The sequence below is a fragment of the Elephas maximus genome, chromosome X (assembly GCF_024166365.1).
Source record: "Elephas maximus indicus isolate mEleMax1 chromosome X, mEleMax1 primary haplotype, whole genome shotgun sequence".
Classification (NCBI taxonomy): Eukaryota; Metazoa; Chordata; class Mammalia; order Proboscidea; family Elephantidae; genus Elephas; species Elephas maximus.
In genome coordinates, this window is record NC_064846.1 from 179130901 (window position 1) to 179402815 (window position 271915).

Sequence of the window (271915 nt, forward strand, 5' to 3'; positions counted from 1 at the left end):
CACCAAGAAGTAGTCCTTCAGACAGAACAAGGGGATACTGCACAGCTTAAAGTCAGGGAAGGTGTGTGTCTGGGTTGTATCCTTTCACCAAACCTATTCAATCTGTATGCTCGGCAAATCATCAGAGAAGCTACACTATATGAGAAAGAATTCAGCATCTGGATTGGGGAAAGACTTGTTAACAACCTGCATTATGCAGATGACACAACCTAGCTTACTGAAAGGGAAGAGAACTTGAAGAACTTATTCATGACAATCAAAGACTACAACATTCAGTATGGATTATATGTCACTCAAGAACCCAGAGTAATAACGAAGTTACACTAAGCACAAAAGAGGCAAAGCTAAACAACACAGAGTTTATGGATTAAGACTTGGGTGACAAAGCTATAATATTACCAATAATATTGGTAGTAGTCATAAACTTTTAAATAGAGTTACCAACAATCTCCAGGAAAGAGAAGATGAGAACTTCCTCAAGATTTAAGCAAGCTCCAGAGTAACTTTTAAATAAGTTAAATTAAGCATTCCTCTGTGTCTGAGAAGTTTATATTCAGTTGAAAATTTTTCACTAGAAACACAACTAGGAACTTAGAATTTTCATCTAGCGTAATCTGTAAATCCGAGAACATGAATACGCAAATCTCATAGGATCAGAGAACCCTTTAATTTTAGATCCTGATTTAAAGCTATGGAGAACATCTACAATTACACAGGTTTAAACACTAGCTCTAGGTGGGAGGACAAGGACCGACACTGGGGAGCCATGCTTTCCACACACCTGAAAGCTCGAGGTAAAAAAAAAATTCCCAAATGGAGGAAAAACAGGTCTGTGGAGCCCACACAGGACACAGCTGGATGCACCGTTCCAAGTTTCATAACTTTGTTGACATCAGGAGAGCACTACCATGATCCAGGACCCGGTAAACAGTCAGGGCCTTCCCCTACAAACTATCCACCCCCTTTTCTAACCCATATCACAGTGTGAACAGGGAGCTGTGGTTTTAGAACACCACAAGAAACGCTCCACTGCCTAGGAGTCAAGAACATTGTTCAGAGAGATGGGACAAGGATGGCTCTGGAGGGCGGGGATCAGTCTGCACGTCCAGAGCTGCTCTGTCTCTAGATTCTGCTCAGGAGACTGTTATTCAACACAGAGCACCAAGGCCCACGGTGGGGATGGTAATGCCCCACGGTGCCAGCTCTGAGAGTCACATAAGGAAGGTGAACCCAGGCATCTAAATCCTGACAAGCCACCTGTGTATAGGGGAAGGGCCCAACGACAGTGGGGGAGGGCCTCAGGGTGCCTCCTAGGCCTCAGTCCCTTGGCCTCCTCTGCTACCTTTTTTATTCACTGAGGAACCACATCCCCGCACCACACACTTGTCCCCCAACAATTCAGATCCAGCCTCACCCACTTTGCTAAGGACAAGCCAGTTCTCCGTAGAACTCACCATTTCCTTTTCCAACTTCTAGAATTCTAAGGGAATGTCGTCTCTCAGCCTAAGAAGTTCCTTCAGGAAGAGGGATAGGAGTGGAAGCAGAGCACTGGGCAGTCTGGAGGCAGATGAATAATGCTTGGCCCACACACCAGCCAGAGCAGTTGAAATCCTTCCCTGTGATTAACGCATGTGCAAGATGGTCACCCTAGGTCCTCAGCTGCCTGGACTGGACTAGTTCTCTCTGCACCACACCTGAGACCTGAAATGGAAGACGGATAGGGAGGAAACAGTGTGGAGGAAGCAGGGAGTCACAGGCCTTTGGCCTCCTCCCAGGCTCAGGGCAATGCTCCACCCTGAGGGCCTTTACACTGAAGGCAGAACAGGCTCCAGCCCCCACAGCACACACCTGCATTCTTCAGGCAGCTCCATGGGCCTCTCCTTTCTGCAACAAGACCACAGACGGAGGAATTTACCTCTCCCGGAGCATGAGGAGCAACCAGGACTGGCCAGGCTGCAAAACTTGAACCTGATTTCCTCCAGGGAGTTAGGGGTACAATATTGAAGTTGTGGGCTCACCTGTGTAACTCCATCCCTTACAGATCAACACACGCAGTTACCTCGTATCAATGTGAATTGTCAGGAATAAAACAGTTTTCAGCTTTGGCCAATGAACGTATCAAAGTTCAGTCACCATTAACCACGTGTAGCTAAATCTCTGGAGATTTGCTCTTTTTATAAGGAGTGACATACATATGCATCAACAGCGAGGGGAGGATCTTTAGTTTGGTGGTGCGTGCGCAGTCCGCATAATTTTAGTGAATGGGCTTTTGTGCACGGCTCGAAAAATACTGCACACAGCCCTAAAAAAATGGCCGTGGCGCTCTATTATCACCCCAGGAAGGTCATATACCGGGTCAATTTGAAATCTGTGCACCTGCGCCTCAGCCTCCTGCCACGAGAGGACAAGGAACCTGGGGATTCAACTGAACATGGCGAAGTGCTGTAAAAGTTGTAACAAAAACGCAGCCAGAGTAGACTTTTCTGAAAAACAACTATTATACGATGGTTAATAACCTTAATAACCGTTTCAGGGCTGCCTGCTTCAGTGTCCTCAAAGAAAAAGGTTTAATAGAACTTCAAAGTTCTCACAATAGTTTTCAGATGGTAAATTGTTCCTATCTTCCCATTGGATGTCGCAGAAAATCCAAATCCATTTGACTCGCCCGTAATAATAATAAACACATTGCCGTTGAGTCCATTAGTGACCCTATAGAACAGAGTAGAATTGCCCCATAGAGTTTCCAAGGAGCGCCTGGTACATTTGAACTGTCCACCTTTTGGTTAGTAGATATGGCTCTTAACCAGTACGCCATCAGAGTTTCCATAATAATAATCGCAGATATTACTTACTGAGCACTTATTCTCCCTCAGGGGTTGTGTTAAACATTTTATATGTATAACTTGCCTCACTGCCCTTTAGGGAAAGTTACCAAGATGAAGAACACGTATATGTCCCCTTTTCTGTAATCTTGGTCAAAATTATAAAAACAAAACACTCGAGCACACCAAACCCAAGAAGTCATTAATTCCAAATTGGATCGATGGTTCATTTTGCCCAAGAGCATTTTCAACAACACATGTGTACAAGACTAAATGGGCACACCAACACGGAGGCCCGGGACCCTGCATGTCTCCCCGCTCCCTGAGCACCACAGGTCTGCGCGGCTCCCACCACCTCACCTGTCCACGCACCGACACAAGCAGTTCCCACCTCCGCGGCCTCCACGAAGCAGCTGCGGCCGCGGGGCCGGGGGGGCGCAGGAAACTAGCGGACAAGCGGCGGCGGCTCCCCGGCTCCAGGGAGGCCCGAGGCTCTGGGAGCGGAGAGACCAGGAGGCCGCGGGGACATGGCGCGGCGCCCTCAGAGCCGGGACACGACCTGCGCTCTCCGCACAGCGGAGCGACACACACACCGACCACGGCTACCGACCGTGGACGCACACTTCCGCTTCCGGGGATGCTGGTGCCGCAGAGAAGGGCTTCCATACGGGAACCCACAACGATCCAACTCGGGACCGCTGGGTTTAGTAGTTCCCTGCTGTACCAGGGATCTGTCCCGAGTCGTCCTTATTTCCTCTTTATTTTAGCCCGAAAGAGCAGTTTTAGACATTTTTTTCTCCCAAATTACCCATTAAAATTGATACCTCAGACATACTCTGTATCGGTTTTTGTAATCATTGTTTTTCGAAGGCCTCCATTGATTGTAATATCCAGGAAATTTTAAGCTCCTAAACCCTATTTCTGCTGCACCATTTCATTGCGTCAGGATAATTATGGCCTTATTTACTCTTCAGTTACACCAGTGGCTCCTAAACTTGATTGCACACACACATCACATGTGAATTTTGCAAAAATGCAGATTCTGATTACGCACGTCTGCGGTAGGACCCTAAAACTATCAAGTAGTGTTCGCGATGCTGAGCCACACTTTGAATCAAGAGACATTGGATGGTGATTATATTTATTCCCGTTATTTTACTTATGGAGGAGATATAACCGAACGAGGGCTGTTGTTGCGTCCTATTAGCCAGCTGAAATAAGATGGACGCCACACCACCAGTTACAAGAGAAACAAAATGGAAATTTAATGTCTGCCCAGACAAGGAGCAAAGCAGGATTCCACAAACATGAGGCCATGTGCTCCCTCTCTGAGGGGGTTGGGGATGCTTTTAATTCCGATGGCCTCTGGGGGTTGGTTTTGGTGCCCAGAACTCTCCGCCCTTAGCTCTCCCATGTCCACATCTGGAGGTCCAGATGTTGAATCATGTCGTGAAGTCCATGTCCAAGGACAAACTGAGGACACAGGTCTTCAGGTCCTGCGCATGCCCAAAGTACCGGCACCAAGTACAAATTGTGCTTAGAGCCGTGCAGTGTGCTCCAGCCAAAACGAAATGATAAGCCCTGGCTTGGCGGCTGCTAGCCGGGAGGGGAACCGCGACGGAATGGGGGGAAATCCCCACGGAGGCCTCAGAGGCATTTTCCTAACGGCACTGGAATACACAGTGCATAAATGTCTTCTTGGTGTGTGATCTGATGTCCACCCCTGACACCAGTTACTGTGCAAGTCTGTGCGTGTGTGTAAGCGACCAGTGGTAGACCAGGCCAAAGGGTCTGGCCCAGATTGGACTGCAAATAAAAAGAGAACAGAGGGGCGTAGGGGGAGCAGACTACAGGTAACCTCATCAGGCCATTGAGGAACAGAGCCCTCACACCACAACACGACTGCCACGTCCGTGGCTGCCCACCCAGAACGCTCACTTCCACTTCCGGTTTCCGGGATGTTCACTGCTCAGGAGGTGCCTTCCCTACCAGAACCTAAAGCACTCTAAGTCGGGGCCTGTGGTTGAGTGGCTCCCCCTGATGTTTGGGATCTAGCCATGGCTGTCCTTTGTTTCCTCTACAGAGAAAAGCCTGGGTTGTCTTAAGTGCGAATGTAACCTGAAATTCGGAATTCAGGAATCAAATGTCCTTAGAGAGGTAAGTTGTCTACCTTTAAGGACATTTCTTAGACATTACATATGACACTTTTAGTTAGAGCTCATTGAAGAGAACTCAGTCACATGGTCCCATCTGGTAGCAAGGACTACTGGGATATAAAATGGTGGTCCTAGGCGACCAGATTTAGAACGGAAACTCAGGAATTCTATGATGAAAGTCCAAGGTGACAACAAATATTGAGGGAGATGAACATCTGTTACAGAAGTAGACAATACTATGTTTTGGAGGTCCAAGTAGCAGAACTTGAAGACTGATTTCATGGGCAGTGACTGAGGTAACCACAAGTAACACGCCTGATTTCCACCTTTCTGACATAACCAACAGGGTAAATGGTAATGCCTTTCTAGAAATGGAGAAAAGAAAGGAGGGGAAGTTTGAGTAAAAGACGAAGGAATAATTAGTTACTGTGACCTTGTCCACACAGCCCTGAAAAAGGGAAGCAGTTTTTCCATTTTACTGTGCACACATCCAGACATGTTTTATGACCTGAGGCATGTATAAAAGAGGCTGAAAGAGTAGGATCTAAAGTTCTTCAAGGTTAATTAAAGAAAAAAAAAATCTCTCGGCCATAGAATACATGTGGTAATCACCCCCCAAAGGGGGTCTGTGGGTGTTGCACAATGCTCTGTCAAACGCGGAAAGAAAAACACACTAACGTTAAGAAGGCCAGAATTAAGTACTCATAGGAGCCAGAGGATCCTACACCACACTTGGATACAGGGCCACACAGGTGATTACACCCAGGGACAAAGCAACAACATGTTGGAACTGTATGAGAGGGCATTAAGTATGGCAGGTAAGAGGATCTAAGCGTTGGAGTTGACATGTGCTAGGAATTTATTGATCGGTTTAAAAGTTTCTACTGCTTTAGTGTGGGAAAAGCCCAGAACCAGAGAAAAAGTATCAAGCTACAAGTTGTTTACAGCTTACCCAGGAAATGTCAGTGAACCTGGACAAAAAGTAGTAAACCTTTGAAGCCCACTGGCAGTCACTGGTGACAGACAGCAGGGCCACAGGAGCCTGTCCTCGGGACGCCAAGAGGAGCCTGTCCTGAGGGAGCTGAGAGGAGGCCTGTCTCCAGGAAACTACCAATAGAGAGACACTTATGTTGGAATAAGCTGGGACATGAGATGGGCCACAGCATCAGGCTTCTCATCAGGGAACTCTCATGCAGTGGATGTACACTGTAAAACGAAACAGTCACCAAACCCTGCTAGGAATTTTATTGGACTTGGGGAGAGCAGAGTTTCAGCCCCTGGGAATAGGATCCTTGACAAGGGAGCCTCAAACTCCACCTACTGGGATGCTGCTTTGGGTTTCATATCGAAGAACACTAGAAACTAAATATATTAGAAGCAATTTGGAATTTCAGGGCTCACTTTGGGAAAATGAGTTCCCACCTGCAACTTCTTCCACATTGGGAAAATAAGTTCCCATTTGTTTTATCTTTTCTTTCCTCTTTGAGGAATTCGGGTTTTCTCACAGGGTCTGATATCTACCCATCTGATATTAGGACCTGGTTTTCTGTAGAAATGAGTCACTCTTACCAAGGAATTGATGTACACGTTTTAAGGTCCTGGGTTCTTTATTTGCTTTCAATTCTGTTATGTTGTTTAAGAGTATAGGCCTGGCTTTTCACCTGGACTCAACAGACGGGTTAGTTTATGTAGTTTTTGTCCCATTTTGTTCTGAGAGCTTGACTCTGATGGAGTATTTGTAACCATAGTGAACTTTTAGTCCATTCGGTCCCATGTAGTTAATTCAATTCTTTGCAATTCAGGATCAGCAGCAGTATGTAAATCAATCATTTTCTATGCATGAGCTCTGGAAATCTTGATTCAGTCTAGCGGTATCCACATTCAAACTATCACCTTTTTTTATACGTCGGATATAGGGAATTACAAAAGTAATGCAAAGTTAAATAAAACCACTATAAAAAAATTATCACAAAATGCCTCTAACAATGATTCACTTTATTTTCAAACTGCTTTGGATATAATAGATAGAAATCTTGATGTATAATAATGCACGCCTTCTACATTTATTTGGCAACCACGACCTCCCCCCACAAGGTATTTTTGTAAGCGTGCTATGCCAACTATTTTTGTACAGCAATGTTTTAAAAATTTGGGATGGTGGCACTTAAAAAATACCTTGTGAGGGGAGGGCACAGTTGGCAAACCAAAGTATAAGGTGTGTATTATCTGGTTAAAAATATGGTATACCAAGAATATACCAAGATTATCAATTATACTCAATATTCATCAACTCAATGTAGTGTCACCTACTGTTCACCAAAGCCTTCCGTACCTCCATACCCCAAGAACGTTGTTTTTAAACTTCTCTTTATTGCCATAAAGGAGATGTTTTAGACGTTTTTGTCTTCTAATCGCCTATGAAAATGAATACCCCAGATATACTATTATCAGTTTATGTATAATAAACTTTAAGGGGCCAAAATTCATTGTAATATTCAGCTTAATTATGGGCCCCCCAACTCTATTCTTACTTTTACCCTTCACTACCTCAAGGTAATTCTGATCCTATTTACTCTTCCATCAGTTAGACCAGTGGTTCTCAAACTTTCTCACAAAAACACATCACCTGTGGGTCTTGTTAAAATGCAGATTCTATTTCTGTAGGCCTGAGGTGGGGCCCCAGAAACTTTGTTTCTGAAAAGCTCCCACATGGGGCTAGTGCTGCTGTTCCATGGACCACACGTGGAACAGTGAGGTATTAGTTGGTGGTTAGAATCATTACCATTCAGTTATTTTCTAATGAAGGAGACATTTTTGTGATAGTGCTGGAATACACAGTACACGAATGTTTTCTTGATGGGTAAGCTCATGTCCACCCCGGACACCAGTAAGCAGAAGCAAGGTGAACCCCCTCACCACTCCATTGTCTCTCACACGTATGTTATCACGGTGAAAATGATGACCTTGGACGAGATTCACCCTTCGCAACAGCTGAGGTAAATAAACCTCCATACGTATACATTTCTTTCTTTTATTGTCCTTTGATTAAACTGCTTTCCATATTTATAAGGGTCTCCAGTCTCGGATTAGCAGACGGCAAGGTGTGCATGGGACAGTTTTTAACCTTTCTTCCAGGATATCAGAATGTTCTGCTGTCAGGGAGGGGTATTCGAAATGCAAATAGATGACAGACATTCATGAATTGGAAGGAGGAGGGGCTTTAAAATCATTGAAGAGACATGACAGTCACGGAGACTGCAAGGTTACCAGCTGGTAATACAAGAAGGATGTTAGGAGGCGGGGCCAAGATGGCTGACTAGGTAGAAGCTACCTCGGATCCCTCTTGCAACAAAGATTCAGAAAAACAAGTGAATCGATCACATACATGACAATCTACGAACCCTGACCATCAAACACAGATCTAAAGAGTTGACCTCAGTGACAGAGACTGAGAACGAACAACCACGGGGAAGCAGAGACTGTTTTCGAAACCTGGAACCAGCGTCCCAGTCAGGAAACCTTGGCGCCGGGCTGTGGACTGGGCTCAGGGGAGCTGAACAGGGCATCCTGTGACGGCACAAACACGGGACGCTGCCCTACCCCCCAGAATTGACCTCGGGGGAAGCCCAGCCAGTGCACACAGACAGCACAGCGACGCGGCTGACAGGTGAAGTCACCAGGGGGCAGCAACTGGTTTTGCAGCCAGGAGTGCGGCGTCCCAGACAGGGAACCTTGGCGCTGGGCTTTGGACTGGGAGCTGAGGAAATAACCGCGGCTTCTGAGACAGTGCAAGCACAGGACAGGGGCCTGACCCTCGGGGGCAATCTCTACCCAGCAAGCGCACAGTCGACATGCCCCTCGGGAATCTCAGACAAAACAGTCATCCCAAGCAAGATAAGTAACTTTGTCTATATTCTGGGGTGCTACTCTCTCCTATTTATCTGAACCCTCCCAACCCCTTCCCAGGCAGCTTCATTAACATTGGAATTTCCTGAGCCACAGAGAGAACTGGGCTGCGATTTTTTTTTTCTTTCCTTTCCTTTCTTTTTTTCTTTTGGACTTTTCCTAACCCATTCTCCTGGCCTGACAGAAGTAGCTACAAAAAACCCAGGGACCAAAAATCCTTCCCTAATTGGACTAAAAACACACAACCAGCTCCAGCCAAGCATATGTGATCCACAGTCTTGGGTTTTCATCCCTACAGGGAAGAAGGTGGCTATTATAACGAAAAGACATTTCTGATAGAGATCTGACTATAATTGTTTTAGCTGATTACTGGAAAGACAAGTTTCCAAGGTCTAATATCTCTGCGTATTCAACAGAGCCCTCACTGACCCACAACAGGGAACTGAGGGCTGAAGCTCCCTCAGACCTCCTAGCCTCCAGCCTTAGGGGTTGAAGGACGGTGACACTTACCAATCTGTAGAGGTACTTGCATTGGGGGCCTAAGGTACAGCTGCAGAGCCCACCCACCAAAGTGCTTTAGGAATAGAGACACACCTGCCTCACTAGCACTTGGGGGAAGCCTGTCAGCATCTTGACCCCCCTGGAGTGTGAACCCCTGCTGTTACTAGAATCTGGTGCACACAACTATCACCACTACTTCTCTAGGTGGATAGGTGACAGTCTGCACCACACACTTGGTGACACAAAATCAGATTCTACTCAAGAATACTGAATGGACTCTTAGGCTTATATATCTGATAACAGCCCAAACCAGCTGGTAAGAGGACATAAGTGATTCAAGGGCTACAACAATCAAGACAGCGCAATCTAGTAGCCCATCTACGTATATAGAAAGAAAACAAGACTCAGTTAGCAAATATAGAATAAATCACTACAATATCTTAGTGATGGCTCGAAGACAGCAGTCGATATCAAACCACATAAAGAAGCAGACCATGATTGCTTCTACAACTCCCCAAACCAAAGAAACAAAATCTTCCCCAATGAAGATACAATCCTGGAATTGCCAGATGCAGAATATAAAAAACTCATTTACAGCATGCTTCAAGACATCAGGGATGACTTCGGAAATGAAATAAGGCAATCTACAGAAAAAGCCAAGGAACACTGATAATGCAGTGGAAGAAGTCAAAAAGATTATTCAAGAACGTAGTGGAAAAATTAATAAGTTGCAATCCATAGAGAGACTGCACTCAGAAATCCAAAAGATTAACAATAAAATTACAGAATAAGACACTGCAAGAGGAAGTCAGAGGAGTAGACTCGAGCAGTTGGAATGCAGAGTGGGAAATCTGGAGGACCAGGGAATTGACACCAATATAGCTGAAAACAAATCAGATGTCTATCCAAGATGCTCATCGAACCCCATTTAAAGATTGATCCAAAACGAAAATCACCAAGACATATTATCATCAAACTTGCCAAAACCAAAAAGAAAGTATTAAAAGCAGCCAGGGATAAAAGAAAGGTCTCTTACAAAGGAGAATCAATAAGTTCAGACTACTCAGCAGAAACCATGCAGTCAAGAAGGCAATGGGATGACATATACAGAGCACTGAAGGAGAAAACCTGCCAGCCAAGGATCTTATATCCAGCAAAACTCTCTGTCAAATATGAAGGTGAATTAAAACATTTACAGATAAACACAAGCTTAGAGAATTTGCAAAAACCAAACCAAGCCTACAAGAAATACTAAAGGAAATGGGTCCAAAAACCAATAATATCACCTACCAGCACAATACAAGGTCACAGAGCAGAACATCCTGATATCAATTCAATTAGGGAAATCACAAAAACAAATTAAGATTAATTTTAAAAATAAAAAAAAACGCTCAAAACAGGGTATCATTGAAGTCATTACGTAAAAGATTACAACAATCAAAAAGAGAGACTAAATACAGGTGGCATACAACTGCCATATGGAGAGGGTTACAAGGCGATATGGACAATACAAGTTAGATTTTTACTTAGAAAAATAGGGGTAAATACTAAGGTAACCACAAAGAGGTATAACAACTCCATAACTCAAAATAAAAACCAAGAAAAACATAACGACTCAGCAAACATAAATTCAACTACTATGAAAATGAGGAACACACAATTTACAAAGAAAAACGTCTCACCACAAAAAAGTCAGTGGAAAAATGAAATTCTCAACAACACACATAAAAAGGCATCAAAATGACAGCACTAAACACATACTTATCTATAATTACGCTGAATGTAAATACCCTAACCCCACCAATAAAAAGACACAGAGTCTCAGACTGGATAAAGAAACACGATCCGTCTATATGCTGCCTACAAGAGACACAAACAAACTAAAACTCAAAGGATGGAAAAATATATATCAAGCAAACAATAAGCAAAAAAGAGCAGGAATAACAATATTAATTTCTGACAGAATAGACTTTAAAGTTAAATCGACCACAAAGGATAAAGAAGGACACTACATAATGATTAAAGGGACAATTGACCAGGAAGATATAACCATATTAAATATTTATGCACCCAATGACAGGGCTGCAAGATACATAAAACAAACTTTAACAGAACGGAAAAGTGAGATAGACACCTCCACAATTATAGTAGGAGACTTCCACACTCCACCTTCAGAGAAGGACAGGACATCCAGTAAGAAGCTCAACAGAGACACGGAAAACCTAATTGGTACAATCAACTACCTTGATCTTATTGACTCATACAGAACACTCTACCCAACAGCTGCAAAGTATACTTTTTTTTCTAGCACACATGGAACATTCTCTAGAACAGACCACATATTAGGTCATAAAACAAACCTTTCCAGAATCCAAAACATCGAAATATTCCAAAGCATCTTCTCAGACCATAAGGCCATATAAGTGGAAGAACACACCTTGCCCATGGATAGGAAGACTTAACGTTATAAAATGTCTATTCTACCAAAAGCGATCTATACATTTAATGCAATTCCAATAAAAATCCCAACAACATTCTTTAATGAGATGGAGAAACAAACCACCAACTTCATATGCAAGGGAAAGAGGCCCCAGATAAATAAGAATGACTGAAAAAGAAGAACAAAGTGGGAGGCCTTACTTTACCTGATTTTAGAATCTACTCTACCGCCACAGTAGTCAAAACAGCCTGGTACTGGTACAACAACAGATACACAGACCAATGGAACAGAATTGAGAATCCAGACATAAATCCATCCACATATGAGCAGTTGATATTTGACAAAGGCCCCAAAACAGTTCAATGGGGGAAAGAGTCTTTTTAACAAATGGTGCTGGCATAACTGGATATCCATCTGCCAAAAAAAAAAAAAAAAAAGAAACAGGACCCATACCTCACTCCATGCACAAAAACTAACTCAAAATGGATCAAAGACCTAAATATCAAATCTAAAACGATAAAGATCATGGAAGAAAAAATAGGGATAATGTTAGGAGCCCTAATACAAGGCATATACAGTATACAAAACATTATTAAGAATTCAGAAGAAAAACGAGATAACTGGGAGCTCCTAAAAATCAAACACCTATGCTCATCCAAAGACTTCACCAAAAGAGTAAAAAGACCACCTACAGACTGGGAAAAAGGTTTTAGCTATGACATTTCTGATCAGCGTCTGATCTCTAAAATCTACATGATACTGCAAAAACTCAACTGCAAAGAGACAAATAACGCTATTAAAAAATGGGCAAGACATATGAATAGACACTTCACTAAAGACATTCAGGTAGCTACCAGATACATGAGGAAATGTTCACCATCATTAGCCATTACAGAAATGCAGATCAAAACTACGATGAGATTTCATCTCACTCCAACAAGGTTGGCATTAATACAAAAAACACAAAATAATAAATGTTGGAGAGGCCGTGGAGAGATTGGAACACTTATACACTGCTGGTGGGAATGTCAAATGGTACAACCACTTTGGAAATCGTTTTGGCGCTTCCTTAATTTTTGCTTTTTAAAAGCTAGAAATAGAACTACCATACGATCCACCAATCCCACTCCTCGGAATATATCCTAGAGAAATAAGAGCCTTTACAAGAACAGAAACATGCACACCCATGTTTACTGCAGCACTGTGTACAATAGCAAAAACATGGAAACAACCGAGGTGTCCATCAACAGATGAATGGATAAATTATGGTATATTCACACAATGGAATGCTAGGCATCGAAAAAGAACAGTGAGGAATCTGTGAAACATTTCATACCATGGAGGAACCTGGAAGGCATTATGCTGAGTGAAATTAAAATTAGTCAGTTGCAAAAGGACAAATATTGTATAAGAAGACTATTATAAGAACTTGAGAAATAGTTTAAACTGAGAAGAAAACATTCTTTTGTGGTTATGAGAGGAGGGAGGGTGGGAGAGGGTTATTCACTAGTTAGTTGGTAGATAAGAACTACTTTAGGTGAAGGGAAAGACAACACACAGTACAGGGGAGGTTAGCATAACCGGGCTAAACCAAAAGCAGTTTCCTGAATAAACTGAATGCTTCGAAGGACAGTGTAGCAAGGGAAGAGGTTTGGGGACCATGATTTCAGGGGACATCTAAGTCAATGGGCATTAATAAAATCGATTAAGGAAACATTCTGCATCCCACTTTAAAGAGTGGCGTCTGGGGTCTTAAATGCTATTAAGCAGCCATCTAAGATGCATGAATTGGTCTCAACCCACCCGCAGCAAAGGAGAATGAAGAACACCAAGGCCACACGATAACTAAGAGCCCAAGAGACAGAAAGGGCCACATGAACCAGAGACTACATCATCCTGAGACCACAAGAACTAGATGGTGCCCGGCCACAACCGATGACTGCCCTGAAAGGGAACACAACAGAGAACCCCTGAGGGAGCAGGAGAGCACTGGGATGTAGACCCCAAATTCTCATAAAAACTCCAGACTTAATGGTCTGATTGAGACTGGAAGGACCTCGGTAGTCATGGCCCCCACAGCTTTTGCTAGCCCAGGACAGGAACCATTCCTGAAGCCAAATCTTCAGACATGGCTTGGACTGGACAATGGGTTAGAGAGGGATGCTGGTGAGGAGTGAGCTTCTTGGATCAGGTGGACGCTTGAGACTATGTTGGCATCTCCTCCCTGGAGCGGAGATGAGAGGGTAGAGGGGGTTAGAAGCTGGCGAAATGGACACAAAAAGAGACAGTGGAGGGAGAGAGTGGGCTGTCTCATTAGGGGGAGAGTAATTGGGAGTGTGTAGCAAGGTGTATATAAGTTTTTATGTGAGAGACTGACTTGATTAGTAAACTTTCACTTAAACCATAATAAAAAAAAACCACTCTGGATGAAATAAAATACATCTTTCTAAAATTTAAAACAAGTAAAATATTGAGAACTTGCTGGGCACATTTTAGATGAATATGGAACGAGAGACAACAGTCAAGCGTTTCAGATGAACTTAACCAACAGGAGGCTGGCTCAGTTAGAAAACTATGGAAATGAGGTTCAGATGTACGGGCAGAAGTTGGAGTTCAGGATTCCCAAAAGTGGGAGCCATATCCATGTATCACAGGGACTACATGGCCTGGCCTGGCCGAGAGTCATTCAAAAGGAACTACTGAGCTCTGAACGTTCTAAGATTTCTGAGATTGGTAATAGTAACTCCAGCCACTAAAAATAAAAATTCCTTCGGAAGAAAAATTACATCTTCAATTGTCTCTTTAATTGAAACATCCAACATATTGACACCTGATGAGACTTTACAACAAATATATAAACAAGTCTTCCTTTTAGTTCCTATATTTTAAACGTGGTTCAAAATAAAAAGAAAACCTAAAGAATATAAAGTCTATCACAGAACAACAAATTATCAGACACACAGGGAATGAACGAGCATAGACAACAGAAACATACAAACAGATATAAAACACCAAACCTAGTCACAAATTCTGTATTTAAACATATAATTGCAAAATTAAAGGGGGTAGATAGGTTTCATATCATTCGATACACACCAGGAGATAGGTTTCATGAACTTAAAGACAGTTGTTGTTACATGCCATCGAGTCGATTCCGACTCATTGCGACCTCATGTACAACAGAACAAAACACTGTCAGGTGCTGCACCATCCTCACAATATCTGCTAAGCTTGAACCGACTACTGCAGCCTCTGTCAATCCATCTCATTGAGGGTCTTCCTCTTTTTCGCTGACCCTCTGCTTTACCAAGCGTGATGCCCTTCTCCAGGGACTGATCGCTCTGGACGACACGTCCAAAGTATGTGAGACACAGTCTCTCCATTCTTCCTTCCAGGGAGCATTCTCGTTGTGCTTCTTCCAAGACAGATTTGTTCGTTCTTTTGGCAGTCCATGGTATGTTCCATACTCTTTGCCAACACCACAATTCAAAGGCCTCAATTCTTCTTCTGTCTTTTTTATTCACCGCCCAGCTTTCAAATGCAAATTAGGCAACTGAAAACACACTGGCTTGGGTCAGGTACCCCTTAGTTCTCAGGGTGACATCTTTGCTTTTTAACACTTTCAAGAGGTCTCTTGCAGGAGATTTACCCAATGCAATGTGTCTTTTGATTTCTTGACTGCTGCTTCCATGGGTGTTGATTGTGGAACCAAATAACATGAACTTAAAGATACATACAAAAATAAACAGAATAAAGCAGAGCTATAAAAGTTGGAAAACACTGATGGAATGGAAAGAAATAGAGGATAAAGAACTCAGGGTAAGGAAAACAGAGATGGGTTAAAGAGCGTAAACCTTTTCCCCTATAATTCCCAGTGATCTTGTTTGTGGACACTATTTTTTTGTGAAAAAGTATCTTTTCTCCAGGTTCCTTCTGGATTTTTAAAAATCAATTCAATGCTTTCAATTTTATCTCACACCCTTTGTACCTCTGATTCCAGGAGTGAAGTCAGCATTAGTCTCAATGCCTAGTACTATTTCGGGGTTGATCTTCTTCCACTCTCATGTAAAATCCCTTGTTTCTTTTACTGTCTTTTATCTATACCAGCTTCTCTCCATCTTTACCTGTTGTATGCCCACCTCCCAGTCATTTACTGGACTGACTCATGACTTTCCAATCTGGCTCATCCTATTAGAAATGAAGATCCTCTCCTGCAGGAACTCAAGTCCTGCTTCCCTTGCCCAGTGGGGATGCGGTGTCACCGTGTTGCTTGTTCTTACTGTTTGGAACTGGGCACAGGCCGAAGTCCCCTGTAAGGTCAGGTAAGGAATCGTGCAGGGGTGGGGTCTATGTTCTGTACATCCCTCCCCCACTACCCTATGGAGGGGAGTCACATGTGCAGTGCCGAGGAGGGCAGCCTCCTAGCCTCCCCAAGTCAGAGGTGAGAGAAGCATATCAAAAGAGAACCCAACGAAGTAGCAGAGGTTCGTAATAACATAGGGTTACAACGTTGTAATGTGCATCAGAACGTCATTACTGTTGTTACTGTACTATCATGTTAACAATGTTTTATTCTAACCAGAAGTGTTTCTTTAAAACTTTTTAAGCACAGAAAGGTACGTCATATGGTATATTCTAAGGAAAACAGTCGACTAAACGATGTTACATATTTACAATTATACCTAACTGTTCCAACATGAAAATTCAACTTAAACACAGTTAGGAAAGGAACTCCTTCATAATCTGTGGACTGCGTATCCTATTACGAACATTTAAAAATATGATAAAATCGGAGAGAAGGAAAAGCTGTTTCCTTCAGAATTCCAATTAATAGATATAGTATTTTGGGACATTGGAACAAAAAACATCATCTGGCAAACACCACAGTAATAATGATATGTAATTATCTTTGAATACTAAAATTAGTAGGCCAAAATACAACGAAAAACAGAGTATCTGAACAGACCCAAAGTACCACTATATGAGTTATTAATTATAATAGATAAAATAGCTTACTTTACAATAGGAAAAAATGGAAAGAACGTTTCAAATATGACAAAACAGTCTGAACCAAATACAAGATGAGCATATTTAAATGCTTCCAAAATAACAGCGACAATAACGTTAAATAATATAAAGCCAACTATTCCCTGAAGCCTCATTTGTAATAGCAACGACTTTCAGAAAGGTGAAGTTTAGCTTGGACTAAGAAAGTAACAAACACCGATGAGGACAGTCCCACAATTACAATGAAACTATCATTTCTCCCAAAGGCATAAATTACTCTTAATGATCCGCTCTTTTCAGTTAGTATTGATTTCTTACTTACCAAGAAACTTTCGTCTTTCATTGCTGACTTTCAGAACTTTATCAAAATCATAACAGTAAGGACAAAACATCCCACTTTTGACATAAGAATAATCAACTCTCTGTGAGTTCTTATATGTAAAGTGGGGTCTGAGGAACAACTAAAGGCTTTCCACATTGTTTATGTTTATAGAGCCTTTCTCCATGGTGAATTCTGACATGCTTAGTGAGGTTCGAGTTCTGAAAAAACGCTTTCCCACACTCCTTACACTCATAAGGCCTCTCTCCACTGTGAGTTCTTATATGCGAGGTGAGGCTGGAGGAGTGAATAAAGGCTTTCCCACATTCCGTACATTCATAAGAGTTCTGTCCACTGTGAGTTCTTTTATGTGAAACAAGCTGGGAGGAACGAATAAAGGCTTTCCCACATTCCTTACATTCATAATGTTTCTCTCCACTGTGAGTTCTTTTATGTTTATTAAGGGATGAGTGTCAAGTAAAGGCTTTCCCACATTCCATACATTCATAAGGTTTCTCTCCACTGTGAGTTCTTTTATGTGAATTGAGTTTGGAGGAAAGAAAGGCTTTCCCACATTCCGTACATGAATAAGGTTACTCTCCACTGTGAGTCCTTTTATGTGAAGTGAGGCAGGAGGAATGAATAAAGGCTTTCCCACATTCCGTACATTCATAAGGCCTCACTCCGTTGTGAGTTCTTTCATGCTTATAGAGGGTTGCATAACAAAGCTTTCCCAAAATGCGTACATTTGTAAGGTTTCTGTCCACTGTGAGTTCTCTTATGTGAAGTGAGGTGGGAGGAATGAACAAAGGCTCTCCCACAATGCGTATATTCGTAAGGTTTCTCTCCACTGTGAGTTCTCTTATGTGAAGTGACATTGGAGCAATGAACAAAGGCTTTCCCACAGTCCTTACATTTGTAACACCTCTCTCCACTGTGAGTTCTTTTATGTACATTGAGGACTGAGGAATAACGAAAGACTTTCCCACATTCCGTACATTCATAAGGCCTCATTCCATGGTGAGTATTTTTATGCCTAGTGAGGGCTGAGGAAAAACGAAAGGCTTTCCCACATTGCGTACATTCATAAGGTTTCTCTCCACTGTGAGTTCTTTTATGTTTAGTGAGGCCAGAGGAACGAATAAAGGCTTTCCCACATTCCTTACATTCATGAGGCCTCTCTCCACTGTGAGCTCTTGTATGTGAAGCGAGCTGGGAGGAAAAAATAAAGGCTTTCCCACATTCCTTACATTCATAAGGTTTCTCTCCACTGTGAGTTCTCTTATGTGAAGTGAGGTGGGAGGAATGAACAAAGGCTCTCCCACAATGCGTACATTCGTAAGGTTTCTCTCCACTGTGAGTTCTCTTATGTGAAGTGAGATTGGAGCAATGAACAAAGGCTTTCCCACAGTCCTTACATTTGTAACGCCTCTCTCCACTGTGAGTTCTTTTATGTACACTGAGGACTGAGGAATAATGAAAGGGTTTCCCACATTCCGTACATTCATAACGCCTCACTCCATGGTGAATATTTTTATGCCTACTGAGGGCTGAGGAAAAACTAAAGGCTTTCCCACATTGTGTACATTCATAAGGTTTCTCTCCACTATGAGTTCTTTTATGTTTAGTGAGGTTGGAGGAACGAATAAAGGCTTTCCCACATTCCTTACATTCATGAGGCCTCTCTCCACTGTGAGCTCTTTTATGTGAAGCGAACTGGGAGGAAAAAATAAAGGCTTTCCCACATTCCTTACATTCATAAGGTTTCTCTCCACTGTGAGTTCTTTTATGTTTATTAAGGAATGAGCGACGAGTAAAGGCTTTCCCACATTCCGTACATTCATAAGGTTTCTCTCCACTGTGATTTCTCTTATGTAAAGTGAGGCTGGAGGAACGAAGAAAGGCTTTCCCACATTCCTTACATTCATAAGGTTTCTCTCCATTGTGAGCTCTTTTATGTTTACGAAGGGATGGGCGACAAGTAAAGGCTTTCCCACATTCTGTGCATTCATAAGGTTTCTCTCCACTGTGAGTTCTTTTATGCGCAGTGAGGTAGGAGGAACAACTAAAGGCTTTCCCACATTGCGTACATTCATAAGGTTTCTCTCCACTGTGAGTTCTTTTATGTTTAGTGAGGTCGGAGCGATGAATAAAGGCTTTCCCACATTCCTTACATTCATGAGGCCTCTCTCCACTGTGAGCTCTTGTATGTGAAGCGAGCTGGAAGGAAAAAATAAAGGCTTTCCCACATTCCTTACATTCATAAGGTTTCTCTCCACTGTGAGTTCTTTTATGTTTATTAAGGGATGAGCGACGAGTAAAGCCTTTCCCACATTCCGTACATTCATAAGGTTTCTCTCCACTGTGAGTTATTTTATGTGAAGTGAGGCTGGAGGAATGAAGAAAGGCTTTCCCACATTCCTTACATTCATGAGGTTTCTCTCCACGGTGAGCTCTTTTATGTTCACGAAGCGATGAGCGACAAGTAAAGGCTTTCCCACATTCCGTACATTCATAAGGTTTCTCTCCACTCTGAGTTCTTTTATGTTTACTGAGGTTGGAGGAACTACTAAAGGCTTTCCCACATTCCTTACATTCATAAGGTTTCTCTCCACTGTGAGTTCTTTTATGTGAAGTGAGGTCGGAGGAACGAATAAAGGCTTTCCCACATTCTTCACATTCATAATGCTTATCTCTGTCAGGACATTTTTTAGGTAAAATGAGGGATGAACGACTATAGATTTCACAATATTCTTTACACGCATGTTTATGACCACTCACACATGTCCAAAGTGATGACAAACTACAGAAACCTTTCCCACATTTGTTACATTCACAACATTTCTCACCAGTGAGTGTTGTCACAGGACTCTTAAGGGTTGGCATACAAATTAAGTCCTTCCCAAGTACCTTACATTTCTCGGGTTTCTTTCCATGAGGAACTCTCAAAGGAGTAGTTAGGTGAGAGGAACAGCTGCAGGATTCTCCACATTCCTTACACTGAGAGGCACTGCATCTGGTGGAAGATCTGAAATGATGGTTATATGGTGAGTGATCCATGAAGATCTTAACACACTCAGAGTATTCAAAAGAGTTTACTTCTGGAGGGTTTCTTTGGAGCACAGTAAGATCTGGAATCCAGCTGAAGATTTTCCAAGACTGAGTGCACTCATTACTTTCATGGAGGTTCTCTACTGTATGACTGCTGTTAAAAAATAGGGTGCATGGTGTTGGAAATAAATGTGTTCCCATTTCACCGTTACCAAACATAGTGAAGGTGCTTGGTTTTTGCCTGACTTATCTCAGGTTTCCTAGGTTAAATCATCTAGCAGAGACACGACTATTACTGTCACTGAATTTCTAAAATATGAGGCTTTCTGATAATTGTGTCCAAACGAAATATGTTTCAAATACCCTGTATCTCACTCATCTATTTGAATATGCTATATTATGAAAACTCCCAAAATGCATACTTTCCCATCTATGTTCATATACATAGACACCTGTATGTGTACACCTTCTCCTCATTTATCAACATGACTAAGTTCAAAACACCAGGTTGTTATGCAATTTTGGCATTATGTGAAAATGGAAGATGACGTTAGATGAGAAAATAAAGGATGACAACATCATTATGTAACTGCCAAATTACATCATTACCTAGCTAACAGACCAGTGAGAATCGTGGCCCAGTCACTCTGACACATAATCTTAACCATCACAGCCAGCAATACTTATGCCTTGCATCTCAGCATTCATTACTGCCAAATGTCCATCTTCAATGCTCAAAATAGTCGGATAGTAGACTTCTTTACCATTGTCAAATATGCAAAATGCTGGGTAAAGAGACAGTCAAAACTGAGGAGAATCTGTACATATTAGTACATTTCAAGATTTCAAAATGGTTTGTAACAGTTTAGGAATTGTCTACATAAACAAAGGCAGCATATACTTTGCACAGAAACAAAATCAGTTGCCTGTTCAATTTTCACACGAGTAGGAGAAAAACGGCAGTGCCCCACTCCAAGATGGCAGCCAGGTGTGTCACTCTGAATGTGTATCACGTTCCAATGTCCCGCCAATAATACACTCTCCCACATGGATCCCAAAAGTCTCAGGGGCCTGATGCAGGAAATTGGATTATTGGCAAGACTGTGGAGAGTGACACATATTCAATGTAGCGCAAATAGCCTCCATCCTTAAGCAGGGCACTGCTGATTGTTTCCTACTCCAGTCAAAATCTAACAGGGAATACATCTGGTTTCTACGCAATGCATACGCTGCCCCTCGTTTATGCTGGCAAGTACTGAACATTCACAAACCGGCTGAAAGTGCTAATGCACCTGCGTAAACATCTCTGTCTATACCTTAATGTCAGGACACTTTTGGTCTTTCTCCTGAGGCACTGTTTTCTCTTGTTTGAATGACACTCACCTCAAATGTCTCCCCTGGTTTTCAGAGTGACCTATATTGCCATGCCACATGCAGATTTCTCCTAACGTGGACATCCGGGGATTATTCTTAATGTATCGCATCATTGTACATTCACTGGATATGGATAACTTTTCTCCACCGATAAGGTTTTGGGAGACTAACCCAAATATTCAAGTTGAGGTTCACAATATGAAAGAAAAAAGAAAGGAGTCAGTGGGGAAAAAGGCTGCCATGAGCAAAGAAAGACTTAGCCACATTTCACTGTTGCAGCATGTTCGCAATGGTTAAAGAACAATTTACTAGGGAATAATTCCATGAGGATTGAGAGTGATGGTGACATAAATAGGTGCAGTTACGAGAGCTGAAAACAAAAATATTGGACACAATGCGCAATGTAACATTAAAGAAGAAAAGTCTCTCTATGACCATAGTTCTGACAGGACTGCTAAGGTCAGAAAAGTAAGTTCGGGTATCTGTGAAGTAGTGTCCACAACCCAAAAGAGAATTTTTCTGGCTGACTAATTGAAATGTAATTCCATTCATATACGGCTGGTCTTTCCAAAAATTCTTGCTTTCCTGGTGCTTCCTGACACACGGGCCCTGGATGGGGCCTATCCTCACTGTACTCAGATCTTTCCTTTTTTCTCTGAGAAATCAAATGGGTATAGCTCACATGGTGCTAATGGAGAAATGCACATCATAAGGGAAGACAGTGAAGAGCAATGAGCATTTCCTCGACACTGAGACAATACTTTCCTCTTCAGGATCTCTGATGATAGACGGGTCTGACTTTATATACAGCAAAATAATCATGTTCAACTTGTAATAAATACTGTAAAACTCTCTACAAGGTCCGAAACCACCTACATCTCAATGTCCCATAGTGACCCTGAAGCCAATGCTTACACTTACAACACTTAGAAAGCCTCAGGGCTTTTCATCACAGGAGAAATGAAAACTCACCTTAGTACATAAAGAGCTTTACAGGGAATTCAGGATATGTCGGGTCCATAGACCAAGGGACCACACTTGATTTAGTTAACAATTTATTCCCATTCCTCAGCCCAAATTCTGGAGTGAAGTCAATGAGTCAAATATTTTTATTTGCTAAAGAAAGAAATAAAAAAAGAAAAGATGCCCTTCTTACCTACTGAGGTCAGGTTTCTGAAGGTTTCCATCATCACATCTCTGTAGAGTTTCCTCTCAGCAACATCCAGCAACGCCCACTCTTCCTGGCTAAAGACCACAGCCACGTCCTCAATGACCACTGAGTCCTAAAACATTCCATACATCATGGATCAGCAAGGTACCATGTACTCCAATGTGTTCAAGAATGAAGGGTACGGCTGACAGCCATGGGGAACTAAGAATTCCAAGGGATTTGACACAAAGCTCTGCGTTGTACCAAGGTTTATCTTTGGGTAGTCAGCAGTCTCTTCCCTTCACTAACTACATTCACTTCCTCACTGATTGCATCCTGTCTCATATACTTTCAAGAAACAGAAATAATCTCTCCACAGTTTCACTGCAGCCCACTGCAGTCTCGTTCCTCTTTATGGTCTAAAACAGAAAACATAGCAGAACTTAGAGAAATACTCTCATGCAGACCATCACTTCCTTGTGATAAAACAATTACACTTCCTTCCATAAGACCCACCAGAACATTCAACAAAACATAAAGCAAAGGGTGAAGGCAGGGTTAAAAGTATTAACAAGTGGGAAACAGCGCAGAATGGCGGTTTTTCATTTTGCTCTTCACACCCATGGGACCACTAAGGCCTGAACAAACAAACTGGCAAACCAACACCCTGAGCTGCTCATACGTTCTTGAACTCTAGGAGGTCAGAAGGTGACAGGTTCACCTATAGAAAAAAGAATGATTTTGGAGAATTATGAATTTTTACATGTCAGTCACCTATTTTTCAAAAACTCAGGTGTTCTGTCTGTCATCTGTCCTTTTTAGAAACAGGAAAAGGTAATAGAAGAGATCAAATGAGACAGAAAACAGAAGAATTCAGATCGCCACACAGTTCTCAAATGTTGACACCTGATGTAACTGTACATCAATTATTAGTGACTGCTCCCCTCAACAAATTCATACATTCCAACATAAATAGAGTCTAATGTTATAAGTTGTTGTCAGGGGCCACTGAGTCATTTCCAACTCCTAGCAACCCTACGTACAAAAGGACAAAACGCTGCCTGGTCCTGTGTCATCCCCACAATCATCGTTATGCTTGATCCCATTGTTACAGCAGCTCTGTCATTCCATCTCGTTCAGGGTCTTCCTCTTTTTTGCTCACCCTCTACTTCACCAAGCAGGATGTCCTTCTTCAGAGACTGATTCTATAATTCAAATTTATGCACCAACCACTAAGGTGAAGAAATTGAAGATTTTTATCGATTTCTGTATTCTCAACTTGATCAAACGTGCAGTCAGGATGCATTGATAATTACTGGTTGCCTGGAATGAGAAAGTTGGAAACAAAGAAGAATCGGTAGTTGGAAAATATGGCCTGGGTGACAGAAACAATGCCGGAGGTTGCATGATTGAATTTTGCAAGACACTGTGTCATTAGCAAAAGAAAAGGCAAATAGATAAATGGAACAGAAGAGAGAGCTCAGAAATAGACACAAATAGAGTCTTCTGATCTTTGAATAAGTACCAAAAGCAATTGAAAGGAGGAAGACTAGCCTTTTCAATAAATGTGCTAGAACACTTGTACATCCTCTAGTAAAACAAGGGAATCCAGATGGAGATCTTACACCTTTTACAAACATCAACTCAAAATGGATCAAAAACCTAAATGCCAATGTAAAACTATAAAACTCCAAGAAGACAACCTAAAACAAAACCTAGGTGATCTCCAGGTTTGGGGACGATTTTTTAGACACAACATAAAGTACTATCCATGATGGAAACACATAAATTGGACTTGGTTAAAATTAAAAAATGTTTTATTACCTACGTATTTACAACAAAATGGTTTTTTGAAAAGGAAAAACTTCTGCTCTACAAAACACAGTGTTAAGAGAATGAAGACACGCCAAAACCTAGCACATAATCTTTCCCAAACACATATATGATAAAGGATTGATATTCAAAAAAGGATCCTGAGTAGGGCAAACAGTTCATGCTCACTTGCTAATGTAAAGGTTTACAGTTCAAACCTACCCACTGGAACCATGATATAAAGTCATGGTGATCTACTCCATGGCAACAGGTTGTTGTCGGTGTATTGGTTTGTTATTCTGTGGTGGCTTGCATGTCGCTGTGATGCTGGACGCTATGTCTCTGGGTATTTCAAATACCAGCAGGGCCACCCATAGTGAATTGCTTTTAGCAGAGCTTCCAGACTATGACAGGCTGGGAAGAAAGGCCTGCAGAGGCATTTTGAAAATTAGCCAATGAAAACCCTATGAATCAGAAAAGAATGTTGACTAACAGGACTCAAACATATCCATAGATAAATCGTGATGACACAAGACCCAGCAAGGTTTCATTGCATTCCAAGTAAGGTCCCCAGGAGTCGGAGACAGCTCAATGGCAACTGACAACAGGTTAATTATTGGTAATAATTTAGAAGAGAAGATATTAGTTTAAAAAAAAAAATCTTTTGCCATCGAGATGATTCCAACTCATAGCAACACTGTAGGACAGAGTAGAACTGCCCCATAGGGTTTCCAAGGAGCAGCTTTGAACTGCTGACCTTTCGGTTAGCAGCCGAACTCTTAACCGTTGTGCCACCAGGGCTCCTAGTTGTCAAAAGGAGGTTGTCATGGATTTGACTGTGTCCCCAAACAATATGTGTCAACTTGGTTAGGCTGTGATTCCCAGTACTGTGTGGTTGTCCACCACTTTGTGATCGTGATTGTGATTTTCCTATATGTCGTAAATCTTAATCTTGCCTGTGGTTAATCTTGCCTATGGGCAGAGGGGACCTCCTGCCAGCCACTCAATTCCCAGATGCCGGCTCTCCCCTCTAGCTGCAGTGACCTCTCAAGGGACTCCCTTTTGGGCAGCATCACTGCCATCAAACCAAACCAAACCCAACCCACTGCCGTCGAGTTGATTCCGACTCATAGCGACCCTAAGGACAGAGTAGAACTGCCCCCATAGAGTCTCCAAGGCGGATTCGAACTGCCGACCTCTTGGGTAGCAGCCTTAGCACTTAACCACTAGGCCACCAGGGTTTCCTCACTGCCATCCCTCGCGGCCAAAGCCCTCCCCACATCTTGGCCGCCAGAGCACCTGGGACGACACAAAGGTGGCCGCCACGTGGCGCCCAACAACCGGCACAACCTGGACTGACGTGGACCGCAGAGGCCGCCCGGTCGGTCGGCGTCTCAGGGCACGAGCACCCACCCACAGCAGTCGGGGGTGACAGGCTGGTCTAGGACGCCTCTGTCCTGGGCGAGGGACACAGACAGCACTTCTGGAAGGTGCCCCTGATGACCAGGCCCCACGTGAGGCTGTGGGGGCGCCCTCCACGGCCCTCCCTGGCCATCCCCATCAGTCTCCCCATCTGGAGGAGGACTTAAACGTTTTTGGAAATCAAGGGTGGTTACCAAGCCCCACGGGAGATGGCCCTGCAGGGGCGTCCCTAGCCACTCTGGAGGGAGACCTAGAAACACTTTCAGGAGACACATCAGCTTATGGGGTCCACGTGTGATTGTAGCTAGGACCAGAGCCCCCTCCTGGGCCTCTCGGGATGACTCCCCCCTCAAACCCAAACCCGATTCCGACTATATATAGTCACATGTATGGAAACCTAAGTATCATTTGGGTTGAGAGCCAAGGCTGCTAACCCAAACGTCAGCAGTTCGAATCCACCAGGCGCTCCTTGGAAATCGCATGGGGCAGATCTACTGTGTCCTATAGGGTCGCTAGGAGTAGGAATCGACTCCATGGCAATGAGTTTATACTCACATGTATATATGTGGTTTTATATACATATATACGGCCACATATTGTTGTTGTTAGCTGCGCTCCGGTCCGTTTTGACTCATAGAGACCCTACCTACAACAGAACAAAACACTGCTGTTCCTGAACCATGCCCACAATCATTGTTAAGCTTTTGCCCATTGTTGGAGCTATATATATATATATATATGTATACGATAATATATAGAGAGAGTTGGAATCAACTCCTCAACAGGTTTGGTTTTTTTTTTTTTTTAAGTCATTCGGAGAGGCCCGGGGGGGTGCGGGGAATGGTCTGGTCTCAGCCGTGGTCACATGTGGACCCCATTAGCTAATGTGACCCTATACATATATACGGAGCCCTGGTGGCGCAGTGCTTAAGAGTTTGCCTGCTAACCAAAAGGTCAGCAGTTTGAATCCACTAGCCACTCCTTGATAACCCTATGGGATGGTTCTACTCTGTCCTATAGGGTCACTATGAGTCAGAACCAACTCGACAGCACTCAACAACAACAAAATATATATATGATCCTATATAGGGTCATGGAGCCCTGGTGATGCAGTGGTTAAGAACTCGCTATGATCCTATATAAACAAGCAAAAAAACCAAACCCATTGCCATCAAGTTGCTTCCGACTCACAGCAACCCCACAGGACAGAGTAGTATTTCTAAGCAGTGGCTGGGGGATTTGAACTGCTGACCTTGTGGTTAGCAGCCAAATGCTTAACCACTGTGCCACCAGGGCTCCTACTGGTATTTTCCTCTAGAGGGAGACAAAAATTTTGTAAGTGTCACATCCAGAAACTGCGCCCCACGGGGGCAGTGGCAGGACTGGAGAGCCCTCCTAAGGTGTTCTACTCAGCCCAGGCCCGTGGCCTTCTCCAGAGGGGGATTGGAAAACTTTTTCAAGAGGCACGTGTGACAACCGATACAAACTCAGACGCGGCTGTGCCCAGCACCTGACCAGACCCCACCAAGCAGGGGGCTTAGGCACCTTCTCAGGGAGCACCTCCAGACACGGCCCAAAGCAGGACCGTGGCCTCCATGGCTGGCCAGGCTAGGCCTGGCCTTCACAGGGGAACTTAGAAGTGTCTTCCGGAAGTCCGTCCAATGCCCAGGCCCTAAGCGGCTCATTGGGTGCACCTGGGGCATCTTTCCAGGCCTCCCTGGTTGGCCTGGGTCTGCTCCCCCTAAGGTGGGAGGGGGGCTTAGAAAACATTGAGAGCCACATCCTCAATCTGGTCCCACACAGGGCCATGGGCAGGCTAGGGGGTTCCTCCACGATCATTCCTCTCTGGCTTGGACCAGTCCCAGGCTAGTGAGAAGGACTCAGAAAACTTTTCTGTTAGGAGTCTTAAAATCTGCCACCCAAGCAGGACCAACACCAGGCCTGGTTCCCCCACACCCAGCTTCCCTCCTGGCCTGGTCTGTGTCCCCTCTCAGAGTGAAAGAATACAGTGACCAGGGCCCAAGAGGGAGTTGGCTGAGGACTGCTCACACTCCTCAAGCCACACTGGCCCACCCAGTCTGGTCCACACCACTGGAGGAGATTAGAAACATTTTTGGTGGGTGCCTTCTAAGACCAGACCACCGGCCCTAGGCCTCCCTGGCTGGCTCTGGCCTGTCCATACCAGTGAAGGGGGACTTACAAATACTTTAGGGGCTCCTCCTATGACTAGATCCAGTGAGGGACACGGCCTCCCTGCACCTCCTCCATGGCTACTACGCAGTTCTCCCATCCGGAAGGAGACTTGGAAATATTTTCAAGAGGTGCACCCATCAAATAGGCCCCACATAGCACCAAGGCTAGGCCGGGGCAACCTACTTAGGCTGCCCTGTTCTACTCAGACTGGTCCTGGCCTCTGGACGGGGCTTAGTAAACTTTCGGGGGGAGGCCTTTTAACAACTATGGAATCAAGACCCTGCCTGGTGATGCCCTCCTGGGGCCTCTCTGACCAAGGCTGGCCTCCACTACCAGAAGGTGACTTAGAAATGTTTTGGGAAGATGCTTATTGAGTCTAAGCCCCTTCTGGGGCCATGACCTGGGCAGGACACACTCCCCAGACACCGTTGGCTGGTTCAGGCTGGTTCTCTCCTTTGGATAGAGAGAAAAATTGGCAGGCAGGCACAGTCAGTGACATGGTTTCACCACGGCCAGGCCTTTCTTGCCGGCCAAGGCCTATGCTCCCCGCTGAAACAGTTTTGGGAGGTTCGTCCTACAAGTGGGTCCACAAGGACTGTGGCCGGAACCAGGGCACCTTCTCCTGGGCTCCTCGTCTGGCCTGGGCTGGTCCCAGACTAGGATTTGGACTTGTCAACATTATTCAGGGATACCTGCCATACCCAGGCCCTATGTGGGACCACAGAATGGTGTGGGCAGCCTCCCTGAACCTCCCAGGCTGGCCCATGCTGGTCCCTGCCACGGGATTGAGACTTAGAAACATTTTCAGGAGTGTTTGTTAGGCCACGTTGCATGCTGGACAATGAACAGGCTCACGGCACTGACCTTGAGCCTTCACAGCTGCCTCTGCTGGTCTCGGCCACTACAGAAGGACATAAACTTTTCAGAGGTGTTCCCAATGCCCAGGGCTCACAAGGGATAGCATCTGGGTCCCTGGCACCCTCCACAGGCTTCCTCGTCCAGCCCAGGAAGCTGTCCCCCCATTTGGGGGGGAACTTGAATACCTTGTAAACGGGCACATGTGCAACAACCAGGCCCAAAGTGAGGGTCAAGCATGACTCAGTCCAATCCTGCCACCAGAGGTTCTTAGGAGACAGGACCCCCACACTGCTGTATTCTTTAGCTGGCCTCCTCCCCCACAGTGTTGTATTGAAAAGTCCTTTCCTTTGCACCTCCCCCCACCCCCCCCAGCTTTGCATTTGAATCCTGCTTTTGCTTGGAGGTTGTATGTAAACCCCATTGCACCTGCCTAGTACTAGTACCACTATAAATGTTGCTGACATAATATGTATGTATGAACTCCCTACTTGTAAACCCCTTTAAAAGTAGCCTACCTGTGTCTGGGGTTCGTAAGCACTAGCGAGTGGCCATCTAAGATGCAGCAATTGGTGTCAACCCACCTGGACCAAAGGAGAAAGAAAAACATCAAAGACACAAAGTAAGTATGAGCCCAAGAGTCAGAATTGGCTACAGAAATCAAAGACTACTATCAGCCTGAGACCGGAACTAGATGCTGCCCAGCTACAGCCAATGGCTGCCCTGACAGGGAACACAACAGAGAACCCCTGAGGGAGCAGGAGAGCAGTGGGATGCAGACCCCAAATTCTAGTAAAAAGACCAGACTTAATGGTCTGACTGAGACCAGAGGGACCCGGGAGGTCATGGTCCCCAGACCTTCTGTTAAGCCAAGACAAGAACCATTCTCGAAGCCAACTCTTCAGACAGGGATTGGGTTGGACTACAAGACAGAAAATGATACTGGTGAGGAGTGGGCTTCTTGGATCAAGACACAGGAGACTATCTGGGCAGCTTCTATCTGGAGGGGAGATGAGAAGTCCGAGGAGGACAGAAGCTGGCTGAATGGGCACGGAAACACAGGGTGGAGAGACGGAGTGTGCTGTCTCATTAGGGGGAGAGCAATTAGAAGTATATAGCCAGGTGTATACAAGGTTTTGTATGGGAGACTGACTTGATTTATAAACTTTCACTTAAAGTACAATTAAAAAAAAAAAAAGTAGCCTGCCTGCCCGCCCTTGGCCAGTAGCCTTGGCAACAGTAAGCACCATTTCCTTGTAAAAAGAAATAAAGGTGTCTTTTCGTTCTCTCACCTCGGTCTCTCCTTTATTGGCCAATAGGAGTAATGCCAAGTAAGATCCTGAGTTTCCACGTAGTAATCCACGTCAAACAAGGGGTGGTTGACAGGCTGGGGCCTCTTTTGCCCAGACTTCCCTGGTCAGCTCCGGAGGTCAACTCCTCTGCATGGAGACTTTGTAAGGCATTTGGGAGGTGCATCAAGCCACTGGGCTGCGCATGGGACCCGAACTAGGCTGGGGAACCCTCCTTGGGCCTCTGGGCCTCCTGGATGGTCCCTCTCTTTAGAGAGAGACTAGGAAAAAAAAAATTTAAGAGCACATTTGTTAACCAGGCCCCACGAGGGGCTGCAACCAGGCTCAGTGTCCCCACCCCAGGCGTTCCTGGCTGGCCCAGGATCCTGCCTTGATTCCCACTCTGGGAGGGGATTTAGAAACGTTTTCTGCAGGCACATGTGACATTCGGGGCCACGTGGGTGTCGGGCGCCGTGTCTACCCCGCCCCGTTTAGCCCGGCCCAGCCCAAAACGCCGGAATGCAACTTAAAAGCCTCTGCAGGCAGAGCCGCCAACCGGGGCTTCCAACTGGTTCAAACCGGCTCAGTCCTGGCTGACAAAGGGAAACAGGAAGAGACCCAAAGTTTTACCATTTGGCAGATTCGGCATTGTACGGGGAATGGGAAAAATCACACATCGAAGCCCTGGAATGGGAGACTTGGAAGAGGCGTCGTGAGCCCTTTCAGGAGCCTGATGCGTGAGATTGGGTTACTGGCAGGATTGAGCGACATTCAAAGCAGCACCGTTAGCCGCCATCTTTGAGCGGGGCGCCGCCATCTCTGAGCGGGGCGCCGCCATCTATGAACAGGGCAACATGGCTTGAGACTGTGCTCAAAATCCAGGGCAAGAGATGTGGTTGCTATGCAATGGATGCGCTGCCCTTGTTGTCCAAGAGAGAAGTTAATAAGTTTCTAGAAGGGTTCAGACCTGTAATTTTTCCCATTCCAGCTATCTTTCCAGTTCACGCTAATTTAAAAAAATTCAAATTTCTTTCAGGGACACTTCCTCGGGCCTGACCGAACCGGGCAAAACCACTTTGAAGCCCTGCGACCAACAACTGGGTCCATAGGGGATCGCGGACGGGAAGGCCGAATCACCCTCCACCGTTATTCCTGGTTGGCCAAGTCCAATCCCCTTCAGTGGTCAAACCCAAACCAAACCCAGGCCCAGGCCGGTGTCTCTTCGCGCCCCGCCTGAGCGCCTCCTAGAGTCCCCAGCCCTCAGCGTGTTGGCGCGCTCCTGGTGGCCCGGAAGTGGTGAGGGTCCCTGGAGCGAGTCTTCTCTGAGGGCACACAGGTGTGAACCTACAGGCTTCAACACGTGCGTGCACATTCACCCATCAGGTGCTCTTAAGACACGTCTTGAGTGCAAAACAATAGCCAAGTGTGAAAATGAATACAAAACCAAATAATTACCAACCTTGAAAGAATCTCGGGGATGCAAGAATAAACTTGAAATGGTACTAAACCTTCAAAAATAATTTTGGTTTTATTACTGAAAACCTTCGTGGAAAAATTGTGACTTTATTTAAAAAACAAAAAAACCAACTAAGCTTGTTGCCATCAAGTCAATACTGACTCATGGTGACCCCATGTGTTAAAAGAGTAGAACTGTTCCATACGGTTTTCTTGGACATTATAGCACAGGAGGAGCCCTTGTGGCACAGTGGTGAAGCACTCGGCTGCTCACCAAAAGATTGGCAGTTCGAATCCACCAGCTGCTCCTTGGAAACCCTATGGGGACAGTTCTACTCTGTCCTGTAGGGTTCCTATGAGTCAGAATCGAATCCACAGCAATGGTTTTTCGTATAATGCAGGAATAATCTTTTCTCCCCTCCGCCCCTTTTTTAATCGTACTTTAGATGAAGCTTTACAGAGCAAACCAGTTTCTGATTAAACAATTAATACACAGATTGTTTTGTGACATTGGTTGCCAACCCCACGGCATATCGTTCCCAATTACCAGCTTTCCTTTTCCCTCCTGCCTTCCACCCCTGCCCCTAGGCTGGTGTGCCCCTTTAGTCTCATTTTGTTTTATGGGCCTTTCCAATCTTTGGCTGAAGGGTGAATCTCAGGAGTGACTTCATTACTGAACTAAAAGGGTGTCTGGGGGCCATACTCTCAGGGTTTCTCCAGTCTCTGTCAGGCCAGTAAGTCTGGTCTTTTTTTGTGAGTTAGGATTTTGTTCTACATTTTTCTCCAGCTCTGTCCACAACTGTGTATTGTGACCCCTGTCAGAGCAGTCGGTCTTGGTAGCCGGGCACCATCTAGTTATACTGGACTCAGATTCGGACTGGTGGAGGCTGTGGTAGTTCTGGTCCATTAGTCCTTTGAACTAATCTTTCCCTTGTATCTTTAGTGTTCTACATTCTTTCCTGCTCCCAAAGGGGGTGAGACCAGTGGATTTTCCTAGATGGCCGCTCACAGGCTTTTAAGACCTCAGACGCTACTCACCAAAGTAGAATGTGGAACATTTTCTTTATAAAGTATGTTATGCCAAGTGAGCCAGATGCTCCCTGAGGAATAATAACTTTTTTAGGAAGAATTATTTGTGCCAAATGTCACAGTTTTTATGGTGAATGGAGGCTCATCTTCAACAGAGGAAGGTAGAGACACAAGAAGCTTATTGCCAGCTTTCTTCTGCTGGTGCTGAATCCCCCATGCCCAGTACACAGTAGGTGCTCAATAAATATTTAAGGAAATAAAGGGATGCACGTGGGACTATGCCCCTTTATCTGGGCACACACCCGTCTGCATACCTGCACACACACATGTAGGCACATTTACACACCCAGACACAGACGCCATGTTGACTCAGCGTGCAATCACTCAGTTCTTCAATATGCCAGGACTGCAGACACAGTCAAGTACCAGAGAGGCTAGCCCTTGCCCTCATGGAATTCCCAGTCAAGATGGGAAGACAGACATTAAGCAAATAGTCGATTGGTTAAAATTGGCTTGGATGTGGCATTGGGTATGAACGGAGCCTGGGGTTTGGAGAAGCCATACTGGAGGAGGAGACACTGTGACCTCAATACTCCCCAGCATGTTTTCTCCTTTTTCAAAATGGGCGACTGAGAGCTTGAAATAACTAACACCATGATGACCCTGTAAGTTCTTCTTGCTCGGACTGCCCCCTCCTTCACATACCTGTTAATGACTTTGTTTTGACCTAATGTTGATGACTTTGTTCTTTGTTTGCTCTGATGCAAACAACTTTGTTTTGTTCTGTCCAACTACCTGTGACTTACAAGCCCCCACAGGAAAATCAGATCCCAGGTATCTGATATGTATATCTATAATCTAAAGAGCTTTTTGTCACTATTTTGTAATGAATAACTCCTCCAGCCAGGCCATCCGTGGACTACAAAGACACTTTTAAGCCTTATAAAATTCTATATAAGCCCTAATGTATAATTGCTCTTGAGGACTCCATGGAGACAGTCTGTGTTGCTGCCGGGTCCCCGTTGATGTATACATCTCCTTAATAAACTTTCTCACTCTTTCTGACTTGGAGTACAGTTCATTGGCTCGAATGATCCAGGGTACGGACCCTAATTGGGTAACAACACTGCAGCTCATGTCTTGATGGAGAAGCAGGACTTTTCCAGCCAGAAAAAGATAATAATGAACAACCACTAACACCTGCAAGGAGCCAGGCACTGTTCTGTTAATGTATGCATATGAACCCAGTCAACTCTCATACCAGCCCTGCAAGGTGGGGCCCACCATCACAACCATTTCACAGATGAGAAAACTAAGGCGCTGAGCATTTCAGAGCACTGCCGAAGGTCACAGAGGCGGTAAGTGGCAGGGCCAGGAACTGCAGCCAGAGCGTCCATTTCCAGAGTTTGCAAAACAGTCTGCAAAGGAGCGGTTGTTAGCAGGAGAAAAATCAAGAGGGTGGCATCTTGGTAGCCAAGTGCATAGTATGTGCAGGAGGAAGTGACCCAGGGTGTTGAAGGCTCCTCAGGGCCCAGGATATGGAGACCTGATGCCGTCAAGTTGATTCTGACTCATAGCGACTCCATAGGACAGTAGAAATGCCCCATAGGGTTTCCAACGAGCCATGGCTGGATTTGAACAGCCATCCTTTTGGTTAGCAGCCAAGCTCTTAACCACTGTGGCACCAGGGCTCCGGATATGGAGGAGGACTGAGAAATGTCTGCTGGAAGGCCCTCAGCAACATGGTTTAGAGTGTTTTTGGTGAAACAGCAGTGCAGGAATTGAGTGGGTAGGTGAGGACGTGGAGGTGGGGTAGGTAGAGGACTCTGAGGATGTGGTTGACAGGAAGGGGGACCATAGATGGGAGAGATGACACAAGGTTCTGTGCTGACAGGCCCCCAGTCGCAGGCCGTTTGCAGAGGTTGCCCCAACAACTCCTGGTATGTAAAATAATGGCCACACCCCCATAGATGTCCTCATTCCCAGAAACTGTGAATACCCAAGGTTCCATGGCAAAACGGAAGTAAACCTGCAGATGGAATTAAATTTGCTAATCAGGTGACTTTAAAACAGGGAGATTATCCTGGATTATCCGGCTGGACCCAATATCCTCACCAAAAACCAAAACCTGTGGCCGTTGAGTTGTTTCTGGCTCACAACAGCTCTATAGGACACAGTAAAACTGTCCCATAGAGCTTCCAAGGAGCGGCTGGTGGATTCCAACTGCCGACCTTTTGGTTAGCAGCTGAGCTCTTAACCACTGTACCACCAGGGCTCCAAAATGTCGTCACAGGTGTCTTAGTCATCTAGCGCTGCTGTAACCGACATACCAGTGGATGGCTTTAACAAAGAGAAGTTTATTCTCTCACAGTAAAGTAGGCTAAAAGTCCAAATTCAGGGTGTCAGCTCCAGGGGAAGGCTTCCTCTCACTGTCAGATCTGAAGGAAGGTCTTTCTCGTCAATCTTCCCCTGGTCGAGGAGCTTCTTAGGCGCAGGGACCCCGGGTCCCAAGGACACGCTCTGCTCCCAGTGCTGCTTTCTTGGTGGTTCGACGTCCCCAACTCTCTGCATGCTTCCCTTTCCTTTTATCTCTTGTAAGGAAGCACACACACACAGACACACACAAAACCCTGTGGGGCACAGTTTTGCTCTGACACACATGGGGTCGCCATGAGTCTGAGACAACAAGGCTCAGGTTTTGACCTCATTCCACGCTAGCTTCCTACTTAGGCTCGATAATTAATTTATGCGGCATTGCTGCCACCTACTGGCCATTCATTGAATTTCTGACAGTAGCTTTTTTTTTTTTAAGAGAAAGTTTACAAATAAGTCAGTCTCTCATGTAAACATTTATATACACCTTGCTCTATACTCCCAGTTGCTCTCCCCCTAACGAGACAGCACGCTTCTTCCTTCTACTCTCTATTTTCATGTCCATTCAGCCAGCTTCTGACCTCCTCTGCCCTCTCATCTCCCCTCCAGACAGGAGCTGCCCACATAGTCTCACGTGTCTACTGGATCCAAGAAGCTCACTCTTCATCAGTATCATTTTCTATCCCATTGTCCAGTCCAAGCCCTGTCTGAAGAGTTGGCTTTGGGAAAGGTTCCTGTCTTGGGCTAACAGAAGGTCTGAGGTCCATGAGCCCCTGGGTCCTTCTACTGCGGCTTCTTTTTCGGGGGCGCTCAGGTGAACGCAAAAAGTTTCAGCTCGAGTACAAACCTAAATGTTAGAGGTTCGAGCCCACCCAGTAGTGCCACAGAAGAAAGGCCTGGCAAACTGGTTCCATTAAGATTACATCCAAGGAAACCCTATGGAGCTGGTCTGGTCTGTCACACGTGGGGTCACCATGACTTGGAATCCGTTGGGTGGCTACGGGTTATTTTGGTTCAGAATCCAGGCCGAAAGAGACTGTTGATTTCCCAAATTACTATACTTGTGGCGGAGCCCTGGTGGCGCAGTGTGCAAGATCCCGGCTCCTACCTAAAAGGTTCAATCTCCCAGGCGCTCCTTGGAAACCCTATGGGGCAGTTCTACTCTGACCTACGAAGTCGCTATGAGTCGGAATCGACTCGATGGCCACCGGTTTTTGTTTTTATTCCTGTGGAAGAATGGGATACTGGCTCTCCTTATTCCAACTTTTGTGTACATAATCATGGCAGTGTCAATGGCCAGGTGACTGTTTCCAGAAATAAAGTTGGATGTCTAACTAAATGAATGTGCTAAGAAAAAAATTTTCAGTTTAGTATCTTCTCAGCAAAGTGTTTTGTCTTGCAGTACGCTGGGCAAAGAAACACTGTGGTTCATGAAAATATTACGGTTGACACTTCTTTTCCTTTTATGATACGGGTGGTTGTTTTTACTGCTGTTCACAGTGCATCTCGTTTTATTTGTAATCTTTTTTTTTTTTTTAAATAACAGTATATTGTGTTTTCAGTGGAGATTTACACGGGAGTTTAGGTTCCCCGTTCAACAGTTTCTACACAAGTCGTTCAGTGATAACGGTTACATTCTTCACAACGTGTGAACCTTCTCACTGTTTTCATTCTGGCTGTTCTGTTTCCATTAGTCTAGTTTCTCTGCCCCCTTACAGTCTCATCATTGTTTTAAAGTCATTGTTGACTGTCTGGTCTCATGTAGATGACTTGATTGTATTTAAAAAAAAAAAAAACCCTAAATAATACAAAGTACTTAATAATTCTATTGTTGATAGACATTCTATAACTTTGACTAATACGAGTAATCTGCAGAAAAGAAAAGAGCAGTTGCTAGAAAAGGACATCATGGTTAGTAAAGAGGGGAGCCCTCAACCATGGACTCAGACATGCCAACGATCGTGAAGAGGACTCAGGACTGACCAACATTTTCTTCTGTTGTACATGGGGTTGCCATGAATCAGAGCCAACTCAACTGCAAATAACGATGATAACCCACGCAAACCCAAATTCATCAGCCCAATGCCATCAAATTGATTCCAACACATAGGGACCCTATAGGACAGAGCAGAACTGCCCCACAGGGTTTCCTAGGCTGTACATCTTTACTGGAGCAGACCACCATGTCTTTCTCCTGCACAGTGGCTGGTGGGATCGATCCGCCAACCTTTCAGTTAGTAGTTGAGTGCTTAATCACTGCACCACTAGGGCTCCTTACAATGACAACAGGATACACTCAAAGAATACTGAATATACCATGGACTGACAGAGGAATGAACAAAATCAGTCTTAGGAGAAACACAACCAGAATGCCCCTCAGAAGTAAGGATGGCAAGACTTTGGTTCCCTTACTTTGGACACGTCATCAGGAAAGACCGATCACTAGAAAAGGACATCATGGTTGGTAAAGTGGGGCTCGGTGAAAACGAGGGAGACCACGTGTGAGACGGATTGACACAGTGACCTCGACAATGGACTCTGGCATACCAGCAGTCATGAAGGTGGTGCAGGACCAGGCAGTGTCTCATTCTGTTGTACTTGGTCGCCATGTGTTGGGGCTGATGCGATGACAACTGGTTTTGGGTTTACTGTTGTCTCAGTTACCTAGTGCTGCTATACCAGAAATACCACACATGGATGGCTTCAACAAATGGAAGTTTATTCTCTCACAGTTGAGGATGCTACAAGTTGAAATTCAGAGCACCACGTCTAAGAGAAGGCTTTCTCTCTGTGTCGGCTCTGGGGGAAGGTCCTTGTCCTCAGTCTTCCTCTAGTCTAAGAGCTTCTCCGCACAGGGACCCCAAGTCCAAAGGACGTGCTTTGTTCACTCCCCGGCTTCACTCCCGTGCTTAGCTTTCTTGGTGGTTTGAGGTCCCTCTCCTCTCTGCTAACTTCTGCCTTTTATATCTCAAAAGAGATTGACTCAAGATACAACCTAATCTTGTAGACCCAGTCCTGCCTCGTGAAAGTAACTGCCTCTAATCCTGCCTCATTAGCATCATAGAGGTTAGGATTTACAACACACAGGAAAATCACCTCAGATAACAAAATGGAGGAGAGCCACACAATACTGGCAATCACAGCCAAGTTGACACACATTTTTTGGGGGGGTACACAATTGATTCCGTAACACTGGTTCGGCCCTATAGGGCTGCTGAAAACTCTTCTCAGCTTCTCAGCCTTTAGTTGCCGCAAGACCAAGTAAGCTGCCAAGTTTCAGGCTCAACTCTTCCGCTTGTCCTTGAGATCTTGACTTTCAAGTTTCTGCCTCCTTGGTGACTCCAGTGCATCACGATATATATACGTATACATTATTTTTTGTCCAGCCTTTTGATTTGTTCTTGGCAACAGAGTCTACAAGAAGCAGTTTAGCCAACTGCAGTAAATGGAAAATCCTTCTTCCGTTGTTGAGATGATTGTGACACTCGTATTTTTAGCGAGTACCACCTCCTGCTGTGATCACGTTTGCAACTTTATAGCCAGTAATGCAAAGTAGTGCTTCCTTTTCATTTTTTTTTTTATATGTATCACTGGGTCCTTTATTTCATTCCACATCCATTGTGGTTTCATATCCCTACATAATTTGGGGTCATTACTTCCTCTCTCAGATTAAGTACTTCCAGACAGAGACTACTGCTTTTCAGCTTCTCTCCGTATTTCAGCCTCTGTCTCCGCTGAGCCAAGAGTCTCCTTCTACAGGATTTTCAAGTTCTCAGTCTCTTCTTTCTAGACGACCCGAACTTCAGGCTGCCTCTCAGGGAGTGAATCCGTGAAGAGCTTATTATCTGGGGGTAAACATAAATGCAGTTTGAGGAAGTCAGATTGTATACAAGCACATCCACGCTGTGCGGGTGACGACCCCATTTATGCTAGTGACGACCCCATTTGTGCAGAGTAGAGCTGTGCTCCATCGAGTTTTCAAAGTGGTGGCCTTTCAGTGGCAGATTGCCAGGCCTTTCTTCTGAGGTCCTCTGGGTGTGTTATGAACCATCAACCTTTCAGCTAGTAGTTGTGCGCTTAACCTTGTGTGCCAGCTAGGGACTCCTACGCACATTCATAGGCCTTCCAAAAATGATTTTAAAGTCTGACTTTGCGCCGTAAAAACACATTGCCGTTGAGCCCGTTCCAACTCATGGTGACCCCACGTGTGGCAGAGTGGAACTGTGCTCCACAGGGTTTTCACTGACTGGGTTTTCAGGAGCAGATCAGCAGGCCTTCCTTCTGAGGCACGTCTGGGTGGACTCGAACCTCCAGCCTTTTGGTTAGCAGCTGGGCATGTTAGCTATTTGTACCACACATAAAACCCACACCAAACCCACTGCCCTCGAGTCGATTCCGACCCATAGCGACCCTATAGGCACCTCTAGGGGAGCTCAAACCACCAACCTTCCCACTAGTAGTCAAGCACTTAACTGTGCGTGCCACCCACGGACTTCTATGCGCATTCATATACCTTCCAGCAGAGGGTCCCAGACAGAGCAGGGGAAAAACGAAGAACAAAATTCAAGTTTACACACAAACCCCAAAAAATAGCAGACTGTCTGGTCTGACAGAGACTGGAGGGGCTCCTGACACGATCGCCCCCGGACGCCCTGCTAACTCAGAACTGAAGCACTCCTGAAGTCCACCTTTCAGGCAAAGACTAGACAGATCTATAAAACAAACAGTAACACCGGGTGGCACGAATGGTTTGCGCTCAGCTACTAACCTGAAGGTTGGCAGTTTGAACCCACCCTGCACTGCCACAGAAGAAGGGCCTGGCAACCTGCTCCTATAGATTACAGCCAAGAAAAGTGCCCTGTGGAGCAGTTCTCCTCTGTCACAAGGGGTCATGCGTGGGAACTGCCTCCATAGCAGTGGCGTTTGTTTTGCATCCAGCACGGTGGCTAGTTTTCTACCTCCCTCGGGAGAACTAAAGAAGTCTTGGTGGCACAGTGATTAAAGCGCTCCGCTGCTAACCAAAAGGTCGGTGGTTAAACTCCCCCCGCTGCTGCACAGGAGAAAGAAGGTGGCAGTCCATTTCCATTACAGCCTTGGAAACCCCATGGGGCATTTCTCAGGTTGCTGTGACTTAGAATCGAGTTGTTGGCAACGGATTTGGTTTGGTTTGGTTTTAGAACTGAGAAAAGAGTCAGTAGGGTTGTTTTCCTGGGGTTTCATTCTCTTGTGAAACCCCCATTGAGGAAGGCTTGGGGGTTTGTTCTTCACATGGCCAGTGGGGAAAGAGAAAGTAGGAAGGGCATTCCTTTCCCCCTTCCCAGTGTCGCGGTGACCCCCAGGACACCTGCTCCTGTTCCACTGGGAGAATCAGCCCCATAGCCGTACTTACGACTACGAGGAGGCTGAGAAGTAGACTCAGGTGTGTGCCCAGGAAGGGGCAAACACAGGTGTTAGTGAGCCTGTCGCTCTCTGACGTGTTGTTGTTGTTAGTTGCAGCCGAGTGCATTCCGACTCACGGCCGCCCCATGTTTTCCGGACTAGAACTGTGCTCCACAGGGTTTTCTTGGTTGTGATCTTTATGGAAGCAGATTGCCAGGACTTCCTTCCATGGTGCTGCTGGGTGGGTTTGAACCACCGACCTTTGGGGTAGCAGCCGAACGTAAACCGTTTCCACAAGACCTACTCAGCATCAGGCTTCCTTTGCATCGTAGAGGCAGAAATCAATAGATGGGGTGTTTTCCGTTGAACTGCTTTTCTTGGCATGAAGGTTGCGGCTGACCTGACTTTATTTAACCTGCCTTTGCTGTCTTATCTTTGTAACAGGTGATAGGTCGCCCTGAAATGGAGACTTCCGCTGGAGTAGCGCTTGGCCCGGTTTCACCATCCTCCCCCCAGTTCTCAGACATCACAGAGGCTGAAATGCCCTTGGTATATCTCCGTGATGCTCCTTAAACACATCTCTCTCTGTCCTTCCTCGTTTTCTCAGCTTGTCTATGCCCGATAAATACCAAGGAAAGCGTTGCATCCTACGTTCTTTCTGACTAGTCTTTCCTCAGAGAGTAGCGTGTTATCATTCATTCACTTCTTACTATCCACGAGGATAAGGTTACTGGTTGTCCATCCAAAGAGTCCCCGGGTGGTACAAACGGTCAACACGCTTGGCTGCTAGCAAAAAGGCCGGAGGTTCAAGTCCACTAGGAGGCACCTCGGAAGAAAGGCCTGGCGACCGACTTCTGAACGATGAGCCACTGAAAACCCTGTGGAGCACAGTTCTACTCTTGACTCCCCTGAGGTCGCCATCAGTCAGGGCTGACTCCAGGGCAGCTCATTTGGATTTTTTGGTTTTTATCTATTCAAACTTTTTTTTCCTTCATATTATCATTGTATTCCATGTCGGTCATCTGGCCATTTGCTCCTTATTTTAGGAAGTAGAAAGGAAAAAGATATAATGTCAATATGCCATGTTTATCTCACTAAATTGTTTTGTTTTTTTAATCGTGGGTGGGATTTTTCACCAATATCTAGAATCTGTATTTAAGGATGAGGAAGTTTAATTAAAAAAAAAAAAAATTCACCCCCAATGAATCTGGGCTTTCATTGCTGCACGTTGTCTGATGACAGACTCTACAGATACCTTTACTCTCAGTGACAACCAGTTAAAACAAAAACAAAACAGTTGCCGTGGCGTTGACACCAACTCATGGTGGCCCCCACGTGTGTCGGGGGGTAGAGCTGGGCTCCACAGGGTTTTCGGTGGCTGATTTCTCAGAAGTAGATAACCAGGCCTTTCTTCAGAGGCACCTCTGGGTGGACTCGAACCTCGGACCTCTCTGTTACCAGCCGAGCACCTTCACTGTTTGTACCACCAAAGCCACTCCTCTAGATGCACGGTAACTTCTGTCTTACGGAGAAGAATCTACCCATTTAACCTCTACTATCAAAGGCTTTCACTGCCTTTTCTGTTTCAGAAGTTGCTGTATGTAGAGCCTCTTTTTCCTTTGAACATCCAAACTGTTCTGGGGAAATGATTTATATCAGACACCCCCCCCCGAAAAAAAAATCTGCGGCCGAGTGGACTCTGCCTCATGGCGCCCCCATGTGTGTCAGAGTAAAAACTATACTCCATAGGGTTTTCAGTGGCTGCTTTTTCAGAAGCAGATAGCCACCCCTTTCTTCCGAGGCACCTCTGGGCAGAATTAAACCTCTGACCTTTTGGTTAGCATCTGAGCACACTGACTGTTTGCATCCCCACGGGCTAGCTTTGATAAACTTCCTAAGAACTTTCAGCATCTCATCTTGCATAAGACATGGTGTGTGTGGCTCAGGGGAAGCTAGGAGTTGTGCAGCAAAGCTCTTTTGATCTCCCCAGAGAAGACTAGGTAGCACAGCTGGTTAATGTGGGGGAAAAATATCTCTCTGTCTTTTGGGCTGGTGATCCCTGGATGGTGCAAACAATTAACGCACTTAGCTGCTTACTGAAAGGTTGGAGGTTCGAGTCTGTCCAGAGGCACCTTGGAAGAAAGGCCTGGCAATCTAGTAACTTTGGAGGTTCGAGTCTGCCCAGAGGCGCCTTGGAAGAAAAGCCTGGCAGTCTACTTCTACAAGAGCACATCTATTAAAAAACCCTGTAGGGTGCAGTTCCAGTCTGACACACATGGGGTACCTTGAGTAGGAGTCAACTCAAGGACGAACAGTCCCTGGGTTGCTACTGAAGTCCCTGGAGCCTAATACAGATTACTGATGGAGCGGTTATGCCTTTGGCAGCCAGTGGATAAAGCCGAGAGCAGCCCAGAGGAGGACAACTTGGAACCCTGGCAGGACCCCCGTGTCCAGACCCCAAAGGACCCAGCTCCACAGGACACATTGCAGGTGGTATCCAAACCCCTGTCCCTCCTGATGAAATCTCTTTGCCATCAGCACACCGTGGGGCTGCAAGCATACATGGCACACTAACTCAATTTCAGCCCTGCTTGATTGAAATAACAGCTGCCTGTCTCTCTGGGCTCCCTCTTTCCGTCTGTCTGTGGTCTGTCGGCGTTTGCCTGGGGTGGTTGGTCTGCTCTGTCTCCTGCCCACGGCTCTGATAATCGTGCAGTGCTTGCCCTAGAAAACTTCTCTGCAAAGGTTATTTACGTGGAAGCTGACTCACGGCCATTCCTTTTCTGAAATGAAGAGAATCCGAGCTGTGAAACCAAGGGGTGGGGAGGAGGGAGGTGAACGTTTTAATCCAAACCCAGCAGCACTCAGTGGTCCTGTCTTTAAGAATACAATGAAAGACACCTGCTTCCTGCCCAGTGCTCGTCTGAGAATAGGTGTTCCCGTCTCAGACTTCATTTTGTCCCTGGATGCATTCGATGACAGCCATGGCTCATGCCTTCTTTGCTCCCTAACAGGGATCTCCTGAGGCATATTGGTTTCTACGTAATCGTAAATGGAAAATAGCCAAAGGCTACTGGGGGGAAAGTGGAGTCCCTGGGTGTCACAAACAGTTGAGCACTCGGCTGCTAACGGAAAGCTTGCTCGTTCGAGTCCACCCAGAGATGCCTTGGAAGACAGGTCTGGCAATCTGCTTCCAAAAGCTCAGCTGCAGAAAACCCCCATGGAGCACACAGTTCTGCTCCTGACATGTGGGGTCACTGAGAGTCAGAGTTGGACTCGATGGGAACTGGTTTTCTGATGGCTCCAGAGAGCTTCTCAGAGAACAGCGTGGCCAGGTTTCAGCTCTCCAAGAGAGTAAAGATTTCCTTAAAGCCTTTTCAACAACTGCAGCTGGTAAGGTGGCGTGGGAGGAGCCCCGGTGGCACAGCAGTTAAGTGCTTGGCTGCTAACCGAAAGGTCATTGCTTCGAACCCTGCCAGCAGCTCTGCAGGACAAAGACCTGGCGATCTGCTCCCGTAAAGATGACAGCTTAGAAAACCCTATGGGGCAGTTCTACTCTGTCACACGGGGTTGCTATGAATTGGAATTGACTTGATGGCACTCAACAACAAAATGACAACAACATAGTGAACTCGTCTGTCGACAAACTAGCCTTCCATTTCAAGAGGTATCCAAAATGTGTACCTTGACATGTATATGCAGGATACAAAAAAAAAAAAAAGAAAAAAACCCATTGCCATGGAGTCCGTTGAGACTCATAATGACCCTACAGTGAGCGGCTGATAGATTCAAACTGCCAACCTTTTGGTTAGCAACTGTGGTCTTAACCACTGCACCACCAGGGCTCCATGCACAGAATAACCCACCAGAAATCATGGAATTTATATTCTCAGAGCCCAAAGAGGAATCATGGCAGACCTCACATTGACAGATTTGCCCTAGAGTAGATTGGGACCTTGGTTAAGTTGGTTGACTTCCCCTCAGTATCTGTGAGATACAGACAAGCTCCCTACCACAGAGAGCTGGGGGGATAGGTCGGAGAGGGGGTCTGGAGGAAACCCTACTTAGGGCCTGATTTGTACGCTCGGCTCCGGTCCCACTGCCAGTCTGTTCTTAGTGGATGACACCAAGAGTGTCGTAGCTCACTGAGGCATTGCCATATATATGGAATCCTACCCCAACCGGCCTGGTCATGGCTGGGAAGGCGACCTGCTGTCGTCGTCTGTCCATTTAACCAGGCCCTTGGCCATACTCCTGCCCCTGTATCATGGAACATCCCAAACTAGCATCTCGTTTAACAATCTGTTTCACAAAACCGAAGGCCACTTGGTTTGTCGGATTCTCCTTTTCATCCCGACTGGTTCAGTCACCACAGTGTGTAAGACGCAGTCTCACCATCCGTGCTTCTAGGGAGCATTCTGGTTGTACTTCTTCTAAGACAGATCTGTTCATCCTTTTGGGAGTCCATGGTATATTCAATAGTCTTCCCCAACACCACAATTCAAAGGCGTCAACTCTTCTTCGGTCTTCCTTGTTCATTGTCCAGCTTTCACATGCATATGATGCGATTGAAAATACCATGGCTTGGGTCAGGTCCACCTTAGTCTTCAAGGTGACATCTTTGCTTTTCAACACTTTAACGAGGTCTTTTGCAACCGATTTGCCCAATGCCATGTGTCATTTGATTTCTTGACTGCTGCTTCCATGGGTGCTGATTGTGGATCCAAGTAAAATGAAATCCTTGACAACTTCAATCTTTTCTCTGTTTATCATAAGCACAGTGGTTAAGAGCTTGGCTGTTAACCACAAAGTCAACAGTTCGAATCCACCAGGTGCTCCTTGGAAACCCTATAGGGCAGCTCTACTCTGTCCTGTAGGGTCCTTATGAGTTGAAATCGACTTCACGGCAACGGGTTTTTCCATACTCCTTGGGGGGGAGAAATGTGATGCTAACCTGAAATAGAGTTTTTTTTTTTTTTTTAACTCTTGCTATTTCCTTAACCAATGGGATGGCTATATTTAGATAGAATGTATGATGGTCTGTGTAGAAGGCAGAATCTTAACTGTGAAAACACCGGAGCAAAAAATAAGTGGAAAAACGAGTGTGTGCCCAGTGGTATCCCCCAAAAAATCCACTGCCTTCGAGTGGATTCCGACTCATAGCAACCCAATAGGACAGAGTAGAACTGCCCCATAGGGTTTCCAAGGAGCACCTGGTGGACTCACACTGGTGATCTTTTGGTTAGCAGCCATAGCTCTTAACCACTACTCCACCCGTGAACTGTAATTCACGTAGCTAGTGTCCATCATGGGTTACTCGATCGGCTGCTAACTGAAAAGTCAGCGGTTCAAACCCACCCAGAGGCTCCGTGGGAGAAAGGCCTAGAAAACCCTATGGGGGCAGTTTTACTTTGTCACATGGGGTTGCTAGTCGGAACTGATTTGACAGCACCTAACGACAGGCCTTTTGTAAGGAGTCCTGGTGGTGCGATGGTTAAGCACTCGGCTGCTAATCGAAAGGTCAGCGGTTTGAACCCACCAGCGACTCCGCAGGAGAAAGACCTGGCGATCTGCTCCCATAAAGATGACAGCGTAGAACACCCTATGGGGCAATTCTACCACATCACCTGGGGTCGTCATGAGTCAGAGTGGACTCAATAGCAGAAAACAACTAAGTGTCCAGCACTGACCATCTGGGGAAAGCCTTGTCAATTTTAGTGTCAAACGTGTGTCTGTGTGAGTCTGTTATTACTTCCAATATGTATTTTTCGAAGTCTTTTTCTAATGCTTAGTAAGAAGTTTTTAAAGCAAATGTGTTTATTTTTGTGGACTCTCTTGAATACTAAACAGAAGTAAGGTGTGTGTGTGCTTCAACACCTGCATATTTATATATCATATCTGGAGCCCTGCTGGCATAGTGGTTAAGAGCTCGGCTGCTAACCAAAAGGTCGGCAGTGCAAATCCACCAACCGCTCCTTGGAAACCCTATGGGACAGTTTTACTCTGTCCTATAGGGTGCTATGAGTCAGAATCGACTTGACGGCAATAAGTTTTTATCACTTAAGAATACAGAAGCCTGGCCATTGAAAGAGGAAATTGTTTAGCACTCAATCTGTAGTTGCTGTTGTCATTGGTAACATTACTGGAATTTCTGGAGACACTGCCAATCATTTGCCTTCTGTAAAACACTAACCCAGTGAACACTACTAAGGCTGAAAAAAAAAGTTATCCACGTCGTTAAATCATAGACAAACGCTGAAAACTTTTGTTGTTGTTGTTAGCTGCTCTCGAGTCACTCCTGCCTCATGGCGATTTAATGTACAACAGAATGAAACATTGCCCGGTCCTGCGCCGTCTTCATGATCGTTGGTACATTTGAGCCCATCGTTGCAGCCACTGTGTCAATCCATCTCATGGAGGGTTTTTTACTGATCCTCCACTTTACCGAATATGATGTCCTTGTCTAGTGGTTGGTCTTTCTTGATAAGATGCCCAAAGGAAGTGAGCTGAAGTCTCACCATACTTGTTTCTAAGGTAGGCAGGTAGATAGGTAGGTACCATCTATGTATATATCTGTCATCCATCTATCTACCCATCACCTATCTATATCTATCAATCATCTATTTGTCTGTTGTCCATCTTCTATATATCATCTATCAACCATCTATCTACATATCTACCATCCTCAATGCATCCATCCATCATGTCTGTCTACCATCTATCAATCAATCTGTGCATCCTTCTATCGATCTACCCTCTACCTATCATTTATCTGTCAATCATCTATCTATATATCTATCATCTATCATTCATCGATCCATCCACCTACCATCTATCATCCGTCTATCCATCCATCCTCCATCTATCTAGCTATCTGTGTCTATCCGTATCTATATATCTACCTATCTGTCTGCGTATCATCCATTATCTATAGGGGTGATGCTTGCACAGTCTTGTGAATGTACCTTAAGACGGCAAAATTTACATTACATGTATTTTACAATATTAAGTTTAATGGAAAAAAAAAATGATGTCTAGTCAGTTCACAGAAAATATAAGAAAGTTCAAAAGATTATGCAGCCATTGCTATAAAACCTTTTAAAAAAAGGGTAACGTATTTTGTTGTTTTTAAATAGACTATTTTTAGAGAAGTTTATGTTTACAGAAAAACTGCAATCGTTAAGCTCTTAGTGCTTAAACAGAAAGATTGGCGGTTCAAACCCACCCAGCTCCTCCAAGGGAGAAAGACCTGGTTATCTGCTTCCATAATGATTACAGCCCACAAAACCCTATGGGGCCGTTCTAATCTGTCATAGAGTGTCACTAGAAGTCGGAATGGACTCGATGGCACGCAAAAGGTCAACCTGGTTGGCGGCGATGGTGATGTCCAGGTCTTCTATGTGCTTGCTGAATTCCATGTCCTAGTGAAGGTTGGTAAGAAAATGGTGTAGAAAACTAAGACAATTATGATGAGCCAAAAATGTTTTGATACATTCATGACTAAAACGCCAGGATTGAAGGACCTGCAAACGCTTGGAAAATGTTGTTTCCTGTTGAAATTGTATCAGAGGCTCCACTCAAAGCTGGTAGACGTTAGGGTTACTCAGAAAATGGGTCAGTAGAGCTGGCCCAAATCATGTGCATGTTGTCTCCAAAAACTAAAGAGGCCAATAGGATTGGTGCCTCGTTCCCAGCGGCAGGAGGGAACAGATGCAGCAATGTGTCCTTCGCATTCGAAAGGACACGTCACCATGCTGCAGACCCTGGACTCCTAGAAATTTCACTAAGGTGGCAGACCTATGGATTTTTAGGGGGTATCTTAGTTATCTAGTGCGACTATAACAGAAATACCACAAGGGGATGGCTTTAACAAGCAGTTTATTCTCTCACAGTCTGGGAGGCTGGAAGTCTGAATCCAGGGCGCCCGCTCCAGGGGAAGACTTCGTCAGCTCCGGGGGAAGGTCTTTGTCCTCAACCTTCCCCTGATCTAGGAGCTTCTCAGCGCATGACCCCCGGGTCCAAAGGATGCGCTCCACTCCTGGCCTTTCTTTCTTGGTGGTATGAGATCCCTCTCCTTTCTGCTAGCTTCTCTCTTTTATATCTTAAAAGAGAGTGACTCAAGTCACAACCTAACCCTGTAGGTGGTGTCCTGCCTCATTAACATAACTGCCTCTAATCCGGCTTCATTACCGTCATAGAAGTTAGGATTTATGACACATGCGAAATTACACCAGAAGACAAAAAGGAGGACAACCACGCAATACAGGGAATCACGGCCTAGCCAAGTTGACACACATTTATAGGGGACACAATTCAATCCATAACAAGGTCTTTATGTCCTACCCACTGGTCAACATTTGTCTTACCAAGGTGTCTAGAAGTGTTGCTACTTCCTGATCAAACCCATCCAAGTCAGCGTAACATCATCGATGTCATAGTGGACCAGTGTGTTCTCTTGTGAAGTAAAATAGTGATCAATCTCTGCAGAGGAAGCTGTGACAGAGTCCTGGAGAGTTTCTATATCCCTGAGAAGGCAGAGGGAAGGTGTTTTGGTCCTGCCCCCTAAAAGCAAACATCTTCTTTGGGGATTTACTAGTGCAAATAGTAAAAACATTTACCAGGGAAATACCTGCATACCAGGTGCTAAGGACTGTACTGCTTTGTTCCAGCAATGAAAAGACATCTGGGACAGCAGATATATTGGCGTGACTACCTGGTTACGTAAATAACAAGCCACTGTCCTTCACCAAGATCCATTTAGCCTTTGTATACAGAAGTAACTGAGCAATTCATACTTTAATAAAAAAGAAATTGGGGTTAAGATTACACCTCTAGTAAGTGCCTGAATAGGATTCGAACCAGTGTGTCTGATTCCAAAGCCTAGGTTCACTTTCACTGCACCATCACACCTTAATACCTCTGTAAACCCGTCAAGCCACCATCCTCAAGTCTGGACCCGCAGGTTCATTGGTGGCATAGTCTCACTTTTCCTTAAACAATTTTTTAAAATTTTTAAAAATTCCACCCTCCCCATAATATGTCCATTTAGGTATGTACCACAAAAAAGACCCCGTCCTTCCACTGCAATATTTAAAAGATGTCTAGTGGAAGTTCAAATACTCACTCACTCTCTGGATGACAGTTTCCTAATGGAACAATTCCAAATGGATCTTCCAGGGATGGGCGTGGGTGGTCCTGCTGGTGCCTGACCTTGTGGACTGCGAATCCCATCCGGTGTGTGTGTGGCGGCAGGGGGCGGGGGGGGTGGCTGCATAGGAAAAGGAGCATTGCAACCCTCACCCTCAGCTTGGGGAACGCAACAAGTAAATGTTTTTCTTTCCCCTTTTTCAAAAATTAAGGTTGTTTAACAATTCCCTTGAGTGATACTACAATCTCTCTGGGTCAATGTGAATATTGGGCTGAACGATTGCCAACCTGGGATTGCTGGGGAAAATGATAAGGAACTGAAATAAGGCTGGAGGCTGGGGCACCGAGATCTGGAAAGAGTGGAGAGATTTGAGACGCAGGAAAAAAATATCAGCCCGATGTCATCACCGTTCATGGACTACGCAGTCCCTGGGTGGTGCAAGAGGCTAAGCACGTGGGTACTAACCGAAAGGCTAGCAGTTTAATTACACCCAGAGGTGACTTGGAAAGAAGGCCTGGTCATCTACTTCCAAAAGATTACAACCATGAATTTTAAAAAAACCAACTAAGGGAAACCCTGGTGGCATAGTGGTTAAGAGCTATGGCTGCTAACCAAAAGGTCAGCAGTTCGAATCCACCAAGCGCTCCTTGGAAACCCTATGGGGCAGTTCTACTCTGTTCTACAGGGTCGATATGAGTCGGAATCAACTCTCCGGCAACAGGTGTGTGTGTAACCAACAAAGAGGATGGATAGTAATACCCCCACCAGAGAGGGAGGAGCCCTGGTGGCATTGTGGTTAACAGCTATGGCTGCTAACCAAAAAGCTGGCAGTTTGAATCCACCGGCCACTTTTTGGAAACCGTATGGGGTAGTTCTGTCTTATAGGGTTGCTATGAGTTGGAATCGACAGGAACACGGTTGGTGTACTACAGAGTCAAAGATATTAAGAATCAGAATGCTTCTGTGTCTGCCCAAGTGCAAACACCTAATATGTATTAGATATGAGATACAGATCCAGGTTTGTGTGATTCCGAAAGTCGTGTCTTTAGTATCATATGGGAAGTCTTCTAACATTTCATTTAACAATTCCTCACTTTGGTTGTAATTCGCACTTTATCTTTTGTGAAGAGCCGGCTTATTGCTTTTTGCTCCTTTTCTCCAGGGGTGTTCAGTCTTTAAGGTCTCTTGATACTGTAAAGATAGCACTCCTTTTGCCTTATATGGATACGTTTATTTTTGCTCTTCTAGTAGTTTTTCTGGGAATGTAAGCAGGATTGGAATGCTGCAGGATTGGAACCTTTCTGTTCATCGCAGACTCTCAGAGACTACCTAACCTTATGTATTTGACTCCATGTCCATTGCATTGCTCTTTGTTTACTGAGCCGTTTTCAGAATTCTTTAAATCAAGGGTAGAAAATGACCACGGCAAAATGAGCCCAAGTTTGCAGGTCCACGCGAGGCTTCCCGACTGGAATATCTGGATACCATTTCTACAATCTTTAGGGGAAAGACAATCCATCGTTGTCAGCTTGTGATGTGTCCAATCCTGATCTAATCTGTGTGGCTGGAGGTGGGAAGAGCATGGCACTCACAGAGCCTCGGGAAGCCACGGTGTGCTGGGTGTGTGTGAACACTACACTCAGCATGAGTGGCCTTCAGAGAAAGGGAACCTGCGCTCATATATCCAAAAAGATGTCTCCTAGAACACAGAAACTCAAATAATAACCAAATGGAAAGAGAGGACCCAACTCAACCTAATTAATAGTACAAGAAGTCCAGTTAGTGGGTGAGGGACAACCTGTGTTCTTGAAGTCTCAGTAGCTGCAAGGCCACCTTGTTCTTCACCACCTCGTATCTCTGTCTTAAACACATTCTCACCACACTCCCTGCCTTCCAGCCTTGAACATCTTAAACAAACCCCTTTCTCGGGGACTTTGCCCTGTCTGCACCCTCTCTGGCACACACTTCCCAGGTATCTTCATGTCTCCTGCACGCTCATCCTTGAGGCCTCTGTTTACACGTTCCCTTGTCTGCTGATCTTGCCTGAACATCCAGCAAAAAATAGCAACCCCTGTTCAATCTCGACTTTTCACCTGCTTTCTTTTCCTCCAGAATACTTGTCAACAATCTGATGTTACAATACTATGTTGTTATTTGATTGCATACCGCCTCCACCATTAGATTGTAAGGACTTCTGCTTTTCAGCACTGTATACCCATTCCTTCCATTCATAAGGCTTCTCTGCACTGTGAGTTCTTATATGTCTAGTGAGGCCTGAGGGATAACTAAAGCATTTCCCACATTCCTTACATTCATAAGGCTTCTCTCCATTGTGACTTCTTTTATGTACAGTAAGAACTGAGGGCCATCTAAAGGCTCTCCCACATTCCTCACATTCACAGGGTCTCTCTCCACTGTGAGTTCTTTTATGTGTAGCAGTGGGCTGAGTAACACCTAAAGGTTTTCCCACATTTCTTACATTCATAAGGTCTCACATCATTGTGAGTTCTTCTATGTTTAATGAGGTATTTTTGCCTGAATATAGGCTTTCCCACATTCCTTACATTCATAAGGCTTCTCTCCACTGTGACTTCTTTTATGTACAGTAAGAACTGAGGGCCATCTAAAGGCTTTCCCACATTCCTCACATTCATAAGCCCTCACATCACTGTGAGTTTTTCTGTGTTGAGTGAGGTATTTGGCCTGACTAAAGGCTTTCCCACATTCCTCACATGCATAGGATCTGTCTCCACTGTGAGTTCTTTAATGTAGAATGAGGTGTGAGAATCATCTAAAGGCTTTCTCACATTCCTTACATTCATAAGGTTTATCCATATTAAGAAATTTTTTACGTAACATTTTTTTTAGCGATAAAGGACCATAGGTTTTAAGACATTCTTGACATTCACTCATCTGACCTCTTACATGTGTCCAGAAGGATGAGAAACTACAGGAATCCTTCCCACATTCATTACATTCACAGCATTTCTCACTGGTGAGTCTCATCACAAGATTCCTAAAGGTTGAGATATAAATGAAGTCCTTCTCAAACACCTTACATTTATTGAATTTCTTTCCATTAACAGTTCTCATAGGAGTGGTTGGCAGAGAGGGAGAACTGCAGGCTTCTCCATATTCCTTACACTGACAGGTTCTGCGTCCGTTGTAAGATCTCGTATGATGGTTACATGGTAAGTGATCCATGAAGGCTGTTGCAGAGTTATGGCATTGAAAAGAATTAACTTCAGGAGGATTTCTTTTAAGTCCGGTAAGATCTGGAATCCAACAGAAGGCTTCCCAACATTGATTGCCTTCGTTACTTTCATGGAGGTTCTCTGCTGTATGACTTCTATTAAAAATAGCCAACATGCGTTGGAAATAAATTTTTTCCGTTGCGCTATTACCAAACACAGTGAAAGTACATGGTTTTGGTCCTGATTTGTCGCATGTTTCACAGATTAAATCGTCTATGATAAATACTACCATTATGGCACTGTTTTTCTAAAACATGAGACTTCTGATCATTGTATCCAAGTGAAATATATTTCAAATACTCGAAACCTGACTCATTTTTTAAATATGTTGTATTAGGAAAGTTCTCTGAACACACATACAGCTAGACTCATTTATACATACATAGATATATCTACACATGCATACATACACCTTCTACTCACGTATCAACCTTGAGATTCCAAAGATCGGGTCATTGTGCGAAAATGGAGGGTAACCACATCAGATCATAAAATGGAGGATGACTATATCGTTACATAACTGCCAAAGTATATCCTTACATGACTGCCAGACCACTGAGATTCACGGCCTAGCCAAAGTGACACATAGTCTTAACCATCATAGCCAGTGTTACTCTGGCCTTGCACCTCAGCGTTGTTTACTTACAAATGTATGTTGTTGATGTGCAAAATAGTCGGAGAGTAGATTTTTCACTATTGTCTTAAATGTAAAATGTTGGGTACAGAAATAGTCAATAAGTGAGGAGGAGGTGTATTTATTACTATACATCAAGGCTTCAGAACGGTTTGTAACGGTTCAGGAACTGACAACATAAATGAAGACACTATACACATTCCATCAACAACCAAGCTTGTTGTCCTGTGATTTTGATCCAAACAGGAAACAAAGAGCAACACTCTGCTCACAAATGGTGGCCTATATGCCACACCGAATGTGTGTTTCTCTTCACAGTCTTGCCAATAATTCCAATCACCCAAACAGATCCTGAAACTTTCAGGAGCCTGATGCAACAGATTGCTTTTCTGGTAGGAATGTGGAGAGCAACACGCATCCAAAGTGGCGCAGTCCACCAGAATCTTTGAGCAGGGCACCACTGATTGTTTGCTAATTGAGTCAAAATCCAAACAGACGAAACCCCAAGTATGGCCTCAGGACACCCATATAGCTCAGTAATGTGGTCACTCCTGCGGTTCACCCTTCAACCATAGACAGGCCCATAAAACAAAAAAGAAACTAAGGGGGCGCACCAGCCTGGCAGCAACGACAAGAAGGCATGAGGGTACAGGAAAGGTGGTAATGGAGAACCCAAGGTTAAGAAGGGGAGACATGTCGTGGGGTTGGCAGAAAATGTCACAAAACAGTATGTGCATTAGTTGTGTAATTAGAAACTAGTCTGTTGTGTAAACCTTCATCTAAAGCACAATAAGAAAAAATGCAGACAAAAAAGCAAATGGGCAACACATTTGGTTGCCCTACAATGTATCCACTGCCCTCGTTACTTTGGCATTAGCTGAATCGTAACAACATGGGTGAAGTCCTAATACACATACATATATGCACACATATGTATGTATTTCTATGTCATCACACTTTAGGGCTTTCTCCTGAGGCACTGTTTTCTCTTCTTTGAATGACACTCACCTCAAATGTCTGCCCTGGTTTTTATACTGATCTTTATTGCCGTGCAATTCAAAGGTTTCTCCTAACATGGACAACGAGGTATTATTCTTCATGTATCCCACCACTGTACACTCACTGGATAACTTTTCCCCATCATTAAAGTTTTGAGAGACTGACCCCGTAATTCAAGTTCAGGTTCACGACATAAAACAAAAAAAGAAAGGAATTGTTAGGGGATAAAAAAGGCTCTGAACAAAGAAACACGCAGCCACGTTTTGCTGTTGCAGCACACTCACGATGGTTAAAAAGCAATTTACTAGGAAATACTTCCGTGAGGATTTACAGTGATGGCGATGTAAAAAAGGTGTAACTAGGAGAGCTAAATAGAAAAGCGCTGGGCATAACACACATGTAACATTTAAAGAGGCAAAAGGTCTCCATGACCACGGTTGTGAGGATTACTAAAGTCAGAAAAGTAAGCTCGGGTGTCTGCAAAGTTGTCTCCTCAACACAGTAGAGACTTTTTCTGACCGATTCAAATGTAATTCCCTCCAGGCAGGGCTAGTCCTTCAAAAAATTCTTGCTTTCCTGGTGCTTCCCCACACACTGACCCTGGGTGAATCCTCTCTCCACTGTCTTCAGATCTTTTCCCTGTTTCTCTGGGAAAACAAATGCTTACAGCGGACATGGTGTTCACGGAGAAACACACATCACAAAGGAGGACTGTGAAGAGCAACGGACATTTCCTTGACATGCAGCCAACACTTTGCTCTTCGGGCTCTCTGAACATAGGTGTGAGTTTATGTGCACCAAGATAATCATATCAGTCTTAACAAACACAATAAAACTCTCTACCAGGTCCCACACCACTTATCTCTCAGTACCCCAAAGGGACCCCTGGAGCCAGTATTTACACTTACAATGCTGCAAGAGCCTCAGGACTTTTAATCACAAAGGACATAAAAACTCACTTTAATACACAGAGCTTTATATTCATGGGGACGCCAGGATACGTGAGCTCCATAGACCAAAGGACCACCCCTGTTTTATTTAACAATTTATTGCCATTCCTCAGCCCAAATACAGAAGCATCGTCAATGAGTAAAATACTTTTGTTCACTAAAGAAATAAATAGGGGGGAAAAAAAAGAGTCATGCCATCCTTACCTACTGAGGCCAGGTTTCTGAAAGTTTCCATCATCACATCTCTGTAGAGAGTTCTCTGAGCAAGAGTCAGCAAAGGCCACTCTTCCTGGCTAAAGACCACAGCGACATCCTCAGCGATCACCGAGTCCTAAAACATCCCATACATTCGGATCAGGAGGGTACCATGTATTCCACTGTGTCCAAGGACGAAGGCTGAGGCTGACGGTCATGGAGAACTGAGAATTGAAGGGGATTTGACACAAAGTTCTGTGCTCTAAGGTCTACTCGAGAGTACAGCCATCAGCCACGTCCCTTCACTAACTATATTCACTTCCTCCTCACTGACTGCGTCCTGTCTTGTGGCCTTCTAACGCACTGAAATAACATCACCACAGTTTGAAAGCTGCCAACTGCAGTCTTATTCTTCTCTCTTCATGGTCTAGGATAGTTAGAAAACATTGCAGAAACTTGAAAAATGCTCTCACTCAGATCACCACCTCTATCTCCTTCCATTAAGACCCACCAGAACATTCAACAAAACCCAAAGCACACGGTGAGGATTAACAACTGGATAACACTTCAGAATGGCAGTTTTTCCTTCTGACCTTCACAGCCATGAGAGGAACAAGCGCCCGCACAAATTAGAAACCCAAAGCCCTGGGCTGCTTATATTTTCTTGAACTCTAGCAGATCAAGTGGTGACAGGTTCATCAGCTAAAAAAAAAAAAAAAATTCTCTCAGAGAATTATGGATTTTTATGTGTCAGTCAACTATTTTTCAAAAACTCACTTTTCTGTCATACTTTCTGTCCCTTCCAGAGGCAGGCAAAGGTAATAAAAATTAAAACGAGTTCAGATGAGACAGGGAACATGAGAACCCAGATCTCCCCACAATTTTCAAACTCCAAGACCCCACGCAACTGGATGTACGCCAATTACATATTAGTTACTGCCCCCTCAACAAACATCAATGCATATGCCCTCACGCACACACGCTCTCCTGCGATAAGATGACAGACGGCTACCTCTGCAGAAATGACAACAGCATACCCTTGTGTCTGCTGAGAAGTTACAACTTCCATTTTGTAAGGACCACCCAACACGATAAGCATAATCAATGACACCAAGTTACACGTGTAAACACTGTTGAATTTGCAAACGGTTCATTAGTTTTAATTTTTACAACAAAAACATATAATTTTGTAAGTAAGCTGAAATGCAGACGGATTAACTCTAAAATTGCCTGTGAAGCCTACGAAAGAGGATTACCACCAACCCTCCAGAGGCTCCACTCCAAACTTCTCTAGTATTTGCAGCCCCTGGAGGCATACATCCATGACTACCGGAACCCTGACATGTGGAATCCCCTGGTCTGTAAGAGTGACCTCTGTGACATAGCACCGATCCATCGGCTTCCTCACATAGCGAGAGGGTGCTAAGTCAGAGCGGCTTTAGAGGAAGAAGGCTCCTCTTGTCAGAGAAGTGGTGAAATGTGCTGACTATGTCCCCTCTAATCAGTGCTGGTATGACGGGGTCACAACAAATTTTGAGCTAGAAGCAACATCCAATAGTCCCCTCCACTGCAGTGGACCAGGTGCATGTTTTAAAGACATCAAAAACCCTAACCTTCATTATACGATAGAATAGTGATAAAATATTCCACGTATTGAGCAACTACGGTTTATGAAAGGTTTTTCAAAAGTTTTCAACACACTAGCTTATTTATATCTCATGGCTCTCCTACACGGATATCATTTCAAACAGCTCACAGTTGAATAAAATTAGAGACAATCGATTAACCACGTGCTCGACGCTGCCAGCCAGAATGCTGATGTGCCAGGCTCAGGAGGCAGGTCCATTTGTCTTTGATGTCTCAATTTCTGACAACCCCGTTTCTGCTCATATGCTACAGTTTTGTTCTTAATCCTGGCTGTTATTCTCCAAAAGTACCATGGATGATCTAGAGCCCTGCTGGATACTAGGGAGACGAGACAAAGGAAACATCCTATTCAATTCACACAACCCGGAGATGCTTCTCCTGGTAAAGCCGTGTATCTCAGGCAAGACTTTGTGCCTTCAGGTCCTTAAGTGTGCTTATGTTCACTTATTAAAATTGATTTAGGTCACATTGACACACAGTCTACTTCATGTTGACAAAGCAGATACAGCTTTACAACAAAACAGAAATATATCTGGATAAGCAGAAATCGTTAACTTTCAGAGACATATTCCTGACGGCACTGCAATACACGGTGAGCAAATGTCTTCTTGGTGTATAAACTGATGTCCATCCTGGATACCAGTTAGTGCACGAGTGTGTGCATGTGTGTAAGCGAACAGTGGTGGACGAGGCCGGAGTCTGGCCCAGATGGGACTGCAAAAGCAGAAAAAAAAAGAGAGAGAGAGAACAAAGGGGCGCAGGGGCCGCCGCGGACTATGGGGGGGGGGCAGGACATTTAGGACAGAGAGCTCACACCTAGACAGGACTGCCCAGTCCACAGCTACTCCCCCAGAATGCTCACTTCTCCTTCCGGTTTCCGGGACACTAGATGCTCAGTAGAGGGCTTCCGTGCAGGAACCTAGAGTGCTCTCTATCTGGGGACCTAGGGGCTCAGTGGTTCTCCCTGGTGTGTGGGATCTGGCCATGGCTGCCCTTCATTTCCTCTACAGAGAAACGCCTGGGTTTTCTTAAATGCGTATATGAACTGACATGCAGAATTCAGCAATCTAATATACTGAAGAGGGGTATGTTCTCTACATTTAATGACATTTCTTAGAAATGACATGAGACACTTTTAGCTACAGCTCACTGAGAAAGCTTAGTCACACGGTACCATCTGGTAGCAAGGACTGCTGGGAAATAAAATGCTATTCCTAGGTGACCACAGTTAGAACTGAAACTCAGGAATTCTATGACTAAAGTCCAAAAGAACAACAAATATTGAAGGAGACCAACATCTGTTACCAAAAGTGGGCAATACTGACATATGTGTTGGGGGTACAAATAGCAGAACTTGAGGACTGCTTTAAAGGGCAGTGACTGATGAAAGCAGACAGAAAACTCGTAATTTCCACTTTTCTGACCTAACCAACAGGACAAATGGCAGTGCCTTTCTAGAAATGGAGAAATCAAAGGCGGAGAAACTTGAGGCAAAAACACAGGATTCATTAGTTACTATGACCTTGTCCACACAGCCCTGAAGAACACAAGCAATTTTTCCACTTTCCTGTGCACATACTCAAAGATGTTTTATGACCTGAGATGTGTAACTGTAAGAGGCACAAAGACGGGGATCTAACTAAAGTTCTTTAAGGTTAATTTATTTTTACAAAAATACGGTGTGGACCATTGAATGCATGTGTTAATTTCCCCCCAAAGGGGGTCTGTGGGTGTTCTGGAATACTCTGTCAACCGCAGAAAGAAAAACGCATTCACGTAAGAAGGCCAGATATAAGCACTCATAGGAGCCAGAGGATGCTACAGCACGCTTGGATACATGGCCACACAGGTGATTACACCCAGGGACAAAGCAACAACACGTTGGAACTATAGGAGAGGGCTTAAATATGGCAAGAGGGTCTAGATCTTGGAGTTGGGATGTGCTAAGAACTTACTGATCAGTTTAAAAGTTTCTACTGCCTTAGTGTGGGAAAAGCCCAGGACCAGAGAACAAGTATCAAGCCACAAGTTGTTTACAGCTTACCTAGGAAATGTCAACCAACATGGACAAAAAGTAGCAAACCTTCCAAGCCCACTGGCAGTCACTGGTGACAGACAGCAGGGACACAGGAGCATGTCCTGAGGGGGACAAGAGGAGCCGGTCCTAAGGAGGCCAAGAGAAGCCTCTCCTGAAGGAGCTGAGAGGAGGCCTGTCTTCAGGAGGCTACCAATAGAGATGCTGGTGTTGGGATAAGCTGGGACGTATGATGGGCCACAGCATTAAGCTGCCCATCAGGCACAAAGGGAACTCTTATGCAATGCACATACACTGTAAAACGAAACACTGACCCAAATCCTAAAGCAGACTACCTCCTAGGAATTTTATCTGACTTGCAGAGAGCAAAGTTTCAGCCCTGGGGAATAGGATCCATGACCAGAGAGCCTGGAGCTCTACGTTGGAAAGCACTAAAAGCTGAATATCCTAGAAGCAACTTGTAATTTCAGGGATCACTTTGGAAAAATGAGATCCCTCCTATTTCTCCTTCCACTTTGGGAAAATGAGTTCCCATTTGCGTTGTCTTTTCTTTCCTCTTTGAGGAATACTTATTGGGTGTTCAAGTTTTCTCACAGGGTCTGATATCTATACATCTGATATTCTGGCAAGTTAATAAGTTTTCTTTAGGACCTGTTTTTCTGCAGAATTGAGTCAATCTTACCAAGGAATTCATGTATACATTTTAAGACCCTGGGTTCCCTATTTGCTTTCTATTCTGTTACATTGTTTAAGAGTACAGGCCTGAATTTTCATCTGAACTCAATAGACTGATGAGTTTATGTTGTTTTTCTGTCACATTTTGCTCTGAAAGCTTGACTGTGATGTAGTAATTGTAACCGTAGTAATCTTTTAGACCATTCAGTCCCATGTAGTTAATTTTGGTTCACTGCAACTCTGGACCAGCAGCACTATGTAACTGGTTGTTTTCTACACAAGAGTTCTAGAAACCTTAATTCAGTCTAGTGGTATCCACATTCAAACTATAGTAGTCTTTTTTATAAGGCTGAGAGATGGAATTACAAAAGTAATGCAAAGTTAAATAAAATCAATACAAAAACATAACCCAACTGAGGGAGCAGAAGAGCAGTGGGATGCAGACCCCAAATTCTCGTAAAAAGGCCAGACTTAACGGTCAGTCTGGGACTGGAGGGACCCCGGAGGCCATGGACCCCAGACCTTCTGTTACCCGAGGGCAAGAACCATTCCCAAAGCTAACTCTTCAGACAGGGATTGGACTGGACTATGGGATAGAAAATGATACTGGTGAAGAGGGAACTTCTTGGAGCAAGTGGTCACATAAGACTATGTGGGCATTTCCTGTCTGGAGGGGAGATGAGAGGGCAGAGGGGGCCGGAAGCTACCCGAATGGACACAAGGAGAGAGATGGAGGGAAGTTCTGTGCTGTCTCATCAGAAGGAGAGCAATTAGGGGTGCATAGCAAGGTGTATGTAAAGTTTTGTAGGAGAGACTGAACTGATTTGTAAACTTTCACTTAAAGCACAATAAAAATTAATTAAAATATTTATATATATATATATATGTAACTCAAACATATCTCTAACAATGACTTTCTTTTCAAGTGCCTCACATATAATAGATAGTAATCTTGAGATGCAATAATGTATAGTGAGAATACCACATTTTTGCTGAAATAATGCACACCTTCTACACATTTGTTAACCAACCACGGCCTATCCTAGACCAGCTAGCATCCAGTTAAGCCCGAGCTTGGGGGAAAATTCAGCCTGGATTAGCAGCTGCCTTTCTGACCCACAGCTGATGCAAAGGCATCCAAGGGCCTGCCAGGAACAGAAACCTGTTATGTGGATCCAAAAATAACAGCTTCTTTTTCTAACTCCCTGAGTTTTCACACAGCCATAACAACTTAACGATTTTCATATACATAATTTAGTAACTTCAATTACATTAATCATGTCGTGCAACCATCACCAATATCTGCTGTCAAATTTTCCATCACCATAAACAAAAGAAACTCAATGCCTGCCACAAGTCTGAGTTGACTGGAAAGCAACTTTTTTTAGGTAGCATAGGTTGGTAGAGGGGAAAGTCTGGGTGATTCAGGATCTGACAATCACATCAGCATTGGCCAGGGATAAGGGCAGAGCCTGATGACATAATCATCCTGGCCTTTCTACTAAGTGAGTCCCACAAGCACAAAAGCAGCTGCACGTGATTTGTTCTATGAATTTTACACTGTCTTTTTTGATTTCCCTGGTCCCAATATCTCAATCTACTGTGTAAGTCAGGGCTCAACACACTACACAACCCCAGGCCAATTCTGCCCCAACAACTGCATTTATAAATAGCATTTCCTTGGAACATGGCCACGACAATTCATGGAAATACTGCCTATAGCTGCTTTCAAGATACACTGACAGAGCCAAGGCTTTGCAAAGCTAAATATCTGGGCTGCAAAGTCTAAAGTTTTTACTATGTAGTCCTTTACAAAAGTGTTTGCTGGACCTTGCTCTAAGTCATGGTACAGAACACATTTCACTTTCAAAGTAAACTTTCTTACTAGAAAGGAAATGAACACCCTACCCGTGTATGTAACTTAAAACCTGTCACATCACTTGAAATATGTGAATGTGTACCCCAGCTACACCCATCAAATGACGGAATCAGAGGGAACATGTACCATAAAAACACTTTGTCAAAAATAAACCGTGCTTTCCCCCGCCCTTCCAGTTCTTCTAGAATCTGCAAGATTCAAAACAGAAATAAGTAGCAGGAGGATCAAGATGGTGGCACAGATACGGCAGAAGTTGGAGGTCAGGTTTCCCAATAGTGGGAACCATATCATTATATCACAGAGACTACATGGCCTGGCTGTGATTCATCCAAAAGGGAATACTGAGCTCTGAATGATCTAAGGTTTCTGAGATTGGTAATGGTAACTCCAAACACCTGTCCTGGCAAAAAAAAGCTCTTTGGAAAAAGAAAAATTATATCTTCGATTATGTTCTTAGTTGAAATATCTAACATATTGACAGCCATTAAGCCTTGAAAACAAATGTATGAACAACTCTTATTCTTTTAGTATACCTTAAACATGATTCCAAATAATAAGAAAATCTAAAAAATATGACATCACAGAACCACAAAATTATCAGACACACAGGAAATGAACCAATATAGACAACAGGATCAGATAAGAGAAACTGAACCTAGTCATAAATTCTGTACTGAAACACATGATTACAAAATTAGAAGAGGTAGATAGGTTTCGTATCATTAGATACACAGCAGAAAGTAGGTTTCGTGAACTTAAAGATTGTTGTTGTTACATGCAATTGCGTCAATTCCGAATCACTGCGATCCCATGTACAACAGAACATTTTTAGGTCCTACGCCATCCTAACAATACTTGCTGTCTTGGGCCAACTGTTAGAACTTCTGTGTAAATCCATCTCTTTGAAGGTCTTCCTCTTTTTTGCTGAACCTCTGCTTTACCAAGCGTGATGTCCTTCTCCAGGGACTGATTCCTCCTGACTACACGACCAAAGTATGTGAGACGCAATCTTGCCCTTCTTGCTACCAAGGAGCATTCTGGTTGCACTTCTTCCAAGACAGATTTGTTCGTTCCTTCGGCAATCCGTGGTATAGTCAATATTCTTCCCCCAGCACCATAACTTGAAGGCCTCAATTCTTCACTCTTCTTTATCCACTGCTCAGCTCTAAAATGCAAATTAGGCAATTGAAAACAGCCTGGCTTGAGTCAGGTGCACCTAAGTCCTCAGGGTGACATCTTTGCTTTTTAACACTTTAAGGAGATCTCTTGAAGCCCATTTGCCCAATATAATGTGTCTTTTGATTTCCTCACTACTGCTTTCATAGGTGCTGATTGTGGAACCAAACAAAGTGAACTTAAAGATAGGTACAAAAATCAACAGAATAAAGCAGAGCTATAAAAGTTGGAAAACACTGATGGAATGGAAGGAAAAAGAGGACAAAAAAACTCATGAGAAGGAAAGTAGAGGTGGGTTAAAGTGGGCAAACCTTTCTTCCTGTAATACCCAGAGATCTTGTTTGTGGATATTCTGCTTTTTGTGAAAAAGCCTCTTTTCTGGAGATTTCTTCTGGGTTTTTAAAAATCAATTCAATGCTTTCAATTTTATCTCACACCCTTTGTACCTGATTCCAGGAGGGAGGTCAGAATCAGTCTCAATCCCTAGTACCACTTGGGAGTTGATCTTCTTCCACTGTCATGTAAAATCCCTTGTCCTTTTACTGTCTTTTATCTATACCAGCTTCTCTCCATCTTCACTGTTGTATGCCCATGTCCCAGTCATTTAGTGGACAGATCCATGGCTTTTGAATCTGGCTCATCCTATTACAAAGATCCCCTCTTGCAGGAACTCCAGTCCTGGATCCCTTGCCCACTAGTGATACAGTGTTTCCGTGTTGCTCGTTCTTACTGTTTGCAGCTGGGCAGAGGCCAACATCTCCTGTAAGTTCAGGTAAGGAGTTGTGCAGGGGCAGGGTCAATGCTCTGCATTTCCCTCTCCCACCACCTGATGAAGGGGGCTCACATGTGCGGTGCCTAGGAGGGCAGCCTCCTAGCCTCCCAAACTCAGAGGTGAGAGAAACGTATCAAGACAGAATCCAATGAAGTGGCAGAGGTTCGTAATAACATACGGTTACAGCTTTGTAATGCACATCAAAACGTCATTACTGTTATCACTGTACTATCATGTTCAAAATATTTTATTGAAACTACAAGTGTTTCCTTAGACCTTTTTTATGCATAGAAAGGTACACTGTACAGTATATTCTAAGGAAAACATCCGACTAAATGACATTACATACAAATAATCGTACCGAAGTGTTCCGGTGTGCAAATTCAACTAAAAAACGCACTTAGGAATGGAACTCCATCATAATCTGTGCACTGCCTATCCTATTATGAATAATCGAAAACAAATATCAGAGTGAAAGAAAATCTATTTCTTTCAGAATTCCAATTAATAGATATATTTTATTGGGTATTGGAACAAAAAATATCATCCGGTAAAGACCACAGTAATAATAATACATAATTATATGCAAGTACTAATATAGGTAGGCCAAAGCACAATGAAAACAAGAGTATTTACACAGTCTCAAAGTATCACCTATATGACAGTTATTAATTATAACAGACAAAACAGTTTACGATAAGAATGGAAGGGATGTTTCAAATATGAAAACAAAACAGTCTGATCCAAATACACGATGAGTGTATTTTATTGTTTGCAAAATAACATCAAGGATATAATATTAAATAATATAAAACCACATTTGCTCAATGCTATTCCCTGCAGCCTCATTGGTAATAGCAAAGACTTTAACAAAGGTAAAATTTAGCTTAGACTGAGAAAGTAACAAACACTTATGAGGACAGTCCCAGTTACAATGAAACTGGCATTTCTCCCAAAGGCATAAATTATGCTTAATGATCCTTTGAGTTAGTATTAATTTCTTACTAAAAGTCTTTGTTCTTTATTTATAAACTTTCAGAAATTTGCTGTTCAAAATCATAACTGTAAGGACGAAATATCTCACTTTTGACCTAAGAGTAATCAATCAACTCGCTGTGAGTTCTTATATGTGAAGTGAGGTGCCAGGAACAACTAAAGGCTTTCCACGTTGCTTAGGTCTATAAAGCCTTTCTCAATTGTGAATTCTAAGATGGCGAGTGAGGTGTGAGGTCTGAACAAAGGATTTCCCACACTCCTTACATTCATGAGGCCTCTCTCCACTGTGAGTTCTTATATGTGAAGTGAGGCAGGAGAAACAAATAAAGGCTTTCCCACACTGCTTACATTGATAAGGTTTCTGTCCCCTGTGAGCTCTTTTATGCATAGTAAGGTCTGAGGAATAAATAAAGGCTTTTCCACATTCCGTACATTCATAAGGCCTTACTCCATTGTGACTTTTTTTATGCCTACTGACGGCTGGGGAACAACTGAAGGCTTTCCCACATTGTGTACGTTCATAGGGCCTCCCTCCACTGTGAGTTTTTTTTATGTGAAGTGAGGTAGGAGGAACGAATAAATGCTTTCCCACATTCCTTACATTCATGAGGCCTCTCTCCACTGTGAGTTTTTATATGTGAAGTGAGGCGCGAGGAACAAATAAAGGCCTTCCCACATTGCTTACATTCATAAGGTTTCTCTCCACTGTGAGTTCTTTTATGCATACTAAGGGCTGAGGAATAAATAAAAGGTTTTCCACATTCCGTACATTCATAAGGCCTTACTCCATTGTGAGTTTTTTTATGTCTCCTGAGGGCTGGGGAACAACTGAAGGTTTTCCCACATTGTGTACATTCATAAGGTTTCTCTCCACTGTGAGTTCTTTTATGTGAAGTGAGGTGGGAGAAACGAATAAAGGCTTTCCCACATTCCTTACATTCATGAGGCCTCTCTCCACCGTGAGTTCTTATATGTGAACTGAGGCGGGAGGGACAAATACAGGCTTTCCTACACTGTTTACATTCGTAAGGCCTTTCTCCGCTGTGAGTCTTTTTATGCACAGTGAGGGCTGAAGAACTACTAAAGGATTTCCTACACTGATTACATTCAAAAGGTTTCTGTCCACTGTCAGTTCTTTTATGCATACTAAAGGCTGAGAAATAACAAAAGGCTTTCCCACATTCTGTACATTCATAAGGCTTATCTCTGTTAGGACATTTTCTAGGTAAAATGAGGGATGAAGGACTACAGATTTTGCAACATTCTTTACATGAATGCTTATGACCACTCACGTGTGTACAAAAGGATGACAAACTACAAAATCCTTTCCCACATTTGTTGCATTCGTAGCATTTCTCACCAGTGAGTGCTGTCGCAGGATTCTTAAGGGTTGACATACAAATCATATCCTTCCCAGACACCTTACATTTATGGCGTTTATTTCCATGAAGAACTCTCAAAGGAGTGGTTAGGTGAGAGGAACAGCTGCAGGATTCTCCACATTCCTTACCCTGAAAGGCACTGCATCTGGTGGAAGATCTGATGTGACGGTTATATGGTGAGTGATCCATGAAGATCTTTCCACAATCAGAGTATTCAAAAGCGTTTACTACTGGAGGGTTTTTTTTGAGCACAGTAAGATCTGGAATCCAGCTGAAGGTTTTCCAAGACTGAGTGCCCTCATTACTTTCATGGAAGTTCTCTACTGTATGACTGCTGTTAAAAATAGGGAACATGGTGTTGGAAATTAATGTGTTCCCAATTCACCATCACCAAATATACAGAACATGCTTCGTATTTTCCTGACTTGTCCCATGTTTGCTAGGTTAAATACCCTAGTAGAGATACAACCATTACTCTCACAGAATATCCTTAAAACATGAGGCTTTCTGACAACCACATCCAGGTGAAATACGTTTCAAATACTCTGTATCTCACTCATCTATTTCAATATACAAATTTCCAAAACACATACTTTTCCATCTATGTTCATATACATAGACGTCTATGTGTGTGTGTTGTGTACACCTTCTCCTCATTTATCAACATGGTTAAGTTCCAAAGACCAGCTTGTTAGGCAATTTTGGCATTATGTGAAAATGGAGGATGACATTAGATCAGAAAATAAAGGATGACAACATGATTCCATAATTACCAAGTTATATCATTACATAAGTGATAAACCAGTGAGAATCATGGCCCAGCCATGTTCACACAATCTTAACCATCACAGCCGGCATTACTTAGTTTTCATCTCAACATTCATTACCGACAAATACCCATCATTAATGCTGAAAATAGTCGGATACTAGACTTTTTTTACCAGAATCATACATGCAAAATAGATACAGAGACAGTCAAAAGTAAGAACGTATACATGTTTGTAGGTATCAAGATTTCAAAATGGTTCGTAATGGTTCAGGAACTGCCTACAGAAACAAGGGCAGCAAATACTTTGCATAGAAACTAAATATTTTGCCCATTCAATTTTGACGTCAGTAGGTAAAAAACAGCTGTGCCCCGCTCAAAGATAGCAGTCAAGTGTGTGTCAATTTGAATGTGTGTCATTCTGTCAATTTGAATGTATCTCGTTCTTCAGGGTCCTGTCAATAATCTACTCTCCCACATGGACACCGGAAGTCTCAGGAGCCTGATGCAGGAAATTGGATTACTGGCAGGACTGCGGAGAGTGACACATACTCAAAGTAGCACAAATAGTTGCCATTCTTGAGCAGGGCACCACTGACTATTGCCTACTTGGGTCCAAACCTGACGGGGAACAGATTTATTTTCTATGCAATGCATACACTGCCCTCCTTTGCCTTGGCAAGTACTAAACATTCACAAAACTGGCTGAACGTGCTGATATACATACATAAATATATATGTGTGTACATTAATGTCAGGACACTTTTGGTCTTCCTCCTGAGGCACTGTTTTCTTCTTTGAATGACACTTACCTCAAATATTTCCCCTGGGTTTCAGAGTGATCTACTTTGCCATGCCATCTGCAGATTTCTCCTAACATGGACAACTGGGGGTTATTCTTTATGTATTGCAGCATTGTATCTTCACCGGATAACTTTTCACCAGCAATAAGGTTCTGGGAGACTGACCCAAATATTCAAGTTGAGGTTCACAATACGAAACAAAAAACAAAGGAGTTATTGGGAAAAGGGCTGCTGTGAACAAAGAAAGACTTAACCGCATTTCATTGAGCACATTCACAACGGTTAAAAAGCAATTTACTACGAAATAATTTCATAAGGACTGAGAGTGATGGTGACATAAATAAGTGTAGTTAGGAGAACGAAGAAGAAAAATACTGGACACGATACACAATATAACATTAAAGAAGAAAAGGCTCTCCTCTCCGTGACCACGGTTTTGACGACACTGCTAAAGTCAGGAAAGTAAATTCAGGTATCTGTGACGTAGTTTCCACAACCCAAAAGGGAGTTTTTTTAGCTGGTTAATTGAAATATAATTCCATTCACACAGGGCTTGCCCTTCCAAAAATTCTTGCTTTCCTGCTGCTTCCTGACACAGGGGTCCTGGATGGGTCCTATCCTCACTGTACTCAGATCTTTCCTTTTTTTCTCTGAGAAATCAAATGGGTAGAGCTCACATGGTCCTATTGGAGAAATGCACATCATGAGAGAAGACAGTGAAGAGCAATGAACATATTCTTGACAGTGAGCCAATAGTTTCCTCTTCAGGATCTCTGATGATAGACGGGTGTGACTTTATATACAGCAAAATAATCATGTTGAACTTGTAATGAATACTGTAAAACTCTCTACAAGGTCCCAGACCACCTACATCTCAATGTCCCATAGTGACCCTGAAGCCAATGCTTACACTTACAACACTTAGAAAGCCTCAGGGCTTTTCATCACAGGAGAAATGAAAACTCACTTTAATATAAGAAGAGCTTTATGCTCATCCAGAATCCAGGATAGGTCAGCTCCATGCACCAAGGGACCACACCTGATTTAGTTAAAAATTTATTTCCATTCCTCAGGGCAAATTCTGGAGTAAAGTCAATGAGTCAAATATTTTTGTTTGCTAAAGAAAGAAGTAAAAAAAGAAAAGATGCCCTTCTTACCTACTGAGGTCAGGTTTCTGAAGGTTTCCATCATCACATCTCTGTAGAGTTTCCTCTCAGCAACATCCAGCAATGCCCACTCTTCCTGGCTAAAGACCACAGCCACGTCCTCAATGACCACTGAGTCCTAAAACATTCCATAAATGATGAATCAGCAAGGTTCCATGGACTTCAGTGTCTACAAGAATGAAGGGTAGGGCTCACAGCCCAGGGGAACTAAGAATTCAAAGGGATTTGACACAAAGTTCTGCATTTTACCAAGGTTTACCTTTGGCTAGTCATCAGTCTCTTCCCTTCACTAACTACATTCACTGCCTCATCGATTCCATCCTGTCTCATACACTTTCAACAAGCACAAATAAGCTTTCCACAGTTTGACTCAGACCCACATAGCAGAAATTAGAGAAATACTCTCATCCAGACTATCACTTCCTTGTTAAAAAACAATTCCACTTCCTTCCATATGACCCACCAGAACACTCAACAAAACAAAAAGCAAAGGGTAAAGGCAGGCTGAGGTATTACCAAGTGGAAAACACTGCAGAAGGACAGTGTTTCCTTTTGCCCCTCACAGCCATGGCAGGACCAAGGTCCTACACAAACTGACAAACCAGGACCCTGAGCTGATCATATATTCTCGAACTCGAAGACATCAGAAGGTGACAGACTCACCTGCTGAATTCTTTTGGAGAATTAGGAATTTTTACAAGTCAATCACCTATTCCTCAAAAACTCAGTTCTTCTGTCATCTTCTGCCCTTTTCAGAAACATGCAAAGGGAATACAATTTTAAGAGCTTAGATAAGACAGGAAACAGGAGAATCCAGACTGCCACACAATCCTCACATTTCAAGATGTGATGTAACTGTACATTAATTATTAGTGACTGCTCCCCTCAACAAACATGAATTCATACATCCTCAAATAAAAACAATCTAATGTTATCCTATGCCCAAGAGCACAACCTCCACAGACACAAGAACGGCACACCCTTGTGCTTGCCGAACGAGAAGAGGTTATGATTTCCATTTCATAATGATGGCACAATGTGAGAAACGTAATCAATGTCATCAAGTCATACACGGTAAACTTTGTTGAATTGGCGAATATTACGGTATATGTAATATCTGCAACAATAGACACCATTTTTTAAGTCAGGTGAAGTGCAGTTTATCTGTTAAATTGCCTGTGAGGCCTAGGAAACAGTTACACACCAGCCCTCTAGAGACTCCGCTCCAAAATTCTCTCCCATTTGCAGCCCCTGGAAGGCACACAACCACGACTATCTGAACCCTGACCACTGGAATCCCTGGGTCTGTAAGAGTGACCTCTGTGAAAGAACACCAATCCATTGGCTTCCTCCTGTCATGAGGAAAGAAAAGGCTCCTAAACCAGTGCAGCTTTACAGTAAAAAGACTCCTCATCTTAGGGAAGGGGTGAAATGAGCAGTCTATGTCATTTCTAATCAATCCTGGTATGATGAGATCACGACAACATATCTGAGTGGCGATACATTCTACATAAAATGCAGGCCAGTAAGGGGATAAGCAGCCAAGTAACAGAAGTATATTTCCCTTTAGTAAATTAGTGAAGGGAGCAAAATGATTATTTCACAAAACATTAACTAGCGAAACTTGGCTTGGGAAGAGAAAAAAGGAGAGCACTTTCAGTTCTAAAAAATTAGAAGCAGACTGTAAACATTCTGCAAACACTCATATATGTTTAACATGGTTTTTGATGTCAACAAGTCCCAGAGTAGAAGTGCAGGAGCCAAAGGGCTCCACTAACCTTCATGCCCAGTAAAGGAAAGACACACTGCTTAAACCCAGGGGAAAAAAAAGTCATTAGCAGTAGGTCAAACATGTAAAGTTAGGAAATGGGAAAAACAAAAGCAGAATAAAGGAATATTATGAACAAAGTAACAAGAAAATAAAGACCACGATAATGACACAAAACACAAATGAAGGCTTCCAGTTTCTGGTCTGATATAGAAGGAGCTTGAAAGCTGTCACTTCCAACCTCGCAAGAAAAAAATAAATATCCTGAACTCAGAAAATTGACGTAACATGGGCAAACGGGTGTTCTAAAACTGGAGGGACACATAAGCAGCTATGGAGAATCATACCAGAGCAAAAACCTCCTCTAGGATCAGTATCAGGGAAGGAAAACTTAAAATACAGTCGATGAATTGCTGGAGAGTGGATGTGGACCAACTTCCAAGTTAAAAATGCAAGGGGGCCAAACTTAGGTGAATCCAGAGTTTTCTGAGTTTTACCTACAGGAACCCGATCAGGTCCTCAGTGACACCATCAGGGAAAAATCTTATCATTCCTTCTACTGGGGGAAGAGGAAAAGCAGCCATTTCAAAAATTTCCCAGAGGGTTTCGTTCTACCTGATAAAGCCTCCCTCAAGGGAACCTATTTTACCAGAGTGTAACTGAGCTGCAATAGTAAAACATCCAACTGCAGCCTCATCTAGGCTTCCTGTCTCACCAAAGTGGGTGAGGGGGAGCAGAGGAGCACCTGTAGGGTCACTGCCCAGGGCACAGGCTCACTAAGACTGAGACTTAATCACTGGGCTGTCTCAGGCCTCCCTTTGATCCCTACCTTACAACCTCATCTATAGGGCTCCTACGTAATAAGAGGATTCCAACAGAATTGCAAGCCTCAGGCCTGATTTAAGAAGTATCTAAAGAAGCCCAGACACAATAGGTAAGAAAAAAACAAGCACATCAGAGCAACTGAGAACTACAGTATACACAGCCTAATGACTAGCCAGGAAAAAATAAATCTCCTAAGAAAGGCCTATTTATTTACCTCATTTCTTTTACTTAATACATAATCTCTGTCTTTCAACAGAAATCTACCAGGCATACTAAAGACAAAACCACAGCTTGAAGAGACAGTGCAAGCATCAAGATCAGCCTGAGGTAGAGCCAACATTTTGTAATCACCAGACCAAAAATTTCGACTAACACACTTTGAGTTATTCTAACACTAAAAATGCTAATAATAAAGGACAGAACATATAACAACACATGGTAAAGTTAGCAGAGAAGGAAACCGTCACAAGGAAACCAAAGGAAATGGCACAAATCCATTGCTAGTAACAACAATGAAAACCACCTTTAACTAATTCCTCAAATGACAGGAGAAAGCCAAGAAGAGATTAGTGAGCTTGAAAATATGTTAATGAACTCAAAACTGAAATGAAAAAGATGGAACAGAATATGCAAAAACTGTCAGACAATTACTAGAAGAGGGTTATCCACATACTGAGGATGCCAGAAAGGAAAGAAAATAGAAACAAAAAGAAATATTTCAGGTAATAATGACTGAGAAACTTAGAAAAGCTAAGACACACATCAAACCAAAGATTCACGAAGCTCAGAGAATACCAAGGAGAACAAATAGCAAAAAAGTATACCTGTTGATGTCACATTCAAAATGCTCAAAATCAAAAAGAAAATACGGAAAGAAGCCAGAGGAGGAAAAAAATCAACTTTTTACTGAAAAGAATGGTTAGAACTAGAGTATATTTGTCTTAAGAAATCATGCAAACAAGGAGAATGAAACATTTAGCATTTTGTTGAGAGAGAGAGAAAAAAAAAAGACTACACTAGAATTCTGTACGTAGTAAAACTAGCCTTTAAAGGGAAGGAGGAACATAGAAAATACCAAGCGTTGGCAAGGATGTGGAGAAACTGGAACCATCATCTATTGCTCTTGGGAATGGAAAACGGCACAGCTCCTGTAGAAAAGTTTGGCAGTTCCTCAAAAAGTTCACCCCACAGCTACGATATGACCCAGTAATCCCACTCCTGTGCAAATAAACAGAAGAATTAAAGACAGAAATCTGTACGCCAATATTCCTTGCAGGAGTGCCTCCTAGTGGGCTTGAACCTCCGGCCTTTTTGCTAGCAGCCAAGCGTGTTGACCGTTTGTACCACCCGGGGACTCTTTGGATGGACAACCAGTAACCTTATCCTCGTAGATAGTAAGAAGTGAATGAATGATAACACGCTACTCTCTGAGGAAAGACTAGTCAGAAAGAACGTAGGATGCAACGCTTTCCTCGGTATTTATCGGGCATAGACAAGCTGAGAAAACAAGGAAGGAGAGAGAGAGATGTGTTTAAGTAGCATCACGGAGATATACCAAGGGCATTTCAGCCTCTGTGACGTCTGAGAACTGGGGGAAGGCTGGTGAAACCGGGCCAAGCGCTACTCCAGCGGAAGTCTCCATTTCAGGGCGACCTATCACGTGTTACAAAGATAAGAGAGCAAAGGCAGGTTAAATAAAGTCAGGTCAGCCGCAACCTTCATGCCAATAAAAGCAGTTCAACGGAAAACACCCCATCTATTGGTTTCTGCCTCCACGATGCAAAGGAAGCCTGATGCTGAGTAGGTCTTGTGGAAACGGTTTACGTTCGGCTGCTACCCTAAAGGTCGGTGGTTCAAACCCACCCAGCAGCACCATGGAAGGAAGTCCTGGCAATCTGCTTCCATAAAGATCACAGCCAAGAAAACCCTGTGGAGCACAGTTCTAGTCCGGAAAACATGGGGTGGCCGTGAGTCGGAATGCACTCGGCTGCAACTAACAACAACAACACGTCAGAGAGCAACAGGCTCACTAACACCTGTGTTTGCCCCTTCCTGGGCACACACCTGAGTCTACTTCTCAGCCTCCTCGTAGTCGTAAGTACGGCTATGAGGCTGATTCTCCCAGTGGAATAGGAGCAGGTGTCCTGGGGGTCACCACGACACTGGGAAGGGGAAAAGGAATGCCCTTCCTACTTTCTCTTTCCCCACTGGCCATGTGAAGAACAAACCCCCAAGCCTTCCTCAATGGGGGTTTCACAAGAGAATGAAACCCCAGGAAAACAACCCTACTGACTCTTTTCTCAGTTCTAAAACCAAACCAAACCAAATCCGTTGCCAACAACTCGATTCTAAGTCACAGCAACCTGAGAACTGCCCCATGGGGTTTCCAAGGCTGTAATGGAAGTGGACTGCCACCGTCTTTCTCCTGTGCAGCAGCGGGGGGAGTTGAACCACAGACCTTTTGGTTAGCAGCAGAGCGCTTTAACCACCGTGCCACCAAGACTCCTTTAGTTCTCCCGAGGGAGGTAGAAAACTAGCCACCGTGCTGGATGCAAAACAAACGCCACTGCTATGGGGGCAGTTCCCACGCATGACCCCTTGTGACAGAGGAGAACTGCTCCACAGGGCACTTTTCTTGGCTGTAATCTATAGGAGCAGGTTGCCAGGCCCTTCTTCTGTGGCAGTGCAGGGTGGGTTCAAACTGCCAACCTTCAGATTAGTAGCTGAGCGCAAACCATTCGTGCCACCCGGTGTTACTGTTTGTTTTATAGATCTGTCTAGTCTTTGCCTGAAAGGTGGACTTCAGGAGTGCTTCAGTTCTGAGTTAGCAGGGCGTCCCGGGGCCATCGTGTCAGGAGCTCCTCCAGTCTCTGTCACACCAGTCAGTCTGCTCTTTTTTGGGGTTAGTGTGTAAATTTGAATTTTGTTCTTCGTTTTTCCCCTGCTCTGTCTGGGACCCTCTACTGGAAGGTATATGAATGCGCATAGACGTCCGTGGGTGGCACGCACGGTTAAGTGCTTGACTACTAGTGGGAAGGTTGGTGGTTTGAGCTCCCCAAGAGGTGCCTGTAGGGTCGCTATGGGTCAGAATCGACTCGACGGCAGTGGGTTTGGTGTGGTTTTATGTGTGATACAAATAGCTAACATGCCCGGCTGCTAACCAAAAGGCTGGAGGTTCGAGTCCACCCAGACGTGCCTCAGAAGAAAGGCCTGCTGATCTGCTCCTGAAAACCCAGTCAGTGAAAACCCTGTGGAGCACAGTCCCACTCTGCCACACGTGGGGTCACCATGAGTTGGAACCTCTCAACGGCAGTGTGTTTTTATGGCTCAAAGTCAGACTTTAAAATCATTTTTGGAAGGCCTATGAATGTGCGTAGGAGTCCCTAGCTGGCACACAAGGTTAAGCGCACAACTACTAGCTGAAAGGTTGATGGTTCATAACACACCCAGAGGACCTCAGAAGAAAGGCCTGGCAATCTGCCACTGAAAGGCCACCACTTTGAAAACTCGATGGAGCACAGCTCTACTCTGCACAAATAGGGTCGTCACTAGCATAAATGGGGTTGTCACCCGCACAGCGTGGATGTGCTTGTATACAATCTGACTTCCTCAAACTGCATTTATGTTTACCCCCAGGTAATAAGCTCTTCACGGATTCACTCCCTGAGAGGCAGCCTGAAGTTCGGGTCGTCTAGAAAGAAGAGACTGAGAACTTGAAAATCCTGTAGAAGGAGATTCTTGGCTCAGCAGAGACAGAGGCTGAAATATGGAGAGAAGCTGAAAAGCAGTAGTCTCTGTCTGGAAGTACGTAATCTGAGAGAGGACGTAATACGAATGTCACAATCATCTCAACAATGGAAGAAGGATTTTCCATTTACTGCAGTTGGCTAAACTGCTTCTTGTAGACTCTGTTGCCAAGAACAATTCAAAAGGCTGGACAAAAAATAATGTATACATATATATATATCGTGATGCACTGGAGTCACCAAGGAGGCAGAAACTTGAAAGTCAAGATCTCAGGGACAAGCGGAAGAGTTGAGCCTGAAACTTGGCAGCTTACTTGGTCTTGCAGCAACTAAAGGCTGAAAAGCTGAGAAGAGTTTTCAGCAGCCCTATAGGGCCGAACCAGTGTTACGGAATCGATTCTGTACCGCCCCAAATATGTGTGTCAACTTGGCTATGATTGTCAGTATTGTGTGGCTCTCTTCCATTTTGTTATCTGAGGTGATTTTCCTGTGTGTTGTAAATCCTAACCTCTATGATGCTAATGAGGCAGGATTAGAGGCAGTTACATTCACGAGGCAGGACTCGGTCTACAAGATTAGGTTGTATCTTGAGTCAATCTCTTTTGAGATATAAAAGGCAGAAGTTAGCAGAGAGGAGAGGGACCTCAAACCACCAAGAAAGCTAAGCACGGGAGTGAAGCCGGGGAGTGAACAAAGCACGTCCTTTAGACTTGGGGTCCCTGTGCGGAGAAGCTCTTAGACTAGAGGAAGACTGAGGACAAGGACCTTCCCCCACAGCCGACACAGAGAGAAAGCCTTCTCTTAGACGTGGTGCTCTGAATTTCGACTTGTAGCCTCCTCAACTGTGAGAGAATAAACTTCCATTTGTTGAAGCCATCCATGTGTGGTATTTCTGGTATAGCAGCACTAGGTAACTGAGACAACAGTAAACCCAAAACCAGTTGTCATCGCATCAGCCCCAACACATGGCGACCAAGTACAACAGAATGAGACACTGCCCAGTCCTGCACCACCTTCATGACTGTTGGTATGCCAGAGTCCATTGTCGAGGTCACTGTGTCAATCCGTCTCACGCGTGGTCTCCCTCGTTTTCACCGAGCCCGTACTTTACCAACCATGATGTCCTTTTCTAGTGATCGGTCTTTCCTGATGACGTGTCCAAAGTAAGGGAACCAAAGTCTTGCCATCCTTACTTCTGAGGGGCATTCTGGTTGTGTTTCTCCTAAGACTGATTTTGTTCATTCCTCTGTCAGTCCATGGTATATTCAGTATTCTTTGAGTGTATCCTGTTGTCATTGTAAGGAGCCCTAGTGGTGCAGTGATTAAGCACTCAACTGCTAACTGAAAGGTTGGCGGATCGATCCCACCAGCCACTGTGCAGGAGAAAGACACGGTGGTCTGCTCCAGTAAAGATGTACAGCCTAGGAAACCCTGTGGGGCAGTTCTGCTCTGTCCTATAGGGTCCCTAAGTGTTGGAATCAATTTGATGGCATTGGGCTGATGAATTTGGGTTTGGGTGGGTTATCATCGTTATTTGCAGTTGAGTTGGCTCTGATTCATGGCAACCCCATGTACAACAGAAGAAAATGTTGGTCAGTCCTGAGTCCTCTTCACGATCGTTGGCATGTCTGAGTCCATGGTTGAGGGTTCCCCTCTTTACTAACCATGATGTCCTTTTCTAGCAACTGCTCTTTTCTTTTCTGCAGATTACTCGTATTAGTCAAAGTTATAGAATGTCTATCAACAATAGAATTATTAAGTACTTTGTATTATTTAGGGTTTTTTTTTTTTTTTAATACAATCAAGTCATCTACATGAGACCAGACAGTCAACAATGACTTTAAAACAATGATGAGACTGTAAGGGGGCAGAGAAACTAGACTAATGGAAACAGAACAGCCAGAATGAAAACAGTGAGAAGGTTCACACGTTGTGAAGAATGTAACCGTTATCACTGAACGACTTGTGTAGAAACTGTTGAACGGGGAACCTAAACTCCCGTGTAAATCTCCACTGAAAACACAATATACTGTTATTTAAAAAAAAAAAAAAGATTACAAATAAAACGAGATGCACTGTGAACAGCAGTAAAAACAACCACCCGTATCATAAAAGGAAAAGAAGTGTCAACCTTAATATTTTCATGAACCACAGCATTTCTTTGCCCAGCGTATTGAAAGACAAAACACTTGGCTGAGAAGATACTAAACTGAAAACTTTTTTCTTAGCACATTCATTTAGTTAGACATCCAACTTTATTTCTAGAAACAGTCCCCTGGCCATTGGCACTGCCATCATTATGTACACAAAAGTTGGAATAAGGAGACCCATTATCCCATTCTTCCACAGGTATAAAAACAAAAACCGGTGGCCATCGAGTCGATTCCGACTCATGGTGACTCCGTAGGTCAGAATAGAACTGCCCCATAGGGTTTCCAAGGAGCGCCTGGGAGATTCAACCTTTTAGGTAGGAGCCGGGATCTTGCACACTGCACCACCAGGGATCCGCCACAAGTATAGTAATTTGGGAAATCAACAGTCTCTTTCGGCCTGGATTCTGAACCAAAATAACCCGTAGCCACCCAACGGATTCCGACTCATGGCGACCCCACGTGTGACAGACCAGACCAGCTCCATAGGGTTTTCTTGGATGTAATCTTAATGGAACCAGTTTGCCAGGCCTTTCTTCTGTGGCACTACTGGGTGGGCTCGAACCTGTAATATTTAGGTTTGTAGTCGAGCTGAAACTTTTTGCGTTCACCTGAGCTCCCCCGAAAAAGAAGCCACAGTACAAGGACCCAGGGGCTCATGGTCCTCAGACCTTCTGTTAGCCCAAGACAGGAACCTTTCCCAAAGCCAACTCTTCAGACAGGGCTTGGACTGGACAACGGGATAGAAAATGATACTGATGAAGAGTGAGCTTCTTAGATCAAGTAGACACATGAGACTATGTGGGCAGCTCCTGTCTGGAGGGGAGATGAGAGGGCAGAGGAGGTCAGAAGCTGGCTGAATGGACAAGAAAATAGAGAGTAGAAGGAAGAAGCGTGCTGTCTCGTTAGGGGGAGAGCAACTGGGAGTATAGACCAAGGTGTATATAAATGTTTCTATGAGAGACTGACTTGATTTGTAAACTTTCACTTAAAGCACACACACACACAAAAAGCCACCTTCAGAAATTCAATGAATGGCCAGGAGGTGGCAGCAATGCCACATAAATTAATTATCGAGCCCAAGTAGGAAGCTCGGGTGGAATAATGAGGTCAAAACCTGTGCCTTGTTGTCTCAGACTCATGGCGACCCCATGTGTGTCAGAGCAAAACTGTGCCCCACAGGGTTTTGTGTGTGTCTGTGTGTGTGTGCTTTCTCACAAGAGATAAAAGGAAAGGGAAGCATGCAGAGAATTGGGGACCTCGAACCACCAAGAAAGCAGCACTGGGAGCAGAGCGTGTCCTTGGGACCCGGGGTCCCTGCGCCTAAGAAGCTCCTCGACCAGGGGAAGATTGACGAGAAAGGCCTTCCTTCAGATCTGACAGTGAGAGGAAGCCTTCCCCTGGAGCTGACACCCTGAATTTGGACTTTTAGCCTACTTTACTGTGGGAGAATAAACCTCTCTTTGTTAAAGCCATCCACTTGTACATCGGTTACAGCAGCGCTAGATGACTAAGACACCTGTGATGTCATTTTGGAGCCCTGGTGGTACAGTGGTTAAGAGCTCAGCTGCTAACCAAAAGGTCGGCAGTTGGAATCCACCAGCCGCTCCTTGGAAGCTCTATGGGACAGTTTTACTCTGTCCTATAGGGCTGTTGTGAGCCAGAAACAACTCAACGGCCACAGGTTTTGGTTTTTGGTGATGATATTGGGTCCAGCCGGATAATCCAGGGTAATCTCCCTGTTTTAAAGTCAGCTGATTAGCAAATTTAATTGCATCTGCAGGTTTACTTCCGTTTTGCCATGGAACCTTGAGTATTCACAGTTTCTGGGAATGAGGACATCTATGGGGCTGTGGCCATTATTTTACATACCAGGAGTTGTTGGGGTAACCTCTGCAAACGGCCTGCGACTGCGGGCCTGTCAGCACAGAACCTTGTGTCATCTCTCCCATCTATGGTCCCCCTTCCTGTCAACCACATCCTTACAGTCCTCTACCTACACTACCTCCACGTCCTCACCTACCCACTCAGTTCCTGCACTGCTATTTCACCAAAAACACTCTAAACCATGTTGCTGAGGGCCTTCCAGCAGACATTTCTCAGTCCTCCTCCATATCCGGAGCCTTGGTGCCACAGCGGTTAAGAGCTTGGCTGCTAACCAAAAGGTTGGCTGTTCAAATCGAACCCTGGCTCGTTGGAAACCCTATGGGGCATTTCTACTGTCCTATGGAGTCGCTATGAGTCAGAATCAACTTGACGGCATCAGGTCTCCATATCCTGGGCCCTGAGGAGCCTTCAACACCCTGGGTCACTTCCTCCTGCACATACTATGCACTTGGCTACCAAGATGCCACCCTCTTGATTTTTCTCCTGCTAACAACCGCTCCTTTGCAGACTGTTTTGCAAACTCTGGAAATGGACGCTCTGGCTGCAGTTCCTGGCCCTGCCACTTACCGCCTCTGTGACCTTCGGCAGTGCTCTGAAATGCTCAGCGCCTTAGTTTTCTCATCTGTGAAATGGTTGTGATGGTGGTCCCCACCTTGCAGGGCTGGTATGAGAGTTGACTGGGTTCATATGCACACATTAGCAGAACATTGCCTGGCTCGTTGCAGGTGTTAGTGGTTGTTCATTATTACCTTTTTCTGGCTGGAAAACTTCTGTTTCTCCATCAAGACATGAGCTGCAGTGTTGTTACCCAATTAGGGTCCGTACCCTGGATCATTCGAGCCAATGAAATGTACTCCAAGTCAGAAAGAGTGAGAAAGTTTATTAAGGAGATGTATACATCAACGGGGACCCGGCAGCAACACAGACTGTCTCCATGGAGTCCCCAAGAGCAATTTTACATTAGGGCTTATATAGAATCTTATAAGGCTTAGAAGTGTCTTTGTAGTCCACGGATGGCCTGGCTGGAGGAGTTATTCATTACAGGATAGTGACAAAAGGCTCTTTATCAGACTAAAGATATACATATCAGATACCTGGGATCTGATTTTCCTGTGGGGGCTTGTAAGTCACAGGTGGTTGGACAGAACAAAACAAAGTTGTTTGCATCAGAGCAAACAAAGAACAAAGTCATCAACATTAGGTCAAAACAAAGTCGTTAACAGGTATGTGAAGGAGGGGGCAGTCAGAGGAAGAAGAACTTACAGGGTCATCATGGCGTTAGTTATGTCAAGCTCTCAGTCGCCCATTTTGAAAAAGGAGAAAACATGCTGGGGAGTATTGAGGTCACAGTGTCTCCTCCTCCAGTATGGCTTCTCCAAACCCCAGGCTCCGTTCATACCCAATGCCACATCCAAGCCAATTTTAACCAATCGACTATTTGCTTAATGTCTCTCTTCCCATCTTGACTGGGAATTCCATGAGGGCAAGGGCTAGCCTCTCTGGTACTTGACTGTGTCTGCAGTCCTGGCATATGGAAGAACTGAGTGATTGCACGCTGAGTCAACATGGCGTCTGTGTCTGGGTGTGTAAATGTGCCTACACCTGTGTGTGCAGGTATGCAGACGGGTGTGCACCCAGGTAAAGGGGCATAGTCCCACGTGCATCCCTTTATTTCCTCAAATATTTATTGAGCTCCTACTGTGTACTGGGCACGGGGGTTTCAGTACCAGCAGAAGAAAGCTGGCAATAAGCTTCTTGTGTCTCTACCTTCCTCTGTTGAAGATGAGCCTCCATTCACCATAAAAACTGTGACATTTGGCACAAATAATTCTTCCTAAAAAAGTTATTATTCCTCAGGGAGCATCTGCCTCAATTGGCATAACATACTTTATAAAGAAAATGTTCCACATTCTACTTTGGTGAGTAGCATCTGAGGTATTAAAACCCTGTGAGAGGCCATCTAGGAAAATCCACTGGTCTCACCCCCTTCGGGAGCAGGAAAGAATGTAGAACACTAAAGATACAAGGGAAAGATTAGTTCAAAGGACTAATGGACCAGAACTACCACAGCCTCCACCAGTCCGAGTCTGAGTCCAGTACAACTAGATGGTGCCCGGCTACCACGACCGACTGCTCTGACAGGGGTCACAATACACAGTCGTGGACAGAGCTGGAGAAAAATGTAGAACAAAATCCTAACTCACAAAAAAAGACCAGACTTACTGGCCTGACAGAGACTGGAGAAACCCTGAGAGTATGGCCCCCAGACACCCTTTTAGTTCAGTAGTGAAGTCACTCCTGAGATTCACCCTTCGGCCAAAGATTGGAAAGGCCCATAAAACAAAATGAGACTAAAGGGGCACACCAGCCTAGGGGCAAGGGCTGGAAGGCAGGAGGGAAAAGGAAAGCTGGTAATTGGGAACGATATGCCGTGGGGTTGGCAACCAATGTCACGAAACAATCTATGTATTAGTTGTTCAATCAGAAACTGGTTTGCTCTGTAAATCTTCATCTAAAGTACGATTAAAAATGGGGTGGGGGGAGAAAAGGTTACTCCTGCATTATACAAAAAACCATTGCTGTGGATTCGATTTTGACTCATAGGAACCCTGCAGGACAGAGTAGAACTGTCCCCATAGGGTTTCCAAGGAGCAGCTGGTGGATTCGAACTGCCAATCTTTTGGTGAGCAGCCGAGTGCTTCACCACTGTGCCACAAGGGCTCCTCCTGTACTATAATGTCCAAGAAAACCTTATGGAACAGTTCTACTCTTTTAACACATGGGGTCACCATGAGTCGGTATTGACTTGATGGCAACAGGTTTAGTTGGTTTTTTTTTTTTAAATAAAGTCACAATTTTTCCACTAAGGTTTTCAGTAATAAAACCAAAATGATTTTTGAAGGTTTAGTACAATTTCAAGTTTATTCTTGCATCCCCGAGATTCTTTCAAGGTTGGTAATTATTTGGTTTTGTATTCATTTTCACACTTGGCTATTGTTTTGCACTCAAGACGTGTCTTAAGAGCACCTGATGGGTGAATGTGCACGCACGTATTGAAGCCTGTAGGTTCACACCTGTGTGCTCTCAGAGAAGACTCGCTCCAGGGACCCTCACCACTTCCGGGCCACCAGGAGCACGCCAACAGGCTGAGGGCTGGGGACTCTAGGAGGCGCGTGAGGCGGGGGACGAAGAGACACAGGCCTGGGCCTGGGTTTGGTTTGGGTTTGACCACTGAAGGGGATTGGACTTGGCCAACCAGGAATAACTGTGGAGGGTGATTCGGCCTTCCCGTGCACGATCCCCTATGGACCCAGTTGTTGGTCGCAGGGCTTCAAAGCGGTTTTGCCAGGTTCGGTCATGCCCGAGGAAGTGTCCCTGGAAGAAATCTGAATTTTTCTAAATTAGGGTGAACTGGAAAGATAGCTGGAATGGGAAAAATTACAGGTCAAAACCCTTCTAGAAACTTAACTTCTCTCTTGGATGGACAACTAGGGCAGCGCATCCATTGCATAGCAACCACATCGCTTGCCCTGGATTTTGAGCACAGTCCCAAACCCTGTTGCCCTGTTCATAGATGGCGGCGCCCCGCTCAAAGATGGCGGCTAACAGTGCTGCTTTGAATGTGTGTCGCTCAAACCTGCCAATAACCCAATCTCACGCATCAGGCTCCTGAAAGGGCTCACGACGCCTCTTCCAAGTCTCCCATTCCAGGGCTTCGATCTGTGATTTTTCCCATTCCCCGTACAATGCCGAATCTGCCAAATGGTAAAACGTTGGGTCTCTTCCTGTTTCCCTTTGTCAGCCAGGACTGAGCCGGTTTGAACCAATTGGAAGCCCGGGTTGTCGGCTCTGCCTGCAGAGGCTTTTAAGTTGCATTCCGGCGTTTTGGGCTGGGCCGGGCTAAACGGGGCGGGCTAGACACGGCGCCGGACACCCACGTGGCCCCGAGTGTCACATGTGCCTGCAGAAAATGTTTCTAAATCCCCTCCAAGAGTGAGAATCAAGGCAGGATTCTGGGCCAGCCAGGAACGCCTGGCGAGGGGACCCTGAGCCTGGTTGCAGCCCCTCGTGGGGCCTGGTTAACAGATGTGCTCTTAATTTTTTTTTTCCTAGTCTCTCTAAAGAGAGGGACCATCCAGGAGGCCCAGAGGCCCAAGGAGGGCTCCCCAGCCTAGTCCGGGTCCCATGTGCAGCCCGGTGGCTTGATGCACCTCCCAAATGCCTTGCAAAGCCTCCATGCAGAGGAGAAGACCTGCGGAGCTGACCAGGGAAGTCTGGGGAAAAGAGGCCCCAGCTTGTCAACCGCCCCTTGTTTGACCGGAATTACTGGGTGGAAACTCAGGTTCTTACTTGGCATGACTCCTATTGGCCAATAAACAAGAGACCGAGGTGAGAGAATGAAAAGACACCTTTATTTCTTTTTACAAGGAAATGGTGCTTACTGTTGCCAAGGCTACTGGCCAAGGGCAGGCAGGCTACTTTTTTTTTTTTTAATTGTACTTTAAGTGAAAGTTTATAAATCAAGTCAGTCTCCCATACAAAACCTTGTATACACCTGGCTATATACTTCTAGTTGCTCTCCCCCTAATGAGACAGCAGATTCCCTCTCTCCACCCTGTTTCCGTGCCCATTCAGCCAGCTTCTGTCCTCCTCGGACTTCTCATCTCCCCTCCAGATAGAAGCTGCCCAGGTAGTCTCATGTGTCTTGATCCAAGAAGCCCACTCCTCACCAGTATCATTTTCTGTCTTGTAGTCCAACCCAATCCCTGTCTGAAGACTTGGCTTTGAGAATGGTTCTTGTCTTGGGCTAACAGAAGGTCTGGGGACCATGACCTCCCGGGTCCCTCTGGTCTCAGTCAGACCATTAAGTCTGGTCTTTTTACTAGAATTTGGGGTCTGCATCCCAGTGCTCTCCTGCTCCCTCAGGGGTTCTCTGTTGTGTTCCCTGTCAGGGCAGCCATTGGTTGTAGCTGGGCAGCATCTAGTTCGGGTCTCAGGCTGATAGTAGTCTTTGATTTATGTAGCCAATTCTGACTCTTGGGCTCATACTTACTTTGTGTCTTTGGTGTTTTTCATTCTCCTTTGGTCCAGGTGGGTTGACACCAACTGCTGCATCTTAGATGGCCACTCGCTAGTGCTTACGAACCCCAGACACAGGTAGGCTACTTTTAAAGGGGTTTGCAAGTAGGGAGTTCATACATACATATTATGTCAGCAACATTTATAGTGGTACTAGTACTAGGCAGGTGCAATGGGGTTTACATAGAACCTCCAAGTAAGAGCAGGATTCAAATGCAAAGCTGGGGAGGGGGTGGGGAGGTGCAAAGGAAAGGACTTTTCAATACAACACTGTGGGGGAGGAGGCCAGCTAAAGAATACAGCAGTGTGGGGGTCCTGTCTCCTAAGAACCTCTGGTGGCAGGATTGGACTGAGTCATGCTTGACCCTCACTTTGGGCCTGGTTGTTGCACATGTGCCTGTTTACGAGGTATTCAAGTTCCCCCCCAAATGGGGGGACAGCATCCTGGGCTGGACGAGGAAGCCTGTGGAGGGTGCCAGGGACCCAGATGCTATCCCTTGTGAGCCCTGGGCATTGGGAGCACCTCTGAAAAGTTTATGTCCTTCTGTAGTGGCCGAGACCAGCAGAGGCAGCTGTGAAGGCTCAAGGTCAGTGCCGTCAGCCTGTTCATTGTCCAGCATGCAGCCTGGCCCAACAAACACTCCTGAAAATGTTTCTAAGTCTCAATCCCGTGGCAGGGACCAGCATGGGCCAGCCTGGGAGGTTCAGGGAGGCTGCCCACACAATTCTGTGGTCCCACATAGGGCCTGGGTATGGCAGGTGTCCCTGAAAAATGTTGACAAGTCCAAATCCTAGTCTGGGACCAGCCCAGGCCAGACGAGGAGCCCAGGAGAAGGTGCCCTGGTTCCGGCCACAGCCCATGTGGACCCACTTGTAGGACGAACCTCCCAAAACTGTTTCAGCGGGGAGCATAGGCCTGGGCCGGCAAGAAAGGCCTGGCCGTGGTGAAACCATGTCAGACTGTGTCTCCCCGCCAATTTTTCTCTCTGTCCAAAGGAGAGAACCAGCCTGAACCAGGCAGCGATGTCTGGGGAGTGTGTCCTGCCCAGGTCATGGCCCCAGAAGGGGCTTAGCCTCAATAAGCATCTCCCCAAAACATTTCTAAGTCACCTTCTGGTGGTGGAGGCCAGCGTTGGTCAGAGAGGCCCCAGGAGGGCATCACCAGGCAGGGCCTTGATTCCAGAGCTGTTAAAAGGCCTACCCCCGAAAGTTTGCTAAGCCCCCTCCAGAGGCCAGGACCAGTCTGAGTAGAACAGGGCAGCCTAAGTAGGTAGCCCCGGCCTCCATTGGTGCTATGTGGGGCGTGTTTGATGGGTGCATCTCTTGAAAATATTTCCAAGTCTCCTTCCGGATGGGAGAACTGCGTAGTAGCCAATGGAGGAGGTGCAGGGAGGCCGTGTCCCTCATTGGATCTAGTCATAGGAGGAGCCCCTAAAGTATTTGTAAGTCCCCCTTCACTGGTATGGACAGGCCAGAGCCAGCCAGGGCGGCCTAGGGCAAGTGGTCTAGTCTTAGAAGGCACCCACCAAAAATGTTTCTAATCTCCTCCAGTGGTGTGGACCAGACTGGGTGGGCCAGTGTGGCTTGAGGAGTGTGCCAGTCCTCAGCCAACTCCCTCTTGGGCCCTGGTCACTGTATTCTTTCACTCTGAGAGGGGACACAGACCAGGCCAGGAGGGAAGCTGGGTGTGGGGGAACCAGGCCTGGTGTTGGTCCTGCTTGGGTGGCAGTTTTTAAGACTCCTAATAGAAAAGATTTCTGAGTCCTTCTCACTAGCCTGGGACTGGTCCAAGCCAGTGAGGAATGATCATGGAGGAACCCCCTAGCCTGCCCATGGCCCTGTGTGGGACCAGATTGAGGATGTGGCTCTCAATGTTTTCTAAGGCCCCCTCCCACCTTAGGGGGAGCAGACCCGGGCCAACCAAGGAGGTCTGGAAAGATGCCCCAGGTGCACCCAATGAGCCGCTTAGGGCCTGGGCATTGGACGGACTTCCGGAAGACACTTCTAAGTTCCCCTGTGAAGGCCAGGCCTAGCCTGGCCAGCCATGGAGGCCACGGTCCTGCTTTGGGCCCTGTGTCTGGAGGTGCTCCCTGAGAAGGTGCCTAAGCCCCCTGCTTGGTGGGGTCTGGTCAGGTGCTGGGCACAGCCGCGTCTGAGTTTGTATCGGTTGTCACACGTGCCTCTTGAAAAAGTTTTCCAGTCCCCCTCTGGAGAAGGCCACGGGCCTGGGCTGAGTAGAACACCTTAGGAGGGCTCTCCAGTCCTGCCACTGCCCCTGTGGGGCCCAGTTTCTGGATGTGACACTTAGAAAATTTTCTGTCTCCCTCTAGAGGAAAATACCAGTAGGAGCCCTGATGGCACAGTGGTGAAGCATTTGGCTGCTAACCAAAAGGTCAGCAGTTCAAATCCACCAGCCACTCCTTCGAAATACAACTCTGTCCTGTGGGGTTGCTGTGAGTCGGAAGCAACTTGATGGCAATGGGTTTGGGTGTTTTGCTTGATTATATAGGATCATAGCGAGTTCTTAACCACTACATCACCAGGGCTCCATGACGCTATGTAGGATCATATATATATTTTGTTGTTGTTGAGTGCTGTCAATTTGGTTCTGACTTATAGTGACCCTTTAGGACAGAGTAGAACCATCCCAGAGCCATATCAAGGAGTGTCTAGTTGATTCAAACTGCTGACCTTTTGGTTAGCAGGCAAGCTCTTAAGCAGTGCGCCACCAGGGCTCCGTATATATGTATAGGGTCACATTAGCTAATGGGGTCGGCATGTGACCACGGCTGAGACCAGACCATTCCCCGCACTCCCCCGGGCCTCTCCGAATGACTTAAAAAAAAAAAAACCAAACCTGTTGCGGAGTTGATTCCAACTCTCTCTATATATGACCGTATACATATATATATATGGCTCCAACAATGGGCAGAAGCATAACAATGATCGTGGGCATGGTTCAGGAACAGCAATGTTTTGTTCTGTTGTAGGTAGGGTCTCTATGAGTCACAACGGACCGGAGCGCAGCTAACAACAACAACATGTGACCGTATATATATATGTATATATATATATAAAACCACATATATACATGTGACTATAAACCCATTGCCATGGAGTCGATTTCTACTCATAGCGACCCTATAGGACACAGTAGAACTGACCCATGTGATTTCCAAGGAGCGCCTGGTGGATTCGAACTGCTGACCTTTGGGTTAGCAGCCTTAGCTCTCAACCCGAATGCTACCTAGGTTCCCATACGTGTGACTATATATAGTCGGAATCGGGTTTGGTTTTGGCGGGGAGTCATCCCGAGAGGCCCAGGAGAGGGCTCTGGTCCTAGACACAATCACACGTGGACCCCATTAGCTGATGTGTCTCCTGAAAGTGTTTCTAGGTCTCCCTCCAGAGTAGCTAGGGACGCCCCTGCAGGGCCATCTCCCGTGGGGCTTGGTAACCACCCTTGATTTCCAAAAATGTTTAAGTCCTCCTCCAGATGGGAAGACTGATGGGGATGGCCAGGGAGGGCCGTGGAGGGCGCCCCCACAGCCTCACGTGGGTCCCCGTCATCAGGGGCACCTTCCAGAAGTGCTGTGTGTGTCCCCCGCCCAGGACAGAGGCGTCCTAGACCAGCATGTCACCCCTGACTGCTGTGGGCGGGTACTCGTGGCCTGAGACGCCGACCGACCGTGCGGCCTCTGCGGTCCACGTCGGTCCAGGTTGTGCCGGTTGTCGGGCGCCACGTGGCGGCCACCTTTGTGTCGTCCCAGGTGCTCTGGCGGCCAAGATGTGGGGTGGGCTTTGGCCGCGAGGGATGGCAGTGAGGAAACCCTGGTGGCCTAGTGGTTAAGTGCTAAGGCTGCTACCCAAGAGGTCGGCAGTTCGAATCCGCCTTGGAAACTCTATGGGGGCAGTTCTACTCTGTCCTTAGGGTCGCTATGAGTCGGAATCAACTCGACTACAGTGGGTTGGGTTTGGTTTGGTTTGATGGCAGTGATGCTGCCCAAAAGGGAGTCCCTTGAGAGGTCACTGCAGCTAGAGGGGAGAGCCGGCATCTGGGAATTGAGTGGCTGGCAGGAGGTCCCCTCTGCCCATAGGCAAGATTAACCACAGGCAAGATTAAGATTTACGACATATAGGAAAATCACAATCACGATCACAAAGTGGTGGACAACCACACAGTACTGGGAATCACAGCCTAACCAAGTTGACTCATATTTTTGGGGGACACAGTCCAATCCATGACAACCTCCTTTTGAGAACTAGGAGCCTTGGTGGCACAACGGTTAAGAGTTTGGCTGCTAACCGAAAGGTCAGCAGTTCAAAGCTGCTCCTTGGAAACCCTATGGGGCAGTTCTACTCTGTCCTACAGTGTTGCTATGAGTTGGAATCATCCCCATGGCAAAAGGTTGTTTTTTTTTTTTTTTTAAAAAAAACTAATATCTTCTCTTCTAAATTATTACCAATAATTAACCTGTTATCAGTTGCCATTGAGCTGTCTCCGACTCCTGGGGATCTTACTTGGAATGGAATGAAACCTTGATGGGCCGTGTGTCATCACGATTTATCTATGGATAAGTTTGAGTCCTGTTAGTCAACATTCTTTTCTGATTCATAGGGTTTTCATTGGCTAATTTTCAAAATGCCTCTGCAGGCCTTTCTTCCCAGCCTGTCATAGTCTGGAAGCTCTGCTAAAACCAATTTAGTATGGGTGGCCCTGCTGGTATTTGAAATACCCAGAGACATAGCTTCCAGCATCACAGTGACATGCAAGCCACCACAGAATAACAAACCAATACACACACAACAACAACCTGTTGCCATGGAGTTGATTCCGACTCAGTGACCCTGTAGGACAGAGTAGAACTGCCCCATAGGGTTTCCAAGGAGCAGCTGGTGGATTTGAACTGCTCACCTTTTGGTTAGTAGCTGTAGCTCTTAACCACTGTGCGACCAGGTCTCCTGGGAGATATATGGTCCTTGAAAATTTCTCTCCCAATCTTTAGGTTATCTTTTCATTTTGTTGATGAAGTCATCTGAAGAACAAAATAATTTTTACAAGGTCCCATTTATCTATTTAGTCTTTTGCTGCTTGTGCTTTTGTGTTCATGTCCATCATTAAAAGCAGGTCCCACAGCCTTACGATGAGTGCCAGCTTTTAATCCCAGTGAGTTTTTTCATTACAAAATTCCTGACTACAGTAGAATTACTGGTGCATTTTCAGCCTCGGGGTATTATTCAAGATATAAACTTAATAAGATCATGAATGAATATTGAAAAGAGTAAAAATAATATTTTAATATTGTAAAAATAATTTCAATGACCATAATCAGCACCAAGCCAATTTATGTGAGGTAGAGGTCAAATACATTGCAGATTGCCGTATTCTCCAAGCTGCTGTACCACTCCATCCCTGACAGAGGTGCTCTGCCTCCCCTCAGTACTGTTCCCTCCCCCTGTTTAGGTTTGGCAATGGGATGCAAAGCCTCACAGACCTCACAAGCTGTGCTTACACTTAAGTGGTTTATTAAGGAAGTAAAAGGAAGTAACTCAGGAGCAGTATGGGAAATATGTAGGCGAAATCTCTGTTCTTCAGTGCATGACAGCTCTCTCAGCGTCTCTCAGCTGTGCACAGCTCCTCTCAGCCCCCTGAGGACAGGCTCCCTTTGGCCCTTCAGGACGGGCTCCCCTGGGCCCCCCTCAGGACACAGTCCCCGCAGCCCCCTCAGGACGGGCTCCTCTCAGCTCCCTCAGAACGGGCTCCACTCATCCCCTCAGGGCAGGGTCCCCTTGACCCTTAAGGACAGGCTCCCCTGTGTCCCCTCAGGAGGGCTCACCTCCCTACCAGCAGAACAGGCTCCCCTTGGCCCCCTGAGAACAGACTCCCCTCAGCCCCCTCAGGACAGGCTACCCTCCATCCCATCAGAACAGGCTCCCCTCATCCCCCTCAGACCAGGGTCCCCTCAGCCCCCACAGCACAGGCTCCTCTCAACCCAATGAGGATAGGCTCCCCTCAGGCCCCTGAGGACAGGCTTCCCTGGAACCCCTCAGGGCAGGCTCCCCTCAGCCCCCTAAGGACAGACTCCCCTCAGCCCTCTTAGGACAGTCTCCCCTCAGCCCCTCAGAGCAGGCTCCCCTCGCCCCCCGAGGACAGGCTCCCCTCAGCCCTCTGGGGATGTTACCACAAATCTCAGATTGGAGCCGCCTGCCACAAAGCCAGGACTGAGACAGGAGGAGGTAAAAGGCAAGAGGGCTTTACTGAACACTGGTATTCAAGGGACAGAGGGGGTTAAATTTCTCCGGAATTCTAATTCTAAAGAGCTAGCTGGAGGGTTTTGTAGGGGGAAGGTCAGGGTTACCTAATGTTTTTAAGCACAGAGCCCACAGATGGCCTTATACATCACAAAACAACTATAAGAAACCCTTTATTAAACTAAAGATATGCATATCAGACATCTGGACTCTAATCAATATGTTCGTAACAGGCTGGAAGAAAACTCGCATAAGAATCTCTCAGCTAGTGGAACTGTTCTGCTAAGTCCACTTGGCTGAGATAGTGAGCAAGAAAGAAAGTTGTAGATTAAAAATGCCAGGCAGCCTTTCTGCCCTTTTGCAGGCTAAAGGCCATTTCTCAAGAGAACAAAGAAGAGAAGAGAGACCAAGGCCACAGGCACTGAGAGAGCTCCGCACCCCTTTGGAAGAGATCCGTGCACTGGTGCAATATAAAAGTGTTTAGCGGTTACTTAGAGCATCATTACGGCGTTAGTCACGTCAAGCTCTCAATCACCCATTTTGAAGAGGAGAAAACACGTTGTAAGGTATTAGGGTGTCTGTTATGATTAAGAGTGGCACAGGCTGCTCGGCCATATCTTGAACAGAGCCTGTGCCATTTTCTAAAGACTAGAGATTAATCACAGCTTATACAGCTATACTAAAACAAACTAGAAAATATATTCTCTCTACTTTACTATTAAAACACTGGAGAAAATGTATTTTCTCTACTTCAAGGATAGGCTCCCCTTAGCCCCCTGAGGGCAGGCTCCCCTCGGCCCTGGCAGGACAGGCTCTCCTAGGCCCCCTGAGGACAGGCTCCCCTGGGTCCACTGAGGACAAGCTCCCCTCAGTCCCCTCAGGCAGGCTCCCCTAATCCCCTTCAGGACAAGCTATCCTCGGCTCCCTCAGGACAGGCTCCCCTGGGCCCCCTGAGGACATACTCCCCTGGGCCCTCTGAGGACAGGCTCTTCTTGGCACTGCCTTCTGTGACCACTAATCTGCCACTGGGCCCCCCAGCATTTTTCATTTTGTCCAGATTGATGGACATTTTCTGGGTGAGCTGTAAACAACTTGTGGTTTGATACTTTTTTTTCTGGTTCTGAGCGTTTCTTACACTAAAGCCCTAGAAACCTTTTAACTGACCAGTAAGTCCTCTGTGCATGCTAACTCGAAGACCTACACCCTCTTGCCATACCGTACGTAAAAGCTCTCCTACAGTCCCAAAGTGTCGTTGCTTTGTTCCTAGGTGAGATCCCCTCTGTGGCCTTGTGTTCAAGCATGTGGTAGTTTCCTGTCTGGTACCTGTGAGTACTAAACTCTATTTGTTTTCTGGCTTTCTCCTATGAGTCTCACTTTTCTTCTGTCGCACGTGTCAGACTATCTCCGACAGCAAGAAACCACCTTTCAGTCCAAATTAAGACATGCATCCCATGGTCCACAATACATATGTATATATATATATATATATATATATATATATATATATATATATATATATATATATATATATATATATATATATGTATGGAAAGCCTAGTGACATAGTTAAAAGGTTAGCAGTTGGAATCCACTAGACACTCCTTGGAAACCCTATCGGGCAGCTCTACTCTGTTCCATAGGGTCACTATGAGTCCGAACTGACTCAACGACAATGGGTATGGGAGTATGTGTGAGTGTGTGTGTGTGTATATATATATATATGGAAACCCTGGTGGCGTAGTGGTTAACAGCTACGGCTGCTAACCAAGAGGTCGGCAGACTGTATATGTGTATTTATTGTGCTTTAGATGAAGGTTTACAGAACAAATTAGTTTCTTATTAAACAATTAACACACATATGGTTTTGTGACATTGTTTGCCAACCCAGCGACATGTCAACACTCTTCCCTTCTCCATCTTGGGTTTCCCATTTCTGTTTGTCCAGCTCTCCTGTCTCCTCCTGCCTTCTTGTCCTTGCCCCTGGGCTGGTGCGACCATTTAGTCTCATACACACTTGTTGTTGAAAATGCTGTTGGGCAAAATGGACCATTGATCCAATTCGGAATTTATCACTTCTTGGGTTTGGTGTGCTTGAGGGTTTTGTTTTTATAATTTTGACCAAGATTACAGAAAAGGAGACATATTATGTATTTGTCATCTTGATAGCTTTCCTTAAAGGGCAGTGAGGCAAGTTATGCATCTAAAATGTTTAACACAACACCTGAGGGAGAATAAGTGCTCAGTAAGAAGTATCTACTATTATTTTTATGGAAACCCTGATGACATAGTGGTTAAGAGCTACATCTGCTAACCAAAAGGTGGGCAGTTCAAATCTACCAGGCGCTCCTTGGAAACTCTATGGGGCAGTTCTACTCTCTCCTGTAGGGTCACTAATTGACTCAACGGCAATGGGTTTATTATTATTATGGGCGAGTCAAATGGATTTGGATTTGCTGCGACATCTAATGGGAAGGTAGGAACAATTTACCATCTGAAAACCATTGTGAGAACCTTGGAATTTTGTTAAAACTTTTTCTTTGAGGACACTGAAGCAGGCAGTCCTGAAACGGTTATTAAGGGCTATTAACCATCCTATAATAGTTGTTTTTCAGAAAAGTCTACTCTTGCTACATTTTTCTTACAACTTTACAGTACATCACCATGATCGGTTGAATCCCCAGGTTCCTTCTCCTCTCCTGGCAGGAGGCTGAGGCGCAGGTGCACAGATTTCAAATTGACCCGCTATATGACCTTACTGGGGTGATAGTAGCGTGCCATGGCCATTTTTTTTAGGGCTGTGTGCAGTATTTTTAGTGCCGTGCACAAAAACCCACTCAGTAAAATTATGGGGACTGTGCACACATCGCAAAACTAAAGATCTTCCCCTTGCTGTTCTTGCATATGTATGTCACTCCCTATAAAACCAGCAAGTCTGCCCTGGACCAGGGAGCTGGCAGCATTAGGTCACAAGACCCTGCCAGTCTGCCAGTTTGCAAACTGTGAATAAACCTTTCTGTTCTTCCAATCTTGTGTCTTGTTGTTGTTAGGTGCCATCGAGTCGATTCCGACTCATAGCAACCCTGTGCAAAACAAAAAAAAAACACTGCCCGGTCCTGAGCCATCCTTGCACTCGTTGTTATGCTTGAGCTCATTGTTGCATCCACTGCGTCAATCCACCTCGTTGAGGGTCTTCTTCTTTTCCGCTGACCCTGTACTCTGCCAAGCATGATGTCCTTCTCCAGGGACTGATCCCTCCTGACAACATGTCCAAAGTATGTAAGACGCAGTCTCGCCATCCTTGCTTCTAAGGAGCACTCTGGTTGTACTTCTTCTAAGACAGATTTGTTCATTCTCTTGGCAGTCCATGGTATATTCAGTATTCTTCACCAACGCCACAACAACCCTGTGTCTGGCTGGCTTCAGTTCACTAGTCTGCTTGACAAGAACCTATGAGTTGACGGCTTCAACACCAGGTTGTTCACGAATGACTCTCAGGAAAGAAAAAAGCCACAGCAATAGATAATTTGTGTCATTTGTAAACAATGTGATTTGTCTTTCCAATGAGTTGGTAGAAAGGCCAATGCAGATATTTTTAAATGGAGAGCTGAAGTTATAGAATGTCATTGTTTTTGGTGTTCAAATCAATTGAATAAAGTATGATGAGTAGAAGGGATAGGAAGAAAAATAGGAATATATATCATGTTATATCCAGCCACTCAGCTTCTTGAATAAACACAGAACATTGTACTTCGGTGAGTAGCATCTGGGGTCCTTTCCACAACGGATTTCCTGTGTCCATACAACCAACTACTGTCCCTTCCTGCCTTCTCATTGTGCCTCCAGACATGAGCCGCCCATCTGGTTACTTCTAGGGTGAATATCAACAGGGAAGAGGGCAGGCGGAAGTCTTCTGTGTGTTGGAAAATTTCCCTACCTCCACCTCAGAGGAGGTTATACGAGGGTATATCCCGATTGAAAAATCCATCGCATTGTACACTGTCATGGATTGAATTGTGTCCCCCCTAAAATATGTGTCCACTTGGTTAGGCCATGATTCCCAGTATTCTGTGGTTGTCCCCCATTTTGTGATTGTAGTTTTATGTTAAAGAGGATTAGTGTGGGATGTAACACTACTCTTACTCAGGTCACCTCCCTGATCTGATGTAAAGGGAGTTTCCCTGGGGTGTGGCCTGCACCACTTTTTATCCCTCAAGAGATAAAAGGGAAGGAAGCAGGCAGAGAGTTGGGGACCTCATACCACCAAGAAAGCAGTGCCAGGAGCAGAGCATGTCTTTTGGACCTGAGGTTTCTGTGCTGAGATGCTCCCAGACTAAGGGAAGACTGATGACAAGGACCTTCCTCCAGAGCTGGCAGAGAGTAAAGCCTTCGCCTGGAGCTGGTGCCCTGAATTCAGACTTTTAGACTTCCAGACTATGAGAAAATAAACTTCTCTTTGTTAAAGCCATCCACTTGTGGTATTTCTGTTATGGCAGCACTAGGTGACAAAGACACCATCCACTGTGGTATTTCTGTTACAGCAGCACTAGGTGAGTGAGACACCATCCACTGTGGTATTTCTGTTACAGCAGCAGTAGGTGAGTGAGACACCATCCACTGTGGTATTTCTGTTACGGCACCACTAGGTGACTGAGACACCATCCACTGTGGTATTTCTGTTACAACAGCACTAGGTGACTAAGACACCATCCACTTGTGGTATTTCTGTTACAGCAGCACTAGGTGACTAAGACACCATCCACGTGTGGTTTTTGTGTTATAGCAGAATTAGATAACTAAGACATACACTAAGATTAATATACATCGTGCACTTTATTATGTGTGTATATGAGACAAAAGTATACAGTTTGTAATTGTCATTTTCAAAGATACTTCACCTTTTACCTATGACTGGTATCTCCCTGCCTCTCACCCTGGAAAACTCCTCCTCCCAGGTTCCTCAGCACTTAGGGAGGTCAGACTGGGTGTGCACAGTCTGTATGCTGCTCCTAAGGAAAGGTACTGGATACGCAAGAGACAACAAACCATGAAATAGAGGCCAAACTAGAGACTTCACCAATCCTAAAGATTGGGAAACATTTATGAGGAGCAATGGAAGTAATTCTCTACGTGTTGCAGGTCAAGGCTCCCAGCTTGGAGCTATGCCCTGCCTCGGTTCTTGCCTAAAACTCACCAAGGATGACCAGGAGAGGCTCAGAGGTTCCACAGGAACAAAAGATCAAGAGCAGGGAACAGAGAGGGACTGGGCAACACTAGCCTCTGTTCCCCCGAACAAAGGATTTTTTCTGGGGCTTATATAGGTTTGGCGAGGATAATACGGTGACGAATATTTATTTAGCAGGTTTCTTTCAAGGGGCCGGTACTTCTCAGAATGGCGGTGCATTCTAAATTAGACTCCATGCCCATCTGGAATCTAAGATGGAACCATCCTGGGACTGGGTGGCAGGACTTATTATGGGGTGTCGCACCTGCGCAGTCCCTCCCATGGTGCTGGTTCGATTCCTGTCGCGAGTACTTGCATCAGGCAGAAGTCATCCGTCGGTCACCTTGTGGATGTCTATGCGTGCTCCAGGGACCTGATCCGGTCAGTGCTTCTGAAAAACATCTTACAAGGAAGTATATTGCTCCTTCTTTCCTTATCGCACATTCCAGGATGGGGGTTTTGCGTCATTAGCCAAGCACATAATTTTTGTAAGTAGCTTGCAAGTTGCACGTGTTGCAGAGTACCTTGCCTAGGGGCACAGGCCCTTTTTCTTCCGTGTCTCATACAGAATATGGGAAGACTTTTTCAAATGGCCAAATATGCAAATACTGACATCCTCTGTTCCCCCAAGGGTATCTCTGATTACTGAAATCCACGTTACAGCTCAGGTATACATTTAAGGAAACCCAGCCTTTTCTCCATAGAGGAAATAAGGACAACCCTGGTCACATCCCAAATACCAAGGGGAACCACTGAACCCCACGGTCCCTATTTGGAGCGCTCTGGGTTCCCGCACGGAAGCACTCACGTACGCACCGACAGTCCCGAAAACCGGAAGCGGAAGAGGGCGGCCAAGGTGATGACCCTCGCTCTCCGGTGTGAGGTGTGTGTGGCAGCAGCTGGTTCCTGGAGGCCGCGGAGGTGGGACCTGCGTGTGTCGGTGCGTGGACAGGTGAGGTGGTGGGAGCCGCGCACACCTGTGGTGCTCAGGGAGCTGGGAGACATGCAGGGTGCAGGGCCTCCCGGGCGCCGGGGTCGCTCCCTGTGTGTGTCGGTGCGTGGACAGGTGAGGTGGTGGGCGCCATGGGAGCCGCGCACACTTGTGCTCAGGGAGCGGGGAGACATGCAGGGTCCCGGGCCTCCTGGGTGCTCGGGGTGCTCCCGGCGTCTGAATGGCGTGTCCCTACGTGGGGTGCAGACACAGGTGCGGGGTCACCTCGAGCAGCTCCTCAGCCCTCAGTCACCGCCGGCCCGTCTGTGTATTTACCGTTTACTGAGGTGTTTCCGGAGGGCTGGGCACGGGGTGAAGAACTTTGTCTAAGGCACCTCCTTTGAGCCTCCAAACACCACTGCCAGGGAGCGACGATTTGTAACGTTTTACAGAAGTCGAATAATCTCGGAGAAATTTAATACCTTGCCCGTAGACAAATATCTGCTAAGTGGCAGTGTCTGAATTCAAATGCAAATCTGTTCTTACTTCAAGGGGCATAGTGATCACAGTCTCCCTGCCCGAAACGGCTCCTCTTTCTTTTCTGTGCTTCATCAGGCAGGACTTTTGTTGAGTATTAGCGGTCCTGGGGAAATGAAGATTGTGGTGAGGAATATAACTACCTCCTTTGATGGGTATATGTATTTAGGACTGATGAACACTCAACAAACATGACTTGGAAATAGTATGTACCTTTAGGAGCACGTTTGTCCCAGTTTCAGGAGGAAAACATTTAATACAGGCACCTTTCGAGGAATTTCTTGGGCATTAAGGCAGAAATTTTCATCACGATTGTGTGAGAAACCGTACAGCCAGGCCTAGTTGGTCCAATATAAAATGTGACGTTGCTGAACAGTCTTAATGCAGGCGACGAATGATTTATAGGTATCACACACCCTGGGTGTGTAGTCTGTGGTCGATTGGGTACTGGGAATTGAAGTGTAACCTAACCACTCAGGTTCTTGTCCTGTCTTATTAGCCGATTGAAAGAAGATGGACAGTGATTGCAGGGGAAACAGAAAGTGGCAGGTTTATTGTCTGCACGTACAAGGAGTACCTGGGGCCTAGCGACCTTATGGCCACGGGCTGGCTGACTAGGGAAGCTGGGCAGCTTTTTGTTTCCTGTGGCCTCAGGGGTTGGGTTTGGTACCTAGAATCTGCCGCCTTTAGCCCTCCCCTGCCTATAATGGGGTGGGGGGAGGGTCAGGTGAAGGATGTGATTTCGATCTGAGTGTGCTTCAAGGTGTAACTAGGGCTAGTCAGTGGACCCAGCCACTGCCTGCTGCGACTTCCTGCTCAAAACAAGCTTAGTGTTATCAAGACAAAGGGGGAGGGGAAGGGGAGACAAGCAGGATCCCAGGCCTCCCGGGTGGCGGTGTTCGCTCCCTGAGTGTTTCCGTGCTTGGACAGGTGAGGTGGAGGGAGCCGCTCAGACATGTGGCGCTCAGGCAGCGGGGAGACATGCAGGGTCCCGGGGCTCCCGGGCGCCGGGGTCGCTCCCTGCGTCTCCGTGCCCCACCCCCACCGCCGCCCTCCGGTTCTCTTTTGTGTGTCTTTAGGGTCCAGCTGCGGCCAGATGTGACGTCCTGTGAGCGGGCAGAATGGGGGTCGTGACGGGGGCAGGGAAAGCCGGTTGAGCAAGACTCTGGCGTTTGGGAAATCTAACGCAACGTTTATTGGGAGTCCGCAGGCGGGGACCCGGGAAACATTTCCTCAGGTGAGGCTCCCTGCTTGAGGGGTGCGCTGCATGTTTATGGGGTGACGGAATAAGGAAGTTATAGGTATTCAGGAAGTTTGTGGGGAATCCTGTGCACAGGAACAGCGGGACGGGGGCAGATGTCTGAGCCGGATGCGGGTACCCGACCTCGGGCTTCTCAGTGTTTGGCCTCAGTTTTGTTGTGCAGCCCTTCGGTTCTTTTCCGGTCTTTTAATAGCATTTTTGTTCTGAGTAGGTCGTCCTAAGAACGCGGGAAGCTTCCCTACACGTGCCTTGTTGGTACCAGTTGTCAATTTCACACAAAAGGTTCTTGTTTTTTCCTCGAGTAAGAATACACTTTAAAGACAAACTTTACCTTCAGCAAGATTTCTTTTGCCTGAGTCAAGTGACAGGAGTCAGCTGGGAGACTAAGTGTCTCCAAAGGACTGACTCCTTTGAGTCAGGGAGGTTATTGCTTTTATGTACCAGGTTATGTCAAGTGGCCTTTCTTTATTCATGCAGTTTCTGAGAAAAAGGCAAGGGTTTCAGGGGCAGGGGAGGAAGAGGGGGAGGGAATTGGTGTGGCTGTGGAAATGAGGTGAGTCCACGAGAGCTGTGGTTGGTAGCCAGAGGTTGCTATTTCAATTAAAACAAATTACAACTAAAAGAAGATGTTCAGTTCCTTAATCGTATTAGTCATATGTTCAGTGCTAAGTAGCCACGTGGGCTGGAGGCTACCATGTTAGAGTGTGCAGAAAGAGAAGATGGCTGTCTTCACAGCAAGTTCTCCTGGATAGTGTTGCTCATAAGTATATACAACAGGTGATAATTTCTGTGTGTCAGTGTGATAAGCCATAAAAAGAAAAAGAGAAAAAAGCCATTGCTGTCAAGTCAATTCCAACTCGTAGCAACCCTATGGAACAGGGTACAACTGTCCAACAGAGTTTCCAAGGAGCACCTGGTGGATTTGAACTGTCACTCTTTTGGTTAGCAGTCGTAACACTTAACCACTGTGCCACCAGGGTTTCCAAATACGTAGTGAAAAACCAGGGACATGCGGTACTTGTACTAAAAGGACCTAAACTGAGAGATTGGACAGCATGAAAAGGAAAATTATTGAAGTGAAGATTAAAAAAAATTAGTTTTATTTGGCTACATGCATGATTCTGTAGGGCTCATAGCATGTTTTACGGGTGGGGGTGGAAAGAGTATTTCAGCTGGGAAAAATGAGTGTTGAAATTCCTGAGGCAACAGAGAACCCAGTATCCATTCGGTGATGAAAGTCGGAGATGATTGAAGCAGAGAAAACAAGGTGGTTGGACATCGGAGTAAAGAAAGTGACAGCAGGCTGTTTCGAAGCCAGCTGACTACTTTGGGCTCTTTGTAGGCAAAGGCTCAGCCACTGACTGGCACTCAGCAGTTCCTGTGCTACAAATAGGATTTGGAAGTGACAACCATGATTGAGTGACTCAGGCAGGAGCTTGTTATGAACAAGTTAGGGAAGACAGAGGAGGCCTAGACATGAAGATGGGTTGTGGATCAGGAAGATTAAAAAAAAAAAAAACCCATTGCTGTCAAGTCCATTTCGACTCCTAGTGACCCTATGAGACAGATTACAACTGCCCACAGGGTTTCCAAGGTATGCCTGGTGGATTCAAACTGCCCACCTTCTGGTTAGCAGCGATAGCTCTTAACTACTGTGACACCAGGGTTTCCATCAGGAAGATAGTGTGGTGATGTAATGTAGATGTAGATGGTTCACAGGGCGTCCGATGTTGGACTGCTCATCCTTGACTTACAGGCTATAGATCAGTTAGTGACTTGAATGTCTATGTGTGTTATGGATTGAATTGTGGCCCCCAGAAATGCGTGTCAACTTGTCTAAGCCCTGATTCCCAGTATTGTGTGATTGGCCACCATTTTATCCTCTGAAGTGGTTTTCGGATGTGTTTTAAGTCTTACATTTTTTATGTTAATAAAGGAGAATTAGAGGCAGTTAGGAAACCCTGGTGGCTTAGTGGTTAACTGCTGCGGCTGCTAATGAAAGGGTTGGCAGTTCGAATCCGCCAGGCACTCCTTGGAAACTCTACGGGGCAGTTCTACTCTGTCCTATATGGTTGGAATCGACTTGAGGGCCCTGGGTTTGTTTTTTTCTTCAGAGGCAGTTATGTTAACTAGGCAGAACTCAATCTACAAGGTTAGGTTGTATCTTGAGTCAGTCTCTCTAGGGATGTAAAAGAAACCAGCAGAGTGACAGAGAGACCTCATACCACCAAGAAAGAAGCATCAGGAGCACAGCATGTCCTTTGGATCTGGGGTCCCCGCACTGAGAAGCTCCTAGAGTAGGGGAAGATTGATGATAACGTTCCCCGTACTGATAGAGGGAAAGCCTTCCCCTGAAGGTGGTGCTGTGAATTTGGTCTCCTAGCCTTCTAGACTGTGAGAAAATCAATTTGTTTGTTACAGCCATCCGCTTGTAGTGTTTCTGTTATAGGAGCACTAGATAATTAAAACAGTGTGGGTAACTCTGGGGATGTTGCTAAAATGTGGATTTTGATTCAGCAGTTCTGGTGTGGGATGCAAGAGTCTACAAACTCAACAATCTTATAGTCTGTGCTGGGTATAAGGCTAGGAATAAGGATGTGAATTAAAATTAGTGCTGTTAGAGGAAATAATAAAAGTAAGGATCATGCTTAAAGGGGAGACACTGGCATAAAGATCATGTGAGAGAGAGAACGTTGACTCTGAGACCAAGAAACGAAAGAATAGCAGTCAGCTGGGCGGGGAGCAAGGTGGAAAGCAATGGGAACAGAGACAGGGGAGGGCTCCATAGAGAAAACTCAGTGATTTTCTGATTGATTTAGTATAAGGTTGAAAGACAAATATTTAGCAACCTTCCCTGATTTCTCAGATGTTTAGGGACTGGTGGTGTCATGGTTTGAGAATGAAGGAGAGGGGGAAAAAACTCAAGGGGAAGAAAGAAATGTTCATTGCAAAGCAACGGGAAAACTACCTATTACATGTTAGAGTGCTGTAAATGAAAAAAAGATTTCAAAGCATAATAAAAGAGTGTTAACTGCACATAATTAATAATGAATGAACTTAGATAAGTTCATTGACCACAGCTGAAAACTTCATCCTGACGGTTCACCCACATTGATTCCAAATGACGGTGCCTGTGTTGATCTGTAAGGGACAGAGGTAGATAGGTGAACTCACAACTTCAACATTGGAGCCCTAACTCCCTGGAGGAAATCAGGTTCAAGTTTTGCAGCCTGGCCAGGCCTGGTTGCTCCTCATGCTCTGGGAGAGGTAAATTCCTCCATGTGTGATCTTGTTGCAGAAAGGAGAGGCCCATGGAGCTGCCTGAAGAATGCAGGTGTGTGTTTGGGGGGCTGGAGCCTGTTCTGCCTTCAGTGTAAAGGCCCTCAGGGTGAAGCATTGCCCTGAGCCTGGGAGGAGGCCAAAGGCCTGTGACTCCCTGCTTCCTCCACACTGTTTCCTTCCTATCCTTCTTCCATTTCAGGCCTCAGGTGTGGTGCAGGGAGAACTAGTCCAGTCCAGGCAGCTGGGGACCTCAGGTGACTATCTTGCACATTCCTCAATCACAGGGAAGGATTTCAAGTGCTCAGACTGGTGTGTGGACCAAGCATTATTCATCTGCCTCCAAATTGCCCAGGCCTCTGCTTCCAGTCCTGTCCCTCTTCCTGGAAGTGGCTTCTTGGGCTCAGAGACGACATTCCCTTAGACTTGCAGAAACTGGAGAAGGAAATGGTGAGTTCTGTGGAGAACTGGGTTATCCTTAGCATAAGTGGGTGAGGCTGGATCTGAATTGTTGGGGGAGCAGCTGTGTGCTGCGGGGCTGTGGTTCCTCAATGAAGAGAAAAGGTAGCAGAGGAGGCTGAGGGACTGAGGCCCAGGAGGCACCCTGAGGCCCTGCTTCTCTGTCACTGGGCCCTTCCCCTATACACATGTGGCTTTTCAGGATTTAGATGCCTGCAGTGACCTTCCTTATGTGACTCTCAGAGCTGCCACCCTGGGGTGTTAACATCTTCACCCCGGGACTTTGTGCTCTGTGTTGAATGACAAAGTCTCCTGACCAGAGCCTGAAGATGGAGCATCTCTGGCTGTGGAGGCTGGGCCCCGCCATCCAGAGCCATCCTTGTCCTGTCTCTCTGACCAATGTTCTTGACTCCCCCCAGGCACTGGAACATTTTCAGTGCCGTTCTGAAACTACACCTGCAGCTGTGACACTGTTTTATGGGTTAGAAAAGGAGAGGAGAGTTCGTAGGGAAGGCCCTGACTGTTTATGGGGTCCTGGGTGTTGGTGGTGCTCTCCTGATGTCACAAAAAGGCATGAAGCTGGGGACAGTGAGTCCAGCTGGATCCTGTCTGCGTTCTCCAAGCCCATTTTTACCCCCACTGGGGAAGGCTTTTGCCTTGAGGCTTTCAGGTATGTGGAAAGCATGACTCCGCAGTCTTGGTCCTCGTCCTCCCACCTGTGACTCGAGCTGTGTGTAATCCCTATGATTGTTGATGTTCTCCCTAGTCTTAAATTAGAATCTAAAATAAAGGATTCTCTAAGTTTTTTAAGCAGAAGAGATGTGTGTGTTTAAATTCTTGGATTTATAGTTTCCAGTGGATGAAAATTTCTAGATCACTAGTTGTGTTTCTACTGAGAATTTTTCAATTTAATGGATATAAACTTCTTAAACACAAAGGAATGCATATTTTTAACTTACGTAAAAGTTTCTCTAAAGCTTACTTAAATCTGCAGAAAGTTCTCATTTCCTTCCTATAGATTGTTATCATCTATTTTTATAAGTTCATGACCATTACTGATATTATTCCCAGTATCATAGCTTTACCACCGAGGTCTGAATCCGTAAACTCTGTGTTGTTTAGTTTTGCCTCTTTTGAGCTTTCTGTTATTACTGTGTCTGTGTTCTTCAGTGACTTGTAATCTGTTCTGAAGGTTATAGTCTGATCTTCATCAGAAAATGCTTCAACTTCTCTTCTTAGTTTCAGTAAGCAAGATTGTGTTATCTGCATTGCCCAGGTGGTTTTTCAGTCTTCCTCTAATCCTGATGCTGTGTTCTGTTTCATATCGTCCAGATTCTCTGGTTATTTGCTCAGCGTACAGTTTGGGTAAGTATGGTGAAAAGATAGAACACACCTGACACACACCTTTCCTGACTTTAAAACATGCGGTATTCCCTTGTTCTGTTTGAACGACTGCCTCTTGGTCTGTGTGCGGTTTCTACGGGAGCACAGTTAAGTGTTCTGGAATTCCCATTCTTCGTAATGTTATCCATCATTTTTATGTTCCATATAGTCGAAGGCTTTTGCATAGTCAGTGAAACACAGGTAAACATCTTTCTGGTATTCTCTGCTTTCAGACACCAGCTGTGATATCTCTTGTTCCATGTGGTCTTCTGAATCTGGCTTAAATTTCTGGCAGTTCCCTGTTGAAGTACTGCTGCAACTGCTTTTGAATGATCTTCACAAAATTTTCTTGCATGTGGTATGAAGGATGTTGTTCGATAATTTCCACATTCTGTTTTATCACCTGTCTTTGGAATAGGCCTGAATAGGGATCTCTTCCAGTTGCTTGGTCAGGAAACGGTCTTCCAAACTTCTTGGCATAGACGAGTGAGCGCTTCCAGCGCTGCATCTGTTGGTTGAAACATCTCAATGGGTATTCCATCAATTTCTGGATGGCTGTATTTCGCCAGTTCTTTCGGTGCAGCTTGGACTTCTTCCTTCGGTACCATTGGTTCTTGATCCTATGCTAACTCCTGAAATGATTGAATGTCGACCAGTTCTTTTTGGTACACTTACCGTGTTTTCCTTTAATCTTCTTTTGATGCTTCCTGCATGATTCGATATTTTCCCTGTAGGGTCCTTCAGTATTGCAGCTCGAGGCTTGAATTTTTTCTTCAGTTCTTTCAGCTTGAGAACTGTCAAGCATGCCCTTCCCTTTTCGTTTTCAAACTCCAGGTCTTTGGACATTCGTTGTAATACTTTGTCTTCTGGAGCTGCCCACTGAAATCTTCTGTTGAGCTCTTTTCTTTCATCATTTCTTCCATTTGCTTTAACTATTGTTTGTTCAAGAGTAACTTTCAGAGTCTCTTCTGACATCCGCTTTAACTATTGTTTGTTCAAGAGTAACTTTCAGAGTCTCTTCTGACATCCGCTTTAACTATTGTTTGTTCAAGAGTAACTTTCAGAGTCTCTTCTGACATCCGTTTTGGTCTTTTCTATCTTTTCAATGATCTCTTGCTTTCTTCGTGTATGATGTTCTTGATGTCATTCACAGCTCGTCTGGTCTGTGGTCTTTAATGCTCAGTGCATTGACTATATTCTTGAGATGGTCTCTAAATTCGGGTGGGATTTACTCAAGGTCATACTTTGGCTCTCGTGGAGTCGTTCTAATATTTTTCAGCTACATCTTGGCTTGCATATGAGCAGTTGTTGATCTGCCCCATAGTCGGCTCCTGGCCTTGTTCTGACTGACGGTGTTGAGCTTTACAATATAGGTATAGGGTTAGGCTGTGCAATGCATATATTTTTCTTGGGGATCAGAGAGGGACACAGTTCGGTCCATGACACCATCCTTCTGGTTTTCAAAGGAAAAAATCTTGGACTCATCTTTGTCCTCTATTTCTTTTACACTTCAATGTTCAGTGCGTCAGGAAATTCTCTTACCTCTACGTTGGAAGTCTAGGGCCATCCCTTGCACTTGCCATTTTTCCAGCCACAGCTCCAGTCTCAGGCATCATCATTTCTTATCTGTTCATGCCCGTAACTTTATAGCATATCTTTCTATTATATTAGTCCCCTACACACCAGTTCTTTATAAGCTGTTCTATTGGTTTCCTCTTCCACTCAGGATTGTTAAATCACTCTGCATTTCCATCAGATTAAAAAGCCCTAGTCTTTTCAGTTGCCAACAGGTTCCCTAGAATGTGATAGGTCCCTTGAGCTCAGTCCGTTGTCCCGTTTCCTCTAACATTACTCTCATTCTGCTCCAAACTTGGTGGCGTTTCGGTTTTAAAACATACAGATACCTTCCCACCTTCTGGCCTGTGCTCTGGCTGTTCTTTCTTTCTGGAACAATGTCTTCTCAGATTTCTTGGATCGTTGCTTCCTATCCCTTGAGTCTTAGCTCAGGTGTTTCTTCTCAGTGAAGCCCAGTCTGAACCACCTCCTTAGTGCCGCTGCTTGCATCGTCAGCGCTGCCGGTACTCTGGATCCTGCTCTACCTTTCATTTTTCCACTGGACTCATCACCTTTACATGTTCGTGTGATGTGACGTCCTATTGTTGATTGCTGAGTCTCTAATCGTTAGAATAGGGAGGTCTTTGAGTTTTTCAGTTATATATCCCAATTACAGAGAAGACTGACAAATTTTAGCTTATGTTATTTTCCGTTATTCATTTTTGTTTTCTAATAAATAGATTTTCTGTTTTAGAGCTGATTTAGATTAACAGAAGAATCAAGTGGAAAATACAAAGTTCCCATGTACCTCTACTTCCTCCTGTCCCTCCACTTCAGTTTTCCGTATTACAGCATCTAGTATTAGTATGCGAAATTTGTTACAATTGCTGAAGCAACATGGGTACCGTATAATCAGCAAAAAAACATAGTTTACATTAGGGTACGCTCTTTGTATTGTACGCTATATGGGATTTGACAAATGCGTAATATCAATGGATCCACCGTTCTGATATCATGTGGAATATTTTCTCTTCCTTAAAAGTCCCTTATGCTCCACTTTTACGCATCTTTTCCCCTCTACCCTTTAACCTGGCAGCCGCTTGTCTTTTTACTGTCTGTATCCTTTTCCCTTTTCTAAAATCTTACAGAGTTGGAATCTTACAGTATGTAGTTTTTTCAGAGTAGTCTCTTTTACTGAGCAATATTCGTTTAAGGTTCTGCTGTGTCTTTACATGATTTTTTCTTGTGATTTAGGTGAAAGTTTACAGACCAAATTAGTTTCTTATTCAAAAATGTATACACAGATGTTTTTCATGGTGTTGGCTGCAATCCCACATTGTGTCAGCATTCTCTCCCTTTCCCTTTCCACACCAGGGCCACCGTGTCCATTCTTCCAGCTTTCCTGTCCCCTCCCACTCTCTTGTCTTTGTTTCTGGGCAGGTGTTGTCTATTTGATCTCCATATGTTTGATGGATTTAAGAAGCATGTTCCTCACGTGTGTTATTGTTCATCTTATAAGCCTGCCTGATCTTTGGCTGAAGGTAAACTTTGGGAATGGCTTCAAGTGTGAGTGAAAAGGGTGTTTGGGGGCCATAGTCTCAGGTTCCTCCAGTCTCTGTCGGACCAGTAAGTCAGGTCTTTTTTGTGAATTTGACCATTTGTTCTCCATTTTTCTCCCACTGTGTTGTAATCCCAGTCAGAACTGTCCGTAGGGGTAGCCCGGCACCATCTAGCTCTCTGGTCTCCGAGGCACGTGGTCTGTGGTTCATGAGGTCCATTAGCCCTTTGGACTAATTGTTCCCTTGGGTCTTTTGTTTTTTCCCCTCTCCTTTGCTGCTGACTGGAAGAGACCGATAGTTGTGTTTTTTAGATTTCCACCGAAAAGCCTTTAAGATGCCAAACGCTACTCACCAAATCTTTTACATGACTTTTGATAACTCACTTCATTTTCTTGCTGAGTAATATTCTGGGGTGTAGTTGCACCACACTTTGCTTATCTATTTATTCACCCACTGAAGGGCCTCTTGATTGCCTCCAGCTTTTGACAAGGATGAATGAAACTGTTAGAAATATTTGTTGCAGATTTTTCTCTGGACAAAGGTTTTCAGCTCATTTGGATAAGTATGAAGGAGTGAAATTGCTGGATCATGTGGTAAGGGGAGATTCAATTTTGTAAAAAACTGCCAAACGGGGTGTACCGTTTTGCATTCGAAACAGCAGTGACTTAGAGTTCCTGTTGCCCCGCATCCTGGTGTTGTCACTGGTGGGGAGTTTAGCCGTTCTAATCAATATGTAGTGGTATTTTTTTATTGTAGGTTGCAGTTTGTTACTGATACATGATGTTGAACATCTTTTCATACACCTGTTTGTCAGCTATTTGTTCAGATCTTTTGCTCGTTTTCTAATTTGTTTTCTTTTTGGGGGTGGTTCTTGTTAAGTTTTAAGAGTTCTTTATATATTTTGAATTAAAAAAAAAAAAAGGAAAACCAAACCCTTTGCCATTGAATCTATTCCAAGTAATGTCCACTCTGTGGATTACAGGGCAGGACTTTCTTGCCTGTAATTTTTACAGAAGTAGATCACCATGACTTTATATCATGGTTCCGGTGGGTAGGTTTGAACTGTAAACTTTTACATTAGCAACTGAGCATGAACTGTTTGCCCTACTCAGGATCCTTTTTTGAATATCAATCCTTTATCATCTATGTGTTTGGGAAAGATTATGTGCTAGGTTTTGGCGTGTCTTCATTCTCTTAACACTGTGTTTTGCAGACCAGAAGTTTTTCCTTTTTTTAAAAACCATTTTCTTGTAAATACGTAGGTAATAAAACATTTTTTAATTTTAACCAAGTCCAATTTATGTGTTTCCATCATGGCTAGTACTTTATGTTGTATCTAAAAAATCGTCCCCAAACCCGGAGATCACCTAGGTTTTCTTTTATGTTGTCTTCTTGGAGTTTTATAGTTTTACATTGGCATTTAGGTTTTTGATCCATTTTGAGTTGATGTTTGTAAAAGGTGTAAGATCTCCATCTGGATTCCCTTTTTTTACTAGAGGTTGTACAAGTGTTGTAGCACATTTATTGAAAAGGCTAGTCTTTCTCCTTTCAATTGCTTTTGGTACTTATTCAAAGATCAGAAGACTCTATTTGTGTCTATTTCTGAGCTCTCTCTTCTGTTCCATTTATCTATTTGCCTTTTCTTTTGCCAATGCCACACTGTCTTGCAAAATTCAATCATGCAACCTCCGGCATCGTTTCTGTCACCAAGGCCATATTTTCCAACTACCGATTCTTCTTTGTTTCCAACTTTCTCATTCCAGTCAACCAGTAATTATCAATGCATCCTGACTGCAGTTTTGATCAAGTTGAGAATACAGAAATCGATAAAAATCTTCAATTTCTTCACCTTAGTGGTTGATGCATAAATTTGAATTATAGAATCAGTCTGTGAAGAAGGACATCCTGCTTGGTGAAGTAGAGGGTGAGCAAAAAAGAGGAAGACCCTCAACGAGATGGATTGACAGAGCTGCTGTAACAATGGGATCAAGCATAACGATGACTGTGGGGGTGACACAGGACCAGGCAGCGTTTTGTCCTTTTGTACGTAGGGTTGCTAGGAGTTGGAAATGACTCAGTGGCACTTGACAACAACTTATAACATTAGACTCTATTTTATGTTGGAATGTATGAATTTGTTGAGGGGAGCAGTTACTAATAATTGATGTACAGTTACATCAGGTCTCAACATTTGAGAATTGTGTGGCGATCTGGATTCTTCTGTTTCCTGTCTCATTTGATCTTTTTCTATTACCTTTTCCTGTTTCTAAAAAGGACAGATGACAGACAGAACACCTGAGTTTTTGAAAACTAGGTGACTGACATGTAAAAATTCATAATTCTCCAAAATCATTCTTTTTTATATAGGTGAACCTGTCACCTTCTAATCTCCTAGAGTTCAAGAACATATGAGCAGCTCAGGGTGTTGGTTTGCCAGTTTGTTTTTTCAGGCCTTAGTGGTCCCTTGGCTGTGAAGGGCAAAATGAAAAACCGCCATTCTGCACTGTTTCCCACTTGTTAATACTTCAACCCTGCCTTTACCCTTTGCTTTATGTTTTGTTGAATGTTCTGCTGGGTCTTATGGAAGGAAGTGGAATTGTTTTATCACAAGGAAGTGATGGTCTGCATGAGAGTATTTCTTTAAATTCCGCTATGTTTTCTGTTTTAGACCATAAAGAGGAATGAGACTGCAGTGGGCTGCAGTCAAACTGTGGAGAGATTATTTCTGTTTCTTGAAAGTATATGAGACAGGATTCAATCAGTGAGGAAGTGAATGTAGTTAGTGAAGGGAAGAGACTGATGACTACCCAAAGATAAACCTTGGTACAATGCAGAGCTTTGTGTCAAATCCCTTTGAATTCTTAGTTCCCCATGGCTGTCAGCCATACCCTTCATTCTTGAACACATTGGAGTACATGGTACCTTGCTGATCCATGACGTATGGAATGTTTTAGGACTCAGTGGTCATTGAGGACGTGGCTGTGGTCTTTAGCCAGGAAGAGTGGGCGTTGCTGGATGTTGCTGAGAGGAAACTCTATAGAGATGTGATGATGGAAACCTTCAGAAACCTGACCTCAGTAGGTAAGAAGGGCATCTTTTCTTTTTTTCTTTCTTTAGCAAATAAAAATATTTGACTCGTTGACTTCACTCCAGAATTTGGGCCGAGGAATGGGAATAAATTGTTAACTAAATCAGATGTGGTCCCTTGGTCTATGGGCCCGATATATCCTGAATTCCCTGTAAAGCTCTTTATGTACTAACGTGAGTTTTCATTTCTCCTGTGATTACAAGCCCAGAGGCTTTCTAAGTGTTGTAAGCATTGGCTTCAGGGTCACTATGGGACATTGAGATGTAGGTGGTTTGGGACCTTGTAGAGAGTTTTACAGTATTTATTACAAGTTGAACATGATTATTTTGCTGTATATAAAGTCAGACCCGTTTTTCATCAGAGATCCTGAAGAGGAAAGTATTGTCTCAGTGTCGAGGAAATGTTCATTGCTCTTCACTGTCTTCCCTTATGATGTGCATTTCTCCATTAGCACCATGTGAGCTATACCCATTTGATTTCTCAGAGACAAAAAGGAAAGATCTGAGTACAGTGAGGATAGGCCCCATCCAGGGCCCGTGTGTCAGGAAGCACCAGGAAAGCAAGAATTTTTGGAAAGACCAGCCCTGTATGAATGGAATTACATTTCAATTAGTCAGCCAGAAAAATTCTCTTTTGGGTTGTGGACACTACTTCACAGATACCCGAACTTACTTTTCTGACTTTAGCAGTCCTGTCAGAACTATGGTCATAGAGAGACTGTTCTTCTTTAATGTTACATTGCGCATTGTGTCCAATATTTTTGTTTTCAGTGCTCGTAACTGCACCTATTTATGTCACCATCACTCTCAATCCTCATGGAATTATTCCCTAGTAAATTGTTCTTTAACCATTGCGAACATGCTCAAACAGTGAGATGTGGCTAAGTCTTTCTTTGCTCATGGCAGCCTTTTTCCCCAGTGACTCCTTTCTTTTTTATTTCATATTGTGAACCTCAACTTGAATATTTGGGTTAGTCTCCCAAAACCTTATCGGTGGAGAAAAGTTATCCATATCCAGTGAATGTACAATGATGCGATACATTAAGAATAATCCCCGGATGTCCACATTAGGAGAAATCTGGACGTGGCATGGCAATATAGGTCACTCTGAAAACCAGGGGAGACATTTGAGGTGAGTGTCATTCAAACAAGAGAAAACAGTGCCTCAGGAGAAAGACCAAAAGTGTCCTGACATTAACGTATAGACATACATGTTTACGCAGGTGCATTAGCACTTTCAGCTGGTTTGTGAATGTTCAGTAGTTGCCAGCATAAACGAGGGGCAGCGTATGCGTTGCATAGAAACCAGATCTATTTCCTGTTAGATTTTGACTGGAGTAGGAAACAATCAGCGGTGCCCTGCTTAAGGATGGAGGCTATTTGCGCTACTTTGAATATGTGTTAGTCTCCCCAGTCTTGCCAATAATCCAATTTCCTGCATCAGGACCCTGAGAGTTTTGGGATCCATGTGGGAGAGGGGATTATTGTCAGGACATTGGAAAGTGATACACATTCAAAGTGACACACTTGGCTGACATCTTGGAGTTGGGCACTGCTGTTTTTCTCCTACTCATGTGAAAATTGAACAGGGAACTGATTCTGTTTCTGTGCAAAGTATATGCTGCCTTTGTTTATGTAGGCAATTCCTAAACTGTTACAAACCATTTTGAAATCTTGAAATGTACTAATATGTACAGATTCTCCTCAGTTTTGACTGTCTCTTTACCCAGCATTTTGCATATTTGACAATGGTAAAAAGTCTACTATCCGACTATTTTGAGCATTGAAGATGGACATTTGGCAGTAATGAATGCTGAGATGCAAGGCATAAGTATTGCTGGCTGTGATGGTTAAGATTATGTGTCAGAGTGACCAGGCCACGATTCTCACTGGTCTGTTAGCTATGTAATGATGTAATTTGGCAGTTACGTAATGATGTTGTCATCCTTTATTTTCTCATCTAACGTCATCTTCCATTTTCACAGAATGCCAAAATTGCACAACAACCTGGTCTTTTGAACCTAGTCATGTTGATAAATGAGGAGAAGGTGTACACATACAGGTGTCTATGTATATGAACATAGATGGGAAAGTATGCATTTTGGGAGTTTTCATAATATAGCATATTCAAATAGATGAGTGAGATACAGGGTATTTGAAACATATTTCGTTTGGACACAATTATCAGAAAGCCTCATATTTTAGAAATTCAGTGACAGTAATGGTCGTGTCTCTGCTAGATGATTTAACCTAGGAAACCTGAGATAAGTCAGGCAAAAACCAAGCAGCTTCACTATGTTTGGTAACGGTGAAATGGGAACACATTTATTTCCAACACCATGCACCCTATTTTTTAACAGCAGTCATACAGTAGAGAACCTGCATGAAAGTAATGAGGGCACTCAGTCTTGGAAAATCTTCAGCTGGATTCCAGATCTTACTGTGCTCCAAAGAAACCCTCCAGAAGTAAACTCTTTTGAATACTCTGAGTGTGTTAAGATCTTCATGGATCACTCACCATATAACGATCATTTCAGATCTTCCACCAGATGCAGTGCCTCTCAGTGTAAGGAACGTGGAGAATCCTGCAGCTGTTCCTCTCACCTAACTACTCCTTTGAGAGTTCCTCATGGAAAGAAACCCGATAAGTGTAAGGTGCGTGGGAAGGACTTAGTTTGTATGCCAACCCTTAAGAGTCCTGTGCCAACACTCACTGGTGAGAAATGTTGTGAATGTAACAAATGTGGGAAAGGTTTCTGTAGTTTGTCATCACTTTGGACATGTGTGAGTGGTCATAAACATGCATGTCAAAAATATTGTCAAATCTATAGTCCTTCATCCCTCATTTTACCTAAAAAATGTCCTGACAGAGATAAGCCTTATGAATGTGAGGAATGTGGGAAAGCCTTTAGTTCTTCCTCCAACCTCACTGCGCATAAAAGAACTCACAGTGGAGAGAAACCTTATGAATGTACGGAATGTGGGAAAGCCTTTACTTGTCGCCCATCCCTTCGTAAACATAAAAGAGCTCACAGTGGAGAGAAACCTCATGAATGTAAGGAATGTGGGAAAGCCTTTCTTCGTTCCTCCGACCTCACTTCACATAAAATAACTCACAGTGGAGAGAAACCTTATGAATGTACGGAATGTGGGAAAGCCTTTACTCGTCGCTCATCCCTTAATAAACATAAAAGAACTCACAGTGGAGAGAAACTTTATGAATGTAAGGAATGTGGGAAAGCCTTTATTTTTTCCTCCCAGCTTGCTTCACATACAAGAGCTCACAGTGGAGAGAGGCCTCATGAATGTAAGGAATGTGGGAAAGCCTTTATTCATCCCTCCGACCTCACTAAACATAAAAGAACTCACAGTGGAGAGAAACCTTATGAATGTAAGGAATGTGGGAAAGCCTTTAGTTGTTCCTCCAACCTCACTGCGCATAAAAGAACTCACAGTGGAGAGAAACCTTATGAATGTACGGAATGTGGGAAAGCCTTTACTTGTCGCCCATCCGTTCGTAAACATAAAAGAGCTCACAGTGGAGAGAAACCTTATGAATGTAAGGAATGTGGGAAAGCCTTTCTTCGTTCCTCCAGCCTCACTTCACATAAGAGAACTCACAGTGGAGAGAAACCTTATGAATGTACGGAATGTGGGAAAGCCTTTACTTGTCGCTCATTCCTTAATAAACATAAAAGAACTCACAGTGGAGAGAAACCTTATGAATGTAAGGAATGTGGGAAAGCCTTTATTTTTTCCTCCCAGCTCGCTTCACATACGAGAGCTCACAGTGGAGAGAGGCCTCATGAATGTAAGGAATGTGGGAAAGCCTTTATTCGTTCCTCTGGCCTCACTAAACATAAAAGAACTCACAGTGGAGAGAAACCTTATGAATGTACGCAATGTGGGAAAGCCTTTAGTTTTTCCTCAGCCCTCAGTAGGCATAAAAATATTCACCATGGAGTGAGGCGTTATGAATGTACGGAATGTGGGAAAGCCTTTCATTATTCCTCAGTCCTCAATGTACATAAAAGAACTCACAGTGGAGAGAGGCGTTACAAATGTAAGGACTGTGGGAAAGCCTTTGTTCATTGCTCCAATCTCACTTCACATAAGAGAACTCACAGTGGAGAGAAACCTTACGAATGTACGCATTGTGGGAGAGCCTTTGTTCATTCCTCCCACCTCACTTCACATAAGAGAACTCACAGTGGAGAGAAACCTTATGAATGTAAGGAATGTGGGAAAGCCTTTATTTTTTCCTCCCAGCTCACTTCACATACAAGATCTCACAGTGGAGAGAGGCCTTATGAATGTAAGGAATGTGGGAAAGCCTTTATTCGTTCCTCCGGCCTCACTAAACATAAAAGAACTCACAGTGGAGAGAAACCTTATGAATGTGCGCAATGTGGGAAAGCCTTTAGTTTTTCCTCAGCCCTCACTAGGCATAAAAATACTCACCATGGAGTGAGGCGTTATGAATGTACGTAATGTGGGAAAGCCTTTCGTTATTCCTCAGTCCTCAAAGTGCATAAAAGAACTCACAGTGGAGAGAGGCGTTACAAATGTAAGGACTGTGGGAAAGCCTTTGTTCATTGCTCCAATCTCACTTCACATAAGAGAACTCACAGTGGAGAGAAACCTTACGAATGTACGCATTGTGGGAAAGCCTTTAGTTGTTATGCAACCCTCTATAAGCATGAAAGAACTCACAACGGAGTGAGGCCTTATGAGTGTACAGAATGTGGGAAAGCCTTTATTCATTCCTCCTGCCTCACTTCACATAAAAGGACTCACAGTGGAGAGAAATCTTATTAATGTACGGAATGTGACAAAGCCTTTACTATTCGCTCATCCCTTGGTAGACAAAATAATTCACAGTGGAGAGAAACCTTATGAATGTAAGGAATGTGGGAAAGCCTTTCTTTCCTCCAAACTCACTTCACATAAAAGAACTCACAGTGGAGAGAAACCTTATGAATGTACGGAATGTGGGAAAGCCTTTACTTGACACTCATTCCTTAGTAAACATAAAAGAACTCACAGTGGAGAGAAACATTATGAATGTAAGGAATGTGGGAAAGCCTTTATTCACTCTTCCAGCCTCACCTCGCATATAAGAACTCACAGTGAAGAGAGGCCTTATGAGTGTAAGGAGTGTGGGAAAGCGTTTTTTCAGAACATGAACCTCACTAAGCATGTCAGAATTCACCATGGAGAAAGGCCCTATAAACATAAGCAATGTGGAAAGCCTTTAGTTGTTTCTCAGACCCCACTTTACATATACGAACTCACAGAGAGTTGATTATTCTTATGTCAAAAGTGGGATGTTTTGTCCTTACTGTTAAGATTTTGATAAAGTTCTGAAAGTCAGCAATTAAAGACGAAAGTTTCTTGGTAAGTAAGAAATCAATACTAACTTAAAAGAACGGATCATTAAGAGTAATTTATGCCTTTGGGAGAAATGATAGTTTCATTGTAATTGTGGGACTGTCCTCATCGGTGTTTGTTACTTTCTTAGTCCAAGCTAAACTTCACCTTTCTGAAAGTCGTTGCTATTACAAATGAGTCTGCAGAGAATAATTGGCTTTATATTATTTAACGTTATTGTCGCTGTTATTTTGCAAGCAATTAAATATGCTCATCTTGTATTTGGTTCAGACTGTTTTGTCATATTTGAAACGTTCTTTCCATTTATTCCTATTGTAAAGTAAGCTATTTTATCTATTATAATTAATAACTCATATAGTGGTACTTTGGGTCTGTTCAGATATTCTGTTTTCGTTGTATTTTGGCCTACTAATTTTAGTATTCAAAGATAATTACATATCATTATTACTGTGGTGTTTGCCAGATGATGTTTTTTGTTCCAATGTCCAAAAATACTATATCTATTAATTGGAATTCTGAAGGAAACAGCTTTTCCTTCTCTCCGATTTTATCATATTTTTAAATGTTCGTAATAGGATACACAGTCCACAAATGATGAAGGAGTTTCTTTCCTAACTGTGTTTAAGTTGAATTTTCATGTTGGAACAGTTAGGTATAATTGTAAATATGTAACATCGTTTAGTCGACTGTTTTCCTTAGAATATACCATATGACTTACCTTTCTGTGCTTAAAAAGTTTTAAAGAAACACTTCTGGTTAGAATAAAACATTGTTAACATAATAGTACAGTAACAACAGTAATGACGTTCTGATGCACATTACAACGTTGTAACCCTATGTTATTACGAACCTCTGCTACTTCGTTGGGTTCTCTTTTGATACGCTTCTCTCACCTCTGCCTTGGGGAGGCTAGGAGGCTGCCCTCCTAGGCACTGCACATGTGACTCCCCTCCATAGGGTAGTGGGGGAGGGATGTACAGAGCATGGACCCCACCCCTGCACGATTCCTTACCTGACATTACAGGGGACTTCGGCCTGTGCCCAGTTCCAAACAGTAAGAACAAGCAACACGGTGACACCGCATCACCTCTGGGCAAGGGATGCAGGACTTGAGTTCCTGCAGGAGAGGATCTTCATTTCTAATAGGATGAGCCAGATTGGAAAGTCATGAGACAGTCCAGTAAATGGCTGGGAGGTGGGCATACAACAGGTAAAGATGGAGAGAAGCTGGTATAGATAAAAGACAGAAAAAGAAACAAGGGATTTTACATGAGAGTGGAAGAAGATCAACCCCGAAATAGTACTGGGCATTGAGACTAATGCTGACTTCACTCCTGGAATCAGAGGTACAAAGGGTGTGAGATAAAATTGAAAGTGTTGAATTGATTTTTAAAAATCCAGAAGGAACTTGGAGAAGATACTTTTTTACAAAAAAATAGTGTCCACAAACAAGATCACTGGGAATTATAGGGAAAAAGGTTTGCCCTCTTTAACCCATCTCTGTTTTCCTTACCCTGAGTTCTTTATCCTCTTTTTCTTTCCATTCCATCAGTGTTTTCCAACTTTTATAGCTCTGCTTTATTCTGTTTATTTTTGTAAGTATCTTTAAGTTCATGTTATTTGGTTCCACAATCAACACCCATGGAAGCAGCAGTCAGGAAATCAAAAGACACATTGCATTGGGTGAATCTCCTGCAAGAGACCTCTTGAAAGTGTTAAAAAGCAAAGATGTCACCCTGAGAACTAAGGGGCACCTGACCCAAGCCAGGGTGTTTTCAGTTGCCTAATTTGCATTTGAAAGCTGAGCAGTGAATAAAAAAGACAGAAGAAGAATTGAGGCCTTAAAATTGTCGTGTTGGGAAAGAGTATGGAACATACCATGGACTGCCAAAGGAATGAACAAATCTGTCTTGGAAGAAGCACAACGAGAATGCTCCCTGGAAGGAAGAATGGAGAGACTGTGTCTCACATACTTTGGACGTGTCGTCCGGAGGGATCAGTCCCTGGAGAAGGGCATCACGCTTGGTAAAGCAGAGGGTCAGCGAAAAAGAGGAAGACCCTCAATGAGATGGATTGACAGAGGCCGCAGTAGTCGGTTCAAGCTTAGCAGATATTGTGAGGATGGTGCAGCACCTGACAGTGTTTTGTTCTGTTGTACATGAGGTCGCAATGAGTCGGAATCGACTCGATGGCACATAACAACAAGAGGCTTTAAGTTCATGAAACCTATCTCCTGGTGTGTATCGAATGATATGAAACCTATCTACCCCCTTTAATTTTGCAATTATATGTTTCAATACAGAATTTGTGACTAGGTTTGGTGTTTTATATCTGTTTGTATGTTTCTGTTGTCTATGCTCGTTCATTCCCTTTGTGTCTGATAATTTGTTGTTCTGTGATAGACTTTATATTCTTTAGCTTTTCTTCTTATTTTGAACCATGTTTAAAATATAGGAAATAAAACGAAGACTTGTTTATATATTTGTTGTAAAGTCTCATCAGCTGTCAATATGTTGGATGTTTCAATTAAAGAGAGAATTGAAGATATAATTTTTCTTCCAAAGGAATTTTTTTATTTTTAGTGGCTGGAGTTACTATTACCAATCTCAGAAATCTTAGAACGTTCAGAGCTCAGTATTTCCTTTTGGATGACTCTCGGCCAGGCCATGTAGTCCCTGTGATACATGGGTATGGCTCCCACTTTTGGGAAGCCTGAAGTCCAACTTCTGCTCGTACATCTGAACCTCATTTCCATAGTTTTCTAACTGAGCCAGCCTCCTGTTGGTTAAGTTCATCTGAAATGCTTGACTGTTGTCTCTCGTTCCATATTCATCTAAAATGTGCCCAGCAACTTCTCAATATTTTTTTTAATAATTTTAGAAAGATGTATTTTATTTCATCCAGTGTGTTTTTTTTTTATTATGGTTTAAGTGAAAGTTTACTAATCAAGTCAGTCTCTCACATAAAAACTTATATACACCTTGCTACACACTCCCAATTACTCTCCCCCTAATGAGACAGCCCACTCTCTCCCTCCACTGTCTCTTTTTGTGTCCATTTCGCCAGCTTCTAACCCCCTCTACCCTCTCATCTCCGCTCCAGGGAGGAGATGCCAACATAGTCTCAAGCGTCCACCTGATCCAAGAAGCTCACTCCTCACCAGCATCCCTCTCTAACACATTGTCCAGTCCAAGCCATGTCTGAAGATTTGGCTTCGGGAATGGTTCCTGTCCTGGGCTAACAAAAGCTGTGGGGGCCATGACTACGGAGGTCCTTCCAGTCTCAATCAGACCATTAAGTCTGGAGTTTTTATGAGAATTTGGGGTCTGCATCCCAGTGCTCTCCTGCTCCCTCAGGGGTTCTCTGTTGTGTTCCCTTTCAGGGCAGTCATCGGTTGTGGCCGGGCACCATCTAGTTCTTGTGGTCTCAGGATGATGTAGTCTCTGGTTCATGTGGCCCTTTCTGTCTCTTGGGCTCGTAATTACCTTGGGACCTTGGTGTTCTTCATTCTCTTTTGGTCCAGGTGGGTTGAGACCAATTCATGCATCTTAGATGGCTGCTTAATAGCATTTAAGACCCCAGATGCCACTCTTCAAAGCGGGATGCAGAATGTTTCCTTAATCGATTTTATTAATGCCCATTGACTTAGATGTCCCCTGAAATCATGGTCCCCAAACCTCTTCCCTTGCTACACTGTCCTTCGAAGCATTCAGTTTATTCAGGAAACTGCTTTTGGTTTAGCCCCGTTATGCTAACCTCCCCTGTACTGTGTGTTGTCTTTCCCTTCACCTAAAGTAGTTCTTATCTACCAACTAATTAGTGAATAACCCTCTCCCACCCTCCTTCCTCTCATAACCACAAAATAATGTTTTCTTCTCAGTTTAAACTATTTCTCAAGTTCTTATAATAGTCGTCTTATACAATATTTGTCCTTTTGCAACTGACTAACTTCAGTCAGCATAATGCCTTCCAGGTTCCTCCATGGTATGAAATGTTTCACAGATTCCTCACTGTTCTTTATCGATGCCTAGCATTCCATTGTGTGAATATACCATAATTTATCCATTCATCTGTTGATGGGCACCTTGGTTGTTTCCATGTTTTTGCTATTGTACACAGTGCTACAGTAAACATGGGTGTGCATATATCTGTTCTTGTAAAGGCTCTTATTTTTCTAGGATATATTCGGAGGAGTGGGATTTGTGGATCGTATGGTAGTTTTATTTCTAGTTTTTAAAAAAAAAAAATTAAGGAGGCGCCAAAACGATTTCCAAAGTGGTTGTACCATTTGACATTCCCACCAGCAGTGTATAAGTGTTCCAATCTCTCCACGGCCTCTCCAACATTTATTATTTTGTGTTTTTTGTATTAATGCCAACCTTGTTGGAGTGAGATGAAATCTCATCGTAGTTTTGATCTGCATTTCTCTAATGGCTAATGATGGTGAACATTTCCTCATGTATCTGGTAGCTACCTGAATGTCTTTAGTGAAGTGTCTATTCGTATGTCTTGCCCATTTTTTAATAGGGTTATTTGTCTCTTTGTAGTTGAGTTTTTGCAGTATCATGTAGATTTTAGAGATCAGACGCTGATCAGAAATGTCATAGCTAAAACCTTTTTCCCAGTCTGTAGGTGGTCTTTTTACTCTTTTGGTGAAGTCTTTGGATGAGCATAGGTGTTTGATTTTTAGGAGCTCCCAGTTATCTAGTTTTTCTTCTGAATTCTTAATAATGTTTTGTATACTGTATATGGCTTGTATTAGGGCTCCTAACATTGTCCCTATTTTTTCTTCCATGATCTTTATCGTTTTAGATTTGATATTTAGGTCTTTGATCCATTTTGAGTTAGTTTTTGTGCATGGAGTGAGGTATGGGTCTTGGTTCTTTTTTTTTTTTTTTTGCAGATGGATATCCAGTTATGCCAGCACCATTTGTTAAAAAGACTCTTTCCCCCATTGAACTGTTTTGGGGCCTTTGTCAAATATCAACTGCTCATATGTGGATGGATTTATGTCTGGATTCTCAATTCTGTTCCATTGGTCTGTGTATCTGTTGTTGTACCAGTACCAGGCTGTTTTGACTACTGTGGCAGTAGAGTAGATTCTAAAATCAGGTAAAGTAAGGCCTCCCACTTTGTTCTTCTTTTTCAGTCATTCTTATTTATCTGGGGCCTTTTTCCCTTGCATATGAAGTTGGTGGTTTGTTTCTCCATCTCATTAAAGAATGTTGTTGGGATTTGGATTGGAATTGCATTAAATGTATAGATCGCTCTTGGTAGAATAGACATTTTATAATGTTAAGTCTTCCTATCCATGGGCAAGGTGTGTTCTTCCACTCATATGGCCTTATGGTCTGAGAAGATGCTTTGGAATATTTCGATGTTTTGGATTCTGCAAAGGTTTGTTTAATGACCTAATATGTGGTCTGTTCTAGAGAATGTTCCATGTGCGCTAGAAAAAAAAGTATACTTTGCAGCTGTTGGGTGGAGTGTTCTGTATGAGTCAGTAAGGTCAAGGTAGTTGATTGTAGCAATTAGGTTTTCCGTGTCTCTGTTGAGCTTCTTACTGGATGTCCTGTCCTTCTCCGAAAGTGGAGTGTTGAAGTCTCCTACTATAATTGTGGAGGCGTCTATCTCACTTTTCCGTTCTATTAACGTTTGTTTTATGTATCTTGCAGCCCTGTCACTGGGTGCATAAATATTTAATATGGTTATATCTTCCTGGTCAATTGTCCCTTTGATCATTATGTAGTGTCCGTCTTTATCCTTTGTGGTGGATTTAACTTTAAAGTCTATTTTGTCAGAAATATTGCTATTCCTGCTCTTTTTTGCTTATTGTTTGCTTGATATATTTTTTTCCATCCTTTGAGTTTTAGTTTGTTTGTGTCTCTTGTAGGCAGCATATAGACGGATCGTATTTCTTTATCCAGTCTGAGACTCTGTGTCTTTTTATTGGTGGGGTTAGTGCATTTACATTCAGCGTAATTATAGATAAGTATGTGTTTAGTGCTGTCATTTTGATGCCTTTTTATGTGTGTTGTTGAGAATTTCATTTTTCCACTGACTTTTTTGTGGTGAGACGTTTTTCTTTGTAAATTGTGTGTTCCTCATTTTCATAGTAGTTGAATTTATGTTTGCTGAGTCGTTATGTTTTTCTTGGTTTTTATTTTGAGTTATGGAATTGTTATACCTCTTTGTGGTTACCTTAGTATTTACCCCTATTTTTCTAAGTAAAAACCTAACTTCTATTGTCCTGTATCGCCTTGTATCCCTCTCCATATGGCAGTTCTATGCCACCTGTATTTAGTCCCTCTTTTTGATTATTGTAATCTTTTACGTAATGACTTCAATGATTCCCTGTTTTGAGCATTTTTTTTCTTTTTAAAATTAATCTTAATTTGTTCTTGTGATTTCCCTATTTGAGTTGATATCAGGATGTTCTGCTCTGTGACCTTGTATTGTGCTGGTATGTGATGTTATTGGTTTTCTGACCCATTTCCTTTAGTATTTCTTGTAGGCTTGGTTTGGTTTTTGCAAATTCTCTAAGCTTGTGTTTATCTGTAAATGTTTTAATTCACCTTCATATTTGACAGAGAGTTTTGCTGGATATATGATCCTTGGCTGGCAGGTTTTCTCCTTCAGTGCTCTGTATATGTCATCCCATTGCCTTCTTGACTGCATGGTTTCTGCTGAGTAGTCTGAACTTATTCTTATTGATTCTCCTTTGTAGGAGACCTTTCTTTTATCCCTGGCTGGTTTTAAAATTTTCTCTTTACCTTTGGTTTTGGCAAGTTTGATGATAATATGTGTTGGTGATTTTCATTTTGGATCAATCTTAAATGGGGTTCGATGAGCATCTTGGATAGACATCTGATTTGTTTTCAGCTATTTTGGTGTCAATTCCCTGGTCCTCCAGATTTCCCACTCTGCATTCCAACTGCTCGAGTCTGCTCCTCTGACTTCCTATTGCGTTGTCTTCTTCTGTAATTTTATTGTAAATCTTTTGGATTTCTGAATGCAGTCTATGGATTCTTGCAGCTTATTAATTTTTCCACTACGTTCTTGAATAATCTTTTTGACTTCTTCCACTGCATTATCAGTGTTCCTTGGCTTTTTCTGTAGATTGCCTTATTTCATTTCTGAAGTCATCCCTGATGTCTTGAAGCATTCTGTAAATGAGTTTTTTATATTCTGCATCTGGCAATTCCAGGATTGTATCTTGATTTGGGGAAGATTTTGTTTCTTTGGTTTGGGGAGTTGTAGAAGCAATCATGGTCTGCTTCTTTATGTGGTTTGATATCGACTGCTGTCTTCGAGCCATCACTAAGATATTGTAGTGATTTATTCTATATTTGCTAACTGAGTCTTATCTTGTTTTGTTTTCTTTCAATATACGTAGATGGGCTACTAGATTGTGCTGTCTTGATTGTTGTAGCCCTTGAATCACTTATATCCTCTTACCAGCTGGTTTGGGCTGTTATCAGATATATAAGCCTAAGAGCCTTTTCACTATTCTTGAGTAGAATCTGATTTTGTGTCACCAAGTGTGTGGTGCAGACTGTCACCTATCCACCTAGAGAAGTAGTGGTGATAGTTGTGTGCACCAGATTCTAGTAACAGCAGGGGTTCACACTCCAGGGGGGTCAAGATGCTGACAGGCTTCCCCCAAGTGCTAGTGAGGTCGGTGTGTCTCTATTCCTAAAGCACTTTGGTGGGTGGGCTCTGCAGCTGTACCTTAGGCCCCCAATGCAAGTACCTCTACAGATTGGTAAGTGTCACCGTCCTTCAACCCCTAAGGCCAGAGGCTAGGTGGTCTGAGGGAGCTTCAGCCCTCAGTTCCCTGTTGTGGGTCAGTGAGGGCTCTGTTGAATATGCAGAGATATCAGACCTTGGAAACTTGTCTTTCCAGTAATCAGCTAAAACAATTACAGTCAGATCTCTATCAGAAATGTCTTTTCATTATAATAGCCACCTTCTTCCCTGTAGGGATGAAAACCCAAGACTGTGGATCACATATGCTTGGCTGGAGCTGGTTGTGTGTTTTTAGTCCAATTAGGAAAGGATTTTTGGTCCCTGGGTTTTTTGTAGCTACTTCTCTTAGGCCAGGAGAATGGGTTAGGAAAAGACCAAAAAAAAAAAAAAAAAAGAAAGGAAAGAAAAAAAAGAAACGCAGCCCAGTTCTCTCTCTGGCTCAGGAAATTCCAATGTTAATGAAGCTGCCTGGGAAGGGGATGGGAGGGTTCAGATAAATAGGAGAGAGTAGCACCCCAGAATATAGACAAAGTTACTTATCTTGCTTGGGATGACTGTTTTATCTGAGATTCCCGAGGGGCGCGTCGACTGTGCGCTGGCTGGGTAGAGATTGCCCCCGAGGGTCAGGCCCCTGTCCTGTGCTTGCACTGTCTCAGAAGCCACGGTTATTTCCTCGGCTCCCAGTACAAAGCCCAGGGCCAAGGTTCCCCTTCTGGGACGCCGCACTCCCGGCTGCAAAACCAGTTGCTGCCCCCGGTGACTTCTCCACCTGTCAGCTGTGGCGCTGCGCTGTCCGTGTGCACTGGCTGGGCTTTCCCCGAGGCCAATTCTGGGGGGTAGGGCTGCGTCCCGTGTTTGTGCCTTCACAGGATGCCCTGTTCAGCTCCCTTGAGCCCAGTCCAAAGCCCGGTGCCAAGGTTTCCTGACTGGGACGCTGGTTCCAGGCTCTGAAAACAGGCTCTGCTTTCCCGTGGTTGTTCGCTCTCAGTCTCTGTCACTGAGGTCAACTCTTTAGATCTGTGTTTGATGGTCAGGGTTCATAGATTGTCGTGTATGTGATCGATTCACTTGTTTTTCCGAGTCTTTGTTTCAAGAGGGATCCGAGGGAGCTTCTACCTAGTCAGCCATCTTGGCCCCGCCTCCTAACATCCTTTCTTGTATTACTAGCTGGTAACCTTGCAGTCTCCATGACTGTCATGTCTCTTCAATGAAAGCCCCTCTTCCTTCCAATTCATAAATGTCTGTCATCTATTTGCATTTCGAATACCTCTCCCTGACCGCAGAACTTTCTGATATCCTGGAAGAAAGGTTAAAAACTGTCCCATGTACATCTTGCCATCTGCTGCTCCCAGACTGGAGACCCTTATAAATATGTTATGGAAAGCAGCTTAATCAAAGGACGATAAAAGAAAGAAACGTATACGTATGGAGGTTTATTTACCTCAGCTGTTGCGAAGGGTGAATCTCGTCCAAGGTCATCATTTTCACAGTGATGAGAGACAATGGGGTGGTGAGGGGGTTCACCTTGCTTCTGCTTACTGGTGTCCGGGGTGGACATGAGCTTACCCACCAAGAAAACATTCGTGTACTGTGTATTCCAGCACTATCACAAAAATGTCTCCTTCATTAGAAAATAACTGAATGGTAATGATTCTAACCACCAACTAATACCTCACTGTTCCACGTGTGGTCCATGGAACAGCAGCACTAGCCCCATGTGGGAGCTTTTCAGAAACAAAGTTTCTGGGGCCCCACCTCAGGCCTACAGAAATAGAATCTGCATTTTAACAAGACCCACAGGTGATGTGTTTTTGCGAGAAAGTTTGAGAACCACTGGTCTAACTGAAGGAAGAGTAAATAGGATCAGAACTACCTTGAGGTAGTGGAAGGTAAAAGTAAGAATAGAGTTGGGGGGCCATAATTAAGCTGAATATTACAATGAATTTTGGCCCCCTAAAGTTTATTATACATAAACTGGTAATAGTATATCTGGGGTATTCATTTTCATAGGCGATTAGAGGACAAAAACGTCTAAAACATCTCCTTTATGGCAATAATGAGAAGTTTAAAAGCAACGTTCTAGGGGTATGGAGGTATGGAAGGCTTTGGTGAACAGTAAGTGGCACTAAATTGAGTTGATGGATATTGAGTATAATTGATAATCTTGGTATATTCTTGGTATACCATATTTTTAACCAAATAATACACACCTTGTACTTTGGTTTGCCAACTGTGCCCTCCCCTCACAAGGTATTTTTTAAGTGCCACCATCCCGAATTTTTTAAAATGTTGCTGTACGAAAATAGTTGGCATAGCACGCTTACAAAAATACCTTGTGGGGGGAGGTCGTGGTTGCCAAATAAATGTAGAAGGCGTGCATTATTGCATGTCAAGATTTCTATCTATTATATCCAAAGCACTTTGAAAATAAAGTTAATCATTGTTAGAGGCATTTTGTGACAATTTTTTTGTAGTGGTTTTATTTAACTTTGCATTACTTTTGTAATTCCCTATTTCAGACGTAGAAAAAAACCTGATAGTTTGAATGTGGATACCGCTAGACTGAATCAAGATTTCCAGAACTCATGCATAGAAAATGATTGGTTTACATACTGCTTCCGATCCTGAATTGCAAAGAATTGAATTAACTGCATGGGACCGAATGGACTAAAAGTTCACTATGGTTACAAATACTCCATCAGAGTCAAGCTCTCAGAACAAAATGAGACAAAAACTACGTAAACTCACCCGTCTGTTGAGTCCAGGTGAAAAGCCAGGCCTATACTCTTAAACAACATAACAGAATTGAAAGCAAATAAAGAACCCAGGGCCTTAAAACGTGTACATCAATTCCTTGGTAAGACTGACTCATTTCTACAGAAAACCAGGTCCTAATATCAGATGGGTAGATATCAGATCCTGTGAGAAAACCCGAATTCCTCAAAGAGGAGAGAAAAGATAAAACAAATGGGAACTCATTTTCCCAATGTGGAAGAAGTTGCAGGTGGGAACTCATTTTCCCAAAGTGAGCCCTGAAATTCCAAATTGCTTCTAATATATTTAGTTTCTAGTGTTTTTCGATATGAAACCCAAAGCAGCATCCCAGTAGGTGGAGTTTGAGGCTCCCTTGTCAAGGATCCTATTCCCAGGGGCTGAAACTCTGCTCTCCCCAAGTCCATTAAAATTCCTAGCAGGGTTTGTTCACTGTTTCGTTTTACAGTGTACATCCACTGCATGAGAGTTCCCTGATGAGAAGCCTGATGCTGTGGCCCATCTCATGTCCCAGCTTATTCCAACATAAGTGTCTCTCTATTGGTAGTTTCCTGGAGACAGGCCTCCTCTCAGCTCCCTCAGGACAGGCTCCTCTTGGCCTCCTGAGGACAGGCTCCTGTGGCCCTGCTGTCTATCACCAGTGACTGGCAGTGGGCTTCAAAGGTTTGCTACTTTTTGTCCAGGTTCACTGACATTTCCTGGGTAAGCTGTAAACAACTTGTAGCTTGATACTTTTTCTCTGGTTCTGGGCTTTTCCCACACTAAAGCAGTAGAAACTTTTAAACCGATCAATAAATTCCTAGCACGTGTCAACTCCAACACTTAGACCCTTTTACCTGCCATACTTAATGCCCTCTCATACAGTTCCAACATGTTGTTGCTTTGTCCCTGGGTGTAATCACCTGTGTGGCCCTGTATCCAAGTGTGCTGTAGGATCCTCTGGCTCCTATGAGTGCTTAATTCTGGCCCTCTTAATGTTAGTGTGTTTTTCTTTCCGCGGTTGACAGAGCATTGTGCAACACCCACAGACCCCCTTTGGGGGGAGATTACCACATGTATTCTATGGCCGAGAGATTTTTTTTTTCTTTAATTAACCTTGAAGAACTTTAGATCCTACTCTTTCAGCCTCTTTTATACATGCCTCAGGTCATAAAACATCTCTGGATGTGTGCACAGTAAAATGGAAAAACTGCTTCCCCTTTTCAGGGCTGTGTGGACAAGGTCACAGTAACTAATTATTCCTTCGTCTTTTACTCAAATTTCCCCTCCTTTCTTTTCTCCATTTCTAGAAAGGCATTACCATTTACCCTGTTGGTTATGTCAGAAAGGTGGAAATCAGGCGTGTTACTTCTGTTTACCTCAGTCACTGCCCATGAAATCAGTCTTCAAGTTCTGCTACTTGGACCTCCAAAACATAGTATTGTCTACTTCTGTAACAGATGTTCACCTCCCTCAATATTTGTTGTCACCTTGGACTTTCATCATAGAATTCCTGAGTTTCCGTTCTAAATCTGGTCGCCTAGGACCACCATTTTATATCGCAGTAGTCCTTGCTACCATATGGGACCATGTGACTGAGTTCTCTTCAATGAGCTCTAACTGAAAGTGTCATACGTAATTTCTAAGAAATGTCCTTAAAGGTAGACAACTTACCTCTCTAAGGACATTTGATTCCTGAATTCCGCATTTCAGGTTACATTCGCACTTAAGACAACCCAGGCTTTTCTCTGTAGAGGAAATAAAGGACAGCCATGGCTAGATCCCAAACATCAGGGGGAGCCACTCAACCACAGGCCCCGACTTAGAGCGCTTTAGGTTCTGGTAGGGAAGCCACCTCCTGAGCAGTGAGCATCCCGGAAACCGGAAGTGGAAGTGAGCGTTCTGGGTGGGCAGCCATGGACGTGGCAGTGTGTTGTGGTGTAAGGGCTCTGTTCCTCAATGGCCTGAGGTTACGTGTAGCCTGCTCCCCCTACGCCCCTCTGTTCTCTTTTTATTTGCAGTCCATTCTGGGCCAGACCCTTTGGCCTGGTCTACCACTGTTCGCTTACACACAGGCACAGACTCGCACACTAACTGGTGTCAGGGGTGGACATCAGATCACACACCAAGAAGACACTTGTGCACCGTGTATTCCAGTGCCGTTAGGAAAATGCCTCTGAGGCCTCCGTGGGGATTTCGCCCCATTCCGTCGCGGTTCCCCTCCCGGCTAGCAGCCTCCAAGCCAGGGCTTATCATTTCGTTTTGGCTGGAGCACACTGCACGGCTCTAAGCACAATTTGTACTTGGTGCCGGTACTTTGGGCATGCGCAGGACCTGAAGACCTGTGTCCTCAGTTTGTCCTTGGACATGGACTTCACGACATGATTCAACATCTGGACCTCCAGATGTGGACATGGGAGAGCTAAGGGCGGAGAGTTCTGGGCACCAAAACCAACCCCCAGAGGCCATCGGAATTAAAAGCATCCGCAACCCCGTCAGAGAGGGAGCACATGGCCTCATGTTTGTGGAATCCTGCTTTGCTCCTTGTGTGCGCAGACAATAAATTTCCATTTTGTTTCTCTTGTAACTGGTGGTGTGGCGTCCGTCTTATTTCAACTGGCTAATAGGACGCAACAACAGCCCTCGTTCGGTTATATCTCCTCCATAAATAAAATAGTGGTAATAAATATAATCACCATCCAATGTCTCTTGATTCCAAGTGTGGCTCAGCATCGCCAACACTACTTGATAGTTCTAGGGTCCTACCGCAGACGTGCGTAATCAGAATCTGCATTTTTGCAAAATTCACATGTGATGTGTGTGTGCAATCAAGTTTAGGAGCCACTGGTGTAACTGAACAGTAAATAAGGCCATAATTATCCTGACGCAATGAAATGGCGCAGCAGAAATAGGGTTTAGGAGCTTAAAATTTCCTGGATATTACAATCAATTGAGGCCTTCGAAAGACAATGATTACAAAAACCGATACAGAGTATGTCTGAGGTATCAATTTTACTGGGTAATTTGGGAGAAAAAAATGTCTAAAACTGCTGTTTTGGGCTAAAATAAAGAGGAAATAAGGACGACTGGGGAGAGATCCCTAATACAACAGGGAACTACTAAACCCAGCGGTCCCGAGTTGGATCGTTGTAGGTTCCCGTATGGAAGCTTTTCTCTGCGGCACCAGCATCCCCGGAAGCGGAAGTGGGCGTCCACGGTCGGTAGCCCTAGTCGGTGACCGTAGCGCTCCGCTGCCCGGCGAGCGCAGGTCGTGTCCCGGGTCTGAGGGCGCAGCCCCAGCTCCCCGTGCCCTCCTGGTCTCTCCGCTCCCAGAGCCTCGGACCTCCCTGGAGCCGGGGAGCCGCCGCCGCTTGTCCGCTTGTTTCCTGCGCGCCCCCGGCCCCGCGGCCGCAGCTGCTTCGTGGAGGCCGCGGAGGTGGGACCTGCGTGTGTCGGTGCGTGGACAGGTGAGTTGGTGGGAGCCGCGCAGACCTGTGGTGCTCAGGGAGCGGGAGACATGCTGGGTGCCGGACCTCCCGGGCCCCGGGGTCGCTCCCTGTGTGTGTCGGTGCGTGGACAGGTGAGGTGATGGGAGCCGCGCAGACCTGTGGTGCTCAGGGAGCGGGGAGACATGCAGGGTCCCGGGCCTCCGTGTCGGTGTGCCCATTTAGTCTTGTACACATGTGTTGTTGAAAATGCTGTTGATCAAAATGAACCATCCATCCAATTTGGAATTAATGACTTCTTGGGTTTGGTGCTCGAGTGTTTTGTTTTTCTAATTTTGACCAAGATTACAGAAAAGGGGATATATTACGTATTCATCATCTTGGTAACTTTCCCGAAAGGGCAGTGAGGCAAGTTATACATATAAAATATTTAACACAACCCCTGAGGGAGAATAAGTGCTCAGTAAGTAATATCTGCGATTATTATTATGGAAACCCCGATGGCGTAGTGGTTAAGAGCCACATCTACTAACCAAAAGGTGGGCAGTTCAAATCTACCAGGCGCTCCTTGGAAACTCTATGGGGCAATTCTACTCCGTCCTGTAGGGTCACTAATCGACTCAACGGCAATGGGTTTATTATTATTATGAGCGAGTCAAATGGATTTGGATTTTTCTGCGACATCCCATGGGAAGATAGGAAGAATTTACCATCTGAAAACCATTGTGAGAACTTTGGAGTTCTATTAAACCTTTTTCTTTGAGGACACTGAAGCAGGCAGTCCTGAAACGGTTATTAAGGGTTATTCACCATCCTGTAATCGTTGTTTTTCAGAAAAGTCTACTCTGGCTGCGTTTTTGTTACAACTTTTACAGCACTTCACCATGATCGGTTGAATCCCCAGTTTCGTTCTCCTCTCGTGGCAAGAGGCTGAGGCGCAGGTGCACATATGTGAAATTGACCCGCAATATGACCTTCCTGGGGTGATAATAGAGCGCCACGGCCATTTTTTTAGGGCTGTGTGCAATATTTTTAGAGCCGTGCACAAAAGCGCACTCACTAAAATTATGCGGACTGCGCACGCACCACCAAACTAAAGATCCTCCCCTCGCTGTTCATACATATGTATGTCACTCCTTATAAAAAGAGCAAATCTCAAGAGATTTAGCTCCACATGGTTAATGATGACTGAACTTTGATACGTTCATTGGCCAAAGTTGAAAACTGTTCTCTTCCTGACAATTCACATTGATACGAGGTAACTGCGTGTGTTGATCTGTAAGGGATGGAGTTACACAGGTGAGCCCACAACTTCAATATTGTACCCCTAACTCCCTGGAGGAAATCAGGTTCAAGTTTTGCAGCCTGGCCAGGCCTGGTTCCTCCTCATGCTCCGGGAGAGGTAAATTCCTCCATCTGTGGTGTTGTTGCAGAAAGGAGAGGCCCATGGAGCTGCCTGAAGAATGCAGGTGTGTGCTGTGGGGGCTGGAGCCTGTTCTGCCTTCAGTGTAAAGGCCCTCAGGGTGGAGCATTGCCCTGAGCCTGGGAGGAGGCCAAAGGCCTGTGACTCCCTGCTTCCTCCACACTGTTTCCTCCCTATCCGTCTTCCATTTCTGGTCTCAGGTATGGTGCAGAGAGAACTAGTCCAGTCCAGGCAGCTGAGTACCTAGGGTGACCATCTTGCGCATGCGTTAATCACAGAGAAGGATTTCAACTGCTCTGGCTGGTGTGTGGGCCAAGCATTATTCATCTGCCTCCAGACTGCCCAGTGCTCTGCTTCCACTCCTATCCCTCTTCCTGAAGTAACTTCTTAGGCTGAGAGACGACATTCCCTTAGAATTCTAGAAGTTGGAAAAGGAAATGGTGAGTTCTACGGAGAACTGGCTTGTCCTTAGCAAAGTGGGTGAGGCTGGATCTGAATTGTTGGGGGAGCAAGTGTGTGGTGCGGGGATGTGGTTCCTCAGTGAAGAAAAAAAGTAGCAGAGGAGGCCAAGGGACTGAGGCCTAGGAGGCACCCTGAGGCCCTCCCCCACTGTCATTGGGCCCTTCCCCTATACACAGGTGGCTTGTCAGGATTTAGATGCCTGGGTTCACCTTCCTTATGTGACTCTCAGAGCTGGCACCGTGGGGCATTACCATCCCCACCGTGGGCCTTGGTGCTCTGTGTTGAATAACAGTCTCCTGAGCAGAATCTAGAGACAGAGCAGCTCTGGACGTGCAGAGTGATCCCCGCCCTCCAGAGCCATCCTTGTCCCATCTCTCTGAACAATGTTCTTGACTCCTTCTAGGCAGTGGAGCATTTCTTGTGGTGTTCTAAAACCACAGCTCCCTGTTCACACTGTGATATGGGTTAGAAAAGGGGGTGGATAGTTTGTAGGGGAAGGCCCTGACTGTTTACCGGGTCCTGGATCATGGTAGTGCTCTCCTGATGTCAACAAAGTTATGAAACTTGGGACGGTGCATCCAGCTGTGTCCTGTGTGGGCTCCACAGACCTGTTTTTCCTCCATTTGGGAATTTTTTTTTTACGTCGAGCTTTCAGGTGTGTGGAAAGCATGGCTCCCCAGTGTCGGTCCTTGTCCTCCCACCTAGAGCTAGTGTTTAAACCTGTGTAATTGTAGATGTTCTCCATAGCTTTAAATCAGGATCTAAAATTAAAGGGTTCTCTGATCCTATGAGATTTGTGTATTGATGTTCTCGGATTTACAGATGACGCTAGATGAAAATTCTAAGTTCCTAGTTGTGTTTCTAATGAAAAATTTTCAACTGAATATAAACTTCTCAGACACAGAGAAATGCTTAATTTAACTTATTTAAAAGTTACTCTGGAGCTTGCTTAAATCTTGAGGAAGTTCTCATCTTCTCTTTCCTGGAGATTGTTGGTAACTCTATTTAAAAGTTTATGACTACTACCAATATTATTGGTAATATTATAGCTTTGTCACCCAAGTCTTAATCCATAAACTCTGTGTTGTTTAGCTTTGCCTCTTTTGTGCTTAGTGTAACTTCATTATTACTCTGGGTTCTTGAGTGATTTATAATGCATACTGAATGTTGTAGGCTTTGATTGTCATGAATAAGTTCTTCAAGTTCTCTTCCCTTTCAGTAAGCTAGGTTGCGTCATCTGCATAATGCACGTTGTTAACAAGTCTTTCCCCAATCCAGATGCTGAATTCTTTCTCATATAGTGTAGCTTCTCTGATGATTTGCCGAGCATACAGATGGAATAGGTTTGGTGAAAGGATACAACCCAGACACACACCTTCCCTGACTTTAAGCTGTGCAGTATCCCCTTGTTCTGTCTGAAGGACTACTTCTTGGTGTATACGCAGGCATTGCATAGTCAGTGAAACACAGGAAAAGGTCTTTGTGGTGTTCTCTGTTTTAAGACATCAGCTGTGATATCCCTCATTCCATGTCCTCTTCTGAATCCAGCTTAAATTTCTGGCTGATCCTTGTTGACGTACTGCTACAACTGTTCTGAGTGATCCTTAGCAAAATTTTACTTGCATGTGATGTTAATGATATTGTTTGATGATTTCCACATTCTGTTTGATCACCTTTCTTTAGAATAGTCATAAACACGGATCTCCCCAGTCAGTTGGCCAGATAGCTGTCTTCCAAATTTCTTGGCATCGACAGTGAGCACTTGTAGTGCTGCATCCGCTTGGTGAAACATCTGAGTTGGTATTGCGTCAATCTCTAGAGCCTTGTTTTTCACCGGTGTCTTCAGTGTAGCTTGGCCTTCATCCTTCATTACCATCCGTTCTTTTTTTTTTAATAGTGCTTTCAGTGAAAGTTTACAAATCAAGTCAATCTCTCATATAAAAAAGTATATATACTTTGCTATATACTCCTAATTCCCCGCCCCCCACCGCCCCCCCCCACAGTGAGACAGCACACTCCTTCTCTCTATTCTCTCTTTTTGTGTCCATTCGGCCAGCTTGTGACCCTCTCTGCCCTCTCATCTCCCCTCCAGACAGGAGATGCCAACATAGTCTTGTGTGTCTACTTGATCCAAGAAGCTCGTTCTTCACCAGTATCATTTTCTATCCCATTGACCAGTCCAATCCCTGTCTGAAGTGTTGGCTTTGGTAATGGTTCCTGCCTTGGCCTAACGGAAGGTCTGGGGACCATGACCACCGGGGTACTTGTAGTCTCAGTCAGACCATTAAGTCTGGTCTTTTTAAAAGAATTTGGGGTCTGCATCCTACTGCTCTCCTGCTCCCTCAGGGGCTCTCTGTTGTGTTCCGTGTCGGCGCAGTCATCGGTTGTAGCCGGGCACCATCTAGTTCTTCCGGTCTCAAGCTGATGTAGTCTCTGGTTTATGTGGCCCTTTCTGTCTCTTGGGCTCATAATTGCCTTGTGTCTTTGGTTTTCTTCATTCTCCTTTGCCCCAGGTGGGTTGAGACCAATTGATGCATCTTAGATGGCCACTTGCTAGCATTTAAGACCCCAGACGCCACTCTCCAAAGTGGGGTGCAGAATGTTTTCTGAATAGATTTTATTATGCCAGTTGACTTAGATGTCCCCCCAAATCCCTGCCCCTGCTATGCTGGCCTTTGAAGAGTTCTGTTTATTGAGGAAACTTCTTCGCTTCTGGTTTAGTCCAGTTGTGCTGACCTCGCCTGTAGTGTGTTGTCTTTCCCTTCACCTAAAATAGTTCTTATCGACTAATTAGTAAATACCTCTCTCCCTCCCTCTCTTCCTCCCTCCCCACCTCATAACTATCAAAGAATATTTTCTTCCCTGTTTAAACTATTTCTGGAGTTCTTATACTAGTGGTATTATACAATATTTGTCCTTTTGCAGCTCAGTTCACTCAGCATAATACCTTCCAAATTCCTCCATGTTATGAAATGTTTCACGGATTCATCATTTTTCCTTATTGATGTGTAGTATTCCATTGTGTGAATATACCATAATTTATTTATCCATTTATTACCATCGGTTCTTGAGTATCGGGTACCATCTGAAATGACTGAATGTTGACCAGTTTGTTTTGGTACAGTGACCGTGTGTGTTTCTTCCATCTTCTTTTGATGATTCCTTCATTGTTCAATTTTTTGCCCATAGAATCTTTCAGTATTGCAACTTGAGACTTGAATTTTTTCTTCAGTTCTTTCAGCTTCAGAAATGTCGAGCATGTTCTTCCCTTTTGGTTTTTTAAGTCCAGGTCTTTGCACATGTCATAATACTTTGTCTTCTCAAGCTGTCATTTGAAATCTACTATAAATATAAAACAACATAAATATTTATAAATCTAATATAACTTTATCAATAAAGGAAATGAATAGAAGTCTTAACATTACATATGACTTGTTGGGACAGACCCCAGTGCCTTTTTCCTTAGAACGTATTGGGTAATGTTGAGCATTTGCCCTTTGAAATACTTTTTCAACGCAGTTTTTTGTGAAGTCCTAAAAAATAATGACATTGCTTGGAATTTTATGGAAGTGCATTGGAAATAACAATTTATCTGGGGAGAATCATTATCGGTACATCGTACCGTTTTATTTACTGCTGTCTATTTGGATGTTATTTATAATGTTTTACCACTTTTTCATTGGGAACTTTAATCTACTTAATTATACTCCTTTTAGGTGTTGTTTATTTTAACTAAAATGCATGTTGTCTTTTAAAAGTTCACTGCTCAACTTATTGGTACTAGTGTTTGTAAATGAAACCTTTCCACCTTTGATATTTATTTTGTAATCTGAATGTGCAAAATCTCTTTAATCCCATAATCGTCTACACCGTCTTTTGGAGTTTTACATCTACTGTTATTTAATCTGTAAAATAATACGGGGAGCTCCCAATTTGACATTCTTATTTCTTTACTTTTTTTCTTTAATTTTCTTTGTTGTCATGTACCAGATATAACCCTTTGGGTGAGGTTGAATCGGAATGGAATAATGGGTATCAGTTTGATATCTGCTTTTACTATCAAAATGTGGACTACCTAAGTGTGTATATTGTTTGGGTGTATATGTTTTGTCTATGGCCCTTTTTGGATTATCCATGTTCCTTTCCAACTCTACACTGGAAAAGTATTTTTTAAAATTTCTCTTTAGCTGCAAGTTTACAGAGGAAATTAGTTTCTCATTCAAAAATTTATACACAGATTGTTTGTGACATTGGTTGCAATCTCCACAGAGCATCAGCACTCTGCCCTTTCTGCTTTCCACCCTGGGTTCTCGGTATCCGTTCATACAGTTGTCCTGTCCCTTCCTACCTTCATGTCTTTGCTTTTGGGCAGGTGTTGCCCATTTGGTCTCGCATACTTGATTGAACTAAGAAGCACTTTGGTCACGTGTGTTACTGCTTTTTTTAATAGGCCTGTCTAATCTTTGGTTGAAAGGTGGACTTTGGGAGTGGCTTTAGTTCTGAGTTAGAAGAGTGTCTGGGGTCCATAATCTCAGGGGTTCTTCCAGTCTCTGTTAGACCACTAAATCTGTCCCCTTTTTTTGAATTTTAGTTTTGTTCTACGTTTTTTTCCTGCTCTGTCTGGGACCACCTAGATGACAACTTAAGAACAACGATAATGTAGCAAAGTTGTTTAAGTTCATTTGTTTTGCCACTTTTGCCGCTATCTTTTTCTTCCTTACTGCACCACCAGTAGTAGAATCTCAGTGCCCTCTCTGCAGTGAACCTCCTTTTCCCCTCTTTCCCATCCCTGCTGATGACTAATAAATTTGTTCACTCTACATTTGCCTGTTTCCTAGATGTTAGATCCTATGGTATTTGTCCTTTTTTGACTGAATTAATTTCACTCAACATAACATTTTAAAAGTTCATCTGTAGTGTAGCATCTGTCAGGACTTATTTCTCTTTGTAGCTAATCAGTATTCCGTTGCGTGGATAGACTCTTATTCTGTTCATCCATTCATCTGTTGATGGGCATTTAGGTTGCTTCCGTATTTTAGCTCTTGTGAATACTCCTGCAAGGAATATTGGCGTACAGATTTTCTGTCTTTAATTCTTCTGTTTATTTGCACAGGAGTGGGATTACTGGGTCATATCGTAGCTGTGGGGTGAACTTTTTCAGGAACTGCCAAGCTTTCCACAGGAGGTGTGCCATTTTCCATTCCCAAGAGCAATAGATGATGGTTCCAGTTTCTCCACATCCTTGCCAACGCTTGTTATTTCCTATGTTCCTCCTTCCCTTTAAAGGCTAGTATTGCTAGGTACAGAATTCTAGTGTAGTCTTTTTTTTCTCTCTCTCTCTCAACAAAATGCTAAATGTTTCATTCTCCTTGTTTGCATGATTTCTTAAGACAAATATACTCTAATTCTAACGGTTCTTTTCAGTAAAAAGTTGATTTTTTTTCTCCTCTGGCTTCTTTCCGTATTTTCTTTTTGATTTTGAGCATTTTGAATGTGACATCACCAGGTATAGTTTTTTGCTATTTGTTCTCCTTGGTATTCTCTGAGCTTCCTAAATCTTTGGTTTGGTGTGTGTCTTAGCTTTTCTAAGTTTCTCAGTCATTATTACCTGAACTATTTCTTTCTGTTTCTATTTTCTTTCCTTTCTGGCATCCTCAATATGTGGATAACCCTCTTCTAGTAATTGTCTGAAAGTTTTTGCATATTCTGTTCCATCTTTTTCATATCAGTTTTGAGTTCATTAACATATTTTCAAGCTCACTAATCTCTTCTTGGCTTTCTCCTGTCATTAGAGGAATTTGTTAAAGGTGTTTTTCATTGTTGTTACTAGCAATGGATTTGTGCCATTTCCTTTGGTTTCCTTGTTACGGTTTCCTTCTCTGCTAACTTTACCATGTGTTGTTACATGTTCTGTCCTTTATTATTAGCATTTTTAGTGTTAGAATAACTCAAAGTGTGTTAGTCGAAATTTTTGGTCTGGTGATTACAAAATGTTGGCTCTACCTCAGGCTGATCTTGATGCTTGCATTGTCTCTTCAAGCTGTGGTTTTGTCTTTAGTATGCCTGGTAGATTTCTGTTGAAAGACAGGGATTATGTATTAAGTAAAAGAAATGAGGTAAATAAATAGGCCTTTCTTAGGAGATTTATTTTTTCCTGGCTAGTCATTAGGCTTTGTATACTGTAGTTCTCAGTTGCTCTGATGTGCTTGTTTTTTTCTTACCTATTGTGTCTGGGCTTCTTAGATACTTCTTACATCAGGCCTGAGGCTTGCAATTCTGTTGGAATCCTCTTATTACGTAGGAGCCCTATAGATGAGGTTGTAAGGTAGGGATCAAAGGGAGGCCTGAGACAGCCCAGTGATTAAGTCTCAGTCTTAGTGAGCCTGTGCCCTGGGCAGTGACCCTACAGGTGCTCCTCTGCTCCCCCTCACCCACTTTGGTGAGACAGGAAGCCTAGATGAGGCTGCAGTTGGATGTTTTACTATTGCAGATCAGTTACACTCTGTAAAATAGGTTCCCTTGAGGGAGGCTTTATCAGGTAGAATGAAACCCTCTGGGAAATTTTTGAAATGGCTTCTTTTCCTCTTCCCCCAGTAGAAGGAATCATAAGATTTTTCCCTGATGGTCTCACTGAGGACCTGATAGGGTTCCTGTAGGTAAAACTCAGAAAACTCTGGATTCACCTAAGTTTGGACCCCTTGCATTTTTAACTTGGAAGTTGGTCCACATCCACTCTCCAGCAATTCATCGACTGTATTTTAAGTTTTCCTTCCCTGATACTGATCCTAGAGGAGGTTTTTGCTCTGGTATGATTCTCCATAGCTGCTTATGTGTCCGTCCAGTTTTAGGACACCCGTTTGCCCATGTTACGTCAATTCTCTGAGTTCAGGATATTTCGTTTTTTCTTGTGAGGATGGAAGTGACAGCTTTCAAGCTCCTTCTATCTCAGACCAGAAACTGGAAGCCTTCATTTGTGTTTTGTGTCATTATCGTGGTCTTTATTTTCTTGTTACTTTGTTCATAATATTCCTTTATTCTGCTTTTGTTTTTCCCATTTCCTAACTTTACATGTTTGACCTACAGGTAATGAGTTTTTTTCTTTCCCTGGGTTTAAGCAGTATATCTTTCCGTTACTGGGCATGAAGGTTCGTGGAGCCCTTTGGCTCCTGCACCTCTACTCTGGGACTTGTTGACATCAAAAAGCATGTTAAACATATATGAGTGTTTGGAGAATGTTTACAGTCTGCTTCTAATTTTTTAGAACTGAAAGTGCTATCCCTTTTTCTCTTGCCAAGCCAAGTTTCGCTAGTTAATGTTTTGTGAAATAATCATTTTGCTCCCTTCACTAATTTACTAAAGGGAAATATACTTCTGTTACTTGGCTGCTTATCCCCTTACTGGCCTGCATTTTATGTAGAATGTATCGCCACTCCAATATGTTGTCGTGATCTCGTCATACCAGGATTGATTAGAAATGACATAGACTGCTCATTTCACCCCTTCCCTAAGATGAGGAGTCTTTTTACTGTAAAGCTGCACTGGTTTAGGAGCCTTTTCTTTCCTCATGACAGGAGGAAGCCAATGGATTGGTGTTCTTTCACAGAGGTCACTCTTACAGACCCAGGGATTCCAGTGGTCAGGGTTCAGATAGTCGTGGTTGTGTGCCTTCCAGGGGCTGCAAATGGGAGAGAATTTTGAAGCGGAGTCTCTAGAGGGCTGGTGTGTAACTGTTTCCTAGGCTTCACAGGCAATTTAACAGATAAACTGCACTTCACCTTACTTAAAAAATGGTGTCTATTGTTGCAGATATTACATATACTGTAATATTCGCCAATTCAACAAAGTTTACCGTGTATGACTTGATGACATTGATTACGTTCCTCACATTGTGTCATCATTATGAAATGGAAATCCTAACCTCTTCTTGTTCAGCAAACGCAAGGGTGTGCCGTTCTTGTGTCTGCGAAGGTTGTGCTCTTTGGCATAGGGTAACATTAGATTCTTTTTATTTGAGGATGTATGAATTCATGTTTGTTGAGGGGAGCAGTCACTAATAATTAATGTACAGTTACATCACATCTTGAAATGTGAGGATTGTGTGGCAGTCTGGATTCTCCTGTTTCCTGTCTTATCTAAGCTCTTAAAATTGTATTCCCTTTGCATGTTTCTGAAAAGGGCAGAAGATGACAGAAGAACTGAGTTTTTGAGGAATAGGTGATTGACTTGTAAAAATTCCTAATTCTCCAAAAGAATTCAGCAGGTGAATGTGTCACCTTCTGATGTCTTCGAGTTCGAGAACATATGATCAGCTCAGGGTCCTGGTTTGCCAGTTTGTGTAGGACCTTGGTCCTGCCGTGGCTGTGAGGGGCAAAAGGAAACACTGTCCTTCTGCAGTGTTTTCCACTTGGTAATACCTCAGCCTACCTTTACCCTTTGCTTTTTGTTTTGTTGAGTGTTCTGGTGGGTCCTATGGAAGGAAGTGGAATTGTTTTTTAACAAGGAAGTGATAGTCTGAATGAGAGTATTTCTCTAATTTCTGCTATGTGGGTCTGAGTCAAACTGTGGAAAGCTTATTTGTGCTTTTTGAAAGTGTATGAGACAGGATGGAATCGATGAGGCAGTGAATGTAGTTAGTGAAGGGAAGAGACTGATGACTAGCCAAGGTAAACCTTGGTAAAATGCAGAACTTTGTGTCAAATCCCTTTGAATTCTTAGTTCCCCTGGGCTGTGAGCCCTACCCTTCCTTCTTGTACACACTGAAGTCCATGGAACCTTGCTGATTGATCATGTATGGAATGTTTTAGGACTCAGTGGTCATTGAGGACGTGGCTGTGGCCTTTAGCCAGGAAGAGTGGGCGTTGCTGGATGTTGCTGAGAGGAAACTCTACAGAGATGTGATGATGGAAACCTTCAGAAACCTGACCTCAGTAGGTTAGAAGGGCATCTTTTCTTTTTTTACTTCTTTCTTTAGCAAACAAAAATATTTGACTCATTGACTTTACTCCAGAATCTGGGCTGAGGAATGGGAATAAATGGTTAACTAAATCAGGTGTGGTCCCTTGGTCCATGGAGCTGACATATCCTGGATTCTGGATGAGCATAAAGCTCTTCTTATATTAAAGTGAGTTTTCATTTCTCCTGTGATTAAAAGCCCTGAGGCTTTCTAAGTGTTGTAAGTGTAAGCATTGGCTTCAGGGTCACTATGGGACATTGAGATGTAGGTGGTTTGGGACCTTGTGGAGAGTTTTACATTATTTATTACAAGTTCAACATGATTATTTTGCTGTATATAAAGTCACACCTGTCTATCGTCAGAGATCCTGAAGAGGAAAATATTGGCTCACTGTCAGGAAAATATTCATTGCTCTTCACCGTCTTCTCTCATGATGTGCATTTCTCCAATAGGACCATGTGAGCTATACCCATTTGATTTCTCAGAGAAAAAAGGAAAGATCTGAGTACAGTGAGGATAGGACCCATCCAGGACCCCTGTGTCAGGAAGCAGCAGGAAAGCAGGAATTTTTGGAAGGGCAAGCCCTGTGTGAATGGAATTACATTTGAATTAGTCAGCTAAAAAAACTCCCTTTTGGGTTGTGGAAACTACGTCACAGATACCTGAACTTACTTTTCTAGTTTAGCAGTGTCCTCAAAACCGTGGTCACGGAGAGGAGAGCCTTTTCTTCTTTAATGTTATATTGTGTATCGTGTCCAGTAGTTTTCTTCTTAGTTCTCCTAACTACACTTATTTATGTCACCGTCACTCTCAGTCGTTATGGAATTATTTCGTAGAAATTGCTTTTTAACCATTGTGAATGTGCTCAATGAAATGTGGTTAAGTCTTTCTTTGTTCACAGCAGCCTTTTTCTCAATAACTGCTCTGTTTTTTATTTCGTATTTTGAACCTCAACTTGAATATTTGGGTCAGTCTCCCAGAACCTTATTGATGGAGGAAAGTTATCCGGTGAAGATACAATGCTGCAATACATAAAGAATAACCCCCAGTTGTCCATGTTAGGAGAAGTCTACAGATGGCATGGCAATGTAGATCACTCTGAAACCCAGGGGAAATATTTGAAGTGAGTGTCATTCAAAGAAGAAAACAGTGCCTCAGGAGGAAGACCAAAAGTGTCCTGACAGTAATGTACACCCATATATATTTATCTATGTATATAAGCACTTTCAGCCAGTATTGTAAATGTTTAGTACATGCCAAGATAAACGAGGGCAGTGTATGCATTGCATAGAAAACAAATCTGTTCCCTCTCAGGTTTGGACCCAAGTAGGAAATAGCCAGTGGTGCCCTGCTCAAGAATGGCACCTATTTGTGCTACTTTGAGTATGTGTCACTCTCTGCAGTCCTGCCGGTAATCCAATTTCCTGCATCAGGCTCCTGAGACTTTTGGTGTCCATATGGGAGAGTAGATTATTGACAGGATCCTGAAGAACGACATACATTCAAATTGACAGAACGACACACATTCAAATTGACACACACTTGACTGCTATCTTTGATCGGGGCACAGCTGTTTTTTACCTACTGACGTCAAAATTGAATGGGCAAAATATTTAGTTTCTATGCAAAGTATTTGCTGCCTTTGTTTCTGTAGGCAGTTCCTGAAGCATTACGAACCATTTTGAAATCTTGATACCTACAAACGTATACGTTCTCACTTTTGACTGTCTCTGTATCTATTTTGCATGTATGATTATGATAAAAAAAATCTAGTATCCGACTATTTTCAGCGTTAATGATGGATATTTGGCGGTAATGAATGTTGAGATGAAAACTAAGTAATGCCGGCTGTGATGGTTAAAATCGTGTCAACATGGCGGAGCCATGATTCTCACTGGTTTATCACTTATGTAATGATATAACTTGGTGATTATGGAATCATGTTGTCATCCTTTATTTTCTGATCTAATGTCATCCTCCATTTTCACATAATGCCAAAATTGTATAACGAGCTGGTCTTTGGAACTTAACCATGTTGATAAATGAGAAGGTGTACACAACACACACACGTAGACGTCTATGTATATGAACATAGATGGAAAAGTATGCACTTTGGAAATTTGTATATTACAGCATATTCAAATAGATGAGTGAGATACAGAGTATTTGAAACGTATTTCACCTGGACGCGGTTATCAGAAAGCCTCTTATTTTAAGGATACTCTGTGAGAGTAATGGTTGTATCTGTACTAGGGGATTTAACCTAGGAAACATGGGACAAGTCAGGAAAAAAGCAAGCATGTTCTGAATATTTGGTAATGGTGAAATGGGAACACATTAATTTCCAACACCATGTTCCCTATTTTTAACAGCAGTCATACAGTAGAGAACTTCCATGAAAGTAATGAGGGCACTCAGTCTTGGAAAACGTTCAGCTGGATTCCAGATCTTACTGCACTCAAAAGAAACCCTCCAGGAGTAAACTCTTTTGAATACTCTGATTGTGGAAAGGTCTTCATGGATCACTCAGCATATAACCATCATATCAGATCTTCCACCAGATGCAGTGCCTTTCAGGGTAAGGAATGTGGAGAATCCTGCAGCTGTTCCTCTCACCTAACCACTCCTTTGAGACTTCTTCATGGAAATAGACGCCATAAATGTAAGGTGTCTGGGAAGGATATGATTTGTATGTGAACCCTTAAGAATCCTGTGACAGCACTCACTGGTGAGAAATGCTGCAAATGCAACAAATGTGGGAAAGGATTTTGTAGTTTGTCATCCCTTTGTACACACGTGAGTGGCCATAAGCATGCATGTAAAGAATGTTGTAAAATCTGTAGTCCTTTATCCCTCATTTTACCTAAAAAATGTCCTAACAGAGATAAGCCTTATGAATGTGCGGAATGTGGGAAAGCCTTTTGTTATTCCTCAGCCCTTAGTATGCATAAAAGAACTCACAGTGGACAGAAACCTTTTGAATGTAATCAGTGTGGGAAATCCTTTAGTAGTTCTTCATCCTTCAGTGTGCATAAAAGGACTCACAGTGGAGAAAGGCCTTATGAATGTATCAGTGTGGGAAAGCGTTTATTTGTCCCTCCCGCCTCAATTCACATATAAGAACTCACAGTGGAGAGAGGCCTCATGAATGTAAGGAATGTGGGAAAGCCTTTATTCGTTTCTCCCACCTCACTTCACATAAAAGAACTCACAGTGGAGAGAAACCTTATGAATGTATACCATGTGGGAAAGCCTTTAGTTGTTCCACAGCCCTCATTAGGCATAAAAAAACACAATGGAGTGAGGCCTTATGAATGTACAGAATGTGGGAAAGCCTTCATATATTCCTCATGCCTTACTATGCATAAAAGAGCTCACAGTGGAGAGAAACCTTGTGAATGTAAACAATGTGGGAAAGGCTTTATTTGTTCCTCCCACCTCACTTCACATATAAGAACTCACAGTGGAGAGAGGCCTCATGAATGTAAGGAATGTGGCAAAGCCTTTATTCGTTCCTCCCCCCTCACTTCACATAAAAAAACTCACAGTGGAGAGAAACCTTATGAATGTACACAATGTGGGAAAACCTTCAGTTGTTCCCCAGCCCTCAGTAGACATAAAAAAACTCACAATGAAGTAAGGCCTTATGAATGTACGGAATGTGGAAAAGCCTTTATTTATTCCTCAGCCCTTACTATGCATAAAAGAACTTACAGTGGAGAGAAACCTTATCAATGTAAGCAATGTGGGAAGGCCTTTATTTGTTCCTCGCACCTCACTTCACATAGAAGAACTCACAGCGAGTTGATTGATTACTCTTAGATCAAAAGTGAGATATTTCATCCTTACAGTTATGCTTTTGAACAGCAAATTTCTGAAAGTTTATAAATAAAGAACAAAGACTTTTAGTAAGAAATTAATACTAACTCAAAGGATCCTCAAACATAATTTATGCCTTTGAGAGAAATGCCAGTTTCATTGTAACTGGGACTGTCCTCATAAGTGTTTGTTACTTTCTCAGTCTAAGCTAAATTTTACCTTTGTTAAAGTCTTTGCTATTACCAATGAGGCTGCAGGGAATAGCATTGAGCAAATGAGGTTTTATATTATTTAATGTTATATCCTTGATGTTATTTTGCAAACAATAAAATACACTCATCTTATATTTGGATCAGACTGTTTTGTTTTCATATTTGAAACATTGCTTCCATTCTTATCGTAAACTGTTTTGTCTGTTATAATTAATAACTGTCATATAGTGATAGTTTGAGACTGTGTAAATACTCTGGTTTTCATTGTACTTTGGCCTACCTATGTTAGTATTTGCATATAAATATGTATTATTATTACTGTGGTCTTTACCGGATGATATTTTTTGTTCCGATATCCAATAAAATATATCTATAACTTGGCATTCTGAAAGAAATAGATTTTCTTTCACTCTGATATTTGTTTTTGATTATTCATAATAGTATAGGCAGTGCAGATTATGATGGAGTTCCATTCCTAAGTGCGTTTTTTAGTTGAATTTTCACACCGGAACGCTTAGGTACGATTATTTGTATGTAATGTCATTTAGTCGGATGTTTTCCTTAGAATATACTGTACAGAGTACCTTTCTATGCATAAAAAAGGTCTAAGAAAACACTTGTAGTTTCAATACAATATTTTGAACATGATAGTACAGTGATAACAGTAATGACATTTTGATGTGCATTACAAAGTTGTAACCGTGTGTTATTACGAACCTCTGCCACTTTATTGGATTCTGTCTTGATAGGTTTCTCTCACCTCTGAGTTTGGGAGGCTAGGAGGCTGCCCTCCTAGGCACCGCACATGTGAGCCCCCTTCATCAGGTGGTGGGGGAGGGAAATGCAGAGCATGGACCCTTCCCCTGCACAACTCCTTACCTGAACTTACAGGGGATGTTGGCCTCTGCCCAGCTGCAAACAGTAAGAACGAGCAACACGGAAACACTGTATCACTAGTGGGCAAGGGATCCAGGACTGGAGTTCCTGCAAGGGGGGATCTTTGTAATAGGATGAGCCAGATTCAAAAGTCCTGGATCAGTCCACTAAAAGACTGGGACATGGGCATACAACAGTGAAGATGGAAAGAAGCTGGTATACACAAAAGACAGTAAAAGGACAAGGGATTTTACATGAGAGTGGAAGAAGATCAACTCCCAAGTGGTACTAGCGATTGAGACTAATTCTGACCTCACTCCTGGAATCAGAGGTACCAAGGGTATGAGATTAAATTGAAAGCATTGAATTGATTTTTAAAAACCCAGAAGAAATCTCGAGAAAAGAGGCTTTTTCACAAAAAGCAGAATATCCACAAACAAGATCTCTGGGTATTACAGGAAGAAAGGTTTGCCCACTTTAACCCACCTCTACTTTCCTTCTCATGAGTTTTTTTGTGCTCTTTTTCCTTCCATTCCATCAGTGTTTTCCAACTTTTATAGCTCTGCTTTATTCTGTTTATTTTTGTACGTATCTTTAAGTTCACTTTATTTGGTTCCACAATCAACACCTATGAAAGCAGTAGTGAGGAAATCAAAAGACACATTATCTTGGGCAAATGGGCTTCAAGAGATCTCCTTAAAGTGTTAAAAAGCAAAGATGTCACCCTGAGGACTTAGGTGCACCTGACTCAAGCCAGGCTGTTTTCAATTGCCTAATTTGCATTTTAAAGCTGAGCAGTGAATAAAGAAGAGCGAAGAATTGAGGCCTTCAAATTATGGTGCTGGGGGAAGAATATTGACTATACCATGGATTGCCGAAGGAACGAACAAATCTGTCTTGGAAGAAGTGCAACCAGAATGCTCCTTGGAAGCAAGAATGGCAAGACTGCGTCTCACATACTTTGGTCGTGTAGTCAGGAGGAATCAGTCCCTGGAGAAGGACATCACGCTCGGTAAAGCAGAGGTTCAGCAAAAAAGAGGAAGACCTTCAAAGAGATGGATTTACACAGAAGTTCTAACAGTTGGCCCAAGCATAGCAAGTATTGTTAGGATGGCGTAGGACCTAAAAGTGTTCTGTTGTACATGGGATCGCAGTGATTCGGAATTGACGCAATTGCATGTAACAACAACAGTCTTTAAGTTCACGAAACCTACTTCCTGCTGTGTATGTAATGATATGAAACCTATCTACTGCTTCTAATTTTGTAATCATGTGTTTCAGTATAGAATTTATGAGTATGTTTACTTTCTCGTATCTATTCCTGTTGTCTATTTGGTTCATTTCCTGTGTGTCTGATAATTTTGTGGTTCTGTGATGTCATATTTTTTAGATTTTTTTTATTATTTGGAATCATGTTTAAGGTATACTAAAAGAATAAGAGTTGTTCATATATTTGTTATCAAGGCTTAATGGTTGTCAATATGTTAGATATTTCAACTAAGGACATAATTGAAGATATAATTTTTCTTTTTCCAAAGAGCTTTTTTTTTTTTGCCAAGACTGGTGTTTGGAGTTACTGTTACCAATCTCAGAAACCTTAGATCATTCAGAGCTCAGTATTCCCTTTTGGATGAATCACAGCCAGGCCATGTAGTCTCTGTGATATAATGATATGGCTCCCACTATTGGGAAGCCTGACCTCCAACTTCTGCCGTATCTGTGCCACCATCTTGATCCTCCTGCTACTTATTTCTGTTTTGAATCTTGCAGATTCTAGAAGAACTGGAAGGGCGGGGGAAAGCACGGCTTATTTTGGACAAAGTGTTTTTATGGTACATGTTCCCTCTGATCCCGTCATTTGATGGGTGTAGCTGGGGTACACATTCACATATTTCAAGTGATGTGACAGGTTTTAAGTTACATACACGGGTAGGGTGTTCATTTCCTTTCTAGTAAGAAAGTTTACTTTGAAAGTGAAATGTGTTCTGTACCATGACTTAGAGCAGGGTCCAGCAAACACTTTTGTAAAGGACTACATAGTAAACACTTTAGACTTTGCAGCCCAGATATTTAGCTTTGCAAAGCCTTGGCTCTGTCAGTGTATCTTGAAAGCAGCTATAGGCAGTATTTCCCTGAATTGTCGTGGCCATGTTCCAAGGAAATGCTATTTATAAATGCAGTTGTTGGGGCAGAATTGGCCTGGGGTTGTGTAGTGTGTTGAGCCCTGACTTACACAGTAGATTGAGATATAGGGACCAGGGAAATCAAAGAAGACGTGTAAAATTCATAGAACAAATCACGTGCAGCTGCTTCTGTGCTAGTTGGACTCACCTAGTAGAAAGGCCAGGATGATTATGTCATCAGGCTCTGCCCTTATCCCTGGCCAATGCTGATGTGATTGTCAGATCCTGAATCACCCAGACTTTCCCCTCTACCAACCTATGCTACCTAAAAAAAGTTGCTTTCCAGTCAACTCAGACTTGTGGCAGGCATTGAGTTTCTTTTGTTTATAGTGATGGAAAGTTTGACAGCAAATACTGGTGATGGTTGCACAACATGATTAATGTAATTGAAGTTACTAAATTATGTATATGAAAATCGTTAAGTTGCTATGACTGTGTAAAAACTCAGGGAGTTAGAAAAAGAAGCTGTTATTTTTGGGTCCACATAACAGGTTTCTATTCCTGGCAGGCCCTTGGATGCCTTTGCATCAGCTGTGGGTCAGAAAGGCAGCTGCTAATCCAGGCTGGATTTTCCCCCAAGCTCGGGCTTAACTGGATGCTAGCTGGTCTAGGATAGGCCGTGGTTGGTTAACAAATGTGTAGAAGGTGTGCCTTATTTCAGCAAAAATGTTGTATTCTCACTATACATTATTGCATCTCAAGATGACTATCTATTATATGTGAAAAAGCACTTGAAAAGAAAGTCATAGTTAGAGATATGTTTAGGTTATATATATATATTTTAAATTAATTTTTATTGTGCTTTAAGTGAAAGTTTACAAATCAGTTCAGTCTCTCATACAAAAATTTACATACACCTTGCTATGCACCCCTAATTGCTCTCCTTCTGATGAGATAGCACAGTACTTCTCTCCACTCTCTCTCCTTGTGTCCATTTGGGTAGCTTCTGGCCCCCTCTGCCCTCTCATCTCCCCTCCAGACAGGAAATGCCTACATAGTCTTATGTGACCACTTGCTCCAAGAAGCTCCCTCTTCACCAGTATCATTTTCTATCCCATAGTCCAGTCCAATCCCTGTCTGAAGAGTTGGCTTTGGGAATGGTTCTTGCCCTCGAGTAACAGAAGGTCTGGGGTCCGTGGGCTCCGGGGTCCCTCCAGTCCCAGACTGACCGTTAAGTCTGGCCTTTCTACGAGAATTTGGGGTCTGCATCCCACTGCTCTTCTGCTCCCTCAGTTGGGTTATATTTTTGTATTGATTTTATTTAACTTTGCATTACTTTTGTAATTCCATCTCTCAGCCTTATAAAAAAGACTACTATAGTTTGAATGTGGATACCACTAGACTGAATTAAGATTTCTGGAACTCTTGTGTAGAAAACAACCAGTTACATAGTGCTGCTGGTCCAGAATTACAGTGAACCAAAATTAACTACATGGGACTGAATGGACTAAAAGATTACTACGGTTACAATTACTACATCACAGTCAAGCTTTCAGAGCAAAATGTGACAGAAAAACAACATAAACTCATCAGTCTATTGAGTTCAGATGAAAAGTCAGGCCTGTACTCTTAAACAATGTAACAGAATAGAAAGCAAATAGGGAACCCAGGGTCTTAAAATGTATATGAATTCCTTGGTAAGATTGACTCAATTCTGCAGAAAAACAGGTCCTAAAGAAAACTTATTAACTTGCCAGAATATCAGATGTATAGGTTATCTGACCCTGTGAGAAAACTTGAACACCCAATAAGTATTCCTCAAAGAGGAAAGAAAAGACAACGCAAATGGGAACTCATTTTCCCAAAGTGGAAGGAGAAATAGGAGGGATCTCATTTTTCCAAAGTGACCCCTGAAATTACAAATTGCTTCTAGGATATTCAGCTTTTAGTGCTTTCCAACGTAGAGCTCCAGGCTCTCTGGTCATGGATCCTATTTCCCAGGGCTGAAACTTTGCTCTCTGCAAGTCAGATAAAATTCCTAGGAGGTAGTCTGCTTTAGGATTTGGGTCAGTGTTTCGTTTTACAGTGTATGTGCATTGCATAAGAGTTCCCTTTGTGCCTGATGGGCAGCTTAATGCTGTGGCCCATCATAGGTCCCAGCTTATCCCAACACCGGCATCTCTATTGGTAGCCTCCTAAAGACAGGCCGCCTCTCAGCTCCTTCAGGAGAGGCTTCTCTTGGCCTCCTTAGGACCGGCTCCTCTTGTCCCCCTCAGGACATGCTCCTGTGTCCCTGCTGTCTGTCACCAGTGACTGCCAGTGGGCTTGGAAGGTTTGCTACTTTTTGTCCATGTTGGTTGACATTTCCTAGGTAAGCTGTAAACAACTTGTGGCTTGATACTTGTTCTCTGGTCCTGGGCTTTTCCCACACTAAGGCAGTAGAAACTTTTAAACTGGTCAGTAAGTTCTTAGCACATCCCAACTCCAAGATCTAGACCCTCTTGCCATATTTAAGCCCTCTCCTATAGTTCCAACATGTTGTTGCTTTGTCCCTGGGTGTAATCACCTGTGTGGCCATGTATCCAAGCGTGCTGTAGCATCCTCTGGCTCCTATGAGTGCTTGTATCTGGCCTTCTTACGTGAGTGCGTTTTTCTTTCTGCGGTTGACAGAGTATTCCAGAACACCCACAGACCCCCTTTGGGGGGAAATTAACACATGCATTCAATGGCCCACACCGTATTTTTGTAAAAATAAATTAACCTTAAAGAACTTTAGTTAGATCCTCGTCTTTGTGCCTCTTACAGATACACATCTCAGGTCATAAAACATCTTTGAGTATGTGCACAGGAAAATGGGAAAATTGCTTCTGTTCTTCAGGGCTGTGTGGACAAGGTCATAGTAACTAATGAATCCTGTGTTTTTGCCTCAAGTTTCTCCGCCTTTGATTTCTCCATTTCTAGAAAGGCACTGCCATTTGTCCTGTTGGTTAGGTCAGAAAAGTGGAAATTACGAGTTTTCTGTCTGCTTTCATCAGTCACTGCCCTTTAAAGCAGTCCTCAAGTTCTGCTATTTGTACCCCCAACACGTATGTCAGTATTGCCCACTTTTGGTAACAGATGTTGGTCTCCTTCAATATTTGTTGTTCTTTTGGACTTTAGTCATAGAATTCCTGAGTTTGAGTTCTAACTGTGGTCACCTAGGAATAGCATTTTATTTCCCAGCAGTCCTTGCTACGAGATGGTACCATGTGACTAAGCTTTCTCAGTGAGCTGTAGCTAAAAGTGTCTCATGTCATTTCTAAGAAATGTCATTAAATGTAGAGAACATACCCCTCTTCAGTATATTAGATTGTTGAATTCTGCATTTCAGTTCATATACGCATTCAAGAAAAACCAGGCGTTTCTCTGTAGAGGAAATGAAGGGCAGCCATGGCCAGATCCCACACACCAGGGAGAACCACTGAGCCCCTAGGTCCCCAGATAGAGAGCACTCCAGGTTCCTGCACGGAAGCCCTCTATTGAGCATCTAGAGTCCCGGAAACCGGAAGCAGAAGTGAGCGTTCTGAGGGAGCAGCTGTGGACTGGGCAGTCCTGTCCAGGTGTGAGGTCTCTGTCCTAAATGTCCTGCCCCCACCTGCACTCCGCGGTCCCCGCGCCCGTTTTCTTCTCTCTCTTTTTTTTTTTGCAGTCCCATCTGGGCCAGACTCTTCGGCCTCGTCCACCACTGTTCGCTTACACACATGCACACACTCGTGCACTAACTGGTATCCAGGATGGACATCAGTTTATACACCAAGAAGACATTTGCTCACCGTGTATTGCAGTGCCGTCAGGAAAATGTCTCTGAAAGTTAACGATTTCTGCTTATCCAGATATATTTCTGTTTTGTTGTAAAGCTGTATCTGCTTTGTCAACATGAAGTAGACTGTGTGTCAATGTGACCTAAATCAATTTTAATAAGTGAACATAAGCACAGTTAAGGACCTGAAGGCACAAAGTCTTGTCTGAGATACAGGGCTTTACCAGGAGAAGCATCTCCGGGTTGTGTGAATTGAATAGGATGTTTCCTTTGTCTCGTCTCCCTAGTATCCAGCAGGGCTCTAGATCATCCATGGTACTTTTGGAGAATAACAGCCAGGATTAAGAACAAAACTGTAGCATATGAGCAGAAACGGGGTTGTCAGAAATTGAGACATCAAAGACAAATGGACCTGCCTCCTGACCCTGGCACGTCAGCATTCTGGCTGGCAGCGTCGAGCTCGTGGTTAATCGATTGTCTCTAACTTTACTCAACTGTGAGCTGTTTGAAATGATATCCGTGTAGGAGAGCCATGAGATATAAATAAGCTAGTGTGTTGAAAACTTGAAAAACCTTTCATAAACCGTAGTTGCTCAATACGTGGAATATTTTATCATTATTCTATCTTATAATGAAGGTTAGGGTTTTTGATGTCTTTAAAACATGCACCTGGTCCACTGCAGTGGAGGGGACTATTGGATGTTGCTTCTAGCTCAAAATTTGTTGTGACCCGTCATACCAGGACTGATTAGAGAGGACATAGTCAGCACATTTCACCACTTCTCTGACAAGAGGAGCCTTCTTCCTCTAAAGCCGCTCTGACTTAGCACCCTCTCGCTATGTGAGGAAGCCGACGGATCGGTGCTATGTCACAGAGGTCACTCTTACAGACCAGGGGATTCCACATGTCAGGGTTCCGGTAGTCATGGATGTATGCCTCCAGGGGCTGCAAATATTAGAGAAGTTTGGAGTGGAGCCTCTGGAGGGTTGGTGGTAATCCTCTTTCGTAGGCTTCACAGGCAATTTTAGAGTTAATCCGTCTGCATTTCAGCTTACTTACAAAATTATATGTTTTTGTTGTAAAAATTAAAACTAATGAACCGTTTGCAAATTCAACAGTGTTTACACGTGTAACTTGGTGTCATTGATTATGCTTATCGTGTTGGGTGGTCCTTACAAAATGGAAGTTGTAACTTCTCAGCAGACACAAGTATATGCTGTTGTCCTTTCTGCAGAGGTAGCCGTCTGTCATCTTATCGCAGGAGAGTGTGTGTGCGTGAGGGCATATGCGTTGATGTTTGTTGAGGGGGCAGTCACTAATATGTAATTGGCGTGCATCCAGTTGCGTGGGGTCTTGGAATTTGAACATTGTGGGGAGATCTGGGTTCTCATGTTCCCTGTCTCATCTGAGCTCGTTTTAATTTTTATTACCTTTGCCTGCCTCTGGAAGGGACAGAAAGTATGACAGAACAAGTGAGTTTTTGAAAAATAGTTGACTGACACATAGAAATCCATAATTCTCTGAAAGAATTTTTTTTTTTTTTTTTTAGCTGATGAACCTGTCACCACTTGATCTGCTAGAGTTCAAGAAAATATAACCAGCCCAGGGCTTTGGGTTTCTAATTTGTGCGGGCGCTTGTTCCTCTCATGGCTGTGAAGGTCAGAAGGAAAAACTGCCATTCTGAAGTGTTATCCAGTTGTTAATCCTTACCGTGTGCTTTGTGTTTTGTTGAATGTTCTGGTGGGTCTTAATGGAAGGAGATACAGGTGGTGATCTGAGTGAGAGCATTTTTCAAATGTCTGCAATGTTTTCTAACTATCCTAGACCATGAAGAGAGAAGAATAAGACTGCAGTTGGCAGCTTTCAAACTGTGGTGATGTTATTTCAGTGCGTTAGAAGGCCACAAGACAGGACGCAGTCAGTGAGGAGGAAGTGAATATAGTTAGTGAAGGGACGTGGCTGATGGCTGTACTCTCGAGTAGACCTTAGAGCACAGAACTTTGTGTCAAATCCCCTTCAATTCTCAGTTCTCCGTGACCGTCAGCCTCAGCCTTCGTCCTTGGACACCGTGGAATACATGGTACCCTCCTGATCCGAATGTATATGGGATGTTTTAGGACTCGGTGATCGCTGAGGATGTCGCTGTGGTCTTTAGCCAGGAAGAGTGGCCTTTGCTGACTCTTGCTCAGAGAACTCTCTACAGAGATGTGATGATGGAAACTTTCAGAAACCTGGCCTCAGTAGGTAAGGATGGCATGACTCTTTTTTTTCCCCCCTATTTATATCTTTAGTGAACATAAGTATTTTACTCATTGACGATGCTTCTGTATTTGGGCTGAGGAATGGCAATAAATTGTTCAATAAAACAGGGGTGGTCCTTTGGTCTATGGAGCTCACGTATCCTGGCGTCCCCATGAATATAAAGCTCTGTGTATTAAAGTGAGTTTTTATTTCCTTTGTGATTAAAAGTCCTCAGGTTCTTGGAGCATTGTAAGTGTAAATACTGGCTGCAGGGGTCCCTTTGGGGTACTGAGAGATAAGTGGTGTGGGACCTGGTAGAGAGTTTTATTGTGTTTGTTACAAGACTGATATGATTATCTTGGTGCACATAAACTCACACCTATGTTCAGAGAGCCCGAAGAGCAAAGTGTTGGCTGCATGTCAAGGAAATGTCCGTTGCTCTTCACAGTCCTCCTTTGTGATGTGTGTTTCTCCGTGAACACCATGTCCGCTGTAAGCATTTGTTTTCCCAGAGAAACAGGGAAAAGATCTGAAGACAGTGGAGAGAGGATTCACCCAGGGTCAGTGTGTGGGGAAGCACCAGGAAAGCAAGAATTTTTTGAAGGACTAGCCCTGCCTGGAGGGAATTACATTTGAATCGGTCAGAAAAAGTCTCTACTGTGTTGAGGAGACAACTTTGCAGACACCCGAGCTTACTTTTCTGACTTTAGTAATCCTCACAACCGTGGTCATGGAGACCTTTTGCCTCTTTAAATGTTACATGTGTGTTATGCCCAGCGCTTTTCTATTTAGCTCTCCTAGTTACACCTTTTTTACATCGCCATCACTGTAAATCCTCACGGAAGTATTTCCTAGTAAATTGCTTTTTAACCATCGTGAGTGTGCTGCAACAGCAAAACGTGGCTGCGTGTTTCTTTGTTCAGAGCCTTTTTTATCCCCTAACAATTCCTTTCTTTTTTTGTTTTATGTCGTGAACCTGAACTTGAATTACGGGGTCAGTCTCTCAAAACTTTAATGATGGGGAAAAGTTATCTAGTGAATGTACAGTGGTGGGATACAAGAAGAATAATACCTCGTTGTCCATGTTAGGAGAAACCTTTGAATTGCACGGCAAAAAAGATCAGTATAAAAACCAGGGCAGACATTTGAGGTGAGTGTCATTCAAAGAAGAGAAAACAGTGCCTCAGGAGAAAGCCCTAAAGTGTGATGACATAGAAATACATACATATGTGTGTATATATGTATGTGTATTAGGACTTCACCCATGTTGTTACGATTCAGCTAATGCCAAAGTAACGAGGGCAGCGGATACAGTGTAGGGCAACCAAATGTGTTGCCCATTTGCTTTTTTGTCTGCATTTTTTCTTATTGTGCTTTAGATGAAGGTTTACACAACAGACTCGTTTCTAATTACACAACTAATGCACATACTGTTTTGTGACATTTTCTGCCAACCCCACGACATGTCTCCCCTTCTTAACCTTGGGTTCTCCATTACCACCTTTCCTGTACCCTCATGCCTTCTTGTCGTTGCTGCCAGGCTGGTGCGCCCCCTTAGTTTCTTTTTTGTTTTATGGGCCTGTCTAATCTTTGGTTGAAGGGTGAACCACAGGTGTGACCACATTACTGAGCTATATGGGTGTCCTGAGGCCATACTTGGGGTTTCGTCTGTTTGGATTTTGACTCAATTAGCAAACAATCAGTGGTGCCCTGCTCAAAGATTCTGGTGGACTGCGCCACTTTGGATGCGTGTTGCTCTCCACATTCCTACCAGAAAAACAATCTGTTGCATCAAGCTCCTGAAAGTTTCAGGATCTGTTTGGGTGATTGGAATTATTGGCAGGACTGTGAAGAGAAACACACATTCGGTGTGGCATATAGGCCACCATTTGTGAGCAGAGTGTTGGTCTTTGTTTCCTGTTTGGATCAAAATCACAGGACAACAAGCTTGGTTGTTGATGGAATGTGTATACTGTCTTCATTTATGTTGTCAGTTCCTGAACTGTTACAAACCGTTCTGAAGCCTTGATGTATAGTAATAAATACACCTCCTCCTCACTTATTGACTATTTCTGTACCCAACATTTTACATTTAAGATAATAGTGAAAAATCTACTCTTCGACTATTTTGCACATCAACAACATACATTTGTAAGTAAACAACGCTGAGGTGCAAGGCCAGAGTAACACTGGCTGTGATGGTTAAGATTATGTGTCACTTTGGCTAGGCCGTGAATCTCAGTGGTCTGGCAGTCATGTAAGGATATACTTTGGCAGTTATGTAACGATATAGTCATCCTCCATTTTATGATCTGATGTGGTTACCCTCCATTTTCGCACAATGACCCGATCTTTGGAATCTCAAGGTTGATACATGAGTAGAAGGTGTATGTATGGGTGTGTAGATATATCTATGTATGTATAAATGAATCTAGCTGTATGTGTGTTCAGAGAACTTTCCTAATACAACATATTTAAAAAATGAGTCAGGTTTCGAGTATTTGAAATATATTTCACTTGGATACAATGATCAGAAGTCTCATGTTTTAGAAAAACAGTGCCATAATGGTAGTATTTATCATAGATGATTTAATCTGTGAAACATGAGACAAATCAGGACCAAAACCATGTACTTTCACTGTGTTTGGTAATAGCGCAACGGAAAAAATTTATTTCCAACGCATGTTGCGTATTTTTAATAGAAGTCATACAGCAGAGAACCTCCATGAAAGTAACGAAGGCGATCAATGTTGGGAAGCCTTCTGTTGGATTCCAGATCTTACCGGACTTAAAAGAAATCCTCCTGAAGTAAATTCTTTTCAATGCCGTAACTCTGCAACAGCCTTCATGGATCACTTACCATGTAACCATCATACAAGATCTTACAACGGACGCAGAACCTGTCAGTGTAAGGAATATGGAGAAGCCTGCAGTTCTCCCTCTCTGCCAACCACTCCTATGAGAACTGTTAATGGAAAGAAATTCAATAAATGTAAGGTGTTTGAGAAGGACTTCATTTGTACCTCAACCTTTAGGAATCTTGTGATGAGACTCACCAGTGAGAAATGCTGTGAATGTAATGAATGTGGGAAGGATTCCTGTAGTTTCTCATCCTTCTGGACACATGTAAGAGGTCAGATGAGTGAAAGTCAAGAATGTCTTAAAACCTATGGTCCTTTATCGCTAAAAAAAAGTTACGTAAAAAATTTCTTAATATGGATAAACCTTATGAATGTAAGGAATGTGAGAAAGCCTTTAGATGATTCTCACACCTCATTCTACGTGAAAGAACTCACAGTGGAGACAGATCCTATGCATGTAAGGAATGTGGGAAAGCCTTTAGTCAGGCCAAATACCTCACTCAACACAGAAAAACTCACAGTGATGTGAGGGCTTATGAATGTGAGGAATGTGGGAAAGCCTTTAGATGGCCCTCAGTTCTTACTGTACATAAAAGAAGTCACAGTGGAGAGAAGCCTTATGAATGTAAGGAATGTGGGAAAGCCTATATTCAGGCAAAAATACCTCATTAAACATAGAAGAACTCACAATGATGTGAGGCCTTATGAATGTAAGAAATGTGGGAAAACCTTTAGGTGTTACTCAGCCCACTGCTACACATAAAAGAACTCACAGTGGAGAGAGACCCTGTGAATGTGAGGAATGTGGGAAAGCCTTTAGATGACCCTCAGTTCTTACTGTACATAAAAGAAGTCACAGTGGAGAGAAGCCTTATGAATGTAAGGAATGTGGGAAATGCTTTAGTTATCCCTCAGGCCTCACTAGACATATAAGAACTCACAGTGGAGGGAAGCCTTATGAATGTAAGGAATGTGGGAAATGCTTTAGTTATCCCTCAGGCCTCACTGCGCATAAAAGGACTCACAGTGGAGAGAAACCTTATGAATGTAAGGAATGTCGGAACGTCTTTACTCAGGCCTCACACCTCACAACACATATAAGAAGTCACAGTGGAGAGAAGCCATATAAATGTAAGTAATGTGGGAACACCTTTAGTCAGCCGTCATCCCTCATTAAACATATAAGAACTCAGAGTGGAGGCCTTATGAATGTATGGAATGTGGCGGAGCCTTTTGGTGGTCCTCATGCTTCAACAGACATATGAGAACTCACAGTGGAGTGAAATCTTAGGAATGTGGGAAAGCCTTTAGTCAAGCCTCACACCTCAGTAAACACACGAGAACTCACAGCGGATTGACATGTTAGGAAGGTAAGGAATGTGGGAAAGCTTTTCGTTCTTACACCTGACTGTACACATAAGATCTCACAGTAGAGAAAGCCTTTATGAACATAAAGATTGGGAGAAAGTCTTTAGACATACCTTATCCCTCATTAAAGAGAATTCACAGTGGAGGGAGTCCTTATGAATGTAAGGAGTTTGGGAAAGCCTCTTGTGATTCCTCAGCCCTCACTATGCATAAATGAACTCACAGTGGAGAAAAACCTTATGAATGTGCCAAATGTTTTCTATTTCAATCATTTCTCCTATGTTTATTAATGGAAATTTGCAAGAAATATCTTTACCTTCTCTCCCCTTTATCTTTTAAATTGTTTATAGCAGTACAGGCAGTCCCCCAAATTATGAACGAGTTCTGTTCGTAAGTCTGTCCTTAAGTCAAATTTGTGCGTCCGTCAGAACCTTTAGGTACAGTTCGTATCTAACATCAGTTAGTGAAGTGTTTGCCTTATTATGTAATATATAGTAGACTTTTCTATACGTAAAACATTAAAGGGACGCTTGATACACTGAAACATCTTTAAGAAGATAATACTACAGTATTAACGTTTTGATCACTTTGCAAACTAGCACCCGTTTCTTATTTCGAACCTTTGCCACTTCCTTGGATTTCCTCTTGGTACGCCCTCCTCACCTCTGACTTGGTGAGGCCAAGAGGCCGCCTGTGTGGGCACTGCCCATTTTTGCTATGCTAGGTGTGTGGACTTGCTGCTAACGTCAGAGACCTTCAGACGTTTGGAACGTGAGATTCCCATTTGGGTGACTCACGACCAGGCCACCAAGCCCTTGTGTTGTATTCCTATGGCTCCCACTTTTGGGATGCTTGGGCGCCTATTTATGCCCCTGCATATGAACCTCGTTTCCATAGTTTTCTAACTGAATCAGCCCCCTCTTGATAAAGTTCAGCCAAAATGCTTGACTGCCCTCTCTCTTATTCCATATTTTTCTGAATTTCGTCTGGCAGTTCCTCAGTATCTTGTTTAATACTTTAATGAAGATGTGTCTTACTCCATCCAGACTTTTTAAGGTGTCATCTCTGGAAGACTTGGTCCAGTCTACTGAAAGTGGACATCTCCTTTGTCATTTGAACATTTATTAAGATTTAGCATATATACCTATACTTATAAGGAGCCCTTGTAGCGCAATGGCTAAGATATGGCAGCTAACCAAAAGATTGGCAGTTTGAATCCTCCAGCCACTCCTTGGGAAGCCTTTGAGGTAGTCCTGCTCTGTCCTATAGGGCTGCAGTGAGTCAGAATCGACTCAATGGCTATGGGTTGGGAGCCCTGGGGACATAGTGGTTAAGAGCTCAGCTACTAACCAAATGGTCGGCAGTTCAAATCTACCAGCCGCTCCTTGGAAACCCTATGGAGCAGTTGTACTCTGTCCTATGGCATTGCTATGATTATGAGTTGAAATCGACTTGATGGCAGGGGTTTTTTTTTTTTTTTTTTTTTTTTTTTGCCTATGGCTCTATCTTTATTGCTCTGTCAGTAGTATAGATTTTGTTTTTTGTGGTGTGTGACTTCCAGTTAATAGTGACCCTATAGGTCAGAGTAGAACTGCTCCATAGGGTTTCCAAGGCTGTAATCTTTACAGAGGCAGACTGGCACATCTTTCTCCCGAGGAGGGGTGGTACGTTTGAACTGCTGACCGTTTGGTTAGTAGCCATGTGCTCTTAACCACCGTACCATTATGGCTCCACATTTCGACTAGGGAATCAAAAATGTTGCAGAGTGGAAAGAAGTAAGTAAAAGAAGCCACTCCAGAAGTGCCACATAGTGTATGATTCCAAGTCTGTGAAATTCTGGAAAACTCAAAACTGTAGAGTCAGTACAAAGATCAGTGGTCAAAAAGGGCTTAGGGAGAGGGAGGCAGAATGAATAGAGGGAGCACTGGGCATTTTTAGGGCAGTGTAACTATTCTGTAGGGTACTGTAATGATGAACACATGACATACATCTGTCAAAACCCATACGACTACAACACAAAGAGTGAAATGTGATATAATCTATGGACTTTAGCTAATTTTATAATGTATTAATATTAATTTGTTCGTTGTAACCCATGTGTCCCACACCAGAGGAATGCAAGATGTTAACGACATTAGAAACGCTGGGTGTCGGTGGGGTGCACGGGGACTCTATACACAATTTTTCTATAAACATAAACCTGTCTGAAAATGAAGTCTGTTTGAAAGCAGTCAACAAAAATGTGGTATCCAATTTTCGTTTTAAGTTTTGTTAATAAGAGAGCATAATCTGTCAAAGGCCCTTATGTTTTGTTTTGTGTGAACTGACTAGACATCATTTGGTCTAATTTTTGTTTTTTATAACTGAACTAAAAAAAACGTGATAAAATATATGTAATGTAAACTTTGCCATCGTAACCATCCTAATTGTGGAAATGCAGTAAGTACATTCACAGTGTTGTTCAACCGTCACCCTTATCTATATCAAAAAAATTTTCATCACCCAAACATGCTTTGTACCCATGAAGCAGTAATGCCTCATTTCACCTCTCTCCAACCCCAGGTAACTGCTTATAAACTTTGGTCTCTTTGTATTTGTCTGTTCTTGACATTTCATGTAAACAAAATCATACAATATTTGCCTGGGGTATTTTACTTTGGTGTCTGGCATATTTTACTCAGAATGTCTTCAAGGTTCATGTTATAGCATGTACCAGAATTTCCTTTCTCTTGAGGGTTAAATAATAATACTCCATTGTGTGTATATACCACATTTTGTTCATTACTGGTTTGATGGGTACTTGGGTGGTTTTCACCTTTTGTCTACTGTGAATAATATTTCTATGAATATTCATAGAATGTTTGAGTCCCTGTTTTCCATTCTTTTGGGTCTATACCTAGTGGAGTGGAATTACTGTGTCGTAGGTAATTCTCATCTATGGGGTTGCTATGGGTCAGAATCAACTCAACGTCAATGGGTTTCATTTTTTTGTTTTTTGGATTTTTTGGTGGGGGTTAGGGTCATTCTGTGTAACTTTGTTATTTGTTGTTTTGTGCTCAGGGTTCCAGTCGCCTGAGGATTAATTCTCTTACTAACATTCCTGGTAATAGCCATTTAGGGCTACCACAATATCTTGTGGTGCAAGGATTTAAATGGAGGCGGCACTCTCCACCCATGCATAATTGGAGCAGCCTAGGCTATTCACATGGCAGAATCGGGTGCTCAGAGTAAGAGGAGACATTCAGGCCCCTGGAGTCCTAGGCTGGGACCTGGCACATGCTAGTTTTTATTATTACCCAAAGCAAGTTGCCAAGAAAAGTAGTCGCTCATCAAGTCAGTGCCAACTTATGGGGACCCCGTGTCTGTCAGAGTAGAAACGTGTTCCATACGGTTTTCTATGCTATGACATCTTAGGTCTTTTGGGCAGTCTGGCAGTTCTTATTCTAGGCATTTTCTTACGAGGTCTTCTGAGGCACATGTGGGCAGGTGAAAACGGGTTTCTGGTCTTGGTTGGCTCCTACATACACCTACATTAGCTGAGGGTCCAGGAGGCAGCTGCATCTCCAGGCTGGGTTCTCTCACGAACTTGGGCTTGGCTGGATGCTGGGTGATCTAGGATGGCCCTGGATGGGATGACTGGGCTCTGTTCCATGAGGTATCTCTTCCTCCAACAGGCAACCCAGGCTGTTCCAGTGATGGAGGTGAGAGCCCAGAGTGAGAGGGAGCATGCGGCATTTCTTGAGGCGACAGAACCAGACATAAGCCGTCGTGGACAGAAGGAAGTTGTCTAGCCCTACAAACAGCATAAAAAGCCCATCTGAGGCAGCCGTCATAACCGAGGACTCTGCTGTGTCTGGATGTTCAGTAGCTTCTTTAAGGTGGTGGTGGAGGTGTAACCGATGTCCGCAGAGGACAGCCTGGAGAGGGACAGTACGTGCAGCTGGAGACGGGAGTCTGAGATGATGCCTGGGTTGATGGTCAGGTCCCGCATGAAGGTGACCACCTACATGGACAGGAAGGCCCGGACAGGAAGGGTTGCAATTCTGGTTCCTCTGAAAATCCCAAAAGAAGAAAATTGGAAGTTCACACATCATATTTTGGCTCCATGCGTTCATATTGAGTACGAGGAAAAGTTTAAAGAAAAAAAGGACTGATTTTCACGCAGACATTACGAACCTAGCAGTAATAGAAGAGTTTGTATTCTGAGGTAGATGGATGATGGTAGATGGTATCCTCTATTTTGTTTATGGGTCTGCTCCTCTCTAGGGAATACCTAGTGTCATTTCTGAGTAGGAAATTCTTGCACCCCCACCCAGCCATTGCCCGAAGCACTCATGTGTTCTATGGTCTCTAAGAGAAATTCATCTGAGGAATATATGTTGAGCACTAACTATGTGCCAGGCACTGTGTAGACAATGGGTATACAGTGCTGAAAAGCAGAAGTCCTTACAATCTAATGGTGGAGGCGGTGTGCAATCAAATAACAACATAGTATTGTAACATCAGATTGTTGACAAGTATTCTGGAGGAAAAGAAAGCAGGTGAAAAGTCGAGATTGAACAGGGGTTGCTATTTTTTGCTGGATGTTCAGGCAAGATCAGCAGACAAGGCAACGTGTAAACAGAGGCCTCAAGGATGAGTGTGCAGGAGACATGAAGATACCTGGGAAGTGTGTGCCACAGAGGGTGCAGACAGAGCAAAGTCCCCGAGAAAGGGGTTTGTTTAAGATGTTCAAGGCCGGAAGGCAGGCAGTGTGGTGAGAATGTGTTTAAGACGGAGATACGAGATGGTAAAGAACCAGGTGGCCTTGCAGCTACTGAGACTTCAAGAACACAGGTTGTCCCTCACCCACTAACTGGACCTCTTGTACTATTAATTAGGTTGAGTTGGGTCCTCTCTTTCCATTTGGTTATTATTTGAGTTTCTGTGTTCCAGGAGACATCTTTTTGGATATATGAGCGCAGGTTCCCTTTCTCTGAAGGCCACTCATGCTGAGTGTAGTGCTCACACACACCCAGCACACCGTGGCTTCCCGAGGCTCTCTGAGTGCCATGCTCTTCCCACCTCCAGCCACACAGATTAGGTCAGGATTGGACACATCACAAGCTGACAACGACGGATTGTCTTTCCCCTAAAGATTGTAGAAATGGTGTCCAGATATTCCAGTCGGGAAGCCTCGCGTGGACCTGGAAACTTGGGCTTGTTTTGCTGTGGTCATTTTCTACCCTTGATTTAAAGAATTCTGAAAACGGCTCAGTAAACAGAGAGCAATGTAATGGACATGGAGTCAAATACATAAGGTTAGGTAGTCTCTGAGAGTCTGCGATGAAGAGAAACGTTCCAATCCTGCAGCATTCCAATCCTGCTTACATTCCCAGAAAAACTACTAGAAGAGCAAAAGTAAACTTATCCATATAAGACAAAAGGAGTGCTATCTTTACAGTATCAAGACACCTTAAAGACTGAACACCCCAGGAGAAAAGGAGCAAAAAGCAATAAGCCGGCTCTTCACAAAAGATAAAGTGCGAAGTACAACCAAAGTGAGGAATTGTTAAACGAAATGTTAGAAGACTTCCCATATGATACTGAAGACACGACTTTCGGAATCACACAAACCTGGATCTGCATCTCATATCTAATACATATTAGGTGTTTGCACTTGGGCAGACACGGAAGCATTGTGATTCTTAATATCTTTGACTCTGTAGTACACCAACCGTGTTCCTGTCAATTCCAACTCATAGCAACCCTATAAGACAGAACTACCCCATACGGTTTCCAAAACGTGGCTGGTGGATTCAAACTGCCAGCCGTTTGGTTAGCAGCCATAGCTGTTAACCACAATGCCACCAGGGCTCCTCCCTCTCTGGTGGGGGTATTACTATCCATCCTCTTTGTTGGTTACACACACACCCGTTACCGTAGAGTTGATTCCGACTCATATCGACCGTGTAGGAGAGAGTAGAACTGCCCCCACAGGGTTTCCAAGGAGCGCTTGGTGGATTCGAACTGCTGACCTTTTGGTTAGCAGCCATAGCTCTTAACCAGTATGCCACCAGGGTTTCCCTTAGTTGGTTTTTTTAAAATTCATGGTTGTAATCTTTTGGAAGTAGATGACCAGGCCTTCCTTCCAAGGCACCTCGTGGTGTAATTAAACTGCTAGCCTTTCGGTTAGTACCCACGTGCTTAGCCTCTTGCACCACCCAGGGACTCCTTAGTCCATGAACGGTGATGACATGGGGCTGATTTTTTTTCCTGCGTCTCAAATCTCTCCACTCTTTCCAGATCTCGGTGCCCCAGCCTCCAGCCTTATTTCAGTTCCTTATCATTTTCCCCAGCAATCCCAGGTTGGCAATCGTTCAGCCCGATATTCACATTGACCCAGAGAGATTGTAGTATCACTCAAGGGAATTGTTAAACAAGCTTAATTTTTTAAAAAGGGGAAAGGAAAACATTTACTTGTTGCGTTCCCCAAGCTGAGGGTGAGGGTTGCAATGCTCCTTTTCCTATGCAGCCACCCCCCCTCGCCCCCTGCCGCCACACACACACCGGATGGGATTCGCAGTCCACAAGGTCAGGCACCAGCAGGACCACCCAGGCCCATCCCTGGAAGATCCATTTGGAATTGTTCCATTAGGAAACTGTCATCCAGAGAGTGAGTGAGTATTTGAACTTCCATTGGACATCTTTTAAATATTGCAGTGGAAGGACGGGGTCTTTTTCGTGGTACATACCTAAATGGACATATTATGGGGAGGGCGGAATTTTTTAAATTTTAAAAAATTGTTTAAGGAAAAGTGAGATTATGCCACCAATGAACCTGCGGGTCCAGACTTGAGGATGGTGGCTTGATGGGTTTACAGAGCTGTTAAGGTGTGATGGTGCAGTGAAAGTGAACCTAGGCTTTGGAGTCAGACACACTGGTTCGAATCCTATTCAGGCACTCACTAGAGGTGTAATCTTAACCCCAATTTCTTTTTTATTAAAGTATGAATTGCTCAGTTACTTCTGTATACAAAGGCTAAATGGATCTTGGTGAAGGACAGTGGCTTGTTATTTACGTAACCAGGTAGTCACGCCAATATATCTGCTGTCCCAGATGTCTTTTCATTGCTGGAACAAAGCAGTATAGTCCTTAGCACCTGGTATGCAGGTATTTCCCTGGTAAATGTTTTTACTATTTGTACTAGTAAATCCCCAAAGAAGATGTTTGCTTTTAGGGGGCAGGACCAAAACACCTTCCCTCTGCCTTCTCAGGGATATAGAAACTCTCCAGGACTCTGTCACGGCTTCCTCTGCAGAGATTGATCACTATTTTACTTCACAAGACAACACACTGGTCCACTATGACATCGATGGTGTTACGCTGACTTGGATGGGTTTGATCAGGAAGTAGCAACACTTCTAGACACCTTGGTAAGACAAATGTTGACCAGTGGGTAGGACATAAAGACCTTGTTATGGATTGAATTGTGTCCCCTATAAATGTGTGTCAACTTGGCTAGGCCGTGATTCCCTGTATTGCGTGGTTGTCCTCCTTTTTGTCTTCTGCTGTAATTTCGCATGTGTTGTAAATCCTAACTTCTGTGACGGTAATGAAGCCGGATTAGAGGCAGTTATGTTAATGAGGCAGGACACCACCTACAGGGTTAGGTTGTGACTTGAGTCACTCTCTTTTAAGATATAAAAGAGAGAAGCTCGCAGAAAGGAGAGGGATCTCATACCACCAAGAAAGAAAGGCCAGGAGTGGAGCGCATCCTTTGGACCCGGGGGTCATGCGCTGAGAAGCTCCTAGATCAGGGGAAGGTTGAGGACAAAGACCTTCCCCCGGAGCTGACAAAGTCTTCCCCTGGAGCGGGCGCCCTGGATTCAGACTTCCAGCCTCCCAGACTGTGAGAGAATAAACTGCTTCTTAAAGCCATCCCCTTGTGGTATTTCTGTTATAGTCGCACTAGATAACTAAGAGACCCCCTAAAAATCCGTAGGTCTGCCACCTTAGTGAAATTTCTAGGAGTCCAGGGTCTGCAGCATGGTGACGTGTCCTTTCGAATGTGAAGGACACATTGCTGCATCTGTTCCCTCCTGCCACTGGGAACGAGGCACCAATCCTAGTGGCCTCTTTAGTTTTTGGAGACAACATGCACATGATTTGGGCCAGCTCTACTGACCCATTTTCTGAGTAACCCTAACGTCTACCAGCTTTGAGTGGAGCCTCTGATACAATTTCAACAGGAAACAACATTTTCCAAGCGTTTGCAGGTCCTTCAATCCTGGCGTTTTAGTCATGAATGTATCAAAACATTTTTGGCTCATCATAATTGTCTTAGTTTTCTACACCATTTTCTTACCAACCTTCACTAGGACATGGAATTCAGCAAGCACATAGAAGACCTGGACATCACCATCGCCGCCAACCAGGTTGACCTTTTGCGTGCCATCGAGTCCATTCCGACTTCTAGTGACACTCTATGACAGATTAGAACGGCCCCATAGGGTTTTGTGGGCTGTAATCATTATGGAAGCAGATAACCAGGTCTTTCTCCCTTGGAGGAGCTGGGTGGGTTTGAACCGCCAATCTTTCTGTTTAAGCACTAAGAGCTTAACGATTGCAGTTTTTCTGTAAACATAAACTTCTCTGAAAATAGTCTATTTAAAAACAACAAAATACGTTACCCTTTTTTAAAAAGGTTTTATAGCAATGGCTGCATAATCTTTTGAACTTTCTTATATTTTCTGTGAACTGACTAGACATCATTTGTTTTTTTTTTCCATTAAACTTAATATTGTAAAATACATGTAATGTAAATTTTGCCGTTTTAAGGTACATTCACAAGACTGTGCAAGCATCACCCCTATAGATAATGGATGATACGCAGACAGGTAGATATATAGATACGGATAGACACAGATAGCTAGATAGATGGAGGATGGATGGATAGACGGATGATAGGTGGTAGGTGGATGGATCGATGAATGATAGATGATAGATATATAGATAGATGATTGACAGATAAATGATAGGTAGAGGGTAGATCGATAGAAGGATGCACAGATTGATTGATAGATGGTAGACAGACATGATGGATGGATGCATTGAGGATGGTAGATATGTAGATAGATGGTTGATAGATGATATATAGAAGATGGACACCAGACAAATAGATGATTGATAGATATAGATAGGTGATGGGTAGATAGATGGATGATAGATATATAGATAGATGGTACCTACCTATCCACCTGCCTACCTTAGAAACAAGGACGGTGAGACTTCAGCTCACTTCCTTTGGGCATCTTATCAAGAAAGACCAACCGCTAGACAAGGACATCATATTCGGTAAAGTGGAGGGTCAGTAAAAAACCCTCCATGAGATGGATTGACACAGTGGCTGCAACGATGGGCTCAAATGTACCAACGATCATGAAGACGGCGCAGGACCGGGCAATGTTTCATTCTGTTGTACATTAAATCGCCATGAGGCAGGAGTGACTCGAGAGCAGCTAACAACAACAACAAAAAGTTTTCAGCGTTTGTCTATGATTTAACGACGTGGATAACTTTTTTTTTTTTTAGCCTTAGTAGTGTTCACTGGGTTAGTGTTTTACAGAAGGCAAATGATTGGCAGTGTCTCCAGAAATTCCAGTAATGTTACCAATGACAACAGCAACTACAGATTGAGTGCTTAAAACCACATGTCACGCTGAGCTGTGTTCTGTATCCTATTTCATTCTCTGCAAAACCCTGCAAGCACGCATCATGATAAACTCTTTTTACAGATAAGGAAAAAGGGAAGGAAAGCTTATTTTTTGTTGGGATTTTTCAGAGGAGGGCTTTTTAAGCAATGGGCTGTGTTCCATTCATGAGATGGGGCTGTTTTCAAAAAAGCACCGCAATCGGATGTTTAAAAAAAAAATGCTGATTACAGGTCTGAGAGGAGCAGGCATACAGTGTTTCTAGCAAGCTGTATTTTCCCAGGAAACAAGGAAGTGGCCAGAGACCAATGGGGGTGGTCCAAAGTTATACCAGCTGCTGCTGAGTGGACCCTGGCTCATGGTGCCCTCATGGGTGCAAAGTAATGGTGCTCCACAGGGTTCTCAATGGCTGGTTTTTTGGAAGTAGGTTGCGAGGACTTTCTTCCAGTGTGCATCTGGGTGGACTCGAACCTCAAGCCTTTGAGTTAGCCGCCCAGTGCACTATGCACATGGCACACACACATCAGACACCTAAACCAGTTGCCATCGAGTTGACTGTGACAGGAACCCCCGTGTGTCAGGTACAGCTGTGCTCCACAGGGTTTTCAATGGCTGGTTTTTTGAAAGTTGATCTCAAGGCCTTTCTTGCAAGGTGCCTCTGAGTGGACTGGAATTGGCAACCTTTTGGTGAGCAGCTGAGCACGTTAACTGTCTGTGCCACACCCACCGCTGTCGAGTAGATTTCAACTCATAGGGACCCCTTGTGGCAGAGCAGAACTGCCCCATAGGGTTTTCTAGGCTGTAGTTTTTATGGGAGGAAATCGCTAGGTCTTCCTCCCCAACAGCTGCTCGTGACTTCAGACTGCCATCCTTTAGGATAGAAGCCAAGTGTTTAATGTTTGTACCACCTAAGGCTTCCATATACACATATAAAAACCGGATAAAAAATCAACCACACCCGATGCCCTTGAGTCAGTTCTGACTCATAGTGACCCTATAGGACAGAGTAGAACTGCCCCATATGGTTTCCAAGGAGCACCTGGTGGATTCGAACTGCCGACCTTTAGGTTAGCAGCCGTAGCTCTTAACCGCTGCGCCACCAGGATGTCCATGTAGCATATACATACATATGTAGTCAGTTGCAGTCAAGTCCACGCCAACTCATGGCACCTCCATGTGTGTCAGTGTAGACCTGAGCTCCACAGGGTTTTCAATGGCTGCCTTTTCAGAGCTAGGTTGCCAGGCCTTTCTTCCGAGGGACCTCTGGGCAAACTCAAACGTCCAACCTTTCAGTTAGCAGCCAAGCACGTTCACGGTCTGTACCACCCAGGTGCTCCAGCAATTCTGAGAACGCATTTAATAAGTCTACTGTAGGAAAAAGGCGACCACGCGTCTTCTTCCAAACACAAAACGTTCCTGATTTCTCGCAACATATGCAAACACAAACCAGACAGAGAGACTACTGCTGGTTAAAAATTTTAATTTAAGTGCGTTAGCGTTAGTCCAAACGTGATAATGCACGTAGAATACAGAATTCCGTGTGGAACTTAGACCTTGAGACGATTGACCAGCGGCCCTGAACAAGCATTCATTCTCTTCTCCAGAGAAGCCAAAACAGAGTCACTCTTCTCTGCAGTCTTCCCTCTGCATTCGTCGGGCGGAGACTTGTGTTATTCACAGCCAACACCATAGCTCACGGCACCTGCGCTCTGTCTCTGACCTGTACACTGGCTTTGATTCCCGCGGCATCCCAGTCCACCCGAGACTCTGCCTGTATGGTCCTGTTAAGTCAGCCCCTGAAACATCTCGGACGCACTGCTGATCCAGACCGCAGATCACCTCCCAGAGGGAAACGAACCCTCCAGAACCCACGCATTCCCCACATGGATGCCACAAGCAAAGAAACACAAGGGAAATTTCACCCAAATTCCCTGTTGGCTCAAAAATAATTTGCTTCAGGACCCGGTTAATCAAACTATCTGACATAGTCCTCCAGCTTTTTCAAAACCTGGGTCTAATTCATCCTTTGCTTTTTAATACTGAAAAACAAACAAAGAACCGTTGCCATCGAGTTGACTCATGGCGACCCCATGTGGCAGAATAGAACTGTGCTCCGCAGGGTTTTCAGTGGCTGTTTTTTTCCGAAGTGGATTGCCCGGCCTTTCTCCCAAGGCACCTCTGGGTGGACTTGAACCTGTAACGTTTAGGTTGGCAACCAAGAGCTTACCCATTTCCACCACCCAGGGACTCATTCTTAATTTTACAAGTCACACTTCCTTCTCTTTGTTATGCTGATTTCCATTTCCGATTATAATGGCTGTGGCTGCGAACTGGAGGCCCGATGAGATGTTACAACACAGTATATCATCAACACAGAAAACTAGGATATTTCTGAAGACGAGGCTCCCCCGTGGAATAAAGTGTCCGGCCTTATAAAACGGAGAACTCTCCTGAGAGAGCTGGGTTGAACGGCTTGGAGAACACAGTGGCTCCAAAGGTCATTTAGACTGAGGTAGTGAGGCTGAGAGATAGGAAGCTAGACCAACCAAATTGCCATCAAATTGACCACAGATTGGCTTATCTTTAAATGAAGAATGTCTCCAAGTCCTGTTACTATGAGTGAGCTGTTGATTGAAATTACAAACAAACAAACAAAAAACGCCACACCAAACCAGTTGCCATGGAGTGGATTCTGACTCATATCAACCCCATGTGTGTCAGAGTAGAACTGTGCTCCACAGGGTTTTTGATGGCTGATTTTTTGGAAGTAGATTGCCAGGCCTTTCTTCCGAGGTGTCTCTGGGTGGTGTAATTAAAAATGAAGTTCGACAAGGCAAACTAGACCACGTACTGTATATTTATGAAAATAATGCACGCCTTCTGTGTGTGTTTGCCAGCCGTGCCCTCCTCCACCCTGAGATAGTTTCATAGGCACTGCTATGCCCTTTTTTTGTTTTACATGTTGCTGCATTATTTTCATAAAAATACAGTAATCCTACTAAAACCAGTTGCCGTTTGAGTCGATTACGACTCATGGCGACCCCATGTTGTGTCAGAGTAGAACTGTGCTCCACAGGGTTTTCAGTGGGCCATTTCCCAGAAGTAGATTGCCAGGCCTTTCTTAGAAGGCACTTCTGGCTGACTCGAACCTCCAACCTTTTGGTGAGCAGCCAAGTGTTTACCCATTTGTGCTACCGAGGGACTCTTGTCCAGAATCATTTAGGGTAAGCTCCTGAGTGCTTCTAAACCAGTCAGTAAATTTAGACGAGATTACATCACCACCATGCCTGTTAAAATCATCCTTCCAGATTTCTCTGGCATTTCCCAAGTTGAGTTCCCATCAAAGGCACCGGGAATCCTGAAAGATTTCAGAGCTGAGAGGACAGCCACCATGGTGGTTCTCAGACATGCTTCACGGCGACTAAATGAGCGTCAGTCAAAGAGGACGTCTGGATGCTAACTTAGCCCTAAAGGAGCAGACGTTTTTGTCCATGTATTCCGTATGTTGAAAACCGCAGGGAATAAAACGTCTGCTCCTTTCGGGTTTCAACATACGGAATACATGGACAAGTGTCAGTAGCTTAGGGGCAGAAGGAAATTTGCAGGGAAATGTTTAACTACACATAAAAAGAAAAATGTTGCCATGAAGTCATCTCTGACTCATGGCGCCCCCATGAGTGTCAAGGTAGAACTGTGCTCCATGGGGTTTACAGAAGTGGACTGCCGGGCCTTCCTTCCAGGCACCTCTGCGTCGGTTCAAACCTCCAACCTTTCAGTTAGGAGTCAAGCACCTCATCATTTGTGCCACCCAGGGAAGCCCTGCCGGGACTCTGCTAGAAGCTCACTCCTGCTCACTCTGCCCACAAGGTGAAAAGACAGACTCGGCCTTTCCGGAAAGCCTGGAGGTTGTTTGTCACTCGGATCAGCGGTGGGCTGGGTTTTTTATTTCCGATGTGATTTTCCTAGGTACTCAAGTTGGTCGACCATAAGTAGAGGCACGTGGTTTAACAGCGTTTCCCTTTAGGACAGGAGATGTCCGAGTAACAGAACCATGGCAACAAGATAGTCTCTGACTACACACACACACACACACACACACATAAACACACACCTACAAAGATCACTGCAGAAAGCGGTCCAACTTCTCCTGAATTCAAGCGAAGGCATCCACACACACACACACACACACACACACAGCTGCACAGATCACTGCAGAAAGCGGTCCAACTTCTCCTGAATTCGAGCGAAGGCATCCCTGCCCAGGTAGTCAATACGTCCCTCTTCCCATTTCTTCCGCTCTTCCTCCGGACTCAGTTCTCTGACCTTTTCCCGGATGGAGATCTCGGAGACAGAAACGGCCAGGTCGACCTGCAGAAGAGAAGCCGACAGAAGAGGGGTGTTGGCACTGTCCACCGCTGAATGGAAGGTGTCTACAGCATACGTCTGCTCAGTAATCGATTCCATGAACAGTGGTGTCACGAGGGGGGTGTGGGGAGAGTGCACCACACCGGGTGACGCCATCAGAGGGGGTAACACCAGAATGACTGCCTCTAAAACTTTTGTACGGTGTTGCAGCAGACATTATTTTTTATAAATAGAGGGTCCTGCACAGAGCTGGAGAAAAATGTAAAGCAAAATTCTAACAACAGCAACAAAAGACCAGACTGACATGTCTGACAGCGACTGGAGAAACCCCGAGAGTATGGCCCCCGGACACCCTTTTAGCTCAGTGCTGAAGTCACTCCTGAGGTTCACCCTTCAGCCAAAGATTAAACAGGCCCATGTAATAAAACAAGACTAAAGGGGCACAGCAGCCCAGGGGCAAGGACTAGAAGGCAGGAGGGGACAGGAAAGCTGGTAATAGGGAGCCCACGGTTGAGAAGGGAGAGCGTTTACACATTATGGGGTTGACAACCAATGTCACAAAACAATATATGTATTAATTGTTTAATGAGAAGCTTGTTTGTTGTGTAAACCTTCATCTAAAGTACAATTGGAAAAAAATCTCTGCAGGTAGTTGTAACAACAAAAACATTTTTGGTAAGTCCAGCTTACATGTATCAATATACCTACAAAACTAAAACTCTATGCTAATGTACTTTGGTGAACTTCTAATGCCCTCCGGTCAGAACTGTCACTATTACTCAATTACAATGACACCTCAAATCCAGTGGTTTCGTCTGCACACGCTACAGGCACGCGCTGTTTTTGTCGCTCATGTTTTATAGTCGCTGATTTTGTCAAATTTTCTGGTGTTTTAGCTACGATACTGTGGTAATTAGTATTTGTGAACCTAAATCAACAACTTTTTTGAGAACGAAGTAGTAATTAAAGGAAAACAAGGAGTGATATACAGGAATTAAGGTTCATGAGTAACATCAGTACGAAAAACATGAGTAAGGATTCTGTATGGCCTGGTATGGGAGGAGGTCCATGGCAGGGTGACCCCAACCCTAGAGATGCCGGTGGCCATAAAGGAAAGTCGGTCCTCAGAGAGAGCCTGCAACCAGCAGCACTTTTTCTTGAACAAATACATACTGAACCTAATGTGAGATGCTTTTTGCACGTGTTCTTTGAAATTTTATAAAATATATTCATTGTACATATGTTCACATTTTTCCTGAGAATTGCTGTTTAATTTCTAATGTGAGCTGCCTGAGTCAGTCTCCAACTTACAGCGACCCCATGCATGACAGAACGAAACATTGCCTGGTGCTGTACCATCCCCATGATGGATTCCAGATCAGACCACTGTGCTCCACAGGGTTTATGCTGGGTAGATTTCAGCAGTACATCTCCAGGCCTTTCTTCCTAGTCAGTTTTGGATCAGACTGTTGTGATCCGTAGGGTTTTCGTGGGCTCATTTTTGGAAGCAGAGTGCCAGGCCTTTCTTCCTTGTCTTAGTCTGAAAGCTCCAGTGAAACCTGTCCAGCATCACAGCAACAGGCAAGCCTCCACTGACAAACGGATGGGGGCTGCACACGAGGTGCACTGGCTGGGAATCAAACCCGGGTCTCCCACATGGAAGGCAAGAATTCTACCAGTGATCCGCCGCTGACCTACCTCCTGATTTCTGTGGGATTAACCATTTTCTGCACGCACACACAGACACACACACACACAATTGATTTAATATTTCCACTCACCAAAACCTTAATTTTGTATCACGGTAAATAATCAAGCTACGTTAAAGGAAGAAAATGTTCACCTCGTGTAAATTAAACCTATACTGTTTGGAATTGGATGGCAAAAAAAACCCAAACTCATTGCTGTCAAGTTGATTCCAACTCATAGGGACCCTATAGGACAGAGTAGAACTGCCCCATTGAGTTTCCAAGGAGCGCCTGGTGGATTTGAACTGCTGACCTTTTGGTTAGCAGTCATAGCACTTAACCACTATGCCACCAGGGCTTCCGGGACAGCAAGATAAGCTAAACAATTTCCTCTTTCAATGGCCAGGCTTCTATATTCTTAAGTGATAAAAACTTATTGCCGTTAAGTCGATTCTGACTCATAGCACCCTACAGGACAGAGTAAAACTGTCCCATAGGGTTTCCAAGGAGCGGTTGGTGGATTTGAACTGCCGACCTTTTGGTTAGCAGCCGAGCTCTTAACCACTATGCCAGCAGGGCTCCAGATATGATATATAAATATGCAGGTGTTGAAGCGCACACACACACCTTACTTCTGTTTAGTATTCAAGAGAGTCCACAAAAATAAACACATTTGCTTTAAAAACTTCTTACTAAGCATTAGAAAAAGACTTTGAAAAATACGTATTGGCAGTAATAACAGACTCACACAGACACACGTTTGACACTAAAATTGACCAGGCTTTCCCCAGATGGTCAGTGCTGGACACTTAGTTGTTTTCTGCTATTGAGTCCACTCTGACTCATGACGACCCCAGGTGATGTGGTAGAATTGCCCCATAGGGTGTTCTACGCTGTCGTCTTTACGGGAACAGATCACCAGGTCTTTTTCCTGCGGAGTCGCTGGTGGGTTCAAACTGCTGACCTTTCGATTAGCAGCCGAGTGCTTAACCATCGCACCACCAGGACTCCTTACAAAAGGCCTGTCGTTAGGTGCTGTCAAATCAGTTCCGACTAGCAACCCCATGTGACAAAGTAAAACTGCCCCCATAGGGTTTTCTAGGCCTTTCTCCCACGGAGCCTCTGGGTGGGTTTGAACCGCTGACTTTTCAGTTAGCAGCCGATCGAGGAACCCATGATGGACACTAGCTACGTGAATTACAGTTCACGGGTGGAGTAGTGGTTAAGAGCTATGGCTGCTAACCAAAAGATCACCAGTGTGAGTCCACCAGGTGCTCCTTGGAAACCCTATGGGGCAGTTCTACTCTGTCCTGTCGGGTTGCTATGAGTCGGAATCCACTCGAAGGCAGTGGATTTTTTGGGGGATACCACTGGGCACACACTCGTTTTTCCACTTATTTTTTGCTCCGGTGTTTTCACAGTTAAGATTCTGCCTTCTACACAGACCATCATACATTCTATCTAAATATAGCCATCCCATTGATTAAGGAAATAGCAAGAGTTAAAAAAACAAAACAAAACAAAACTCTATTTCAGGTTAGCATCACATTTCTCCCCCCCTAAGGAGTATGGAAAAACCTGTTGCCGTCAAGTCGATTTCAACTCATAACGACCCTACAGGACAGAGTAGAGCTGCCCTATAGGGTTTCCAAGGAGCACCTGGTGGATTCGAACTGTTGACTTTTTGGTTAACAGCCAAGCTCTTAACCAGTGTGCTTATGATAAACAGAGAAAAGATTGAAGTTGTCAAGGATTTCATTTTACTTGGATCCACAATCAGCACCCATGGAAGCAGCAGTCAAGAAATCAAATGACACATGGCATTGGGCAAATCGGTTGCAAAAGACCTCGTTAAAGTGTTGAAAAGCAAAGATGTCACCTTGAAGACTAAGGTGGACCTGACCCAAGCCATGGTATTTTCAATCGCATCATATGCATGTGAAAGCTGGACAGTGAACAAGGAAGACCGAAGAAGAGTTGACGCCTTTGAATTGTGGTGTTGGCGAAGACTATTGAATATACCATGGACTCCCAAAAGGATGAACAGATCTGTCTTAGAAGAAGTACAACCAAATGCTCCCTAGAAGCACGGGTGGTGAGACTGCATCTTACACACTGTGGTGACTGAACCAGTCGGGATGAAAAGGAGAATCCGACAAACCAAGTGGCCTTCGGTTTTGTGAAACAGATTGTTAAACGAGATGCTAGTTTGGGATGTTGCATGATACAGGGGCAGGAGTATGGCCAAGGGCCTGGTTAAATGGACAGATGACGACAGCAGGTCGCCTTCCCAGCCACGAGGAGGCCGGTTGGGGTAGGACTCCATATATATGGCAATGCCTCAGTGAGCTACGACACTCTTGGTGTCATCCACTAAGAACAGACCGGCAGTGGGACCGGAGCAGAGCATACAAATCAGGCCCTAAGTAGGGTTTCCTCCAGACCCCCTCTCCGACCTATCCCCCCAGCTCTCTGTGGTAGGGAGCTTGTCTGTATCTCACAGATACTGGGGGGAAGTCAACCAACTTAACCAAGGTCCCAATCTACTCTAGGGCAAATCTGTCAATGTGAGGTCTCCCATGATTCCTCTTTGTGCTCTGAGAATATAAATTCCATGATTTCTGGTGGGTCATTCTGTGCATGGAGCCCTGGTGGTGCAGTGGTTAAGACCACAGTTGCTAACCAAAAGGTTGGCAGTTTGAATCTATCAGCCGCTCACTGTAGGGTCATTATGAGTCTCAACGGACTCCATGGCAATGGGTTTTTTTCTTTTTTTTTTTTTGTATCCTGCATATACATGTCAAGGTGCACATTTTGGATACCTCTTCAAATGGAAGGCTAGTTTGTCGACAGACGAGTTCACTATGTTGTTGTCATTTTGTTGTTGAGTGCCATCAAGTCAATTCCAATTCATAGCAACCCCGTGTGACAGAGTAGAACTGCCCCATAGGGTTTTCTAAGCTGTCATCTTTACGGGAGCAGATCGCCAGGTCTTTGTCCTGCAGAGCTGCTGGCAGGGTTCGAAGCAATGACCTTCCGGTTAGCAGCCAAGCACTTAACCGCTGTGCCACCGGGGCTCCTCCCACGCCACCTTACCAGCTGCAGTTGTTGAAAAGGCTTTAAGGAAATCTTTACTCTCTTGGAGAGCTGAAACCTGGCCACGCTGTTCTCTGAGAAGCTCTCTGGAGCCATCAGAAAACCAGTTCCCGTCGAGTCCAACTCCGACTCTCAGTGACCCCACATGTCAGGGGCAGAACTGTGTGCTCCATGGGGGTTTTCTGCAGCTGAGTTTTTGGAAGTAGATTGCCAGACCTGTCTTCCAAGGCACCTCTGGGTGGACTTGAACGAGCAACCTTTCAGTTAGCAGCTGAGTGCTCAACTGTTTGTGACACCCAGGGACTCCACTTTCCCCCCAGTAGCCTTTGGCTATTTTCCATTTACAATTACGTAGAAACCAATATGCCTCAGGAGATCCCTGTTAGGGGGCAAAGAAGACATGAGCCATGGCTGTCATCGAATGCATTCAGGGACAAAATGAAGTCTGAGACGGGAACACCTGTTCCCAGACGAGCACTGGGCAGGAAGCAGGTGTCTTTCATTGTATTCTTAAAGACAGGACCACTGAGTGCTGCTGGGTTTGGATTAAAACTCCTCCCTCCTCCCCACCCCTTGGTTTCACAGCTCGGATTCTCTTCATTTCAGAAAAGGAATGGCCGTGAGTCAGCTTCCACGTAAATAACCTTTGCAGAGAAGCTTTCTAGGGCAAGCACTGCACGATTATCAGAGCCGTGGGCAGGAGACAGAGCAGACCAACCACCCCAGGCAAACGCCGACAGACCACAGACAGACGGAAAGAGGGAGCCCAGAGAGACAGGCAGCTGTTATTTCCATCAAGCAGGGCTGAAATTGAGTTAGTGTGCCATGTATGCTTGCAGCCCCACGGTGTGCTTATGGCAAAGAGATTTCATCAGGAGGGACAGGGGTTTGGATACCACCTGCAATGTGTCCTGCGGAGCTGGGTCCTTTGGGGTCTGGACACGGGGGTCCTGCCAGGGTTCCAAGTTGTCCTCCTCTGGGCTGCTCTCAGCTTTATCCACTGGCTGCCAAAGACATAACCGCTCCATCAGTAATCTGCATTAGGCTCCAGGGACTTCAGTACCAACCCAGGGACTGGTTGTCCTTGAGTTGACTCCTACTCAAGGTACCCCATGTGTGTCAGACTGGAACTGCACCCTACAGGGTTTTTTAATAGATGTGCTCTTGTAGAAGTAGACTGCCAGGCTTTTCTTCCAAGGCGCCTCTGGGCAGACTCGAACCTCCAACCTTTCAGTAAGCAGCTAAGTGCGTTAATTGTTTGCACCACCCAGGGATCACCAGCCCAAAAGACAGAGAGATATTTTTCCCCCACATTAACCAGCTGTGCTACCTAGTCTTCTCTGGGGAGATCAAAAGAGCTTTGCTGCGCAACTCCTAGCTTCCCCTGAGCCACACACATCATGTCTTATGCAAGATGAGATGCTGAAAGTTCTTAGGAAGTTTATCAAAGCTAGCCCGTGGGGATGCAAAGAGTCAGTGCGCTCAGATGCTAACCAAAAGGTCAGAGGTTTAATTCTGCCCAGAGGTGCCTCGGAAGAAAGGGGTGGCTATCTGCTTCTGAAAACAGCCACTGAAAACCCTATGGAGTGTAGTTTTTACTCTGACACACATGGGGGCGCCATGAGGCAGAGTCCACTCGGCCGCAGTTTTCTTTTGGGGGGGTGTCTGATTTAAATCATTTCCCCAGAACAGTTTGGATGTTCAAAGGAAAAAGAGGCTCTACATACAGCAACTTCTGAAACAGAAAAGGCAGTGAAAGCCTTTGATAGTAGAGGTTAAATGGGTAGATTCTTCTCCGTAAGACAGAAGTTACCGTGCATCTAGAGGAGTGGCTTTGGTGGTACAAACAGTGAAGGTGCTCGGCTGGTAACAGAGAGGTCCGAGGTTCGAGTCCACCCAGAGGTGCCTCTGAAGAAAGGCCTGGTTATCTACTTCTGAGAAATCAGCCACCGAAAACCCTGTGGAGCCCAGCTCTACCCCCCGACACACGTGGGGGCCACCATGAGTTGGTGTCAACGCCTGTTTTGTTTTTGTTTTAACTGGTTGTCACTGAGAGTAAAGGTATCTGTAGAGTCTGTCATCAGACAACGTGCAGCAATGAAAGCCCAGATTCATTGGGGGTGAATTTTTTTTTTTTTTAATTAAACTTCCTCATCCTTAAATACAGATTCTAGATATTGGTGAAAAATCCCACCCACGATTAAAAAAACAAAACAATTTAGTGAGATAAACATGGCATATTGACATTATATCTTTTTACTTTCTACTTCCTAAAATAAGGAGCAAACGGCCAGATGACCGACATGGAATACAATGATAATATGAAGGAAAAAAAAAGTTTGAATAGATAAAAACCAAAAAATCCAAACGAGCTGCCCTGGAGTCAGCCCTGACTGATGGCGACCTCACGGGAATTAAGAGTAGAACTGTGCTCCACAGGGTTTCCAGTGGCTCATAGTTCAGAGGTAGGTCGCCAGGCCTTTCTTCCGAGGTGCCTCCTAGTGGACTTGAACCTCCGGCCTTTTTGCTAGCAGCCAAGCGTGTTGACCGTTTGTACCACCCGGGGACTCTTTGGATGGACAACCAGTAACCTTATCCTCGTGGATAGTAAGAAGTGAATGAATGATAACACGCTACTCTCTGAGGAAAGACTAGTCAGAAAGAACGTAGGATGCAACGCTTTCCTCGGTAGTTATCGGGCATAGACAAGCTGAGAAAACGAGGAAGGACGGAGAGAGATGTGTTTAAGGAGCATCACGGAGATATACCAAGGGCATTTCAGCCTCTGTGATGTCTGAGAACTGGGGGGAGGATGGTGAAACCGGGCCGCGCGCTACTCCAGCGGAAGTCTCCATTTCAGGGCGACCTATCACCTGTTACAAAGATAAAAGAGCAAAGGCAGGTTAAATAAAGTCAGGTCAGCCGCAACCTTCATGCCGATAAAAGCAGTTCAATGGAAAACACCCCATCTATTGATTTCTGCCTTCACGATGCAAAGGAAGCCTGATGCTGAGTAGGTCTTGTGCAAATGGTTTACGTTCGGCTGCTACCCCAAAGGTTGGTGGTTCAAACCCACCCAGCAGCACCATGGAAGGAAGTCCTGGCAATCTGCTTCCATAAAGATCACAGCCAAGAAAACCCTGTGGAGCACAGTTCTAGTCCGTAAAACATGGGGCGGCCGTGAGTCGGAATGCATTCGGCTGCAACTAACAACAACAACACGTCAGAGAGCGACAGGCTCACTAACACCTGTGTTTGCCCCTTCCTGGGCACACACCTGAGTCTACTTCTCAGCCTCCTCGTAGTCGTAAGTACGGCTATGGGGCTGATTCTCCCAGTGGAATAGGAGCAGGTGTCCTGGGCGTCCCCACAACACTGGGAAGGGGGAAAGGAATGCCCTTCCTACTTTCCCTTTCCCCACTGGCCATGTGAAGAACAAACCCCCAAGCCTTCCTCAATGGGGGTTTCACAAGAGAATGAAACCCCAGGAAAACAACCCTACTGACTCTTTTCTCAGTTCTAAAACCAAACCAAACCAAATCCGTTGCCAACAACTCGATTCTAAGTCACAGCAACCTGAGAACTGCCCCATAGGGTTTCCAAGGAGCGCCTGGGAGATTCAACCTTTTAGGTAGGAGCCGGGATCTTGCACACTGCGCCACCAGGGCTCCGCCACAAGTATAGTAATTTGGGAAATCAACAGTCTCTTTCGGCCTGGATTCTGAACCAAAATAACCCGTAGCCACCCAACGGATTCCGACTCATGGCGACCCCATGTGTGACAGACCAGAGCGGCTCCGTAGGGTTTTCTTGGATGTAATCTTAATGGAACCAGTTTGCCAGGCCTTTCTTCTGTGGCACTACTGGGTGGGCTCGGACCTCTAACATTTAGGTTTGTAGTCGAGCTGAAACTTTTTTGTGTTCACCTGAGCTCCCCTGAAAAAGAAGCCACAGTAGAAGGACCCAGGGGCTCATGGTCCTCAGACCTTCTGTTAGCCCAAGACAGGAACCTTTCCCAAAGCCAACTCTTCAGACAGGGCTTGGACTGGACAACGGGATAGAAAATGATACTGATGAAGAGTGAGCTTCTTGGATCAAGTAGACACATGAGACTATGTGGGCAGCTCCTGTCTGGAGGGGAGATGAGAGGGCAGAGGAGGTCAGAAGCTGGCTGAATGGACACGAAAATAGAGAGTAGAAGGAAGAAGCGTGCTGTCTCGTTAGGGGGAGAGCAACTGGGAGTATAGACCAAGGTGTATATAAATGTTTCTATGAGAGACTGACTTGATTTGTAAACTTTCACTAAAAGCACAATAAAAAAAGAAAAAGCCACCGTCAGAAATTCAATGAATGGCCAGTAGGTGGCAGCAATGCCGCATAAATTAATTATCGAGGCCAAGTAGGAAGCTGGGGTGGAATAATGAGGTCAAAACCTGTGCCTTGTTGTCTCAGACTCATGGCGACCCCATGTGTGTCAGAGCAAAACTGTGCCCCACAGGGTTTTTGTGTGTGTCTGCGTGTGTGTGCTTTCGGTGAAAGTTTACAGCTAAATTAGTTTCTCATTCAAACATTTGTACCCGAATGGTTTGGTGACATTGGTTGGAATCCCCACAACCGTCAGCACTCTCCCCCTTCCCATCCCAGCTTCCCTGTGCTCATTTGCCTGGTTTTTCTGTGCCTTCCTGCTTTCTCATCTTTGCTTTTGGGCAGGTGTTGCCGACTTGATTGAACTAAGAAGCACGTTCCTCACCTGTGTTATTGTTTGTTTTATAAGCCTATTTAATCTTTGTCTGAAAGGTGGACTTTCGGATTTCAGTTCTATCAGTTCTCAGTTAGCAGAGTGCCCTGGGGCTATAGCCTGGGGGGTTCCCGCCAGTCTCCGTCAGACCAGTAATTCCGGTCTTGTTTCGTGACTTTGAATTTTGTTCTACATTTTTCTCCCTCTCTGTCCGTGTTTTCTATTGTGATCCCTGCTAACTGACAAGTTAAAGGTTCGAGTCCACCCAGAGGTGCCTCCAGAGAAAGGCTGGGGGATCTGCTTCTGGAAAACCAGCCATGGAAAACCCTGTGGAGCACAGTTTTACTCTGACACGCACAGGGTCACCATGAGTCAGCATCAACTCAAGGCACCTGTTTAGGAGTCCCTGAATGGCAGTTAACACACTTGGCTGCTAACAGAAAAGTTGGAGGGCACCTCAGAAGAAAGGCTCGGTGGTCTCCTGCTGAAAAACCAGCCACTGAAAACCCTATCTGTGGAGCGCAATTCTACTCCGATACACACGGGGTGGCCATGAGTCGGCATCAACTTGACAGCAACTGGCACTGGCCCCGTTGATGACGCTGGGCCGACCCATATGGCCCAGGATCCCCTTCCATCTCCTCTCATGAATCCCACCTGCAAAATCAGTCCCCTGTGCCTGGTGATGTGCCATATCCATGGACTCCAAGGATTACGACCTGGACCCTCTCACAGACGAAACCTGTTGCCGTCGAGTCGGTGCTGATTCATGGCAACCCCGTGTGTGCACGGTAGAACTGTGCTCCACAGAGTTCTCAATGATTGTGACCTTTCAGAAGGAGATCACCAGGATTTTCTTCTGAGGCATGTCTGGGTGGATTCGAACCATCAACCTTTTGGTTAGTTTGCAAGCACTTAACCGATTGCACCACCCAGGGGGCTCTTTGGACACTCTTGGGGGGCCATTGTTGAGCCTATCACCACATGTGAATATGCAACGTCCTATAGGACAAAGTAGAACTGCCCCATAGGGTTTCCAAGGAGTGGCTGGTGGATTCAAACTGCCGACCTTTTGGTTAGCTGCTGAGTTCTTAGTCACTGTGCCACCAGGGCTCCAAATGAAGGCCCTCATTCCCATCGAGTCAATTCTGACTCATAGTGACCGTAGAGTACCAAGTAGAACTGCCCCATGGGGTTTCCAAGGAACAGGTGGTGGATTCGAACTGCCGACCTTTTGGTTAGCAGCCAAATGCTTAACCACAGCGGCACCAGGGCCCCTGAAATGAAGGCAGGAGCCCCTAATGTCACAGAAGCCCTGGACGCCAGCTCTTCTTTGCCCTCGCTCCTCCCCAGGGAGCTGTGAGGGCCCCCTCTGCGTTCTCCCGATGAGGGTTAGGGTCTGACCTCCGTCACAATGTGGGTGAGGTACTCACGTCTTCCAGATGGCACCCGACGGGGCAGGGCGGGGTCTCGTCCACCACCACGGTCTCCTCTGGGGGGCTCTGAACATGTGAGGGCTCGTTGGCACCTGACACTGAGCTAGCACACGGCTCCCCAATGCCACCTGGGGAAACCTGCAAAGTGGAGACACCTGCTGAGTGAAAGGCCTGGCAATCTCCTTCCCAAACCTCCCAAAATCACCAAAACCGTATGGACCACGGCGGTCCCAGCTATAACCAATCACAGGGATGGCTCAGGACCGGGTAGTGTTTCATTCCGTTGTGCACGGGAGAGTTGTGGGTTGGGGCTGACCTGACCTCAGGCAACAACAACAACACACTAAATTTTTACTCCTCCTTCAAAAGTAGCACCTGTTGTTGTTGTAGGGTGCCGTCAAGTCCTTTCCTACTGATAGCGACCCTGTGGGACAGAGGAGAACTGCCCCACAGGATTTTCCAGGCTGTAATCTTTACGGGGGAAACCCTGGTGGCATAGTGGCTAAGAGCTATGACTGCTAACCAAAAGGTTGGCAGTTCAAATCCACCAGGTGCTCCTTATGAGAAGCTGGACTATATGAAGAAGAATGTGACGTCAGGATTGGGGGAAGACTCATTAACAACCTGCGTTATGCAGATGGCACAACCTTGCTTGCTGAAAGTGAAGAGGACTTGAAGCACTTACTAATGAAGATCAAAGACCACAGCCTTCAGTATGGATTACACCTCAACATAAAGGAAACAGAAATCCTCACAACTGGACCAATGAGCAACATCATGCTAAACGGAGAAAAGATTGAAGTTGTCAAGGATTTCATTTTACTTGGATCCACAATCAACACCCATGGAAGCAGCAGTCAAGAAATCAAAAGACGCATTGCATTGGGGAAATCTGCAAAGGACCTCTTCAAAGTGTTGAAGAGCAAAGATGTCACCCTGAAGACTAAGGGGTGGTGTTTTCAATCACATCGTATGCATGAGAAAGCTGGACAATGAATAAGGAAGACCGAAGAAGAGTTGAGGTCTTTGAATTGTGGTGTTGGCGAAGAATATTGAATATACCATGGGTTGCCAAGAGAACGAACAAATCTGTCTTGGACGAAGTGCAGCCAGAATGCTCCTTAGAAGCGAGGATGGTGGGACTGCGTCTTACACACTTTGGACATGTTGTCAGGAGGGATCAGTCCCTGGAGAAGGACATCATGCTTGGCAGAGTACAGGGTCAGCGGAAAAGAGGAAGACCCTCAACGAGGTGGATTGGCGCAGTGGCTGCAGCAATCGGCTCAAGCATAACAGGGATTGTAAGGATGGCTCGGGACTGAGTAGTGTTTCGTTCTGTTGTGCATAGGGTCGCTGTGAGTCAGAACTGACTCGACGGCACCTAACAACAACAACAACAACAAGGTGCTCCTTGGAAACCCCATGGGGCAGTTCTACTCTGTCCTGTAGGGTCGCTCTGAGTCGGAACCGACCGGACGGCACCTGACAACAACAACAACAACAAGGTGCTCCTTGGAAACCCCATGGGGCAGTTCTACTCTGTCCTGTAGGGTCGCTCTGAGTGGGAACCGACTGGACGGCAGCTAACAACAACGACAACAACAAGGTGCTCCTTGGAAACCCCATGGGGCAGTTCTACTCTGTCCTGTAGGGTCGCTCTGAGTGGGAACCGACTGGACGGCAGCTAACAACAACGACAACAACAAGGTGCTCCTTGGAAACCCCGTGGGGCAGTTCTGCTCTGTCCTGTAGGGTCGCTCTGAGTGGGAACCGACTGGACGGCAGCTAACAACAACGACAACAACAAGGTGCTCCTTGGAAACCCCGTGGGGCAGTTCTACTCTGTCCTGTAGGGTTGCTATGAGTGGGAACCGGCTGGACGGCACCAGACAACAACAACAACAACAAGGTGCTCCTTGGAAACCCCATGGGGCAGTTCTACTCTGTCCTGTAGGGTTGCTATGAGTGGGAACCGACTGGACGGCACCGGACAACAACAACAACAACAAGGTGCTCCTTGGAAACCCCATGGGGCAGTTCTACTCTGTCCTGTAGGGTCGCTCTGAGTGGGAACCGACTCGAAGGCAATGGGTTTTCTGTTTTGGGGATTTTTATGGGAGCAAATCACCAGCTCTTCCTCCTGCAGACCCACTGACTGGGTTTTAAGCACCAACCTTTCCGTTAGCTGCTGAGCGCTTAACCATTGCACCACCAGGGCTCCTCCTAGCTCCACACAAATAAAAGCTGTAATACAGTGACGCCTGTGAGAGCCGGTACCCGACAGGACTGCCTTGTTTTTCTGGGTCTCGCAAGTTTTCCGCCCTTGCAGTCTCACCACTTTTCTATCCTCTCTCTTGTCTGTTCCTGTTGCCATCAAGTCAGTTCTGACTCCCAGCGACCCTACAGGACAGAGTGGAACTACCCCCATAGGGTTGCCAAGGAGCAGCTGTGGATTCAAATAGCTGAGATTTTGGTTAGCAGCTGAGCTCTTAACCACTGCGCCACCAGGGCTCCATCCTCTCTATTAGTGGAAAGCATTTGAGTTTTCCTTCTCTGATAGATTTTACTGTACAATTTAAAACGTGAACTCTACTCAAGGTCCCAAGCAATAAATGTGCTGACCCTTGACTAGGTGGCGATAATAAATTTGGTAAAAACAGACCAAGAATCAAGAATTTCCTGAGACTTCACTTAAGAGAGTCTTTTGTAAGACGGAGGCATCCGTATTTACGGGGTGGCAGAAGGGTCACTGTTGAGGGCGTGCTTGCTTATTGTGACTTAAGAGCAAACAAAATCAAGTCGGTGTCTATCAAAGCTTTAGGAATCCACTTCAGAAACTTCCTTCAACCGTTGCCTCAAATGATTTAAGTGGAAGAGAACTACTCACAGGAAACCGTAATCAGCAATTTACGCACTTATCAGCAAGTGGCTCTTTCCCCGATGAGGGTGGCTGATTTAAATAACCTGCTTACCCGCCAGTTCTACAAATCTCAGGGGCACTTTTGCTCTTGAAACTTCACTATTTCCAGCCCGATTCTTCACCATCCGTCTTCATGAAATAGTGTCTTTGAACACAAAAGGGTCGTAGCTGAAGAAAACACCTTAGGTGTTGATAAAGGGAAGTCACGGGTAATGCCAAGGGTTAATGTGCTCGGCTGCTAACCGAAAGGTTGGAGAGTTGAGTCTGCCCAGAGGTGCCTTGGAAGAAAGGCCTGGCAACCTACTTCCAAAAAATCAGCCTTTGAAAACCCTGTGGAGCATGGTTCTACTCTGACACACATGGGGTCTCCATAAGTTGGGGTGGACTCGATGGCAACTAGTTTTGGTCAGTTGTGGCCAACACATGTTGGTACAAGAATGTAGTTTTCTCTTCGCTCAGCTTGACCCACGATACAGGGCGAGGTAAAGTCCAGTAACCCCGCAGCTTACAAAAGGACTACATCTTTTCAAGGAATTTAAATGAAGGCCCTCGGGTGTTGCGAAGAGTTAACTCGCTCAGCTTCTGACCGAAAGGTTGGAGTTCACCAAGAGGCATGTCAGAAGAAAGGCCTGGCAATCTACTTCTGAAAACTGAGCTATTAGAAACCCTATGGAGCACAGCTCTACTCTGACACACATGGGGTCACCAGGAGTCGGAGTCAACTTGATGGCACATGGTTTGGTTTGGAGGTCCCCGGGTGGTAAAAACGATTGATATGCTTGGCTGCTCACTGAAAGGCTAGGGGTTCGAGTCCACCCAGAGTCACCGCGGAAGAAAGACTTGGCAATCTACTTCTGAAAACTCAGCCGCTGAAAACCTTATGGAGCAAAGTTCTACTCTGATACACATGGGGGTGCCACGAGTCAGAGGTGACTGGACCGCAAGGGAACGGGTGTTAGGAGGAACCCCCCCCAGCTTACTTGGTGTCCGGGGGCTGCGTGCTCATCCACGTCTCTAAGATTTTCCAAAAGAGGCAGGACGCTGCTGTGGTAAACCCCCCACCAGAGATTCAGAAATGCCAGCTGGTGTGGGGTGTCCGCACCCGAGCCGTCCTGCACGATGGAGCCGGTCTGCGGGTTGTACTTATAGCTCCAAGGTTTGGTGGACCCCAAGAAGTGCACCACCTTTGCGCCAGAACCAAACCTGAGAAGGAATCAGAAAGGATTCGATCAAAGATCCACAGAAAGCATCTACTTCAGACACTTTGCAGTAACGAGTGGCTATTGATGATAACCCACCGCTGCCCAGTTGATTCCAACTCACCGTGACCCCGTAGGACAGAGTAGAACTGCCCTGTGGTGTTCCCAAGGAGCGGCTGGTGGATTCAAACTGCCGACCTTTTGGTTAGCAGTCGAGCTCTTAACCACTGTGCTGCCAGGGCTCCATTTATATACGTATCTACTTTATATATACATCTATAATTAAAAAAAAACCAAACCCATTGCCATCGAGTCGGCTCCGACGCATAGTGACCCTATAGGACAGAGTAGAACTGCCCCATAGGGTTTCCGAGGAGTGCCTGGTGGATTCAAACTGCCAACCTTTTGCTTAGCAGCCGAGCTCTTAACCACTACGCCACCAGGGTTTCCATATATATAATACAAGTATATATGATAGCTGTATATATAATATAAACAACAACAACAAAAAACAACCCCGTTGCCATCAATTTGATTCTGACTCATAGCGACCCTACAAAGGAACTGCCCCGTAGGATTTCTGAAGCTGTCATCTTTACAGAAGCAGACCGCCACATCTTTTTCCCTCAGAGGGCCTGGTGGGTTTGGACCACCAAGTTTTCAGTTAGCAGCCGAGCACTGTAACCACTGTGCCACCAGGGCTCCTTATATAAAAAAAATGTATAATACCTATATGCATATATACTTCATTATATATATATATACACATACACAGAAACCCTGGTGGCGTAGTGGTTACGTGCTACCGCTGCGAACCAAAGGGTCAGCAGTTCAAATCCGCCAGGCGCTCCTTGGAAACTCTATGGGGCAGTTCTACTCTGTCCTATAGGGTCGCTATGAATTGGAATCGACTTGACGGCACTGGGTTGGGTATACATATATACATACATACACACGTATATATAATATGGAAATCCTGGTGGCACAGTGGTTAAGAGCTATGGCTCCTAACGAAAAGGTCGGCAGTTTGAACCTACCAGCCACTCCTTGGAAACCCTATGGTCCGTGTATTATACATGTATTATGTATCTCTCTGTCCACATATATACATGATAGCTATGTATATAATGGAAAGGCTGGTGGCATAGTGGTTAAGAGTTCGGCTGCTAACCAGGAGGTCGGCAGTTCAAATCCACCAGGTGCTCCTTGGAAACCCTGTGGGGCTGTTCTACTCTGTCCTGTAGGGTCGCTATGAGTTGGAATCGACTCAATGGCAACGGTTTGGGTGGTTTTATATATATAATATACCGGAAAAAAAAAAAAAATCATTGCTGTCAAGTTGATTCTGACTCATAGTAACCCTATAGGACAGAGTAGGACTGCCCCATAAAGTTTTCAAGGCTGTAATCTTTACGGAAGCAGACTGTCATATCTTTCTCCCAAAGAGCAGCTGGAGGGTTTGAACCAGCGACCTTTCAGTTAGCAGCTGAGCATTTTAACCACTGCCCCACCAGAGCTCCTATTGATAATATAACCACAAAAATTGTTAAGGTCGCCCTGGGTGATGCGTACGGTTAAGCGCTCAACCGCTAACAGAAAGGTTGGAGGTTCGAGTCCACCCAGAGGCACCTCGAAGGAAAGGCCTGGCGATCTGCGTTGGAAGGTCACAGCCTTGAAAACCCCGTGGAGCCCAGCCCCACTCTGCACACACAAACTAGCCCCGAGTCAGGATCGACTCGACGGCAACTAAGGACAGCAGTTATGCTCCACAAGGGCAAGTGGGGGGACGACCTAAATCCCTTCCACGTGGCACAGGCTGGCGTCCTCTGAGGGAGAAGCGCGCCGAGTGGCACCGGGCCGGGAGGGCGCGGCGACGAGGACTCACTGTCTGAAGGCAGGGCCGTAGGTGTAAGCTGCATTGCTGCTCAGGTTGTAGATGAAGGGCAAGTGTTTGCGGATGTCCGCCGTTGGCCAGCTACTGAAGAAGCTGTTCAGTAAGCCTTGGTCCGCCCCTGCGTCATGAACCAACACCGATAACAGGTTAAGGCAGCGCGCTGTAGGATGGAACCGTTCCCGACTGTCTGTCTGTCTGTCTGTCTGTCATACTGTGGAGGCTTGTGCACGGCTGTGATGCTGGGAGCTATCCTGCCAGTATTTCCAACACCAGCAGGGCCACCCACAGTGGACAGGTTTCAGCAGAGCTTCCAGACGAAGACAGACTAGGAAGAAAGGCCTGGAGATCCACTTGTAGAAATGAGCCAATGAAAACCCTATGGATACCAACAGCACATTGTCCGATATACTCCTGGGAGATGAGCTCCCTAGGTTGGAAGGCCCTGAAAATACATGCTGGCTGCAAAAATGGACTCAAGCGGACCAACGATCACGAAGGCAGTGCAGGACCGGGCAGCACTTCATCCTGTCGTGCACGGGGTCGCCATGAGTCAGAGCCGACTCGACAACAACTAACAACCGCAAACTTGGATTATTAGTAGCCGTTAAGGGTGAGATTGTACATATGTCCTTGTTGTTGTTATTCCCTTTGAGTTACCCCCAACCCACAGCGACCCCCCTGCACAGCAAATGAAAAGCTGCCCCGTCCTGCACCATGCCCATAACCTGCTGCGGATTGGACTGTCATGATCCAGGCGGTTTCCAGCACCTGGTTTGCGGAAGTAGATCTCCAGGCCTTTCTTCCTAGTCTCTCTCAGTCTGGAAGTTCCACTGAAGCCTGATCAGCATCACAGCCACATGCAAGCCTCCACAGACAGACAGGGGTGGCTCCGCGTGAGCCGCACAGGCCGGGAATCGAACCAGGGTCTCCCGCACAGAAGGCGAGAATTCTACCACAGAACCACCACTGCCTTCTGTTTGGAAATGGGGTTTTCTTTGTTATGTGAATGAGGTCATAACGGTGGAGGGTGCCTCACAAACCTGACCGCTTCTGAGTTACAGAAGGAGCATGCTAGACACAGGGACACACAGTGGGAAGAAGGCACCGTGTGTAGACAGACACACACAGCGGATGCACCTACAAACCCTGGCCCTCCAAGGATGGCCGGCAACTACTAGAAGCTGGAACAGACAAAGAAGGACCTCCCCCTAGAACCACACTCTGAATTTGAACTTCTAGCTTCCGTAACTATGAGAAATAAATGGCTGCTCTTTAAAAACACCCACCTGCGGCATTTGTCTTGTTTCGTTTTGTTATAGCAGCACTAGATAAACAAGACACAGGGAAACGGGGGCTGGCAGGGAGTGGGTACGGACTGATAACAGCCCCGTTCTCTTCTGCAAATCCGCAGGTCCCCTTGTTTACCATCAAAGCTGCCATGGTTGGCCGCGTGTTGCAGCAGTCGGCTGTGCGTCTCGAGAGAAGGCTGGAAGACAAATACGCCGCTGTTGAAGCAATCTGGCCACCCTGGGTCTGGGGCTGCAGACAGCTCTCTCCGGTCAAACAGCTCGTCGATATTGGACAGCACCTGTCGGAGAAAAAGGTACGAAACCCGTTGAAACATGTCTCTACCTCAGGTACGCAAGTAAGAAATGAAACGGGAGGTTAGGGTGGGCCGTCGGGAACCTGTGCCCAACTTTTTTTTTCACCCAGTATCAATATTTTGGGGATTTTTTTAATTGGGTGAAAATATACACAGCAAGACGTACACCAATTAGCAGTTTCTACATGTACAATTCAGAGACATTGATTACGTGGACCTCCAACCATCTCACTATCTTCTTCCCAGTTATCCCTCCACTATGAGCAGAAACTCACCGCCCCCTAAGTTTCCTATCTAACCTTTTGAGTTGCTGTTGTCAGTTCGATACCATATAGCTAATTCTTTAAAAGAGTATGATAATTAAAGGAGACATTCTTTTCTAGTTTGGCTAAATTCTTACTTGGTTCAAAGATGACTCCAGGGGATACTTTCCATTCAAGGTTTAAAGGTTCCCTCAGGGTAATAGTTTTTGGGGATCTCCAAGCTCAGTGGCTCCAGAAAGTCTGGATTCCGTGAAAATTTGAAATTCTATCCCATATTTCCCCCCCTTTTGGTCAGGATTCTCCTACAGAATCTTTAATCAAAATGTTCAGTAATGGCACCCTGCTAACTCAGAACGGAAGCCAATGCGCGAACCACCTTTCAGACAAAGATTAGACAGACCCATAAAACAAACAATCACGCACGTGAGGAAAATGCTTCTTTGTTCAACCAAGTGTACGAGACCAAATGGGCAGCACCTGCCCAAAAGCAAAGATGAGAAGGCAGGAAGGGACAGGAAAACGAGACAAATGGAAGGGACAGGAAAACTGGACAAATAGACACAGGCCATCTGGGGTGGAAAGGGGGAGAGTGCTGACACATCATGGGGATTGCAGCCCATGTCACAAAACAATTTATGCATAAATTTTTGGATGAAAAATTAATTTGTGCTGTAAGCTTTCACCTAAAGCACAATAAAAAAAAAATTATTGATTTGGAAATTAACTTGCTCTGTAAACCTTCACCTAAAGCATAATGTTCAAACACACACACACACACACAAATGTTCAGTCATGTAGCCGGGCACCATTCAGGTCTTCTGGTCTCATGGTAAAGGAGGCAGTTACTCATGGAGATGCCTAGTTTTTCAAGTGACACTTTTGGGTTTATACTCAAAGGAGAAAACTTTGTGGGGAAGACTGCTTTCCAGCTTATTCTGAGCAATTGAAGTAGTGCCGTTTCCACAATGAAATTACTTTCTTGAGGCTCTTAAGATCCTCCATGGATTTCTCTTAATCATGTGCCACCCCCGACCCAGCCAATGTGACAAGTGAAAGTGTGAATCCTATCCACAGAGACGGTGTGAGGGAGTACAACGCAATCAGTTGCCTTGGGGAGCGAGGCTGCTAATGGCAGTTCCCCCGGACACACGCTGGCTTTCTACTAAATAGTGCTCAGTTTAGAAAAACCACTGTTTTCATTACTCCATTGGTCTTGGGAGCCTGGCGGCGCAGTGGCTAAGAGCTCAGCTGCTAACTGAAAGGTCGGCAGTTGGAATCCACCAGCCGCTCCTTGGAAACCCTGTGGGACAGTTCTACGCTGCTATTTTTATCTTCTATTTTTTATACCTCGTCTCTTCCTTACAGAGCTGCTATTGTGATACCAAAAAACCAAACCAAGCCCATTGCCGTCGAGCTGATTCTGACTCATAGCGGCTCTACAGGACAGAGTAGAACTGCCCCATAGGGTTTCCAAGGAGCGGCTGGTGGATTCCAACTGCGGACCTTTCAGTTAGCAGCCGAGCTCTTGACCACTAAGCCACAATAGCCAAGACAATTCAGGACCGACCTCTGACAGGGGACCTCATTCTGCATTCTGACTTCCCAATGGCTGTTTTTGGAAGTGCCCGCCATGGGCTGGCAGAAGCCCTGGTGGTACAGTGGTTAAGCACCACTGTTAACCAAAAGGTTCGAACGTACCCAGTACTCCCAGGGAGAAAGATCCAGCAGTCTACTCCGATAAAGATTACATCTTAGGAAGCTCTATGGGGCAGGTCTACGCTGTCATTGGGGTCGCTGGGAGTCCCAGTCGACTGGACGGCAAACAACGCACACAGCTAAGACACCCATGGAGTCTGTTTCTGTCCCTGCTAGGCCTCTCTGTCCTTCGCAACAACCCCAAAGATGCCACAGCTCCGTTCTATGCTTTCTGTGCTTCTGAGTTTGGCAATCCGTTTCACCTGGTAAAGCCCCTGTCCCGCCTTTTAAAAATTACCCAAAGTATCTACAGCACAGATCCAGAAAGGAGCCCTCGTGCCACATCAGTTAATAGCTAGGCCGCTAGCCTAAACGTCGGCAGTTCAGACCCACCCAGCAGCTCTGCGGGAGAAAGGCCTGGCGACCTGCTCCTATAAAGACGAAAAACCCACTGCCATCGAGTTGATTCCAACTCATCGTGACCTAGCAGGGTTTCTGAAGCTGTAAACCTCTACGGAAGCAGACTGCCACATCCATCAAGACTACAGTCTGGGAAATCCTATGGGACAGTTCTACGGTGTAACACATGGGGTGGCTGAGAGTCCTAACCTCAGTGATGTTAATGAGGCAGGGTTAGGCTGTTATGTTAATGAGGCTGTTATGTTAATGAGGCAGGACTCAATCTACAAGATTAGGTTGTGTTCTAAGCCAATCTCTTTTGAGATGTAAAAGAGAGGAGTGAACAGAGAGACATGGGGACCTCATACCACCAAGAAAGCAGCTCCAGGAGCAGAGTATGTCTTTTGGACCCAGGGTTCCTGCACTGAGAAGCTCCTAGTCCAGGGGAAGACGGACGACAAGGACCTTCCTCCAGAGTCGACAGAGAGAGAAAATCTTCCCCTGGAGCTGGTGCCCTAAATTTGGACTTGTAGCCTCCTAGACCGCGAGGAAATAAACTTCTCTTTGTTAAATCCATCCACTTGTGGTATTTCTATTATAGCAGCACTAGATGACTAAGACAGAGGGGTTCATCAACAAGGGGAGCCTCTGGCCCTCACCATCCCCCTGAACTCACCAGCGTGTCCGCGTCCAGGAAGATGCACTTGCTGTAACGGGTGAGGGTCCAGCAGTGGAGCTTGGTGAGGGTGACCCCGAGCTCAGGTCTCTTCAGGTAGGCCAGGTGGATGTAGTCTGCGCTGCGTATCAGGTTCACCTCGATGACGTCATCGAACACCCTCGAGAGGATGACCCTGGAAAGACACGGGGCAGCAGCTACTGAGAGGGCCGGGATCAGCGAACACAGGACACCCCACCTCTTAAGGGGTGCCACCGACAAACATGGAGCATGGACCTACTTCCACACCTGTTACGGATGGAATTGTGTCCCCCCAAGATATGTGTTGTAAATCCTAACCCCTAAACCTGTGGGGAGCCCTGGTGGTGCAGTGGTTAAGAACTCAGGCTGCTAACCAAAAGGCCAGCTGTTCGAATCCACCAGCTGCTCCTTGGAAACCCTATGGGGCAGTTCTACTCTGTCCTGTGAGGTCACCATGAGTTGGAAACAACTCCACGGCAACTCGAAGTTTTTTTTTTTTTTTTGCATACTTATGGATATAATGGCATGTAGGGATGGGGTTTTCTTTGTTATGGGAATGAGACCATATCAGTGTAAGGCGTGTCTTTAACCAATCACTTCTGAGATATAAAAGGAACAACTCAGGCACAGACACAAGCACAGATGGGGGAAGACAGATGGCGTGTGAGGATCCCCAAGGAACCAAGCAACAGAAGCAGGAAGGAGACAAGGACCTTCTCCCAGAGCTGACAGAAAGAGAGCCTTCCCCTAGAGCTGGCGCCCTGAATTCGGATTTCTAGCCTCCTGAACTGTGAGAAAATGTCTGTTCATTAAACCCAGAAACCCCAGTGCCGTCGAGTCGATTCCGACTCATAGCGACCCTATAGGACAGAGTAGAACTGCCCATTAAAGTTTCCAAGGAGCGCCTGGCGGATTTGAACTGCCGACCCTTTGGTTAGCAGCTGTAGCACTTAACCGCTACGCCACCAGGGTTTCCATTAAAGCTTCCCCCTTTTGGTATTTCTGTTATAGCAACTAGGAGACTCAGACACCATGACACTCAGTGCAGTTGCCATGTTTGGGGTTGGTTTTCCACGGTTGTCTTAGAGCTCGGCGCACTTTTCAGTTATGCTGAACACTTAAACGTAAACTTGAAAAACACGACAAATTGAACAGAACGGTGTTGAGACTCCAACTCGTGGCAACCCCGTGTGTGTCAGAGTGTAACTGTGTTCCATAGATGTCTTTGTTATCTAGTGCTGCCATTACAGAAATACCACAGGTGGATGGCTTGAACAAACAAGACTTTATTCTCTTACAGCCTAGGAGTATAGAAGTCTGAATTCCGGGCGCTGGCTTACTCTCTCTCTTGGCTTTGGGGGAAGGCCCTTGCTATCAATCTTCCCCTGGACTAGGAGCTTGTCAGCGCAGGGACCCCAGGTCCAAAGGACGGGCCCTGCTCCCGGCACTGCTTCCTTGGTGGTATGAGGTCCTCATGTCTCTCTGCTCCCTTCTCTCTTTTATATCTCAAAAGAGACTGGCTTAAAACACAATCCAATCTTGTAGATTGAGTCGTGCCTCAACAACATAACTGCCGATAATCCCACGTCGTAGAGGTAGGATTTACGACATAGAGGAAAATCACATCAGATCACAAAATGGTGAACAATCACACAATCCTGGGAATCATGGCCGTCTTAGTCAGCTAGTGCTGCTATAACAGAAATACCACAGGTGGATGGCCTTAACAAAGATAAATTTATTCTCTCACAGTCTAGTAGGCTAGAAGTCTGAATTCAGGGTGCCAGCTTCAGGGGAAGGCTTTCTTCCTCTGTTGGCTCTGGAGGAAGGTCCTCGTCTTCAGTCTTCCCTTAGTCTGGGAGCATCTCAGCATAGGAACCTCAGGTCCAAAGGACACACTCTGCTCTTGGCACTGCTTTCTTGGTGGTATGAGGCCCCAACTATCTGCTTGCTTCCCTTTCCTTTTTATCTCTTGAGAGATAAAAGGTGGTGCAGGGCATATCCCAGGGAAACTCCCTTTACATTGGATCAGGGATGTGACCTGGGTAGGGGTTTACAATCCCACCCTAATCCTCTTTAACATAAAATTAGAATCACAAAATGGAGGACAACCGCACCATACTGAGCATCATGGCCTAACCAAGTGGACACATATTTTTGGGAGACACAATTCAACCCATGACAATGGCCTAGCCAAGCTGACAGACATTTCGGTGGGACACAATTCAAGCCATGACAATAGGGCTCTCAGTGGCTGATTTTTCAGGAGATTGCCAGCCCTTTCTTCAAGTCACCTCTGGATGGATTCGAACTTCCAACCTTTCAGTTAGCAGCCGAGCATGTTCACCGTTTGCACCACCCAGGGGCCACCCATGGGGTCACCGTGAGTCAGAATTGACTCGATGGCAATAGAAGTCCTTGGATGATGCAGGGGGTTAATGCAGAGGGTACTTTCCCTTTGAAAAACACATGGGTGGAGAGGCGTGACTGCTGAGCAGGTAGAAACCAACAGACTTCCGCTGCAATTTCTGTTGATACTAATTAGAAAGGAGTCCTGCTGGAGCAATGGTTAAGCGCTCAGCTGCTCACTGAACGTCTGTCAGTGTGAACCCACCAGCCACTCTGAGGGAGAAAGACCTGGTGATCTGCTGCCGTAAAGATTTTACAGCTTTGGAAGCCCTATGGGGCAGTGCTAAAGGGTAGCTGTGAGTCGGAATCAACTCGATGGCACACAACACAACATCAACAACAACAATAACAGAACAATTAGATAAATCAGCATTTAGACCTAACTCAAAGTTTTACTCATTTATTTAGCACTGCTTCTTGTTCACAATTTCTTCTTTTCTTGATTTGTATTTCATTTTGCTTGAGTATATCCTAAAGTGATTCTCTCTCAAAGGTCATTGGTGAGTAAATTTTTTTTTAATTTCTGCATATTTAAAATACCTTCATTTTGCTTTCAAAACATGCTAATTTAGCTGAATACAGAAGCCTCTTTTCAAACTTATTTTGCTCCAGAACTTTGAGACATCAACTTTCTCAACCCCGACAGATACTGAAGGGTATCTAAGTACTTTTTCTTTATCCTTGGGGCTCTGACATGGCACCGCTTTGTAACAAGTTTGGGCTTCCTTCGCTCATCACGTTCAACCATCAGGAATATTCTCAGCTTCAAATTCTTTCTCAGAGCCGAGATACTCCATGAGATCTTTTCTCCACTCCATTCCCTCTGCTTTTCTTTCTTCCTGAAGCTTCTACTGGACAGGTGCTGGAGTTCCTGAATCTACTTTTTTTATCTCCCTGAACTTTGCTCTTGTATGTATTACATGTCTGTGTTCTTTTCCAGGCCACGGTTTCCAAGGTAATCCTGTCTCTAAGAAAGTATTCCATCTATTCCCCCACCACAGCCCCCTGCTTCCTGCTCAGTCATTCCTGGAATCTGTGGTATCTCCATGGTTGTGGAAAGATTCGGGGAGGCCAAGCAAAAGAGTATTCTGCTTCGGTACAAATAACAGTCTGATAGGTGTTCCCCAATCCTGCTGGTCAGCTCTGCTCGGTCCCCTAAAATAAGTCCCTGGAAGTAGAATTAAGTTTCATGAATGCAACTTGTTCAAAGCTTCAGGCATACGGAAGATGTGGGTTTGTTTCACTTGCCGAAAGGATACCCCACCCCACACTTGTTCCAGAGCCTGGGCGAGTGGTGGTCTTTGTTACCCACATACCCGGTCATTTCTGGTTACCGGCCACTGTGTGTCTCCTAGGAGTGTGAGTATCAGAGGCCATCTCCAACCACCCCTTCCAACCAGTGTGTCACCTACATAATTCAGGTTTTTCAAAAGCTAAACCAGTCCTACAACTTTGAACTCCTCCAGCATTTCTCTGGAGTTCTTTCTGAATATTTTAATGTTCTCCGTGAGGACCTAACCTCTTTTTTGTGTGTGTGCTTTAGGTGAAAGTTTACATTGCAAATTACTTTCTCATTCAAAAATGTATATATAAAATTGTTTTGTGACATTGATTGCAATCCCTGCAATGTGTCAGTACTCTCCCCCTTTCCACCCCGGGTTCCCCGTGTCCATTCATCCAGGTTTCCTGTCCCTTCCTGCCTTCTCATCTTGCTTTTGGGCAGGTATTCCCCATTTGGTCTCGTAGACTTCACTCATCTAAGAAGTACGTTCCTCATGTGTGTTATTGTTTGTTCTCTGGGCCTGTCTAATCTTTGGCTGAAAGGTGGGCTTTGGGAGTGGCTTCAGTTCTGACTCAGCAGGGTGTCCAGGGGCCATTGAGTAGATCTTGTTGTTGGCTGTAGTCAAGTCAGCCCCTGACTCATGGCAACCCCACACACAGCAGAACAAAACGCTGCCTGGTCCCGTGCCATCCACATGATTGGTGCAGATTGGGACAGGGTGATCCGTGGGGTTTTCATTGGCTGATTTTTGGAAGTAGATCACCAAGCCTTTCTTCCAGGTGTGTTTTAGTCTGGAAGCTCCCCTGAAACCTGTTCTGCGTCACAGCAACACGCAAACCTCCAATGACAGACGGTGGTGGCTGCGCCCGAGCTGCACTAGCTGGGAATCAAACCCAGGTCTCCCGCATGGAAGGTGAGAATTCTACCACGGATCCACCGCTGCCCCCTCACAGACGAAATAGGTCATATAAAGGCTAAACCAGTCCTGCAACATTTAACTCTTCTCTGTCTTTCTGTGACATTATCCTAAGTATTTAAAAGTTCCTCTGGGAGAACCTATGTCTTGAGTAGACCAAGTTAATATTTTGGATGTTATGAGCCATCAAGTCGATTCCAACTCCTGGCGACCCCGTGTGACAGAGTGCAACTGCCCCGTAGGGTTTCCTAGGTTTTTTTTTTTTAATCTTTACTGGAGCAGATTTCCAGGTCTTTTTCCTTGTGGAGCCACTGGGCGGGTTCAGTCATCAACCTTTCACTTAGCAGCCGAGCACTTAAAAGTTTGCTCCTTGTAGGAAGAATGAAGAAAACTAAAGACACAAGAGAAAGATAAGTCTAAACGACTAATGGACCACATCTACCATGGGCTACACCAGACTGAGTCCAGCACAGTCCAGCACAACTAGATGGTGCCCAGATACCACCACTGACTGCTCTGACAGGGATCACAATAGAGGGTTCCCGACAGAGATGGAGAAAAATGTAGAACAAAACTCTAACTCAGAAAAAAAGACCAGACTTACTGGCCTGACAGAGGCTGGAGAAACCCCGAAAGTATGGCCCCCGGACACCCTTTCAGCTCACTAATGAAGTCACCCTTGAGGTTTACCCTCAGCCAAAAATTATACAGGCCCATGAAAAAAACAAGACTTAAGGGGCACAGCAGACAAGGGGCAAGGATGAAAAGGCAGGAGGGGGAAGGAATGCTGGTAATGGGGAACCCAAGGTTGAGAAGGGAGAGTGTTGACATGTTGTGGGGTTGTCAACCAATGTCATAAAACAATATGTGTACTAACGGTTTAATGAGGAGCTAGTTTGTTCTGTAAACCTTCATCTAAAGTATGATTAAAAAAAGTGAAAAAAAGTTTGCTCCTTGAGTAAACCTCAAGGCTTAAAAAACATATGTTGATCAAGCCTAAGGAGGCAGGAGTTCAGGAGAGAGTCAGGTATGTTTTTCGGGACCCTTTTGGGTTTATCCTGACAGTTCTATAAAAGAATATAACTGTCCCACTGTTGTGAATTGAATTGTGTTCCTCAAAAATATGTACTGGGCTCTGTTTAGAAATAGGAGGTTTCTGTTATTATTATATGTGAGGACTGAGGTGGATCTGACCCAAGCCATGGTGTTTTCAATCGCCTCACATGCATGTGAAAGAATAAGGAAGATAAACAAGGAAGACTAGAGAGGAACTGATGCCTTTGAGTTATGGTGTTGGTGAAGAATATCGAATATACCATGAGCTGCCCGAAGAACAAACAAATCTGTCTTGGAAGAAGTACAGCCAAAGTGCTCCTTAGAAGCGAGGATGGCGAGACTTTGTCTCACGTCCTTTGGACATGTTGTCAGGAGGGATCAGTCCCTGGAGAAGGACTTAATGCTCGGTTAAGTAGAGGGTCAGTGAAAGAGAGAAAGACCCTCAGTGAGATGGCTGGACACAGCGGCTGCAACAACGAGCTCAAGCATAACAATTGTGAGGATGGTGCAGGACTGGGCAGTGTTTCGTTCTGTTGTGCATAGGGTCGCTATGAGTCGGAACCGACTCCGCGGCACCTAACGACAACAACAGTTATAATGTTATGTTCCAGGGTATCACAAATGTTTTGCACTCTACTGCTAACCTAAGAGTTGGCAGTTCAAACCCACCCAGTGGTGCCTTGAAAAAAAGGCCTGGTGATTTGCTCCCATAAAGATTACAGCCAAGAAAATCCTATGGAGCACAGTTGTACTCTATAACACATGGGGTAGCCATGAGTCTGAATAGAATAGACTGCTGCAAACGACAAAATTGTTGTGTTCATGAAGCCATACCGGAGTGGTAGTTGTTAGTTGTCATCAAGTCAACTCCGATTCATGGTGACCCCATGTGTGCAAAGAAGAACTGTGCTGCATAGGGTTTTCAAAACTGTGACCTTTCAGAAACAGATGGCCAGGCCTTGCTTCCGAGGTGCCTCTGGGTGGGTTTGAACCAGCAACCTTGCAGTTATTAGCCCAGAGCTTAATCATTTCTCCACCCGGGGACTACTAGAGCAGGGTGAGTGCTAAACCTTCTGAGTCGTGTCTTATAAAAACCGCAGAACAGACATAGAGACATACATGCAGAAAGGGAAAACACTGGCCACGTGTGGGCCCGTCTACAAGCAAAGAAATACCAAGGATCGCCAGCAGACACCAGAAACTAGGAGAGACACAACAGAAAGAATCGACAAGGCTGAGACCCCGATTTGGACTTTTAGCCTCCAGAACTGTGAAAAAATAAATTCCTGTTCTTTAAAGCCACCCTCTTGCGGTATTTCTGTCAGGGCAGCCCTAGGACGTTAAGACATCCATTCAGAGTCTCATTTAGGGATGATGGGATGGACAGAAGGCAGATCCCAGAGGGGCCCCCAAGACAAGCACCCACTCACAGGGCACCATTCCGTACCCCAGGCGCCTGGGGACTCCGGCCTGAATCCGGAGGCCCGAGGGGATGTTTACTGCAGCTAAATGAATTCTGTTCTCGTTTCTTTCTCTTTGGGGCCCGAAGGGTTCATCTTGGGCAAGAAGAAACACAATTAAAGGATCCGTTCGCTGCAAGCATGTTGTAAGAGAATGGTTTTTGATGCCAGTGCGGTCCAAGTCTAACCACACCGCTTGGTGGCAACGGAGAAGGCTGGCCTCGAGAGCCAACTTTTAAAGAAATATTGGCAACCCGACTGGGGGAAAACATTCCTAACATACTGTGTGATTTATGACTTCAGTTTCTCCTGAAGCTGAGCAAGGATTGAGGGTTTGTGTCTTCTCCCCACGGCTGTATTTGTCCGTCTTGTCCTACTGTTTGTAGGAGTTCTCTGTAGATTATGGACAGTAACGCTCCCGCACCCCCATATATTTAGGAGTCCTGACTGCTAACTGAAAGGCTGTCAGTTTGAACCAACCAGAGGTGCCTTGGAAGAAAGGCCAGGCAATCTACTTTAGAAAAACCAGCCATTGAAAACCCTGTGGAGCACAGTTCTACTCTGACACACACGGGGTCGCCAGGATTCGGGATCAGCTCCACTGACCACTGGTTACTGTACCTGTTCACTCACTTTTTTCGGTTTACTTAGGACAGAAAAACTTTCCTCTCATGGAGTTATATTTTGATAAGTATAATCTCAGCAGCACATTCATCTGTGCCATTGGAGGGGTTATCATTGGATATCCACACTCATCCATTACCCCTCACCGTGGAGTCAATTCCGACTCAGCGACACCATAGGACTGAGGAGAACTCCCCCATAGGGTTTCCTAGGCTGTCATCTGAGGCATTTTTCTCCCATGAATTGGCTAGTGGGTCCAAATCGCCAACCTTTCAGTTAGCAGCCAAGCGCTTAACTGCTGCGCCACCAGGGCTCCTCATATACATATCCAGATACACCCTATATTTACCATAGTCAATATACTGCCGACTCGTAGGACAACAACGGAGTCCCTGGGGGCACAGTTACAATGTGCTTGGCTGCTAACAAAAGGTTGGAGATCCAAATCCACCCAGAGGTACCTCAGAAGAAAGGCCTGGCAACCTACTTCCGAAAAATCAGCCAGTGAAAACCGTACGGAGCACCGTTCTACTCGGACACTCACGGGGGTCCCACGAGTCAGAATCAACTGCACGGCAAACAACATTATAAATATGTTTCCCAGTCTGTTGTTTGCCTTTTGTTTTTATGTATAACGCATGCACCAAAAAACCAAACCCACTGCCGTCGAGTCGATTCCGGCTCACGGCAACCCCAAGTGTGCGGAGTAGAACGGTGCTCCATGGGGTTTCCAATGGTGTGACCGTAGCAGATCAGCAGGGCTTTCTCCCGAGGCGTCCCTGGGTGGATTCGAACCATCAAACTTTTGGTTTGTTTTCGAGCACTTAACCAACTGCAACACCCAGGGACTCCTTGGACACTCTTGGGGGGGCATTATTCAGCCTGTCACATGTGTACTGTGGGGTGTCCTCTAGGATGGAGTAGAACTGCCCCACAGGGTTACCGAGGAGTGGCTGATGGATTCAAACTGCTGACCTTTTGGTTAGCAGCTGATTTTTTTAATCACTGTACCACCAGGGCTCCAAAGGAAGGCCCTCGTTGCCACTGAGTCGATTCTGACTCATAGCAACCCTATAGGACAGAGGAGAACTGCCCCCATTGGGTTTCCAAGGTTGTAATCTTTAAGGAAGCAGGCTGCCACATCTTTCTCCTGCTGAGCAGCTGGTGGGTTCAAACCGCCGACCTTTCGGTTAGCAGCCGAGCGCTTAACCACTGCACCAGCAGGGCTCCTTGTAACACATGAAATACAGACACACAAACACACGCCTGTATAGTGAAAAACCCAGTCAGTGGCCACATACATGGAGGAAACAGGGACCTTCAAACCCTGAGAAACCCCACGGAGCCAGCTGTGAAGTTAACAGGACTTCCAGGCTTAAGTCTTTTACGTTGCTTACCGTGACTGCCTCTCGAAGTTGTCTTTTTCCTCAAAATTGGCTTTTTTTGTTGCTGTTTTTTTCTAATTGGGGTGAAAATATTCACAAGGAAACCACATCGATTCAATAGTTTCCACGTGTGCGATTCAGTGACACGGCTCACAGCCTCTGAGTTGTGCACCCATCTGGCTCTCCTTTTCCACCACCATGAACACAAACTCGGTGCCCCCTGAGCACAAACTTCCCCCTCCCTCCCACCCCTGGTGACCACGAATACGCTTAGATCTCTATGTATTTGCTTATTTCATGTAAGCGAGGTCATATACTTGGCCTTTTTGCAGCCATCAAAACACTGGCTTTTCAATCTCCGTAGCTAAGAAAATGAACAGTAACCGTAACAAAAATGTCATTTCTTATGCATTCCGTGACAAATCCTTGTACTTCAGGGATGATCTTAGGACACTGTACAAATGTTTTCTGCCTACCAGGATTGCAGACCACCCAGGCCTATGAAAAATAGTGCTCAGAAAACCGTCTGGTTTTCCCTATAAATGTGAAGCATTGAGTTACCACTGTTGTTGTTTGGTGCCATCGAGTCGGTTCTGACTCATAGCGACCCTGTGTACGACAGAACAAAACACTGCCTGGTCCTGCGCCATCCTCACAATCGTTGTTAAGCCTGAGCCCACTGAGTTACCGTGTGACCCAGCAACTCCATTTCGAAGTATATACTCGAGAGCGTAAAACTTAGGTCCACGAAAGCTTGTACGTGGAGGTTTCTAGCAGCTCTATGCGTAAGAGCCAAACTGTGAAAGCCACCCAGACGTCTATCCACGGGCGAATGGATAAACAGACTGTGCTCCGTCCATACACTGGAATATTATTTGGTAATATTTATTAATCAATCTACTTACCTTCTCTTAGCCAGAGTCAGTATAAGCAATCTATAACTATCAGTGACTTTTTAGAAAAATAGACATATGGAATTTGTTTTTAAAGACGGTGAGTCTAGACATTCAGAACGATCCCTGGGACTTCCTAGAATATTAGGGGAACTGCTCCCAGGGCAGAAGCCACCTTGGGACACCTGGCGTCTTACCTGAGCAGGTGGGACACCTGAGGTGTAATCAGCACCGCCAGCTTCCTGGTTGTCTGGTGGTTCCTCAGTGACTGTCCCAGGACCAGCGCCCCCTGGCAGTAGACATCATTGGTGGCCAGTGTGACGAAGGCCTGGTCGGCCACTATGGGGTGGACAAGACACCAAGGTTACGCTCCCGAGGGGGCTCGTGGGGTGGAGGGGTGACGCTCACTCTCCCTCCACCCTGGCACTTCATGACCACTCAACTGAGTAAGTGGTCCACGCTCTACGGGTGTTTGCTGGTGACGCTTCACACACACCATCTCATTCTTTTAAACACAGGAAGTGTTGTAAGGAAAAGCATAAACAGGAGGCAAAGTCAACTAGTACCCTATTGCTGTTTCCTAATACTACAGTACGATACTACACTGTCATACTACAATTCAACACCAGAATACAACATGACACTACAATACTACAACATAATACTATAACACTACACTACAACACAACACAACACCACAACACCACAGCATAATAATGTAAGACAATACAATACTATACTACAACACAATACTATAACATGACATTATAATTAAAAAAAACCCAAAAACCCATTGCTGTCGAGTTGATTCGGACTTATAGTGACCCTATAGGACAGAGCAGAACTGCCCCATCGGGTTTCCAAGGAGCAGCTGGTGGATTCGAACGGCCAACCCTTTGGTTAGCAGCCAAGCTTTTAACCACTGCGCCACCAGGGCTCCTGTAGTGTAGTACTACAACACAGTACTACACTATGCCATGACACAATGCTACAATACACTGTTACAACACAATGCTACAATACGTTACAATATAATACTGTGCTACAACACAGTACTACAATACTACAGCACAACGCTACAGTACAATGCAATACTGTAACACTACAACACAACACAATACTGTAACACTACTATACAATGCTGTTGTTGTTAGGTGCCGTTGAGTCGGTTCCGACGCATAGCGACCCTTGTACAACAGAACGAAACACTGCCCGGTCCTGCACTGTCCTTACAATCGTTGTTATGCTTGAGCTCATTGTTGCAGCCACTGTGTCAATCCACCTCGTTGAGGGTCTTCCTCTTTTCCGCTGACCCGGTACTCTGCCAAGCATGATGTCCTTCTCCAGGGACTGATCCCCCCTGACAACATGTCCAAAGTATGTAAGACGCAGTCTCGCCATCCTTGCCTCTAAGGAGCATTCTGGCTGCACTTCTTCCAACACAGATTTGTTCGTTCTCTTGGCAGTCCACGGTATATTCAATATTCTTCGCCAACACCACAATTCAAAGGCGTCAACTCTTCTTCGGTCTTCCTTATTCATTGTCCAGCTTTCACATGCATATGATGCGATGAAAATACCATGGCTTGGGTCAGGCGCACCTTAGTCTTCAGGGTGACATCTGTGCTCTTCAGCACTTTGAAGAGGTCCTTTGCAGCAGATGTGCCCAATGCAACGCGTCTTTTCATTTCTTGACTGCTGCTTCCATGGCTGTTGATTGTGGACCCAAGGAAAATGAAATCCTTGACAACTTCAGTCTTTTCTCCGTTTATCATGATGTTGCTCACTGGTCCAGTTGTGAGGATTTTTGTTTTCTTTATGCTGAGGTGGAATCCATACTGAAGGCTGTATACAACACAATACTGCAATATGCTACAATACAATAATATAACACAATACTATACTACAATACAACACTTCAATACAACACAGCACTACAGTAGGCTATAATACTACAATACCATGCAGTACTAAAGTACAACATGACAGTACAACACAACACAATACCACGATACAATACAATACCACAATGTGATACAATACTCCAATATAACACAACGCTACAACCCTGTGCAGTACGACAATAATCTAGAACCCATTGCCGTGGAGTAGACGCACAGCAATCCACGTTACGGAGTAGAACTGCCCCATAGAATTTTCCAGGCCCTGGTGGCACAGTGCTTGAGAGCTCAGATGTTAACCAAGAGGTTGGCAGTTCGAATCCTCCAGTTCGAAGCCACCAATAAGCAGTCCTATGGGGCAGTTCTACTCTGTCTATTCTAGTCTGTCTGTCTGTTCTATTCTGTCTCTATGAGTCAGAATCGACTTGACAGCAATACGTTTTTGATTTTTTAATCTTTACGGGAGTAGATTGACAGGTCTTTCTCCCACGGAGCCGCTGGGTAGGTTCAAACTGCCGACCTTTTGGTTAGCAGTCCAGCACTTAACCCATGTGCCACCTGGGCTCCTTCAATACTATAATACAACAGTACAACACAGTACAATGCTACAACATAACACTATAATACAACACAACACTACAATACAATGCCACAATACTACAATAAAATATAATACAAGGCTACAACACACTACTACAATACAATACAATGGTGCCGTACAACACCACACTACAACACACTACTACAATACAATACAATGGTGCCGTACAACACCACACTACAACACACTACTACAATACAATACAATGGTACCATACAACAACACACTACAACACACTACTACAATACTGTAGTACAATAGAACGTGCATGGATATACCAATGCCAGTTGCCATCAAGTCAGTTGCAACTCCTGGCGACCTCACGTGTGTCCGGGTTAGAACTGTGCCCCACAGGTTTTCAAAATCGCTGCTTTTTCAGAGGTAGGTTGCCAGGCCTTTCTTCCAAGGTGCCTCTGGGTGAACTTGAACCACCAACTTTTTGGTTAGCAACTGACCACGTCAACCGTTTTCACCACCCGGGGTCTCCATGCATAGATGGAACACCTTGTTTTATTTTGCACTGGCCTCTTGCCTGTATGGACCACGACGAACGTTGTCGGACCCACAAGTGATCTCACGAAGATGGCACAGGACCGGGCAGTGCTTTGTTCCAGTGTGTGGGGTCGCCATGAGTCAGGGCGACTGAGTCCACGACAACTGACAAGAACAATACAGCAACAGAGTCTTGAAAACTCACCCCAAGTACCTGGATCTTCGATGCAAGAAAAGCTTAAGAGTGGAAGCAAGCAGCCAATGGCTTCATTAAAATGAAGATGCCTCCCCAATTCAAAAGAGCCACGCCAAACGTGTTAAGTACATTCTTCACAGGTCCGCGGGAGGATCGCTTCGACTCAAGAACATGTATGAGGCCACGGAGACGGGAGAAGGGGGAATATATTGTTTCACGAACCCAAAGCACCTTAGTTTCAGAATGCCTCAATAAGAGAGCCAAAAAGTGAGATCTGTTGAAGCCTAAAGTCATGTCCATGACGTGAACTTTTACAGTGACTTTAAACCACTCATTCTGGGCCCCCCAGAGCTCGTTTCCGGGATAGACAACACAGCCTGCAGGGGCAGATGAACCAGTGAGCAAGGTACGCCAGGCTTACTTGTGTTTGCTTACCAATCTGTAGCGCACGAATTTCACATGGGTTTGCGGTGAAAAACAGGTGGGACGGAGCACTACAGATTAGTAAACGAGCACCAGTAAGCCCGTGCGTACCTTGCTTCTTGGGTAATCCCTCCCCGGTGGCACGGAACAAACAGCCACGCTGAGAAACCGGGACCTTGTCAGACTCCGGCGCTATCTAAAGAAGTGAGACTTCCCAGCACTGAAGCGGGGCCAGAACACACAGACCTGTGCTTCCCAAAGACACCATGTCGTCCTCCTTCCTCCCTGAGTGCCCTGGGGCAGAAATATTCACAGTCACACCAAATAGACCCACCGAACCTAAGCTCCCCGGGCCTCCTCGCTCCCCAGGCTGAAGGGCGGCCTTCTTGCTCCAGAGGTATAAACCCTGCAATGTGCCTATGACAAAAGATGGGTGTCCACACGTTTCTGGCATGTTTGTAATTTGAGTAGGACAGACAGGAAACTTTTGAACACCAATCTGCAGATACCTCTTCAGTACCTGTGTCTGTATCAATATCTTTATCTAGGAAGCAAAAAACCAAACTTGCCCTTGAGTCGATTCTGACTCATAGCAACCCTACAGGACAAAGTAGAACTGCCCCAGAGGGTTTCCAAGGAGAGGCTGGTGGATTCGAACTGCCGACCTTTTGGTTAGCAGCTGAGCTCTTAAGCACTGTGCCACCAGGCCTTCGTATTCATATATATACATTTGTATATATGTATATATATATATATGGAGGAGAGATTTAACTATATATATGTATTTTTTTATATGATATAGCATACGATGTTCTGTGTGTTCCATGGGATTTTCACTGGCTGAGTTTTAGAAGCAGACTGCCAGGCCTTTCTTCCTAGTCCCTCTTTAGTCTGGAAGCCCCACTGAAACCTGTTCAGCATGAGAGCAACACGCAAGCCTCCATTGACACACAGGCGATGGCTACACGTGACGTGCATCGGTCGCGGATTGAACCTGGGTCTCCCACGTGGAAGGCGAGGATTCTCCCACTGAACCACCCTGTCTTCACATATTCTACACCCAGGTCAAAAAGCAGATTTTCTAGGAAAATCAGATTCAGCCTGGGGAGGATGGTGCCTGGGAGTTTCATAACGGGCATGTAAAAGAGAGCCCCTGGGTAGTGCAAACGGTTCACACTCTCGGCTGCTCACCAAAAGGTTGCAGGTTCGAGTCCACCCAGAAGTGCCTCAGAAGAAAGGCCGGGCAATCTCCTTCCGAAAAATCAGCCGTTGAAAACCCCAGGGAGCACAGTTCTGCCCTGAGACACATGGGGTCGCCATGAGTCGGAGTCGTCTTGATGGCAACCGGTTTGGTTTTTTTTTTGTGTTTTCCTGTTAAACATGTTTATTTCTATCCCTCGCCAGCCCTCCCCTCAACCCATCTCTCCTCACCACCTCCTGAAATATCATCCGCGGCGTCCTGCACCTTCCTGCCCCTCACTCAGAGGTGGTGTTGTTTCCTGCACTGAGCTGATGATACGCACACGGGATCCTCTGGCTGCGTTCCGAGGCTGATCGAGGTGTGCTGGGACGTCTGTCTGTGAATGTCGCCATTCTTCAGCCCCAGCAGTTCGTGGAGATGTGTGGTTTTCACTCTGGAGGGCTTCTGACTGCTCTCCCAACAACAGAGCGTCTTTTCTGCTGCTCCTCCAAGTGGAATCTTACAGCCACTTCTCCACAAAAGTGCCCTTTCTACTCCTGGCCCCACAACGTTCCTTTCCAAGGCCAGAAAACCAAAACAGCAAACCCGTTACCATCGAATCGATTCTACCTCACAGCAACCCTATAGGACAGAGCGGAACTGCCCCACAGGGCTTCCAAGGCTGTCTTTTTTTTTTTTTTTCTTTTTAATTGTGCTTTAGGTGAAAGTTTACAGCTCAAATTAGTTTCTCATTCAAAAAATGTATACACAGTTTGTTTTGTGACATTGTTTGTAATCCCCACAATGTGACGCACACTCCCCCTTTCCACCCCAGATGCCCCAGGTCCATTCGTCCAGTTCCTGTCCCTTCCTGCCTTCTCGTCTTGCTTTTGGGCGGATGTTACCCATGGGGTCTTCAATATTTGATTGAACTAAGACGCACGTTCCTCACTTGTGTTATTGGCTGTTTCATAGGCCTGTCAGTGGTTAACAGCTTGGCTGCTAACCAAAAGGTCGGCAGTTCAGATCCACCAGCAGCTCCTTAAAAACCCCGTGGGGCAGTTCTGTTCTGCCCTATGAGTCGGAATCAACTCAGTGGCAACGGGTTTGGTGTTTGGTTTGAAATCTTTGAAAAGTGGGCTTTGGAAGTGAAGGCTGTAAATCTTTACGGAAGCAGATTGCCACGTCTTTCTCCCTCAGAGCAGCCAGTGGGTTCGAACTGCTGACCTTTCAGTTAGCAACCGAGTGCTTAACCATTGCGCCCCAAGGGCTCCACTTTCTAAGGCTGGTGGGTGCCTTCCTGTCAGCTGTGACTCACGGTTCTCCTACGGGTGTCAAAGTACAATTGTGCTCCATAGGGTTTTCTTGGCTGTAATGTTTATGAAAGGGGATCACCAGCCCTTTCTTCCTAGTGTCTTAGTCTGGGAGCTCTGCTGAAACCTATTCAGCAAAACCCAAGCCTCCACTGAGAGACAGGTGGTGGCTATGTGTGAGGTGCGCTGGCCGGGAACTGAACCAGGGTCTCTCACATGGAAGGCGAGGGTTCTACCACGAACCACCTCACCTCCTGTTAGTTACATAAAACCAGTTACCGTCCAGTCGGCTCCAAGTCAGGGAGACCCCATGTGTGTCAGAGTAGAACTTCTCCCTAGGGTTATCTTGGCTGTCATCTTTATGGAAACAAATCGCCAGGCCTTTCTTCCGTGGCTCTGCTTTGTGAGTTTGAACTGCCGACCTTTAATTTAGCAACTGAGCACAAACCGCATGTGGCACCCAGAGGGGTGAAAAAAAATCACAGAAGAAGCTCAATGATTTGCCAAATCCGTCCTATGAGTAAAAAGTAACCTCTTAAAAAAAAAAAATCCTCATGCATAAATTATCACGTGGGACTAATTCAAGGAGTCCTTGGGTGGTGCCAATGGCGAAGATACTTGGCTGCTAACTAACTGAGGTTGGAAGTTTGAGTCCACCCAGGGGTACCTCAGAAGAAAGGTCTGGCTGGCAATCTAATTCCAAAAAATCAGCCGCTGAAAACCCCATGGAGCACAGTTCTACTCCAACATACATGGGGGCGTCATGAGTCCAAGTCAGCTTGACAGCAGTTGGTGGCACAGGTCTAGTGCAAGATGCATACGTCTTAATGATAAAAGGAACCTCTAATCTTTCTTCATCCTTGCATTTTCTCGGCCTTTAAAGTCAACTCTCCAAACCCGATGTTCACAAAACCTCTGGGCAGACCTCCTGGGATCCCCAACCTCCCCTGAGGTCCTAGCTACCTGGGTTTCCTTGAAGGGGGCTTTATTCCAACACGTTTTGCCCGTGGCCTGAATTCATGAGAACTCTCCAGCACCAGAGGAGCCCTGGTGGCACAGTGGTTGAGAGCTTGGCTGCTAACTGAAAGCTTGGCAGTTGGAACCCACCAGCCCGTTGGGGAGAGAAAGATGTGGGAGTCTGCCTGGTAAAGATTACAGCCTTGGAAACCCTATGGGGCCCTTCTGCTCTGTCCTATAGGGTTGCTATGAGTCGGAATCTCAGGCTTTGTTGGGGTTGCTCGGGCACCATCTCCTTGATGGTTTTAGGGACAGGCACGTCCTTCCATCTTGCAGGCCAGGAGAATCACGACAGTTTAAGGATATTCCCAAGAAACTCACTGAATGAAACTTCCAGGATAGTTTTACATTTTACCGAGGGACAATTAGGAAAATTTTATGCCCCCTTACTAAGCTATAAATCACCCTTCCCCCTCCAGCAGCTGGGACCCACCCATGTCTCCAGCCAGCACAGGGTAGCCTCTCCAGTTCCCACAGACCAAGGAATGGGGCCAGGGAGACCCGGGGAAAGGCAGAAAACTGGACCTTGGGGTTTGGGGAAGCCCAGCGGGGTCTCCCTGGCTGAGCCTCATCTCTCAGGAGCCAGCAGGAGCAGGGGCTGGACCAGCGGGGCGACCCCGACTCACCCGACATGGTCCGGGCGCGGGGTGCCGGTTGTGGGGCGTGGACGAGCTGGGCCGGTGGAGGCGCCGCTCTGGACGCGCGGGTTCCCGGCCTGGGGGGACAGAGGTGCTGTCGAGACCCGCGCCTGCGACCCCCTCCCCCGGCCATCTCCCCAAGCTCGGGCTCGCTGTGTCACCTGCGCCCCGCCACGCCCCGGCCACCCCATGTCCTGGGGCCCTCCTTGCCTCCCTGCCCGGAATACCCCGGCCTCCTGTTTGCCCCCCGTCACCTGCGTCCGGCGCTCAAAGGACCTCCCACGCACCCCCAAAAACGGCTGCCTTTGGCCCTGGAGACCCCCCACCGCGCCCCGGCCACCCCCATGCCCCGGGGCTACCTCTGCCTCCTCCGCGCCTGGCCGGACCCCCCGACCCCCTGCCCACCTCTGTCCCCACCGCGCTCCTGCCACCCCGTCAACCTACCCAGCCCAGGGATGGCCTCTGCCTGGATCCGGAGCTCCGGAGTCCCTGCGCCCAGCACCGACTCTTCCCCCCAGACCCAAATCTGCCCAGTATCACCGTGGCTTCCCCGCTCCTCGACCATTCGCCTGCTCCTCGACGCCCCCGGCCACCCCTGGACCCAGCGCCCCCCGCACCCCCTGCAGCTCCTCGCCCTCGGCAGCCTCTCCCCACCAGCGCTGGGAGGCCGGCGGCCGCGCCCCGCAATCGGCAGCCCCCGGAAGCGCGCCCCGCCTGTTCAGCCACCGGGCCCGCGTCCCCCGCCTCCACCGCCGCAGCCCCCGCCCCGCCGCCTGGAGCTGGGCCGCCCCGAGAGGGGGAGGGGAGGTGAGGAACAGGACGGGGAGGGGAGGGAGGGGAGGGGAGGGGGGAGAGGAGGGGGAGGGGAGGGGACGGGACGCAGAGGGAGGGGAGGGGACGGGGAGGGAGGGGGAGAGGAGGGGGAGGGAGGCGAGGGGACTGGGAGGGGGGAGGAGAGGGGGAGGGAGGCGAGGGGACTGGGACGGGCGGCCCTCTATTGCGTCCCGCCCCCTGCCCGGCCAGTAGCCCGCGCTGCCTGGGTTGGGACATTTAACCTTTCATTGGCCATCCCCAAAGTAAATGTTTGCAATGGCTTAAGGGCCTGGGCCCAAGGCCAGCGGGCTGCCCGGGCGAAGGCCACGCTTCAAACCGCCCAGCCGGGCCCGGGCGCCAGGGCCTCAGTTGGTGATCTCACTGGATGATGAGTGAGGGGAGGAAACAAGGAACGCCTGGGTGCCTGCGTGGAGGAGTGAGTGTGTGAGCTGAGCGCAGGACAGAGTGAATGAAGGAAGTGATGCTTGATCAGCGCCTCCGCTGAATGTATGCATGAGCCGATGAATGCAGGGGCCAGCGAGTGAATTCGTGGGCGAGGGAGTGAACGCCTGAGTGAATGAATGAAAGGATGCTTGTGTGAGTGAATGAATGAATGAGTGAAGGCGTGATTGAATGAGCGAAGCATGCATGGATGACTGAATTGAAGGCACAAATGCATCCATGCACTGATGAATGAATGATTCTATGAATGAATGAAAGGACATATGCGTGAGTGAATGAATGAGTGAGTGAATGAGTGAAGGCACTGTGAACGAGTGGAGGAACAAATGGGAAGATGGCTTCTGATGGGAATCAGCCACCCCTGAGCCTGGTGACTGACTGGGCCGGGACCCCTTCACTGTCTCATGGCGGGAAGAGAAATAATCAAGGAGGGAGGTGAGGTGTGTGTCTAAGATGCCAGCTCTGGAGGCCAGGAGACCCGGGTATCCGATCTCCCCTCTGCTCCTCTGTTCTACATCAGGGCTTATAAGACCAAGTGGGCAGAGACCCATTCGGTAAGGCCACTGGCCCAGCCAGCACTGGGGCAGAGGGGTAGCAGGCTTCAGGCTGGCCCTCACCTTCAGCCAGATGTGTCTGGGGCGGGGGGTGCGGAGGGATGATGCTGGCCAGGGTTGCCCGATCCTTATGATTCGTTCAGAGACACCCCAAGTTCCTGTGTGGTTGTCAATGGTGGCCAGAAGGTAAAGTTCCTCAGAAGTGAGGATGGCGAGACTTCTTTTCACTTAACTTTGGACACGTCATCAGGAGACACCAATCACTAGAAAAGGACAGCGTGTTTGGTAAAGTAGAGGGTTAGCAAAAACGAGGGGAAGGCTCTGTGAGATGAATTGACGGAATAGTCTCAACAATGGGCTCAGACATACTTAGGCTCGTGAAGATGGTGCAGGACCAGGCGCCGTTACCTCCTGTTAAACATGAGGTCACCGTGAGCCAGAGCCGAGTCAACGGCACCTAACAACAGCATGTATATGTGTAGCGTGACCAATTTCTAGAAAAGGACATCATGTTCGGTAAAGTAGAGGGTCAGCGAAAATGACGGAAACTGTCCCTGAGATGGATTGACGCAACAGACAGAATGGACTCAAACACACCACTGATCGTGAAGATGGCGCGGGACCGGGCAATGTTTCGTTCCGTTGTGCACAAGGTCACCATGAGTCAGAGACGACTTGGTGGCAACTAACAGCAACACGTATGTGTGTATAGTGACCAGTCCCTGGAGAAGGACGTCATGCTTCGTAAAGTACAGGGTCAGCGAAAAAGAGGACGAGCGTCAGTGAGATGGATGGACACAATGGTTGCAATAATGGGCTCAAACAGCAACGATCGTAAGGATGCTGCGGGACTGGGCCAGGTTTCATTCCGTTGTACCTGGGGCCCCTAAGAGTTGGAGCTGACCCGAGGACGCTTAACAAGAATTTCAGTAAATCAAATCAACAGTCCAGCAAGGGGAGGGCGAAGGAGGTCTGTGGCTCAGGCGTGGCCCCCGGTGGCAGCCAGTTTGAAAACTCAGATGCACGGTCAATAGAGCTGACCCTAAGGACTGAAGGGGGAAGGAGAGGGGAAGCTGAGTGTCCAGGTTTCCTGCCCTCCAGAGCTGGTGTCTAGACACACGCCTTTGAGGGGCTGGGGAAGGAGCCAGGAAGAAGCAAGTGCCACCTGTCAGGTAGGGGACACTTGCAGCCCTGAGAGTTCTAGAAGGGGGCGGGGTCATGACTGCCCGAAGGGGCAGGGTGCGCCTCAGAGAGAAGGCAAACCTCAGCCAGGGCCAAAGGAGAACACAAAACCCATGCGTGGAAGGACAGTCAATTATTTCAGGGATCCCCATCTTCCTGGACCTTCTTGGTTCAGCAGCTTCTTTGTCCTGAGGGCTCAAGTCTCCAGGGATGCAGCCCCAGAGGAAGGCGACATTCCTACTGTATAGGAATGCTTCCCCCCCAAAAAAATTCCTCGAGTGTCACCTGGGGTGAGAAGGGGACGGCTGAGAAGATCACCTCCCCAGTAAACCCTGCCGACCACACCAGCAGCCTTCTCTCTCGTGATGTTTTTACATCAGCGAAAATGCCACCACGATTAAAAAGACAAAGGATGTCTCAGAATTCTTTTTTTAAAACTTAATTTTGTTGTTATTCTTGAGAATACACACAGCAGAACATACACCAACCGAACAATCCCTATGTGTGCAATTCACGGACGTTGGTTACAGTCTTTGAGTTGTGCCACCATTCTTGTCCTTTTCTGAATTGTTCCTCCCCTGTGGTGGTGCACACACACAGTCTTGGAACTCCCACCCAATTGATTGGGTAGGACCGTGCAGATAAGCTGACTTTTCGGAGTTAGATTGCCAGGCCTTTCTTCCAAGATGCCTCTGAATAGACTCCACCATCCAACTTTTCAGTTAGCAGCTGAGCCTATTCACTGTTTGCAACCCAGGGACTCTATTTCATGCTAGATCATTCTTCGCTGGGGGGCCGTGCTGTGCACTGTAGGGTGTTGAGCAGCATCCCTGGTCTCCACCCCCTAGTCATTCTCTGTGGTGGGGCGTCCTGTGCACTGTAGGGTGTTGAGCAGCATCCCTGGTCTCCACCCCCTGGTCATTCTCTGCGGTGGGGCCGTCCTGTGCACTGTAGGGTGTTGAACAGCATCCCTGGTCTCCACCCCCTAGTCATTCTCTGTGGTGGGGACCGTCCTGTGCACTGTAAGGTGTTAGCAGCATCCCTGGTCTCCACCCCCTAGTCATTCTCTGTGGTGGGGCTCTCCTGTGCACTGTAGGGTGTTGAGCAGCATCCCTGGTCTCCACCCCCTAGTCATTCTCTGTGGTGGGGGCTGTCCTGTACACTGTAGGGTGTGGATCAGCATCCCTGGTCTCCACCTCCTAGTGATTCTCTGTGGTGGGGCCGTCCTGTGTACTGTAGGGTGTTGAGCAGCATCCCTGGTCTCCACCCCCTAGTCATTCTCTGTGGTGGGGCCGTCCTGTGCACTGTAGGGTGTTGAGCAGCATCCCTGGTCTCCACCCCCTAGTCATTCTCTGTGGTGGGGACCGTCCTGTGCACTGTAAGGTGTTAGCAGCATCCCTGGTCTCCACCCCCTAGTCATTCTCTGTGGTGGGGCTGTCCTGTGCACTGTAGGGTGTTGAGCAGCATCCCTGGTCTCTACCCCCTAGTCATTCTCTGTGGTGGGGCTGTCCTGTGCACTGTAGGGTGTGGAGCAGCATCCCTGCTCTCCACCCCCTAGTCATTCTCTGTGGTGGGGGCCGTCCTGTGCACTGTAGGGCACTGAGCAGCATCCCTGGTCTCCACCCCCTAGTCATTCTCTGTGGTGGGGGCCGTCCTGTGCATTTAGGGTGTTGAGCAGCATCCCTGGTCTCCACCCCCTAGTCATTCTCTGTGGTGGGGCCGTCCTGTGCACCGTAGGGTGTTGAGCAGCATCCCTGGTCTCCACCCCCTAGTCATTCTCTGTGGTGGGGCCGTCCTGTGCACCGTAGGGTGTTGAGCAGCATCCCTGGTCTCCACCCCCTAGTCATTCTCTGTGGTGGGGCCGTCCTGTGCACCGTAGGGTGTTGAGCAGCATCCCTGGTCTCCACCCCCTAGTCATTCTCTGTGGTGGGGCCGTCCTGTGCACTGTAGGGTGTTGGGCAGCATCCCTGGTCTCCACCCCCTAGTCATTCTCTGAGGTGGGGGCTGTCCTGTGCACTGTAGGGTGTTAGCAGCATCCCTGGCCTCCACCCATTGGATGCCAGCAGCATCACCCTATCCCCTACTTATGGCAACCAAAAGTATCTCCAGACATTGCCCAATGTCCTTGGGGGTGGAATCACTCCAGGTTGAGAAACACTGCCCTACAGCAACAGAGAAACTTCTGGGTAGAAGGCCACTGGAAACTTCACCACACAGACCTCCCCTCCAGCACTAAGAAAAGTGATGGGGCCATTCCACTATCCACAACAGCCCAGCAGCCCTTTGACGTTTGCTCTAGGGGTCTTTGCATGCAACAATCTAAGCTGACATCCAATTAACATGGTTGAAGGTGATGCCCTCACAATTAGAAAAAGCAGAGCCTGCCTGTAGGTCTGGCTCCAAGACGGATCCCACCACTTCCGCCCCCCAACCCCCGCCCCTGCCTGCAGGGAAAGAAAACACATTTCTCTCTCCCAGCAGAGCAAACGCCTCTGGGTGCCTTCTGCTCACAATCTCCCCCTAGGCTTGCCCACCAGCAGCAAAAGTCAGGTCAAGAAGGGCTCCGACCTTGGGTATCGGTTCTTGAAAGCTATAATTCTGGGGTGGGGCTGTCCTGTGCACTGTAGGGTGTTGAGCAGCATCCCTGGTCTCCACCCCCTAGATGCCAGTAGCTCCCCCACACAGTTGGGACCAGTAACTGGTTGCCATCAGTTGACTCCAACTCACGGCACCCCCGTGTATCTCAGAGTAGCACTGTGCTCCACAGGGTTTTCAATGGCACTGGGTTTTTTTTTTTTATTAGTTTTCAGAAGTAGATTGATGGCCAGCACAGCCAGGAGCTGCTTTGCCATTATCAAGCAAGACCTGCTCCTCCTGTCTGGTAGCAAACAAAACCTTAAGTGATAGCGCTGGGTGTGGCTCCGTTAGCAGGGCCTCAGACCAAGGGGAACCTGCCCCCTCCTGTCCACTGTCTTCAGAGCTGCGAGTGGCTCAAGCCAGTCAAACCCGGTTCACCGGCCTACACGCCAAAGAAAAAATGCAATTTGTCTCACTGCGTCTGCCGCCATGACAACCTATGTAGTCCGTGATGTGTGTCTGTACTTCCTTGTGAGATGGTATAAAAGATTCTGCCTCCCTTTGTTCGGCGACCTTGATCTGAGGTCTACACCTCCTCGCTCCTTGCCTTTGAACTTGCAAGGTACGGTCTTCCTCCCTCCTGACCTCGGTGTGTCTTTATTGACAAGCAGCCAAACAGAGCAGGACCTGCTTTGGGTAATAGATGGCCAGGTCTTTCTTCTGAGGTACCTCCAACCTTTCTGTTAGCAGCCGAGTGCGTTAGCTGTTGGCACCACCCAGTTGCCTGGAGTCGACTGTGACTCCTGGCGCCCCCATGTGTGTCAGAGTAGAGCTGCGCTTCAATGGCTGTTTTTTTGGAAGCAAATTGCCAGGCCTTTCTTCCGAGGAGCCTCTGGGTTGACGTGAACCTCCCACCTTTTGGTCAGCACCTGAGCACATTCACCATTTGAATTGCAGAGATGTTTAAGAAGAATGTTTAGGACTCGTGTTCTGCAGGGTGCCCAGTATGTCTCCCAGGACCCATCTGTAATGTTCACCGTCCCCTGTCCCCACTCCTTCCACCACCCTGTTTCTACTTGGAATTTATTCTCAGAAAGCTGGGCTGTGGCAGTAAGCTACAAGACAATTCCCTGAGGCCTGGGCAAAAGGGCACGTCCTTTTTTTTTTTTTAATTGTGTCTTAGGTGAAAGTTTACAGCTCAAGTTAATTTCTCATACAAAAATTTATACACATATTGTTTTGTGACATTAGTTGCAATCCCCACAATGTGACAGCACTCTCCCTCTTTCCACCCCGGGTTCCCCATGTCTGTTCATCCAGCTCCTGTCCCTTCCTGCCTTCTCATCCCACCTCCGGACAGGAGTTGCCCATTTGGTCTTGTTTTTTTTTTTTTATCTGCTTGAACTAAGAAGCACACACCTCACGTGTATTATTTGTTGTTTTGTAGTCCTGCTAATCTTTGTCTGAAGAGTGGGCTTGGGGAATGGTTTCAGCTCTGGGTCCATTTATAACACAAAGGCTGCCTCTCACCATGGGCGTTGTTGGGCTCCTATTTCTGTCGTGGGTTGGTCTCCAGGAAGCCATGGAGAGGTAGGTGGCTCTAACTTCTGCAGACAGCATTCAACACAGGGTGTTCTCTCCTCTCTGTGACCATGAACAGGAGCCTGCTAATGGTAAAATTCAGTCCTTAGGTGGTGCAAACGGTGAACACGCTCGGCTGTTAATCAAAAGATTGGAGGTTTGAGTCGACCCAGAGGTGCCTTGCAAGAAAGACCTGGCAGTCTGCTTCCATAATGATTACAGCCTAGAAAGCCCTATGAGGCAGTTCTACTCTGTCACATGGGGTCACTCTGAGTGGGAATCGACTCGACGGCACACAACAGCAACATGCTAATTGAGGTGCCCTGGTAGCACAACCACGGGAAAGAGATGTGGCCGTCTGCTTCCTTAAAGATTACAGCCTTGGAAGCCCTAGGGGGCAGTTCTACTGTGTCCTAATGGGACTCAATGGCAGTGAGTTTTTTTGCTGGCACAGTGGTTACTTACTCAGCTACTAACTAAAAGGTTGGTGGTTGGAACCTAGCCATGGACGAAAAGCCTGGAGATCTGTTCCTGTAAGGATTAAACCAAAACCAAACCCGTTGCCCTCGAGTTGGGTCAGTTTGGACTCATAGAGACCCAATAGGAACAAGTAGAACTGCCCCCTAGGGTTTTTAGGGAGAGGCTGGTGGATTCAAACACCCAAGCTATGGTTTAGCGGATGAGCTCTTAACCACTACGCCACCAGGGCTCCCCCATAAACCCTCTGTACACCCCCGCTTTAATCTTTCATTTCTTATTACCATGCAGTGGGTCACATAGCCGTCACTGGAAGGAAAAATGGATACTTTGACTGGCTTTCAAACAACTAAAATTGATGAGGTGAGAAAGGGTGAACGCTGGAGGATAATCCAAGCCCCGTCAACAATGGGCGTGATGGAAAATGTGGTTGAATGGGTAGCCAATAGCAAGCACTGTAAATCCTTTGCTCATTTTTAATCGAGCTGTTTGAAATCATGATTCTTTACAAATTACCATATTAACACATTGTTGTTGGTTCCCATCCCATGTGACAGAGTAGAACTGCCCCCAGAGGGTTTCCTAGGCTGTAAGCTTGATGGAGGAGCCCTGGTGGCATAGTGGTTAAGAGCTCATCTGCTAACCAACATGTTGGCAGTTCGAATCCACCAGTTGCACCTTGAAAACCCTAGAGGGCAATTCTACTTTGTCCTATGATGGGGTAACCGGGGTTGCAATTGAGCTGCACTCCCTCCCTGTTAACAACTTTCTGCACCTGGTGATTCTGCCTCCTCACCCATCACCAGCCCTGTTTAGCTGCCCTGGGATGAAGGGATGAAATGCCGTAAGCCCGTCAGGTCCAGGAACCGTTTAGTCTCCAGGGTGAGGGAAAATTGGGAGGAAGGCAGACCTACCATGTTCAGTTCATACACCTCCAGGGGGTGGTGGAGAATTTGTGTCCGACTTACACCCGCTCAGCAAGGAACAGACAGAAGGGACCAGGAAGAACAGACGTGACGAGAGTTGGCTGGAGCCCAGAGAAAGCGTGGTGCGTGTATTTGGGACCTCGGAGGATGTGCCTCAATTAGTTAGATGTGGTTTGGGCAGAAGCCAAAGTTACCAAAGGCTGCAGCCTCAGAAGCCGGGGCAGGATGCAGGCTGCAAGGTCCCTGTGGGGACGGGGCTGGCTCCAGAAGTCATTATCACCCTACGGCCACATGCCTCACCCAGCTGGAGAAACTCCCACCTTGTCCCAGCCAGGGAAATAAACACCCAGTTTCAGAACAGTGGGGCCCAGGGAATGGAAAGGACGCCACTTTTCCAGGATGTGCATAGTAGACGCATTTTATTTATAATTTATCCGATTTGTTGTTGTGGTGGAGAACACACACAGCAGAAGGTACACCATTTCATTAGTTTTTGCGTGTATGGTTCAGCCACATTGATTGCCTGCTTCCAGTTGTGTCAGCCATTCTCACCCTCCCTTTCTGAGCTGTTCCTCCCCCATTAACATACACCCCCTGCCCGCTAAGCTTCCTGTCTAATCTTCCCAGTTGCTGTTGTCAGTTTGATCCCATATAGATAGTACTTAACAGAGCACAATTCTCCAGGCAGACATTCTTTCCTGAGTAAGCTAAACCATTGTTTGGTTTTAAAAGAAGACTTCAAGGGATATTTTTAGTTTAAGAACAGATGCATTTGAGACACACAGACCAGATGACATAGAGCCAGGGCTGGCACAGAAGGGCTTCGGTGCAGACTGAGGCACCTCCAGCAACAATACTCTCTGCCCTGATCAGAATCTCTGAGCAGAAACCCACTGGCAGGGAACGAAATATGCTGAGTGGTCGAGAAGCAAACGTGGGCAGAAGCACTCTTCACAAGACCCAAGAGGTGGAAACAGCGCAAGTGCCCACCGATAGCTGAATGGATAAGTAAATACAATGGAACATTACTCAGCCATAAAGAGAAATGAAAGTTTAATCCATGCCATGACATGGATGAACCTTGAAAACCTTACGCCGAGTGAAATAAATCAGACACAAAAGGACAAAAACTGTATGATCTTACTTATATGATAAACGCAGGGAGACAGAAACAGATTTGTGGTGACAGGAGACCTGGGGGAGAGAAGAACAGGAGTTATCTATCGCTGAAGGGGGACTGAGTTTCTGTTTGGGGTGGTGGGAAACTTCGGGGAATGGATAGAGGTGATGGTCGCACAACGTGGAGAATGTAATTAATGTCACCGAATTGTATACACTTAAAGAGTGGTTTAACATTCTGCATCCCACCTTGAAGTGTGACGTCTGGGGTCTTAAATGCTAACACATGGCCATCTAAGATGGATCAGTTGGTCTCGACCCACCTGGAGCAAAGGAGAATGAAGAACACCAAGGACACAAGGTAATTATGAGCCCAAGAGACAGAAAGGGCCACATGAACCAGAGACTACATCAGCCTGAGACCAGAAGAACTAGTTGGTGCCTGGCCACAACCTATGACTGCCCTGACAGGGAGCACAACAGAGAACCCCTGAGGGAGCAGGAGATCAGTGGGATGCAGACCCCAAATTCTCATAAAAAGACCAGACTTAATGGTCTGACTGAGACTAGAAGAATCCCGGCGGTCATGGTCCCCAGACCTTCTGTTGGCCCAGGACAGGAACCATCCCCGAAGACAGCTCATCAGACATGGAAGGGACTGGACAGTGGGTAGGAGAGAGATGCTGATGAAGAGCGAGCTAATTATATCAGGTGGACACTTGAGACTGTGTTGGCATCTCCTGTCTGGAGGGGGGATGGGAGGATAGAGGGAAGCTGGCAAAATTGTCACGAAAGGAGAGACTGGAAGGGCTGACTCATTAGGGGGAGAGCAAGTGGGAGTACGGAGTAAGGTGTATATAAACTTATATGTGACAGACTGACTTGTTTTGTAAACGTTCACTTAAGGCACAATAAAAATTATTTTAAAAAAGTGGTTTAAATGGTACATGTAACAAATGTAAGATGTATCTGTTACGTATACATTGCTGTTGGTTGCTGTTCAGTCGGCTCTGACTCCCGGGGCCCCCGTGTATGTCAGAGAACTGTGCTCCACAGGGTTCACACTGGCTGATTTTTGAGAAGTAAGTCACCAAGCCTTTGTTCCGAGGCTCCTCTGGTTGAGCTCAAACCTCCAACCTCTTCTTTAGCATCCAAGCGCTTGACCATTTGCCCCCCCAAAGACCTTATAAAACACGGCTGCAGCTACACGTATTGACCTGCCCGAGGAACACACAACTGAACTTAGGAATTTTTAAAAAATATATTCATAGAGAAGTAACTTTGTGATTGTCAGGCCCTTCGAATGCCATTTCATAGTTTCATGTGCAAGATATAGAAAAAATGGCACACACACAAAATATATATATATTTTTAGTTTACATTTATTGTAAGTGATTTACAAGCTGCTCTGACAGTTACAAAGGATGTATTTACCTTTAAAAATGTTTACATTCCATCTATGTAAGTATATTTGTGTGCATGTATGTGTGTGTATACGTACGGACACACAGTTTTTAACAGGAATTAAACTCACACAGAAACTCATACGGAGAAAAGGTGAAGGGGGTATTAATTTTGTCACATCTGGAAAACCCTCTAGAAGAATTTAGAAGACTCGCTGGACATGCATTTGAAATCAGAAACCCAGGCTATCTTTAAATTGCTTAATTAAATGAAACATAAATCCTTGGTGGTGTGGTTGGGTGCCGTCGAGTTGATTCCAACTCATAGGGACCCCGTGTGACAGAGTAGAACCACCCCACAGGGTTTTCCTGGCTGTAATCTTTATTTTTTTCTTAATCTTTATGGGAGCAGATCACCAGGTCTTTCTCCCCCAGAGCCCAGAGCCGCTGGGTGGGTTTGAACCTTTAACCTTCCAGTTAGCAGCCAAGCACTTAATCGCTGCGCCCCCAGGGGTCCTTACCCCTGCTGTATGGCAGGCATTCTGAGTCATCTGGGTGGGTAAGTGCTCCTTTGAACACTTTTTGCCTTCAGCTCCCTCCGTTTGAGATCTACCTCCCAGCCCATCACCATGAGCGCAGAGCCTGCATATTTGGGGTTTTTATGGGCTCTCTAAATGAGCTCCAGATTGCAGTGAGTGACTTAATCTTAGGTTCTGATATTTAGGGCAAAGTCTGGAAGTTATATAAACACTAAACCTAGAACAATCAAACTGTAACAAATATGCCCAAACTATCCTTTTTCCTCTCCTCACAGGGATTACTAAAAAAGAAGCAAATAGCTAGGATACCTTTTAGATGTTTAAGGAATTAAAATCTGCTACTCCATTTTTTTTTTTTACTCCAAAGGGGGAGCATTGTCTTGAGTCAACGCCAACCCATGGCGCCCCTATGTGTTACAGAGTGGAATTGCCCTGCAGGGTTTTCTTGGCCGTAATCTTTACAGAAGCAGGCCACCAGGCCTTCCTTCTCCAGTGCCGCTGTTTGGATTTGAACCCCCGGCCTTTAGATTAGTAGTGGAGTGCAAACCACTCGTGCCATCCAAGGATCACCAATTTAAAAAAAAAAAAAGTATAAGAAATGGAAAGCAATGTTGTTGACTTAAGAGCTGATACCTAACATCAAGGACTAAAAATGATATGAAAAGCCTCCAAACCTGAAAAAAAAAAAACAAAAACCCACTATTTCTGTTCTCTATTTTCCAAGAATATGGAAACTATAAGATTTCATAGGAAAAAGTATCCCCAAACCAACCCCCTGGATGGTTTTTAACATCAGCAGCTTTGCACTTAAAATATCAAAGCCCAGCTTTATTTTCTGCAAGCGGTAATGATTTTCCAGGCAGGCGAGTAGAAGCTGAAATGATGGTCAAACTCTGTTTTCTGTGCCCAAAATCACCAACGGCAGCTTCATTCTCGGTGAGGAACACTCAGTCATTACTGATCTACCTAAAACATTTAGCAGAGGTTGGTCTTCTGACCGCAGTACCTTCGAGACCTCAAAAATACCCATCATCTCTCCGAAGCTGGCAGCGTCCCTCCAGACGGTGTGCCAATCCACTGCCTTTGTGCTTTGTGACTAAAGGAACCGGACTAAACGTTGGCATATTATTGTACAATGAGGTGGTTTAAGAACTCCAAACAGAGTCGGAGGTCCCCTGTCCGAATTACCCATCAAACCGATAAATCAAGCCATCTTTTCACGAGGCGAGATTAAGCTATGCGACTTATCTTTACCCATGCACGCGCCCAACGAATTTGGGATCCTTTATCGCTTGGCTGACGCCTTTTAAACAAGAGAAAACGCTTCAGGGTGGTGGGTTCTGTCAAGAAAAAAAATAAACTTTCTGCTGGAGGGATCCACAGGGCTCTTGTCTTGGCGGGGCTTCTCTCTTGAAGTCCTCAGACATTCTCTGGTTCTGAAAGGGAAGATGGGGAGCAAAATGTCATATCTGGGGAAAAAATCGTATGGATTGGTTTTCAGCATAATTTTGTACTCCTTGCCATTCATCAAGGGTTTTGAACATCTTAGGTGAATTGATAACTATGTATCTTTTTTATGAAGCCAATATTCTTTGCAATTTAGTTTATTTTCTGTTGCCGTGGAGAATACACACAGCAGAACATACACATTTCAACAGCTTCCCCATGTACAATTCAGTGACACGGGTTACATTGTTCAAGTTGTGTAACCATTCACACCCTCCTTTTCCAAATTGTTCCTCCCCGTTACCATAAACTCGATGCCCCCCGAGTTTCCTATCTTATCTCCCGAGGGGCTGTTGTCAGTTTGATCCCGTATAGATAGTTCCCAAAAAGAGCACAAAGCTCAAGGCAGACATTCTTTACTGACGAGGCTAAAGTGCTGATAGCTTTAAAGAAGGCTTCAGGGATATTTGCGGTTTTTAAGGTTTAAAAATTAACCAAGGGCAATAGCTTCGGGGGTTCATCTAGCCCCGGTGGCTTCAGAAAGTCTGGATTCCATGAGAATTTGAAATTCTGTTCTGTACTTTCCCCCTTTTGATCAGGATTCTTCGATAGCATCTTTGATCAAAACGTAAAACCCATATTTTTTATTTTGCTTTAGCTGAAGGTTTGCAAAGCAAATGAGTTTCTCATTAAACAGTTAAAACCCATATTGTTTTGTGACATTGGTCATCAACCCCACGACATGTCAACACTCTCCCTTTCTCCACCTCGAGTTCCCCATTTCCATTTGTCCAGTTCCTGTCCCCTCCTGCCTTCGTGTCCTTGCCCCTGGACTGGTGTGTGCATGTAGTCTCGTATACATGCAAAATCAGGAGTTTTAAGAAGCTTCTGTTAACACGTGGCATAGTGGTTACGTGCTACGGCTGCTAACTAAAGGGTCGGCAGTTCGAATCCGCCAGGCGCTCCTTGGAAACTCTATGGGGCAGTTCTACTCTGTCCTATAGGGTTGCTATGAGTCAGAATCGACTCGACGGCACTGGGTTTGGTTTTTTGGGTATAACACACGCAGCCCTTCTTTGGGTATGGTCTCATCCATCTTCATAACCTCTGAAGTGTGTGTTACCTCAATTTTACAAAAAGAAAATGACAGAAGAAAATAATGATCGAAGCGTGGTCTTCAAAGAGTCTACTTTAGGAGACAGATGTCGCTATATAGGTAGCCCCTGTCCCTATAACTCCGTTCCTACATGGTGGACAAACTTCAGGGTGGGGTCACTTCTTAGGTGTTGCTATACTGGTCACCCACAATGCATTTTGTCAGGAAAATAAGATTGTTTGCTACAAACCCAGTTTCCCCCTACTCTTTCAGAGTGGGGTGTTATGTAGATGCAAGCTCACCCCAGCTGGGATGTTGGTCAGTGCCATCCAACTATCACCAGAGGGAGCCCGCGGGCAGGTTTTAGGATTTTGAAGCCCAAGAGACAAGTCCTGGAGACAAGACAAGAGGAGTAGCTTCCTGGGTCCAGGAAGAACTATTTCCTCCAAGGAAGATTCGGACAGGAGTGGTCCATGGAACAAACCTTGAGAGACCCTGGGTTAAAGTTTGAGTTATTCTTTCTAACTCCCTCCTGCGGCTCTCATTTTAAAGGTGTCTTTAGGGAGCTGATCAGCAATGAGACCCTCTGCTCCCAAGGATGTCTAGCTGACTGGAAGTGAGCTTCATCAAACCCATAGCCTGGACCCCAGGTTGACCAGAAAGCCACTGTGGAATTCTGAGGCTGAGCTCAAACTCCTTCCTCCAAGGTCTGAGCTCAGCCTCTGAATTCCACGGAAATGCTTCAAGTGTGGGATTTCTACAACTTTGTTTTTTTGAGGGAGGAAGGGCAAACATTTCAGGTTCACTCCAAATATTTTTCCTGACTCAACTGCAGTGAAAAGTTTACTGGAAAAAGCAAAACCTTAAACTGTGTTGACTAGCTGAATGCAAACCTCATGCTTGTGGTTTTCCAGTGTAAATCCGTAATTTAAGATCCGTGATGGTAAAAACCAATCTTGCAGGTCAGAAAAAGCGTTTCAATTTTTTTTTTTTAAAGCCTCTTTTGTTACAACTCCTGTTTTGGGTTCTCTCAAGCTCCCATGTGTCAGGGTGAAGCCTCAAGTTGAAAATACGTCATCATACCTGATAGCATGGGAGAAAGATGTGGAACAGAACCTCAAATTCTTAAAGAATCCAGACTTACTGGACCCACTGAGGCTGGAAGACTCCCCAGGACTATTGTCCTGAGATACTCTTCAAAGCTTAAACCAAAACTAACCCCCGAGGTCAATCTGTAAATAACAGATTGACTCACAAAATAATGAATATCTCCTGTAAATACTGTGCTCCTTAAAAAAATCACCTGGACGAGACCAAACGGTCAACAAGGACTTTAAAGCAAAGACGAGAAGGTAAGGGGGCAGGGAAACTAGAGGAATGGAAACAGAACAACCAGAATGAAAATAATGAGAATGTTCACACATTGTGAAGAACGAAACCAAGGTCACCGAACAACTTGCGTAGAAATGGCTGGATGGAAACCTAAACTGCTCTGTAAACCTTCACTAAAAACAATAAAATGTAATTAAAAAAAAGAAAAAAAATATGTCATTATTCAGGTGTCTATAAAAACAAAAACAGAAAATCCCAAACCCATTGCTATCGAGTCAATTCCAACTCATAGCGACCCGATAGGACAGAGTAGAACTCCCCCACAGGGTTTCGAAGGAGCAGCTGGTAGATTCGAACTGCTGACCTTTTGGTTAGCAGCCGTAGCTCATAACCACTGAGCCACCAGGGCCCCAGGTATCTATATTGGACATAAACAGAAATAGCACCATTGCCAGTGAAAGACACCATAAAGTATTTTTATCAGGCCTTAGAAAGAGGGAAAAAAACACTTTTTTTTCGTGTTAAACTTGCCATTACTCCTGAAGCAGTTTCTCCTCCGGTTGTAGGTGAAGTAGCTGGTGGCCGCCCCCACCAGCGCTACCACCACGACAGAAACGATGGGAGACACGATCCTGGCGACGGTGTTGCCTGCAGGAGCAGAGAGAAGCTATGTCTTTGGATAAAAACACAGTCAGCAAGAAAAACCATTCATTTAAAATAAGCCCACAATCACAGACCTCGGCCCATCCACCCCTGAACCCACAGAAAGAGAATGAATCAAACACAGAGCCTTAGAAATGATTTTACATTTGTAAAACGTCAGACTGATTAACGATGTCTTACCTGTCTGTCCAGAGCACTCAAAACAGTGCTGAAAACCAGAAAGGACCATAACCCGTCCAGCGGCTTCACCTATACCCACTGCCGCAGAATCGGTTCGGACTCACCGAGACCCCATGTGTTACAGACTACAACTGCCCCACAGGGCTTTCTTGATTGTGATCTTTATGGCAGGAGATTGCCAGGCCTTTCCTCCTCAGCACCGCTGGGTGGGTTTGACTCACCAACTTTTAGTAGAAGGGCACAAACCTTTTGCACAACCCAGGGACCTGCCTTCCGCCTATAAACCTCACTTAACCTGTATTTTCCAAACCCACATTTTCCTGATACTTCATCAGACTAAAGCCAAGAATCCTTGTACCTGTTACCAGCGAAAGAAAGGACACGAAGCTCCATCCCATTTTTGCCCCCACTTTGAAAGGACCTGCCTTTGAACCGATCCTTTTTCCCATCTAACTTCCTCATGTTATTGTTAGCTGCCCTGGAGCCAATTCCAACTCATGGCGACCCCACGTGTGCAAAGTAGAACTCGTTTTCAAAGCCGTGACCGTTTGGAAGCAGGTCACCAGACCTGTCTCCCGAGGTGCCTCTGTGTGGGTTCGAACTGCCAACCTTTTGGTTTGCAGTCGAGCGCTTAACCGTTTGCACCCCTCCGGGCTTCTTCAATTTCCTCGTAGCTTCTTATAAAAGGAGACGGTTCTCTTTGTCAGCGCCCTGGTGGCACACTGGTTAAAAGCCATGGTGAGCCATGGCTGCTACCCAAAAGGCACCCAAAAGGTAGTTGGAATCCACCAGCCGCTCCTTGGAAACCCTATGAGGCAGTTCTACTCTGTCCTGTAGGGTCGCTATGAGTCAGGAATTGACTGGACTGCAGCAGGGATTCTTTGTTAAGCCACAATTCTCAGCATGTCTTCCAGAGGGCGAGCTTCTGGCCGCACCAATCCCTTTTCCTCCCAAATAAAGTCTCTTTTGAGTTTGGAAACCCTGGTAGCATAGTGGTTAAGTGCTACGGCTGCTAACCAAGGGGTCAGCAGTTTGAAAGTGTTCTCAGGCAAAGAATGTTAGACCCAAAAGAACCCGGATAACCCTCCCTCAAAGACACCCGGGAATTTGGATGCAGGCATACCTGTCCTCCACACCTTGGAGGAGGGGTTACCACAAGCTAGGAGCCCCCTGCTTGGTGAAAATGGTTAAGTACTCGGCTGCTCACCAAAAGGCAGGAAGTCCACCCAGAGGTGCCGTGGAGGAAACGCCTGGCAATCTACTTCTGAAAAACCAGTCATTGAAAATCCTATGGAGCACAGTTCTACTCTGAGACACATGGGGGAGCCAGGAGTCAGAGTCAACCCAACAGCAGCTGGCTTTTCGTGTATACAAAAATAATTATATATAAACTCATACACATACCCATCACCCATCTATCAGTACTGTGGTGGCTTGTGTGTTACTGTGATCCTGGAAGCTACGCCACCAGTATTTTACAAACCAGAGGAGTCAGCCATGGCGGACGGGTTTCAACAGAGCTTCTAGACTAAGAGACTAGGAAGAAAGGCCTGGCAGTCTACTTCTGAGATATCAGTCACTGAAAACCCTGTGGATCACAGCCCTAGTGTGACACACGTGGGGTTGCCATGAGTCGGACTCTGCTCGATGGAAACCTGTTTTTAGTAGGCTTTGGGTGGTGCAAAAGGTTAGTATTTGAGTGTGTTAACTATTTATTTGTTCCACCCAGGGACTCCTCGTTAAATTGTGAGGGGTAATCATTTCTGTTCAAAAGCTTCTTTAGAAAAATAAATATGAAAAATCAAAATATGAAATGAAATAAAATAAACAAAAATATAAAGAAAATTAGTTGATAATAGAGCCCTGGTGGTGCAGCGGTTAAGAGCTCGGCTGCTAACCGAAAGGTCGGCAGTTGGAATCCACCAGCCGCTCTTTGGAAACCCTGTGGGGCAGTTCTACCGTGTCCTGTAGGGTCGCTATGAGTCGGAACTGACTCAACGGCAATGGGTTTGTTTTGTCTCTTATTGAAGTTTGGGGCCCCCTGCATCAAACGGTTACCTTCAGGGTTGCCGTAAGTGGAAGGTCCATCTCCACCTGTAAGGGCAAAACACACATATTCGCTCATTCATTTCACAGAACTGACTGAGGCCTGGCTGATGTTTTCTCAAGCCCAGCACGGTTGGAGACGGTGATGCAACACTGAACTGGGCAGACAAAACTCCGCGTCTCCACGGAGCCGGCATTCCCATGCTGAGCCAGACAGCCATTACAAGGAATAAGCAAAGAACCTCACGGTCTAATGCGGATTAATAGGCTGCGGAAAATCAGACGGGCATTTCATTTTAGTGGCCAAGGACAATATGCAGGTACTCACACATGCAGACACGCACCCCCCTGCAAGTGGCCTTAGCTCCTGTCAAGAAATAAAGGCTGCGTCACACATGAGCTCTCTCCCCATAGCACAGGCGGCTGCGGAGCGCAAACATCAGGGAGACAGGTTAGTGGGTCCCCACGGACGAACCAACAGGCACGCTGTCCCCCGGCGCCACGACATTGGATTAGTTCCCCGTGAAGGAGACTTTCTCCTCCCTCTTCTCAGAAAGTACAGTTCCTTTACCGTAAACATTTCCATAATGAGAATTGGGTCTGTGGCCCCCTCCTGCAGGGGAGAAAAGACCACGTGAGTCGCAAGATAACCCTCAGCAAGTCTGCACGGTGAGCCAAAATCGAGGCCAAGGCGGAAGTTGGTAGCCTTAACCAAGGTGAGGGTAAAAAGCTGCAAAGGTGTCAGCGTGTCCCCCCTCCCTAGCCAGGAAAGGGGTTTTCTGAGCATGCAGCCAGTGGTGGCTGAGGTCACACTCTGAAATGGGGAGGGTCTTACCAATCCGTTGGGGAATGAGGGGTGAACAGAGGCTTGTAGAACGTGGGCCCTGAGGAGTGGGGGTGTTAGGTTAGATGGTGGTGTGGGTTGAACTGTGTCCCATAACAAGGGTATGTTGAAGCCCTAACCCCTGGTACCTGGGAACATGACCTTTTTTGGGAGTAGGGTCTTTAGAAATGTTATCAGTTAGGTTAACACCAGGTCATACTGGAGGAAATGAACCAAAAACCCATTGCCATGGAGTCGATTCTGACTCATAGCAACCCGATAGGACAGAGTAGAACTGCCCCATAGGCTTTCCAAGGAGCAGCTGCTGGATTTGAACTGCTGACCTTTTGGTTAGCAACCATAGCTCTTAACCACTGCGCCACCAGGGCTCCACACTGGAGTAGGGTGGGCCCTAATCCCATCTGAGTGGTGTCATATGAAAGAGGAGAAACAGGGGAGACAGAAGAAAGACGCTTTGTGATGTTACAGCTGCAGGCACTGGAGCCACCAGGAGCTGGGAGGGACAAGGAAGGGCCTGCCCCTAGGGCTTCTGGAGGGAGCACGGTAACCCGTGAGTAATCTCTGGTTTCTATATGGTTGCTTATTTCATATAAGGTAGATCACACAGTATTTGTCTTTTTGCGACTGCTTTCACACAACATGTTTCCAGGGTCGTCCACGCAGTGGCGTGCAGCAGGACTTCAGTTCTCTTTCTGGCTAAGCCGTATTCTATCAGTTGGTGTCGTGGCTAAGTACCACAGCTGCTAACCAAAAGGTCGGCTGCTCAGATCCACCAGGCTCTCCTTGGAAACTCTGTGGGGCAGTTCTGCTCCATCCTAGAGGGTCACTATGAGTCGTTATTTTTCAGTATTCCATTATGTGAATGGACCCCATTGTGTTTATCCATTCATCTTTTGATGGACACAAGACAGCCACCTGAAAATGCAGCCATAAGCCAAGGAAGCACTCGACTACTAGCTGAAAGCTTAGCTGTTCAAACCTAGCCAGAGGTGCCACGGAAGAAAGGCCTGGCAATCTGCGTCTGAAAGGTCACAGCCCTGAAAACAGAGCAGTTCTGGGGTTGCCAGGACTCGGAGTCCGCTCGACGGCAACTAAGAACAACACCGCCGGGAGCTGGGAGGGAAAAGGGAGTCTCCGTCCCCTGGCGTGGATGGAGAGAACGTGGCTCTGCCAACCTTTTCATTCAGACTTCCTGCCTGTGCAGCTGTGAGACAATAGACCTCTTGTTTCCATATGTCATCCCCTTTGACATACTTTGCCAGGCAGCCCTGGGAGGCTAACACAGGTGTGAAACAGATGAAGTCAAAAGAAAACCGCGGCCAATTTCCGTAGAAAGGAGAGAGCTGTGGAAACAGACTATAAATAATAACGTTATGGATTGATTTGTGTCTCCCAAATATGTGTTGTAAATCCGAAGAGTTGACGCCTTTGAATTATGGTGTTGGAGAAGAATATCGAATATACCATGGACTGCCAAAAGAACAAACAAATCTGTCTTGGAAGACGTACAACCAGAATGCTCCTTAGAAGCAGGGATGGGGAGACTGCGTCTGATGTACTTTGGACAGGTTATCAGGAGGGATCGGTCCCTGGAGAAGGACATCACGCTTGGTAAAGCAGAGGGTCAGTGAAAAAGAGGAAGACCCTCAATGAGGTAGACTGACACAGTGGCTACGACAATGGACTCGAGGATAACAACGATTGTGAGGATGCTGCGGGACCGAGCAGTGTTTTTCTGTCATACATGGGGCCGCTGTGAGTCAGAAGAGACTTACTGTAGGTCATGTCTTTTGAGATATAAAAGCGATTAGGCAAGCAAGCCCAAGAAGCAGAGCTGGGGGAAGTGAGATGACAAGCCACGTGGAGATCACTCAGGAGCAGAAGCTCAAAGAGGCAAGGACCTTCCCCCAGAGCCGACAGAGAGAAAAAGCCTTTCTCTAGAGCTGGTGCCCTGAATTCAGACTTCTAGCCTCCTAGACTGTGAGAGAATACATTCCTGTTTGTTAAAGCCATCCATTGGTGCTATTTCTGTTATAGCAGCCCTAGAGAACTAAGACAGTAATCATGCCCAATAAAATATAAAAGAGCTTTCTGTAATTCCTTTCCATGTTTTTTTTTTTAATTGTGCTTTACGTGAATTTTCACAAAGCAAATTAGTTTTTCGTTAAACAATACACGTATTGTTTTGTGACATTGGTTGCCAACCCCACAACATGTCAGCACTCTCCCCTTCTTGACCTGAGGTCCCCATTACCAGCTTTCCTGTCCCCTCCTGCCTTCTCATCCTTGCCCCTGAGCTGGTGCGCCCCTTTTTTCGCCCCTTTAGTCCCGTGTAAATAGCTGAGCTGTGTGTGTTATTGTTTGTTTTAAGGGCCTGTCTAATCTTTGGCTGAAGGGTGGACCTCAGGAATGACTTTTGTAGTGAGTTAAAAGGGAGCACAGGGTCCATATTCTCGGGGTTCCTTCCTATGTCTGAGAACAATTTTTAAAGCAAGAGGTGAGATTTTTTTAATTTAATTGCTAATTTTGAACCTGAATCGTTTATGCAGATGTTTGCTATCTGTTGAAGGATAACTGAATAATAAAAGGCAGGAAGGGACAGGCGCTGGTTGGACAGACACAGGGAACCCAGGGTGGCAAGGGGGAGCATGCTGTCACATTATGGGGATTGCAATTAATGTCACAAAACAATATGGGCATAAATTTTTGTATGAGAAGTTAACTTGAGCTGTTCACTTTCCCCTAAACCACAATAAAACAAACAAAGTTTTGTCTGCATTGTCAGCTTGGTCTTGAAACCCTCCGAAAGGACAGCAGGCAGCGGGGACGCCCCCCGCCCCCAGCTGGCTGGCCAAGGTTGGCCGTGGCCCTCGGCGCTGGGCGTGAGGGCGGAACACGCTCTACCACCTGCAGGAAGTTCAGAGGAGTCTCTGGGGCAGAACCTGCCCCACTTCAGCATCTATGCCAACACCTCAGGGCTAAACTCAGGGCAGAGTCCCCGGGTGGTACAAATGGTTAACCCACTCGGCTGCTCACTGAAGGTTGGAGGTTCGAGTCCACCCGGGGGCACCTCAGAAAAAGACCTGGTGGCCTACTTCTAAAAACTCAGCCACTGAAAACCCGTGAAGCAGTTTTACTCTGACGGTTTTACACGTGGGCTCGCCGTGAGTCAGAAATGACGCGACAACAACTGGTTTTATTTATCCTGACACACTCAGAATGCTAAGACCTTGTGATTTTGAAATTCAGTGGATGTGTTTCTGCCATCAAGCCCTGGTCGTGCTGTGGTTAAGAGCTACGGCTGCTAACCAAAAGGTTGGCAGTTCGAATCCACCAGCTGCTCCTTGGAAACCCTATGGGGCAGCTCTACTCTGGCTTATAGGGTAGCTATGAGTTCGAATTGACTCGATGGCGATGGGTTTGGCTTTTGGTTATCCTGAGTGGTACAAACAGTTAACACGCTCAGCTGCCAGCTGAAAGGTTGGAGGTTCGAGTCCACCCAGAGTCTCCTCAGAAGAGAGGCCCGGCTATCTGCTTCTGAAAAACCAGTCACCGGAAGCCCTAGGGAATGCAGTTCTGCTCTGACACACCTGTGCGCGCCGTGAGTCGGGGTGGTCTCCACGGCCAACGATTTAATCTAGGGCTGATTCACAAATTCTGTGCTGAGGGCCACAGGGCGGACGGACGTCTGGACAGGATAGGAGGGGGGCTGCCTTTTCAGGAGTCAGAAGTATAAATGATCATGTTGTTGTTGGGTGCTGTCAAGTCAATTCCAACTCACAGTGACCCTACAGGACAGAGTAGAACTGCCCCATTGGGTTTCCAGAGAGCGCCTGGTGGATCTGAACTGCCCACCTTTTGGTTAGCAGCAGAGCTCTTAACCGCTGTGCCACCAGGGCTCCTATATGGTGCCCCCCTCCCTCCAAAGCAGATGGCGGTGGATGACAGGACCGTGGCCTGCTGTTTGCACCTGGTGTTGGACTCATGGATTCTCGTGGTAATGGTGGCAGCTGTCTTGCTCGAGGGATAAAACAGCAGCCCGGTTGGTGAGTGTCAGGGACTGAATTGTGTTCCCCAAAAATGTGTGTCAACTTGGCTCGGCCTTGATTCCCAGTATTGTGTGGCTCTCCTCCATTTTGTTATCTGAGGTGATTTTCCTGTGTGTTGTAAATCCTAACCTCCATGATGCTAATGAGGCAGGATTAGAGGCAGTTATGTTCATGAGGCAGGACTCAGTCTACAAGATCAGGTTGTATCTTGAGTCAATCTCTTTTGAGATATAAAAGAGAAAAGAGAGCAGAGAGATGAGGGACCTCATGCCACCAAGAAAGACAAGCCAGGAGTAAAATGTGTCCTGTGGACCTGGGGTGCCTGTGCTAAGAAGCTTCTAGACCAGGGGACGATTTATGACAAGGACCTTTCCCCAGAGCCAACACAGACAGAAAGCCTTCTCCTGGAGCCGACACCCTGAATTTGGACTTGTAGCCTCCTAGACTGTGAGAGAATAAACTTCTGTTTGTTAAAGCCATCCCCTTGTGGTATTTCTGTCATAGCAGCAGTAGGTGACAAAGACAGTGAGCGTTAATCCCCCAGAGCCTCAGAGGAGGGTCTCCATGAGGGGCGTGGCCTGATGAGAGCTCTGAGTAATTTCCTGGGAAATCACGCTGGAAATGGTCGGCAGTTCTGAGACAGCTGCTGGGTGAGTCGTGTCTTTCTAGCTTATGAACGTGATGAAGGACATAAGGACATGTTCCAGAGAGCCTCCTTGCAGGGGAAGAATTTTAAGAGAACCATCCATGGGATAAAAGGGCTCTCCTAAATGAGATATTAAGAGTGGCAGTGGTGGTTCAGGGGTAGAATTCTCGCCTTCGATGCGGGAGACCTGGGTTCCAGTCCCAGCCAAAGCATCTCATGTACGGCCACCACCTGTGTGACAGTAGAGGCTTGCATGTTGCTGTGATGCTGAACTGGTTTCAGTGGACCTTCCACACTAAGACCAGGAAGAAAGGCCTGGCAATCTACTTCCAAAAACCAGCCATTGAAACCCCTGTGGATCACAGAAGTCTCATCCATAGCTGATCGTGGGGATGGTGACGGACCAGGCAGCGTTTCATTCTGTTGTGCACGGGGTTGCCACGAGCTGGGGCCGGCTCAACAGAAGCTGGTTGAACGTTGCTTTCCAGCAGCGGTAGTTCAAGGGTGGAATCCTCACCTCCCATGTAGGAGACCTGGGTTTGATTCCCGCCCAGTGCATCTCATGTGCAGCCACCATCCGTCTGTCCGTGGAGGCTTGCATGTTGCTGTGATGCTGGACAGGTATCAGCAGAGCTTCCAGACTAAGTCAGACTAGGAAGAAAGGCCTGGCAATCTGCTTCTGAAAATCATCCAGTGAAAACCCTGTGGGTCCCAACAGAACACTGTCTGATATAGTGCTGGGAGATGAGCCCCCTGGGTTGGAAGGCACTCAAAACACACAGTGGCCACAAGAGACTCAATCACTCCAATGATCCTGGAGATGGTACAGGACTGGGCAACGTTTCATTCTGTTGTGCGTGGGGTCGCCGTGATTCAATGGCAGCTAAAAACAGCATCAATACCATAACGTATTAACAGTGGAGCGGAAGACCATGGAATTTGGCCTGGACATACTGGGGACAGGTCATTGAGCAGGGAACCACCCCCATGGAAGGGATCCCTGACCGTCACCCCACATGCCAACGACATAGCTGGACACGCAGGCACCTCTCTCAGAAGTCGTCCCAGCCCCAGCACTGCTGGGTTATCACCCAGATGCTTCTTTTTTTTTAAATAATGTATTTTGTTGTTGTTATTGTTGAGAATATACACAGCAGAACATAAACCAATTCAACCGTTTCTACAAGTCTCCTTCCATTGTGCATGGGGTGTCCGTGAATTGGGGTTGACTCAACAGCACCTAACAACAAGAACAACAATGAGATTTTCCCCTGGGCTATAAGGATGTGGGGCCATGTGACGGTAAAATGCTCCATACAGAAAGTACCAGATAGAATGGGAGTAAAGTGTAGGAAAAACCTCAGATTCCTAAAAAAGACCAGACTTACTGGACTGATACAGAGTAGGGGAACCCCCGAGACTATCTATCATCCTAAGAAATCCTATAAACTTGGAATTGAAGCTATTTCTGCAGGTCACCTTTCAGCCAAGTAATAGATAGGGCTTATAAAATATACAATATCACCCATGAGTAATGTACTCCCTTAAATAATCAACTTTTTTTATGAGACCAAGCGGTCAACATTACCCAACAGCAAAGATGAGACGGCAAGGAGGGGAAGGGAAGCTAGATCCGAGGAAACAGAACAACCAGAATGGAAATAATGAGACTGTTGACACACCGTAAACGCTGCACGGAACACTTTGTGTAAAAGTTGTTAACCGGGAACATAATTTGCTGTGCTTTCCCCTAAAACACATGAAAATATTATTTAAAAAAAAAATGCTCCATACAACCATTTATAAAAATATAAAACATACTTTTCCCTCAAAATTTCAGTTGCAAGAGTCTGATGGGAAAATTCTGGAAGCTTAAACTCCCAAGAGTTTAAAATCGACGACTCTCGACACCACCCCAATCGCCAGCCTTTCACGGTTTCTTTCTGACTAGTCTTGTTGGTCGCCATGCTGTCTGCTCCTACCTGAATGAAGGTGTCTTAGTCACCTAGTGCTGCTATAACAGAAATACCACAAGGGGATGGATTTAGCAAATAGAAACTTATTCTCTCATAGTCTAGGAGGCTACGAATCCAAATTTAGGGTGCCAGTTCCAGGGGAAGGCTTTCTGTCTCTGTCAGCTCTGGGGGAAGGTCCTCGTCCTCAATCTTCCCCTGGTCTAGGAGCTTCTCAGCGCAGGGACCCCATGTCCAAAGGACGCCATCTGCTCCTGGTGCTGCTTTCCTGGTGGTTTGAGGTCCCCCTGTCTCTCTGCTCGCTTCTCTCTTTTATATCTCAAGAGATTACCTCAAGACACAATCCAATCCTGTAGATTGAGTCCTGCCTCATTAACATAACTGCCTCTAATCCTTCCTCATTAATATCATAGAGGTTAGGATTTACAACACATAGGATAATCACAGCAGATGACAAAATGGTGGACAGCCACACGGTACTGGGAATCACGGCCTAGCCAAGTTGACACACATTTCTAAAAAAAACCGGAAGACTATTAATGGTTTCTGATTAGTCTCGTTGGCCACCATGCCGTTGGCTTCGAGGTAAATGACCGTGAGTAGCCTCGTAGGAACAGAGGCAGGAAAAGCAAAGGGTCAGCCCGGAAGACCAACTCAAGCAGAGAGAGCTTTCGTTTACCAAAACCCCCATCTCACGTTGAAGTTGTTGTTGTCAGTGGCCGCCAGGTTGGCTCTGACTCCTGGTGACCTTACGTACCACATAAGGGAAGTTGTCCAGTCATGGGCCATCTTCATGATTTTCGGTGTGTTTGAGCCCATCGTTGAAGCCACTGTGTCAGTCCATCCCATGGAGGGTCTCCCTCTTTTTCTCTGTCCCTCTACTTTGCCAACCATTACGTCCTTTTCCAGCAACTGGTTTTTCCCAATGATGTGTTCAAAGTAAGCGAGCTGAAGTCTCACCACCCTCGCTTCCGAGGAGCGTTCTGGTTGTATTTCTTCTAAGACTGATTTGTTCATTCTTCTGGCACCCCACGATACATTCTTCTTTTAGTGTATCGTGTTGTTTTTGTTGATGGCCGTCGAGCCAGCTCCAACTCGTGGTGACCTCATGTACAACAGAACGAAACGTTGCCCCATCCTGCGCCATCTTTACGGTCATTGATGTGTTTAAGTCCATTGCTGCAGCCATCGTGTCAGTCCATCTCCGTCATTTTCGCCGACCCTCTACTTTACCAAAGATGACGTCCTTTTCTGACAGGTAGAGGGCGCATGGCAGGACTACAACCAGCAATCCCAGAAACACTGCCCTCTCCCACCCCCCTCCATGTGTCCGCATGGTGGATGTACCGTACCACGTGTGTTTCTGTAGCTGTCATAGTTGGGGGTGATGATATAAGATATATGATATCATCTTATGTGATAAAATGGTATATTATGTCATCTATCATTTACCTATCTGTAATTTATCTACCTACCTACGTGTTATCTATTTAATCTATCATTTATCTCTCTATTATTTATCTATCTCTATCCATCCACCTATCTATCTGTCTATCTAATCTATCCATCCATCCACCCACCCAGCCATCTATCTACATATCTGTTTATCTATATCTATTCATCCATCCATCCATCCACCTATCTCGCTGTCTGTCTACCTGTCTATCTATCCGTCCGTCCGTCCATCCATCCATCCGTCCGTCTGTCCATCCACCCATCCATCCATTTGTATCTATTCATGCATCCATCCTTTCACTTATCCATCTGTCTGTCTGTCTATCTATCAGGGAACATGTCCCTAGTTTTCGCTGACCGTCTACTTTACCAGACATGATGTCTTTTTCTGACAAGGTGGAGGGTACATGGCAGGACTACAACCAGCAATCCCAGAAACACTGCCCTCTCCCAGCCCCCTCCACGTGCCCAGACGGTAGATGTACCGTACCGTGCGTGTTTCCGTAGCTGTCATAGTTGGGGTTTCGGCCGCCACCGCCTACAGGACAAAAAAGGGGGAGATGAGGACATGCATGTTGCTGGTTGTGGGGTTCCATCCGGCACCTGTGTGTCTCAGCTGGTGAGGTACAAACACAAAGCCGTGCCCTGAGTCACCCCTGAGAGGGCACCAGAGACAGGCAAAAAACAGACGCCATCGGGGGCACCCAAGGGGCCCCCCCGTACAAAGCCATGTCTTCCTGGTGGGAAAACTCACTCCAGGACTGAACCCTATAAAAAAGATGTCTCCTCTTTGACTTCGAGAAACAAAAGCCCCCACGCCCCTCACCCTGAGAAGGTCCCTGGGTGGTGTCAATGGTTTGCGCTCACCTGCTAACCTAAAGGTCGGCGGTTTGAACCCACCCATCAGTACCATGGAAGAAAGACCTGGCAATCTGCTTCTGTAAAGATTACAGCCAAGGAAACCCTATGGGGCAGTTATACTCGGTAACACATGGGGCGGTCATGTGTTGGAGTAGACTCGATGGCAACAGGTTTGGTTTGATTTAAGGATGTTACTAGAACTGAAAGCAAAGAGAGAAAAAGGATATTCGAGCACTTCCAACCCCAGTGGTACCTCGGGAGAAACGCCTGGTGATCTACTTTCTAGACGTCAGCCACTGAAAGCCCTAGGGATCCCAGTTCTACGCTGACCACACGGGGTCCCCATGAGTTGGAATCCACCCCACGGCAGCTAACAACCACCCCGATGGCTCAACGTCATGGCAGGAACAACCTTCTCCTATAGAGAAATTTAATTGGCACCAGAGACCAAACTACAGAATCGCCTTTTAAAAGGACACTCAAATAGATATTCTCAACCGTAGATGTTCTTAGTTTCTTTTCATCCCTTCCAAAAAAAACCCCAACCCACTCCATCAAGTCGGTTCTGACTCATAGCGACCCTACAGGACAGAGTAGAACTGCCCCACAGGGTTTCCAAGGCTGTAAATCTTTCCTGAAACACTCCCACATCTTTCTCCCTCGGAGCTGCTGGTGGATTCCAACCAACGACCTTTTGGTTAGCAGCTGAGCGCTTTAACCACTGACCCACCACGGCTCCTCTTTAATTTATTAAGGACTCATTATTATGTTTTTTTCTCCCTGATAATTATTGTACTAGCCTTTATAACAAAGCTATTTATATTTATTGCGTTTAAGCATCACAGAAAAGATTTGCCGAGGACACTATCAAGCCTTTTAAAGTATCCTGGTCACGTCCATTGGGTCTTCTAAAAGAAAGTGGAAACCTCACAGACTCGGAAAAAAAGCCGGGAATGTGACACGGAAAGGTGTAGCGTTACATGTGTATCTCTTCCATAATGTCTGTGCTTTTTATTTAGGTGTGAAATATTCTTTGTAGGCGTTCATGTTCCAATTACAGACAAAAATTTATGTATGCACATATGCCCATATATGTGTGAGTGTGTGTGTGTATAAGTTTACCTATCTAGCTGGCTAACTATCCATTTTTCTCTATACCTATCTACCTACTTACCTATTATCTATTCATCTATCTATCTATCTATCTATCATCTACCTATCATATCTATCCATCCATCTATTATGTCTCTCTCCCCCTACCTATTATCTGTCTAATTCTATCATCTATCTATGTATCCATCCATCCATCCACCCATCCACCCATCCACCCATCCTTCCATCCACCCACCCACCCATCCATCATCCGTCCATCCATTCATCCGCCTGCCCGTCCGCCCGCCCACCTGTCCATCCATCCATCCATCCATCCATCCATCCATCCATCCATCCATCCATCCATCCATCCATCCATCCATCCATCCATCCATCCATCCATCCATCCATCCATCCATCCATCCATCCATCCATCCATCCATCCATCCATCCATCCATCCATCCATCCATCCATCCATCCATCCATCCATCCATCCATCCATCCATCCATCCATCCATCCCTCTCTCCCTACCTATTATCTATCTATCTAACTTATCTATCATCTATCTGTCTATCTACCCATCTGTCTATCAAAATGACCACCAGTTATAAAATGGGATCTTAAGGTCCACCTGTATCACGACCAACTTTCTTACACCCATAAACTGCAAACCCCTCAGGCGCAGCCTCCGAATCTTCTATTCCATCAACCGCGTCACCACAACCCCACTTGTCCCCGACTTTGTGCCTGAGCCTCATTCCGCATCCATTTCCCCAGAAGTCAGATGTCTCAGACAACCCTTTCCAGGCAAATCAATGCGCCCGGAGCAACCCTGGACATACCTGCAGGAGGCTGGGGTCTGGGCGGGTAGCGTCCATCGTTGTGATCTATGTTGTCGAAGTACCCTGTGGGTGACAGCAGACTGCAGCTCCTAAAACGTCCTCCAGGAAGACCTCCTTAAAGCCCCACACTAAGTCCACACTAAGGCTAAACGGACACTGATTAAGAACGGGTTCCAACCCCGGCTGGCTCTTCTCAGGATGCCCAGGGTGCAGGAAGACAAACTTCAAGGACTCCCAGGGATGATGTAGGGAACAGTGTGGGGTGAACAGCAGAGCTTTGAAGGCACCCTGCACATTGTGGGGCTTGTGGCATAAATGGCTAACACGCTCAGCTGCTCATCGGAAGTTTGGAGGTTTGAGTCCACCCGCAGGTGCCTTGGAAGAAAGGTCTGGCGATCTACGTCTTAAAAATCAGCCACTGAAAACCCTGTGGAGCACAGTTCTACTCTGACACACAAGGGGTCGCCATGAGTTGGAGTCAACTTGACAGCAGTTTTTTTTTGACAGCAGCTAATAGTTTCAATACGGCGTCCCTAGGTGGTTAATGTATTGGGCTGCTGATCAAAAGGCTGGAGATTCAAGTCCACCCGGAGGTGCCTCGGAAGAAAGGCCTGGCAATCTACTTGCAAAAAAATCAGCCATTGAAAACCATATGGAGCACAGCTCTACCCTGTGCTGTCGCCATGAGTTTGGCTTGACTCCATGGCAACAGGTTCACCGGTAGGCACGTCACAGTCAAGGTTAGAATTTTAAGGCATTAAAACAGAACCACGCACCCAACCAGTCTTAAATGTATCTTAATGTTCACTGCTGTTACCTCCACTGTTGTCGTGATGGCCGGGCTGTGGACGAGGAGGTTGGGGCTTGGGCCTGGGGTAGATATCTGTCGGAAAATAACGCGTCAACTTTAGGGAAACTGACAGTTCTCAGATAGGAACCATCGCTCAAACAGGAGTGCCGAAATGCAAAAGGATGTTACAGGTGCCCTGAAATTCCTGGTCATAGCCGAGCCGTGGTGGCGAAGGGGTTAAGCACCTGGCTGCTAACCAAAAGGTCAGCAGTTTGAATCCCCCAGCCACTCCTTGGAAACCCTATGGGGCAGTTCCACTCTGCCCTATAGGATCTCCATGAGTTGGAATCGACTCGACAGCATTGGGTTTTTTTTTTTTTTTTCTTGGTTATTGCCCAGGTGGAGTCCCTAGGTGGTGCAAACAGTTAACTTGCTTGGCTGCTCACCAAAAGGTTGGATGTTCGAGTCCACCCACACGTGCCTGGGAAGAAAGGCCTGGCAATCGGTTTCTGAAAAATCAGCCACTGAAAACCCTATGGGCACAATTCTACTCTGACACACATGGGGTTTTCATGAGTCGGAGTCTACTTGATGGCAACTATTTTTTTTCTTTCTTTCTTCCTTTTTTTTTTTATTGCCCAGTTAAAAATCATGCAGCCAACGTTTACATTAAAGACCCTAAGCCGACAATTTAGAAACCACTTTCATCTTTGTGCCTGGAAGCTGCTTGTCTGGTTCTCATGAGTCATAAAAAGCAAATTGAACCCACTGCCGTCGAGTCGATCCCGACTCATAGCGACCCTATAGGACAGAGTGGAAACTGCCCCGCAGGGTTTCCAAGGAGCGCCTGGCGGCAGATTCAAACTGCCCATGTTTTGGTGAGCAGCCGGAGTTCTTAACCACTATGGCACCAGGGTTTCCTCGTGAATCATAGACCCCTGGGATTTGTATGGCAGGTGTCCTATTGCTAAGGCTCAATGTTTAGGGTGATTAAAAATACTAGTTGTTTACAAAAGCTATCACTTGCATTAGGATAAAAACATGTTACGTCTTCATACCCTGCTATTGTATTTTCTATCTGGCTTCTGTACGTTTTATTCAAATTCCTTAACTTTTGTCGCAACGCCTTCATCTGTTTTTCAAGCTCACCACACGCTCCCTGCCCCAGAAAAGTGTAAATTCGTGCTGAACGTGAGTGTTTCTCATTTCTTGGAGTATACTCTCCCGGGATGTGTTTTACTCTTGTGTGATGCAAATGGCTAGGGCACTCAGCCGCTAACAGAAAGGTTGGGTGTTCAGGTCTACCCGGAGGTGCCTAGGAAGAATGTCCTGGCAACCTGCTTCTGGAAAACCAGCCATTGAAAACCCTGTGGGACACATTCTACTTTGACACCACGGGGGCTGCCATGAGTCAGGGCTGACTCAACTGGACGGCAACTGGTTTATTATTATTATTTAATTTTAAGCTAATATGATAGAGAGGTACCAGACCCCAGGAGTCCCTGAGTGGCACAAATGTTTAACGCGCTCAGCTACTAGCTGAGAGGTTGGGGGTTCGAGTTCGCCCAGAGGTGCCTCAGAACAAAACCCTGGTGATCTGCTTCTGAAAAGTCAGCCACTGAGAACCCTGTGGAGTGCAGTTCTGCTCTGACACACACGGGGGCGCCGTGAGGCTTAGCTGACCCAACGGCAACGGTTGTGGTTTTTGTTTTTCTAACAACGCTGGGTTTAAGAGACACCCGAAAACAAAAGCCAGAAAGCCACCAGGATCCTCTTGTTACCATGAGTCAGGAGACTATAAGCCTGGAGCTGGTCTTCCTCTTTGAGGTGACAAGTCACCCCAGTTTAGAAAATGCTGACTGAGAGGACCCCTTGGATGACTCACTCTGAAGGGAAGTTAGCATTTTAAAGGTTCTGAGAAGTCCTGCAGCACAGAAGCCCATTTGCATTTGTTTGATTTTGTTGCTGTTGTTAGATGATGTCACGTCCCCCGCCCCTGACCCTATGGGAAGAAGGCAGACTAAAGAGTGATTTAATTGTCTCTTCGCTCACTCACTTAGTCTGAGCTGTTGCTTCACTGGGTTTTAGTCATTCCTCTTAGTGCCTCTGCTACGGGGAGCTGACTTTCTGTCCATCTGGAGGTGGGGTGGTTGGACCGTGACAGTGTTTAAACAGCAGAACAAGCTTCCAGGAGCCTGAGAGCTCCTCAGCTGAGCTGCCTTCACACCACTCTGCCTGGCCAGGTTTTTAGGGCTGTTGAATTGCCAAGGATTTTTTTGGCTTAAACAGAGGCGCCTCGGAAGAAAGCCCTGGCAATCTACTTCTAAAAAATCAGCCACTGAAAACCCCGTGGAGCACAGTTCTACTGTGACACACACTGGGGCGCCGTGAGTCAGAGTCAACTTGACAGCACCTGGGTTTTTTTTTTTAATTTCTTTTTTGTGTTGAATTTTAATTCTTACATGGTAAGTGTAAAAAATCCATGGAGAAAGTCACTAGGAACTTTTAGAAAAACAGTGGATAAATTAAGACAAAATGACATAAAATATACAACATAGTTGGGCTTGTTCGAACGGGAGAGCCAAAGTTATTTAGCACGCTAAAAACAAGTTAGAAAAAGGACTTATTTTCCAGCTTAATCTGTTTTCTGTCACAACAACAGAAAATGTCCTGTGAGTGCAGCATGTTTTTCAGGTGTCAGAACAAAGTGAAAATAAAATTATTTGGCGTCAATTGATCTTCTCACTCCACGCTAGTTAGGAGTGGAATTCAATTCCCTCCAAGGGGGCTATTACTTATTTCAAAAGCTGCCAAGTTAAAATTCCTAGTAAGTAAAAGGCGGAGCCCCTGAGTGGTGCAAACAGTTAACACACACTTGGCTGCTAACCACGAGGGTGGAGCTTTGAGTCCACCCAGAGGTGTGCCTCGGAAGAAAGGCCTGGTGATCTCCTTACAAAAAATGAGCCATTGCAAACCCTGTGAAGCACAGTTTTACTCTGACACACATGGCGGTGCCACGCATCGGGGTTGACTGATGGCTACTGGTGCTGTATAAATAACAGGCAGCTCCATCCAGTCGGTTTGGGGTGAGTCGGGACACTTAGGATTCTTACTTCCTCCACTGTCCGGGTATCCAGGCTGCGGCTGAGGAGGCGGCTTTGGCTTTGGGTAGATATCTGTGGGGAAAATCACAGTGAGTTTTTAGAACAGAAGAAACACCCTTCGGGTACAATCAATCTGTAAGACTAGAACATGGAAGCGGCTAGAGATTTCGTATTTTGTTCACCCTTGCTGTTCATGGCCTTGTATGTTTAAAAATCACTTACCCACTAGAAGTAAAGTTTCAAAATGTGGAAATTAAAACAAAAACAACAGTAAAAAAAAAAAGGAAAAAACCTTCCGTTTTTGTGCCTAGAAGCTTGACTTCATGACAAGAAGTTGGGGTACAACTGTGCAATTAGCTATGAAAGGTCGTCCAAAGGGGACAGCTTTTTTTTTTTTTTTAATTTTTTATCGTGGTGAAAATACACACCACAAAACGTATGCCAAGTCAACAGTCTCTACATGTACGATCCAGCGACTTCGACTGAATTCAAGTGATGCAGCCATCCTCATTACCCTCGGTGAACTGTTTGCCACAACTTTGCCTAACTCTTGTTAGAATCATGATACCAGACACGCCGTTACCGTTTTCAAAGTCCTTCCATCTATAAACCCACTCACTTTAGACCCTTTTAACCACTACCACCTTAAATTAATCAAGTCAACTTTCCAATTAAAAAAAAAAAAAGTAGAGAAAATACCAACCCTTTTAACGGCTAGGAACCCTGGTGGCGCAGTGGTTAAGCGTTTGGCTGCTAACCGAAACGTCAGCGGTTTGAGCCCACCAGCTGCTCCTCGGGAAAAAGATGTGGCAGTCTGCTTCCGTATAGATTTACAGCCTTGGAAACCCTATGGGGCAGTTCTACTCTGTCCTACAGGGTCGCTATGAGTCAGAATTGATTCGACAGCAGTGGGTTTGGTTTTGGTGTGGTTTGAACGACTACCAGCTTCAATTAATAAGGTAAAGGTTTCAATTAAAAAAAAAAAAGTAGAGAAAATACTCAGATGAGAAAAACCGCATTTTAGTCTATTTGCAAATGGTAACAGCCACGCGCCTGAAATACCTCTCCCAAATTCGCTTCACGTAAAATTCACCATCTTCACCGTTTTAAAGCGTACAACTCGTTGGTGTCGAGTGCATACTCAAGGTTGTCCAGCCACCACTTCTGTCTGGCTCCAGAAACTTCTCACTACACCGAAAGGAAAGCCCACACCCGTTAGAAGTCCCTCCTGCCAATCGCTAATTCCCTTTCTGAGGCTGTGGATTGGCCTATCCTGGACATGTCACAAAACGGAATCAGGCAATATGTAGCCCTTTGGGTCTGGTTCCTCTCTCAGCGTGATGTTTTCAAGGTCCATCCACACTGTGGCACGCATCAGGACTTCATTTCTCTCAATGGCTGAGTAATGCTCCACTGTATAGCTGGACCACACCTTGCTTATCCATTCATCTGTTGATGGGCACTTGGGTTGTCTCTTTTTCATGGCTGAGTAATACCCCATGTATGGACAGACCACATCTTGCTTATCCATTCCCCTGTTGACGGGCACTTGGGTTGTCTCTTTTTTATGGCTGAGTAATACTCCACTGAATGGATGGACCACATCTTACTTATCCATTCGTCTGTTGACAGACACTTGGGTTGTTTCTTTTTCATGGCTGAGTAATACTCCACTGTATGGATGGACCATGTCTTACTTATCCATTCTTCTGTTGACGGGCACTTGGGTTGTTTCTTTTTCATGGCTGAGTAATACTCCACTGTATGGATGGACCACATCTTACTTATCCATTCATCTGTTGGTGGGCACTTGGGTTGTTTCTTTTTCATGGCTGAGTAATACTCCACTGTATGGATGGACCATATCTTACTTATCCATTCATCTGTTGATGGGCACTTGGGTTGTTTCTTTTTATGGCTGAGTAATACTCCACCGTATGGGTGGACCGCATCTTACTTATCCATTCATCTGTTGATGGGCACTTGGGTTGTTTCTTTTTCATGGCTGAGTAATACTCCACTATATGGATGGACCATATCTTACTTACCCATTTGTCCGTTGATGGGCACTTGGGTTGTTTCTTTTTCATGGCTGAATAATACTCCAGCGTATAGATGGACCACATCACGTTTATCCATTCATCTGTTGATGGACACTTGGGTTGTTTCTTTTTCATGGCTGAGTAATATTCCATTGTATGTTTAACTTTTTGAGGGACCGCCAGACAGTTTTCCACAGCGGCTGTAAGATTTTGCATTCCCACCAGCAATGCGTGAGGCTTCCAATTTCCCCACACCCTTGCCAACACTTATTATTGTCTGTTTTTCGGATCACAGCCACCCAAATGGGGGTGAAGTGGTATCTCCCTGTTCTGTTTTCTGTCTCCCTGATGACGAGGGTTGGTTTATTTTTAACAGCAGCCCACTGTTCGTGACTTGCCCATCTTAAATGCCACCCACCACCTGTGAAACATGCTCTCCCTGCCCCCTGGCAGCATCCATTCTGCAGTGCTGCCTCCGCTGGACACAGCCGAGCTAAGCAGTCACTCACCTGAGCTTGGCTTCCTGGTGGGTTCTGTGAACAAAGAGAGAAAACAGATCCAGTGAGCTTTGAGGATGGATCAGTAGTCCAAAGAAATAACTACTACTACCAGAACGAAAAATAAAATCTATGACGCACAGTTAGGTGATAGGAACACAAATACCATTCTGTATCCAGAAAAATAAAAACGAGCGCCCACTATTAGGGCTCAACCCTTCAAACTGGAGCCCCCTGGTCTGTGCTGAAGGGCATTGGTGGTTTGGTGGTAGAAATCCCCCCTTCTGATGCAGGAGACTCAGGTTCGATTCCCGGCCAATGCACCCCGTGGGCAGCCACCACCCGTCTGTCAGTGGAGGCTTGCCTGTTGCTAGGATGCTGAACAGGTTTCAACGGAGCTTCAAGACTAATAAAGACTAGGAAGAAAGGCCTGGCGGCCTACGTCCAAAAAATCAGCCATTGAAAACCCTGTGGAGCACAGTTGTACTCTGACACACATGGAGTCTCTATGAGTTGAAGCTGACTCGAGGATAAATGGTCGGGTAATGCTGTCTACTTTCCTGGTTTATGTGGAGGGAGAAGACATGGATAGCTAAAATGATGAGACAAGTTAATATCCATTGAGCCCTAATGTGGGCCAGGCATCAAATTATGTGCTTCACGTGTGTTATCTTATTTAACCCTCCTCTTCCCGGGACAGTCACTTACCGGGGTCGTCGAGAGCGTCGGCCAAATCGAAGTCTCTTTGGCCTGTTGGAAACACAGAGGCCGTGAGTCACATTGCGACCGGAAGGCCGGGCCGGCTTCCTTTGTCCCTGTTTGCCGGCTGAGACCTCGGTGCAAAGCTTAGCCCCACAGCGAGCTGAGCTGGAGGTACAAAGCCTCCCACGTCAGGGTTTCTGCGCTGCCCCTCCTCGTGCCTCAGGCCACAAGACGTCCCACAACACTGCCCTACCTCACAGAGCAGGTACGTGTACCTTCCCAAAGACACATTTAAAGAAAGATTGCAGAGCTGACTTTTACAGAGAAGGAAAGAATGTCCGTCCAGAATCTCAGCCACATATATATGCCTTGGAGAAGGTACAAATTGATTCATCCTGTAAGCTTTGATTAATTACCACTATGCACCAGACGGAGTTCCTGGGTGGTGGAATAAGGCGTTTGGCTGCTATCCCAAAGGTTAGAGGTTTCAGTCCATCCAGGGGCTCCTTGGAAGAAAGGCCTTGGCGGTCTGTTTCCAAAAGGTCACAGTCTTGAAAACCCTGTGGAGCAGTTCCTCATGGGGTGGCCATGAGTCAGAGTTGACTCGATGGCAGCTCGCGACAGCAACAACAACGAGCCAGACAAGAACAGCGGTGCTGGCAGAGAAAACGAAATATACCGTGGACCACCAGAAGAACGAACAAATCAGCCTTAGAAGAAATACTACCAGAATGCCCCTTGGAGTGAGGACGGAGAGACTTCGTCTCGCTTACTTTGGACATGTCATCAGAAAAGACCAATCACTAGAAAAGGACGTCTTGGTTGGTAAAGCAGAGGGTCAGTGAAGACGAGGGAAACCCTCCATGAGATGGATTGACACAGTGGCCTCGACAACGGGCTCAAACATACCACCGAATGGTGAAGGTGGTACCAGGACTGGGCAATGTTTCATTCTGTTGTACGTAGGGTCTCCATGAGTCAGAGCTAACTCGACAGCAACAACAGGTATCAGATACACTGCTGGGTGCTTGTGGGAGGAAGGTGGGTGGGGGAGAGAAAATAAAAGGCACAAAACCTGCCTCCCAGTACTTAAGGTCCGTTAGGGTAGAGAGATCATGAAAACCCCTAAATGTAGGTATGGGGTGCAACTCGGGCCAAAAGGCAGAGGACAAACGTGTTTTGTGAGTAACCCCGGGTGCTTCCTGGAGGAGGTGATAGTGAACTGGCTGGTTTACTCACAAAGGAAGTTCTAACCTCCATTTTTTTTTTTTTTGCCAAGGCCTGGCAATCTGCTTCAGAAAAACCAGCCACTGAGAACCCCACAGGGCGCAGTTTTACCCTGATGCAGCTGGGGGCGCCATGAGTCGGAGACGACTCACCACACCTGGTGTATGAGGGCAGGAGCCTCAGGGCACCTAGCTGATGTTTGGAGGTGAGAACGCAGGTGCAACCCAAACGTGCACAAGCCTGAATCCCCCACAAGGCTTGTCTGGAACATTCTAAACCAGGCCCTCCTGCAGGAGCCCAGGTTCTGGAAAAATCTGTCTGCTTCTGGTTTCTGACTTGCTAAAAATAATATGGGGAAGCGTGCAGAGAGCCTGAGACCATCTTGTTGCTTTTGACTGAGCCGATTCGGAGAAACTTAAATGGCTACAAAGCCAGGTGGGGGAGGGGGGTGTGGGGGTGACTGCTTATGGGTCCCGGGGCTCCTTTTGGGGGGCTGAGAAAGTTCTGGAAGCCGGTAGACGTGGTGGTTGCATGACGGTGTGAATGTACTCGTTGCTGAGAACCCTACGCTTTAAAGTGGCTACAGTGATAAATCTGTTATGTGGATTTTATCTCAATAATAATAATAATAAAACAATTCAGGCCCACAAGGGTGGGGACAGATTATACCAATTTCCTGTCCTGCCAGTTAGTCATATTTCCCACTTATTGTTGTTTTTTTTCTTTTCCCCTTGCTGCCTCTAAAATTAGAGAACTCAGATCAGAAAACCTCTGAGATCCCGACCCATTTCAATCCCATTTTTTGGTGATGATTTTTTTTTTTCTTAACAGCTTTCTTGATATAATTCACATACCACGTAATTAACCTGTTTAAAGTGTATGAAATTCGGTGACATTTAATAGATTCGCCGTGTTGGATAACCTTCATCCCTCAATTGCGGGCTAAGGGGTGTGGGGACGGTGGTCTTGGGGAACACCTAGCTCAATTGGCATAACATAGTTTATAAAGAAAATGTTCTACGTTCTACTTTGGTGAGTACCGTCTGGGGTTTTAGAAGCCTGTGAGCGGCCACCTAGGATACTCTACTCGTCTCACCATCTCGGGAGCAAGGAAGAATGAAGAAAACTAAAGACACGAAGGAAAGGTTAGTCCAAAGGACTGATGGAACACAGTACTACGGCCTCCACCGGACTGAGTCCAGAACAAGTAGGTGGTGCCCGGCTACCACCTCCAACAGCTCTGACAGGGATCACAATAGAGGGTCCTGGACAGAGCTGGAGAAAAATGTACAGCAAAATTTTAACTCACAAAAAACGACCAGACTTACTGGCCTGACAGAGACTGGAGAAACCCTGAGAATGTGGCCCCTGGACACCCTTTTAGCTCAGTAATGAGGTCACTCCTGAGGCTCACCCTTCAGCCAAAGATCGGACAGGCCCATAAAACAAAACGAGACTAAAGGGGCACACCAGCCCTGGGACAAAGACTAGAAGCCAGGAGGGGACAAGAAAGCTGGTAATAGGGAACCCAAGATCAAAAAGGGAGAGTGTTGACATGTCATGGGGTTGGTAACCATTGTCACAGAACACTAAGTGTACTGTTTAATGAGAAGCTCGTTTGTTCTGTAAACCTTCATCTAAAGCACAGTAATAAAAAAGTACGATTTAAAAATAAATAAATGAGAGGTACCAGACCCCAGCAGTGCAAATGGTTAGTGTGCTGAACAGCTGACTGAAAGACTGGCAGTTCGAACCCACCCAGACGTGCCTTGGAAGAAAGGCCTGGCAATTTACCTCCCCAAATCAGCCGATGCAAAGCCCTATGGAGCACAGTTCTACTCTAACACACAGGGGGTTGCCGGGAATTGGGGTTGACTTGATGGCGACTGGTTTAGTTTGGATTTGGGTTTGCTTACCCCAGAACCCAAGCTTTCCCCCCAATCACGGGTGGAATGTCAGTGGTGGCACCTATCAGAAGCACAAATGGGAGGAGTCAGCAGACAGACACCAAGGATCCCTGGACTCTGTCCACGTACGAGGAGTCCCTGGGTGGTGCAGTGAACATGCTCGGCTGCTCACCGAAAGGTTAGCGGTTCCAGTCCACCCAGAGGCACCTTGGGAGAAAGACCTGGCAGTATTCTTCTAAAAAATCAGCCACTGAAAACCCTTGGAGCAGTTCTACTCTGATACACACGGGGGTGGCCACGAATCAGAGTGGACTTGATGGCAACTGGCTTGGTTCTTATTTTGGGTGGCGCAAATGATTAAGCACTGAGTTGCTAACCGAAAGATCGGGGGTTCAAGTCCCCCCAGAGGTACCTGAGAAGAAAGACCTGTTGACCTACTTCTGAAAAATCAGCCCCTGAAAACCCTATGGAGACCCGTTCTCCTCTGACACACCTGGGGGCACCACGAGTCAATATGGACGGCCCCTCCCAGGTCACTCTCATCACCTTTGCTTTCCAGCTGCTTCCTTCAGCAAGAGGTAGATGCTTTGAGGACTCTGGGGGTACGGGGCTGATGGTAATGGGGGGCAGAGAAAGTAGAGTTCGGTGGATTTGGGTTTTGTGCTTCAGGCAGGAGAAGTTGCTGGGAGGATATGACTCAGGTGGGTGGGGCAGCGTCAGCCTCGCCCAGGCCTTGGATGTGAACCAGCACCTCCTGCCAGCTTTGGAGTGCCCGGCCTGGGAACTTCACCCAGGGCGCCTTTCTCCTCTCTGTAGGGGCTGCAACGGACATGCACAAGGGTTCCCAACTGATTTCAATGGGTGACAAAGCTGGGGGTCACCCTGGCAGGTGCCGACAGTTCGGGAACCCCTATCGTGGCTTTAGTCTTCATTTTAGACCTTTTTTCCACTGAGGACTTGAGGCGAAGGTCCTAGTTACCTAGCGCTGCTGTAACAGAAATACCACAAGGGGGTGGCTTTAAAGAACAGTCATTTGTTTTCCTGCCGTTCAGGAGGCTTGAAGTCTGAATTCAGGGCTCCAGCTCTAGGGGAAGGATCTGTCTGTGGGCTCTAGGGAAAGGTCCTTGTGTCTTTCAGCTTCTGTCCCCCGGTTCCTTGGCGATCTCCACGTGGCGTCTGTCTTCCCCATCTCTGGTTCCTTCTCTCTGTGCCTAACCTACTCCTTTTACGTCTCAAAAATGATTGGCTTAAAACACGCCCTACGTGAATATGGCCTCATTAACACAACAAAGAAAACCGGGTGCCATCCACGGGTATAATCAAAGCCAAACTAAACCCATCGCCCACGAGTTGATTCCAGCTTATAGCAACCCTATAGGACATACTAGAACTGCCCCATAGGGTTTCCAAGGAGCGCCTGCTGGATTTGAACTGCTGAACTTTTGGTTAAGAGCTGAGCTCTTAACAACTGCATCACCAGGCTCCATCCATAGGCATAGGGGTTAGGATTTACAACGCAGGTTTTTGGGGAATAACATTCAACCCACAACAAGGTAGAATGCCAACAGGAGATCCATTTCTGATTTGTTTTCCTTAGCGAGTCTGAGGGCTTTTTTAATTTTTTGTATCCAATTTTCTTTCGTTTATTTATGCTATTGTACTTTAGAAGAAGGTTTACAGAACAAACTAGCTTCTCATTAAACAGTTAGTACACATATTGTTTTGTGACATGGGTCCACGACATGTCAACACTCTCCCTTCTCGACCTTGGGGTCCCTATTACCAGCTTTCCTGTCCCCTCCTGCCTTCTAGTCCTTGCCCCTGGGATGGTGTGCCCCTTAAGTCTCTTTTTGTTCCATGGGCTTTTTCAATCTTTGGCTGAAGGGTGAACCTCAGGAGTGACTTCATTACTGAGCTAAAAGGGTGTTTGGTGGTGATACTCTTGGGGTTCCTCTAGTCTCTGTCAGGTCAGCAAGTCTGGTCTTTTTTTGTGAGTTAGAATTTTGTTCTACATTTTCTCCAGCTCTGTCCAGAACCCTCTATTGTGATCCCTGTCAGAGCCGTCAGTGGTGGTAGCTGGGCACCATCTAGCTGTACTGGGCTCAGTCTGGTGGAGGCCGTGGTAGTTGTGGTCCATTAGTCCTTTGGACTAATCTTTCCCTTGGTGTCTTTGGGTTTCTTCATTGTTCCTTGCTCCCGAAGGGATGAGACCAGTGGAGTATCCTCCTAGATGGCCACTCACAGCGAGTCTGATGGCTTTTAATCAAATCCTTGTGTGCTGGGATCCCCGAACTCCCAAGAACAAAGAAACTGTGAGTGCTCTGTATATTTCTATATCTTTTCTCTTTGTCGTTGGGGTTATCAGGGGAAGGTGGGCTTAGACAGGCTCATGGTGACAGGGTGGGGAGTCTTCATGTTATACATCACCAGTTGTGGCCGAGTCAGCCCCCGACTCATGGCGACCCCGTGTGTCTCAGAGTAGAACTGCGCTCCACGGGTTTTCAAAGGCTGATTTTTCTGAAGTAGATCATACGTGGGGTCACCGTGAGTCCCAGCCAAACCCAGGGCAACGAACAACAGCAGCCTGTGGTCAGCCGGGGCAGGTGAAGCCACGCTGCCGGTCTTGGATCTAGGTGGCCCTTCCTTGCCCTTGAGGCTTTCCCACAAAGACGGCCCTGGGACCCTGCCTCCACGGGGGAGGAATCCAGGGGAAGCAGGTGCCACTTTCATCCAGGCAAACGGTCATGCCCCCCGTCTTTGTGACCTGGTTCTGCCATAACAGAAGTGCAGCAGATTGAGGGCTTGTAAAAACAGAGGGATCCCTGGGTGGTACAAAGAGTTAATGGATTCAGCTGCTAACACAAAGGTCAGGGGTTCGAGTCCACCCAGTGACCCAGAAGAAAGGGCTGGCGGTGTGGTGGTTAAGAGCTACAGCTGCTAACCAAGAGGTCAGTGGTTCAAATCCACCAGCCGCTCCGTGGAAACCCTATGGGTCAGTTCTGCTCCTCTCTGTAGGGTCGCTATGAGTCCGAATCGACTCACAGGCACGCAACAACTACAAATTCTCCATAGTTTAGAAGTTACCATACGTCTAGTGGAGTCACTGGGTGGTACAAATGGTGAACGTACTCTGTTAGTAGCAGAGGGGTGGGAGGTTGTAGTCCAACCAGAGGTACCTCGGAAGAAAGGCCCGGCAATCTACTTCTGAGAAACCAACCACTGAGAACCCATGAGGACACAGTTCACTCTGATGCACGCAGATGAGCACCGTGCAAGGCAGCTTGCTGAGGCTCAGAGAGACGACCTGGAGGGCCGGGAACCGGCCAGAACCAGGTGCAAGGAAAGTGGGTGGGGGGTTGGGGACTCTGTATTTGTGTCCACCTCCCCAGTGACCCCGATGGCCCCAAAGTTTGCCCACTGGCACCCTGGAGGGTCCGTGCTCTGTTTAGGTTATGCCGTATTGCTATAGCAAGGAGCGTTGGTAGCTGACAGTGAATCGGCCTTGACTCATGGTGACCCCACGTACAACAGAACAAAGCACTGCCAGTCCTGCACCGTCTTCACCCCGTTGGTACCAGTGATTCCATGCTTGTGGTTATCGTATCAATCCATCTCGTGGAGGGTTTCACTCGTTTTCGCAGACCCACTGCTTTGGCAAGCGTGATGTCCTTTTCTAGCCTGTGGTCTTTGTTGTGCATTTTTGGGTACCTTCTAACCCAAGGGGCTCATCTTCCAACACTATTCTGTTAAGATCCATCGGGTTTTCTCAGGCTGATTTTCAGACGTAGTTTGCCAGGCCTTTCTTCCTAGTCTCTCTTAGTCTGGAAGCTCCGCTGATATCTGTCCACCATGGTTGACCCTGCTGGTATTTGAAATGCAGTAGTGCCTGTTGTTTTTGTTACTTGCTGTCAAGTTGGCTGTAACTCATGCCAACACAAATATTGCCCGGTCCTGGGTCATCTGTACAATCGTTGGCACACTACAGTCCATTGTGACCACTGTGTATACTGAGCGCCTTCAACCCAGGGGGCTCATCTCCCAGCACTGTATCGGACACTGTTCTGTGGTGATCCGCAGGGTTTTCATTGGCTCACTTTCAGAAGTTGATTGCCAGGCCTTTCTTCCTAGTCTCTCTTAGTCTGGAAGCTCTGCTGAAATCTGTCCACCACGGTTGACCCTACCGGTATTTGAAATACCAGTAGCATAGCTTCCAGCATCATAACAAAGATAGCAAACAACAAGAACCAAAATGAGAAGAAAACTTAAAAAAAAAATCCCCAAAGGCATTTATTTATCTAATTTTTAAAGGTAACATTCTTTAGGGCGAAACATACTATTCCGCATTGCTTTTTTAAAATATAATAATTTATTAATGCTAGATTATAAAACACAAATGATATTTTTGCCAGAAAGTACGATAAATCGGTTCTTTTTTTTTTTTTTTATCATTACTGAACTTTTTTTTTTAATTGTATTGAAATCCAAATAAAGTCTGGTGATTATCTAATAGTATTGAGCCAATGTCAATTTCTTATTAGAGTAGAACTACCCTGTAGGGTTTCCCAGGCTGTAATCTTTTTTTTTTTAATTGTACTTTAGATGAAGGTTTACAGAACAAACTAGTTTCTTATCACACAGTACACACATTATTGTATGACATTGGTTACCAACCCCACAACATGTCAACACTCTCCCTTCTCGACCTTGGGCTCCCTATCACCAGCATTCCTGTCCCCTCCTGCCTTCTCGTCCTTGCCCCAGGGCTGCTGTGCCCCTTTAGTCTCATTTTGTTTCATGGGCCTGTCTAATCTTTGGCTGAAGGGTGAATCTCAGGAGTGACTTCCTTACTGAGCTGAAAGGGGTCTGGGTGCCATACTGTCAGGTTTTCTCCAGTCTGTGTCAGGCCAGCAAGTCTCGTCTTTCTTTTTAAGTTAGAATTTTGTTCTACATTTCTCTCCAGCTCTGTCCTGGACCCTTTGTTGTGATCCCTGTCCGAGCAGTCAGTGTTGGTATCTGGGCACCATCTAGTCGTACTGGACTTAGTCTGGTGGAGGCCATGGAGGTTGTGATCCATTAGTCCTTTAGACACATTTTTTTTTTTTTTAAATCACGAAAACTATTTGCTCGGCAGCTGTCAGTGAAAGCCGTCTGACTCTCTAGCGGGATTTGCTTTGCAGGAGAAGCAAAACCGCTTACATACACCGGCCCTCTGCTCTCGGTCAGTAGAAAACCGGTTGTTGTCACGTCAACAACGACCTCATGTATGTCAGAGTAGAACTGCACGCCATGGGGTTTTCAGTGGCTGATTTTTCAGAAATAGGTCTCCAGGCCTTTCTTCCGAGGCCCCTCTGGGTGAACTCCAACCACCAGCCTTTCAGTTAGCAGCTGGACAGGTCCACTGTTTGCTCCACCCAGGGGCTCCTTTGATCTCCATCATGAAATAGCAATTTCTAGAATTGTGTTGCTACAAAGGCAGCCTTTCAAAGGTGCTGTGGATGGCAGTAAGAAAATCAGAGCAGAAAAAGGTTGCAACGGCACCGGCCTTCGCAGCAGCAGCAAACACAAAGAGCTATTTCTGCAGGTGCTGCTGTGAGGGTCTGGGTGATGCTAAGAGGCAGCGAGATCTCACAGCACACCTCAGAGTCCTCTGCAGTCTCCGTTCCCAGCTAGAAGACAAAGCCCAGGGACACTTTCAACAGCCCTGAAACCCTAGAGCCACCTTGCTTCGGTTTCCAGGTGCAGAACCATAGTGCTGCCAGCTCGGAGCCTGTGTCGCGACCCCAGGCCTGGGGTTTTTGGTTTGTTGGGGATACCTCGTTAAAGAGCAACTGTGAAACCCTGACCAGCAAGTGAGGAAGCTCCCGCATCCTTCTATTGTTCCGATTCCACACTGGGAAACCCTGGTGATGCAGTGGTTAAGTGCTACGGCTGTTAAACAAAAGGTCGGCAGTTCAAATCCACCAGGCGCTCCTTGGAAACTCTATGGGGCAGTTCTCCTCTGTCCTGCAGGGTTGCTATGAGTCAGAATTGACTCGACGGCAATGGGTTTTTTTAATTTCACATTGTGCAGCAGGGGTTCAGTGGTAGAATTCTCACCTTCTGTTCCGGAGACCTGGGCTGGATTCCCGGCCAAGGCACCTCATGCATGGCCACCCCCCGTCTGTCAGTGGAGGCTTGCGTGTTGCTGTGATGCTAAACAGGTTTCATTGGAGCTTCCAGGCTAAGACGGACTAAGAAGAAAGGCCTGGCAATCTACTTCAGAAAAATCAGCCAGTGAAAACCCGATGGAGCACAACAGTCCCATCTGAAGCCGATCCTGGGGATGGTGCAAGGATCAGGCAGAGTTTCATTTCGTTGTGCTTGGGGTTGCCACGAGTCAGACAGACTTGATGGCAGCTAACAACAACAACAACCATAATAATACTGTAAATTATTAGCAATAGAGTGGGAGACCATGGAACTTGGCCCGGACATGCTGGGGACACGTCACTGAACAGGGAACCACCCATAGCAGGGATCTCTGATGCTCACCCCACATGCCGACCAGATGAATGTACACTCAGACACCTCTCTCAAAGGTCGGCCCTGCCCCAGCACTGCGGGGCGTCACCCAGAAGCTTCGGTGTTTTATTTTGTTATTGAGGACACACAGCAGAATGTGCACCAAGTCACCAACTTCTATCCCTACAACTCAGGGACACTGATGACATTCTTTGTGTTGTGCAAACATTCTCACCCTCCTTTTCCGAGTTGTTCCTCCCCCACTCACAGAAACTCACTGCCCCCTAAGCTTCCTATCTTATCTTTGCAGCTGCTGTTATCAATTTGACCCCATATAGACAGATCTTAAAAGAGCACAGGGCTCCAGGCAGCCATCCTTTAACTAGTGAAGCTAAACCATTGTTTGGTTTGCGGAAGACTTCAGGGAAGAGTTTTGGTTTAAGGTTTTAAGATTATCTCAGGGCAATAGTTTAGGAGGATCCAGGTGCTTCTTAGAATGTAGGTTTCCTGGCTCTGGAAGGCTCTGGAAGGCTCTGGAAGGCTCTGGAAGGCTCTGGCTGCTCCCCGGGAATGTGAACCTCGGAGGGCGGAGTCTGGTGGTGCCTTTGAAGTTCCCCAGCACACCCAGGTCTGAAAATCACCCCGGAATTGCCGGACAGGTTCAGCTGCCCCATCATTGGAGGGTTGACAGTGAACAGGTTAAATGACTCATTGGTGGCTCCATTTCCACACCCGTCAATTGTCAGATCAAAAGATGGTTGGAAGTGACACGATGAGGAGGTGGAATCCAGTGAGGCTCCCGGGGAGGCTGGGGCGAGGCCTGCGTGGGGTGGAGTCCCATAGCACCGTGGGCAAGTCTCCAAATGACAACTGCTCACGAGTCAACCCCAAACTGCTGGGGATACAGAAATAAAACAAGTCTTGTAGAAGGTCAGGGTGGAGCGCCTGAGAGATTTTTATTCACGGGGAGGTGTTCAGAAATGTTGTCTATTACTGTTAAGTCTGCTGATTTCATGTTTGTTCCGTTTCTGGTCTGTGCACAGAGAAAGAGCTGGGGGCTCTACACAAACAGACACACATGTCTAGTGCCGTCTCGGCCAAAGCAAAAAGCCAAACCCATTGTCCTCAGCTCCACTCTGACTCATCGCGAGGCCATGTGACAGAGTAGAACTGCCCCACAGGCTTTCCTGGGCTGTAATCCCAAGGAGCGGCTGGTGGTTTCAAACCACCGACCTTTTAGTTAGCAACCAGTTCCTTAATCCTTGCACCGCCGGGGCTCCTGAGGAAGCAAAAGTCAGTTTAGATGAGGGTGGTTGTTCTTGGGTGCTGCCAAGTCGGCCCTGACTCATGCTGACCCCAAGCACAACAGAACAAAACGCTGCCCGGCCCTGTGCCATCCCCGTGGTCATTTGCGGATCCGACCTTTGCGATCCCTGGGATTTTCATGTCTGATTTTTGGAAGCAGATCGCCAGGCCTTTCTTCCTAGTCTGAGTCTGGAAGTCCTGGTGAAGCCCGTTCAGCGTCACAGCAACGCAAAAACCTCGACTGACAGACGGGTGGTGGCTGGGCATGACACACCCTGGCTGGGAATCGAACCCAGGTCTCCTGCATGGAAAGCGAGAGTTCTACCACGGAACCACCACTGCCCCCAATACTTTTTATTGCAGCCATTAAAAATCTGAGCGTTTTCTACCCCACATCTCCAAGTTATTTACACACCTCTCTGCACGTGTTTATACAGAAGCCAACCACCCAGCTTCAGTTTCTCCCACGCCCTGTCTAAACCCTCCCCTCAGTAGGAGGAAGGGCCTGCTTGCCAGAGGGGACCCCTCTGATGTTCCCAGGGCCACGCGTCATCAAAAGGAGGACGTGCTTGGTAGTCATTACAGAAGGAATGAAAGCTGCGTGCGTCATGCTACCTTCTGCAGATGCATGCGTCCTTGTCTGCTGGGGGGGTGAAGCCCCTCCCTGGGGCTGCTGTCAGATCGGCTACAGGGCGTGGGGTGGGGTGGGGTGGGGTACGCTTCATAGAGCATGCTGTCTTGTCTGAATCCTGCTCTGTGTTTTACCACCCCAAGACCCCGAGCAAATGACCGAACCTCTCGTAGCCTCAGTTTGCCCATCTACAAAATGGGGTCAACCGTGGCACCCATTCCTTAGGGTAATGACAGTATCAAGTAAGTTAAGAGATGCACGGGCTCTGCCTTTAGGAAGTGCTGCTGTTATTAAATTAAAGCAATTGATTGCTAATCGAAAGGTCGGCAGTTTGAATCCACCTGGCGCTCCTTGGAAACCCTGTGGGGGCAGTTCTACTCTGTCCTATAGGGTCGCTATGAGTCGGAATCGGCTCGATGGCTCTGGGAAAAGGAACAGAGGACGTTTCTACCCTGACACTCATAGGGTTGCCATGAGTCGGAATCAACTCGACAGCAACTGTTTTTTTACATTTACTGCTAGGGGTCCCGGGGGTTCAAAGGGTGAACGTGCTCAGCTGGTAACCGAAAGGTTCATGTCCACCCAGAGGCACCTCGGAAGAAAGGCCTGGTGATCTGTTTCCATTGAAAACCGTATGAAGCCCAGTTCTACTCGGACACACATGGGGGCACCATGAGTTGACTCCATGAAGGTAATAACCGTGAGCTAATTCCAGCTCCTTCTCAAATTTCTCCTGAGGGATGTTTGTTAAATGAACAAGCAAGGTTCCCATAGATGTACAATGGGCGGAATGGCTCGCTGAAAGGCTTTGGCATCCAGCCATCCATACCAGAAAACCAAACCCACTGCTGTCAAGTCGATTCTGACCAGAGGCGGATTAACCAGTAAGCAAAGTACAAACAGGCTTAATTGTGTTTGCTTACTAATCTGTGGGGCACAATTTCACGTGGGTTTGTGGTGAAAAGCAGATGAACTTATGCACTACAGATGAGCAAGTAAGCCTATGCCTACCTTGCTTATTGGGTAATTTGTCCCTGATTCCGACTTATAGCAACCCTATAGGATAGAGTAGAACTGCCCCATAGGGTCTCCAAGGCTGCAAATCTTTACCGAAGCAGAATGCCACATCTTTCTCCTGAGGAGCAGCTGGTGGGATCGAACAGCTGACCCTTCGGTTAGCAGCTGAGCACTTTAAGCACTGCACCACCAGGGCCCTTTGGTTATCCATAAAGAATTGACTATACCATACACAGGAGAGATTGGGTTGATGGAGAGAATATGGTTAACGCACTACCCATAGGAAGTCCCTGGGTAATACAAACGATTAAGTGCTCAGCTGCTAACTGAAAAGTTGGCAGTTCGAGTCCACCTAGAGGTGCCTCAGAAGAAAGGCCTGGCAATCTACTTCTGAAAAATCAGCCCCTGAAAAGTCTGTGGAGCACAGTTCTACTCTGACACACATGGGGTCGCTGTGAGTCAGACTCAGCGGCATCTGGTTTTTGTAGGGTCACGAATCGCAACAAGATTAAACTGGAAGTCTGCGTCCGGGGCGCCGTGGTTGCTGCTGAGTGCCCCCACGTAAAATCACTGCCTTGCCTTCTTGTTCTCGACTCAGCCCTGGCCTAAACCAAAAGACAAACATCTTCCCACGCAGAGAATAGACGGTGTGTGCGTCACAGCTTGGTCTACAAAAGATGTGAAGTCCACACGGTAAGATATAAAGACATAAAGATGACACGAGTTAATAAAGGGTCTCACGGAGGAAACTGGGTCCTGTGCACAGCACTCTCTCCCAACAGCCCGTCGGCCCCTAGACTGGAACCAAGTCCTTCTTTACTAACAGCGTGTCCTCAAACAGCATAAACAGGAAACTTGTGAGATCTCTAACTCCCAGAACAGGACGATGCTCCATCCTAAAGCTCACTTGGGCATTTTATTCCTGGGAATCAGAGCATTTGAAGGATGAGGGAGCTGTTTAAATCCTACATTTAAGGAATTCATGATGACAGCTTCTTAACAAGGCGTCCCCAACAATCCAAAAACCTCCTCAATCCTGAAAGATTAGTCCAAAGGACTAAAGGACCATAACTATCCACAGCCTCCACCAGACTGAGTCCAGCACAACTAGCTGGTGCCCTGCTACTACCACTGACTGCTCTGACAGGGATCACAATACAGGGTCCCGGACAGAGCTGGAGAAAAATGTAGAACAAAATTCTAAATAAAAAAGAAAGACCAGAGTTGCTGGCCTGACAGACCGGAGAAACCCTGAGAGTATGGCCCTGGACACCCTTTTTTTTAGCTCAGTACCGAGGTTCACCCTTTAGCCAAAGACTGGACAGGCCCATAAAACAAAACGAGACTAAAGGGGCACGCCAGCTCAGGGACAAGGACCAGAAGGCAGGAGGGGACAGGAAAGTTGGTAATAGGGAACCCGAGGTTGAGAAGGGAGAGTGTTAACATGCTGTGCGATTGGCAAATGATGTCACAAAACGTGTGTACTATTTAACGGGAAACTAGTTTGTTCTGTAAACCTTCATCTAAAGTACAATTAAAAAAAAAAAAAATTCCAACCCTGGAGTCTGGAGGTAGCTTCTAAGCTCGTATTAAACTCTTTTTTTTTGGGGGGGGGGGGCTCTTTTTATTGTGTAAAAATATAGAGGCCACAGCAGGTGCCCACTCGACATCTTTCACAATTACACCAACAGTGGTTGCCACCATGACCAACACCCATCGCAAAATTTCCCATCGCTGTCAACAAAACCTCACCCTCCCTAAACGACATGTTGAAGCCTTTGGCGCCCACACAGCTCAGATGGTTTTAATTTGCAGGAGCAGAGGACAGCACGGATGCAAAGGTTAGAACCCCCAACACAGGCTGCCCCCCAGCACACCCAGTAGCTCACAAGTCATCACACAAGAAATACTTGCTTGTCCACCGTATCTTCTACCTCTGAAACTGTGCCAAATGAAATATTTTAAATTGGCAGCACATTGTCAAAATCTCTCATGTGCCCGCTGGTGGTAAAGCCTCCAAGTGAAACAGGCCTGTTTTTCAGCGCTTGAGACGCTTTTAGATGAAAACTGGAGAACACAGTTTCCAATTTCCAGCTCCAACTCGCAGATGCAAAATTGGCGCCATCCCTTCTTCTCCTTCCCCGACCATCCTTTCCAACATCCTTTCTGGTCCACTTGGCAAATCGCTACCCCTGGCTTAGCACAACCTTTTGAACGGTCTGTAGGAGCTACAGATGGAGCCCACACCCACGTACCCAGGCCTCCCTCAAAGCCAACTGGCTCCTACCTCGTCCTGCGTGGATTAGAACACCTAGCAGCAGGAGCCAGGGGACTCCCCGCCGGCTCGCCATGCTTTTATCCCCGACAACTCCACGTCCTCCACAGGTACCCCAGCTCAGTACCCCGCCCTGCTCCTGGGGTCTTCTGGTCTCCCAGACTGGAACGGAGGGAACAGATGTCTTCAAGTGCAAAGTATCAAGCAAACAACCACCTCTTTGCCAAAACCCGAATGAGCTGACTCCTGGATTCCAAACTCCACAGCCAAAGACGTGAGGCGCAAGTGCTGGCTAGCCTAAGAATGGCTTGCAGGCTGAAGAAGGAGCTTTCCAAAGCCGCACCCTCCAATCGGTGTGTTGGGGAGGTGTGCTAGGGAAGCAGGGACTGTCCCCCAATTACCAATGAGGAGCCTGGGTTTCTGGAAGCTGCCACACCCCACCCCTCTGCTCCCTGGGGGTGTGTGCGATGCTCACATTCAAAGGCACCAGTGCTGCCCAAGCCCAGAGACTTCTCTGCACCCTACGGCAGCAAGGGGCGGTGGGTCAGCTGCCCTGGTCCTCCCCGGCACCAGACCCTCCTGCCGGGGTGCCATCGTATGGTAAGACGAAGCATTGGACCTGAGTTTAAGTCTTGGCTTCCTGGGTGGTGGAAATGGTTAAATGCTCGGCTGCTCACCGAAAGGTTGGAGGTTCAAGTCCACCCAGAGTTGCCTCAGAAGAACGGCCTGGTGGTCTGCTTCTGAAAAATCTGTCACGGAAAACCCTATGGAGCACAGTTCTACTCTGACACACATGGGGCTGCCAGAAGTCAGAGCTGACTTGAAAGCAATTATTTTTTATTTATGTCTATGTATTTATGTATCTATAGTCTATAGGGTCGATATGAGTCAGAGCCGAGTCGACAACACCTAACAACAAAGTCTATAAACAGGTGAATTGAGTTGGGCAAATCTGCTGCAAAAGAACTCTTTAAAGTGTTGAAAAGCAAAGATGTCACTTTGAGGACTAAGGTGTGTCTGACCCAAAACAAAAACAAAACCAAACCCACTGAGGATGAGTCGATTCCTACCACTAGCGGCCCTATAGGACAGAGTAGAACTGCCACATAGAGTTGCCAAGGAGCGCCTGGTAGATTCGAACTGCTGACTTTTCAGTTAGCAGCCATAGCTCTTAACCATTATGCCACCGGGTTTCCAAGCCTGACCTAAGCTGTGGTATTTTCAGTTGCCTTGTATGCGTGCAAAAGCTGGACAAGGAAGACTGAAGACGAATTGACCCCTTTGATTTACGATGTTGGCGAAGAATATTGAATACACCATGGACTGCCAGAAGGAAGAACAAGTCTGTCTTGGAGGAAGTACAGCTAGAATGCTCCTTAGAAGCAAGGACGGTGAGACTTTGTCTCACATACTTTGGATGTGTTATCAGGAGGGATCAGTCCCTGGAGAAGGACATCATGCTTGGTAAAGTGGAGGGTCAGTGAAAAAAAAGATGACCCTCAATGAGATGGATTGACCCAGTGGCTGCAACCATGGGCTCAAACATAGCAACTATTGTGAGAATGGCACAGGACTGGACAATGTTTCATTCTGTAGTACACAGGGTCGCTGTGAGTTGGAACCGGCTTGACGGCACCTAACAATAACAACTACATAGCCTATATATCTGTGGAGTCCTTGGGTGGTGCAAACAGTGAACGTACTTGGTTGCTAACTGGAAGGCTGGAGGTTGGAGACCACCTAGAAGCGCCTTGGAAGAAAGGCCTGGTGAACCTACTACTGAAAAAGCAGCCATTGAAAACCCTACGGAGCACAGTTCTCTGACACACATAGAGTCGTCATGAGTTGCAGTCACCTGGATGGCAATATGCGGAGACACAGAGAGACAGGCAGAGGGGGGACGGCCCTGTGAAGACGGAGCAGAGATTGGAGTGATGTGGCCACAGGCCCAGGAACGCCTGGCTCCACCAGAAGCTCCAGAGACAAGGAAAGACCCTCCCCTAGAGCCTCTGGAGGGAGCCCAGATCTGCCCACACCTTGATGTCAGACGTCTGGTCTCCAGAACTGAGAGAGGACTTTTTAAGTCACCAGATTAACGATAATTTGTTTCAGCAGCTGCAGGCAATTCATACTGCTTCCTGTCTTTGAAACAAAGGAAACGGCACCAAGAAAGGAAAGTGTTTTTCTTGTATCATAGAAATAAGCCCCACCGTTGCTGAAAAACGATGGTTCTCCTCACACCAGCATCATGCCTAAGTTACAAATAACAAATCGTGGGAATCAACGTAATTGTACCAAAGGACACACACATCTGTTGTTAATTACTTTTTGTCTTGAGCAAGATTTCACTTGGGACAAGATTGTACCCTTGTGAACGGAGCCGGAGCCGAGCAAATTCGTCTGCAGAGTGCGTATCTGCTCTCCCTGACACGCTGACCTGCGCGAAGAATGCAGCAATCCTCTTTAAAAGCAATTCTTGTAACAGAAAGGCCGGCTTTCAAGCAGGCTGCTGAAGGTGGAGACTGATAAAGAATGGAGGCGAAAAGCCGGGCTGTCAGAAAAGATGAATACTGTCATCAGCGTGTCTCATTACCGCGGGCGAACCGCTAAACTCCGCTAAAAGTGTCTGCTGTGTAATTTGAAATAATTAACTGCTCAGCCCCCTCGAAGGTTTGCTGTATGGTGCAGGGTGGAAATTCACAGCGGTTATGTTTTGACTTCTTTCTACAAAGAAGAAAAAGAAAGAAAGAAAAGAATGGCTGCATTAAAGAAAACCTGTTGCCGTTGAGTCGATTCTGACTCATAGTGACCCTATAGAACTGCCCCATAGGGTTTCCAAGGCTGTAATCTTTATGGGAGCTGTCATGGATTGAATCGTGTCCCCCCAAAATATGTGTCAGCTTGGCTGGGGTACGATTCTCAGTGGTTTGGCAGTTATGTAATGATGTAATCATCTGCCATGATGTGCTCTGACGTCATCAGTCAGTCAGTTGTAAGGGGATTAGGCTGGGATGCAGCATTGTTACTCAGGTCATAGCTCCGATCCATGTAAGGGGCACTTCCCTGGGGTATGGCCTGCATCAGCTTTTATCTTACAAGAAATAAAAGGAGAGGGAAGTGAGCAGAGAAAGGGACCTCATACCACCAAGAAAGAAGAGCCAGAAGCAAAGATGTCACCTTGAGGACTAGGGGGCCCCTGACCGAAGCCATGGTATTTTCAGTTGCCTCATATGCATGTGAAAGCTGGACCGTGAATAAGGAAGATTGAAGAAGAACTGACAATTTTGAATTATAGTGTTGGTGAAGAATATTGAATATACCATGGACTGCCAGAAGAATGAACAAATCTGTTTTTGAAGAAGTACAGCCAGAGTGCTCCTTGGAAGCGAGGATGGTGATAGTTCATCTCACGTACTTTGGACATGTTATCAGCAGAAATCAGTCCCTGGAGAAGGACATCATGCTTGGTGAAGGAGAAGGTCAGCAAAAAAGAGGAAAACCCTCCATGAGATGGATTGACACAATGGGCTCAAGCATAACAACGATTGTAAGGATGGCGCAGGACCAGGCATTGTTTCATTCTGTTGTGCGTAGGGTCACGATGAGTCAGAGCCTCCTAAACCATGAGATAATAAACTTCTGTTTGTTAAAGCCATCCACTTGTGGTATCTCTGTTATGGCAGCACTAGATGACTAGGACAGAATTTGGTACTGGGAGTGGGGTGCTGCTCTAACAGATACATAAAATGCGGAAGTGGTTTTGGAATTGGGCAATGGGTAGAGGGTGGAAAAGTTTTAAGGTGCCTAATAGTAAAAGGCTAGACTACCTTGAAGAGACTGTTGGTGGAATTATGGACGTCAAAGACAATTCTGGTGAGGACTCAGGAGGAAGTAAAGAGAGCTATAGAGAAGATCTCTATTGTATGAGAGAATACATGTGGTGCCAGCTAAAGAATGTTGCTAGAAATGTGGGTGTTCACTGCGCTTCTGGTGAGGTTATAAAAGAAAATGAGGACCATGTGATTGGACGATGGAGGAAGGGAGATGCTTTTTATGCAGAGGCAAAGAGCTTGTCGTAACTATGTTCAAATGTTTGGTGGAAGGCAGAACTTGTAAGGGATGGACTTGGATATCTGGCTGAGGAGATTTCTAAGGAAGATCTTAAAGGGACTGCATGTTTTTTCTTTGCTGCTTATAGTAAAATGTGAGAAGAAAAAGATGGACTTAAAAATGAACTGTGCAACATGAAAATAGAACTTCAAGATTTGGAAAATTCTCTTGTATAAACTAAGGACATGTTTCCTAGCTGCTCACCAAGGATGTGGCTACGTAATCTTTTGTTAAAGAGATTAAGCCAGTGACTGATGGATCGAACCAAGAAACACAGCAGAAAACCCACCAGCTTAGGCTGAGGGAGACAGAGAAAGAGCAAAAAGAAAGAACGCTGTTTGCCTCTTGGAATTGTACAGGCAGGAAACAGGCCAAAGGAGCTACATCTTTTGTCCTCCAAGAAAAGAGAAGGACCATCCCTGGAGAAGTTCAGAGATCAGCAAAACTGTTGGAAGGAGTAGGGGAAGCAGGAACGACTAGATTTCAAATGGTGGGGGCCATGGTCTCCTAGGTCTCAGAGTCAGATCTTTGCCAACTCCATTCTGGAGTGTTAGGCCGTCATTAAGGTGTGCCACAGGGATGGGGCCAATGCCCAAAGTTGAGGGGGTGGGTTGCCATGCCCAAGGGGCAGAAGAGAGGAGCCTGTCAGGACCAAGGGGGTTGGGTTGCCACTCGGATGGACTAGGAGAATGGGGCCTTCCAAAGCCAAGGGAGCAGTATTGCTGTTCCAGTGGGCCTGGAAGGCGGAGCTGAAGCCTAGGGCCAACAGGCCTCCACCCAGAATCCAGAGAACATGGCCAACACCCAGAGTCTGGAGGGTGGGGCGGCTGCCCAGATGGTTTCACAGAACAGAGGAGAATTTTCAAGCCTTGAGAGCTAACGTGAATTGTTCTCTTGGGCTTTTGACTTGCTTGGTGCCTGTTATCCCTTCTTTCCCTCCAATTTCTCCCATTTGTAATGGAAATGTCCACCTGGTGCCTGTTCCTCCACTGTACTTTGGAAGCAGATAACTTGTGTTCTAGATTTCTCAGGTTCACAGATGAAAAGGAATTTTGCCCCAGGACAGAATTTGGACTTGGAGTTGATTGAAGACTTTTGGGATGATGTGATAGGATGAACATGTTTTGCACGTGTCAAGGACATGAATTTTTGGGTGCCAAAGGATAGAATGTCGTGGACTGAATTGTGTCCCCCCAAAATACGTGTCAGCATGGCTGGGGCATGATTCTCAGTGGTTTGGCAGTTACGTAATGATGTAATCATCTGCCATGGTGTGCATCCAGATGTTGACATCTGAAAACGTATGTATATGTATGTTGATTGGGTTTTTGGATTTATTTTCCACGTACATCTTTATAAACTAAGTTACTTAGGTGGATCAAGTTCTGGGGTGTGTGTGTATGTGTGTACGTAGGAGAGATAATTTATGAAAACCTGTCAGTCTGTCGTACTGTGGGGGCTTGCGTGTTGCTGGGATGCTGGAAGCTATGCCACCAGTATTTCAAATCCCAGCAGGGTCACCCATGGCGGGTGGATTTCAGTAGAACTTCCAGACTAAGAAAGACTAAGAAGAAAGGCCTAGTGATCTCCTTCCAAAAAGCAGCCAGTGAAAACCCTATGGATCACAACAGAATATTGTCTGACTAGCTTTCTTTGGACCCATCCTCAGGAGGGATCAATCACTGGAGAAGGGTGTGATGTGTGGTAAAGTAGAGGGCCAGCAGGGTGAGGGAGACCCTCGGTGAGGTGGATGGGCGCAGTAGCTGCCACAATGGATGGTAACATGTAACCGATGGTGAACATGACGCGGGACCAAGCAACGTTTTGTTCTGTTGTTTATGAGGTCGCCAGGAGTCGGAGCCAACTCACCGGCAACAGGTTTTACTGGTTGGAACCCAGGAACCAGGGAAAGGATGCGTGTGGGGATGTGAGGGCAGATCCTCAAGGACAGGGGAACAGCTCCTATACCCACCCTCAACCCACTGGCAATTCCTGAGATTGCAAGTGGGAAAGTCCTCAAGTTGAGGACAGTCACCTCTGTCCCAAGGAGCCTGCCCCTTCCCAGAAATCAGGAGATCTGTGATGACCGCCCAGGTCTGACTTTGACACCAAGACTTTGAATGGGGAAGGAGCTTCACTTGGACGGTACACACAGCTTTTAACCATCTATGATGACAGTAAGTATTAATATCAAAATAGGAGCAAGGATGGTGAGATACCTAGTGTTGCATGAACAGAAATACCACAAAAGAGGTGGCTTTTTCTTTCTGTTTCTCTCACAGTTCAGGAGGCTACAAGTCCAAATTCAGGTTACCAGCTCTACGGGAAGGCTCTCTGTCAGCTCTAGGGTTAAATTCTGGTCTCAGCTTCCCTATGGTTCTTCTCAGTGTCCCTTGGTGATCTCCTTGTGGCGTCTATCTTCCCCATCTGTGCTTGCTTCTGGGTCTAAGCGCCTCCTTTTATATCTTAAAACTGAGTAGGTTTAAGACACAGCCTACAGTGATATGGCCTCGTTCACATAACAAATAAAACCCTACTCCCCAACGGGATTACATCCACAGGTATATGTTAAAAAAACAAAAGACAAAAAAAACAAACCCGTTGCCTTGGAGTCGATTCTGACTCATAGCAACCCTACAGGACAGAGTAGAACTGCCCCACAGAGTTTCCAAGGAGTGGCTGGTGGATTTGAACTGCTGTCCTTTTGGTTAGCAGCCATAGCACTTAATCACTGTGCCACCAGGGTTTCCATCCACAGGTATAGGGCGTTAGAATTTCAACATGTATTTTGGGGGGACACAATTTAGTCCGTAACAGCAAGACTCTAGCTTGCTAACTTTGGACACATCATCAGGAAAGACCAATCGCTAGAAAAAGACATTACGATTGGTAAAGTTGTAGGGTCAGCAAAAACCAGGGAGACCTCCATGAGATGGATTGACACAGTGGCTGCAACAAGGGGTTCAAGCATAGGAAGAATTGTGAAGACGGTGCAAGACTGGGCAGGGGTTCGTTCTGTTTGACACGGGGTCGCCGTGAGTTGGAGCCGACAGGGCGTTTCTTATGAAATTGTCAACCTTTGGATAACAGACTTCCAGGAGCTTACGTGAGCTTGCCTGTGCCACTGGGAACGTACTGAGAATGCTTAAATTTCTCAATGATGAGGAGTTTATTGTTGAGGTCAATTCCATTAAGGATACCCAGGTTTTGATAGTCTACGAAATTAACACGGAAACCAAGTGAAGCCTTTGCTAAGCTTTTATATAAAACATGCATCTTGGTAGCATTTTCTAAAAATTGTACTTTCAGTGAAAGTTTACTGCTGAAGTTAGTTTCTCATACAAAAACCTATACACACGTTGTTATGTGACCCTAGTTGCTTTCCCTGTAACGGGACAGCCAGGGCAGTCATTGGAGGTAGCTGGGCACCATCTAGGTCTTCTGGTCTCAGGCTGATGAAGCCTCTGGCTTATGTCGCCCCTTTTATCTCTTGGGCTAACATTTTCCTTGTGTCTTTGGTGTTCTTCATTCTCCTTTGCTGCAGGTGGGTTGGGACCAATTGATGCATCTTAGATGGCTGCTCGCAAGCTTTTAAGACCCCAGATGCCGCCCACCAAAGTGGGGTGCAGAACATTTTCTTAATAAACTTTGTTTTGCCAATTGACCTAGATGTTCCCTGAAACCATGGTTCCCAGACCCCAGCCCCTGCTACTCTGTCCCGCAAAGTGTTTGGTTGCATTCAGGAAACAGCTTTCGATTTAGTCCAGGGGTGCTGACCTCCCCGTATTGTGTAAAACACACATTTTAAAAGCCTTGCAGTGATTTTTTAAAAAAAAAATGCACAAAGAAAAATGATTTTAAATGTGTCGTGCCTGAAAAAATAACATGAAGATGGACTTGGGTCATTATCTGTCAAATTGCCTCATTTTAAATACGCGCTTTGAGGAAAATAAAAACTTCCATGTTCCAAGTATTAATCTTCATATAATTTCCAGTCGAGTTTACCACACATTTCACATTGACTGATGACTTTTTTCTCATAACGCTTCTCAACAAAAGATTGCTTAAAACAAAGCAAAACAAAAAAAATAGCCTTCCAGTATATGTGAGACCTTAAATGGGGAAATGCAGAAAAGCTCTCACTTTAAATGCAGAAAAGTTATAACTTTACTGCCAGGAGCGCAGCATGTATTCAGTGAGCCCCATGCTGTTGGAAGGTACACAAAGCAAGTGGACTTCATGGTGAAACCAAGCTCCCACTTGGAAGCAGCTGCCATCTTGTACAGACTGTATAAACGCCTCACGGATCCATGACATTCACCCTCAGGACACCCATGGGAATGCAGGGAGAATCTGAACGTGGGAAGTATCTGGGTGCAGGACGCAGGGAGTATCCGTATGCTGAGGAGTATCTGGATACAGGGGAGTATCTGGATGCCGGGAGTACCTGGATGCAAAGGAGTATCTGGACGCAGGGAGTAACTGTATACATGATAAAGGAGAGGATTTGGATGCAGGGAGTATCTGAGTGCAGGGAGTATCTGAGTGCAGAGAGTATCTCAATGTAGAAGAATAGCTGTATCCGTGGGAGTATCTGGATATAGACTACTTGGGTGCAGGTGAGTATCTGGATGCAAGATACAGGTGAGTGTCTGCATATTGGTGAGTTTTTGGATGTAGGAAGTATCTGAGTGCAGGAAATGGATGCAGGC

The 271915-nt window shown here is 45.6% G+C and overlaps 4 protein-coding genes across 7 annotated transcripts; 1 reads left to right on the top strand and 3 right to left on the bottom strand.

Annotated features, from left to right (window-relative positions):
• Window positions 1-17856: 17856 nt before the first annotated feature.
• Window positions 17857-21150, bottom strand: LOC126068890 (zinc finger protein 883-like). Its single transcript, XM_049871576.1, has 2 exons — window positions 18495-21150; window positions 17857-17990 (listed from the first exon to the last, which is right to left on the bottom strand). Exons 1-2 carry the CDS (start codon window positions 20419-20421, stop codon window positions 17857-17859), a joined length of 2061 nt encoding a protein of 686 aa, XP_049727533.1. The 5' UTR covers window positions 20422-21150.
• A 66949-nt stretch (window positions 21151-88099) lies between these two features.
• Window positions 88100-153102, top strand: LOC126068891 (zinc finger protein 20-like). Its single transcript, XM_049871577.1, has 6 exons — window positions 88100-88259; window positions 96643-96890; window positions 109856-109982; window positions 110964-111120; window positions 112526-112643; window positions 152543-153102. The coding sequence occupies exons 1-6, from the start codon at window positions 88100-88102 to the stop codon at window positions 152588-152590; spliced, it is 858 nt and encodes a 285-aa protein (XP_049727534.1). The 3' UTR covers window positions 152591-153102.
• Window positions 153103-168599: 15497 nt separating this feature from the next.
• Window positions 168600-211508, bottom strand: LOC126069752 (glycogenin-2-like). 3 transcript variants are annotated; one of them, XM_049873460.1, is made up of 11 exons: window positions 211380-211508; window positions 210924-211012; window positions 203372-203513; window positions 193129-193303; window positions 189918-190080; window positions 188484-188610; window positions 186380-186602; window positions 182477-182617; window positions 179074-179178; window positions 177205-177309; window positions 168600-171524 (listed from the first exon to the last, which is right to left on the bottom strand). In XM_049873460.1, exons 2-11 carry the CDS (start codon window positions 210928-210930, stop codon window positions 171363-171365), a joined length of 1350 nt encoding a protein of 449 aa, XP_049729417.1. In that variant the 5' UTR covers window positions 210931-211012; window positions 211380-211508; the 3' UTR covers window positions 168600-171362. The 3 variants fall into 3 exon arrangements, with proteins under 3 accessions (XP_049729417.1, XP_049729415.1, XP_049729416.1); XM_049873458.1 differs by lacking the exon at window positions 211380-211508 and having other exon boundaries at window positions 210924-211075; XM_049873459.1 differs by lacking the exons at window positions 179074-179178; window positions 211380-211508 and having other exon boundaries at window positions 210924-211075.
• Window positions 211509-222139: 10631 nt separating this feature from the next.
• On the bottom strand, window positions 222140-263381 carry XG (Xg glycoprotein (Xg blood group)). Of its 2 annotated transcripts, XM_049873462.1 has the most exons (11): window positions 263106-263381; window positions 248237-248278; window positions 247541-247564; window positions 244999-245061; window positions 241913-241978; window positions 241096-241158; window positions 238789-238836; window positions 229903-229944; window positions 229344-229379; window positions 226974-227090; window positions 222140-224004 (listed from the first exon to the last, which is right to left on the bottom strand). In XM_049873462.1, exons 1-11 carry the CDS (start codon window positions 263167-263169, stop codon window positions 223988-223990), a joined length of 582 nt encoding a protein of 193 aa, XP_049729419.1. In that variant the 5' UTR covers window positions 263170-263381; the 3' UTR covers window positions 222140-223987. The 2 variants fall into 2 exon arrangements, with proteins under 2 accessions (XP_049729419.1, XP_049729420.1); XM_049873463.1 differs by lacking the exon at window positions 241913-241978.
• Window positions 263382-271915: the final 8534 nt, after the last annotated feature.

Bases quoted from the DNA above. Each gene is read 5' to 3' on its own strand.
- LOC126069752 (XM_049873458.1), bottom strand. From the start codon at position 211,068: ATGGCCGGGGGAGGGGGTCGCAGGCGCGGGTCTCGACAGCACCTCTGT. The intron at 179,179-182,476 runs GTGAGTACCTCA...TCTTTGTAACAG, and splicing joins TCGGGTGCCATCTGGAAGAC to GTGATAGGTCGCCCTGAAAT. The intron at 177,310-179,073 runs GTATATCTCCGT...TGTCTTTGGCAG, and splicing joins CAGAGGCTGAAATGCCCTTG to CCAGTGGATAAAGCTGAGAG.
- XG (XM_049873462.1), bottom strand. From the start codon at position 263,169: ATGGCGAGCCGGCGGGGAGTCCCCTGGCTCCTGCTGCTAGGTGTTCTA. The intron at 229,945-238,788 runs GTACGGTACATC...TCTCCCCTGCAG, and splicing joins CAGCTACGGAAACACGCACG to GAGGGGGCCACAGACCCAAT. The intron at 229,380-229,902 runs GTAAAGGAACTG...TTGCCCTTACAG, and splicing joins TCATTATGGAAATGTTTACG to GTGGAGATGGACCTTCCACT.
- LOC126068891 (XM_049871577.1), top strand. From the start codon at position 88,100: ATGTCACCCCTGACTGCTGTGGGCGGGTACTCGTGGCCTGAGACGCCG. The intron at 88,260-96,642 runs GTGGGCTTTGGC...TTTTCTCCATAG, and splicing joins TCTGGCGGCCAAGATGTGGG to AGGAAATAAGGACAACCCTG. The intron at 109,983-110,963 runs GTAAGAAGGGCA...TATTTGGGTTAG, and splicing joins CAGAAACCTGACCTCAGTAG to TCTCCCAAAACCTTATCGGT.
- LOC126068890 (XM_049871576.1), bottom strand. From the start codon at position 20,421: ATGTTTGGTAACGGTGAAATGGGAACACATTTATTTCCAACACCATGC. The intron at 17,991-18,494 runs CTTACGAATGTA...GTGGAGAGAAAC, and splicing joins AACTCACAGTGGAGAGAAAC to CTTACGAATATACGCATTGT.